Consider the following 288358-nt stretch of genomic DNA (forward strand, 5'->3'; position numbering starts at 1 on the left):
GAGGTTTGATTCTCAACGCTATAGTGGGCACACTTAAATGTCTCGAAGGGTGAGGACAAGGGTCCTCCGTACCTTATATACACTCTAAACAATAATACGCCTATATGGGAGTAAAGATGGAGTAAACTGTCCTCCAGCTCACTCCCTTTCATAAAAGGGAATGCGCTAGAATAGGTAAGTTGAGATTAAGCTCTAAGAATAAGATCAGAGTAAGCTAGAGGGGGTAAAGGAAGTAAGTTGCAAGATTAAGAGTAAGTAAGATGGCAGCTTACTCTGTTTTTACTCCTTTCTGCTTAGAGAGTAGGACATAAGGGGTGCCGTAAGTGCTCCATTACACGACTAAGGAACAAAGTCAACTTTTTGGTTACTTTTAGCAAAGACTGCACTACAGCGCCGCATGTCATACAACTTATCCTGACGAACTTGGCGCACTGTGTGCAGTCTGGCTCGGTGTGAAAAGGAACAATGCGCTGTTATATGCAGCCCAGGATTTCTGCCTCAGCACACGCGCCCAAACTACCGAACACTCGTAAAACACTCACGAAAGCTTCTATTTTGCAAGGTCTCTCGTCGATGAATGGCCCCATGTTATTAGTGCTTGGATTTCAACAGAAAAGGAAGATTTCTTTTGCTGTTAAACTCCTACTAAATGTTCCCTTTTATAGTGAGCCATACTGTACGCGAGTTTAACTTACGAGGGAAGTAAGCGATGCATCTAGGATGGGAAGGCTACGAACAGCTTCCTAACGATGCAAATTTTAGCCAATATGTAATCTCTGCACTGGTTTGTAATAACCACGGAGTAAGAGCATTGTAATAACTAACCGGGCTAGAAATTATAGAGAGCGCAATGCTTGAAAACACGCAACACAGTGCTCCAGTGAAGTGGAGTGCTCGAGTGGCATGCCCTTATGTGCGCTGCCTGCACCTGCCGCTGCTTTTTAAACAGCGTTATGAAGTATTCGAAGTAAAAGTGAAGAGATTCGCCGTCTGATAAAGGGTGGTGCTTTCCATCGTCAATTGATGACCTGATCTTTTTTTTTTCGCAGATAAAACTGCTGACATATTATGGAATCTATAGATGCCCCAACAGCTGCGCACAAGCGAGTCGATACTCTACTACAAATGGTAGCAACTGAGCTAGTAGGTGAGTTCGGAATCATTTCTTTCGTAACAGCCAGAACCTGACGACGATGACTAAGAAGACAAGCTCAAGACACGATTTGGATGCGTGGTTCTTGTCTGCGCGAACTCACAACCTGTTTTTCTCAGGATGTATATATTTGGCTTATTTTCCGCGTAGTTTTTCGAGCTCGTCTATTGTTATTCATTTTTGAAACTTATTATTTGCTGTAACTACATATCCCGAGGTCGACCAACTTACACAGGTCAGCGGGCTCAGCTGTTGGAACTAACCCTTAATTTGCGCTGGTGTTGCTTTGCGAAGGAATTCGTGACCTTTGAAGCGAGTTCATTGGTTTCTTTATTCGTGGAAGGTGAAGGCTAACGAAAAGAGTTCAGCTTAAGTTAAGGACAACGCAGCGAGCCATGGAAAGAAAAATGATAGGTCTAACGTTAAGAGACCGGAAGCGGGCAGAGTGGGTGAGAGAACAAACGCGGGTTGATGACATCCTATTCGAAATCTAGAGGAAGAAATGGGCTTGGGCAGGGCATTTAATGTGACAGCAAGATGACCGCTGGTTCTTAAGGGTAACGGAGTGGATTCCAAGAGAAACTAAGCATAGCAGGGAACGGCAGAAGGTTAGGTGGGCGGATGAGATTAAGAAGTTTGCAGGCAAAGGGTGGATGCAGCTGGCAAAGGACAGGGTTAATTGGAGAGACATGGGAGAGGCATTTGCCCTGCAGTGGGTGTAGCAAGGCTGATGATGATGATGGTGGTGATGATGATGAATGGAGTCTAATGAAGCTGGCTATAGGTATATCTACGTAAACAATAAACTGACTGCGGATTACTACTGCACATCCTCTAGGAATAATGCGTGATTCGCGTGCGTAGGTTCCTTTGCTATAACATTCTTCTCACGAATTACCTGGGATAGTGATACGCAGACCAGGAACCTGTCTTCTTCCTCTCCTCCGTTGCTTTGATTACTCTTAACCATCGTGTCTACAAACTCACGCTGCGTAACTCAGACCAGGTGCATTGCACTTAGTTGCTTAGAAGCATTTTAAAGAAAAAATAAATGTCAATGTTTCTGTTGTGTTTAACCTGCTGGTGACGACATGTGCGGTACATTAAAACGGCCGTTTCGGACAGCGACAGCGCGTCGGCTTGTTGAGGCCTGACACCAACTGCGCGAAGAAATTACGCCACAAGCCGGCCGTCGTGCGGCGACCAGTGGCTCACTGAAGATAAGGAGGCAAGGACACTTAATGCGTTAACTGTGTCGGCCCGTCGTTGTCATTAACCTGTGCCTATAACCCCAACATCGGGTAGCGAGCAGGTGGCCCGCGTGTTCACCTTCCGTTTCCCCGAATCGGAGTTGTAAACAGAAGTATGCGCTCCAAATCTCTACAGTTCGAGTGACCGGTACAGAGCCCTGGCGAGAACTTTTTGTTTGTTTGTTTGTTTGTTTCTAAGGAACTCGGACGTTAAGTGAAACTTCGTCTTGTAGTTCTCGGACAGAGGAATCGCTCGCATGCCCTGGCCTCGACTGTCCGGTCACTGTAATGGGCAGTGAAGAGGAAGCGAGGGGAGTGAGGGGGGACGGGGACGGCATGAGGACAGCCGCTTGGAAAGGAGGCCGCTAACCGACGCGGCGCTGGAATCGATCTGCCAAGTGGGACAGTGAATTTCGCTCACACTAATTGGACTGCCTAATGTCCGGCCACTGACGACGACCATCCCAGGCAGCTATGTCCTCCCTCGCGAATGCCACAAACCCCCCTCCCTCGCTTTCGCCTACGTCTGCGGGGGTGAGGGGGATGAGAAGGAAAGTAGAAAGAATGCGAGAGAGAGAGGGAGAGAGGGGGGAGGAGGTGGACGCCAACGCGGCGGTCGTCTTTGATCCGTCGCCTGTCGACCAGCGTCAGGGCAGCGAGGAGATCCACGACGCTGGCCTCCTTCGGTGCCAACCCAGCTGTTTTGTTGCTGGCGACGTCTCCTCGGGCAAAGAAAAGACAGCCCCAGGGGGCGCCTTGTTCGTCGCACTCGCTTAATGGGGGCCGCGTTGCCTTCGATTATTGGTCGCTTCGTAAAATTACGGGACAAATGTCAGGTCGGCGGCTTATTTTGCAACTTGGAGGAGAGATAAGAAAAAAAAGGGGGCGGTTTCTTCGTTGAAACGGAAAGTTACCAACTTTAGTCAGTCCATCACTTGGCCACTTTCGTGAAGTGGAAGTGTCTTACGGGCAAAACATCTAACTGGAGGCATTACTGGAAAATAGCCAGTCTGATGCCCAGTTCTTGCAGTGTTCATTTCGGTGTTTTGCGTTTATGTCTATTGATGTGATAGCACTGAAAGACACGTCGGAGCAAAAAAAGATGTGTCATCGGTAATAAAATTCTCCCATTGGTTTGAGGTAAGTGACGTCACCAGAGGGGACGTGACGTCACTACCGGTAAAAGCATCGACAGGTTCTAATGCTAACGCATTACTGATACACAAGGCTAATAAGTGTTCGGCAAAAAAAAAAATTCCTGGATTAGATGCAGCCGCTGTGGACTGCTAGCTTTGATCCCATACTCTTTTTCTCGGCTTCTACAGCTTTGATATTTGGCAGGCCAGCGGAGGGATTACCGAAGAATGTGTTGGAAATTCTTGGGTGGGGCTGGTTTCAACCGGCTTCGGCGCAAGAGGATGCATTGATCAGCTGTCTAGAGTCTGCCACCACTCGCCACTCTCCGTAAGGACGATTCACACGCATGAACTAATCACGCGCACAACCTGGACACATTTCTTATTGTGTAAATAGTTTGTACATATTACTTCTCCCACTATCCTCTCTTCCTGTCCCCTCACCTCTTTCATTTAATTTCTCCATCGCCTGCTATCCTTTATTTCCGCTGCCCCAGCTCAGGTGCTTCAGTATCGATGGCAGATGCCGGGGATAGCAAAAATCTTTTCCTTCCTTTTTACTATTACTTCAATAAAAAAAACCACTACCACGACCACACACATGCGTACATTTCAGGAACTGCCAAGTTTTGTAGTGCCAAGGACTACTCAGTTTTTCGCATTATTTATGTGAAACTAAAACTGGTAGCCCCCAACAATCTCTGATTGGTGCCCTGTATTTTAAACAATTATGGTGCACACTGCGCAAAAAAAAAAATCACAGTGAAAGCGGTAAAACAGGCAAGAACTAGACGGCAGCATGCGCTGAATTCACCTGCTGCGCTCCTGCCGCATGAGACGAACACCAGCGTCACGCCAGGATGTGCAGAGTTGAAAACATCACCAGGTTTTGCACCACCCCGCTTCGCCAGCTCAATAAGTGGCACCAATAACTATACTTGTTCCCTCGCAAAGATTTCTTTAGGTTACGGGCGATACGATGGAGGAGCTTAATGTCGTCCCTGCCCAGAGGTGCGACGTAACCTTTATGAGTGCACTTGGGCAGGTCACGCAATAAATTAAGAGCATTCCCTTCCTTTTGTAGTTGCAAGTTTGGACAACTTAAAAATTAAGGTTCCTAAGGTTTACTTGTAATGAAAACTTCAGTGGAGGCACCTGTACTTAAAGAAAACATTGTCATTCCCCCCAACAAAGCCTCAAACCTCTCAGAATATCTGAAGCAGAAATTCTTGTTCAAACCACAGTTTTGTCACGAAGCCAATGAGCGGTCTTGTTAATAGTGTGCGGCACCGTTTGCAACACTAAGGAAAGCCTGGGCTTCGGGTGAGGCACAGTAAAGAGCGGCGGGCCGATTTAGAGGCCGCACTGGGTTGTCAGACGTGCCCTGAAGTCTGAGCGTGCGGGTCTCTTTAGCATTTTTGTGCTTTCTAAATGCGGCGGAGTGCAGCAGACAAGGAATCGATTCAGCGCCCGCGAACTCAGCAGGGAGAGCGCCTCGCTCGGGAGCGCAGGTTTGTCAACACAGTGCAAGACGGAGGAGGAGACGTGAGAATCACCTCAGGCGACAAGACCTGTCTGGTTTGAGCCGCGGCCCTGTTACCCTCTGGCTTTGCTCGCAGCCTTTTTCGAACTGCATTGGCGCGAACTTGAATGCCGAGATGGATAAGCTTTAGTAATGGTGGACATTGCGGAAGACATGAAGACAGCAGAATATCCCCCTCCCTGTAAAGGCCTCACCAGGGTGGAGGAGCGCTGGCTTCTCCGCCTCTATACCAATACTGTAACTGTGCCCGGCAGTACTTAAGCACTTCAATTCTTCTTTCTCGGGCGCGTGCCCACACTGTGAGGAGGAGTTTTTCGGACACCTACCACATGGTGTGGGCATGCCCTTCCAATCCTGCCTACCCACCCCACCTCCACCCCACTCGAGAGGCCTGGAAGCTGCCCTGCGCGGCTGCTCCGAACTCCATGCCCAACAGGCATTGGTAGCTAGAGCCCGAGCCGCTGCGGAAGCTACAGGGATCCCGGACTAGGGCTCCCTCCTAGTGTTTGTAAGGGACGGGCCCTTCCGGCTCGCCCCATCGACCTCTCACTGTAAATAGAAATAAAAGTTTTCCTCCTCCTCCCTCCACGTTGACGCCCCAAACCTCGGCCCATGATGCCGCGAAATTCGTCAAAACGGAACTAACTGCAGAATTCAGTAAGCGCGAAAAACGCTTAGTCCAAGTAGAAGACTTAACTGTAGCAAACTTCGGAGGGAGGAATGGGAAATTGTTGGTCGTTTAAAGACAAGTGGCCGCAGCGTTGGTATAGTCCCCGAAGAACTAGCTCCAGTACCCATTTTGAATCTGTCTGGTTTAGACTGAAAGCACTTTCCTAAAAAATCGCTGTGTAATTAAGCTTCAATGGTTTCAGTGGTGAAGGCGTCGCTTCGCTATCGTAAGTAGCATGCCTCAGCCGAAACCTCCAATCTTCAGCTTGATGAAGACGATGTTACCCAGGCGGGTCAGAGTCACAAATGGACGCGATTTTTGACAAGCAGGCACCTGTACGAGGACGTTTCAGTGAGGTAGTGAGGGTCTGTTTATGAAAAGGAGAAAGCAGGCGGTGTCGGCCACCAAAACTGTCTCTTTCACGGCGGGCACCTGAACAACGGTCGCGGTAAGGAATAATGTGAAAACAAGGAAACAGACAGAGAGAGGAAAGTCAGGACAGAGGCTGAAGAGAGGTAATGACTATTGACGCAGTATTCACAGAGATTCACAAACACAATATGTGCACAACAAACTACAGTGTTATCTGAGTCATGAGAGCCTTGTGCTTGGTGCTCTAATGGAAAAGAGTGAAAAGGGTGACATAGCCATCGACCTCACTTCTTTCTAAAAGTTGAAAAATCTGGAAGTTTTTTTTCTTTAGGAGAATTCTATTAAACCGCACCCGCCGCGGTGGCTCAGTGGTTAGGGCGCTCGGCTACTGATCCGGAGTTCCCGGGTACGAACCCGACCGCGGCGGCTGCGTTTCGGTGGAGGCAAAACGCTAAGGCGCCCGTGTGCTGTGCGTTGTCAGTGAACGTTAAAGATCCCCAGGTGGTCGAAATTATTCCGGAGCCCTCCACTAGGGCACCTCTTTCTTCCTTCCTTCTTTCACTCCCTCCTTTATCCCTTCCCTTACGGCGCGGTTCAGGTGTCCAACGATATATGAGACAGATACTGCCCCTTTTCCTTTCCCCAAAAACCAATTATTATTATTATTATAAAACCGCCATGCGAAGCGCACAGAGGAGCTCTACGAAGAATTGCAAGTGTGCCACGTGAACTGCCCTCCACGTCCGGCGTCACTCTCGTGGAGCGTCAGCTCTGCCAACGCGATCATAGCTCGCCTTCAACGACACGCTGTTACAATGTCACGCTCGCGCACTCATCGGAGCCACGCGCGCCGCCTGACATTTGTGACAGCGTGACGCACTTTCACATTAGAGCCGAGCTTGCCGAACGCCACGCTATGCTACGGCGCCACACAGCGGCCTTCTCCCAAGCTCGGCGCCGTTCCCACGTGTCTGGGCCAGCCAGAGTAAAGACCCTGGTGGCTCAGAGCGGTGTGTGTGTCCGTCCATCGTACGACCGTTCGCGCAGTCCCTTCGTTACGACGACAGCCGCAGCAGCCGCAGCAGCGCCGGCGACGGCTGCTCCATTAATCTTGGCAAAGAACCCGTGAAGAGTCCTCGGGACACGGGTGGCGTTTCTTTTCTTTTTGTTTTCTCCCCGAACCCGTGTCGCGGGCGCGTTGCGCGACGACGCCTATATAACCGCGGATACACGCACCCACACACACACACACCAACACACGTGGTCCGGCTCGCGGAGCTGGGCGCGGTGTGACGCGCAATGTTCGCGTGGGGCGCCCGAGGTCCGGTCACGTTTCACAGAAATGGGCGCACGCGCCCATCGCCTCCAGGCAGGGCGGAAAGAGCGGCTCGTACACAGAGGTGCTTATGGGTTGCTGCTAGCCAGAGAGAGGGGGGGGGGCACCGCTAATGCGAGTTTAATTTTTCGCCCGTGCCCATTGGAAGGCCATTTGGTGACGCCGAGGCAACCTGGCCGGACAGCTACTATAGCGCGGCCCCGACTAGGGCTCGGAGGCAGCGACGCGTGGTGGGGTATAGTACGCGGCACCCACTATATCCCCCCACTTTCCCTCTGTCGCTGCACTTACTTACCTGGCCCGCACATTCGGTGCGCCAGACCGCACCTTTCGTGTCCGTTGGATCTGTACAGCGGCAAGCTCATTGTCCGCCGATGGTGTAGGGGCCCCACGGTGGTCCAGCGCCGCCGAATGACCGTCAGTGTTGTCGCCGCAGCCACCGCCAGCGTTAATATTTTTAGGAGCTTCCCGGCTTTCAAGCTTAGTCATAAAGCTTCGAGCTGGCGTGATTCAGCCGTTTTTATTTCAAATTTTACTATACATATCCGCGTCTGCTTTACTGCGGCCGACGCCAGCGATAGTGAGGGCGTGGCTATGACTTTGCCAAGAACGAGGTGGAAAAAAAAATCAGAGCGAAATATAATTGCATTGAGGTCATTATATTACTCTGAGGGTAACAGCATCGGAAAACAATAGCTTCCCTCAAGTCAGAACAACAAAGGGTAAATGACTTCAAACGAGGCCATGCCACCTTTTTTGTTTCAAGTGGTCCTGGCCCCTCGAAAAGCAAACGCGTTAGCTTCACGAACCGGTCTTGATGACGCAGCCGCTTCTTTTAGACCACTTTAACGCGTAGATTATGTCTGTCTGCCATTTTGTTAAAATGGTCGATTGTGCCTAAACAGGGACCTTGCAGCGTTTCAGCCAGCGAGGGATGGCGAATAGAATTTATTCTGTCCTTAGTTTGAGGGACACGTGGTATACGAAAAAGCACGCACCGGTATCCCTGCTGGATGTCTATTTACGCTTATTTAGAATTTCGATTTATTTACGCTCACTTAGAATTATTTACGTTCATTTGGGCCTAAATCCGGATCGTACATCCTGACCGGGACTTGGCCTGAGGTTTTCTCATGCACGTATTTTTCTTCCTATAGAAATCGCATTACTTAACAGCGGCGTAGAATCATTGCTAAAGGTAAAGAATGTTATAAATTTTCTTCGTCAAGACAACGAGCACACATGTACGACAAGATGCGCCCTCTATCCGGCCTTTTTGTAGGCGTTTAGCAGTCCCCCCCCCCCCCCCCCTGTTTTCTCGAAGTGTTTTTACTTCTCCCTATGTCCCTAATTTTTATCTCTATTCCTTTTACCCTCCGGTGCGGCTGCTCTACTGTCCTCTCAAAGAGAGGATGTGCACGGCAATGCACGATAGCCTTTTTGCATTCAAGTTCAAGGAGAGCAGACACCATTACGTCACAAGTAGAAGAGCAAGAGCAAGGCAGAGAAGAAAACCTCATTCAGAAGTACAGGCTCAGCGAGACAGGCTGTGTTTAGCGTTTTTTTCCGAGTCGAAAAAAAAACGACAGAACCATTTCAAAAATATGAGAAAATGTTTTCCAGTTTTGTCCTAACGACAGGTTTTTCTGTTTCGTAGTATTTTTATGTAGTACTTTTCTATTGTCTGTAGTTCTGGAGTACTGTTCTGTAGTAACTATACAAAATTCTCTTCTCACTACAAAAATTTGTTGTTACTACAAGTTCTCGGTCAAAAACATTGCAGAAAACCTCTTGTGACAACAGAAACCTTGCTGTTGTGTTCTTCGACTGGGTTGTCACGTACAATTTCGTCTTTGTGTAGCAACAATACTTGCGTCATATGCTGGAATAAAAATATCTGGTCTGCTAAAGTAGTGGCTGGAGTCAGGCATTAATTGCAAAAGCAGAGAGTTATTTCCCCTCGCTGCTCCTCTCATTCTAGACAATCCCATAATTTGTGCTGCTAGCAGAAGAACGACAAGTACAAAAACAACTGCACATTTCGAAAGTGCGGCGTTGCGTGCCCTCAACCTGCGGCGGAGCGTTCACGCACACTCACGACACAATCAGAACGCTTCAGCGAGACACTTAACCAGCGGGTTGCGAAGTGAGGACAGCATAAAAAACGTATGCGTGTATTTGGGTCTTGTGAGGCTCTGCCCCTTTGCTTTGACGATAAACACGTCTTTATGCTTCTCATTGTTTGTCCTTTCTTCACCGGTTTGTGTTCTCTAAGCGGGCGCGGAAAGGCGTAGTACGCGACGGTCTCCGTACGAGGCCCGTGATTGCCGTCTGGCCGTCGCTTTAATTGGGAGCATCGAACAGCGCGCATTATTACCCCCCCACGAAAGAGGACGGGTGTGGGGAGGGGACACACCTCCACCCTGCCGTTCCTAAGTTTGATTTGTGCCCCGAATGCGAAAGACAAATAGCGCTCTCTGATTTCTCGGAAGCGGTGCAGCGGAGAGGAAGGGGGAAAAAAAAGAAGGAAGAAGACACCGGCACGCACTCAGCGCACACACACAGAGAAACAGCAACGCACACACACAACGCCACAGTCTTGCATCCGACTCCCTTTATCCTTCTTGTCCTTCTTGTCCTTACTGTTCCCGCCGTCCGTTACGTCGTTGCCGAGCCGCCGTCTGCGAGCGCGCGGCAACGATCGGCCGAGCGCGCGACGCATCGAGGGAAGCTGGAAGCAGCGTCTCTGCCACCGCCGCCTCCCGAATAGCGGGCGCTGCAGTTATTAGGAATTATCGCTGATGTGAAGACGCGCAAATGCAATAACAGCGATCGATGCTTCCGGTCCCGCTCTTCTTCTTCTTCTTCTTTTTTTTTTTCACCCGCCCTCTGGGCTGCCTTCCTCATCCGAGCGATGTTGCTGCCTCCGCCGGTCGACCAGGTTCCTTCGTCGCAGCCGGGGCTGGCTTATGTAGCTTTTTCACTTCCTGCGCTCGGCTCGCGTTCTTTATGCCTCACTGCCTTCGTGCGCTATGCCGCTGCCGGTGGGCCACTCGTTCGGGCGGCGCGGGATGCGACCGTAAAGATGTTCGCGGCCGTTAACCGTGCGACGCGAAGCGATTGTCCGCGGGAACAAATATGCCTGCTTTCTCGCGCTACGCGTTACTTTGCTCGAGAAAGAGAGAGAGAGAGAGAGAGAAAGGAGAGTAAGAGAGAAAAAAATGCGGCGTCTGAGTTATTCGACGCTCCGAAGACTCGATGGCTCCGCGCTGCTTAACACGCGGAAGAAGGGGATGAGCGGGATTGGACGAAGAAAAAAAAAAGAGGGAAAATGGGGAAGCACCGAAAGGGATAACTGAGGCGAGATGCACGTCTACGAAGCGCGCGAGTTGGGATAAGGGGAAAAAGAAGTAATGAACGGGGAAAATTTCGCTCGCCCTTTTCGATACTTGAGAGAGTAAGTCAGACGTTTTGACATGACAAACGCTCCCTCTTTGTAGCCGCTTAGGCGAAGCGAGGTGCTGCGGCAATTACCATTTGTTACGCCCAGCGCGCGTAGCCGGAGAGGATAAAAATTTGGCAAGCGCGCAAACGTATAGCCGTAGTTAATAGGGTTCCAGCGGAAAATGGTTTACGCATAATGCGAAGCTTATATTTTGCTGACGACTGCTTTGAAAAATGCGAGAAAGTAAATGCGACGCAGCTGCGCATGCGTGATGATTTTCAATATTTTGTAAGCAGAAAGAGGTCAAATGAGCGCATGATGAACCTTATTCGCGGATGAAAGGCAGCTCAACCAAATCTAACGCAGCTGCGCTCTTGTCTGTCTTTTGACAGGTGCGCCAGGTACGAGCGATTTCCGCTCCTAAAAAAAATATCAACCACCCCGCATTTTTCGCTGTACTGCAAAAGCGCCCTCTTGCTGTGTATGAAAGTAATTAGAAGCCCTTTTGTGGGCACGCTTGGTGAAGTGCTTCTTATCCGCAAAAAGGGTCCTCCCTCGGTAAATTAGCATTAAGTTGTGATTCATAAAAATAAACATAAGTCACAAGTTGCTTCGCAACCACACGACTGGGTAATTGTTTTCAGGGTTCGTTTTTAGACGTTCTCTGCCTGCTCCTGAGAGTATATATTCTCATGTCCATGTTGGCTCTTGTGTGTATAGCTTGAATGCCAAACGAGCTAATTTAAGGCTGTCCCTGAGGCCTTCGCCTTTTCTCAGTTTCGCAAGCATAGTAAGAGCTGCAGTGTCTAGTGCACCTTCCCTCCCCGCGTAATGATAATTTTGGCGCTGGACCAACACAACTCGGCTGCCTTTTTTTTTTCTTACGATGCTCTCATGAAGGCACTCTGATTTTATTTCAAGCAAAAAAAGTCAAAGTCGCCATTCTGATCTAACGGCACCACTACTCACGGCATGCCAATGCGACGAAGAATGGCGCGGATTGACACAAGTACTGAAAATGAACAGCCAAAGGAACTGCAAGACTCACAAGACGCATGAGCCGTGGTGTTAAACTGCTTATAGACTTTGTAGTCGATTTGGACGCCACCTAATCTTGCTTGTCTTCTCCGCTCGTGACTCTGTTGTCGCTCAAGGTTTGTATCATTATTTCACGCTGCTGCATAGTCGCCAACAGTTCTTGGCACTCTCTCGCAGTCGCACGCTTCTCGTTTGGCCACATACGTAGTCCAGGAGCACGTGACTACGTTTTGTAGAGTAGAATACTTAAAATTAAGAACATAAATCTGCCAGGGACATGCCGCACGTAGTGTCAGTCTGAGTCGCATCCCGTGATCTGTACGCCCCAGCGCACTTGTCACGTACTGCTGGCACGCTCTGCTGCACTTCAAACGCCCTTCCATGTGGTTGTGCCTGTAAAGCGTGCTTTGCCTGCATTACAACAGTGCTTTTTAAGAAGCCAACTTTAAAACAAACCAAAAAGCAGGAATGTTGCTGACTGGCTGGCGGCTCAGTGGGCATGGCGTACGACTTATGGGCACAGGGTCGCCAGATCGATTCCCGGTTGCGGCAACTGGATTTAGAAGGAGGTTAAATGCAGATTTATTTTGGGTTGTGGAATGCTACTCCACGTTAAAGGGTCCAATGTAGGTCGGACTAAAGGCGATCGAAATCAATCCCGGGCCCTGCACTACAGCGCCTATTTCTCTTTTCCTTCTTTCACACCTTCCTCCATCCCCCCTCCCGCGCGGAGCTGTTGAGGTGTCCACCGAGAAGTATTACAGTCACTTTCTTGTTATCACTGCCGGTCCAACTCTACGTAAGTCTTCTTAGGAGAGTTACTTCACTTTGAAGGATACGTTAAAAAGGATTCAGCGTCACAGTTTATAGAATTTTTTTTTGTGAGGGGGAGGGCAGGATGGTTGGAAGGAAGTGGGTATAGAGATAACACATGTCTGTTACCACTGCGGGGATGTGCAGCCGTTGTCAAAAGTAGCCGGGACACCGCTTTCGGGTCCGGGTCGGACCCTACGTGTGGGTCGTTTCACATTGGCAGCACTGAAAACCTCATTAAGAAAAGGTAAACTACCGTCCTCACTCCACAAGGGCTTAAAAAGCTCTGAGGGCTCTTCAGGAGTCCCGATAGATTGCCTAGTATCAAACATAGTGACCTGTGCATTTTTTTTACAAAGGCTGTGCCTGCCAAAAACCAAAGAACGCGGAAACATCAAAGTACGGTAGCAACGCAGTGAGAAATAAATTAACGATGGTGAAATCAACTAGAAGAAGTAAGTGAACTTTAATGCCTCCAGTTAGTCGCGAAGCAGTGAGCAACGTTTCACGAAACCGGAGCGAATGACCGACCACCGTTGCTCAAATCAGAAAGCATTTAATAAGCTAATGATGATTACTTGCTGCCGCGGCGTTGAGGTATTAGAGCAAGAGACACAAAAAAAGAGATAGTAGAAAAGAACTGAAGACAAACTCGACTAAATAAGCGCAAAGCGCTGAAGAACGGAAGGACATTCAGAACATGCCCCCGCTACTGTTATGTGAAGATGTGCTAGTTTCTCCGTCCGTGCCTTGTACGCTAGTGGAGGATGCTATGAGCGGGGGGAGTGGGGGGGGGGGGGTATTTGTAGGCTTTACGCGCGCACTCATCCACACCTGTTGTTCGGCAGGCGCCTAATGCCACTCGTTTTTGAAGCTCAGCTTGCGGCAAGGGGCTGCTTTATACAAGAGGCTTCTATTTTGCGACGCCAGATTAGCGCTGCCGAGTGTCCTGTTTCAATTTTTTGCTTTCCCTTTCCCCAGCGAGCACGGGCGTCATTTGCGAGTGGGCGCCGCGCTACAGGAGCGGCTGATGACGGACGGCCGCAGAGCGCGGGTCGGCCTAATTGCCCTGCGCTCGATTAAGCTCCGTGCGCAGCGCGAGCGGCTTCGGAAAGGAGAGCGCTCAGTCGGCACCACCCTGATTGCGGTGGATAGGAGCACCCGCGTTCTCTGGCCCCCTTGCGTCGCTCCGACGAAACGGAAGGTGAGAACACCTGCCGCTGTTCGTTGGGTTTCCCCAACGAAGTTGTCGAATATACGCGTGCGTGTTAACATCTATGCGGCTCTGCCGTACGTGACTCCTTTGGAGAGACATTCGCAGGTATAGAGAGAGGAAAGGGAAGATGGGATTGCTGACAGCATAATAATAATAATTGGTTTTTGGGGAAAGGAAATGGCGCAGTACCTGTCTCATATATCGTTGGACACCTGAACCACGCCGTAAGGAAAGGGATAAAGGAGGGAGTGAAGGAAGAAAGGAAGAGAGAAGTGCCGCAGTGGAGGGCTCCGGAATAATTTAGACCGCCTGGGGATATAAGAAATAATAATAATAATAATAATAATAATAATAATAATAATAATAATAATAATAATAATAATAATAATAATAATTGGTTTTGGGGGAAAGGAAATAGCGCAGTACCTGTCTCATATATCGTTGGACACCTGAACCGCGCCGTAAGGGAAGGGATAAAGGAGGGAGTGAAAGAAGAAAGGAAGAGAGAAGTGCCGCAGTGGAGGGCTCCGGAATAATTTAGACCTCCTGGGGATCTAAGCAATAATAATAATAATAATAATAATAATAATAATAATAATAATAATAATAATAATAATAATAATAATAATAATAATTGGTTCTTGGGGAAAGGAAATGGCGCAGTACCTGTCTCATATATCGTTGGACACCTGAACCGCGCCGTAAGGGAAGGGATAAAGGAGGGAGTGAAAGAAGAAAGGAAGAGAGAAGTGCCGCAGTGGAGGGCTCCGGAATAATTTAGACCACCTGGGGATCTAAGCAATAATAATAATAATAATAATAATAATAATAATAATAATAATAATAATAATAATAATAATAATAATAATAATAATAATAATAATAATAATAATAATAATCATTTGTTTTTTGGGGAAAGGAAATGGCGCAGTATCGGTCTCATATATCGTTGGACACATGAACCGCGCCGTAAGGGAAGGTATAAAGGAGAGAGTGGCAGAAGAAAGGAAGAAAGAGGTGCCGTAGTGGAAGGCTCCGCATTAAAATCTACCACCTGGGGATCTTTAACGTGCACTGACATAGAGCAGCACACGGGCGCCTTAGCGTTTTGCCTCCATCGGAACGCCGCCGCTGCGGTCGGGTTCGAACCCGGGAACTCCGGATCAGTAGGCGAGCGCCCTAACCACTGAGCCACCGCGGCGGGTATTTCTGAGAGCACGAAATGAAAATAGGGATGAGGAAAAGCCTCAGATTGATGAAAACTGAGGACAGAGTTTCCGTCCCTTTTGTCGCCCTGTTCACTTTATGCGTGTTCCTTTGAACAGAGGATGATGCCATTTAAATGACTGCAGGATAATGTTGTCAGTGACTGTACTACAAGAGGGACGCAAATGATACGCTCCCGTAACAACAATGAAAATGGCGCTATGATTTGACTGTGGCGATGGTGATAGCAATGGTAGTGGTGATGATGACGATGACGATGAACTCACTTATAATTCATCATGCTCACAAAGATACGTTGCCAGATGCTACCACTGGGGTTTTTCTTCAGGACTTTAGGGAGGGAACGAAAGGAAGTGTGACAAAAGAGGTATTGAGGAAGGTGAATTTTGGGACAGACGATAGGGCGACACAAAAAAATCTAGAAAACTGTTTTCATGCAAAACAATTAGCAAAACGAGCCCTTTAGGAGCCCTGGTTTGTGGCGTGCGTGTGCTCATGATGGGAGTGTCATTCATGACTTTCTGAGAACTTCCCTAAAAGCAGGCTCTTCGGGAGCCTAAAAGCAAAGCATAGAACAGCTGTAAAAGACTGTGAATATCTGTGAATATCGACTGGATATCGTACGCGGCCGCAGGAGATATGCTTATGTCGCGTGACACTCCTTTATTTACCCCCGTGTTCATGCAGGAAAAGCCATGGAACATGTTGCTGCGGTCGACATAGCCTGGTTTCGTCTCTTTGTGATTGTTCGCTGCACTGATGTCGCCACGGGGTTGCGCGAGCGTGGGGCTAGTCGCGATTTCTAATGTCAAAAGGCAAGGTTGCCACAAGCAACAAAAACAAAACAACATGTCTCAAGCGCCAACCAATGGCAAATTATTTTTGTTCTACTTACGCTCTTCTCACGCACGTGACAAAATTATTAGCACGACCTGTATGTCGAAGACTTCGCTTTCCTTTTTTTTCAGCTAACCTCTTATTTCCCTTAAAGAATGCGCAAACATAAATCCGGGTCCAACCTAATCTTAAGTATTATTTTCCAGAGCTTCGAAAAGCAGTGCGCTCAGCGAACCTTGAAAAAGGGCTAAAAACACGAAAGAGAAACCCGGGGAGCTAATATCTATTCAGTGCATGAAGAAAAATAAGGCGCTCAAGTTCTAAAAATTTCAAAAATAAAAGTAAACTGAAAGAATAAAATTTTTCAATATTCCGCTTTGCTTTTATAACCTCGCTCTCGCTTCGCCAATGCGCCAACGTTTAGGCACTTAGGCAGCGTCCTTAAGCTTTTATTAAGCTGCTTAACCGGTAACTGCTGGATAATCCCGGCGAGCCCAGTGACTCATGCGCTGTTCATTTTGCCGTGATAATAACGCTAGACTAATCTAAGCACTTAGCCCTGGAGAAATTGCTGATGGCTTCACTCTTCACGCCTGGTTCAGTAAACTGGCTCTGGCTGTTGCGAAAGTAGTTCGGACGGTGAGTTCAGTAGCCTCTGGTCAGAGCAGCTGCGTTGGGAAGCTGCCGAACTTCTTCGGACAGTTGAGAAAGCGTCGCGGAATCCGCGCCTCGATAGCGCAGTGTGCTTCGTGTTGGGTGGCTTTGCGGTTTGCGATTCCACGTGTTCACCGTAGGAGGCGCTGAGTCCGAAGTACACTGCCTCGGCCGAGGCTTACGCTACGAGTCGCAGTTCAAAGCTTCTCACCTTCAGTCACAGCCCATTCACAAACGTTTAGTGAATCATACTCTCAGCGCTGTAATAAACCGATCGTGATATGCGCAATTTAAGACCCCTACGACAGGAGCTTTGGTTACGTTCTTCGCCGACGTCACTGTCGTACTGCGACGTTTTAACGGGAGGCTGAGGGCAGATTGAATTCACCGTGCACTGATAAGATAATAATAATAATAATAATAATAATAATAATAATAATAATAATAATAATAATAATAATAATAATAATAATAATAATAATAATAATAATAATAATAATAATAATAATAATAATAGGTTTTTGGGGAAAGGAAATGGCGCAGTATCTGTCTCATATATCGTTGGACACCCGAACCGCGCCGTAAGGGAAGGGATAAAGGAGGGAGTGAAAGAAGAAAGAAAGAGGAGGTGCCCTAGTGGAGGGCTCCGGAATAATTTCGACCACCTGGGGATCTTTAACGTGCACTGACATCGCACAGCACACGGGCGCCTTAGCGTCTTTCCTCCATAAAAACTCGGATGCCACGGTCGGGTTCGAACCCGGGAACTCCGGATCAGTAGCCGAGCGCCTTAACCACTGAGCCAGCGCGGCGGGTCATTGATAAGGTACCGCGTTCTAATCACAAAGAGACCGCTGTCACCGAAAGCGGAGCTTTCATAGGCTAGAAAAGAGGACAAACAAAAACAAAATACCAGTGTCTCCCTCACCTGCCCATTTTTAAAGTAAAATGCGAACGTCGACACTGATTTCTTCGCGGATCACTGAGGCTACACTAAAGTGCCATTCACTTTCATGAAAGTGGCAACCCGTCCTTCTCGGTGTAGACGTCGCGGGTTTGAATCGACTGGTGGAAAGATTTTTAAATTCAATTTTCTCGGCGATATATGCGTCGTTTTGCGCCGGAGAAACGTCAGAGTATCGAAAAGCAGTCAGGGAATTAATTTTTACTGACAACAATAACTGGGCGCAGTTATCCTCTGTTTTGCTAGAGTCAAGTAAGGATGGTGGAGGCTCCAAATCACGTAAAACTGAGCAAGGGACAAAGCTTAGGAGAGAAGCAAACAGGGCGAGCTCGTCCTGTTCGCTTCTCCTCCTGTGTCTTGTCCGCTGCTCAGTTTTCTGTTTTGTAATCATGTCATACCAACTAGCCCCTCATCGCTCACTCCAAATCACGGACGGCATATTCAAGCCAACTATGAAAAAAAGTTTCAGATGGCAATTTTCGGCTATTCGCCCTAGAGCAGTCAAGCACTGATATTTGCATGGTTATAATTAGAACAGGAAATGTTCATCAAAATACCGTAGTTCACCCAAGAGCTGCCGATATTCATCGCCTGTACTGTACTAAGAGACTAAAGAAGATAAGCACCTCTGGTACTGTTTTCCTGATACCGTAGCACACCAGGCGCATCAGATACTTTGTTTAGCCACGGAGATGTCCTCAAAATACAACCGCCGCGGCCGGAATCGAACCCGTGACCTTAGGATAGGCAGCCGAACGCCAAAGCCTTTGAGCCACCTTGACGGGTCACAGCGAGAGAAATGTCTCACTACATCTCTACTACAGACAGAATTTCACTGGAATAAGGCACGTCGATCTATTAGAGTAGGCGTTTGAGATTTTTTTTCATGATCGTGTCTCCTAGGCAGTGTTCCTTTTAGCCTATCTTTTAGATCGGAAGGATGGCATTCAGCTTGCGCAAGTTACTTTGTGCTCGGTAAACCACCGCCGACCGAAACGCGCGTTATATTATGAATGCTGATACGGTCTGTTAGGCTGCAGAAAAGGTTAAGAAAGTGATATTAGTGCAGCGCGCCAACCCTCATGCGTAAAACCTTTGAAGTAAATGCACTCTGCGGTCTTAAACTAACTACGTCGACGGGAAAAGAGCTAGATCACAGCATTTGTCGAGATTTACATTACACATCAGCTTCACTGAGACATTAGACATCGACGCGCGCAAGACGCTTTTAGAAACATTCCGTGAATTCTTTTAAACACTCAGAGCAGATGAACAACTCTGACAAATGCAGGAGCACTTCTTCAAGGATCAGCTCTTCGCCGGAGGCTCTAACTTGATTCGTTCTTCGTGTCGTCTCTTCGAAGCTAAATTAATCTGCGTCTGTGGTCTCTTTACGCACTGACGTAAAACACCGAAGAAAGAGATTAGGTTTAGCCTGAATAATTTACTCGAACCAAGGCGGGAAGTGGCCGCTGCGTTGCATACGACGAAGGCATTTTGTGACTTTACATCAACTGTCATTTTCATTTCGAGTAGCCTGTCGCGTGCAATCCTTGTCCAAAAGGACACAGCTCACTGGTTTTACTTCCGGGTCTTGCAGTAGTGTGATTTGTTTGGCACCCCAAGCGCTGAGGCCTCTCAAGCCACTCTACTCGGCGTTGAACGGCTCCCTCGCCCTAATCTCTCAGAACCTTATTAAGACTTTCAGGGGTGCCCCAAAGAGATCCCCAGTATGCAAATCAGAACTAATGCTCGTGGGCAGTATATTTTTCACAGGGGCATCACTATTCCCACGCACAGTAAACCAGTGAAACAGACTACCTGGGTGCGTTGTTTCATCCATTGACGGTGCTTTCGCAGTTTCAGTGAAGCAGACCCTAAGAACTCCAATGTAAGAATTATGCTCCTGTTGTCCTTTCTCCTTTTGTCCCTTATGTATACACTTACTGTACTGCTGACGAGTTTATTTTGACACCTCTGGCTAGCTTTGCTATCACTTGTTGTCGCTTTTACCGTGTTTTTGTCTATTTTTTCTCGGCGTTTTGTACCATTCTTCTGTTTTGCTCATCTGTCGCTGTTTCTGTAAAATGTAAAGCAAACTCTGAAATAATCCTCTCAGGGTGAAGTGTAGTTGAACCTCGTTATAACGAAGTTGAAGGGGCCCTGCGATTTCTTCGTTATAGCCGTACTTCGTTATAGCCCGCATTGACCGAGCTTCCAAGGGGAACCGTCATTCCTTCGTTATATCCATTATTTCGTTATAAGGAGCTCCGACTGTGTGCAAATAAAAGAAAAATTGTGCCAACGCCTGCAGTTATCATTCTGTGGTGCCTCCTGACTTCTGTTACCACACTTCCCTCAAGCAGTTATACTGAATTCCGCCATCTTCCCCGAAAACCACCCCGCCGCGGTGGCTCAGTGGTTAGGGCGCTCGACTACTGATCCGGAGTTCCCGGGTTCGAACCCGACCGCGGCGGCTGCGTTTTTATGGAGGAAAAACGCTAAGGCGCCCGTGTGCTGTGCGATGTCAGTGCACGTTAAAGATCCCCAGGTGGTCGAAATTATTCCGGAGCCCTCCACTACGGCACCTCCTTCTTCCTTTCTTCTTTCACTCCCTCCTTTATCCCTTCCCTTACGGCGCGGTTCAGGTGTCCAACGATATACGAGACAGATACTGCGCCATTTCCATTCCACCAAAAACCAATTATTAATTATTCCCCGAAAACCAGACCCACGGGAGTAAAAAGAGCTAACGCGACCGCCAATAGTCCCGGAGGCCATAGAAATCTGAGCACTCATAGAGCGAATAGCGACAACCAGGTGGCAGCGCCTGTTCAGGGCCCGCTGGAGAGGAGGAAGAGACACGTAGTAGCGGGTAGAGAGAGTGGGTATCCACCCCGCGCGTCCTGGCAGAGTGCGCCAGCGTCGCTCGCCGCCGCGGCCGCGCAGAGCCCCTCGCCGCAGCCAGCGACAAGATGACGGCGTCCGCGCGTCGACGGCGGCCTCCGGGCGAGCCTCGGCCGGGCTTCCTCGCCCGCCGGGCCAGCTAGGACCAAGAGCGCAGCCCCGCGCTGCTGCTGGGGTGGCCGCGAGCCCTGTCTCGCCGCCACCACGGGGCAGCGATGAAGCCGGGAGGGGTAGAGAGCGCCGGCCGCTTCTTCCGCTACTGGATTACCGTACTCGCCTGCTGCTCGCTGGCCACCGTTGTCCTCGCCGAACCGGGCTCGTCGCACGCAGGTGAGAGACTCGGCGCGCTGCCGCCGCCGCGTGCTTCGACGCGCGCTGCCTTCTGCGTTGCCCCTGGGCTCAGTAGTGCATCGCGGTGGTCACGCTTGAGGGGACAAAAATGTAAAACGCGAACAAAGAGACGAATCAACTGAGGAGACTGACTGTAACGCTGTAACGACTACGGCTTACGGGTGGCTATCCGAGACAAGTAAACACGTTGGTCGGCTAAACCTGTTTACATCCGCCTTTTGCCGGTATGTTTGACTTTCGAGCTACAAGTACAGATAACCTGCCGTTTGCACATCTTGAGTGGCGGTCGTCCATCCAGCAGCTACGCATTACAGGACGCACTGAGATCGGCCGCGGCCCTCGGACCCTTGGTTTCTCTGCCTCACGATAAGATTACGACGTTGGCGACTAAGCCACGCACTCCAAACGCGCTCGCACGAGGAATTTAGTGAACAACGCAGAGCTCCGCTGTAGCTGGAGTGCGTTGCAGGCGAGTTCCATTGCCGCAACTGTCCTCACGTTTGCTCCGTCACATTGTTTCGGTATTGTTTTGAGGTACGTTTTGGTGCATAGATTTACGGTGCTCTACACAAACGGTGCTATTGCGAAGGCAATCATTTCAGGTTTAGATGGCATCGCTTTACCGTGTAGCTCGCCAAGTATTTGACAAAATCAGACGTTTGTGTGACCGCAAGGAAATGACAACACGGCGTCAACATTTTCGCTAAGAGTATGAAACACGTGTAATTTCTGAGGCACGGTTCAGGTTCACATTGTCAGGCTCCGCGTACAAAGCTCAGATCGACACGATGTACGCGACTGAAATAAGAACACAACAGGAGCTGTCCGTCCCGCAGAGTCAAGCCCTTTGGTATAGCCCCCTAGTCTTGAGCTGGCGTCTTCGACCGTGGCATTGAACCGCACTCGGCTTCCGTCAACTCGGCCGGTGAACCGCTGCGTTCGAGGGTATGACAGGAGGCGGTCCTCCCGAGCAGTGCCCAAACACATCTCTCCGCAGAAAGCGACCCCAGCGCGGATGGATAGCTGCCTGTTTCCGTATCGATCATTCAGCAGCACCAGCGTATCGCCACTGACGGGGGAGCGTGATTCCAGACTAGTCCCGCTGTTCGATCGACACGCGGGTTCTTTTTTCCCCCCTCGCAGTCAACGCGAGGAAAAATCTGGCCGTGGCTCTCGAATCGGCGCGTGTTCGTTCTAGTGAACGCGGAGCCCCAATCGAGCGAGAGCCCCCACCAGGGCGCACGCGCCTCGCGAAAAGCGCTTCCGCTGACGTCACTTCTCCTGCAAAGAGCGTCGCACAATGCGAAGACGGCGGCGAAACGTCGCCGTTTCGCTTGCTAGCGGCAGAATCAGCAGGGCTCGAAACCACCATAAGGGAAGAACGGTCGCAACAGAGCGCGCGCAAGGGAGGAAAATGGGGAAGGCGGGAGCGCGTTCTGCAGTGAAGCGTGATGCTGCTGCCGCCGCCGCCGTCCCCCTTTCCCGGCCCAGCGCGCGCGCGCAAGGGAGGATAAGAGGAGGAGGTCGCGGCCCGCTGCGCATGCGCAGATCCCGACCCGCCCGACCGGCCCCGGCCGGCGGCGTTCGCTCATTAATAAGGGAAGCGCCGCGCTGGTGGGGCTCCGCTGTCGCGTTCGGACGCGGCTCGAGTCGACGCTTGCCAGGCGCCCCAACCTCCCCTACTGCTGCTGCTGCTGCTAGGAGTCGCGCAGCAGGGCGGCGTTGCATTTTTAAAAGGCGTGCCGTTCTCGGCCTGCGATCACGACACGGCGCCGTGGGGTGGCTGGATTCTACCCCCCTCCAGCACCACTTCGAGCCGCTTTAACGGCGCCGCAGTTTTAGGGACGACCAAACACCACTGCAGAGGAGAGCGTCTGCTCTCGTCGTTGTCGACTACACGACGCGCCGGCTTGCCGTCGTCGTGCCGTATTCTTTTCCCCCGCCTTGGCGCATTCTTCTTGGGCTGCGTCGCGCTGCGCCAGAACTTGGCGCGGCCCAGAGGGGGGGGGGGGGGGGGGGGGGGGCGGGGCGTCGTGGCAGCGCCGGCGTCCCGGACAAGATGTACGGCCCAGTTTGCCGCGCAGGGGGCTGAAAAATCGGGTCGCCTTTTGTTTTGCGCCAAGGACAGCCGGCCGAAGTCAGCTAGCGGCGTTCGCTCCGTGCCGGTTCCCCTCAATTCCTTTTTTCCCCTTTCTTACTACCTCGACCTCCTCTCTCTCTCTTAATACGGACGCCGGATGAGAAACCGGGGGGGGGGGGGGGCAGTTATGGGAACGATGGGCCTGGAAAAACTTTTGGGCGGACGTGCTGATGTCGTTGAGTGAATGCCGTCATTTGACAAGCGTGTCGTCTACACGGCGCTGGTGCTGTACACGGCATGGTGCAGTTTAGAAGGGGGACAAAGTGCCTCAATGTGCCAGAAGCGAAGGCTAAAGTTGTTAGCGTACGCAACGCCCTGACATGCTGGCGACAAAGCTGGACCCGACGCACTCTTTCACACGCCGTAAACGACGGTGACCTAAATTGCCTGCGGGAACTGTCCGCATGCGCAGTTTTTGCTGCGGATGCGGCTATTGCATTTGGCCCTTATGAATAAATTGCACGCTGGCTGTTTACTTTGCGCGAGGTTTGTATGGCCCTTTCCATCGCATGGACGTACGAGCACTTGCAGCGCATTATGCGACGCGTTTTTTTCTCTGTGCTCTTTCCTGCCTCCTCTTAACAACTGCTTCGCGTTTTGTACTTCTTGTTCTCAAATCTACCCTTGGGACCACTACTGTGTGTTTCTCGGCAGCAGTGAGAAAGTTGAGTTTTCTCCCGGTTCTGGGGTTTTTTGCGTACTATTGAGAAACATGCACTGTGGGTCATGCTTAAAGGGAACACTAGAAATTGCTAAACTGGTTGCTAATGTAGAGAAATGCAGGTTTCACCGTGAAACAGGAGGGGAGCTTCAAGTTCCTCCTTTCGAGCTCGCTGCGCCCCCTTTTTTTTTCTTCGCGGTGAAACACACTTTTCCTGAGTTAAGAGCCGGTTTAACCAGTGCTCGTGTTCCCTCTAAGTATAAGACAAGCTGTACCGCGCTGGCGACGCAAACGAGCGTACAGTGCATCTCCAGATGTCAGACTGATGAGACTCAGCTTTACGTATTCACAGCCTTTATCCAAAATTTAACTTCTGAAGTCTTTTAGCCTTTGTCAAGAATATATACAGCCCATGGGCTTCGCTAAGTCGCGCATTGGAGCGCTTGCAGCACCTTTGGAAGCGCTGAGGTGCAAATTGGGCGACGGTGAGAGTCCCATCAATGATCGGTTCCTTCTTCCCATTGTCATCTTTTCCGACTGTCGGGCTTCGCATAGACTTGAGAGAGAATAAACTGACGAAACGTTTATGCACAAGAAGTATTTACGGAGTACAGTTTAACCTCGTTATAACAAACCTTAATTAAAGGGCCAAATGACTATTTCGTTATAGCCCGTGTTGACCGAGCTTCCAAGGAGAATATCATTCCTTCGTTGTATCCAGTATTTCGTTATAAACCGTTTTTGCTATGTTCCATTGCACTATATACAACGAGTTGCAGTGAAAGAACTCTGGTCTCTCCGCGTACCCTGTCCTCGGCTACTCGAGCCTGAGGCCGTCGCGCATAGCTCCGAGGCAAGTTCTCCACCATGGTGATGCGATGGTGATTAAATACCGTGCCATTTGCACCCCTCTCCACCGCTTAAAAAATGCATAAACTGCAACTACGATCTGCCCCGCCGTGGTGGCTCAGTGGTTAGGGCGCTCGACTACTGATCCGGAGTTCCCGGGCTCGAACCCGACCGCGGCGGCTGCGTTTTTATGGAGGAAAAACGCTAAGGCGCCCGTGTGCTGTGCGATGTCAATGCACGGTAAAGATCCCCAGGTGGTCTAAATTATTCCGAAGCCCTCCACTACGGCACTTCCTTCTACCTTTCTTCTTTCACTCCCTCCCTTGTCCCTTCCTTTACGGCGCGGTTCAGGTGTCCAAGGATATATGAGACAGATAGTGCGCCATTTCCTTTCCCCCAAAACCAATTATTATTATTATTATTAATTTCAATCTGACATCACTGTGGAGGCTTTCTATTCGCCGACAGCGATGTCACGCGTTTTCGCTTTCCCTCACACACCTTGCCTCGCGACTGCGTAATCCCCTGCATAGCGCGTGCAACCTTAGACCGCCAAGCTGAACACGAACTCGACCGCGGCGGCTGCGTTTTTATGGAGGAAAAACACTAAGGCGCCCGTGTGCTGTGCGATGTCAGTGCACGTTAAAGATCCCCAGGTGGTCGAAATTATTCCGGAGCCCTCCACTATGGCACCTATCTCTTCCTTTCTTCTTTCACTCCCTCCTTTACCCTTCCCTTACGGCGCGGTTCAGGTGTCTAGCGATATATGAGACAGATACTGCGCCATTTCCTTTCCCCAAAAAGCAATTATTATAATTATTATGCTGAACATGATACGTCTACAAGCTGGCCGGAAACGCGCTGCTCGTCGGAAGCATCGGACACCTCTGCCGCGCTGAGAGATCTGCTTGCAGCGCGGCTATTATGACGTTCGTATCGGTAATGTAAATATCCTAAAAGAAGCGGCGCACATCGACAAACGGAAAAACGAGCTGCCCAAGTCCTTGTTCAACCGGTGCACTGTCTGCAGTAAGACACGAACAGAAAAAAGGGCAACGCGCCCAACCTTACCGCACCCCTCACCTTAAGAGAGATCTGGAATGCTGGCCATGCAAAACAAACCACACTGCATTGTACAGAAGCAAAATCAGCTTGCTCTCTATTCTTGACAAAGGCTACAAGCATAGTGAAATCCCGTTCCGATGGAGGCGAAATGCAAGAGAGAGCCCTGTGCTGTGCGATGTCAGTGCACGTTAAATAACTCGCGCGGTGAAGATTAGTGGTCTCAATCGCTGATATTGAAGACACAAATATTATAGAAAAAAAGAAGAAAAAAGTAACACCGCTCAGCGAACGTTCCCAGGCCTTCGCAATCAGCAATAGAGCCGACATGTCGGCACTTCGTTCTATAGCAGCACGTAAGAAAACAAACAGTTCCAGCAAACAAACCAGTTGCGAGTAAAAACTTATGATGCCCGAATTGAAAATGCACAATGAAAAGCCACTTTTATCTAGAGATTTCAGCTTTTGGACAGGTTTCTTGAAATCATATACGTTTCACTGCCAAGCTAGCACCGCCCGTTGTCTTGTAGAGTACAACGCCCGAGTGTGGAGTGTGTAGTGTAATGTTGGTATTGGTATATTCTTGAAAATGAAAATTGGCTTTCGGAAAAAAGAAATGGCGCAGTAGCTGTCTCACATCTCGGCGGACACCTGAACTGCGCCGTAATAGAAGGGATGAAGGAGGGAGTGAAATAATAAAGGAAGAAAGAGGTGCCGTAGTGGAGGGCTCCGGAGTAATTTCGACCGCCTGGGGATCTTTAACGTGCACTGACATCGCACAGCACACGGACGCCTTAGCGTTTTTCCTCCATAAAAACGCAGCCGCCGCGGCCGGGTTCGAACCCGGGAACTCCAGATAAGTAGCCGAGCGCCTTAGCACTGAGCCGCCGCGGCGGGTAGACACAAGCTTCATTTCCGATTTTCTTCAATCAATGTCGTTTCCACATCGCTTTTGATTTTCTTAACATTCACTGCCGTTACTATACAGCTCCACCTTCCCCGTTAAAAATTTCCGGCACCTGGCAACATAATGTTTTGAATTAGACCCCGTGTTAAGGCTCTGCATAGGCAGGAAGTTCTAAACATAAGCCGGTCGCGGCGAAGCTGCTGCTGAAGAGTTAAATAGACAGACCTTTTTCGTGCGCATAATACCCATCGGAAACCATCGGTAGAAGCCAGCGCCAACGCACCCCAGGACAACAGCTCATGCCAGTTTTACAGCGAGAGTTGTTATACGGAGCCCTCTCTGGTCGCGTGACTGGTCACGTGAGAGCATTAGCCAATAGCAAAAGACTGGAAACACCTCAACAACAGCTTTCGCTGAGTTTAGCGCGTAAATATTTGGCCACTTCGGCAAGAGAGCAGCCGGACATCCCTCAGAAGAACGAGAGTTAGGAGAAGCAGCAAACAACCCCTAGGGCCTCTAGGCCTTGCAGATGGCGTTCTTGTATAATACAAGGAAGTCTTAACTTTCGGAGGGGTGAGAACGAGATTTGCTCTCTAACGCTAAGGCGCCCGTGTGCTGTGCGATGTCGGTGCACGTTAAAGATCCCCAGGTGGTCGAAATTATTCCGAAGCCTTCCACTACGGCACCTCTTTCTTCCTTTCTTCTTTCACTCCCTCCTTTATCCCTTCCCTTACGACGCGGTTCAGGTGTCCAACGATATATGAGACAGATACTGCGCCATTTCCTTTCCCCAAAAACCAATTAACAAAAAAAACCTCTCACTCACGAGACTTGGAAACGCTGGTGAGACATAACGAGCCACACTATGTGGCCCAGGAGGAAATTGTTTTGAGTTATTTTCTCAGCGTTGCTTATAGTGCTTCGAATGGCTGAGAGGTCTGCGTTCCTATACGCTAAGGAACGTGTTTTCTTTTTTATTTGCGCTTATTCATGCGGTAGGTTCCTCTCCGAGACGAAGTGATAGGGATGATTCTCCCTAGCGTCCTTCGCTTCCCCGGAATCCTTTAACAACGCCCCCACCAAGGCCGGCTAGCCTTTAGTCAACTCGCATCACATTGCGAGCGCTTACTTCTCGGGCCAGCTAAATTAATTTGTCACTGGCCAGTAGTTGAATGCGGGACCTGGCGTGCGTTCGGCACACTGTTCCGGCGACCGTAAAGAAAACAAAAAAAAGTTCCTCGGAAGTCTGTCAACGCGAAAAATCTCGAGCCGACTTTAAACTTAACTGCAGTCACAAGTAACCACGCCAGAGAAAGGTACCCCGCGTACAAAGTCACGGCGGCTGTTCAGAAACACACCGCCTTTCTGAGGCGACCCGGCAACGCACCCGAAGCAGGAATCGGCGACAATCAGAGGCTGAGTACGGAGGGTTGCATTTTGAAGTAGAATAGCACGATTAAGAAAAAAAAAAAGGAGGGGGGGGGGGGGGAAGCGGTGGCAAGCAGCAGCGGAGAGAGCCCGTTTCGTACTCGCCTCGACTCATCAAAGGATAGAAAGGGGCCCGCCGAGGTTGTGGCGCCCAACGAGCATTGTCGGCGCGATTCACCGTTTAAGAGGAGACAGCAGGATAGAAAGAAGAGGTGAAAAAAAGAATCGCCCGAGCTGTGGAAGAAAGAAGACTTGGCGTTCCGCTCACGCTCTTCCTGCGCTTTTCTTGCGCACGTGGCCTCTCGTAAAAAAGGAAAGAAGCGAGAACAGAAAGAAAAAAAGAAAGAGGGAGAGAGAAAGGAGGGGAGACGTAGAGAAAGCCAGGCGCTGGTTCAGACCTGTGGGTCCGAGGCACTCGCGGAATGTGCTGCGCGCTTCGGATTCCCGGCCGCTTCGAGCCCCGGCAGCAGAGAAGCGCCTCCCAACTGGCGCGGACGGTTTGCTGCGCGGTATACTACAGCGAGCACAGGCTTCGGGCTCCCGTCAGTAGCGGGGGGGGGGGGGGGGGGGGACGCAGGGAGGGCCCCCGCTCCTCGTGTCCGCCTAATTTCCCAGGTGGGCCTGCCTTGGGGGCCCTTGCCGGCACCGTTTTCCCCTCCCCCTTTCTCTAAACTGTCTCCCTCTCTCCTCTTCTACCCTTTCCTCGACGGACCCGCGATCCCAGAGCGAGCGCTCCAAATGGTCGGCGAGCAGTGGAGCCTCACGGTTCACCATGCGCGCGTGTTACCCTTTTGCTTTCGCTCCGTGACGTCTGTTGGCCGAAGGGAACAAAAAAAAGAACAGAAACAGCACTGCAGTCGGTGCCGCTTCATTTTCCGATGACGTCTCCAGCGCGTCTCTCTCTTTTCCCGGTGGCACACATCAACGCGAATCCGTTTCCAGAGCTAACCTTTGCCCGTCCTCCTCCGCCTTCCCGCTTCCCCCGCGATCAGGACGACAGCCATTGCTTCGGACGTGGTCGAGGAAAGCCGAGGCGGAAAAAATGGAATCAACGTCTCAGCTGGGCTGCAACTGATGTAAGCCAGAGACGCGCTGGAGAACGTCCTTCCCAAGGCGTCGAAATGAAAGCACTTTCGAACGAAACGAAAGGTACCTAAGGAAAAAGTCTGGTATACAGTTAGTCTTTAAAAGACACGTATCGCTGCAAGAACGGGGCAGGCGTTAAAGCAACGCCCGGAACAAGGGGCCTGGTCTTCTGTGCACAGACTTCCGAGGCAAAAAGTGTAGCGGCATGCAGTCTGTGCGGTAAACGTTTTTCGGCGTTTCCTTTTTCAACGTTATTACACTTGTTTCACACTTGCCGACGGCGAGAGCACAGGCAACGCTTTCTCCGACTGTCTGCTAGGCAGATACAATATAACGATGCAGACCCAATGAACTGCCTTTCGTATACAATGCAGACTTGACAGGGGTGTCTTCTGAACCCATCCTTCTTCTACCTTGTAGCTACATTCCTTGAGATCATTGTGTTATTGCTTCTCATACTTGTATACTCGCGTGATCAGCTGGGCCCAGTTGCAACGCGATCGTTCAGACGGCAGTCATTTGGCCCGGTACATTCATAATATTTTCCGTGGCTCAGTATTATGCTGAATCCGTTTTGCGGGAGTGCGGTACCTCCTCCATGACAACTTTTAGCCATGGGACCTCCGGTACACCAACTTCCTGCACTCGTCGTTGATTGTACGCAAATTTTTTTTTGTCAGACATCACTGCTTAACACGTTCCCAACCAACAAGCTTGTGTGAAGCCTCGGAGTACCTCGGCTAAGCTCGGGTTAACTCGGAGGAGCGTCGCGCAGGCTGAAACCAATGGGAGGAAGCTCGGGTTAGTTCGGAGCAGCGTCGCGCAAGCTGCAACCAATTGGAGGAAGCTCGGGTCAGTTCGGAGGAGCGTCGCGCAAGCTGCAGCCAATGGGAGGAAGCTCGGGAAAGTTCTGAGGAACGTCGCGTCAGCCGTAGTCAAGGAGAGGGTGACGTTGAGGGTGACCTTGGCCAAGCGCAGCATAGCAACAGCCCAAGCAGAAATAAATGTCGCCGTGACTGGGTTTCGAACCCGCCGCAGCCGATCACGCCTCGTGTTAAACTGCAACACACTCGGGCGCTGTGCACTGCACGTCGTCATCTTCATCAACTTCTATCTGCAACGCGAACAGATATCACATCAGCTTATCGTCGATCAGGGCTTAACCTGAGCCCAATATCGCCGCCAGACGTGCCGCCGACCCAGCAGAGCAAAACCATGAGCCAACCGGGTTAAACTAACGCTTTTGCAAGTCTACTCTGTTTAACTACGTTAAAACCTTACCACTTTCTTTATGTGCTTGATTGATCGATCGACCACGCACTTAGTGCAGTCACGCCTTGCTGTGATCCGCTGTGTTTCACGAGAACCGGGTCATTTAGGATGTACTCCCATGTAAAGCTCATGTGGCGGCCCAGAGAGTTTCGTACTTAAGAGCTGCTTAATATTCAGCCGCGCCTACGCTGCAATTAAAGCGGGCATTACCCAGAACGCCAGCCCTGAACTTAGGCCCTTAAACTGCCACATCCTAGACAATCAACACGAAGGCACACTGCTGAAAGACTGCTCTTTTCCAATTCATTTCTGTCGATGCTTCGATTCGCCTTATTGCGTACTCTTGAACATAGCGGCTAAGGTCGGCACGTTATGTTCGAAGCGTGACTGTTGATTTTCAAATGCTCTCATTTACACGTCGACCTGATGCGTTAAATACTGCGAATGCGCGCGAAATACGAACTTATCAAGCTCATCCCTGAGTAGGATGCAAATACAGAAGGCTGAGTAAAACGACAAAAAAAAAAGAAGCATAGACAGCAGCCATTCATTTTTCGGTTGTTGGGAGCACGGCCATCTTGAGTAGTTATTACGGTTAAAGCAAGTTAAGGCGACGCAGCCGGTTTCCATATAGGAAAAGCGTCTTAAACTCTCGATAAATTATAGCACAGCTTAGTTTAGCCAGATGGCGTAAGCGGCACATACGACGAATACTTTTTTTTTTTTTCAGTAGTTTCAGCATGGCTGGTACAGTAAGGAAACAGCGATGATTCCTTTCTTAGAGCCGCTTGAACAGGCGCCAGGCGCCGTGAATTGGTCGTCGCTCATTCCTAAGCCCGCGGCGCGTTGGGACCGCGCCAGCTGGCCCAAGCCATTTGTGGAGGCGATATGAGAGGGGGCGCGTTCCGCAAACCCCGTTAAGAGTGGCTGAAAGGCCAGTGCAGCACCGTAACAACGCTAGAACGACGTCTCGAATGCACGCTCTCGACGCGCGTATAACGGTGTGTTAGTGCAGTTTAGAGCCTGGTTAAATCGCCCGGGCTTTCTGCTCCGCGAACTTGTATTCGGATCACCGCACATCGGGGGCGGGTATACATGATGGCTCACTGTACTCGAACACATACGAGTGAAAGTGTTCAACGCGCTTTCGATTGCTGTAGAAACCGCGTGACGCGTTCTCTGACATCAGTTAGTACCTCTTAAAGGGGCTCTTAAAGCGGCTCTCAATAAAGGCGCGGCATGCCTGAGTCATTTAAGGACGCCGCTTCACGAATATACTCCGGCAAGAATTTTCTTTAATGCGTTTTGTAGAAGCTGGGTTATCTCTAGTCAAAATTTGAAGTTTGTAGAATTCCCAAAATGCGGTTACCCTCGGCACTGTGGCCCAAACAATTTTGGCTATTTTGACGAGTTATGTGCACTGGAGAGGTTGCTTTGCCTGCAAGCTTTCCGAAGCGCATGTATTTTGGCGCGATGCAGGCAAAGTTTGTTGAGTCACAGCGTCGAAGGCAACTGCATTATCGAAATTTAAAAAATGATCTGGATATTACTTACGGTGGGCTACAAGCCTCTGAGTAAATAAGGACACTAAGAGTAATAGTTAAAAAGTTGACTGTTCAATATTGGTTAAACAGCCTACTATAGCACTTATTAGCTGTATTCTGATGCTATACACCACTGACAATGCTATGCCGAAAAAAGCGCTCTTCTCAATCAAAAAGTCTATTTTAAAAAAATTGGAGTGCATCTTAGGAGAGTCACACGTTATTTTTATCATGTATTGCGTCTTCCTTATTAATGGAGGTCAGTGTTGAGTCTTTCGAGAACTACAGCTTTAACTCCATCACTTGTAGCGCTGCCGTAAACGCTTCGCTGTTTCGCGTGAATGTTCGTTTATTGCGATTACTCGCACGAGCACCGAAGCATCGCACAAATATTCGACTCGTATCAGATTTGGCCTTTAGCCGCACTATTTCTGTTCGATTCGACCGCAAAGCCAGCCTATTCGTATTCAATTCGGTTTCGAAAAAGTGTTATTTGCACATCCCTAGAAATTATTGGAATCGCAACACTAAAAGCGACACATACTCAAGCACACATTTGAGCGACGAAAACTGATATTCTTATGTGCACTAGAACTTCCAGACTTTTCTTCTATATTAAACATTTCCCAGCGCACAGCCAAAAGTTCGCTAGCAGGTGGAGTTATTTCTAGGCGTGTGCGATTAACACTTTCCGAAAACCGAATCATTTACGAATAATGTAGCTTCGCTTCTGAATCGAATACGAATAGTGTAGTTTCTCTACCGAATCGAATATGAATAATGTGGCTTCTCTACCGAATCGGATACGAATAGCGTAGCTGCGCTACCGAATCGAATACGAGTAGTGTAGCTTCTCTACTGAATCGAATACAAATAGGGTAGCTTCTCTACCGAATCGTTTACGAATAGCGTAGCTGCGCTACCGAATCGAATACGAATAGTGTAGCTTCTCTACCGAATCGAATACGAATAGCGTAGCTTAGCCACCGAATCGAATACGAATAATGTAACTAGAAACCGAAACCAATAAGGATCGAACGTTGATAGAACCGAACCGAATCTATTACTTTTTTGCGAAACTTTGGAGTGCTAGTGGCTGCATTGCACCTATCAAATTAAACAACACGAAGTAAGTATATTAACTTCATGACGATCATGACATACGTACGGGTGAAAACAAAATGCTGCACATGACTGCAATTTAACTGTCATCCCTACCACCTCAATAGGCGAGAGGGATGACAGCTACGTATATGAGCCATGGCCTCCGAGATCGGGCATCTGAGGAGGGTTGCTGCAACAGCCGCCTCACCCAATCTTAAAGGCCATGTATGAGAATTATGAGCGCCGCCACATGAATGCGCCACGTCGAGGTGCTGAATACTCTCTCAGCATGCTGTGAGGCATAGGAGTGAAACTTGTTTTTGAAATTGTCGTCGAAGAAGACTGCACTGCGTATTATGCGAACTTCGTTCCAACTATTTGAAAATTATTCGAAAACTTCAGGCGATATCCGATTCGTTTCAAATAATTTTCGCAATACACTGTTTTATTTGGTCGATGGACAACATAGAGAAATACTCGATTCATTATTAATGAAATCCGGAATCTTCGTGCACCCCAAACTTATTTCCGGCAGATTTTGGGTCCTAAGTTATTGCACTCTAAACACTTAAAGAAAAAAAAATTGGCACATTTTACCGATGTCAGCTTCCTTTTTTTTTCCTGGTCTGGTTTTCTTTTCGTTCTAGTAAAACGTGACTATCTCCAAATCACGCCACAGGGACGCTGTCTGTAGTAAAACTCTTAAGCGAACCTTGGTGTATCATTCTCACGCCTTATTAGCCAAACGTTTATTATATCCGAGGTTGGCACACTTAAGTTTGTTATATACGAGGTAGTACGCTTATGTTCATTATATCCGAGGTCAACACGCAAAGTTCGTCACATCCGGCGTCCAGGCATGAAAGTTTGTTATATTCGAGGTGTGGCATACTTAGGTTCGGTATATCTGAAGTAACAGACGAAAACTCGTTATATCTAAGGTTGAAACACTAGATTTTGTTATATGCGAGGTTTGTTCGTAGGTTTTACGCTGGCTGCTGACAGACGGCGGTCGCTATATCCTCTTGAACAGATCCTTTTAATGATAATGTAATGATTGTACTGAATAATGATAATGATATGTAATTATGTTATTAATTTGATATAAGTCACTGTCTATAACTATGTTTTAATTTATTAGCTGCGGTTTCCTTTTGTAATTTGTTTTGTGTAATGCTTCCTTTTGTTAATGCTGTTATTGATTTTATACCAGTGTGTGCTGTGACTATATTCAAATTTTTGAGCTGCTGTCTTGATTTTTTGTACTCGTATGTTATTCCCACTCCACTCTGTAATGCCTGACTGCCTGAGGGTAAATAAACAAAGCGCAAAACGATAACAATGATCATGATAATGCTGACGATTATCAGGCGTCAGAACTTCCACGTTAGAGAAAGTTCCTAAGGGCTCGTCTGCCAGTTATGTCGTTATGTTGAGTTTTACGGCGCATAAGCAACCGAGGCAGTGACGCGGCAAACACAGGTTCGAAAACTCGCCTCTTTCCCTTTGAGAAAGTCAATAAATCTTTGCAGCTTGCACCGTCCCGAAAAGAAAATTTCCTGAAATCTTTATCAAAGCTGGTGCTTCGAACTTCTGTGAAGTTTTTACAGCGCATAAGGCAACGAAGGTAATAATCTTATGCAAACGGAGGGTTTTAAGATGCGGGCCTCTCTTGGTTAGAAAGTCAATAAAATGTAGCGGCTTATACTACCCCGAGGAGAGAATGTCGTGAAATCTTTACCAATCGGCACTCGACTGGGAAAAAAATAAAAAAAAACAAACAAGCAAATTTTGTTCGTTTTTGAGTCAAAAAATAAACGTAAAAGTAAATACTACAGGAGAGCGAAGCCAGCGAGCGGCTGTCTGCGCCTGACGGCCGCCCAAGGTTGCGCGCCGTCTTGTGTTAGGGTAAGCCTAGACGGCCGGACTTGAAGAATGAACGGATAGCGAAGAGGAGTATGGAGGGGGGGGGGGGGGGCAGTGCCGTCTGTTTGCATTTTCTACCGCTGGGAACGCAGCCGCTCGCTCGCTCAGCGCGTGATTGATTGTTTTCAGCGCTTGGCGTCAGATGAAGCGGAGAACCGGGGGAGGGGGGGGGGGGGGGGGGGGGGGCTGGAAACAGCTTGCTCGGCATCGCGACCGCCCATTGTGCCGCGTCCCGACGTCAAAAGCACAACCATACCAGCCACCGACAACAATTACGACAACAACAGCAGCAGCAGCAGCGCCAACGACAACAACAACAACAATGGCGCCCCCAACCGAGGCTAGCAGACGATGAACGCTTCAAGCAGACGACGGCTCAGAGCGCTGGTGCGTTCGATGATATGCTCGCGCTTAAAACAAACAAAATTAAAAGCAGAGCACTGTGGTTTTGCGCAAGAGCAGACATGGGCTCAATTCCACTTTTCTTTTTTTTGCCGATGGCTGAAGCACGCATTGGGTGCATTCGCTTGCGCTGCTTGTTGTGGACAATCGCTGATTGTGCATGAGCGTTGTCTGCGTGACGAAACGCTCACAACTTAATACGCGATGTTGCTCAAGCGCGCTGTCGACAGAAGGCGCGTAGAAATGATATGAGGAGGCACATGTGCTGTCCGCCCATCGCGTGCAGCCCTGAAGAGAAGTGCCGGCGATGAGACCGTTCGAAGGGCTGCAGGGTCGTCGGAGGTTGTACGAGTAATTAGTTTAGTTAGGCATTGTTAACGAAGCGCCCGAGATTAGAGGACGACGTTGCTGCGTCACGCAGTGTCTGATTTTTTTATCTGCAGTTGCGAAATAACTGTGAGCCTATCTACTTGCGAATGAGCTCAAGCTTTCATTCCTACCGTCGCGTTGGAAGCATGAATGCCGATGGATGGTAGCGTGCATTCTCGAAGAACAATTTTAGAGAGCGAAGCTACTTATGCCGAGCGGTAGGAGTGGCTTAATAAATAAAGAGTACAGTTGTTTTTAAATCTATGCGTGGTCGTAATTATCATCAAGAAAACTGCGCCCACTGAGAGATGAAAATCGTCTCTTAGTGATCGCTAATTATCCCGGTATTGTGCCAGCAGCGACCACATTATCCCCCCCCCCCAAAAAAAAAAAAATTTCCTAGCCTGATATCCCAGATTTCCCAACCCTTTTCTCACATTTTACCCTGACGTCGACTACGACTGCTAAGAGGCCATCGTTTATTTTTACTTGTGTCAATGCGTCTCTACCTAAAGTATAATGCCTCGCCTTAAATTATGCGAGGATACAAACTTGTGTTTGTTCTCTAATCCGAGCCTCTGTATTTAATTCCCTAAATGCTAAGCCTCTCTTCTTCCTTTCCATCTTTCGTTAAGCCGTCCTCAGACACTTTCAAGTTACATCTTTTCAACAAAATGCTACAGGCATGCAGGCGAAATTTACCGCATTCTCCCCGCAGTAACAACGCGGAACACAGAGTTTTACGAAGCAGTTGTTGTACTGAAGAGAAGGCTATGCTGAAGCTTTAACGTAGACAATATAACAAGCGCTTAGTGTTTAAACTGAAGCGCTAGATCCGTGTTTTTCGGGCTAGATCTGACAGCGCAGTTGGGCCGAGAGATATCGGTAGGATTAAACAGGTTCGGGCGTGTTACTTAGTGTATAAGTTGTAATCCGACCACTCCTGTGAGGCGCATTACTGAACGTGCATTAGCAATGAGTTGCAGTGAGAATTTTCTTGTTTAACTTTTTGTCTACATCTTCCTGCACGATGCGTTTGTTCTTTGTAATAGAAATTTCTCAGTACCACTCATCGGAGCAGAGAGTCGCGGAAGAAGAGGAAGTGGGTAATTTTGCATCGATAAGAGGAAAGTCACATCCCATAATAGTGACACACTGATCAGTGCGCAGCTTGCTTCGTCAGCAGCCATGAAATAATCACGTAATCCTAAAACATATTGGAGCGATATGGGAGAGGCATTTGCACTGCAGTGGGTGTAGTCAGGCTGATGATGACGGTGGTGATGATGATACACTCAATTTTAGTAACAATTACTGTGGTGCTAGTTAACCCACGATTAAAGATAGCGCTTGTCCCTACCACGTTTATGTGCCGTGTGCTTTGTGTCGCGCTGTGATGTAATCTGTATACACGCAAGTTGAACATTGCCGTTGACGATGGCGAGCAGCCATGTGTAAAAATGTGCAGTAGTGTATTTAACATGACAATGAACGCCTAAATTTTTGTTAAGCTCTTGAAAGGAAGTTATTTGATAGTAAGAATGTAAAATGAGAAAATATAATGAGTTCTGAGAAATAGGGTGTTTGTGGAATAGGTCGCAAGTCTCAAGTAGAATGAGTATGCACGTATTTGGGAACAGGAACGACCTTCCCCAGTTTTAAGCCTAATGTAATAAGCCATTATAGTGTGAGTGCTGGAAAATTTTGGCAACAAAGAAAAGAAAGAAAATGCCCTAGCGGGATGAGCCAGGATCTCGCAATATTGACACCGCGTTCGCCAAAATGTCGTCAGCACTTTGAAGAAGAAAAATCCATAAACGGATGTCAGATGACTAGTCGTTTCTAGAATCATTTCTAGAGCAGTCATTTCTGGAAGAATCAACCAAGTCTAATATTTTGGCGCGCTGCATAAGAAATGAGGGACACAGGAATATAAAATAGTCTCTTCTTTACCGCCGAGCCACATGCGAGGACAAACGCTAGTTTTCCCCGCACACGTTAGTCAGAGAGCGGCAAGCAAAGTCAATGTCACAAGATAATCCAGACTGACAAACATCCATCACTCAATGCCTCTAGAACAATGGCGACACTTGCTCGTGCTGACGACACAAAGGAAAGGGACTCCTGACAACGCTAGTGACGTCAGGTGCCGACAGTTGGAGGAGGTCTCGACAACAGGGGGAGGATGGTGTCTGGTGGTGCGTTGGCTGTGTTGGCTGCTACCGTTGAAACTATACGATCTGAACCGTTAAACGCATCACGCTTTCTCTTTATTTTTTACTGCGTAACAGCCGTTTTATTGTCTTTAACAGCGGATACTTAAAACTTGGCGGCCTTCCCACAAGAAATTGGCCCGTGGCTGGGTATCTGTGAATAGCGATGATCCATTCGGAGTATTCTTTTTCAGAAAATTTTACATTTAAATTAAGCCTTAAGGGAAAAGAGAATCTTCACGAATCTCGGGGGAATTTTAAGAATTAACAGGAAAATTCGGGAATTGTTTTAGACTTAAGATAGAGATCGCGGCCTGGGCAAGATAGAAACCAGGCTCAAAATGTATATAACAAATTGAATGACGCAATCGATGCTAATGCGGAAAGTATTTCCTCACTTCTTTCTTCGAGCCGCCTCAAAGTGTGACAGTTTCTACAAGTACGGCTGCGTAAAGGTTTCAAGCGCCCCACCTTTTAATGACGCATTCCAGTGGGTTATCTGGAGCAGCCCTCCGAATCCTCGGAGGAGCAAGATGTCTAGGGAGTCTAGGGTCCCTACCGTAGCAGACCAATCAGAACGCTGGATATGAATCCAAATCGCTCATTGAAACAGCTCTTCGATTTGAAGCAAATATTTGAAAGTAAATATAATAGTAACACGAGCTGACACGAACCCCGAGTTACACGAGTCACGTATGAGATGCGAGTTCATTTCAGTCACCTGCTTGTTTACTTTGCTTGCATTATTAAGTGGATTATAAGTGAATAAAGCTTCAAAGGATGTTCTTAACGTCTTAATACGTTGCCTTAGCTGGTGATGGCGGCCAACTATTCTCACATGTCGCTCCTACATGAAATACGCAGTGGAGCACGAAAACCACAACAGAAACACGCGCGTCGAGCAGTGGCCTTCTTTTATAGTGACGAACAGCAAGTGGCATTGAATAAAACACTAAAAAATAATGCAGGGAAAAATGCTGAGGTTTTCCAAATCGCTGCATAGAAAATGGGCTCAGAATACACTCGAGCCGGGATATATCGAACTCAGATATTTCGAATTATTGGCTATATCGAACACGCTGATTATCCTCCTGAAAATCCGGTGTAAGAGGATAGGAAAGTAGCGCACTATGTCGAGCTCCATTTTCGCCGGTCATTCCTTGTATTGAAATGTGCGCCGCTCCCCTGTAAATGGCGCTTCTCCTAATAACGCTCTTCGATCACTTTTCGCTCACGGAGGTGGGTCGGCTGAGCGGCCTTGGCCACCCGCTAACACCGCCAGTGCTCTTGACGAGGTGAACGTTGGTAGAGGTAGGGCCTTCGATCTCATACTAATTTTCCGCGCCAGATCGCTGTCATGCGGTGAAGCTAACCCAGCTAAAGCCTAGCGACGGCCCTCGCCTGCTCGCCTCGGATGCTTCGCTCGCTTTGCTGCTGAAAGAGTTGCGGTAACCAACCGTACCTGAATTTTATAATTGGCGATTATTCCATTTATAGCTTACTGGTAACAGGATTAGACATCTTCTAGTTGGCAGTGGCTAATTCCTAACAACCATCATCTGCGGCTTCGATGAGAAGCAGCTTATAGGCATAGCAACGGCTAGCGAGTGGTGTCAATAGAGTGGGTGCAATGCATTTTTGCTTCCAGGTTACAGATAAGCTTCTCTATTGTCAATTTTTTATATATAGAACTATTTCGCGATCGCCTTCGAGTTCGATGTATTCGGGTTCGACTGTGGTATTTTCTGGGTCTGAGAGTTTTTGGTTGCGATATGAAACATCGCTCTCTGGGAGGCTTCATATCAGCCAAACTAGCATTAGTTTCTGCCTTGGAAAAATGAAGAGAAGAGCTTGTAGCGGTCAGTGATGGCATGGAGGAGTATGATATTTAATGTCGCGCGTTCGTTAAAAAGTGAAATAATAAAATATACACAGGTTGCTAACTGTGACTGCGTGTTACATTAAAGATAGCGTCTATATGCGGCCTTCACTATAAGAGCGCATTATGGCGTATGCGAGACCGCTGAGCAACCACGTAAATGGTGCAGGCGCAGTGCATTTCAGTATCAGCTGCCAACCCGACCGCACGAGATATTAATTTCCACGCCGGCTCCGTGGCTAAGGCATTCTTATACTATAAGCATGATGCCGTGGTTTACCAGAAAATGCAGTCATTTTGTACCGAGACTTGGGTGTACGGTAAATAACCACAGACGCTGTACTTATTCAGCAATCCTCAGACTAATGCGTGCTTCAGGGCCGTTCCCTGTGTTTGGTGCTCACAAATAAGAATTATTAAGGAACAACTACGTCACTTGAATGCTGCACATTTCTTTGTCTTGTGTGCGTAATTCTTACACATCCCAAATACGTCCCATTTACATCCCAAGTCTCACTTTGTGCATTTTGTTGGTGTTTGCTTGTGGTGAGTTTAGTCCACGCTTCCTTTTTCTTGAAGACTTCGCTCAAGACTAATTCTACCTTGTCTTAAGTTCAAATTATGAATCATATTTTGTCGTTTTTGTTTTTATTAACGTGTAATATTTGCGTGCCTTTATTCATTGCATTGCTTTCCACGCTGGTGTAACCAGCAGAGGGAATAAAGCAAAAACCAGAATTCTATACTTCAGTCTTGCTACATGATTACACTCAAATAATGCTTTCACAGGTGGTGCAATTCTAACTTTTGAAACACACCAGGAAATACATTTGCCACCAGTCGCTATACCAATCTTTACGCCCCACCCATCTCGGAAGTACGTGGCGTCGGCCACCGCTAACTTCGCCTAAACGGTGAACGTTTCCAGTTTCTGGTTCGTTATTTGTTTTCAAATCTTTCTTCGGGACTCGAAACGCTACACGCTAGCGCTCTTTGCCAAAATTGATTCCGCTTGATCTGCACTTTCGCGCAGTGCTGCGTGCCGTGCGCAGAGATCGAGCCGTGAAACATGTCAGGCCATTAGCGTTATTATCGCCGCATACCCGTAGCCGCGCCGACGTGCGACTGGAGAGACGCGAGGCGCCTTTCATCCCATCGGTTCTATTGCTACTTCATAACCGAAAAACGTCTATACGCTTCAACGAGAGGACGGGGGTTACAATGGGGATGCAGAGAGGAGGAGCAGGAAGAGAAGGGGGAGGATGGCGGGATCAACTCTTTCGACGCGGCACGCACTTCGGGCGTTCAAAGCAAGCAGCGCGCGCAGGGGGGAGGGAAAAGCCGTTCGCTTTCGCCCCGTCCATTTCTTTGAGAAGCGGTCTCGCGCAAAGGACGCACCTGGCCATCATGTCTGGCCGGCCGCGTCGTTGGGTCCAGCAACGCAGCAGCTCGCGCGTGTGCTCGCGTGTGTATGCAGAGCGAGTTAGAAACAACACGGCCCTCGCGAGTGTGCTTCTCCGGACTGCTGGGCAGAGTTTACCGACCAGAACAGTGGACGGTGAAGTGGAGTAGAAGAGGACTGGGGGGAGGGGGGGGGGGGGGCGTCGCTGATACGTGAAATGCACGGGGTTTGCTGTGCCACACTCTATCGGACGCCGTCGAGACGGGCCTGGTTGTTGTAGCTTTCGCAAGAGCAAACGGGGGGCGGGGGGGGGGTAGAATGGACGGGGGGTGCTCCCCCCTACCTCTTCAGCCGTCCGGCTGATTGTAACGCGGATGCGAGCCCCGCTCGTCGTCGCGTATGCAAATGGGCGCTCATTTGCATGGTCCCTCTGTTTGGCCGGCCTCCCCGAACGCCGCTGGTCCGGGGACATGGCCCGGCGTGCTCCGCTAGCGCCGCCGGAGGCTGCGGCGGCAGCGGCGTCCACCGCCGGCGCAGCCTTGCCTGCGTGGGCAAACTTTCCGCACAGCAGCACATACCGGCTTCTTCTCTCCGCGCCCGAGGGCAACACGCCGTTCGGAGTCTAGCGTTTTTTCCTTCTTTTTTTTTTCCGTGCACGTAGCATGGGCGAAACGTTAGCGAACCGGCTAGAAACAACTTAGGAGCGAGCACCGTTTGAAAGAAATAGAACAAAGAACCGTTCTTGACATCCGTGAGGAACGGCGGATGCAGCGCTTTCTCCGTTTGGTGAAGACAACCACGCCACCATTTTTTCTCCTCCTCCTCTTTTTTTTTTTACACGAACAGAGGTGCGTGAGACTGCCTTCGGCGTGGATGGTGTCGACGCAGTACGTCTACACTGAAAACTGAGATAGCAGGGCAAGCCCAGAACGCGCCCTTTGAGGTGATGTGACCACAGTGACGTCACTAGTTAGTGCTGCATTGCAATAAAGTTCTCTCTCTCTCGCTCCCTAGTTTGTGATCAGGTTCGGAATTAGTTATTGCTGTTTGATGTGGACTGTTTATTTTTCGCGCAAACTAGAGGTTTGTGCACGAAATGGGCTTATCGTAGCGAAGCTATGATATGATGTGGAATTAGCATCTGCAAGCCTCAGTTCAAATGATATGCACTTGATACGGTGTACTGGGCATCGTTTTCTCTACATCTTCAAAGAAACGCATTAAATATCCACTAAGGTGTAAGTGATAAACGTTACTGAAGAGGCGGGAAAGAGAAACTTCGTTACAAGGCAGGTGTTATATAGCGTTGAAAGAAGATGAAAAGAGTCTTGAATTGTATGTCGCGTCCTAACAATATTTTGTTTACTTTTATTTTTCCTTGCGGTAAAATAAGCTGCTTCTCTACTGCTTCACAAACAGGAAAGAAAGGAGAAGCAATACAATCATTTGCTAGTTTGAGAATACAAGCCAATCGGGGACAATGTAGGGCCATGGAATCCTTGGCGTAGTCACCCAGTTACAAACATCGTGTGCTAGTCATAATGCGAAAAAAAAGCCAACCTTTTCTTTTGTTCGTGGGTCTCAACTGCTCAACGCATTTCGAAGGATTTCTTCACCCTAGGAAGAAATAAGACAGCGGTTGTAGCGGTCAATTGGGAGTAGAGAATAAAAGAGAAAATCTCTCGATGGAAGAACTGAAGAGGACGTGGCTGGCCTGAAAGCTACAATCGTACAGAAACTGAGATAGAGAGAGAAAGAGGCAATTCAGCACTGCAGCGGGGCATTGGTAAATGAGCATCACCGAAAGCTCAGCCATAGCTTTAGAAGAAACGATAACAACTGAAAAAAAGAAACAGTGCGGCGGCAACTTCGCTTATGACGTGTTCCCGCTTCCCATACAAAATGACGACGCAGACGACTGCTATTTCGCAAGGATATTCCCCAAATGGGCGCTTCATCGCTTCAGAGGCGCCTTGGAAAATCGACAGCGGAGCCGGCGGGGGTGGGGGGGGGGGGGGGGGGAAGAGAGGTTTGTTCCGGAGCGCTCTGCACCCCCATTAAACTGTCTTCTATTCTTGTTCCACCTGACTTCGAGAGGGGTACGAAGTTAGGACCGTCGTGCCGCTGCCGATCGCTCGCTCACTTGAGTGTGGAGTCTCTTTCCACTCCCTTCTTCCCTAGCACTGACTCTCTAGGGAAAGGAAATAGGGAGGAAGGCGTGTTGAAGCCCCCGCGGGGCGAATTTGTCCTGGGCGTAGGGTGTGCGCGTGCCTGCGCCGATTACCTGCGCCGACGACTGCGTGTCGATGCCGTGCGCGTCGTGTCCCCTGTGCATGCCCCGAGAACGCGCGCGCCGCCCTGCCCCGTTCCTCGCATGTCCCGTTATCGCAGCAGCTCACGAAGCCCCCACTCGCGTCGCTGTCATTTCGCACCAGGGGAGGAGAGGCGGGGAGTACGAAGAGGGCGCCCTCTGTCGTAATTACGGGTCACCCGAACACGCTCCTCAAACGATCTCGCCTTACCTGGCGACGGGTATACGTTGGTCGGCTCGAAGGGAAAGTGCTCTCGCGTCAAGTGCTTCTCTTTCGGGCGGATCGGGAAAAGCGCACGGAACTCTCTTCGAGTTTCGTCTTCTCCCCCTGCCTATTTTGTCGCCGCTTACGATTCGGTACTTGGACTGCTTGAGGAATTCTTGCTGTTTTAGTTCTGAAAAAATCATTACGTGAAATGTTTGGCGGCGAGTTAGTTCGGTGCAGTGAAGGAAACTGCTGGGTTACGCCTACATGACGGGATATCACGAGTGGTCTTTCGTTGTCTTTGATGCCCCGAATAGCATGTTCATACTGGCTGCACAAACTTTGATTCAGGAGGACCCAGCGATGAAAAGGGCCGTAGAAAAGCTAAGTCACCCTACTGAGCCACTTTGTCATCCCCACTTCCTTTGCGCAGTTTAGTGAAAACTGGCCCAGCATAATGACACAAGGCGAAGGTAGCGCACAGAACGTTAATCTTCTGAGTATTTTCGAGTGGTGTACGACTATAATTTCGACACATGTATTGCGCAGAATTTAATGCATAAAGTTTGAAAATTTTCGCAAAACCACCGCCACAGCTTGTAAATGCCACAGCTTTCGCGCACCAGGACTTCCTTTAACAAGTTTATAAGCGCCCTTAAACAGCACAGTTGAAGTAAGCGGTGCTCATTATCTGCAACGCATAACCAAGATCATTCACACAAGTGCACTAGACAACCCTCATACGTAACATATTGCCCCGCCTATCAACTTCCTTGGCATTTTGTTTTTGCCTGTTAGAGACTCAAGAGAGGAAGCCTTTCTGGCTACAGCGTACTACACCAAAGCCGTTCTCACAACCAAATATTCCTCACTAAGCTGTTTAAAAAATAAAAGTCACTAATCTGACATTCCTACAACATTCAAGGAATTAACAGGTACGGCATACGCCACTGAGAAGTGCAGACTGGCTGCTAAGTTCTATTCGCGCAGCATTCTGCATAGAGCTTCGCTGTGAGAATAAGGTATTCTAAGCGCTGCGAGCATATAGACACGGCAGATCTGTCTTTTACTTTATGTCGCGTGTTCGTATTCACGTGCTGCCTTAAAACTACGCTTCCTTTGGACGCAAGCGGATGGTTAGTTACCTTGAGGAACTACGCGATAGCACAACTACTTTTGGGACTCTTCGCCGCATAGCTTTGTGCTGTGCAGTGAAGCTTGCAGCTGCGTCTGCACCAGAACGTTGCGGAGTAGTTGCCAGAGTGAGATTGATTAGAAAGAAAACTAGTGAGGAGGTTAACAACTAGGGTGTTGCGGCTGGATACTCTTCGTGCGGAGAGAGGGAAGAGAGGATGTTAAGGGAAAAGAAAAGGCTGGCGTAACGGTCAAGGACATTCACTGCGTGCGGCAGTCACACTTTGTCGCCCAAGCGCTACATCCTCAGGAACCGGAGCAGTGCCCGGAATTCCTTCAGGTCGGTTATCTGATGTGACCACAATCCGAGCATTTCTTCCCCCTTAGGCAAGCGAAAGATCACGCATCCTACAGCAAAGCAGAGAGAATTGGTGGAAGAGGTAGCCTATTGTTCCTTCACAACCACACACAGGCTGTCGGCTGTACTAGCCAGGGATTAGTGGCAATTCGTGAAGGAAAAGCCCAGCCACAGAGGACGTAACAAAATTTCTTCTTCATTGACAGAGCTATAGACCGGAATCCAAAGAATGGATGCATGAGTTAAGAAAGCTTGCCCGAGTATCATTACGAAATCGTGAGCCCCAGTGCAAAAGCGTGAGGCGTATACCCACTACGTCAACGCTTGAGATGTGGACGGTTACATCATGGCCGCGGTTGCCCTGGAGTACACATTTCAACTGTGGTGTTCTCTCATCACGTGTGAGTGGGAATACGCAGACGACAAACGGGGAACAGTGCAAGCAAAAAATATAAACAGGTGGTTAGGAACGGGTTGGTTTGATTTCAGGGGACGCGCTTTGGCAGCTGGAGTTGCAAACGATGTTTTGATTGCCGCTAAAGGAAGTTAAACAGAGGCGGAAAGGGCCTTTTGAAACAACGCTGCTGCTGCCAAGGACGTCACTCGTCGCTCAGTCACTCAAACGTGTTCGCCGCAGTCTTTTAGAACAATGAAAATTCAATAACGTACGTAAACTGAGCTTCAACCAAATAAGGTATTAAATTGCCATTGAGTCCTTTAGAACATTCCGTTTAACTAATGAAGGAATAACGTATCCGTATGCGGTTTATAAAAGCGCACATGTGCCCTGTGTGTAGCTATCCCGCATAGGTAACTATAAACTAGATATAGACTCCACGTCTGTGCTTGCTACTCCCCCCACCCCCCTAGAATTCGGAACTGGAAGGCGAGAGGAATGAATAAAGAGAGAGTTACATTGAAGAAAACTTCGCACTTCGACACGCTTCAGTCGGGAGGTTCATTGGATGTTATGAACGGTTCAAGAAAGAACACATTAACAACTAAAATCGTCAAAAGACTAGCGCTTCAGACCAAGAAAGAAACAGAACAAAACAGCACACGCGCTGAAGGCACCCTTTTTTTTTCTTTCTCAGTCCTCGTCTGAGGCGCTAGTCTTCCTGATTCGATTAACCACCAACTAGTCCAGCTTTCCGCTTTGAAAGCTAGAATGCAAACCTCAGAGCAAGAAAGGAAAGTATCAAAAGCTTGAGAAACCGATGCTTGGAATTAAGTAATCTGCGAGATTGAGAACGCCAAAAAGTACCGATTTTTCCCTCGGCCTCCCAGCAGCAGCAGCAGCGTTCAAAGACGGACCGGCTTTTATGCGGAATGAAGGGACAGGGAATGCGGTAGTGGGACAGAGATTTAAGCGACGAAAAAAAAAAGAAAAAGGAAATATCTCCTCACTAATAAACGGGCTCGTATGTTCTCTATTTTAACGGGCTTCGCGCGGCCCGCTTCACGAGGCAGTCCTCTGAGCCCGATAATGCACCAGTTTTCGAGGCACCCGCTAAGCAGCTGCTAAGAAGAGCGGCGCGCGTCGCGACATTAAAGAACCCCGCCCACAGGTAGCGGCAGCTTTGGGGGCGTGCTCGGAGATGAAAGGACTCGCAGCACGTGTCTCGAAAAATGCTCTCGACTGAGCCGCCTTTCACGACACTGTCGAGCAAGAGAACCTACGGTGTTGACGTCATCGCTTCTCTTGAGCATGCTTTTGAGTCTCTAAACCTCGACGTAGGGGACGCGACTGGTCGTTTCAGCAAACGACTTTGCTTGTTTGGCAACGTGCAGATTATTAACGCGAAAGGGAAGCAAACAAGAAGGGAGATCACCCTTTACGTTAGCGTCAATAACAGCGTGCTCACGTTGGGCCATTCTGTTCTTGAGCAGGCAGCGGTGGATTATTTTTACCTCGGCACTTCATCAGCAGCGGGAGCTATATAATGATTAAAAAAGCTTTTCTCATTAGCAACCAAAACAACAACAACAACAACGTTCGTGGGATGTCCCAAGAGCAGCACCAGGTGTACAATGCTTTCTCACTATCGCTCCCCCCCCCCCCCCCTTTTTCTCTCTCCCTGTTCTTTCATTCCCTCTAGCCGCGGCTCAGGTGCTTCAGGCTTAGAAGGCAGATGCCGTGGCTAGCAACATCTTTTCCTTCCATTGTTAATTTATTAATACATAGCCTCTAAAAACAACAACAACAACAAAACAACAACGACGACGACGACAACGACAACAACAACGACAACAACAACGACAACGACAACAACGACAACGACGACGACGACAACAACGACGACAACGATAACAACGACGACAACAACGACGACGACGACGACGACGACGACGACGACGACGACGACAACAACAACAACAACAACAACAACAACAACAACAACAACAACAACAACGACGACGACGACGACGACGACGACGACGACGACGACGACGACGACGACGACGACGACGACGACAACAACAACAACAACAACAACAACAATAACAACAACAACAGCAGAGCTCAGGCAAAGCGTGTCACGAGACGCTGTACGGTCACTATGTGTGGACGCGCGTTTCGTAGGTTGTTGCAGCAATGACTGTAGAAGGGGGGGGGGGAGGGGACTGCGGCGGGAAATTTTTACGGTGCTAATACTGAGAGTAAAAAAATAAACAAGCGCTGACGTCACAAATCGCACAGCACATGGCGGTCACCAGTCGCTTGAGTACGACGTCACGTCCGTATGCATGGCGTCGCACTCATCTGCAGTCCCACTCACTATGTCACCTACGATTCAAAGAGCTACGGTTACGGACTGCAGAGCACAGCTTCCTGAGGCTGGTTTGTTTTGTTTGCTTATTCATTTGTCTCTTATTCCTCAGGGGCTATTTGAGGGCGACTACATGATGGGTGAGTATATCAAAAATAGAAAGGAACATCATGAATGATTTGCAATGGCCTAGTAGGGCTTAGGTTAGGATGTCTTTCTTCGATGCCTCATTTGGAGAGTCGAGGGTAGATTGTTGCCACTTCAGTCTAAAGGTCATTCAGTCCTGGGCAGTCTTCAAGAAACATGAATGCTTGGGCGACAGGTCGGCCCGACATAAGGGCAATTTGAGATCTCAGTTCGAGCGGCGCGATTTAAGCGTGCCGAGAAAATTCACCAAGGCGACTAATGCGCGCGCCGCAATCACGGAGGGAGTGATGAACCTTTGGACCATGGGTTGTTACTTGTAAAACATTGGTGGCTGCGGTTCCATAAAGCGAGCGATGTAGGTCTCAAACTGAGGGCATGCAGGCGTACGTGAAAGTATTTATTTATTTCATTCATACGGGGCGAACCAGCTTTGAACAACTGGCGTTCTTTGACGTGCACCGGAACATATGTACACACAAGTGTTTTTGCATTTCGCCTCCATCGTAATCCGGGCTCTTCGCGACCGGTGTCGTTCCCGGGACCTTATAGGCTTAGCAGACTTAGCGCATTTAGCTATACGGTCGTGACTCCTGATGCTCCGAGCATAAGAACGCTTTGAAAATAAAAATTCACTCGGCGTGCGTTCAGCACGCACTCGCATGCTCCGTCACGCGCTCGGCCTGTTCTCGGCCTGATCTCGACCTGATCTCGGTCTGCTGTCGGCCTGCTCTCGGCCTGCGCTCGGCCTGCTGTCGGCGTGCTCTCGACCTGCTTTCGGCATATGCTCGGCGCGCACTCGGCACGCACTCAGCATTAAAGGGACACTGAGGAGAAATTGAAGTTGGCTTGTATCGATAGAATAGGAGCTCCTGATCACAAAAACGCCACTCTTTCAAAAAACAAAGCTCTTGTAAAGTAGAAAATAGCAAGAACCAAAATACAGGTGTCGCCGCCACCGGCCAATCTCGCAAGTACAAGCGTGATGACTTCCTAGGACAAGAGGCGCCACCTTGAAGGAATTTTTCTTACTTCATAGAAGCAACGAATCTCTGAGGCCGGCAAAGGACGGTTGCGCACCGCACCGCTAGCCTTCAGAAATCACGGAGTCTGCGTTTACGTCACGTATCACGCCACTCCGTTCTGAGACGTCATAAGAGTTGCCGTGGCGTCATAAGAGTTCCCCGAGTTTGAATCAGAGCGGCGGGAAAAACTTTTTTATCTTCGAATCCAAATTTCTTTGAAATGAATGCATCTTTCGCGCCGGGACAAGCGGCAACAAAGCCATGAAATGCCGAATTATCAGATTTTGGTAACAAAAAAAAATGATAAAGTTCTCCTCAGTGTCCCTTTAAGAATGCACCAGACATCGCAAATAAGAAGGCATTCGGAAGTAAGAACGCACTCGGCACGCTGCCAAGCCGCCGGGGCACTCACAAACTTGGTTCGCGGCTGTTCTCAAAACTCGCGACGCCGTTCGACTCGTGCTCAAGAGTCGGACTCCGCTGTCGCCTAGCGCGGCGATAGCAAGAAGACAGCCAGCGGTACGCGGGACCCGCGGCGCAGGCAATTATCCGTGGCTGGGCCGCTCGATCGCTCTTCCCAGGCGGCGCCCCGGGGGCGTCCCGCCGTCGTCACCGCCGCACCTCTCTCCTCCTCCTTCACGGAGCTGTTTGCCCGCTTCTGCCTTACGTCGAGAAGAGAGCATCGGCTCTGCAGACGTCCGGAGGGGGGGGTCTGCGGCGGAAGCCGATCCACGCCACGTTGAGACGCTAGGGCTTGAGGGAGGCGTGGTGCGGCTTGAACCGCGCACTTTTTCGCCCTCCTCCTGCCAAGAAGCCAGTGAAGATCGAGCGGCTTCGTTCCTCGCATGGGTGCTTCCACAGATGCCGAGGGTATAGTCGGCGGGGAAAATCGAAGCCTGCTCTGCTCCGGCTCCCCGAGAGACGTGCCGCTCACCTCCAGGAGCAAGAATTGCGGGAAAAGTGTGTGTGTGCGTGCGCGCGCGAATGTGCCCGAGTGCGAACTTCGCCACAGCGAATGCAGAACTTTTGCGTGTACGGCAATAAAACTGAAGCGTTGCTTAGTTTAGGCCCCGCCGCGGTGGCTCAGTGGTTAGGGCGCTCGACTACTGATCCGGAGTTCCCGGGTTCGAACCCGACCGCGGCGGCTGCGTTTTTATGGAGGAAAAACGCTAAAGGCTCCCGTATGCTGTGCGATGTCAGTGCACGTTAAAGATCCCCAGGTGGTCGAAATTATTCCGGAGCCCTCCACTACGGCACCTCTCTCTTCCTTTCTTCTTTCACTCCCTCCTTTATCCCTTCTCTTACGGCGCGGTTCAGGTGTCCAACGATATATGAGACAGATACTGCGCCATTTCCTTTCCCCCCAAAAACCAATTATTGCTTAGTTTAGCTATTGTGATTTAACGTGACCGGTCTGCATGACACAATGTGGCAAATGTCAGTGTGACACTTTGTGTCTGTCTTTGAGCGTGAGAGAGAGAGAGAGAGATAGAATAGTTGGGCAGAACTGAGTTCTGCAGTGAAACTGATTTGCTGCTGGTTGGATATTGAGGAGGGCTGCGGATTAGTTTCGACCGCCTTAGGCTACAGTCGAACCTCGTTATAACGAGACGGTTTATAGCGAAATAATGAATATGATGAAAAAATGATAGTTCTTCTTGGAAACTCGGTCAACACGGACTATAACGAAGCTACGGCTATAACGAAGTAATCGCTAAGCCCCTTCAACTTCGCTAAAACGAGGTTCAACTGTGCTTATAACATGCACGTAAATCTCTACATAGACGCGGGTTTTGCATTTTTTTCTGTGTTAGAATGAGGGCGCCGTGGCCGTGAGTCCAACCCGCGACTTGTACAGCTCAGGAGCGGAATGTCACAGACAGTCAGTCACGCCAGTGTCAGATAATCGTTTGCTTCGTTTCAAGAACCAGTCGAACAAAACAGTGGGCAACGCTCAAGAAAATAGCCGCCAACCAAAAAAAAAAAGTCGGTTTCAAGTTCAATATTTCTTCGCGTCGTAGTGTATATACCGGCTGTGCAAGCGTTCCTTTCATTGGTATCTTTGTGTCGGTAGAGCAAGTAGGAATTTCACTGCGCGAAATCGAACGTTCCACTTGCGTTCTTGCCTAGTCGATCATTGATTCCCTGCATTTCGACCCGCTGGGAAAGAACCTGCTGGACTCGCTGCCACTGCGAGGCTGTTCCAGTTTCCGGAAAACCTTCTTCGACTCCCGAGTTCGTTTCCGTGTTCCGCGTTCGACAGTTCTTCGATGGTATCAAGAACCGGTGTTGCTGAAAAAAAAAAAGGAGAACCGAACAGATAAAAATGGCCGCGGGGTTAGTGGCAGGAATGAGTGTACATGGAAGCTCGGGGCGCGAGATCTGACGGCTTCTGAGATGCGCTTTACGCCGTGCACAATGCGCAGAAACACTACATTGTGCTCATCTGCTGGCGTTCACGACTAGCTCCTTATTCTCCGCTTTTTTCTTATTTCGAATTTTGCGTTTTATGTTTGTACCCGCCGCGGTGGCTCAGTGGGTAGGGCACTTGGCTACTGATCCGGAGTTCCCGGGCTCGAACCCGACCGCGGCGGCTGCGTTTTTAAGGAGGCAAAACGCTAAGGCGCCTGTGTGCTGTGCGATGCTAGTGCACGTTAAAGATTCCCAGGTGGTCGAAATTATTCCGGAGCCCTCCACTACGGCACCTCTTTCTTCCTTTGTTCTTTCACTCCCTTCTTTATCCCTTCCCTTACGGCGCGGTTCAGGTGTCCAACGTTATATGAGACAGATACTGCGCCATTTCCTTTCCCGAAAAAGCAATTATTATTAATTATTATTTTATGTTTGTTCCGAGGAAAGAGAGGGATTAGCAGTTATCACTGAAGGAATTGTCTGTGAAGCGGTACACCAATGTGCATTGTTTGTTCAGATTTAATCGTGATATATGCACTATTTGCACCAGGACGAAATTTTCTTTAACTAGGAAGTTTCCGTTGAAGCTGTGTAGCTTGTCTTTGCAGCCGTGTGGCTGCGCTTGTGCGGATGCCAGCGAGTAACTGCACCCTTATTACAGTACAAATAGTGTATGTTTGACATTTGTTACATACGTAGCATATACAGCAGAAAAGTATATCCTACACATATATCGTAAATACCAGTTATAGCCCATTTACATATCCCCCTTTCCAGTACCACAACGTCCGGCTGGGCGCTGGCGGTGCTGAGTAAATACAACATTGCTTTAGGTAAACTTATAAAGCCTTACAGAACACAAGGTTTAATTTGTCTCTCACGAGGTAGGAAAGGTGTGTGTAGGGAGGAGGTGGGGAGAGGTCGTTAGTGACAACGGTGTTGAAGCACAATGGTGTTGAAGCGATAATAGCAATGACGAGTGAATGAGCAATGCTATGGATAAAACGGCACTCATATGTTAAGGAACGTATGGATCGTAGATTTAAAACGAAAGGAATAAAAGACATTCATAAGTGAAATAGCACGAGATGGTGCGAAATCTTAGGCAACAAACTTGGTCACAAGCGTGCATTCACTGCCACACCGTTCAAAACTCGAACACTGCTCTGAACGCTGTCTGGGTCGGGCTAGTCTGCTGTGGAATGCTCGGACTGAAGAACAGTGCTGTGGGAGCTTCTGTACCGCGTGTTTACAGCTGAGGATGTTTCCAGAGAGCGATCAATTAACCGACGCTGTCGCGGCTTATGTGGAGGTTCGGTACTCAGTTCCACCACAGACCTGCCTTTTAGGTAACGAAAAATGATGCTGCAAATCACAGCGCAGATGTCATAGGTGTCGTGAGGAACTTCATGGACTTTCAAGGAGTTGAGAACTTGGACATGAAACTTGTCGAGGTGAGGTCCGGAAAACTGACTTTGTGACCCTCGCTTCCAACGCAGTCATCACCGTCGAGAAGGCGGCCAACCTTCAGCTAAGCCTTCCGAACGAGATCTACTTCTACGAGACGTCGTTATAGCCTGATGGGAACCGCGCACCTAGCGTCCCCGTCGTCCAAGGGTGTGCGGTTGAGGAATGCGAATCTTGTAGAAGACAGCAATGATTTCGCAACGCGCCACTTAGTAGCACAGCCAATGAATACACGCAGCCTCCAGATGCCTCATAAGTAGCAATGAGAAGTTGAGGCTTTTGCCTATAAATTCCTGTACACGCGTAGACGTGGCATTGTGGAACTTGTCTTACTCTGTGTCGGTTCTAATCATTGCGCTGCCATTTGGCGGAGATCTTGGAAAATGTCTCGTTTCTCCTGACAACCCCATCCTCAAGGCCCGCGTGGTAGTTTATTTTAGTTAAAATGCAGATAAAGAACCGATTTTGTTTGCAAATAGATCCAAAATGTTTTGCTAACAATTTCAGTTATACGTGTTACAGTAGAAAATGGCGCCGGCGCAGACCAGTCGCTAGGCAAGGCCGGCGGCAGCCTCATGGTACGGACCTTCGTCGGTATACTCCAAACACGAATAAAAATAAATGGGAGTAAAAATGGAGTACGCTCTACTTTAGCGCATTCAGTTTTAGGGGCAGGGTATTCTGCCAAAGCCTTGGGGTAGATTTTCGAAACTAAATATATGGAATACACAAGGCTGGCAACGTAAACTAATTACCTCTTCAAAAAAAAAAGTGAAGTTCTAGCAGTTACGAACATTTTAACCGACGTTTCAACCTCCTCTAATTGCTAACCTCAAGACATCCGGTTGTCGCGTTTAAAACTGTGCTCCCATTGCCAACTGTATAAGAATAATATGTTTTGTGGTGGGGATATACGCCTCAGTTGCCAAGATTAAGCGTTCCGTATATTTAATGACCGAAATTTACCTCGGCACTTGGGCAGGATGTCCTTCTCTAGAAGAGAATGCGCTAGAGAACAGCCTACTTTCTCTTTACTTCTATACAGGTTGATACGTGTTTACAGTGATATACCGAGATAATCGGGCAAGCTGGTAAGGTCAGAGTTCAGAGAACACACGGAGCGAAAGACAAATGCGCAGAAAGGAATTGACAGGACACACGCAAGCCGGGCTTGCCTGCAGCCCTCAGATTTCTTTTAAAACTGAAAAGAAAAAGCAAGCGCTCATCTAGTTTAACTCCCAGCAACAGCGGCGGCAGTGGGCGTGTCATCTCCCGTGCCGTCATCGCTCGCAGCCGTGCCTCCGGGCACCCGCAAGCGCCGAGGCTGGCAGCGAGGAAGTGGGACGTCGAGCGGACGTCCGCTGGACGTCGTCCCAAAGCGCCACTTCCCCGGGCGGGGCCCCTGGCGTGCCGGGAAGAGCGCTTTACGGGGCCGGGTCGATGCAGCGCGCCGGGCCCAGGCCGCTTGGGCCGACGGGCTGCTGCTGCCTCTGCTGCGAGGGGCACAGCATTCGTCCCTTTCGCAACCGCCTTTTCCACGTGTGTTTACTTTTCTCGGGGGCGAAGTCGGAATCAATGCTTGCACGACAGACGACAAAGAACCGCTGCCTAGAACTCGCCAGCGGCTGCGGGTGCCTCAAAATTGTCGCTCCCCCTTTTCCTTTCCTTTTTCCTTATTGTCCCGACGCCCACTTGAGCTTGGGACATGTTTTCCCTCAGTACCCATTTAAGGGACCTGTGTGAGAGACTGTGTACGCGCACGCGCCTTTAAAAGAAGGAAATAAAGAAAGACCAACATTGGCTCGATGCCGAAAGCGCTCGTTTTTCACTAAGCTTTAAAGCCCTTTTACTCCGTGCCCCGGCCGGCCAGCCAGCGGACCCGTAGAGGCCGCAGACGCTTGCAGAGCACGTAAGGCGCCAATCGGGACCTGGCGTGACGGGGTTCGCACACAATCACTCTCTAAAAAGACGGGCGCTTGTCAGCAGTGCCCGGATGACGCGCTGCCTGTCTCGCTCGCACATTCTCTTTCGCTCGGACACCGGCGGAATCTCAATGCGCCCCACGATGGTGGCTGAACGGAGGAGGAGGGTGACAGGTGTCTGTCAGTTTTGCGCAGTAACTACCCCGGTACGTTGTCCTCTTTTTTTCTCCCCTTCTATCTTCACTAAATACAAAGCCCAGCGTATTGATCGACGAGATCGGCTACTATGTTAGACAAAGTGACTATTTCTGAAGAATAAGAAGGAAAGGTGTGTTAAAACAAGGCAAAAAACAGGACTGCTAGGTGCCTGATCAATGAGAGGAAACAGCGCTTGCGACAAAAAGTTGGGCCAGCCCAAAGTTGTTTTGTCTTTCTCGCGTCTATCATGTTTTGCGCTCTTGAAAGAGGGCTAAGAGGCACAACGTGGCGCTTACTAACGGCCAGTTGTTAGTCAGCGCTGACTAACGACAGCTTGTTAGTCAACACCATGCCACACTCCTCCTTCTGTCCTTTTCTGTGTGGATGTTGCTTTCACTGTTGAATGGATATTGCGTTTACTTCGGTTGTGAGGTAAACAGCACTAACGTATTATTTCGCTTCTTTTTCTGCGGACGCAAGTTACGGTTTGAATTTTGTTATCGATGGGAGTCGAGCGACCGAAACATTGAAACTTTTGAATGAGTCACTTTCAGTGTCAGCATCTAATAATAGTAATAATAATTGGTTTTTTGGGGAAAGCAAATGGCGCAGTATCTGTCTCATATATCGTTGGACACCTGAACCGCGCCGTAAGGGAAGGGATAAAGGAGGGAGTGAAAGAAGAATGGAAGAAAGAGGTGCCGTAGTGGAGGGCTCCGGAATAAAATCTTCCACCTGGGGATCTTTAACGTGCACTGACATCGCACAGCACACGGGCGCCTTTGCGTTTTGCCTCCATAAAAACGCAGCCGCCGCGGTCGGGTTCGAACCCGGGAACTCCGGATCAGTAGTCGAGCGCCCTAACCACTGAGCCATCGCGGCGGGTGCCAGCATCTAGCCGATTCGCTTTTCCGACGAGACGATCGACGCATGCGCGCAAAGGTGTGAGAGCTCCACGTCACGAAAATGATAATAAACGGCGTGGCTTGACGAAGAATCTTTCGTACGGCAGGGAAATCTAAGGCGGCTTCCGCAGGCTGGCTGCCAAATGACGAAAAAGAACGCAGCTTTCTGGCTTGTGTCGCGGTAAACGCTTCAGTGAACTCCTGAGCTTTAGTACACCGCCTCTGCCGCAAACAACACCGGTAGTGGTAATCACTGGCGAACGCCGAACGGCAGCTATGGCTGAAAGCGCAGATGGGGAAAAGTGCGATTTTTCTCCCAGCCGGCGTCTTCTTATCTTCATTTGTCAGTACATTCCGAGCGAAGAGGAATAAATTAGACCAAAGGCGTTGTGTATCGGAGCGTGGTTTTTCCTTACTTCATGTCAGTACGTAAAAAGAAAATCAATTTTTATTGTGGTATTTTTTATCTCTTTTTCAAGACAAATCTATAGAAATGCGACACAGCATGTGTCTAATAATGAACGCTCTTCGGTGGAACATGCGGGCAGAAATCCCAACATGGTCGAGCCTGTCAGTTGCGGCTACTTATCGATTTGCCTACAAGTAGTGTCTGCACTCAGTGCCCATATCACTTGCAAAGCTTTAGATTTATTAGGTTCTCGGCTTGGGGACTTTGTGCACGTGCCTGCAAGAGAAGCTCCCGATATTTCCTTGACTTCTCAGTTCCACTGAGGGTACCATCGATCTCAATGATGTTTCTAACACTACCCTTAACCTAGTGGTTAGCCATATGCGGCTACCGGCAACAGGCTACCCGAAGAAAACGCGAGTGTGCGCCGGGAGCGCGATGGGCGTGGTCTTTGTGCGCAAAGATCGAAGGCGGGTGCTGTCGTTCAAAGCAGTGCGCATTGAGTCGATATGCCCGTACGGAGGTGTGACAGCTGGTTATAGACTGACTTGAGAGAAAGCTATGGATGCCGATGGTATTAACTCACTTGTTTCGTGCCCCACTTCGCGTGTTCGCGTACGTCATATCTCGGGTGTGCCGTGCGTTTAGAGTTGCGTGTTCAATACATCAGTTTTTTTTCTCTTTCGAATGAAAGGAAGTTGATTTCACCACCCCACGCGTACGTTGTCGCCAGTGACGACGACAGACAGGCGAGTAAGCACTTAAGAAGATGGTCACCTTGAAAGCGAACCGTGTATTGGTCCGCTAGATGACCTTATGATAAATAAAAGAAACTTGGTGGTTCCTGCAGTGACACGCACCTCTGGCTGTCGTTGGAATTGATATTACGCGGCTTTCTCCGCGGCTCTGTTTAAACGCGATGCATAGCCTTTCAGATGAGAAAATACCCAGAACAGCCCTGCGCGTCATAGAAGTACACGCCAGTAATCGCGACGGTTAGGGGACATAACGCTGTACACGACCCGCACCGTTAAGCGAGACTGAGATGGTGACACCGTGTGCCCCTCTCGATAAAGAAGGAAACAGAATGAAAAGCGAGACGTTACAGAAACTCTTAGGCGATCCTCGGGGGATTGTTTGAATGCGTTAGCAGACAAATGTTCTTTATATCGGAGGTTGACGCAATAAAAGTTCTTTATATCCGAGGTGGCAGGCTATGGTTTATTATATCCGAGGTTAACAAAAGAAACTTTGTTGTATCCAAGGTAGCATACTTCCACCTCTAAGTGGCATACTGCTACCTGCTACAGTGGGCAAGCTGCAACTTTCCTAGTAGGTTGTGGGCACCTTGTTTTCCAATGGCTACCGAAAGAAGGCGGTCGCCATTTTCGCTCGCAGAGACAATTATAATGCTAACGCATCAATAACTTTTGAACAAGCTTTATTTGTAACGAAAAAAAAAGTATTTTGGAAGAGAGCCAACTTTCAATATACGGCGTTTCACGGGACTCGGGGCATATAGCCATATATGGTAATAGAGAATTTTCTGCAGTGTGGGACTGCGCGTATCGTGTGCCCAGGAATATACCTTTGACAGAGGAGCTGTCGCTCTTCTTAGCATGGTCCTCCCGCAACTTTGTGACGGATTATTAGCGGTAAGTAGAAAACTTGCTCGCTTCATTTAAAAAAAATCTGCTCGGGCGCAGTCTTTGTGTTTGCCAGCAAACAGCCTTCGACAGCAGATGGCGCCGGAACGATGCGAGTGCAGACGCTAAGCAGCTAAGCAATGCTCTTTGCTTACTGTGGGACAAGGGTGCCAACCTCATCTCACTCATGCTGAATAAACTGTGTTCAGCGGGAGTTATTTACGCCTGCCGTGAGGAAGCCCGGCTTAATTTCAGCAAATATTTAGCCAGAATCCTGCGCGTTAATGCAACGTTGTAATGTCGGCTACTTCTAACTGGCGCCCACTTCTTTATTTTTAACTGAAGACCGCATGTTTTCATTGGATAGAAATTTTAAATGTTTTACTCATGTAGGCTACTTACAAGAGATCTCTTAATCCAAGTAACCTCAGCCCCTCCTTATTGCTGAGGAGAAGGCTGAGCTTAGCCGTGGCTGCCAGGCGCCTCGCTCTTCTTGCTCAAGCAAGGACTCTGGCTGAGGCTACCTGTCTTCGTATTTTGTATATAACAGCTCTTAAAACGATTTTTAGGCGTGGTACACCACTTTAGGCCATTCCACCAGACATTTACACCCTATTGACACACTATAAAATGCACATACTCACTACTCTTAGCCCCTATACACTCGGTGTTGATTTTAACATGTATACATATTTTAGCCTGAGCCGACCAAAAACCCCGTGTTTGGCGCTCTTTGAGCCTAGATGCGCCATAAAAACTTAGTATCATCATACTTCTGACGCCCACCAGCGTGCTGCTGTGTGTCGTACACTCTAAACACGAATACGCTTATATGGGAGTAAAAAGCAAGTAAACTGTCATCTAGCACACACCCTTCTTTAAAAGGGAGTCCGCAAGAGGAAAGCTTACTCTCTTTTTACACCTCTCTGTTTAGAGTGATACCCAGCCATGAGTAGCGGAGATAAGCTGCCCGCGACCGGCGCCGGACTTGGCCAACGGAAGACCAGTGGGAGAGAGGCACTTCCAACAGTGGTCGTAATGAAGCTGATGATGATTATGATTACACGACGACGGCGGTGGTGGCGATGAAACTATGAAAGCGCGGGGAAAAACTGTTCGCGAATAATAATAATAATAATAATAATAATAATAATAATAATAATAATAATAATAATAATAATAATAATAATAATAATAATAATAATAATAATAATAATAATAATAATTGGTTTTGGGGGAAAGGAAATGGCACAGTATCTGCCTCATATATCGTTGGACACCTGAACCACGCCGTAAGGGAAGGGATAAAGGAGGGAGTGAAAGAAGAAAGGAAGAGGTGCCGTAGTGGGATTATTATTAATTAATTGGTTTTTGGGGAAAGGAAATGGCGCAGTATCTGCCTCATATATCGTTGGACACCTGAACCGCGCCGTAAGAAAAGGGATAAAGCACGGAGTGAAAGAATAAAAGAAGAAAGAGGTGCCGTAGTGGAAGGCTCCGGAATAGCTTCGACCACCTGGGGATCTTTAACGTGCACTGACATCGCACAGCACACGGGCGCCTTAGCGTTTTGCCTCCATAAAAACGCAGCCGCCACGGTGTTCGCGAAGCGGGAAAGTGGAATCGTTCGTGTCACTGACGTTGGCGCTGTGCGGGGGGTTCCGAGACAGGCTGCGTTTTCAAGCGACACGGAGCTGCTTGTTGCGGGACACGCGGACCGTTTAGCGCGTCACACCGTTCGTGTCACCGCACGTCACTCGCTCACAATGACGCACACACCACCGGGAGCTGCCCGCTGTTGCTAGAGCTCGCCGGCTTACCGTTCATCTCCGTCACAAAATCACGAACCCGCAGCGACAGCGGTCAAGTGTCGTGCCGCGACGAGTTGGAGGAGGAGGAGGAGGAGCAGGAGGGAGGTGGCGGCCTCGTGCGGCGCGCCTCCGAACAACTAGGATGACAGCCACATTAGCGTGATTAATGAAACTGCGACAGCAACGGCGGTCTTACTTTTGCACCCGCTCAACGCCTTTTTTTTTGTTGTTGCTACGAGCTCATGCTCCGCATTTCGTTGCTGCGGTGGCGACGACCTTGCCGCAATATGAGAGATTGCCTGCCGAAGCAAGGCGGAAGAAGAAAGGGGTGGTATATACGCGAGGCGGCGGCGGCGGGTTTAATTAAAGACAGCGTCATGTTTTAATTAGCCTGATGAATAGTTCCGCACTGCTCATCAAAATCAGTTGCGAGGAATTTGTAAGCAGAATCTGCATTGTGCGCGGGTCGCGCTACCCTTTATTTTCTCCTCACTGCCTTCGCGCTGATTTCTTACTCGCTATTTTGTTTCCTGTTCAAGTAGTTAACGCTGCAGCGAACTGCCCCGTGACGAAAGCTCGCGTTGTTATGTCTTCTCCGCGGTGCACGGCGGTCATGCAGTGGTGGCCCCCATTGTTCCGGGTGACAATGAGTCGCTGTGTGTGTGCGAGAGCGGCCTGTAATGCCGACCGATATTATACGGGCGTTGCCGAGCGAAAAACTTTCGTCTCGCCCTTTACGATGCTTTGAATGCACGCACACACAGCAGCAGTGCAATCTTTCCCTGAAGCGAACAAAGGGGACGGCTTATTCAGAATGAGCCAGGGCAACAGCAGAAGGTTAATCGGCGCATCGCGGTCATAAAGAGACTCGTGACCCAGGGCGTCAAGGTAATAAAAGTGTGATTTATTTCTCGATGCCGTAAAATTTCTCCTTAATGTTAAACGTGACCTGCTGGTGCTGCTGCGTCTGCTCCGCGAAGCCCAGATACGGGGCGTTTTGCAATTATTTATCGACACTGCGCGCTCGCCATTACGCTCCAAGTTTTACGCCGTGTGGCCCCCTTAGCGTGCACTTATTTGGAATATTTCTCGGCGCATCGCAATGGGCCACTAGCGTCTTGTACTTCTTGTTTACTCTAAACTGCCACGCGCGCGGTTTGGGGAGCATCACGAAAGTTGTTGCCGGTGTATGTATGCCCCGGGTCGATACGGTTATGCATGTATCTGACAAACTGGCTCTTTTGAAATAGGAATGAACTAAAACAGACACAAACAAATAAACTAAGGCGCATGATTCAGACACGTCTTTATTGGTTCCCCAGTGCCCCCTGGCCTTCGTTAAAATGCAGAGAGTGATTAAGATCTGTGCATAACGGTGACGTGTTTTATTACGCAACTCATGGCCTTCTTCTCAATGGTTGTTGTCTTAATGGTTTATTGATATCTCGTATGACTGGAGACTGTTAAGGGCACTAGCCTGTCATGTTTATGCGGTGCGGGCTGGGGCCTTTTATTTTACCATTTTTTAGGGCAGTCCCTATTTACTGAATGTTCATGGAAGAATATTTCTTTTTTTTTTACAGAGCCCACCCTAATGAATGTTGAGAACGTCCCCCCTCCCACCCCCGGAAAAGCACACACAAGAAGGAACAGTCGAGGGTTTTCATGTCGCCAAGGCTAATCCCATCAGTAGCTAAAGACTTAAGCCTCAACCTTTTCAAGTCGCAATTTATTCTGTCAGGGAACCTCGGTCAGAGTTCGTACTACCCGCGGCTTGCTTTTGCTAAAGGAGGAAGGTCATCATCGCCTGAAACCACGATTTCAGGTTTCTGTTTATACTGGCTATTTATGAATATATTATAGAGGTTTCTCGCAACGGCACTCAGGTGCCTCTGATCGCTGTGGCCCGTTGGTCCTTGACAATGTTTTCGAGGCATTTAGATTTCTAAACAGAAGGAAGATACTCGAAATTGTATTGTACGCAACGTTAAAAAAATAGACGCTTTGCTAGTGCGCGAAAAGTGTTTTGTTTCTTATTCATTTTTCATTAATTAATTAATTTATTAATTATAGTGCGATCAGTGTGAGCAAGGTATGCGCACAGTGAAACCAGTAAGGAGCAAGTACTTGTAATGCATAGCGCCACCATGCGCAAACTTTCTTGCAAGAGGAGGCCATTAGTTTTATCTTTGCAACGTAAAACATTCACGGAGGCCTATTCCCGTGAAAGTCGCGACCTGTTAGCTCCTAGAACCGCTCTCACGCAATCAGAAAGCCTCGCTGCTGCTATTTTATTCATCGCCGACACAGCCACTGGCGTCGATCGGATGCGAGGGCGATTTCGCGTGCCGAGAACATAGCGCGACCGGACGCTTTGCAGCTACCTGCAGCGTGTTGCAAGCTGGACGCAACCAAGCGAGGCCGCGTGCGTGCGCGACCCCCAGCGCTATATAGGCCGGGTCGTTCGCTGCGGCCTACGCACTTTCTTTGCTCGAGCACGGACGAAAACCTGTACGGGCACGTCGCAGGCACTGGTACACACCACAGCGCGTGGCACACAGTATACCGGCCCATTACTAATGGTCGCCGCGGAAGGAACATCGAAGCCCGTTGTATCCCTCTCGACAAGCAGTGAGTGCTTCGAGGCTAGCTGCCGTTTCGCGTGTGTACATCCAGACTCGCTGACAGGAAACGAGGATCTTGGGGAAAAGTGTGGGAAGAGCAAAAAAACAATAAAACAGGTTGAGTCTATTGAGCGCTTTTTGTTTTCTTGCCTTTTTTCTTTTATTTTTATCCCGACACCACAAATGGCGATGTGGCGTGAAAGGGCACGCGTTCTTTTTTTTTCTTGCGTAGGGCCGTACGGTGGGAGGTCATACTCTTCTAACCACTTTCCCGTGGCATCAAGAAAAGAAAAAACGGAATGTTGCGAGAGCTTTGTGATGCGAGCAGCCAAGGGCCACCCTCCTTTCTCTCGCTTCCGGCGCCTAAGTGAACTGCGGTCGGGCTAAACGTCGGTTGGCACAGTGGTGCGCCGGCTTCACAGGGGTCGGCGCAGTTGAAATGCTTCCGCCCCGACTTCCGCTTTCATCGGGCGCTCGCAGCTATCGATGCTTGCCAGCGGAGTGTTTACGAGCAAGCGTTCGCAGCGCCCTCCTCCTGGCAAACCTGGAACTTCTCGCGGGAGGCTCAACTTGAGCGCCCGGGGCTTCTCAGCGAGTAGTTGAGGAGCTTGGTGCCAACTAACTCTGAGGTGATTACGGCGTAGATTTTGAGTTCGAAAATTTTTTTGGGACGTCTGTTACTGAATTGTATTGGGGCGTCAAAGGTCGAGTCTCCTGGATACTTATTCTACTGCTTAAGTTGCTCGTTGATAACACAGTGCTGGTCCAGCGACTAGACAAATTGTAACAGAAGTCTGCACGAATCGAGAACAATAGTTAAACGTGGCTCCCCCATTTCTGATGAAGCAGTGTGGCTGAAATTACCAAAAAGATGTGGTTTCATTAATAATAATAATAATAATAATAATAATAATAATAATAATAATAATAATAATAATAATAATAATAATAATAATAATAATAATAATAATAATAATAATAATAATAATAATAATAATAATAATAATAATAATAATAATTTGTTTTTTGGGGGGGAATGGCGCAGTATCTGTATCATATATCGTTGGACACCTGGACCGCGCCGTAAGGGAAGGGATAAAGGAGGGAGTGAAAGAAGAAAGGAAGAAAGAGGTACCGTAGTGGAGGGCTTCGTAATAATTTCGACCACCTGGAAACCTTTAACGTGCACTGACATCGCACAGCACGCAGGCGCTTTAGCGTTTTGCCTCCATAAAGACGCAGCCGCAGTGGTCGGGTGCGAACCCGGGAACTCCGGAGATGATTTTATTAATTACATTTCAGTTTGACAAAGCATCGCTTAAAGACATAAAATGTTGTGATCACTGGCTTGCGGATTCTGATTATACGTAGTAGTTTATGAACACCTACGTGGTTATTCTTGATTACACGCGAGTTTTAGGCGTACGTTTTCTAAAGTGTGTCTCTTTTGCTGTTGTCTTCATTACGCCTAAACTCTAATTTCTAATTTTTTAAATTGATAGCAGTTTCTTCGAAATCAAGAAAGTTTCATTTGTATGTAACTTTCCTTAACATTTTTTTAAACAGGCAAGCATTTTCGGCTGAACATCAAGAAATTAAACGGGCTGACACTGAAATCTATTTAAGAAATTTAGACAATTCCAGCGTCAGCGTCAACATAACACCAAAGAGCACGGATGGGCAGGTGTCGGTGCGATGTAGATTATACGTAGCACGAGGATACACCAGGAAGCTATGAATGGGCAGGAGACTGTGAGTAAATGTAAAAATCGAAGTAGAATTAGTACGCTCGCAAGTAAGATTACGGCACTCATTATTGCCATGCGACTTGGAAAGTTCTGCTGGTTCGCTGGTGGTAATATGAAATGCATATTTGTTCAGGTGTTACTTTCTTTTATTACTGGTCATGCTGAGTACTATTTCTGCTTTCACACTGAAATATTTTTTGCGTTCTGTCTATATAAATATAAGGTATTGCTTACAATTACTGATATGAGGTCCCTATAAAGACTCAGTGCTTATGTACGTCCTTCTGTATATTCACTGATGTACTACTTGTATAACCAAGTAAATCTTCTCTTGTCGCCTCCAATGTGTTGACGATAAGCCAGAGCCTGAGAATACTGCAGTTTGTAGAAGTGGTTTGGTTTGGTTTATGGGGTTTAACGTCTCAAAGCGACTCAGGATATCAGGGACGCTGTAGTGGAGGGCTCCGGAAATTTCGACCACCTGGGGTTCTTTAACGTGCACTGACATTGCACAGTACACGGGCCTCTAGGATTTTGCCCCCATCGAAATGCGACCACCACGGCCGGGATCGAACCCGCGTCTTTAGGGTCAGCAGCCGAGCGCCATAACCACTGAGCCACCGCGGAGGCCGCAGAGTGTGGAATTAACCGTGTAAAACTTCCCACACTGTGTACAGCCGCGTCTACAGTGCAGTCAAGAGCACAACCTAAAACAGTTTTATTTTACCCACTCCTGATTCTGTTGAATCATATGCGAAGATCATTTTTCGAGAGTCCTTGTAGGCCAGAAACGGCCCTTTTTCGCTTTGAAGGAACATAATAGCAATCATATGTTTGTATGAGCCAAAACAGCAATGTGGACTATTGGGTGTGCCGTAACGGAGGACTCCGGATTCGTTTCTACCGCGTGGGGTTCTTTAACGCGGGCTAAAATCAGATCAAGTGCGTTTTCTGTTATTCTCTATCCAAATGTGGCCTGGTTCGAACCCCCATGCCTTGCTTGGGTGAGCGCCACAACCAATAATCAATCTGAGCAAGCGTAGTGTGAGAACACAAGAAGCTGCTAAGGGAGGCGTCACACCAGCAGAAACGATCCAACATTTAAGGTAGGCCTGTAAAGCGTGCTTTGCCTGTAAAACAAGCCAGTGGTAGAAGAAGCCGACCCGCGTGAGCAGCTGTTCTAGTCGCAGTGCTGCTATGAATAGGCTCCTCCAAAGAAAAGAAGCGTATGCAGATATCAATCGATCGATCAATCAATCAATCAATCAACCAACCAACCAATCAATCAATCAATCAATCAATCAATCAATCAATCAATCAATCAATCAATCAATCAATCAATCAATCAATCAATCAATCAATCAATCAATCAATCACATCAGCAGAATCAATCAAGCCAGCATTTAAGGTAGTCCTGTGAAGCGTGCTTTGCGTGTAGCCAGGAGAAGCCGAACTGCGTGAGCAGCTGTTCTAGTCGCAGTGCTACTCTGAATAGCCTCCTCCAGAGAAAGGAAGCGTACACAGATCCATATCAGTAGTATTATCAATCAATCAATCAATCAATCAATCAATCAATCAATCAATCAATCAATCAATCAATCGATCAATCAAGTTAATTTTCGCAAAGAAAGGATAGCGAAGAACAGTGACTGAAGAAAGAGTCGCATCTTTGTACCTCGACTGAGCTCGTCACCCGTCAGCCGTGGTGTACCATACATTTTAATACGAATACGAATACTAGTTTCATTAACTGTAATAACAAGAGAACCGGCAAAATACCTAGGAAATATAGGTGTACCTCACGAGAAATTCGAAATCTTGAGAGGAAAAATAAATCAATACTTTGTGTAGCGGCATACAATCTTTAAATGAACAGTTCAGTAATGCCTTAATATTGTAGTGATACAATATCAGTTTGTAGTGCATGTTTTAGTACTGGTGGTAACGTATGTTTAATAATCTCTGTGGTGTCATTAGTTCGTGATGATGGGACCAACCAAGGTCATTGATAACGAAATCAGTAATTTCTCGAAGGCCCCTTTAGCTGAACTGAATATTAAAAAAATGTATAAAGGTACCTCTGAGAGCACTTTCTTAACTACAAAGTAATCTAAACATATACATATTTTGCTCCTAAATTATTTTATGCTGATGAAAAAATGGCGTCGTGCGCTGCGAGAACGTTATTTATAACTTCGGGGAGGACTCTTTTCTGCCAGAGAGCAATTTTCCGCCCATTCGGTGCAGTGATCCTGCCACACACTTAAACACAATAAGAGACGTTGGAATTACAAAGAGCATATTATAACACACCTTCTACTTTAATAGTAAAGGAACGGCGGCACCGTTTATCATTCCAACAGCTCTTCTTACTTGTGACGCAAGATAGGTGACGCGATCATCCAGGGCGTGCGTTCTGAAATGTTCGAGCCAAGTGATTTGACATATTCTCTACGCTACGCAGGCTACGTACAGACGTAAAGCAACAGTTTTGGGTACAACATCTATCGATCTGCGGGCACGAAATAGGACGCATTTTCTTTCCGATTAATTTTTAATCAGCAAATTTTTTTGCCACCAATCTTGCAGTTTGCAACAAAAAGCACTTCCATTCTTCATCATCACTCCAACTAGCTTACTGAATTCAGCTATCTAAAACTAGTTAGCCCTGTCTATCTTTAAACGGCTGAGAAAGTAGGGAGTCTTCCGCGGCTTTGCTGAGCAAGGTCCGGACCTTCGCGCGCAGTGGCGTCGTTTCGTGGCTTGTGCCCGGCTGCCGTGAAGACTCGAGCTTCGCCGGAAAAGTTTGGAAACTCTCCTTTCCTAATTTATGCGGTTCTTGGCACTGCTGCGCGCGGAATGTGAACTATGCGGAAGAAAGGCGTCCCGCAGTGAACGGTGAGACGCGAAAACAGAAAAATTAAGTGGATAGCATATGAATTCGACCACCGCGATTTCTTTCGGCGCAGAGAAAGAATCCTCAGCAGTATATGCAGGCTGTTTTAAAGAAGAGATAATAAAAAAAATTCAGCGGAAACTTTATTTCGAAGCGCAGAACAGGGTCCTGCACTTCGTTCATTTTCAGTCGGGGGGGGGGGGGGGGGGGGGGGGGGGGGCTTAGGCATACCATTTAGAGTGCGCGCCGACCGACAGTCCTATTTCTAACGCGTACTCGCTGTCACTGCTACGTGACTGGAGTGGTTTATTACGGACATTCCTGAACTGTTCTGATATGACTGGAACAATAACATCGAGTTACTTGCAAGAAACCACCACTCTCATTAGAGCAATGTATCGGTCCCCTGTGACTGCAGAAATGCCGTAACGGTTAACGCGTGTTTTAGGGCGTTTATCAAGTAAATAAATTTAGCACCATGACCATTTTTGTTCACTTGCATACTCAATATCACAGCCTCAAAACTGCGTGAAATCTTTGTAGCAAAAAGATAAAGCTCCTTAATGGAAAGCGGAGGTTTTTGCTGGAGAGCCTAAATATGCCGATGTGCTAGTGTCCTTAAAGGAAGCGAATGGGGCGTGTGAAAGGCTCTGAAGAGAAAAAAAGTGTGAGCGAATAAAATAGGGGCCAGGAGATATCCTCATTTACACATTTTCAACGACTACATAAAATATTCTGAAGTTCTAAAAATTTTGATCTATAGATATTCTAAACACAAGAACGCCAAGGTTTCTGAGATAAAACATTACATCGGGCTCGGCGCTCTGATGGCATTGGAAGCAGGGTGGTAACAGCCTTTAGCTTTCTCGCCTCTCCTGTCTTGTCAACATTACCTGACGTGACGCTGAGTGTGGCAGCAACAGGGTTTACTGTAATGTGCGAAACATTAGGCTTAAAAAACACACTTTATGGGTACTGAAGCCGTTATGAGCCTTCCGATGTGAGCTGTGTACCTGTTTGATCTGGTTTCTTTGTGTATACAGTCTAACCTCGTTATAAAGAAACGGTTTAAAAGATATAATCAATATAACGAATGAATGATGATTCCCCTTAGAAGCTCGGTCAACAAGGGCTATAACGAAGCTACGGCTATAACGAAGTAATCGCCGGGCCCCATCAACTTCGTTACAACGAGATTCAACCGTATTTCCTGTTCATTTTGTGCGTGTGTTTGTTTCATGTTTGAAACGAAATACGAGTAACAATAGTGTAACGTCACCTGATAATTGCATATACAACTGGAAAGTGAACATGCCACCAAGCGCATGATTTCAGTTGCTAGCAGGTCATAGTCCTTACTGTTGGTATGCGGTGAACTTTAGAGGAATACATAGTGCAAAATGAAGTTAACCTTTATTGATAAAGTACCGCGTTCGAATCACAAGGAGAGGACTAGCACCGAAAACGGACCATTTGTAGGCTACAAATGGCCAAAAATAAAATACAGGTGTCCTCATCTACCGCCGACATCGCGAGTAAATGCGCGCGTCGACATCGACTTTTTTTTTTGCCGATCCGGAGGCCATGCTACGCCGCCGTTTTGCTTCCACCCGTCACTCTCAGTGATGACGTCACAAGTTTGAATCGAGTGGCGGGAAAATTTTAAAAATCAATTTTTTCGCCGGAAAAATGTCGTACATTGCCAGAAAAATCTAGATAATGCGTTTTTACTCAGAATATTAAGTGCACGGAGTTCTCAAAGTCCTTTCAAAGTAACGCAACTAGAGTATTTGTAACGAGCAGTTAGTTTTTTTGTAGATGTCGAGGTGCAGTTAAGCCACTTGCATTCCCGCGATGCGACTTGCATTCAGGCTGCATGTTCGAACATCAGCTTGCTCGTTCACCTAAACTCGGAACTACAAAGAATGCTTTCTTTACCGCAGTAGTTCTGAAGTCTATTTTTGCTTCAAATGCACGAGCAAAGAAAGTTTAAAGGCACAGACTCACAAGGCAAAACAGTTACAAACTGTGACCCCGTGAGAACTGGATTCTAAACACTGGTTGAATGACTCGCATCGTTACATATGCCCCTGCTCGATGGGTGCAGTGCACGCGAGCCATTTTCGATTTCCGTAGCGCATAGAGCGACTAGTTTGCTCCGATGGAGTACAACAATACGGGGCGGAAGAACTCTCAGTGGACCGGTCCTATGCAGCGTAGGTACTGAGGCCAATTCCGAAGCCAGCTGAGCCCCGAAAAGATCCAGCCGGTCCGGAGAGTTGAGCTCCAAATGATCGGGACTAATGACCGAAAAAAGAACGGGAGAACGCTAATGGTTGTCCGAGTCGCACGGGTCGTTGTTAAAAGAGCTGAAGGAACCAGGGCACGTGGCGGGAGAACCAGGGAAGGGCAAGACGCTGACTGAGGTAGAATAGCTGCGCGCTGAATTAATGAAGAGCTCCGGTAGTCTAATAGGAGCCAAGGTTCCACTTGGAGCAGCAGGTACTTCTGCTCCGGCAACGCGGCCAGGCCTTCCTTTCAGTGGAGCGTTTAACAAAGGCGCAGCCTGACGTTCGCTATAGAGGCCACCTTCCTAAAACTAACTAGGCGGGCGTAATATAAAGGCTCGACAGATCCTTGGTAGGAGCGTTGACTTACTGAGCGCGGACCTTAACTTTTTTTTTTTTTTGCTGGCGTTGAACTGTGATGTCAGTCATGACTGCACACTTTTTAACTGCTCTTTCACTCGATGCAGCTCTCGAAAATCGTACACACGTCATCCTCTGGTTTGATCACTACACCGCCTAATTACGAAGGTCAAAGTTAAGTTGAACTAGCACACGATGTCATATGCTAAAAAGAAAAAAAAGCTGCAGGGTGAAACTTAAGCTCTGCCTGAAGGCTATAACGCGATAACATTAATGGGTCCCTTCAGCAGCCTGGGGTCCTCTTTCCATATCACTTCGTCTAGGTACTGCCTACGTAGCCACATATGCGGAAATGGTCATTCTCCGCTTCACGTTCATAGATGGTGGGAAGCAAGTCCTCATATCATTCCTCGCTCAGTGGTGCAGCGGTTTAAGCGATGCGCCACTATACCCGGCAGGTGAATGTTTCAAACACAGCCACACGTAGACCTTGTGCGACCCGGGCTGCGAAACACAGCCACACGTAGACCTTGTGCGACCCGGGCTGCTATTCCCGAGCAACTTCTCGCGACCAGTCACTAAATTAGCTGCCACATGCCAGGGTTAGCAGTTTGCTCACTGTCCGGTAGGCAGGTGGCCGCCAGTCACGGTGGACAGGTTGTGATGACGTCACGAGGTCACGTGACCCAGGGGTAGGTGGACCACCTGCTTCATTGCGCACAACGCCGATGACCACGCTGGATTTTCTGCACAACGGGAACCCTAGCGCTATCTCATTAAAAATTCACAGGGACACCTAATTCTGTTGCGTGTTGGCAACGCGATAGCATTGGCAGCTGTTGATGCCTTTAACGTAATTGTCGTCACTTCCGGTCCGGCAACATCAATTTCAGTCTGGTGACGTCACGTTCTATCTGGTTATGGCACTTCCCTCCAGTCAATGAGAATGCTCCGATATGATGACGTCACTTCACTCCAGTAAATGGGCGAATTTTATAACCAATGACGCATTTTTGATGAAAAACCTCCAAAAAAACTGGGTTAAATGTCTTTGTGACAAAGTAGCACAATATTCTCATGTACCTGGAGAAAAAAGCTACACAGATTGAAGAAAAAAATAGAAAGCTTTCGTAAAGAGAAAGATTTAATGATGAAAAGTTTGGAGGTCGATCGAAAGAACACGCCTCTGCCTTGCTCTTACACTTTGGGAAAGAGAAGCGGAGAGGCAGGCAAAATGGTGAGTCTAAAGACGTGAGAAAATGGTGTCAAGCTACAATAAGCTTTTGGTTGACGCAGGCCAAATCGCAAAGCACTTGCTTCTCGCTTACGGCTCTCCATGACCTCTCTTCGCAAGCGAGCAGCTGACCATGGCGGCATTTTATATCCATCAGTGTAAACCCCCTTCCCGTTTGTATCGCTCCGTTGGTCCAGTATTTGCCGCGGCAGCTCACGCGCAAATAAACGCAGTTTAATCTCACCTCGGGAGGTCACTTTTCTTCGAGTTCATTTCTTGTCTATGCCATGCTCCATTCCCCTTCTGGTTCCTGGTTTTCTGGACAGAAGTAGCAAACGCCTCGCTTTGTTTTCTTGCTTAAAAATATCTACCTGATCCGATCGATCAGTCGCGGGCGTGGTTAACGAAGACAATAAATTGGTTAAAGCTATGTCAAGCAGACCAGCAAGAACCGGACAGTACAGCAAACGCTGCCGCGATGCACATCGCATAAACATGCTGAACAGCTACTGCAGCATGACTCAGGTTCGGGTGTCTACGGGGCAAACATGACGATCAAGCTTAAGGCGTATCGAGTTCAGTAGGGGCAGAGCTGGCAGCTCCGTCCAGGGGCTCATCGGCGCGCTTCTCCACACAACTCACGCCCGAGTAGGCCCGGGGGCGATCGCGGCATTAAGTTATTCCGATGGCCAAGATTCACCGAGAATTAGTTAAAACAGACGCCACGCGCGCGGTGGCCAGCGGGGGGTGCCACGCCCCGATGACGGTCCTCACGGACTATCAAAAATTTATCGACCGGGACATTCCATCGCGATTTCGGGTCACGTCTTACCAGATAATTAGTCAGCGCTCGGAAACTGCCCGTCCGCGAAACGGTTTCTCATTAACAAACCATCCGAGGGGTCGAGGGGGGGGGGGAGGGGGGCGGAGACACACGTCGGCACGCGGGAGCTTCTCGGACGGAGGTCCGCCCTTTATTTAACGATTCATTCATCATCATCGCTTATCGACGAAAAATTGAGTCGCTCGAAGTTTATAGCCGCGCTGCTTCCCGAGCCCAGGCAAAGCATGCATGCTAACGAAGCCGCCGGTGAGTTACGGCTCTCTCAACGAACGCTTGTCTCCGGTGGGACGGACGGAGTGCCCGGGCTGTCATCTACAGTGAGCCTACGGCGGAGGGAGCGGGGTAGGGGGGAGGGGGAGTGGAGAACGGCGCAGGAGCACAGCCCAACGAACTGCGCACCTTCACGAACAAGCTGCAGGAGTGCCCACAGCACTTAGAGAGAACATTCAGTCGGCACGCGATATCATGATGCTGAACTAGCAGGCAAAGTAACGGACCTCGCGAGTGATAAAAACTTCAGAAAGGTGCCTCTTTGGATGGACTTTATACATCATCATCATCATCATACCGCCATCATCATTGAGGAGCAGCAGCCGTATACGTGAATACACTGCAGGTTGAAAGGTTCTTAGCATCTACATGGGGAGACCGCTGCAGACTTTTTCTGTCAATCACAATTTATTCATCAGGCTTTTTTTTTTTGTTGCTGTTAAGCTCCGCATCAATTGCTTTGTTCATTGCTACCATCCAGGGCGTCAGGGCTGGCGGCTGCTAAGCAATGCCTTGAACCGGCGGCGGCGTCAAAACGGGGCATATACAGGGTGTTCAAAATTAGGTTTAAATGATTTAAAGAAAGATATCAAGAGAAGTACACAAAAGTCATGCCAGACAGCGGCACTCATCACGAGGCTCCTCCCTGGTGTGACGCAGCTGTTGCGTCACACAAGGGAGGAGCTTCATGCTGAGCGCCTCGGTCTCACATGCGTAATTACATGGTTTGGGCTGAAATTTTAGACGTGCATATGTCAGGACACAGATGCGTTACTAAAATTGTACAGAACAATAGTAATTGAATGCCATTGCCTCTACGTTTTCAATATAAACATGCACGCTAACTGCAGTAAATTTTAAAAATAATTAATGCATTTTAGTTAATTACAGAGGTTACATTGAGAGTCTTTCTCACTGTGTCCGCCTGGCTGCATAACCTATTTACAGTAATGACTTTTCTCTACTGCTCTTGGTAACTTTATAGAAATCATTAAAGCCTAATTATGAACACTCTATGTGAAATGCCAAGTGTGGGAAACGGCACTTAAATCAAGGATGAGGTAGTACCGCACAGGCGCTCATCACTTAGCATCATGTACCAACAAGCCAACTAAAATACCCTCCTGGTATATGTATATGTGAAGAAGCGGAGAAATATTGAACGCAGAAAAGAACTGCACAGAAAATAGACCCTGGATCGGGAATCGAACCCGCGGCAATCGCACAGACAGTGACGCACTCTCTATTTGTTATTCAGGGGGACGGAGTTTGGCCAGCGGATTATCCGCCGAGGCAAACTCGAACAACTAAAGGGGGGGACCCACCTTCGACGCGCATTCACTTTTCAATGCGATATTAGAAATCCCATGGGGCGAAAATGCGTCTTCGCTCATAAAATTCCCCTATTGGCTGGAAGGAAGTGACGTCAGCAGATCGAAGCATTCCCATTGGCCGAAGAGAAGTGACGTCACCAGTCCGGAGCATTCCCATTGGCTGGCAGGAAGTGACTTCACCAGACCGGAACTGCCGTCATATCAGGCAAAGGCGTCAACAGCTGCTTACGCTATGGCATTGCCAACACATAATAGAATTAGGCGCGTGTGAATTTTTGCTGCGTTCAAATGTGTTCGCCGGATGGCTCCAAGAACTTCTTTCGGCGCAGTACACCGCATTGGCGTAAAAATGGAGGACGCTGTGTGACACATTGCGCAGGAAAGCGATAACATCAGGTTCGATTCTTCCACGATGTTAATATATCTTCCCGTCGCCCGTCACGTAACGAACAAAGAAAACCCAGTCGATTGCATGCCAAAGTATAGAGCTGGTTAACCGCCGATATTTACGTCACGAAAGCTCGCCACAAAAATAAAATAAAAGATAAGAGTGCATCGGAGACGCCGCTGTTGTTCTTCTTCACTTGTTTCCTCACCGGAAGCTATTTGCGGTGCAAAGCGCGTTGAGACTCGAAATGAAGAGCAGGTAGTCCCGAACGAGACCATTTGTTTCGGGACTAACCCTTCCCGTTTCCCGCAGCTTTTTGTTTCCCCATCTCGACAGGCAGTGTATAGGGTAGCGGCGGGGAGAGGCCCTTTCTTGGAAGCGAAACGCCATTGTTCGTCAATTCCGACGGTGACTGAAGAAGAAAAAAAAAGAACAGCACCGAGAAAACTGAAACAAAACAACACAGAGAAACCAACCCGAAAGCCCCTGCCTGCCCGAGCACTTGGAAATTCACGAAGCCATCTCTCGCACGAATGCTGAAGCGCGTAGCAAGTTTCTATAGAGAAAAAGAAAGCGAAAAAGTTAAAAAAAGAGAGAATTGGAAGGGGGCCGTGGCGCGAAGAGGAATGTGTGATCCGCTGGCCATCCATAATAGTTGATCCGGGCGACGGGGCCGCTTCGGGGCCCCGCGCTGGGGAGATGGCTCTGCCGTTCGTCTTTGTTGTATCGCGTGCTTTTGCTGTATCGAGGAGAAGCTCGATCCGTTCCCTTCACCTTCTTCTTTCGTTCACCCCCCCCCCTCCCCACCCCCCTTATTCTGATGCGGCTAAAGGCGGCAGCCATAAAACGGCTCAGCCACTGTCCGCTGGCAATTGACTCCGTCGTACGGAGCGCCCGTTCAAGCGCGACGCGGACAGGCCCGCCGCCTGGCGGTCTAAGTGGGTGTGCATTCGCAGCTACTTGCGAACAGCGGCTGCTGGGAAGTCTTTGTTTCGAGGAAACAAAAAATAGAGAGATAGATAGAACGAGCATAAATAGAGGGAAAAGACACCGAAGAACCGAGCTATAAACAGCCTACGTTAAGAGGGAGTGGCGTTGCGGTGTTGCTCGTGTAGGCCTGAATTTTTAACGCACGAATGTACACTGTACGCCGACATATTCACTTCCCTGTGTGGGCCCATTTTTGTGCGTGAATCAGTCCAATCGTATACGGTGTACGTCCGTGGTTTTCGGCTTATGCGATGTTTCGTCCGCGCAAAACAATAGCCTGTACACCAACGTTGGCCTGCAGTAAAGACCTCTTTAGTCTTTATACACGGCCGCGTGACAAGGCTACCTGAGAGCTTGGAACAAGAGGAAGATGTGTTGACGAAGAGTAAAATATTAGTGAGCTTTAGAGTATCGGGACCCTATCTGTTAAAGGAGCAACGGGATGCCAGGGCGCAGGCGCAGAAAAGGAAGGCGAGGGGCGTTATTGTTCCGCGCATGCGCACTGGAGCTCCGTCATTCCTCTATCTCCTCAATCAGTAGGGTCCCCATATTCTAAAACTCCCTATTCTGGATAGAATTCACGGGCTTTCCCGGGAGTCTCTCAAAGAAGCAAGAGTGATCGCCAGCGTAGTCACCATCTCGGAGCATTTCTCCTGCGAGAGATAATAGTGCTGCCCCAGCGAGGACTAGTTTTTTATTGTTTTTATTGTTCTCGTATGTGCGTGTACATGCCTCGCACTGTTCAAATCTAGCTTATCATATACTCTTGTGCATGAGGAGCCGTGTCGGGGGCCCTTGTAAACGCAGGCCGGAAATGTAAACGCAGGCCGCTCTTTGCGAGCACCACTATTATGTTCCGTCATCGGAACCAGGTGACCTGTGACGTAAAGGAAGCCCTGTATGTTAGGAAAAGCGATATTCGGAGCATCAATCATCCTTCAGTGGCCCTGTTGGATAAGGAATTCACTCACTTGGGTACCCGCCTACCCTATGCTCCTAATGTGCGACTTTCTGCGCCACCTTTTATGCCAGGTGGTTGAGCCTTTTTTTCCACGCGGTTGCAATGTACGCAGTTTCTTGGTGATTCCCTGTGTATACGTTCTCCTTTTAATGAAATACTCCGGTTTCGAGTCATCGCGTGTGGAGTCTACTTCTCTCTTTGTGTTTCGTCCAGCTTGTGCTTTCCACCACTACGACTTCGCACCGACTCGCCCAGACTTCTGCTCGACTTATTGCGACTGCTGCACATGTACACGCAATAAAAAATATGAAAGGTCAAATGCCGATGTTCTGGCCCTGATTTCGCGTGTGTTAGTCCGCATAATCACACTCCCACTCCGTGTGCGATGGTGACGCGCGCACGCACGCACGCGCGCGCGCGCGCGCACGCACACACACACACACACACACACACACACACACACACACACACACACACACACACACACACACACACACACACACACACACACACACACACACACACACACACACACACACACACACACACACACACACACACACGCACACGGGCACACACACACGCGCGCGCGCACGAAGGCCGGCGATATTGTTCAAAGCACGAAAGTCGGGAAGAACGAGACATAAGGCAACGCATTACCTGCGCTACGTTATTATTAACGCCCTGGTTACTCCAAAGCTGTCGTCAGAGCGCGCGCGCAAAAACAAAATCTGGAGAAAAAATATATAAAAAAATAAATACGGTGGTACAAGTATAGGTACGGAAATCGATGGCGATACACGGTGGAGCCGAAAAAAAAATTCTGCCATAAGCCGACTGGGCTTCCACGAACGGAACGAACGAACGCACGGGCTCGTCTCCGGGAGGAGAGAGAGAGAGAGAGAAGGAGAGAGAAAAGTCCTCGGCCCAAGGTGTCGCCCCGCTGCGCGTCGACGTCGGGGCACGATCGGAAAGGCGAAGAAAAAAAAAAAAGACAAAACAGGAGGAGCTGCTTCTCAGCTCCGGGAGAAGAGAGATCTTCGCCGCCTCGCCAGATCCACGAGAGGAGCAGCTCTCCACGGAGAGGCTCTCTTCTTTTGTTTGAAGTGCGACAAGAGACAGAGAGCGGCCGGCGCCAGCCGTCGAGGCGCAGCGCTCGTAAATTCGACGCGGCGGCGGAGGCAGCGGCCATTGAGAAGAAGAGGGAGCCTGAAGAGCAGTCGGATGAATCGGCCGAGGCAGGCCGACGGACGGACGGACGGCTAGTGGCCGCTGGGCGGAAGTGCGCGCCCTCCCGCGGCCGTTTCCGGTGCGCCTTCGACGAGGGGAAATTGCCTTCCGGTTCCGCTCGCGAACTGCCGTGGCTGCGGCCGGCGGCTGCGTCTTGGCGGCAACGCGCGCGGATACTCGAACCCTCCACCCTTCACACCGAGATCGTCGGCGCGAGGATCATCGGCGGGAGAAGACCTCTTCTCCGGCCTGGCGATCGCCCGTGCCCATCGCGGGGCGTAAAGGGGGCTACCTCGCTTTTAGGCACCCGCCCGACTGCTGGACAGACGTCGTTTAAGCGTTATACCCCTTCTTTTACCTCCCTTCATCGCCAGTTTGGAGCTTTCCTGCACTGCATCAAGATCAGGACGGTAACGTTCGGTATCCGAATGTCAGCGGCACGGTGTTTCCGACATAAAAGATGGCCGTAAAAATGTAAGTGAAGGAAAAAAAAACACATAGGAAGCCGGCCATTTTAGTTGTGACAAATGTTTCGGGAACGTCTGGCTATAGTCAGTGTTGGTGCGTTCTCGTCGGGATTCACGCAAAACTGGGTCGCCGTCCGGGATAGCGTTCGGCAAGGCAGAAAACAAGCGAACAAAGAAAAAAAAAGAAGAAACCTAACTGCCCGGAGGAGAAGACAAACTAACCAACCACTCGACCGACTTAGAAGCGACAGAACAAGTGGTAGTGCAAACGTGGGAACGACCAAACGAATTCCGCACGCGATGTTTTTTTTTTTCGTTTTGATGAAGGCGTGGTTACCTTTATGACGTGTATAAAGAAATACCAGCCATGCTTTAGAGTTTAATGGTCTTGTATTAAAATCTGCACAATGTCGAGAACCTCCTTCACCCCCATTCGTACTCTCGAACTTGCGTACTTGTCCGCGCTCCAAATGGGAATCTCGGCCGCCCGAAAAACCTCACTTGTGACGCATATTATATTTCCTCTTTTAATCCTTGTATTGTCGAAACAGCTACGCCCTTTACAAAACAATGAACCCTAGGGGCTGGCCTAAGCGAAACCTGCATTTTGTCACTGTTCTACTTGTTAATTTGCCAGTGGCAGCGGTCACAGCTGAAAACACTATAGTTGAATACAAGTCACGATAAAAGCGTCTTTTCCCCGTCAAGTGACCTCCTTCCAGCCAAAGGCGTCGGCAGATTCTTGTGAACCTGCTATCGTGAGTAGCGTGACAGCGCAGGAGGAGGCTTGACAACGCATGGAGGGAATTATCTCCGACAGTGCATGACGGAGACAACCCTCTCATCTGGCACTCCCTGCATTGTCACGCCAGCATGTTCATGAGAATCGACCGACGCCATTGGCTGGAAAGGGATCCTTCGACGGGAAAAAGCCGCTTTTGTCTTGACTTGTATCTGTGCGGAGGCCACGCGATCGCATGTTCCCTTTAACAGTGGAACATACTGTATATACAACACCCACTTGTACTCCCAAAAAACGAAGACGTTTTTTTGTTGCATATAAGTTGCTCTCCTGTATCGAGCTTACGTTTTACGTTCTCGCTAAATCTCGCCCGAGGGTATCGCAAAGTGCTGTCTTGCTAGGTTTGTTCTTAAAGCACGGTACAACCGTTAGCACGAAATATACTATGCACTAAATTGCGTGAGGAATGCGCCCGAAATGAACTCGAAGAGTAGACGGCGACGCTCTGTGCCTACGCACGGTACTAAGAAACAGCAGCGGCATAAAAAAACAAACCGCACGCGTCGATACAATTTGCTCCACGGCGACAGCTGACTACTTACGCGCTCACAGCTCGACAGCTCAAGCGTTGCAAACTTTCCAAGGCGTAAATTAAGCCAGCTATGAAGCGCGTGCGGCAGGAAGGAACGATGAGAGGAGAAAAAATAAAGAAAGAGGGCGGCGAGTTTGCTGTAAACGAAGAAAAAAAATGCAACAAATAAACGACGGGAATGGAGAGCGCGAGAAACCAGAGACGAAGCCCCTCAGTGGCAGAGGAGGAAGCGCCGACTGGGCGGGAAAGTTGCCGGTAACGAAATGAACCTCGCCGCTGCGTGCGCCAGGAAAGCGAAGTGTGGGAAATGGAAGTTTGGGGGGGGGGGGGGGGGGAGGCGTAGAGGCGGTGCGCCTTTGACGAAGCAAAGCGAGATGATTATTTCATCTAGAGCTCGACGACGACGTTGGAGCAGCAGGACGGAGGAGGAGTAGGAGGAGTATAGGTATGGGAGAGCGGCGCTGCGTTGCGAAGGAGAGGAGGAAAGAGGCACGAGAGAGAGAGATAGGGAGGGAGAGGAGGAGGCAGCAACCGCGGCGGCCTTGCGCGCGCATTTCGACGCAGTGACATTTCGGAGCCCCGCTGTGGCCAGGCCTGGCCCGAGCGAGTCAGCGCGCGCGCCAACGGGCGGGCAGGCCGATTTCTCATTTCTAGACCTGCACCAAAGCAAGCCGCCCGTAGCGAGCAGCGTCGCTCGGTTCGGCCTGGGGAGAGCGTGCGCGCGCAAAAACGCGGACGTCCCCTCCCTTGGCGCCCTCCGCTTTTACCTCCTCTACCTCCGCGCCTGCTTTGCTGACGAAGGCCGTTCTGAGCGGATGCGGGGCCTGGCGTGTTGGGCCGCTATTGCGTCGCACTTGCGCCTCTTTCTCTCTCTCTCTCTCTCTTTCTCTCCTACACCTCTGTACGTCCATCCTCAAACCTCGACGGTCACTGGCGAAGCTCGTTTCTCCCTTCTCTCCTGCGCACTTTGCGCCCGATGCTTTCAGCAGGCTTTTTTTTTTTTCCTTCACTCTTTCTCGCTTCGCGTTTTTCAGGTACAATTTCGTATTCTTGTTCCTTTTCTGCGTGCTTTAATGTTCGCCGCCGCCGCGGATCTGGTCACGGAAGGAAGCAATCTTTCATTTTGGGGCCGGCGCTCATTTATGAAATGAAACGCGCTGCGCAGATGGCACCGGGATGGGACTCTCTCCCTCCCCCACCCACTGTCGGCTGGCGCGCGTTTCTGCACTGATGGCGGTAGATGAACGAGGCGCGCATCGTTGCCGTGCTGTTATGGCTGTGCTCTCATTCCGAAAGCCCCGTACGTAGTCGAGCGTCATCGCGCAGATTTAGTTATAGTTAGGCGGCCAGGTTGGCCCGGTTGCAGAGCTCTGCGTTTCTGCAGGGCACGCTCAAGCTCCGGCCGAAATTGATATCTGAGCTCATCCCAGAAAGCCCGTCCGTATCACCGGGCCTCTCAGCGAGTCTGGCGATGGTTTTCGACACGAAACGAGGGCAACGGCAGTGCTTTCAGAAACGCGGAGTTCCTTTCGGCGCGGTGGAATAAACGTTGATATTCATTCTGTCTGGCTCAGGACGAGTCCTGGAAGCAGCCCTTACAAAAATTTATTTAGACAGTCTGTAGACTGTCCATAGACTTCTGTCTATAAAGTCTGTAGACTCTCTATAGACACACTAAAAAAGTCTATAGGCAATACAAATCCTATAGACACTCTATAGACAATGTATAGATTTATGGCCACGCACTTTTAGGAGACACTTTTCAATAGAAAGTCTATAGGCTATGAACAGACAGAAAGATATATCTATAGGAAGGCAATATAGTCTATAAGAAGTCTATAGACTGTCTATAGACCATTTTTATAAGGGAGGAAGGCACTTTTCAAGGTCGATGCCTTTACACTGGATAGCGCGGACGTAGTTTGTGATTTGCTTGGCCGCGATTACAGTATTAGGTAGGGTTGCAATCGTCCCGCTTTGCGCGCAATGTGCGGGACTGGCCCTTGTCGGGACAGCGATATGTCCCGGATTTGAAGTCTGAATTGGTCCGTAGCTCATAATGTGAAGCGACGAAGTGACTCGCGCTTTCGGCTCGCTAACACCCCTAACAGCAAACGCGCTGGGGTCGCTGGGCGCGCTGCAGAAGCATTGGACAGGCTGTGGTGTGGCGCAAGTACCATAGGCTGGCGTGAGATGGCGCGCCATCCCATCCACCAATCATCATCATCGTTGCAGCGACATTCTTCGTGCAACGATGGCAAAGTTTGCAAGCGAGCAGTCACCTTCAGACTTGAAGTGGATGCAGTTCTTCAAGTGTTCCCACAAACAGCCCAAGTCTCTCGAAGCTTGTTGAATTTGTTTTTTCGATCCCCGTCAGTAACGCTCAGGTAGAGAGGGTCATCCCCGTAATGTAGAGTTTGTGGAGGGATGAATTGAACAGGATGCGCGTTGAGCTTGTGCAGGCAGAGTTGCAGGATGAAGCTGAACTTCCGCACGAAGTGCCACAACTTTTATGAATACATCTTGAAGTGGCCAGAAGTCAGTCTAAGTACAGTTTTAAGAGGTCGTAACGGTAACGCAGACTGACTGTGAATAAGAAAATAAAAACTAACTGTTTTACAAACGTAGTACCCCCCCCCCCCCCCCGTAAACATTCGAGAAACTTTTCTCCTCAGCAGTCTTTCCGCCATGCCTGGTTCCCTTCCTTGAGAATACACGGTACCACTCTGCCCCAACTTATGCAGCCTCTTCTCTGTATTACATGATGTGTCGAAGTCCACTGCCTCTTCTCCATTTCCGTTAGGATATCATAGACTCGATTATGTTCTATAACCTATAGTGCTGTCTTTTCGTTCTTCAACTTTACTCCAATTATTTGGCTTTTCCGCAGGCCACGACGCTGTCTTTATAGTGTTATAACGTCATAGTGTATTGTACCCAGCAAACTTCCGAGCCTGCTGTCCGATAAAATGTAACGCAGGTGAGCCGGTGAGCGACAGGAGAGTGTGTTCAGGTGTGTCTCCGGACCCTGCGAATCTTCAGTCTGGCGACCTTCTGGGGTGAAACTGAGGGAGGGGGGGGGGGTACTCCTTACAGCTACTGCATTACAAATCAACGCAGGCCAACTAGCCCGCTCCACTGAATGTTTTCTAACAGCACCCATGAAAGAACGGGGCGAGACCCGAGTTGTCCTGAGCCGAAGAGTTGTCCTAAACCTCTAGCTTTCTTAGACAAACCTGACCCCGGCCTACTCCCTTTCTCGATTGAACTTTGTTGCAAGGCATGGGAGGCCAGTTTTGTGGGGGGAAAAAAAACAAGCACTGCTGCTGTCGTGTCTGACATCAAAGCTTTTTCCTGCTTCCCGAAGGCGTCGTCCTTGGGCGAGACGTTTTCACTTTGCTACACACACGTTCTTAACTCCCGTCCTTGTCAATTAACTTATGCCTTTCTCGCCCCTTTACGTTCCCTTTCAACCAGTGTGGGGTAGACGAAAGGAAGATAGTTTTGGTACAAGGCTCTCCGCCTCGCGTCTTCCACTGTCATCAAAGCAGTCACCGATGATGGACACCCGAACGAACGCCGCCTCTCTCCCAACCTCGCCGCTAATGCTGGCGCTAGCCATCCCGTTCAGTGCCATCGCGTTCTACGTGGCGAGCGCCCACCGGTCACCCATGAAAACGGACACCAACGGCGTTCCATCGATTGGCCGCCCCCTCTCAGACTCTGTCCGAGAAGCCGCTGCCTTGCAAGTGTGCTGTGGCCGCGGCGGCCTGGGCTACAAGGGAAGGGAGGGAAGGGAAGGGGGCTAAATATAACGGCCGCTTCTCCGCGATCATCTCTCCGCGCTCTGATGCTCTCTCCTCTCCTCCCCTGGCCGCTGCTTTGGCGGCCCATCGGCTCAGCCTCTCGATCGGCGAGCACCGATAATGGTGCCAATGATGGCCGCCTCCCGCTCCTCACCCTTTCCCCTTCCTCCTTTTCCTGCGCCGGTGGCCGTCGCAGCGTTCCTCTTCTCCGCCTTTGCCCGCACTCGGCGTCCGCCCTTTTCTCCGCCCGCTGACTAACCTGGCGGGACGAGGAAATGACGGGCGCACGCCATAAACGCTTCTTCTTCCCTTTTCCTCCCCACAACATCTTTTTCCTTCCCCCAGCTCCCCCTCGTACGCTTTTCCCCATTCTGGCGAGCTGCGCCTCTTCTCTCGTTCGGGACCACGCATCTGACGCAGCGGCGGCGGAATTCGCTCTGTGGCTGTTGTTTGCGAGGCCTCTCTCCCTTACTCTCTTTTCTGTTCACTTCGTCGTCCAGTCATGTTCAGCTGCATTACACGCGAACAAACTTCTGACGAGTCACTTGTCTTCACCCACTGGTCGGGTCCGATGGGGAAAAAAAGGGAAAGGAAGTTGCTTCGTACGTACTTAGATCCGTGCTTTACTGACAGCACCCTGGTCACCTTGGGCCCTGCTTCGGTCATCCTTTCTTCTTTCCTCATATTTTTCTCCCTCTCTTCTGTCCTTGCAGCCAGGTAGCAGGTATACGGAGGGAGAGTATGGTCAGGCCTGTCGTTACTTCGCTGTCCCATTGGCTCAGGTCTTTCGAGCTCGACTCCTCGGCTCGCTAATGATGTCGCTGCAATGTTGAAGACAGACCGACCCTTCGCGTAGTAAAAGAGCGACTGATCTTCTTTTCCCTAATCTTTATGATGAGAGCTTCAGTCATTGGGGAAAAGTTTCGCTCTAACTCGGTGACGGACGGCTAAAAACGATGAACGTGTAGCGGTAGGAAACAGGAAACGGGTAATAATAATTGGTTGGTTTTTTGGGGAAAGGAAATGGCGCAGTATCTGTCTCATATATCGTTGGACACCTGAACCGCGCCGTAAGGGAAGGGATAAAGGAGGGAGTGAAAGAAGAAAGGAAGAAAGAGGTGCCATGGTCGAGGGCTCCGGAATAATTTCGACCTCCTGGGGATCTTTAACGTGCACTCACATCGCACAGCACACGGGCGCCTTAGCGTTTTGCCTCCATAAAAACGCAGCCGCCGCGGTCGGGTTCGAACCCGGGAACTCCGGATCAGTAGCCGAGCGCCCTGACCACTGAGCCACCGCGGCGGGTAGGAAACGCGTAAAGAGTCAAATTTCAGGAGGGGACGACACTTAAGCTCCTGTTTAATGGTATGACGTGATAGTGTTAATGGGTTTAATGCCCATATGTGCGCAATTGGCCGCTCTCTACTTTGATTCAATGATCCCTGGGAGTCCTCATATACCACTGCTGGCGCAGTGGTGCAGCGGTTAAGTGATGCGCCAATGTCCTGCGGTGGCAGGTGCTTCCATTGGGTTGCTCTCCCCGAGCAACCTTTCGGGACCAATAGTTAATTTTACTGTTACGTGCCACGGTGGGCAGTTTAATCATAATTTAGTGGTCAGGTTATGATGACGTCACAAGGTCACGTGACTTAGGTGACCCACCTGCCATCTACGTTGCTCCTCTCGATTTTTCACGGATTTTTTGCTCCTGCCCAACGAAGCCGACGACGGCTTTACAGAGACACATGACCTTAACGCTACAGCGTTAACACAAGGAGACCTTACTCATCTGTGTGTTGGCAATGGGACAGCAATCGAAGCTGTTGATGCCTTTGCCAGGACTGGTGGGGCTTGTCAGACCCAGGTCGCTCGTCCCGTACGGCACCTGCTGACGTTGGCAGGTGGAGGCTTCACGCAGACGGACCCGGTCTGGTTACGTAACTTCCTTCCAGCCAATGGGCATTCACCGTTCTAGTGACGTCACTTCGGTTCTTGTGTCATTGCATCCCTCCAGCCAGTGTTATTTCTCCGCCCTGGTAACGTCCCTGATGGCGTCTGTACCCGCCAGCCAATCAGGCTTCTATGCTATCGCATAAAACAAAAACAGTAAATAAATGGGGGAGGCCGGACGCAGCGCGCAGGAGCTATACCCTGGCTGTATAGCGCTGCGGGCCTCAGAAAAAAAAAAAAACGCCCGCGATCGTGTAAAAGATGCAAAGGAAGGCACGCGAGGAGGCAACATTGTGGCAGGCGCAACATTTCAAGTCAGCGGGGAATGCGCCGAATACGGATCACCTGCCCGACCGGTGACAGCTGAGAAATGATCTCCGCCATTTTTCGCGCGATGCGTCTATGAGACTTATTTATCATTTTTTTTTTCTCTTATTCTGCGTTTAAATTTACATTGGCGCTTCTTTTCTCTTAGCCTTTGACTACGGCGGAACGTTTGTGCTAGTGGCTTAGTAGCTTCTATGGTCAGCATTACCATGTGCTTGTTCTACTGTGGGCGTCATTGCGTTGCTTTTTCCACTGTCTCATCTTATACTTACGCGATGATTTAAGGGACAAAAATGAAACAACCTAAATGGGAACTTGAGTCTGGGATATTTTAGCTGAAATTAAAAAGAAGCGCGCGTGGTCCGGAAATTTAATCGCCTATTTGAGTACCCGAATAAAACGAGCAACCACCGGCTTGGTGGTGAGCCTTTTTTCTTTTAACGTAGTGTTTGGTGGGTTTTATTTATTTTCACTGTTATTATATCGCACGTCTTCATCCTTTCCTTTTTCTTTTCGTCGCCGCTTAGTTGTCTGCCCGACTCACCATCCAGACGTGACGTCCATGTCCTTGAATGTTCCAGCCAGCAATGTATTCTGGGACTAGCACGCCAGGTTTACGTGACAACAGTGGCACAGGCTTTGGCCGACCTCCAAATGCTATCGCATTTTCTTATTTTAAAAACGTGGTCAAGAAGGCCGCAAGTTTTTTGTCCAACAAATTTCGCCACACATCTCTCTTTCTCTCCAACTCTGGTCACCAGCTTGGTCGTTCATCAGCCTCACCGCTGATAAAATAGTCTATATACAGTCTATAGACTTTTTATAGACTTTATTGCATTTCTACAGATATTTATTTTTGTCTATTGATAGTGTATATACAAAAGTCTAAAAAGTCTGTGGCATAAATCTCTAGATTGTCTATAGACGGTCTATAAGATTTGTATTGCCTATACACTCTTCTCTATGGTTTGTCTATATACAGTCTATAAACTTTACAGAAAGAAATCTATGGACAGTATGTAGACTGACTAAAATATTTCTCTAAGAGCTAAGCCGCAACATTTTCATTATTTATTTATCTGGAACATTCTTTCAGACACAAACGGTCTAGGATAACAGGGCAAAAGGCAGATGGCCTGACGAGGGCCCTGTCACCCATACAGTGCTCAGGCATACACAAAGAATTACAACATTATACCAGATTATAGAAGTGCTAACGCGATAATAATAAAAAAATAACATCCAATACAGAGTTTAGTTCGTTTTCAAAACATGTATGCTTAATGCTTTCAATTGGACAGTATGTATGATTTGCAGACATTTTTTAACGTTTTAAGTGTTTTAAATGTTCTACATTGACCCGCCGCGGTGGCTCAGTGGTTAGGGCGCTCGACTACTGATCCGGAGTTCCCGGGTTCGAACCCGACCGCGGCTGCTGCGTTTTTATGGAGGAAAAACGCTAAGGCGCCCGTGTGCTGTGCGATGTCAGTGCACGTTAAAGATCCCCAGGTGGTCGAAATTATTCCGGAGCCCTCCACTACGGCACCTCATTCTTCCTTTCTTCTTTCACTCCCTCCTTTCACTCCCTCCTTTATCCCTTCCCTTACGGCGCGGTTCAGGTGTCCAAAGATATATGAGACAGATACTGCGCCATTTCCTTTCCCCCCAAAAAACCAATTAAAAAAAATTTATTTGGAACATTCTTTCAGACACAAACGGTCTAGGATATAACAGGGCAAAAGGCAGATGGCCTGACGAGGGCCCTGTCACCAATACAGTGCTCAGTCATACACAAAGAATTACAACATCCAATACAAAGTTTAGTTTGTTTTCAAAACATGTATGCTTAATGCTTTCAATTGGACAGTATGTATGATTTGCAGACATTTTTTAACGTTTTAAGTGTTTTAAGTGTTCTACATTGACCCGCCGCGGTGGCTCAGTGGTTAGGGCGCTCGGCTACTGATCCGGAGTTCCCGTGTTCGAACCCGACCGCGGCGGCTGCGTTTTCATGGAGGAAAAACGCTAAGGCGCCCGTGTGCTGTGCGATGTCAGTGCACGTTAAAGATCCCCAGGTGGTCGAAATTATTCCGGAGCCCTCCACTACGGCACCTCCTTCTTCCCTTCTTCTTTCACTGCCTCCCTTGTCCCTTCCCTTACGGCGTGGTTCAGGTGTCCAACGATATAAGACACAGATAGTGGGTCATTTCCTTTCCCCAAAAACCAATTATTATTATTATTATTCTACATTGCTGCGATATGTCATGAAAAGATGGGTGTGTATTTAGAAAATTATGAACTAAATACGTTCGTGTTTGTGTACCATAGCTCGTTCTTATGGCAGGTATAGCCTGAAGGAACACGTTTTCCTTTGCCATTAAAAGAGCCGACGCTCTTGACAGTTTCCGTATGTGTTGCTCGAAACAACGCTCGGAGGTGAGTAGAATCAGTCTCGGCGCCATCGTGGCCAAGAGCTCGGCGGCCTGCTGCCTTCCAACGGCGCGAACCCTGTTTTTGTTTTCCTGCGGGTCGCCCTCGACGCATTTTCGCAGTGAGGCAGCGGGCGACCCCGTGATGACGCCAATCGAGTGCGACGGCCTGGTAACGAGCAAACCATCTGTCGGCCACGCCGCTGCAACCCCCCCCCCCCCCCCCCCTCCCATCCCCATGCAGCCATCTTGTCCGGCGGACGCGCTGTAGCGAACGCGTGTTGAAACCACTAAAGCTGCTGGTCCCGCGAGCTCATTATGTGTATCAGCGTGTTCGTGCGCGCGTGTTGGTGCTCGTGCTTTGTGCACGAGAGAAGCTGCTTGCGGGCGAGCAAGCTCATGCATTTTACGTGCAGTATATACTTGAGCTTTGCGCACAAATACGTGTACGCAACATACGCAGCAATTATGGATAAAATCTTTTTTTTTTTTACAGGAAAGAGTTGATGAACGCATTTTTTTTTCATACATTGTAAGATCTCACTATAACATTATATCTTCAGATCTCCCGTCGGCAGACTTGCAATTTTTTTGGTATTAACGTTTTTGCTATCGTCAAAAACGTTAATACCCGATCGGTTTTCCATGGCAGCCTTAACTGCTCGATGCGACCGATGGACAAATTTTAAAAGAAATATTTTGCTACGCGTCGGAAAAAATGAACCATTACCTTCAATTTTTCCGCAGCAATACTTTACAATATTCAAATATTCATAATTATTATCCAAGAATGCTGGACATGATGCGTGTTCATGTGCTGCGCACGTTCAAGTACGGTAGAATAGGAATGAATGCCGACGAGACCGATTTCGCGTGGGCCGAGCGAAACTAGTGAACCGTGCCTAGTGTTTCTTCAATAAGAGTGGTAATGCAGGATGGAGGTACAGAAAAAACAGCAGTTTTTTTTTTCGCTTTTTAAGCAGAACGGTGTCAGGCGTCTCGAAAAATTTGTGATTTTGTTGTATTTCGCACTTCACTTTTCCTACAGTCGCCGGCCATCACCCTCGTTCCCTTCCCCATTGCAGGCTAGAGAAATATCACTCCGGCCGACTTCATTGCCTTTCCTTATAAATAAACCTTGCTCTCCCTCTATCTCGCGTGCGCTCGTGTATTTTGTTCGGTCATCTTAAAAAAAAAATGAATGCGGCAGTGCACTTTATTTCCACAAGGCTGAGAATAAAGGTAACACCAGCTAAGGCTAAGGCTAAGCCCAAGCCCAGTGCGTAGATAGAGCCGTTGTGATCGTTTATGCAAAATTTTAGAGCCATTGGCGCCTTGAAAGGAGATGAAAATTCAAATCAAAGCCTGTTCACGCTCTCTTAATCGACAAAGCCAATCTCCTCACCCACTCGGGTGGCGTCGCGTTGTACAATGTGTTATTCGGATCCCTCAAGAAGGCAGGAGTTCCTCACAGTTCTCTTCTGGACATTGTTTTCCCGCGCGGGAGCCAGTCGAGTAGAAGGGATGCTTCTCGCCTTCTACTTTACCTGAAGGACACGGATTTGGCCTCCACATGGTGACCTCAGGAGTGTCTATTTGGGTTTTTGCGGACAGTGTTTCTGTGATTTCTATTTAAGTGTCGCTACGGTGGAGCAATTGCCGGCAGCAACTGCACGGCTAATCCCACCGGTAGCTTGCAACCACTCAACTCAACTCAACTCGGGTGGCGTCCAAGGCTTCGTTCGCTCTGACGTCACAGCTAAACGCACCTCATTCGTTTATCCTTCCGATTCACCTGCGAATCACAGACGATTTCTCGTCTTCTGCTAGTTACTTTGCTCTTATTTGTTGCGAAATTCGTTTCGGCACAAAACGACAACAACATGCATTTTTGTTCATTGTCCTGGTCCAGTTACGTTTCCGCATGGTACAAATACCCCACCTTTCTCTTATCTTTCACCACATTTATTCTTTATTATTAATAACTTCATATTTTGAAATCTACGCGGGCGCATCGTCCCAGCAGAACGCCGCTCTCGTGTTTCCGTGACCTCGCCCCTTTTAGTAGTTACCCGCCGCGGTGGCTCAGTGGTTAGGGCGCTCGACTACTGATCCGGAGTTCCCGGGTTCGAACCCGACCGCGGCGGCTGCGTTTTTATGGAGGCGAAACGCTAAGGCGCCCGTGTGCTGTGCGATGTCAGTGCACGTTAAAGATCCCCAGGTGGTCGAAATTATTCCGGAGCCATCCACTACGGCACCTTTTCCTTCCTTCTTTCACTCCCTCCTTTATCCCTTCCCTTACGGCGCGGTTCAGGTGTCCAACGATATATGAGACAGATACTGCGCCATTTCCTTTCCCCCAAAAAACCAATTATTATATTATTACTTTTAGTAGAGATAATCGTGTTTCGAACATTCTGTGCCACACCATGACGAGCCGTCTCGAGACGACAGGTTCACTTTGGCAAGCACACGGCCAGGAGTGCGGAAGAGCCGCTGTAAAACGAAAGGCAAGAAAAAAGATATGCCTGGAGAAGATTGGCTGTGAAGTAGGCACCTGACGTAACGGCGGATGAGGGGAAAGAAAAATTACGCTCAGGAAGGCTTGTCTCAAGGACAGGTGAGAGCAACAGACTCGGAGAGGGCAGAGCTAACAAAAGCATGGCGAAATTGCTTGGCTGTTACGGCTGTAACTCCGCTGATAATGAATGGGTCTTTTAAAAAAGTTCCAATGCGAAAGAACTATCGGCCTTCTAATCTGGAAAATTCCAGTGTGCGTGGCGAAGCCTCTGAAGTTAGTCACGTGATGCGGGCAAGGGCGAGAAATAAACGAGACTTTGAATGAGGGTGACCTTGGCCAGTCCGGAGAAATAAAATACAAATATTGCCGCGACTGGATTTCGAACCCGCTTCGCTGGCCACCGGACGAGAGCACTATGCTATCGCTATCGTAGCACAAACTTGCGCTGTGCATTGCACATCGTAGTCGTCACCAACTTCCACCTGTGCGCAAGTTGAGAAAAAATAAGGAAAGGAAAAGCGCTGTCAATCGCGCTTTCAAACACGTGGCGTTAGTGTCCACCAGCAAAAACCTGCTTGTGTACAATATTTCGTGGTTAGAAATGACAAATCGCAACCAGCTTTGTTTTTTTCCCGAGGCGAGCGCTTCAGAAAAGATGCGTGAAAACCGCCGAAGCACAGCAAGTTTTCGGCCCAAGGATGCAGTCCCGGGCACTTCGACAGACGACGGAGTCGCGTATAGTGTCCGCGACAAAATCATCCAGGAACGCGTGCGGCGATTGCGATCCGATCCTCGAGTATAGGACCACTACGTATCTCAAGTTTTGCGATGCGCGCCGGGCGTCTCTATGTATACGCTCTCCACAGAAGGTGCCGAACCGGGCACACAGTAGCTCCGCGCACGCCTGTAGTATAGCACGTTGCCAAGGCGAAGACGACGCCGTTGGATGCGCACAAATTGAAGTCTCTGCTCTCGAACCCTTTTCATTCTTTTTTTTTTTCTATCAAAAACCTCGCCCGTCTCCCAGATTGCCTGATAGGCGAGTGTTTTGCTCGCAACAAAGGAAGAGACTCCCCCCACACCTCTTCCTATACTCCGCGCCTGCGGTGTATGGTACCCCCTGTTTGTGCTCTTGTGCGCTCGGCTTGGCTTGGCTTTCTGTTTGGCCGTGGGTGGTTGCGGCTGCCGCGAGGCTCGATCCCGGTCCATTGTGCGCGGATGAAAACACTCCGGGCGCCCGCAGCCGCTCGCGGTCCGCGCGCCGCACTCGGCGCCCGGAAATGTGTCGATAGCGGCAAAGCGAACGAGAGATATATGTACGCGCACCTGCGCCGGATGTTGGCTGCCCGCTCGACAACAGCCAGGGAGAGGTGCGGAGGCGTTGTATATAAATATATGCATGCTTACCCAGTCAGGTTAGCAAAAAACAAGCATGTCGTAGATATGCCTAGCAACGCCCCCCCCCCCCCCCCCCCTCTACCCGCACACGCACATACCTCGGGCTGGGAACTGCTTTTCGTCCTTTTTTACATTTTGTTCATTAAAACTATGCTGCACCACGATGCATTTGTCGCCGTGCTACGACAGCGAACAGAATCGTTGTTTACGAGCGGAACGAGTGTTTTTGTGTGTGTGTGTGTGTGTGTGGGGGGGGGGGGGGCATTATGACCAGCAGCTGTTTGAGCTTGCTTGCGTGCACACTCGAGCTTCGCGAATACGGTCGTTGAAAAGGAGCCATGGTGAGATGGGACTAGTGAATTATTGAGATCGTATCCTGGGGTTTGAAAAATGAATAACTCCCGCTCGTTTAAGAGGTAGGAAAATGTGGTACTTTCATGTGAGAGTAGTAGTAGTAAAAACATTTATTTTCACAGAAGGAAGAGTAAGGGAGTAGGGTGTTGGGGATAGATAGAAGTGGAGCTGCAGTGGTCGGTATTCCCTAGTCCAGGATCCCGTTGGCCTCCGCCGCTGCCTTGGCCCTCGTCACCAGCATAAGCTGTGTGCTCGGGTCGGAGTCAGCCAGGAGGGCCTCCCACTGCTCTAGACTAGGGCTATTTATCTTTGGTAGTAAAGGGCTTTTTTCACAGCCCCAGGTGGCGTGGTACGTTGTGGCGTAGCCCCCACACCACACGCACTCTTTCGCATATCTGTTCGGCCACATTTTATGATACATGGCTCTGCTTGGGTAGGTGTCTGTTTGTAGTCTTCTGAGCGTGGTGGCCTGCTCTCTGTTGAGGATATCCGCCGGAGCCGAGTACTTCTTGCGCGCTCCCAACAACGCCTTCATTGCCTCCCCGTACGATTCTGGCGTGCTGAAGGGTTCGACCGGCAAACCCGCCCTCCGGTTCGTGAACCCTCGGACAACGGTGTCTGCCATGAGATTTCCCTCAACCCCAGTGTCAGGGACCCAAATGATGGTGTGTTGAATGTGTGTGTTGTTTGATCCATGTCTGTGTTGGTTTTGTGCGAAGAGAATCCTCGCGGCTTTTTGGCCGATCCTGCCATCTCTGTATGCCCTCGCTGCAGCCTGAGAATCCGTCGCTATCCAGTAACTCAGTCCCTGCCGATGGGCTTCAGTCAGGGCTAGAGCTATGGCGATCTCTTCCGCTGCTTGAGTTGTCCTTGTGCGCACTGATGCACCAGTAATTATCTTCCCATTGGCGTTCACTACTGCTACCGCCCTAGCGTTTTCCTTCGTTCTGTACTTGGACGCGTCAACATACAGAACCATCTGTTTCTTCTTTAGGAACCTGTCCAACTCCAATGATCTCGCCGCCCGTCTTCCTTCGTGGTTCTTCGGGTCCATGTTTCTGGGCACTGGTTTAACCAAGAAAGTGCTCCTAATTTGGCTGTCAATGTCTGTCTTGTCTTCGCCCTCGCCTTCTGCCGGGTATCCTAGCTTTAGCAGTAGTGCGCGGCCAGTGGCTGTTCTTTTAAGTCTTTCGAGTTGAAATCTGAGCATAGTTTCACTGTGCTCCTCGTAGGTGCCGTACACACCCATGTTCATTAACTTTTCTGTCGAGGCGCAGGTCATGACGCCTAAGGCTTGCTTATACGCCTTTCTGATGCATGTTTCCATTTTGTTCTTTTCCCCTTTATTAGGTTGTAGGTACGGAAGCGCGTACGTCATCCTCGGTATGATGAGCGCAGAAGTGATCCGTAACGCATCTCGCTCCTTCACCCCTTTTCTCTTGTTCGTAATCCGGCTTAACATCCTGCATATCTGTTTCGTGGAGTGTTCCAAGAGCTGGATGGTATGGTCTCGTTTGCCTTTCTCCTGCAGCCACATTCCCAAGATGCGAAGCTTATGTGTCCTTCTTACGGGTTGTCCATCGATCTCTAACTCTATCGATCCCCTGTCCTCTTTGTTTTTGTGAAGTCTAATAAATTCTGATTTTTCTGGAGAGCACTGCATCCCGCTAAATAAAGCAAATTGACCGATCTCATCCGCCGCTCTTTGCAGTATTTCTTGCTTGTGTCCTGTCGATCCTTTTGTCGTCCACACTGTTATGTCGTCCGCATAAATTGAATGTTCTACATCTTTGATGTTTTTCAGTCTCCTAGTTAATCCAATCATTGCTATGTTAAAGAGCAAAGGTGAGATGATGGATCCTTGTGGTGTCCCTCTGTTTGGCGTCGTCTTCTTTTCTGACCTAATGTTGTTGATGCCGATCGTTGCTGTTCTGTTAGACAGGAAGGCCTTTACGTATGCGAAGATCCTCTCCCCACAGTTTGTTGTCGAGAGTTCTGCGAGAATGGCGTTGTGGCTGATGTTGTCGAAGGCCCCCTTGAGGTCTACAGCCAAGATTACGCCTTCTCGAGTCCCCGATATTTGTTTTAGTACCATGTCTCTTAACTGGAGCATCACGTCTTGCGTGGAGAGTCCCGTTCTGAACCCGAACATAGTATCCGGAAACAGACCGTTGTCCTCCATGTAGTTGCTCAGTCTAGTCTTGACCACTTTCTCGTATAGTTTACCAAGGCATGAAGTTAGCGATATCGGCCTAAGGTTCTCTAAACTGGGTGTTTTCCCTGGTTTAGGTATCACGATAATCTCAGCGTGTTTCCACTCCGCCGGGACCGTGCCCCTTTCCCAGTGCTCGTTGATTAGTCCGGTCAGGCTTTCCATTTGGTCATCACTGAGGTTTCTGATCATTGCATTGGTTACTTGATCTTTTCCCGGTGTTGTGTTCCTCGTGAATGACCTGGCAGCCGCGTATACCTCGTATTCTTTTATCGGGTCATCCAGCTTCGAGTTCCTTGTCCCTGAATATACCATGGTGCAGGGTGGCACCTGCGTGCTTCCGACGTACCTGGACCAAAGAAAATCTGTAATCTGGGCGTCCGTGCCCTGAAAATTGTGCGTGATACGTTCTATCGTTTTGCTGTTTTCTCTCTTCGATTTTGTCGGGTCTATGAGGTGCCTGAGCAGCGCCCATGTTTTAGCGCTACCCAAGTTGCCGTTTAGTTCATCGCAAATTTGGTGCCAATTATCTCTAAGTAAGTTTGCGGTGTGGTCTTCTATCTCCTTATTGATTTGAGCTATTCTGAGTCTCAATTTTCCGTTATGTTTTTGTTTCTTCCATCTTTTCGTCAGCCCCCTACGAGCCTCCCAAAGATGTAGCAATCGTTTATCCGCACGTGGAAATTCATCGGTAACCTCTAGCGTCATAGTATTGTCTCTGTGGACCTCCCGTAGTCGTTTGGTCCACTTTTCGATGTCCGTTATCGCATTTCTTCCGCCTTCATTCTCCAACTGTTGTCGGAATTTTTTCCAATCTGTGATTTTTGTCTTCCTCTGGATTGTGCTGAACCTTGTAAGTTTAATTTGCGTTTGAATTACGTAGTGGTCGCTTCCGAACTGCTCCCCGGTGTTAGACCATTCGTAGTCTAGGATTTTTCCTATGATGGTCAAATCAGGGCTAGTGTCTCTTGAAACGCTGTTTCCGACCCTAGTAGGGTATCTGCTATCGGTAACGATTTCCAGCCCGTGCGTGTCCACTCCATCTAGGATGGTTTTTCCTTTCTTTGTATTCATCTTGTAGCCCCACTCTTTGTGCGGAGCATTGAAATCTCCTACAATCACAAGGTGGTTTTGTTTTACCAGGCCGATCACCGCTCTAATGATTTCTCTGAAGTCATGTCTCCTCTTGCGCGGTGGGGAATAAATGTTAAGTACGAACAGGCTCTTCTCCCCGCGCTTCTTAGGTATTACCTCTATTAAAAGGTGTTCTATATCTTCTTCTGGCGTCGTGTGCTTGTGCGTAGTGACCCCCTTCTGACATAAAATGGCCACTTTTTATATCTTTCATCTACTATGGTGTCGTAGCCGACTATCTTCGGCGAAGTGTTAGTTTCTTGCAGCGCTATTACAGTAGGTGGGTGTTTATGCTGCATTACATGTACGTTGAAATCGTTTTTGTTTCTAAATCCTCTACAGTTCCATTGCCATATTGTAAATTTTTCTTCTGCGTTAGCCATGATGTGACACTACTGCTGCGCCGCGAAGATCTTCGCGCTTTCGTTTAGGTCGACCTGTTCTGGTGCTCTCTTGTTTTGTCTCCTGAACAGTTCTGCCAGTCTCTGATCGGTCGCGTTCAGTCTGGTCATGATTTGTTCCAGCGTCGTCAAGACTGTTTTCTGTTGTTCCTGTATTTGGTGTAGTGGTTTAGTAGCATCTATTGCTTCCGTTACTTGCGGTTGTACGGCTGCTGGCCCCTGCGTGCTTGTTGTCGTCGAGGGCGACTGTACTCCGTGTACTTTTCCTTGGTTTGTTTGTTCTCTTTGTTGTCGCTGTTCTATAAACGAAAGCCTCCTTTTTAGTCGTTCGTTTTCCTCTCTAAGTTCCCTGTTTGTTTTTTCTAGAGCTTCGAATCGAGCCTGTATGGAATAGTCTAGAGCAGTGGGATAGACTGGAGACTCGCTCCTAGACTGACTCACCTTCTTGGACTTCTTGGTCTTCTGTTTGGTTGCGGAAGCGTCATGAGCGTTCCCTGGAACCCAGGCGTTGCCGCCACCGTGGTCGGTGGATCTCGCGTCTGCTAGCCCCGGAAAGTCTCCATCTTTGAAGAACGGCGTTCGGCTTCTGCTGCCGCCGCGCCTGTTCCGAGACGCAGATCTCGAAGATCCGTTCTTTCCTCTCGTTTCGGCTTCCTCGCTGTCGAACCACCGCGGCCTGTGGCCACCGTGGTAATTACTTTCTTTTTTCTTGCCTTGCTTGTTCTGCTGGCCTTTCTGCTTGAGGCGTCTCTTGCATCCTATATCGCCCGTGGCGTGAGCGTCGCCGCACCACTCACACCTGGGCTCCCCACACTCGTGTCCGTCGACGTTGGCACGTTTGCATCTAGGACACTGCGGAATGGGTTGTGGTTCCGGGCAGACGTCTGATCGGTGCCCCTGCAGGTGGCATCTGAAGCACACCTGCTTCGTAGGTTGGTAAGGGTAAACTCTGTACAGTCCTCCCATCACTGCGACTGTCTTGGGCAACCTCGGTCCATCGAACGCGATGAGCGCTGACTCTGACTTCCCGAGCATTCTGGCGTAGACTGCACGAATTCCCGGCGTTGCTACTTGGATGTGGTTCATTAGGATTTCTTGCGTGGTGCCGGCCATCACTCCGTGCACCACACCCCGGACAGTTCCCTCCGCTGTGGAGCAGTAGGCATTGAACTCGAATTCTTTGTCTCCGAGGCACAACTTCCTCGTCTTTTGCAGAGCTTCTGCCTTCGCACCATCTGGCGTCCGGACTATTATTATGTTTGAGATGGCTTTCACCGCGACAAGCATGTCGCCGATGTAGACCAGGTTGCATTCCTTCACCAGGGCTTGTATGTAATCGCTGGGCTTGAAATCTCCCACTCTTAGGTTGTGGCTCTTCGGTCGGAATACGATTTTGTATCCTCCTTTCGGGAGCTGTACGAAATCTCGCCTGTTACCAGCGAGCGTCTTCAGTTGTTTGTTTACAGCGGACGCCGGTGGCGCGTTCGGGACCATGGCGTTCGGTCCCAGCGTCCCAGGTTTCTGCTGCTGCGGATCGCTCGTACTCACTGGAGTCTTGTTTGCCTCGGAAGGTGTACTTGCTTGACCGGTAGCTTTCCTATCCTTCTGGGCTCTGCGCTCCACTAATTCCTTCATCACTCGCCACGGGGTCTCGTTGACTGGGTAGACTCTTGGTTGTTCTTGCGGTCCCCTCGTACCTCCGGCGTTGCTGATGCTTGCAAGCTCCATGGCTTGGGGCTGGTCCGTACCCGGGCTATTTTCAATAACCGGGGCCGTAATGTGTGCCGCAGTCGATGCTGATGCCATGCCGCCGTCGAGGCTGCTCAGCCCCGGTAGGGCCAGCGAAGCCCATGCGTCTCCTGCTTCGGCCACGGCCGACGCTACGTCGGCGTTAGGGTTAGCGTGACTCTCGCCGCCTCAAGATTTCAATGTCCCGTAAGTGGAAATAGATTCTACTCACAGAGATAAAATTGGTGTTCAGATGGTCCTCGTAACTTCACGGAACACATCCAATAAACACTTTGCATTAAACTCGGGTTTTCCGGTCAAAAACACTGACGATTCACGGAGCCCATGCAGAGCACGTCCGCGTTCCCGCGCAGTTCCTTATTGTCTCTCTCATGTGAGAGTGCTCAGTGAAGTGTCCGACAACATGCTTTTCGTACTAATTTGTTGAATATCTATCTATCCGGCTGTTGAAGGAGCGAGGAAACATTTACTGAATGAGGTGGCTCTGTGGCCTTCGAGTAGAGAAGATGGTATGATACGGTATGGTACGATGCGGTACGGTACGGATTTACGGATTGCAGCGACACCCGTTGCCAATAAAGTAATCTTTGCTCAAGTTGTAGACTTCGAGATTGTTGATAAAAGCACAATATCCTGGCAATAAAATCAGTGAAACAGATGTGTTAACAAAAATTCATGAACATAACAACCCTCCAGATAAATTAAGAGGTAAAAGGAGGAAAATAAAAAAAAAACGCTTTTCAGAAGGTTAAGGTGAAGTATGGGGACAGCTTTTATTTATCGCTTTCAGATGGCGCGGACATCCGTAAGCTCCCGAAAAGGGCTACTTGGACTGATCACATTTTGAAGCTTAGGACTAATTGCTCAGCTCCGTCCCTTTGCACGAGCCACCGAGGTCGCCGAGCGCCAAGGGCTCAAGGCCGCCTGAGCGGGCTGCTACACCACACGCGATAATTACGCTGGTCGACGAATAAAAGTTCCTCCTCCTCCTCCTCCTCCTCCTCCTCCTCCTCCTCCTCCTCCTCCTCCTCCTCCTCCTCCTCCTCCTCCCCGAACAGGTGTGCTCGAAGAGCTGTGGCCAGAATAACATCCTAGTCGTCTTGCGTTTGCGTACCGTAACAGTGTGTGATGTCAATGACGCGCGAACAGCAGTAAACACAGCGCGATATTGCCCAATAAGCTAGAAGCGTGCCTGTATTCTACTCAATTCCAGGGTCTTGGAGCGCTTATGCGCATTCGTATCGGAAAAAAAAAGTATCCGACACGGTCACACCATGCCTAACACCTGTATGGCGGACGCGCGAGTGGAGTTCTACCGTCGCTGCGTGCTCCTTTCGTTCACTGCATGTCTGCTCCTTTACGTACACAAATTTATAACGCATTCACATTGTAAATAGTCCTTATAAAAAAATACATAATCAATATATGCATACCCTTTCATATATACGCAGAGGTCAGCTTCATCATTTTCAGCCTTTGTCCGTTGTAGGGTTAAAGCCTCTCCCATGTCTCTCCAGTTAACCCTGTCCTTTGCCAGCTGCGCCCAGCTTATCCCCGCAAACTTCTTAATCTCATCCGCCCAACAGACTTGCTGCCGCCCCCCGCTACGCTTACCTCATGTTGAAAATCTAATCCGCTACCCTACGGGATCATAGGTTATCTTTCCTTCGCATTGCATGCCCTGTCCACGTCCACTTATTCTTCTTGATTTCGACTAGGATAATATTAACATCTCGGGTTTGTCCCCTGACCCAATCTGCTCTCTTTCTGTCTCTTAACATTATTTTCCTTTTCATATCTCGCTCCGTCTTGTTTCGCGTGCAAAACAAATACCCACGAGAGCAGCATATCGGACAGCAGTAGCCGTAGCCCAGTTAGTATAATAATAATAATAATAATAATAATAATAATAATAATAATAATAATAATAATAATAATAATAATAATAATAATAATAATAATAATAATAATAATAATAATAATAATAATAATAATAATAATAATAATAATATAAAATAATAATAATAATAATAATAATAATAATAATAATAATAATAATAATAATAATAATAATAATAATAATGGTTTTTGGGGAGGGATATGACGCAGTATCTGTCTCATATATCGGCGGACAGCTGGACAGCGCCGTAAGGGAAGGGATAAAGGAGGGAGTGAAAGAAGAAAGAGGTGCCGTAGTGGAGGGCTCCGGAATAATTTCGACCACCTGGAGATCTTTAACGTGCACTGACATCGCACAGCACACGGCCACCTTAGCGTTTTTCCTCCATAAAAACGCAGCCGCCGCGGTCGGGTTCGAACCCGGGACTCCGGATCGGTAGCTGAGCGCCCTAACCACTGAGCCACCGCGGCGGGTAGAGCACCGGACGCGAAATTCGGAGGTCGTGGGTTCGGATCCCACCGGTGGCATGGTTGTTTTTTTTCTGCTTTATAGTTAATTTCCTTTAAGCAACATATTAATTGAAGTATTATTCTCTTCACCCTTGAGCACCACAAATTAAAAAAAATTATAATAATAAACATTCCCCTATGCACCTTGGTATCGGTGACTGTTGGCTTCCTTCATAAGTTTGTCAAACGAACCCCTCATTTCCTTTTCCTTGTCTGCTAATAGCTTAACGGGGGTCTCGGTTCTGGCAGTCTTGATGCCATAGGTAGCATATGAGGGCTCTCGCACAGTTTCCGCCTTCGCCGTTAGATGACGTTCTACGTCACACTCGCGGTATTACATAACGTGCTAGGTCCGCCGCTATGACGAGGGGGTGGCGCTGGTGAACACTCTCAAGGTTCGCTTACACCCAATGAACATAAATACGCACGAAAGCAGCAGATTGGACAGCCGTCGCCGTAGCTCAGTTGGTAGAGCACCGGACGCGATATTCGTATTTCGTGGGTTCGGATCCCACCGGCGGCATGGTTGTTTTTTCTGCTGCTTTATAAGTGTTTTCTTAAAGTGACTGATTAATAGAAGTATTATTCTCGCACTAATCAGCACTGCAAATAAAAAAACAACAGAAACATTCCCCTATGTACCTTGGTTTCGGTGACTGTTGGCTTCCTTCATAAGTGTGTGTGCATATATATATATATATAATATATATATATATATATAATATTTATATACTCTGACGAAGGCCAGAACCCTGGTCGAAACGTTAGAATAAAGACTTACTTCTTCCACCGTGCGCCCTCTCTATTGCGTTTATGTTGTACCGGATCCGTCCGACCTTCACCCCCCTGCTTATATATATATATATATATATATATATATATATATATATATATATATATATATATATACCGCCGTTCATCGGCAATACCGCTATATGCAAAACAAAATAAACCGGCATATAACCCATTTCACTTGGCGCTGTTCTGCTTGCGCAGAGGGAGGCACCCTTGTATGGACGCATCACAATGCCTTCCTTGATAGAGTCACTAAAGGGGCCCCAATGGCCCCGCTCCCGAGGAATCTCGAGGTGGCAGTTCCCAAAGTGTGAATGCGCGGAGCTATCGTCATAACGGGGAATGGGGGTATACCGTAAAACCCGCCCGTTATGGGGATGGGAAAGGCGAGATGACAATACGGGAAGAGTGCAATAACAGGACGCTTTATCCGCGTAAAATGCGATCACAGGCACACATCGCAATAAATGAATTATTCAGAATCCGAAAATAGGCTATTTTATTGTCATAGGTTTGGTTTGGGGCGGTTTATAAGCAGCGTTGATTTCTTTGCCTTTTCTTGAAATACAGCAGCTACCATGTCGTCCCAAGCGCTGTAACGTTAAGTCAGAATTGTGCGGCTCACCTTCAGCTACGGGGCCCCAATGTCACATCGCTAAACGAAATGCATTTAGCGACTTTTCCTGATTTTCAGCTCCTCCCCCCACCACACACACACACACACACAAACAATATATATATATATATATATATATATATATATATATATATATATATATATATATATATATATATATATATATGTATATATAGATTTAAGAGAAGTGGGCACTTCTACAAAGACACTTTTATTTATCAACGTTTCGACCGCGGTGCGGTCTTCTTCAGGACAGTCCTGAAGAAGACCGCACCGCGGTCGAAACGTTGATAAATAAAAGTGTCTTTGTAGAAGTGCCCACTTCTCTAAATCTATATATACATATATATATATATATATATATATATATATATATATATATATATATATATAATATATATATATATATATATATATATATATATATATATATATATATATATATATATATATATATATATATATATCAAAAGTGATTTCTGGCAGCTGATTTGGTCAATATAATATAAAATCACCAAAAATTGAAGAAACATAACAGGATTTAATTCACGACGTTTCGGCTGGAGGACCAGCCTTTTCGAGTGTGGCTGGTCCTCCAGCCGAAACGTCGTGAATTAAATCCTGTTATGTTTCTTCAAATTTTTGGTGATTTTATATATATATATATATATATATATATATATATATATATATAATATATATATATATTATATATATATATTGACAGGTCAGTTCCAGTACCCTGGACAACAGACCGCAGACTGCGGTCCATGGACCTGCATCATACGAACATGTCCTTTATACTGGCCAGCAGTCTGTGAACACTAAGCGCGAAGTTCTGATTGGCCGGAAGGCACCCACACGTGCTGACGTCATTGGATACTCTGATAAGAGAAGGACCCTATTACTAGCGCGAGTTGAAATACTACGACGGCGGCACCGTCAACCCCACAAACTCTGCATATAAGAAAACATATAAGAAAAGTAAAGTTTTTAAAATGAAAGAATGTACACGTGGCGTTGGTCGCTCTTCAGGGCAAACCCTCTCCACCCTTCCTTCTTTCTTTACTACACGAAAAGGCCTACTCGTTTAACCGTCTGGATAACACTCGCTCTTGACAGCAGGAGCGGTAGGCCTCGTTTAAGATGGACTGCGATGTTAGCGCCAACGGCTACGCCCTTTACCCCAGGGTGTGGGGGGGGAGGGGGGGGGGGGGGGAGGGGGTGGACCTCCAGACGTCTGCCGTCGTAAAACAACTCACGCTCACAAAAAGCGCTGGGTGCAACTCCACCAGAAATGCATTCCTACTGATTGTCCATAGATGCCTCTGTATTCTACCGAGTCTATATCCTTCTGCTTCCTCTGCTACTTATTCGTCTGCTGCATCCTCCCATTATTCCAAGCCCACCTGGATAACTTGAATAACCTATCCCCTCTGCCACGTGCGCAGTATGGGCTTATGAACTCACGGGTGCTCTCTTTAATCTTATCCAGCGGGTGATCTCGGGCCTGGACTGCCATCCAGGTCGCCTCTGCCGTACGGACGCTAAAGCCCTCCAATGCATTTCTGCATTATAAACGGGTCTTCCTATTATAAGCGGGTTTATTCGGTACGTCCCCGTCCGTGCCACGAGCAGAGGAGGAACAAGGGGGTGGCAAAGTTGAGGAGGGGACTAAACGAAGGGTGGCGGTGAGGGTGGGGGGGGGGGGGGTGAGAGATCGGCGGCGGGGGGTGGCATAGTAGCAGCATCCGCCATGAGTCACGATCCGCACGACGGCGGACAAAGCGTCGGTGTGCGCGCCGGAATCGATGCGCCAGTGGCAGCGCGGCCTGGGACCGCCGCCGCCGCGTCGCCGGGGCTCCGGCAGATTTGTTACCCAGCGAACCGTCCTCCTCCTGCCGGGCGGCGGGGACCGGGGTGGCGGCGGCCGGGCCTTTGTGCTCCGTGCCGACGCTGCTTTGCGACTCATCCGCAGTCGCAGTTGCATGCAGTGTGGCAGGCGACGGGGACACGTTCGCGATCTGGCTCGGGCATGCATTGGGCTTGAGAGACGAAGAGTTGAATGTGTGACGTGCGTTTTAATGCGTGCAATCGGCCAGCACTTTTACTTTCCGGCGTCCGCTTGTGCCATGTGCGCTTTCCCGTGTTTGAAACTCTTACAGCGAGAGCTGTTAACGCCACGTTGCCATTGCTGTGGCGGCGTAACACACCGGGTGCAACGCTGCGCGCTGGTTGGTGGGAACGCGGTGACGTCACTGTGGCGGGCCAACCGAGTAGTGGATTCGCATTTGCATTGTTTGCAGAGTGATTTTGAGGATGAGCTTTTTTTTTGTACCCGTTCATGCCAGGCATTGTTGACAGAGCAACCACCGAGGGCATCGACAGCATAAGCAGAGAGCCAAGATCGTAACAAGAAGAAAGTAGACACTAATAACGAATAACCAATTATGTATTCACCACCACAGAAAACAGCTGCCTCTGAATCTCACGTTATACACAGTGATAACCGTCCTGTGTGACTTTTGCAAGTACATCCGCCGGTATGCGGAAGACACCTCATTCTTGACAACGTAAAGACAGTCCACATCTCTATAAGCGCAAGTTGCATACACAGCCTAATAGGTAGGAGCTAAATAGGTGGGAGTAGGTAGGTATTAGCAGGAGGCTGCGTACGTTTTTGGATGAAAGCAGCCTCCACGACCTTTTAGAGCACATTGACAGCACCTAAACCACATCCACGGAAAGTCATCGAAATAATGAAAAAAAGAGGTATTCTATTATCCAGGTGGATTTTTGGAAGAGGACGAAGAGAAAGTAATGCTTGAAGAGAAGTACGATCGCATCTACATGGCCTTTTGACAAACAACCCGTACCCAGAAATTCGTGACAAGCACATTTTGCAACGGGAAGCTGTTTATGAACGCCATTTTTTAATACATCGCAAAATTCTACTATAACAATCAATATATCCGCAGATCTTCCCTCGGCGGGTTGCATTTTTTTTTCTATAAAGTTTTTTGATATCGTCAAAAACGTTCGCCATTGATTTTCTATGGCAATCAATACTCAATGTGAGAGATGACCAAAGTTTAAAAGAAAGATTTTGCTACACATCGGAAGGATGGGCCATTACCTTCAATATGAACTGTTTCTAACTCCCATTCAAGGCAAGATAGAGCGAACATCGATCGTCTCAGCCTGATGCCGAATATGAGAGAGAACCACCCTTACAAAAATTTCTTTAAACAGTCTATAGACTGTCCATAGACCCCTGTCTATAATGTCTATAGGCTGTCTATAGACAAACCCTAGAGAGCAGTTTATAGGCAATACAATCATATAGAAAGTCTAAAGACAATCTGTAGATTTATGACCGTACACTTTTATTATACTTTTGTCTATAGGCAGTCTATAGACTATGAATAGTCAAAAAGAAATATCTATTGAGAGGCAATAGAATCTATAGGAGTCTATAGACTGTCTATAGACCATTTTTATAAGGGGCAGACAGCGAACGTGAGGGCGAACTTATCCAAAGATATCCTAGACCTTCCCGTGCGATTGGGAGCCCCGAGAGGGGTTTGAACTGCCGGCGGATCAAACAGATCAGATGCGGATCCGCCGCGCAAAACATTTGTCGATGTCCAAACAGGAACTCAGGATCTGAATCCAAATCTCCCGTTGAAACATGCCCTTCGCTTCCGCGGAGCAAGAACACTTGCTCCGGATCGCCAGTTGTAATGGGCCATTAAACTACTCTGCCATCGCCGCAGGCTTTCTCGCCGCGTGCTTGTTGCAAGCAATGTGGTAGCAGCGATCACGTAAAGTGCACGACGCGTCTACTTAGAAGCCTTGCGTGTTGTCGGCGTGCAGACGCAATCATTTGATTCTAATTTAATTTACTTTCCAATAGCGTCACGCGTTCCAGATGAGGTCGGTCTGGCGGATGCAGGAGCGAGGGCGCTATAGCACTGCTGCCAAGATATTTATAGACTTTATATATGCACGCGACGAGCCAACCAGGCGCACAAAATCTGCCGCACACGGCACACGCGGACACTATACAGGCACGTGTGAACGCAGACAACAGGAGGCGCGAGGGAGGCAAGGGAGGCCACGAATGCGTACTGGAACGATACACAGCTGAATTTCATCCGCCGCGGTGGCTCAGTGGTTAGGGCGCTCGGCTACTGATCCGGAGTTCCCGGGTTAGAACCCGACCACGGCGGCTGCGTTTTTATGGAGGCAAAACGCTTAGGCGCCCGTGTTCTGTGCGATGTCAGTGCACGTTAAAGATACCTAGGTGGTCGAAATTATTCCGGAGCTCTCCACCACGGCACCTCTTTCTTCCTCTTATTTTACTCCCTCCTATATCCCATTCACTTACGGCGTGGTTCAGGTGTCCGCCGATATATGAGACAGATACTGCGCCATTTCCTTTCCCTAAAAACCATTATTATTATTATTATTATTATTATTATTATTATTATTATTATTATTATTATTATTATTATTATGTAACTGCCCTAATAGGGAGGTGGCAGTGAAGAGAGGAAAGGTATGCAAACGACGTTTGACGACGATTCGAGGCCTCCCAGTCTGCAGAGGTGTGTAATGTAATGGATCGATGCCTAAAGTTGCTCAAACTGCGCTACTGAACCAGACGACACCATCGGCCCTGGATTCCGCAAGCTATTTCACTCGTTTGACGGAGCGTAACTCCTACTCTATAGCCAATTAAGTGCGGCGCGCTTGTTAGAAATGCAGACGTTTTTCGGTTAAAAACGAATTTCAAAACTTAAATTAGGCTTACGTCTATCAGTTCTTATATATTGGTTTAAACCGAAAAGTGCCAACTCTCAGTATACTACAGCTTCACGTCAGAAGAACCTGTAATGTCAAGCGTCAGCCTACAGGACCCCAAAATCAAACCAAGAAGGTGCATGGGACGGGCCTTTCAGATGAAAAAAACATCCCCATCAGCCACAAGAATGGCTAAGTACACATCAGCTACGAACGAATAGGCTGCCGTGGTTGTACCAAAAAAAAAAAATCAAATGTTATTTACCTTGTCGCGTTGTCTTTATCAGGAACTGCAGTAATTCTATACGGAATGATGTCATTGCAGAAGAGCAGCTTTAGAACGAGCAATCAACACCTTTGTCATCAATTCCAGGCACCAGAGAGGTCTAAAAGGACAATACCTACGAACCAGGAGCGCGGGATACGAAAGCATGTAGTACGCCGCTGTTGATTTACTGGATTTAAACCATTATAACCTAGCCCTCGGTCTTCCTGCCTCCCATTATTTTTGCCCCTTGCAGCAAAAAGTAAAAAAAAAATAAAGAAACCTTGCCGCCTAGTGTATAACTTGACTCGAAATGTGTGTCGAGTGACAACCTTACATCTCCCGATATCGCGAAAGAGAAACATTGCAGCCGAGAGGGACGATCTATTATCCCGTAAATGCTTTCAGTCTTTCGTTTTTCTTCGCCGAAGTGGAAACGAGTGACGCAGCTCAAAAGGCCCCGGATGTGCAGGAAGAGCGCATAATTCTCCAGTATATCGCTTCTCTGCCGCGTTCGATAGTCTCTTCTTTTTTTTTTTCGTCCGTGAAGGATGTGTGCCAGCAGTGACGGTAAGCTTCCACTGCTCTAAATTCCTGCGCAGGCCGGCATACGAACCAACGAAGAAAAAGACAACGAGGTTGAGAGATAGGGTGGGGCGGACAGGGCTTGCCGGGATTCTGGCAAGGCTCCGTGAACAGGGCTACGGCAGAGGGGGGAAGGCAATTCAATCTGTCACGCCGGGATTACGCGTTCTCCGCGCGAGCCCCGCGCAGCACTGCATCCAACAGACGGGGTGCGGGCCCCGCGCGAACAGCACAATGCGCCGGCCGGCGCCGATAAGAGGCCTTTAATAGCGGCGCGAGCGGGCGAGTGAGCCAGCCCGGCTCTGCGCTTCCACACCGTCAAGGCGCACTATCGTTTTATGCGAGGCACCGCACACAATGAGCGCGCGGATTCGCGCGGCTTGCCTGCTGCTGTTGCGGCCTCTGGTGGTGGCCAGTTGAGCGGAAACGAGATTGCTGTTCCCGCCGGCCAACCTCACGTTCTCCGGCAGACGCGACGCAGCCGGGACAGTGAGTTCGCGCGAGAACGCCATAAAGGCGCGTCCGGCGTCGCGTCACATCGCGCTCCTCTCCACCAGTTTCCTTGGCGATCGGTTTCCGAAGACGGAGTAAGCCCCCCCCTCCTTCTTCCAGCCTTGAAACACGCTCGAGCTGTCGAAAGCACACAGCCGAACCCGCAAAGAAAGTGAGATGTATATTCTAATGGCAGTCTTAAGCGAGAACAATGCGAGTCCGTTTCAGTTGATAACGTCGGCGTTTGCTGGTGTATGGCCGTGTCTCACCGCGCTGCGGCGCCAGCTTAACTGACTTCTTCGAAGTTTCGCGAAAGAACGAGCAGCGCGTCGGACTCGGTAATCGCACTGCTGGTCGCGTCTTCATTCGTTTCCGCTCTGGAAACTTCCCTCGAGAAACTTCCCTCGAGAGTTTGCGCAAGCTTTTGTCTCGCCGGGAGGCAGGTTTGTAGGCGTACACGTGGTCGCTTCGTGCGCGGCATTGCGAGACGCCCGCGAGATGTCGTTTGGACGTCCATGTCTCGACGATGTTTTGTGACTATGTGTAGGTAAACCCAACCAAGAAGAATAAATATGGAAAGAAAAACGAAGGGCCACTTAGTGAAACCGGATGCACGGACTGGACTGTGCTGCGCGTCTGCGGTATGTTCCGGTTTTGTCGCCTTCGCCGGAAGTTAAGGAGGAAGTCCGAGACAGTGTTGAGACACTCTCGTGAACGCTGAGTGCGCTTTCAGGTGTTGAGTAAACGGTTTCGGCTCGTTTCGAGTTGACTAGTCTTCTAGTTGACTAGTTGGAACGGGAGATAACGAAACTTCTAGCAGCGTAACCACGTATAAACTTTAGCTGCGACGTGTTTCCTGCAGGCAAAACTTGAGGTAGTAATATGTCGCTTTTGAAACCAAGTGCCGGTTTATCCTTTGCCAGAGTCTGCTGCTTGGTTTAGATTTCGCGATGGCACGCTGGCTTTGGAAGATATCTTGAAGCTGCACGAAATGTTCGTTCAAGAGAGAGTTCAATTTTGACATGGGAGGAGTGTCCGAAAGTTGTAAAGGGTGCTGCTCTCGAGCGTTTGTAATGTTTGCCTCGAGTACACACTTCTTGACTAACTACGTGTCCATCCTTTCCGCAGTTACTTTTGTCTAGAACTTGATACGTCAGCTATACCACTTCCAGCTCACTCCTTTGGCGTCCATACTTTACAACGTGCTCGCAGGCGTCAGTGACAAGACAGCTCGGCGCGCGAAAGCATAGGAATATCGCATCCGCTCAAATCTATAATGCGATACAGCGCGAATAAAGACGGGGACGAAGCGAGACAAGACACCACAGCGCTGACTGAATTTTTATTGCGGAAAGGGGATATTTATACAGGAAATGGAAGGGAACGCATGATGCCGCTACTGCTGGAATTGATACGCGGGATAAGATATTTAAAGGCGAAAAGAAGAGGCTGCAACAGCGCACAAGGATGACTGCTAATAACAAACAACAACGCAGTGCAAGTCAGTAGATTATTTGAGCCAGATGTCATCTAGGTGATTTCTTCATTCGGTTTTGATTTTCAGCGGTTTTAGAACCTTTTGGCTCTTAGTAGTTTTCAGGTGTGTTTGCCGCCATGTCATGAGCAGCCTCTTATTTGCCCCTTTTGGCCCTGCAATTTTAGTCTCTCTCGCACGGTTTTAGATCTTTCTTACCCTTTTTTTTTTGCTTTATTTTCCCCTAGCAAATTGTTAGTGCCCTGCTTTTTGCTCCCTAGTTTCATTCCTCGCCTTGTACTGCGGTTTAAGGCCCTTTGGCTCTTGTTTTTGTGTTTTTGTTGCAAAATGCCGGTGCCTTGTCTTATCGTTCATCATTGACTTGCACTGCGTTGTTGTTTGTTATTAGCAGTCATTCTTGTGCGGTGTTGCAGCCTCTTCTTTTCGCCTTTAAATATCTTATCCCGCGTATCAATTCCAGCAGTAGCGGCATCATGCGTTCCCTTCCATTTCCTGTATAAATATCCCCTTTCCGCAATAAAAATTCAGTTGAAGTCAGCGCTGTGGTGTCTTGTCTCGCTTCGTCCCCGTCTTTATTCGCGCTGTATCGCATTATGGAAAATTACCAACTAGCCCGATCTGCCACTCTTGCACGTTCAAATCTGTCACCTCCCACGCTGTGACTGAGGTTGTATTCCTTTCTTTCACGACATTCGGCGCGTCTTTAGAAGTTTCTGCGCGCTCTCTTTTTGGAATAAGTTCACCAAATCGGTCTTTGGATATTTCCCTTCCTGTCAATGGACTCTTTCTCGCGTCTGTTTATTTCGTCATTATATGCCACCCTGGTTTACTGTTTGAAACAGGCGAGCGAAATGACTGCATGCCAGTTCAGCACTACCGCATGCCAGTTCAGCATGCCAGTTGAGTATGTCAGCTCAGTACCAGTGCCAGTACCAGTGCATATCAGTTCAGCATGCCATTCAGCGCTACCGCGCTGAATTCGTGGCTTCCACAGGTGACAACTATACTGAACACTACCTAAAGTTCCCTGTGTTCCCCGAGAATTCAGGACTGCATTGTTCTCCTGTGTCGCCTTGTAGGCAATGCAGGCTGTCCTGCTGTCTGTAGCTGTTTCGATGAAGACCGTCTCTTAACGCCCTGTATTGACATTCTAAACGTGTTGCCTGATCGTCAGTGCCGGAGTGAGTGGACAGCGGTGTTACATGCTCGGCTACCCCGCCCCTCTCGCAGATCTGGGCAGAGGAGGAGGTGGAGGGTGCGAGTTCCCCCTGCGCTGGCGTGGCATGTGGTTCCAGAAGGGCGCCCACCCGGCCATCAGCATCGAACGCACCCAGATCACCTTTAAGGGCACCTGCGTCCAGGCGGACGGGGACATGTTCCTCATCGAGGACAGGTGAGCTAACGGCCTCAGCACACGCCTCCCTATCAAAGGGACAAAGAACCTACTTTCACTGAAAACGCAGCTTTTGTAAGGTAAAAAAGGTCATCAAACGGAATGCAGGTGTCGCCACCGTCAGTGCCTTTTGCAAGGAAGCTGCAACAACAGCAGAAAAGTTAAGATGCTGAACTCTGAGGCTATGCTAGAACATCGTTCACCTCCAATCGGTGATCGCGGTGTGCCTTGCAGTCTTGACGTCACGAATTTGAACTGAGTGACGGGGAAAGAATTGTGGCATGTCTGAATCAAATTTTCTGAGAAAAAAATGCATCTTTCGCGCTCGAACAAACGTCGAGACAGCCAAAAAGAGCCTCGAAGCTTACCGGGAGCCAAAGTTGGATGCAGTTCTCAGTGTCTGTTTAACTGCTTCGATAGGCCTAGCATTCATGGTGGCGAAACCTTCCGCGCTTTCCCAACGAATGTCCGTTGCCCGTCGTGACCTCGATGAAGGTGTCCAGACTGAACAATTTAAGAAAAGTCGCTGCCGGACGGGGAACCGAAACTCGGAACATGCGCTTTTGAGTGGAACGTTTCGACTTCAGCTAGAACAGGAAGTGAAATTGCACGGGGCGCCGCTTCATGGTGGCTGCATTCCTGGTCGCGCAGTGCGTGCTTGGCGACAAGCTTTTGCGCACGCTTCACGGCAGGTGTAAAATGCTTGTCTGATGCCCCTCCATGTCCATCGTAGTTTCTCTCAAAAGGCGGAGCTCCCGCAGACATCATAAATAATTAATAAGCATTTAAAAGTCATTTGGGCGTTTAAAGATGTTTCTTCCCTCCTCCAAATCTTTTCATGTTGAACTCTACGCTCAACCCATGCTGTGTAGAGCTGAAAGGAACAATATACCTGAAAAAGCATCGCCAGCAAGACGAAAGATGGCTGATGAGGATTTAACCTCCCAAAGTGGCTCAGGCTTTGAGAGACGCCGTAGTGAAGGGCTCCAGAAATTTCGACCGCCCGGGGTTCCTTAACGTGCACTGACATGGCACGGCACGCGGGTCTCTAGAATTCCGCCTCCATCGAAATCAGGCAGTCGCGGCCGGGATCGAACCCGCGTCTTTCGGGCCAGCAGCCGAGCGCCATAACCACTGAGACACCGCGGTGGCAGTAAGACGAAGAAATGTATGGGAAATAGCACACATACAGGGTGTTTCACCTAAGACTTTACATAATCTTGCTAGCGACACTTTTCGTAGCATGATCCCATCCCAACAGGCTCAACTTACAGTAGTACTCCTTCAAACAATACAGACTAATATATAATTATAATTATAATTGGTTTTTTAGGGAAAGGAAATGGCGCAGTATCTGTCTCATATATCGTTGGACACCTGAACCGCGCCGTAAGGGAAGGGATAGTGAAGGGATAGGGAGGGAGTGAAAGAAGAAAGGAAGCGAGGGATGTGCAATTTTTTGTTTAAGCCGGCGGGTTCCTATACTGTTTTTAAGCCTACGGTCTTTCATTGATGTGTATGTACATGCGTGCCTTACTTGGCTGAGAGGAAAGTTAGCGTGGAATCTCTAGGGTGGTATTTCTCTCTCCACTGCAAATATAGAGCAGTGTTTGATACACTTTGCCGTTTCCAGTTCTTAATTATCCGCTTATGAGACAGATACTGCGCCATTTCCTTTCCCCCAAAACCAATTATTATTATTATTACCACTGTGAATTACTCACTGTCTCCACCGTGTACAGTTATGTACACTGTTATCACTTTAGCCCATTTCATAATAATGCGATAAGTGGAATGCTGAAGACTACTAACAAAAGAAAAGGCCATACAGTTAACGGATAGTTTTATACACGTTAATTGCAAAAAGGCATTGCCTCGAGGCAATGGGTGTGCTGGCTTCAACGCATTAAAGCTGCACGCGCTGTGAGGGACGCCGTAGTGCTGCGGATTAGTTTAGACCACCCGGGGTCCCATAGCTTACGCTTACATCACACACTGCACTGCACACACTGCACTGCACACTGGACAGCACACAATAGTACACTGGCGTTTTAGCATTTGGCTTCCATAGAGCTGCAACCGCTGTGCCCGGGATAGTGTTAGTGCATCCTCCCAGCATTCGGGAGGTGCTGGGTTCGATCCCCCCGTGCCGCAGGGTACCCACCGGTTTTTAATGGGTACAAGATTTCCCCCGGCCTGGTGCTCGGCTCTTCTGGGTGAGATGCTTGGGAAAAGGGTCTTGACCACAGTTGCTCTGACGGATCAGCGATAAGTTCCGCCGTCAACAACGTTAAATCCGCCTCGTGCGGTAGAAGCCCACTTGTGGCCCTCTTTTGTTCTACTCAGGGTGGGGCCAATGACCAATTTTCCAAGCATTTCACCCTAAAGAAGCCGAGCACCAGGCTGGGGAAAGCTTGTACCCATTGTATCACCGGCGGGTACCCGGCGGCACTGGGTATCGAACGCCGAGACCTATAGAGCTCATCGGCCGAAGGGCCAGTTACTGAGCCACCGCGGCGGATTCAGCAACAAGCGTCTCCGAATCAAGCCTCCAACAACGCTGAGAGCTAACATCGGTGTCTATGTGACACTGCCGATCAATATATCCGAGTAGCCTCGGAGGCTCGCCCAAAAAGCTTTGCGTGTCTACCCATCTTCGAATCGGTTCACTAGGTTGCACCTCCTTTCTAAGTGCCGTGTTCGATTCTTCGCATTCGGAGCATGGTTTATATAGCGAGCGTAAGAGAGTGCACACCCCATTCGCCACCCTATACGATCATAGCTGTTACTGCCGTTCTCGCTCCGGCGGAAGCAGCCATCATCGGCCCGTCATGCTCCGCTCTGACGAGCTCCACGGATGTCCCCTAGCGGTGGTCGTCGTCGGCCCCATTCCAGCGACAGCGACGGAAGGCGCGAAGTGTGACGCGCTATAGCGCACGCCAGGTGCTGCCCTCTGGGCGGCGCCGTTAGCCAAACGACTCGGAACAATGACCGTGCGCGCCAGCCGCGTCGGCATCCCGATCCGTTCGACGACCCCGGGTGATGCTATGGCTTCGTTGCCGACGTATATACGAGCAGTATGCGCCATCACAACAGTTCCCTGCAGCGCTGCCGGTGCTGTACGAGGCGTACCGATGCCGTGCGCTCCGATACGGAATTGAATAAAACGGGACTAACCGCACCTCTGGGACTAACTGTCGCTGATATCCCTCTGCTGTTAGTCCCCAAGAGAGTAGCGGCTGTTCTATGAGGGACTAATAGTTGCGGCATTGTAGTTAGTCCCTGAAGGAATAAGACCCCTGTCACACGGACGCTGTAAAGGTACTTTGAACAAATGCTCCATTACTCTAAGGACGAACGCGCGCTGCCACACGGACGCGCCAAAGGACACCTAGCTCAAAGGAGCTTCGAAACAAGGCAGCTCGAGTTTGTCCTTTGAGGCTTCAAGGGAGTACTCTCTCTCCCAGCGAATGAACACCATAAATAAATTGGGAAAAGAAACGTTCTATTTTCATTTTATAAATGCACTTCATAAGATTAGTGGTGTTTTAAAATATAAGATCACTTGTTTTGTGGCAGTCTCACCACGCCATACTCTCGTTCCAGATATACGAGCGTCACGGTAGCCACGGTAAATATGCCACCATGTCGGCCATGTTCTCTCGCGTCGTCGCGTGGATCGTCACTCATTTTGATGGAGACGGCCGAACACAAGGCACACCAGAAAAACGTGACCAAAGAACCAAAGGGAACAACTGAAGAACGAAGCTGCAGGCCTGAGCCAGACTGAGCGAGTTGGGCTCAGTGTGGCCAGCACTGTGATGTTATGCTCTGTACTTGGAAAATCATATCATTATTGCAGTGAAAATTGCGTTGCTTTAACATAATACGGTTATAAAACTAATTTACTAAAAAAAATGTGACATTTCTGTATTTACATGTGCAGTGAGGTTTGCAATTTTAATAACGCTTTTCGCCAATGAGGGCGCTAAAAACTTCTTGCGAAGGCCGTTCCGCGACCGTGTAGCACGGACGAACTCCCTTGAAGTAGTGCTCCTTTGGGAGCGTAAAGGGGCATTAGTTCAAAGTGCCTTTAGAGTGCCCGTGTGACAGGGGTATAACAATCGTTGCACTTCATTCCTTTTTCGGCTTGAGTGTACTAGCCAAGTCCTTGCGCAGCGGGTCACAGTGCCTTTTATCCCGTCATTATAGCCGATAATCAGGCTTCTGGTTGTTTTTTGCGTTTCATTCCAATGCAAGACTGCACCAAGCGACGGCTGCTTTTTGTATGAACGCATGGATTATTAGAGCGAGCAGACGACAAGGCGACGGAAAGCAGACGACTATGAAACGCAGACGAAGACATTCTTGCCCCAAATAGCGCTCGCGATTGGCTGCCACCGGCCGTATATACACCTTTCACAGCGCTGAGCCAGAACAGCGCACGAGGAGGGCTCCGGTGTCGAAGAACAGTGCCATCGGCAAAAATCGAAGCGCCCTGGAAGGCCGCCAGTTAAGCGACAGCCAGCATCGCCGGTCGAGGGCGCTGATTTGTTTCGGGGAAATTTGGGACCAGTCGAGCGCAGCGCAGGCGGCAGCTGAAATATGTGCACCCGGGAGCTCCACGCCGTTAGCCATCCATTGATTGGACCCTCTCCCTCCCCCACCTAGGGGGGTTCTCGTCTCCGTTGTCTCCACCGCTCTCCACTTCCTCTTCTGCTTCCGCCTCTGCTGTCCCGCGGTTCCGCTCTTCACGGAAGAGGGCGACGGGGCGGCCGTGATTGATTCCGCCGTTTGAGTGACGTGCGCTGTTCCGCGCGCCGCAAGTGTGGACGCGATGGGCGCGAGCTACCCCCCCCCCCCCCCCCCATTTCTCCACACCGCCGCAACCGCCCCATGTGTTTTTATAGGCTGCGTTTCCTTGTTTCTTTTTTTTTTTCCCGTCCAACCACGTTTCCGCTTCCGACTCTCCTAGACAGCGTTGAATCGCATTCCTGTCATCACTCCGCACCGTCCCGTGGTTTCCGAAGACGCTCGTCACTGCGGGAATTGCTTCGTGACGAAATGCAGGTCTGGTTAGCGCTTGTGCCCTTTGACAAGTCTTTCAGCCGCTTAGCGCGCATGCGCCGTTTTCTATAAGCTCGGAAAGCGGACTCGATTAGTCAGACAATCGTTTATTTGCTTTTTTTTTACCACGGTAAAACGTGCTTCACTCAAGTTAGCCTGCAGATGAAAGATGCTATGGTAAAGCGGTATTTTTTTTTTTTTCACTGCCGACAGCCAGCAGTTAAATCGTCTTCATTCGCAGCGAAAGAGTCGGTCCTCGTCAGAAGCCTCGAATCGTCACGTAGTTGGCACAGAAGAGAGGAGAGGCGAGCTAACTATGAGGGGCTTATGCGGAGAGGAATGGGCGCCTGCATTCCAGCGCTAGTTTCGCCCTGGAATGCAAGACGTCCACCCACTGAGTGATGTAACCGACACGTATTCAAATGGTAAACGCATCGTGATGAATGCCATGCCAAACACGGCAGCCCGACTGTCGCCATTTCACTCATTAGGACGAGGTTCCTTTTCTATATATCTGCGCTAGATATATAACACGCGTCTGGCATCCAGTTCCCCAGAATTCAGTGCAGTCGGGAGAAGGCGTTGCGTTTGAAATCGTGGGCACAGTAAGTAATTCGAAGGTATCTCGGCCATCTTGGCAATAAAAATTGCACTCACTGACCAACTCGGGATGTTGTATTTAGGAGCCGCTGCGGGTTCCATGGCCACAACGACACACAACGAACAAAGGACAAGTGACATGAACAAGACTGCTCGCGAACACCACGGCGCGTCTTGCATTCTTAATCGGGCCGACGCGGTCTTGTAGCCTCACAGTGAAAATGGCACCCGTAGCGGTTCAGAAACGTTAGTAACATAACGACATGGTTAGCGAGTGCATTTTTAATCAGCACTAAGCCAGGCCCGACCAGATAACGCCGAACCTTTGGCTACGTAAGCAGCCGGTTATATTGTTGAGAATCGTTTAGTCGCTTGGGACTTGAGGGAAAACCATCAGGACTGCAGGCTCTTCTTCAACTTTTGCGTTGACTCAGTGCATGAAAGAGTGTTGTTGCCTCAGTTACCTTCATGCAAACGAATTGTAGCCGCAGTCAGCTGTTGCTAGTGTGCTAAAACAAAATGTGTATGCTAATAGAGTTTTTGTTTCAATTTTTTTTTTGTTTGCGATATGTTCCACGCATGCGTCACTTACCTAGGCTTATACGTATGCCTACCGCCCCCCCCCCCCCCCCCCCCCATTTGACTCTTATCTTTTATCCCTTTTTTCCAAGTGGAAAGTACCAAACCTAACGTATATGCCATCATATTCACCTTCTCTTTTTTTTTTTGGACCCTTACTGTATTGTTCCAAATAAGCACTAACTCGCCCAGCTCTCTACTCTACTGATACGAACCAGTATTCTTTTTTTTTCTTTTGTCAGTTTTCGTTATCAGTATAACGATGAAACACTGACACGTATCGCAAAAGAAAAATCAACTTATAAACGTCAAGTTTCGCACGGAATGCGGACATAAGGAAAGCTTCTGACCTGTCAGCCTTCGATCTGCACTGTCCTGTATGGCCAGAAATAACAGATAACAGAGGGACAAGGAGAACATTCGTTTCAGTTGCTTCTTCACCACAGTGCCTTGCACCATATTAAGGAGCGCTGCACTCTCAATAATTAATTAGAATAGGATAAAATCTCGACGTCGAAAGCCAAAGTAGCAGTGTTGGTCTTTGTCTGGGCAAAGCGTTCATCATTGGCGGGGTTTAAATAAGGTGTCCAACAGCCTTCCCACTTCACACCTTCCTCCCTATGACCGAGCCTTCTTTCTCGGAGTGAAGGCCTTGTTTAAACCTCGCCAACGATGAACGCTTTGCCCAGACAGACGAAGACAAGTTCTCTTGTCGAAACGTCGGCAAGCACTCTGAGGCTTTTACCTCCCTTGTTCTAGAGTATTAATTAGATATGCCTGATGGGGCTTCCAGATTGCCGAAGCTTATCCGAGTTTGGTACGGATGAAAGTTTCATAGGCGAGTTTACGAATAAAAGAAGAGGGATCTTCTGGGGAAACTGACTTGGCAGCGTCTGTATCAAGTTTTTGAACGTGTCCTAACCAGGTCAGTTTCTTGTTGACAGTCACGCCGAGGTAATGGTAGGATTTTGCTTCAGAAACGGCTGTAGAGTTTGATGAGTGCACATAGCTGAGGTTACGCTGCTTTCGTGATGCGCGCATAAATTTGCATCTGAAAAAGTACCATTAGCCATTTTCAACACCATGTTTATATGAGAGTTAGCTCGCTCTGGCGCAGATATTGTTAAGGGTTAGTATATATGCAATGATAAAGAACAGCGTCCGCAAAGAGACGGATACTCAATGATATACCATTTGGAGATCATTAGTAAATATGAAAAAAAGCAGAGGGCCCAGCACTGAACCTTGAGGAACACCTTCGATGATATTCGTAGTTCCAGAATAATGATTATCAATAAAGGTGTATTGCGAGCGGTCGGAAAGGAAGATGCGTACGACGCCCGCCACCAGACTCCGCCCACCATTCGATTTTTTTTAGATCTCAGATGATTATTTGAGTCTCCTGTTCTATAACTACATGCCGCAAGCACTCACAGGTGTGGTAAATACACTCCAGGATGCACATTTCAATTTACACAGAATATAAAATTACCGATATAACCTCCTGGTAGTATTGTACACAGCTGGGGATCCAGGTACTCATACAAAGGACTCACAACACAACTACTAGTGCTGACGCCAAAGGTTAGAGGAACAGCATTAGAACGAGTGGGGCCTAACGCTGCGTCCTTGCGCTACCATGGGCGTTCCGCAAAAAAACAAAACAAAAAACTTTTACATCTTCTTCTAAGTTGCCGTTATTTTGTCTTGCGATCGATAATCATTGAAGCTGAAACCGTTAGAGCTTGCTATTGCTTACAGATGACAAACTGCTGTCGTTCGGTGTTCAGCCTGACCATTAGGAAACTCTGGTTTTAGAAGCCCCGAGGCCACCTACATCTCTCCGATGTTCCTAAGCTACAGTACATACCGCGGCTCCCGGACGCTTCCTCTGAACCGTGACGAAGCCTTCCCCTTCTTCGACCGGCACCGCAGACTTGGAAAACCACCTGAGAGCGCTTCGCTCTGTTGCGCGCCCAGCGCTGAAGCCGTTCGCCGTCTGTGTGTGCCGCGGGAAAAACGTAGATTTAAGTCTCTCTTTTTTCTTTTCTCTTTCTATTCTACGGCGATCTTTCTTTCCTTCAAGCGCACCGGGCGCTTCCTCGGCTACAAATTAGTAAATACAGCGGCGAAACGCGCATCGCGACGCCGACTCGTCGTTGGAGGCTAATGGCCCAAGAACTCGGGGAGCCCGGGTGAGATTAGTTCCCTAAGGCCGGGCCTGAGACCGCGCCGCGCGCCCGCTCTTATACCTCGGGCCGGCAGAGGCGTGCTCGGATCCGAAGACGGATCAATAGCGGTTGCTTTTGCCCTCCCCCTTCTCCCTTCCTTCTTCTTGTCTTCTTTCTTTCCGCCGCTCTCTTCCTCCTCCATCTCAGCGGCTGGCTTTCGATCTCTCGGGCTCTCGAGACGCCTCCAAGGCCATTCCGGCCCCCGCCGTCGCTCTGAGCAGCACTCGCAATGGGGCTGGCTATTTGTAAACCGGTGACGTTATTGGTATTGATTGTGAACATACGTGACCGAACCTCCGCCACCGGTCCGCCCCTCCCCCCGTCTGCTTCCTTCGTGTCGGCAGAGACGCCGAGCAGTACTTCGTCTCGAAAACAGTTGCTCCGTCTTTCTGCCTGTACATATACAAGGTAGTACATGGCCCGAGGAGCGCTTTGGCCATCGACGACCACTGCAGCGCCGATAATTCCAGGCCGCTCGGAAGACTAGCATCGACGAGTCGAAGAGAAATGACTAGTCAGCGCACCGATGCAGCGACGACTAGTGGGTAATTTTAGCATCTGGCTGCTAAGGATTAAAGTTCACCGCGTCACGTATCGGAGGGAGCTATAGTGCAGACTGCGTGGAGTGTGGCTGCACTATGGGGAACTTGCGCTGAAGTTTGCGGTGCCGATTGCAGCGCCATAACACACTGCCTAGCGAGAAGAGCAAGCAGTTTTGGGTAGTACTCTTAGTACTTTTCCGCGCCACCTTCAGGCGCTTATTGGCGTGAGCCTCCGCGCTCTGTCCAAGGCGCACGTGCCGTGCGTCAGCTATCTGGGCTACGCCGAGAGAAGCTAGGCAATGAATGCTGTCGGCCAAACGCGGGTATCTAATCGCGCAGAATGTGTTCTCGCGTTTGCAGCGGCGCAAGCGGCTGAAAAAAAGCAGTTTTGAGTCAGCGTATGGAACAATTGCGGTGCCACCATGGCAGCGCAGGTTCCCCATAGGGGAAGTGCAAATGCGCGCATCCCAAATCCGAAGCGGCGGTGATTAGGCTTTCAAGGTAATTATTACTCGTGCCGAAACATATTAAGAGTGTAGCGAGGCAAAACAGTGAGAGCAAGGAGAATAAGGAAAGTGAAGGGGGAGAGCAGGCCTGTAAAAGTATACGTCGGCTGGAAGTCCACGCCGTCGTTTGGAAGGTTGAACCCGAGGCGCGCGCCTTAGTGATGTCGTTCTCACGGGGTTACGAAAAAGCGATGCTGTGATTAGTCATTAAAGTGGACTTCATTTAATGCCGCTTGTTGCAAATGCCGCTTGCTGCGAAGTACGCCCCATATGTCATCATTAGTCTTTTTATCCGGGTGTTTTTTCCGGGCCGCGTAGCCTTTGTCTGTTTATAGAACGCAGGAATAGAAAATACATCCGCCGACGCTGGCGCCACAAGCCGGGCATCGCGTGAACTAGTGCATCGACGTGAAAATGTGGAATGGTTCTCGCTAAAGAAACAGGCTAAGAGTTTGTCTCGTGCCCAGTTATTTCTGTGTACGGCAGCAGTCTCAGCGCAAACGACGTGCACATTTCATCGCGTTAACGTGCTTCGATGGCAACAACAACATATGCATCAAATATAGTTAACCGCAGCCTCTTACTAAACCGAGACACGCACGTGTTTCTTTGGCTCCTTCGCTGAATGTGCTCCGGAGACAATTTATGGGGCTCGCCTGGACGCCTTCTGCCGGTTCAGCGAACGACTGCGTGGTGATTGCTCTTGAATGCTGAAATGCACGCTAGGACATGCACGCTACATATGTTCACGGACACGATCTTACGTCCGCACCACTGGGCCCGCAAGCGATGGGTGACCCATGTTGGAGCTCACCTGGGTAGGAATAAAGAACATTCTCTTCTTTGTATGCGTACTGCGTTCATGGCTGTGAATTTAGGAGGGTAAATTATGCAGGCTATCTAGGTGGAGATGTAGTAGTAATAGACGAATGATAAGAGGGCATCGAACGAACACTGAGTCTTCCACGGCGACTGACGTGAGAAAAAGTAAGAGCAGCAGACAAGTGCAGTAAACATTGAGTTTCGTGTACACTTATCCTGTGTACACTTACTCATCCTCCGCAGGAATGCCGAGAAGGGATGGATTCGTATTTAATAATAATAATAATAATAATTGGTTTTTGGGGAAAGGAAATGGCGCAGTATCTGTCTTATATATATTTCGACACCTGAACCGCGCCGTAAGGGAAGGGATATTCGTATTTGTCTTAGCTAGGTTTTGCCGTGAATGTGGATTCACTCATAACATTACGACTTTTCTCGAGGAAAACCTCCTCAACGAATTGACTCGCTAATTTACGTACGAGAGGACTTATGTCAAGCAGTCACTCGCATTGAATACAGGTAAGACAAGGGAAAAACGGCTCTATTTAAGAGAATTTAGTTTGCACGATGTGAAGAACGTCGCGGCTACGGCGAGTCGGTGACCAGATGTAGCCATCGTAGCCACCATGTTTGGGTGTTGTGTTGCGTTCAATGACACATAGGCCATCATGCCAACTAAGGCCATCATGCGCCAAATTCAAGGTTTGTGCGTTTGATTTGAGGAAAGAACCTGAAATAATTTAACATCTCCTAATTTTTTCAGAAGCTTCGCTTCCTTCAGAAATGCAAAAACGCTAGAAATTTCAACAAGTGATTTTTCTCCCACGAGTAAACTAGGGGGCAATGGGATGTGTTCATTGTTTATTTATTTATTTATTTATTTAATTAATAATTAATTATTTATTTATTTATTTATTTATTTATCTAATCATTAGTACATCAAAGGCCCCATGGAAGGGGTATTACATGAGGGTGTGGAATATGCAGCGGTACATTTATTCGATGGACGGTCTGAATGACGACGGGTCGATCTGATCCACGATGGCGTTTGGCAGGTCATTTCAGTTCCTTGTTGTGTGAACGAAAAATGATGACAGATGCGCAGAAGTGTGGGCAGTGAGAGGGTAGGCGGCCTTCCCCTGGTTTGTGCGATCAGAGATGCGATGTGCGGTGCTGATAATGGAGTTAAGAAATTCATCATAAACTTGTGGGAAATGTCTTAGTAGTTCGAGCTGAGCGCATGAACATAAAATATTGTTTACGGTACGCGGCTACGGCGAGTCGGTGACCAGATGTAGCCATCGTAGCCACCATGTTTGGGTGTTGTGTTGCGTTCAATGACACATAGGCCATCATGCCAACTAAGGCCATCATGCGCCAAATTCAAGGTTTGTGCGTTTGATTTGAGGAAAGAACCTGAAATAATTTAACATCTCCTAATTTTTTCAGAAGCTTCGCTTCCTTCAGAAATGCAAAAACGCTAGAAATTTCAACAAGTGATTTTTCTCCCACGAGTAAACTAGGGGGCAATGGGATGTGTTCATTGTTTATTTATTTATTTATTTATTTAATTAATAATTAATTATTTATTTATTTATTTATTTATTTATCTAATCATTAGTACATCAAAGGCCCCATGGAAGGGGTATTACATGAGGGTGTGGAATATGCAGCGGTACATTTATTCGATGGACGGTCTGAATGACGACGGGTCGATCTGATCCACGATGGCGTTTGGCAGGTCATTTCAGTTCCTTGTTGTGTGAACGAAAAATGATGACAGATGCGCAGAAGTGTGGGCAGTGAGAGGGTAGGCGGCCTTCCCCTGGTTTGTGCGATCAGAGATGCGATGTGCGGTGCTGATAATGGAGTTAAGAAATTCATCATAAACTTGTGGGAAATGTCTTAGTAGTTCGAGCTGAGCGCATGAACATAAAATATTGTTTACGGTTACTACTTCTCCACAGAGTTCACAAGTAGGCTTGTCTTGTTTTGCGGATAATAATAATTATAATAATTGGTTTTGGGGGAAAGGAAATGGCGCAGTATCTGTCTCATACATCGTTGGACACCCGAACCGCGCCGTAGGGGAAGGGATATAGGAGGGAGTGAAAGAAGAAAGGAAGAAAGAAGTGTCGTAGTGGAGGGCTACGGAATAATTTCGACCACCTGGGGATCTTTAACGTGCACTGGCATCGCACAGCACACGTGCGCCTTGGCATTTTTCCTCCATAAAAACGCAGCCGCCGCGATCGGGTTCGAACCCGGGTATACTCCGGATCAGTGGTCGAGCGCCCTAACCACTGAGCCACCGCGGCGGGGCATTGTTTTGCTGGGATGAAGTTATGTGTGAGGTGTGTGTGGCCTATATGAAGACAGCAGCGAATCACTTCCTTGAAACGTTCCTGGTGTGTTCATGACTTCCATTGACCTAAAACTGACTTTACCAAGTGCAGCTTATTTACTTCGGTGTTCCAAGTGGATTGCCATTTTTTCCTTAATTTCTGATGTAGTAGGTTCATGCAATCGTTAAATGAAATATTTGCTCTCCTTTTTTGCTTGCAATTATCTTGGGCAGCGCACAAGTCTGCTCTCTGGTTGCCTTTTATTCCGACATGACTCGGGACCCAGCAGAGTCACCATGTTTGGTACAAGGCTACATCTAGCCACCATATCGCGGTGCAGCCATGCTTCCGCGGCAGAATTCATGGTTTCGGTCCAACGCTAGCCAAACTAAATATGAATGAAGTCTCCACAACATCCCCGCATTCCGCAGTGTATGAAGCGCGCCTTAAGAAGCTCGCACAGAAACTGGCGCCTCTTTTCCTTTTGGCAAGTTTGAGAGGCTCTGTGGCAGTAATCCGTAAATTTCGCGTTTTTCTGTCTGAGCTCACTCGAACACTAAGAAGACAGCGCTATTTAGCCGCGTTTAATGAAGAAAGGGTTGAGGAAGGATCGGTGATGGGAAATCGCAGTCGGTGCAAATTGATAAGAATACATTTCTGCAGGAGTTACGCCCTGCGTTTCGCTGCTGTCTCGGGAAATTATTTTCACGCCGTATCTTTAAGCTTTAACACAAGAGAGAGAGAGAGAGAGAATGAAAAGGAAACGCAGGGAGGTTAACCAGAAGTGAGTCTCCGGTTTGCTACCCTACAATGGGGATGGGGGATAGGGGTAAGAAAGATGACAGAGAGGAAAACGCAAAAAAAAGGAACGTGCACACATGGAGACACACACACAAGGCGTTCCAGTTAAAGTCTTTCACACAGGACGGTAGATTGTAAGAAGCGCAAAAGCGCGTGCACGGCCTTCTTCTGCGACGGTAGGTCCTTTCGATGTTGTAGAATTCTTTTTTCGGATAGCGGTCGGTCGTCCAGTTGGTCAAGTTCGTGGCTAAGGCATGCCCTCTGTGGACTGTACTGCGGGCAGGAGCACAATATATGGCCAATTGATTCTTCATGGCCGCAGTGGTCACAGGTTGGGGTGTCGGCCATCCCTATGCGGAAGGCATAGGCAACACCCAACCAAAGTCGATATAAAAGCGTGGCGTCTCTACGGCGAAGCTGTGATGGCGCTCGAAGACTTAATGTTGGATCAAGTGAGTGCAGTCGCGTATTTCTTAAATGTGGCTCATTCCATTGCGACTCGGTGCACTGCCGAGCAAGTAGGCGGAGCTTCCGTGCCGCGTCAGTTCTAGAAAGAGGAATTGGGACGTGGCGCTCCTCAGTATGGGCTGAGCGGGCAGCGTGATCCGCCCGTTCATTGCCGATAATCCCGCAGTGACTTGGAAGCCACTGGAACTTTATTTCATGGCCGGCATCACTTATATGGTGAAACGTCTCTGTAATATGGAAGATTAGTTTTTCGTGCGGTCCGCGTCGTAGAGGTGACAGTAGAGAATTGCGGCACATTATACATCGTTGTCTTGCGCGGATAGTATTACGGCATGGACGTATGGCGTGGCAGCTACTTTGCCAACGTGAACACAACAAGAACGAAGCATAAAGCGAGTTATTGAGTCTACAGGGATTAGTAGCTTCCTGGACAAAACATCTAGCTTGTGAAGACGCTGGTATGAGAAGTGGAGAACTGTTCTGCTGAAAGAATAATAGGTGCTAGGCAAGTATCGAAGAGAGGGGTGGAGGGAGCGGACCCCCCCCCCCCCCCCCTCTAAAACAAGCTCACCCCTCTGTTGGGATCTGCTTCCGTCCTGTGTTTGTTGCGGTTTTTAGTCGTTATGTCTCACCAACTGGCCTACAACTTTACTCTGCTAAGCTCATCCCCCTTACCCGGTTTTCTTGGCAGTGCTTGTGTTGGGCATGTACCCCCCCCCCCCCCCTTACCTCAATGCAAAAAATACAGTGGGCCCTTGCCGAAATAAAAATCCTGGCTGCGTACTTGATAGGTGGTGCATACAATCAGGCTTGCTCAGTAAAACAAACAACTTTTGCCGCAAGTAATCGATGCAAACGCTTGCTTATTTTTTCTTATGTTTTTCCTTACAGGAGGGAACGGTGTTTTCGGTGCGTCGCCATCTACGAGAAGCACGAGAACGTACTTCAGTACCGGGAAAGTACGTAGCCAAACTTCCCTCCACACGTTCGCATGGGCAGTACTTGTGGACGCTATAAATTAAACGCCTTGCGACGTCAGAGACTGAAAACTACTTAGCCGAAAGCACGGAGCAGGACTATACAGGAGGTGAAACTCCCGTCTGCGCGAGCGAGCGCAGGTGACCAGATAAAGACAATTGTATGCGCCGACGGGGACGCATGCAGTGGCGGCGCCTTGCGGCGCCTCGTAGAAGCAGCAGGAAAAAAATAAAAAATGCAGCGCCCGGGCAGGCGGCTCCGGCGGCGCGCGCTCAAAAGCAGACGACAAGCAGACGACACGGGTGTTTGCTTCAGCGGGCACGCCGTGACGTTGTATTTCAGTAGTTTCTTTCCAGGCCGCCAGGCGCCGCCAGCAGGATAGTGGCGCCGCGGGCTTGTGACCTTGTCTGGTCGCCGCAGACGGTGGAGTTTCCACTCCTATATAGTCTTCCTCCGTGGCCGAAACGTTCGCTGTATCCAGTCGGCCTCGCCTGACACGTTTTCTGCGCAGCTTACTGCGACGAATTCGACAACCTCAAGGAGGCCTGTCACCTGCTGAACGTGGACGCCCACCTTCATTCGTTGTTCAGGGGTGAGTGAGTCACCACGTCGCTCGAGTTTCTCTTAGAATGCTATCTCACCCACAACTTGTAGGCAACGAGTTGAAAGCTAAAGTTGCCGCAAGGCAATCTTTAGCGCCAAAGTGCGCATGCGCTGTACGCCCACACTCCGTCCCTGCACGGCACAGCGTCGCCGGACTTGAGCATAACTGAGTTTGGTTGTTGTTCGCATCTAAAGAAGCCATAGTAACACATCATTCTGATACACTTCAATGCGAGAGCATTAGGAGGGCCATGACGGCGGAAGCTGTCCGGCGTCGGTGTCCGTGTGAAACCCGCATCTGCCAATTGTGACAGATGGCGTTTAGGGGAGTTCCCGCTTTTAACCTCCCAGCACTCCACCTGTCACCCGTTATAACAACGGCTATAGTGGCAGACCGCCTATAAAAAACATCGAATATTATGAAACCCCGACTATAGTGAAATAGTGAAACACTGGCGATAGCAACTGGGCAAAGACAATTCATTGACAGGCTATAGTAATTGAGTTCTAGTGACGATAATCGCTTAGTGAAAAATCAGAAAATAATTTTAGTGAGAGGAAATGAGGAGAGGTCGGCCGGTGGAGGCTTAATGAAGTTACAAGTAGCGGTAGTGGCCATAGGGGTGCAGTTTGTATACTCTAGGCTGCCGAACGATAGCTCAAATTAAGAAAAGGAAGAATGGTCTCCCATTTCCTACGCATCAATCCAATTGATTCCCATTTAACTTCCATTCGCTGCTTTTTTTCTTTGTCGATCCCTTCTCAATCCCCCTCTGCGGAGTGACGGGCCAGGAGATGTTCTCACTTTTTCCCCCGCTCTTTGTTACAACCATTTAAATTTCCTCGCCTCTTTGCTTCGCGTGTTCATTCCCCTTCTTCCTTCCCTTCATCTGCTTCTCTTTTCCCCTCACGGCATTCAATACTCCCCATGTCCCAGAGTTGCCAGCCTGGATATTCCCTACTTACTCCTTTCGTGTCCCCGACTCGCCGCAGTGGAGGCGTCCCCCGTGACGTGCCCTTTCCGGGGCCCGCTGACGTTCACCTACAACCGGGGACACGGAGAGTGCCGACACCCGGTGTCCACTGTGGACTCGTGCTCCGCGGACTGGCGCATCCTCTTCCGTTTCCAAGCCTGCGCCGACGTACAGGGCACCGAAAGCAGCGGTGAGGCATTGAACTACTACGTCACCTTTCTACGTCACTGTACTATGTCACATTACATCACTGTACTACGTCACCTTACATCACTGTACGACGTCAGCTTACTACGTCACCTTACTACGTCACTGTACTACGTCACCTTACTACGCCATCTTACTACGTCACTGTACTACGTCACCTTATTACGTCACTGCACTACGTCACCTTACTACATCACTGTACTACGTCACATTACTACGTCACATTACTACGTCACTGTACTACGTCACCTTACTACGCCATCTTACTACGTTACTGTACTACGTCACCTTACTACGTCACCTTACTACGTCACTGTACTACGTCACCTTATTACGTCACTGCACTAGGCCACCTTACTACATCACTGTACTACGTCATCTTACTACGTCACTGTACTACGTTACCTTACTACGTCACATTACTACGTCACTGTACTGCGTCACTGTACTACGTCACCTTACTACGCCATCTTACTACGTTACTGTACTACGTCACCTTACTACGTCACTGTACTACGTCACCTTATTACGTCACTGCACTACGTCACCTTACTACATCACTGTACTACGTCATCTTACTACGTCACTGTACTACGTTACCTTACTACGTCACATTACTACATCACTGTACTACGTCACCTTACTATGCCATCTTACTACGTTACTGTACTACGTCACTGTACTACGTCACCTTATTACGTCACTGCACTACGTCACCTTACTACATCACTGTACAACGTCATCTTACTACGTCACTGTACTACGTTACCTTACTACGTCACATTACTACGTCACTGTACTACGTCACCTTACTACGCCATCTTACTACGTTACTTTACTACGTCACCTTACTACGTCACTGTACTACGTCACCTTATTACGTCACTGCACTACGTCACCTTACTACATCACTGTACAACGTCATCTTACTACGTCACTGTACTACGTTACCTTACTACGTCACATTACTACGTCACTGTACTACGTCACCTTACTACGCCATCTTACTACGTTACTGCACTACGTCACCTTACTACGTCACTGTACTACGTCACCTTATTACGTCACTGCACTACGTCACTCTCGTCGCCTGTTCTTGCCGCGAGAGCGACAGCTACGCAGTGGTACTTTCGGTGGAACCCGTGACGGTATCACACAAACTAATCCACGTTGCGCGCTTACTGGTCAGTAGTAAACAGTGGTTAATGTTAAATGCTTAATTTTAATGTCAAGCGTAAAGTGCTTAATCTGCCCCTTCCAATACCGGAAAGTAATCGGCTCGCACAAACCGCAACGTGTGTGACACTGCAGAACCATCGTGACAATTGAGTGCATAGCAATGCGGCGATGATGCATCGCAACGGCCCCTACCGCACACGATACGGTTCTCGCGAATGACTTATGCAGTTATTTTACTTGCTTAAGATATCCGCTGAGGTTTACTAAAGGTGCTTCTGATATGGGCGCAGCACCGCTTCCAACACTGGCTGCCTTTGTGACGTGAATTATTGTTCACGTTAAAGCGATCATATGGCTAGCGCTGCATTCAAGCTGCATAAGCAGAGGCCCAATGCCCGCTACGTTCATTCTGAACTCAGGTCTGTACGCAGACAGCACTTCCTCTGCATAGCTTTCGAAAAGTGGAGAGCGCATCGCAAGCACGTCTGCGAGAAAGGACTCCCCGTTTACCCCGTGTTTTTGGTCTTTTTCTCACCATGAACTCAGCGCAAGCTTACTTCTCACCAAAATTAGTACCTTTTGCTACATTGTACTACTGTGTACCTCGACAATATGCCGCTATCACCAACAGCGCATGCGCAGATTGCCCCGAGGTGCCACGTGCACTCCAAGTGCGGGCGAGCCTGGCCACTCTGGGCCATTTGCGCATGCGCTGTTGACGGCTGGCGGTAGCGGCATATAGTCGGGGTACACTGTAGCAGTACACGGTAGCGCTTGTGCTCTGTCATCACGGAGTACTGTGCTTTGTTCAAGAATTCTATAGACGTTCATACTGGCGGCGAAAGGTTAGCCGTCCCGTCTAACGTACGTGAGCAAGGGCAGTTCTATATAGCTTTCCGCGCGGATGTCCATGCTGCTGAGGAAAATGTCACTCAACACCGGGGCGACCCGAGACCCAATAGAAACGCCAGACCATTGGACGAAAACTTTTTCACCCCATCCAACGAAGGTGGAACGTAAGTAAAAGGGCAAAAGTTTAAGAAAACTTTCCACGGAAATGCCACAATTGGCAGTGAAGCACCTTTCGTCGTTATCCTTGACAATGCAGTCCTTGACGTTCTTCAACAGCTGAGCATGGGGTAGTGAGTAAAACAGATCCTCCACATCCATGCTAAAGGCATAATGTTTCTTGTCCTCCATTCGCGACAGGAAATCAACTACCTCAGTAAAGTCCTTCACCGTAAAAAGGGTCGGAGAGCTTAAAAGGAGCCTAAATGCCGCTGCAAATAGCCTGAAACAGCATGATGCCAGGTGTCACGCTCCGATACTACTGCCCGAAAAGGGACAACCGGTTTGTGGGTCTTGACCGTGAAAAAGAGGTCCAACACCGTACCTTTTCTGTTGTTGACGGTAGCATATAGCCCATCCAGGCTCATTCCTTGTAACATACTCAAGGCTTGCTTCTTGATGGCAGCAGGCCTCAACGGCACTTGTATAAAATTCTTTTTCAAAGCTTCTTCTGCCTTCTTGGCGAACACATCTGGTGCGACAACAAAGAACCCTTCTTTGTCAGAAAGGAGAGGCCTCAAGCATTCAGCTGCCAAGTAGTTAATCAATCCCTTCATACGTCTTGACGCCTTTTTGCTCTTGTAGTTGCGGACCATTTCTCAGCACTCACTGACACACCTCTGTTTATCTCCTTCGGGTACGCCTTGGAACACTGTCCGCACGAGCGCTAACTTTTCGAGAGGCCTAAGGCTCGCTCAAAGCAGAACTTGGGACCAAGCTCCAGAGTACGTCGCGACGATCTTCAATCGCCCCATTGCCAAGAAGACAAACCTTTCCTCTCGTCGCTGAAGCTTATTTTCTCCTAGTGGGTAACGTAGGCCGCGCGGTATTCCAGAAAAACTCGGTTACGCGGTCCGCAGTCTTGGACCACTCCGCGTAAAGCCGGAGTTGGTGCTGCTCATTCCTTGCACGGCCGCAGTGGACGCGAAGGCAAACCCTGTAGAAACGTGCCTGTCTCCACCACTCAGAGCATAGGAGACGGCACAACCGCCTCGTGTGCCCAGGGGAGGGCTGCAGCCAACCGCACAAAACTTGGATGTCGGTAGGGCACTGCTGGTTCCATGCGCTCGTGTCGTCTCTTGTTCCTTCCACAACGTCCTGTGTTTCGCGCTGCTTAAAGATGAATCTTGGGTGCGCAGTGGAGGAGCTGACGTGCCTGGCGACGTGGAAGGAAGGCTCGGCCTACTACCTGGTCGGCAAGATGGTGCAGAGGAAACTGCACGCCTTGCCATACTCGGACGGCGACAGCTACCGTTGCTTCGTGAGTGCCTTATACTGTCGAACTCCCGTGCTTGGACTCCATGCTTGGGCTATACTTTGCTTTCATGCTTGGACTCCATGCTTGGGCTATATGTTACTCCCATGCTTGGACTCCATGCTTGGGCTATTGGGCTATACTTTGCTCCCATGCTTGGACTCCATGCTTGGGCTATATGTTACTCCCATGCTTGGACTCCATGCTTGGGCGATATGTTACTCCCATGCTTGGACTCCATGCTTGGGCTATATGTTACTCCAATGCTTGGACTCCATGCTTGGGCTATATGTTACTCCCATGCTTGGACTCCATGCTTGGGCGATATGTTACTCCCATGCTTGGACTCCATGCTTGGGCTATATGTTACTCCCATGTTTGGACTCCATGCTTGGGCTTTAGGTTACTCCCATGCTTGGACTCCATGCTTGGGCTTTATATTACTCCCATGCTTGGACTCGATGCTTGAACTATACTTACTCCTGTGTTACTTCTCACCGATTATTATTATTGCTATTAACTTAACAGCCTGTGTTCACATACAGTTGCACCGCTGTGTTTTATGCACTTTCCTTGTTCAATTTTGTTTTTGCCCTTCCTGCGTTGATCGCGATTGGGATCGGCAGTATTTCTAAATAAAAATAAAATAAATATAGAGGTTGTTCCACCTAAGAGTTTCTGCAGTTTTCAAAAGCAGGCTTTTGTGAACTGGAAGAGCGCTTTTTCGGCACAGCATTGTCAGCGGTGTAATGCACCAGAGCACAGCTAACACATGCCAATTGGCAAGCCGGTGAAGTAATGTTGAGAAAACTTCTTAACTATATTATCCTTAAGCTCCTCAATTATTGAGAGGCGTGTTGCCCACTGTAAGTGATATGCATATAAGTTTTTAGAATTTCGAAAACGCGGTCACCCGAACGGCGCTGTGGCCCAGCTGCATGTTGACGCAGATGGCAGCCGCAATGAGAAATGGTTGCTGAACTGCAGGAAGATGGACAACCGAGTTCTCGGGGGGGGGCATATGGTTGCAGTGAGGGTGAAGAAATGTAAGTTTTGGTCGCGAAAAACACTGATTCCTGCTATCACAAGGAAAGCTTACTACGGGTGGACTGCATGCAGTCTATCGCATCACAGTCCTTGTAATTGGACAAGAACGCGAGTGGTATAAAACAAAAAGGAAGTGAAAAATGCGAAAACACCGTTGGCAAGAACACTCCGGAGTCGATCTTTACATACAACTCCGCGTAACTGACCTCGACAGGGAAAAACTCAGTTGCTCATTTAGGTCGGCCATGTTACCTTGTCGTGATTATCATGCTGGAATTTCATTTGTGCGTGATAATGCGTCATGCGTTGAATGCAGTCATACTCATCAAGCGTCATGGAGTGTTGTATTTAATATGTTGTTGTTGTTGCTTGCCTCACAAAATAGGGCATACCCGCAATGGCAATTGTCCATAACCAGGCTGTGACTAGTTGTATTGCAAATTGCATGCGCTCTTTATTCCACTCTTTACCTTCTTCTTAGGGCCTCACAGATGCACGGCGGCATGTCAGAGGTTTTTCATGTCGGCAATATCTTCTCTTTATTAAAAAAAAAATTCACCTTTATTTATGGATCGTCAAGCGCTTAGTTCGCACGTTGTCAGAGCATCGGCAATAAAAAATCTCAATAAAGGGAAGCCTACACAACCACGACGAGGAAATTTCATCCTTCCCGACGAAGGATGCCAGAATCAGAAAAAATGCTAAGTAAAAAAAAAAAATTCAAACGAAGAAGGCGGGAATCAAAGCCTCGTTCGAGTCACATGTAACAGATTGCCTGTTTAGCGCAGCGCGCCGAGCCTAACAAAAGTGGCCGCAAATCGCTCACTTCCGCACACCGCCAGGGCGGCGCTGTCGTCGAGAAAGCACTCCGCCGTGAAACGCGCGCGCTGCGCTTGAGAGAAAGCTGCCTCTCGGCGAGACGGGTGAAGCGGCCAGCGAGCCAACCCGCCGACGACTCGACCGAGGTAATTGGCGAAAAGCGGAATGAAATGAGAAGAGGGGGTGGGGAGGGGGGGGGGGGGGGAGCCAAACGGCGCGCTGTCAAAAGGAAAGAACAAAGGGAAAAAACAAACAATGGAAGCAAAGGTTTCAAATTTCCCGCCGCGCGTGGCAGCCTGCCGCTCCGCGAGCGCGTTTCAAAAGAAATCTGGCCGCGCGGGGGCGTAGCTGTAGGGAGAGGAAAGAGTGAGGCGGAGAGGCTCCTTTCCGATACGACGCCAGCTGATGGAGATCTGATGCGAGGCTGATTGCTTTCATTTCTTTGGTCGCTCTCGCCGAGAGGCCGAAACCGAGGAAAAGAGAGGGAGTATCACAGTCTTGGTTTTAAATTGAAATGGGAATCGGATAGTCCGCCCCCTTCGTATATCCCGCCGCTAGCGAACGGGGCTCGGTTTTCAGACCCATGCCGACCGTTCGCAGAGTGCCACACACCGACAGTGGAAGAGCGTTGTATCCGCAGCCGTTGCGCGGTGGCATTCCGGCTTTGCGAGCACTTCCGGTGCGGCTCTGACGCGCGCTCTCCCAGTATATATCCACTCCTTTGTGCGCGCTATACAGAGGCTGCGCAAAAGCACCGAAACAGAGCCGACGGATCGCGGCGACTCTCAGGGCGACGGAGGGCGCTATGGCGACCTCCCACTGGTATCAGTTCGTGCTGTTTTCGGCCGGGGCGTTCCTCGAAATGTTTCGCGAAAAGCGCCATTCAGTCTGTGGTGAGGCGAGTGGGAAAAACTGCAAAATAATTAAACGAGCAAATTCGAGCGGGAAAAGCTTTGAGGTTTACATTCTTGCGCGCGTTCGTAATCCGAACCGCGGGGGTCAAAGATCGGCTGAGATATCTCTAGCTGAGCGAGCAGGAGGTCGCCGGTTCGGTCCCCGTCTTCAGCTGTTGGAATTTCGAGGCAGGGAACGGAATGCCTGCGAAAACACGAACGTGAATTTAAGATATATGCGAGTGTCTGAGAGTATCTTACGGTCGAAAATAGCTCCCAAGGGGCCCACATACCCAGCAATTCTGGACAAAAGCATTTTAGAGCGGGAAATTGTTTATGAACGCAATTTTTTCATGTAATCTATAATAATCTATAATAATCTATATATCCACAAATCACCCGACGGCAGTCTTGTATTTTTTTTTTCTAATCACGTTTTTGCTATGGTCAAAAGCGTTCCCCATTGGTTTTCTATGGCAGCCTTAACTGTTCGATGCAATCGCCGGAAACACTTTAAAATGAAGATAATGCTACATGTCAGAATAATGGACCATTACCTTCAATATTTCCATAACAGTGTCTTGCAATTTTACAATTTTTCAAAATTTTTGCCGGAGAAAGCTGGCCTTGTCATACAGCGCCGCTCATTAGCCTACGATGTGACGTTGCAACTTGAACATACTACTGCAATTATCACGAGATCAAAATTTCCAAGTGAGTCTAAGTCGAAAGATATACAGCCATGCACTCCTCCGAATGTGTGCTCTGAAATCTGTGCACAATCAAATGACGGTTGATTATATGGCAAAGACAATAACTGCACGCATAATAGTACATTGACAAAAGTACCGATGTGAGCAGTGGCATCCTCTGTAGATTGTTTACTTAGGTAAATTACAATGAATAAGCAAGAATAGTAGTATTTCATATACTGTTCATAATGACAGAATTACGATAAGAAGCTATATAGAGTAAAATGTAATGTCACATATTAATAATAAAACAAAATGAAAAGTTAAAAAGCCTACATTCTTCAAAAAACCTTCAAATTGACCAGAATTAAATTCAAAGCCTACTCCGAGAACGCGTAGTCGCCGAACGCGTCACGGGGGTGCGAGTTATTTCCAACACTTATTGAGCCTTCTCTGGGAACGTCTCATTGTCATCATCATTAGCAGCCTGACTACGACCATTGCAGGCAAAGCACTCTTCCCATACATTCCATATTAACGATTGGCACGCATTAAAAAACGAACGTATCGAGTTGAGTTCAATCCGGCTTGTGTAAGCTACCTGTGGGGTTGACCTTCCGGTTATTCTCCTGACAAGTGCTCCACCGTAGTGACATTTAAGGTTTGGTTTATGGGGTTTAACGTCCCAAAGCGACTCAGGCTATGAGAGACGCCATAGTGAAGGGCTCTGGAAATTTCGACCACCTGGGGTTCTTTAACGTGCACTGACATCGCACAGCACACGGGCCTCTAGAATTTCGCCTCCATCCAAATTCGACCGCCGCGGCCGGGATCGAACCTGCGTCTTTTGGGCCGGCAGCCGAGCGTCATAACGACTCAGCCACCGCGGCGGCCAATAGTGACACTTAAATATTCGTTAAAGGTGCACTAAAGAGGAATCTGAACTCGTATTTTTACAGCGGGAACTCTATCTACATGTTCCGGGCATTCTTAGAAACTTCGAATTATCGTCATGTGCGGCCGATTGCGCTAATTAAATCAGATTGAAAGTCCCGGCTCCCGCCTTTTTTTGAACTGAATGCGGTAGGTAGGCGGAGTCAACCAACGCGTGGGGTGCCTTTTAGCCAGTTCAGTGGCGGCTCGCTTGCACGTTTATTTTGTTTTTTAGTATTCTGTGAATAAACATTTTCAGTCACAGACAATATAGCCGCAAATTAGGCCCACGAAAATAAAAATATTTGGACTCTTTGATTTATGTATCACTCCGCCGATGGCAGATCGGCAAGCCGCCACGGGACTGGCTGACGCGTTGGTTGACTCCTCCTACCTACCGCATTGAGTTCAAAAAAAAAAAAGCGGGAGCCAGGACATTTAATCCGATTTAATTAAAGCAATCGGCCGCACAGGACAATAATTCCAAGTTTCTAAGAATGCCCGGAGCATGTAGATAGAGTTCCCGCGGTAAAAAGACGAGTTCAGATTCCTCTTTAGTGCACCTTTAAATGCAAAAGATTGGGCACCAATCAGCCCCACAGTAGAGCGGCGCCGCCACGCACACAAACACCCACAACAGTTCATCAACTGCTGTTGTCACCATTTGGAGCCCAGATTACCGTCTTGGAGATAATTTAGAAGGAGGGAAGCCTCCTTGCTATATGACCGGGTTCCCCGGTGGTAAACAATGTCTTGGAGAGAACTGTCTGACGCCACTGTCCTCTTGGAGAAATCGAGTCTATCGGTGTCGTAACCAGGGAAGCACATAATGTAATGGTATCGATTCCTCGGCACACCACATGATGCCCACGGCGGTGACGATGGCAGACCAGCCTTATGCATCCACGCTGGAGTACGAGCGGAACCCGTGCGAATGCGATGCAGCAGAATGACTTGAGGTCTCCTTAGTCCTTTAGTCACACGCGGTTGGTTGGGTGGGCACGCTTTTATTCGCCTATTACGGTCATCATCATCATAACTAGCAGATGCTGATGCCCAGTTGAGCAGACAGCCGACAGTCTCTGCCTATTGTTTCTTTTCTTTTCTGCTCAAAGCCGCTCAGATGCTTTATTCGAGCAAATTTCTTAAACTCGTCGCGAGGTAGATTCCTCGCTCGGCATTCCGTTTTCTCTTTTACGGTGAGGTTAACGAGATGGCGCGAAACCAGAACCGTCCACGAAAATTGGCGCAATAACTTTAGTGGACGCCGCAATTGGTAGTCATAGTTACAAGAACGAAAGCAGCTGGCTGGCCTGGCCGCGTGCTCAATTCCTCGCGTTTTGTTTAAGTTCGCCCTCCTTACGAAGATATGCGTGTCAGCGAGCGCTAATTCGGCCTCTTGGGAGATCTCGTGTCGCAACCCAGATGGTGGGAGTAATCCCGGTTTAAAATAGTAACGCACCTGGCGGCGCACCGCTCATGCATTCCGTTTATGGCAATAGATGGCGTGCACATCGCGCGTGACCACCGTGTTTGGCGCGAAAGATGGGGCGGTCAAGGATGCCTGCCGGCTGACGAGGATATACGAAGTTACAACTCAGCGAAACGCTTAGACATGGTGGAAGGAAAGCCTATAGGAGAGGCTCTCGCTATCCGAGCTTCATGACAAAAGAGTGTGCCGGAAGTCACGTGTTTTCGCAAAGACTTCTGGGAGTCTTTGGCCGACGGCGCAGCTAATAGTAAAGTTAGGTGCAGCGGCGTCGTCTGCGTCATTGCCTGCTGCGCATGCGCAAGCGCGTTGAAACGGCGGCCAACTAGCGAGGGGGAGCCCACACGTACGGCTTCAAACGATGTGACTTAACTTCCTTCCTCCAGTTCTTTCTCTCCTTCATGAGTTCAGAGCTTACGAGGTGTTTCCTCGGAGACGCCGGATATTTTGTGGAGTGATCACGTCGATGGACAGGCTATTAATGGATGCATGAATCACTGGGACAGAGCTGTGTCGTACAAGGGTCTGAGCTCAGCTAATAGTCGCGGGCTGATGATGATGTTTGTGGGGGCATAAACCGCAGTGTAGGGTACTATCACGCGTGTTGCCTCGCTCTCTCGCTAATACAGTATATGCGTAAAATACGAATAGGTTTAGAGGATTTCGGAACACCTTACAGACGAACTGAACCAGCCCCAAGCTGCAAGTGGTCTGGCTGACAGTGCGGGCATGCCGCTCAGTTTATTCACCGCGTATTTGTTGCGTTCCACCCGTGAAGACTGCTACGACAAATCGCTCTTCCACGTGGGTACTGTGGACTTCCTAGTCGTGGGCCGAGGGTCGCGGAGGTGGTAGGGAAGGAGGACATCCCCTTCCTCCCCTTTCTTTGATATTGATTCGCGATGATGATGACTATAAACCTCTCAAAGCGGAGGCTATCGGCGGCTTTGTAACGGCAGTCGCCAGATCATCCCGGCCATCAGCCGGGCTTCTCTAAAAAGGGCACAAAGCTTTCCGCACATTGGCGGAGGGCGGATTTCAGATCTTGCGCATCCTTCGAAAATGCGCCAGCCACGACCGGTTCTGACTTGCTGGTAGATTTTCTTTTCTTTATTTTTATTTTTTTTTGCGGTCGCGTAGCACGCGCGACGTCCACTTTTCGAAATCACGGCCACCGCGAACGGGCACACCTCATTTGCATGGGCTGCTGATGGGCAACGGGCAGTAAAAGATTAGAGAAATAAATAAATATAAAACAAAGAAGGAAATAAGATAGAGGTGGGCAGGGGCAGAACTTTAATGCGCCCAAAGTGAATTGCGACACAAGTCGAGGCGAGAGATTAGCCTGACCGCTCTAGCTCACCCAGTCTCTTTCGTAGCTATATATACGTGCGCTGTGCGGTCCCACTTTCTTTCACAACTTGGCTAAAAGCTCGCGCACGCGAAATGGCTTTTCAGCTGGCGCCTAGTAACAGTGGCGCTCTTTGAGACAAGGTAGCCGTCACGAGATGGCCGAATCGGGTCCGCGAGCGTGCGTGGGAACGAGTGGCATTTCTTCTTCGACTGCGCGACTCAGCGTGAAATACATCGGAACATACGCGGCGGTTCAGATGCACGAATCTCACAGAATCGATCGTGGGGCGCGAAGTTCCCGACAGTGCGAGTTTTTCGTCTTACTTAATCTTCTTTTTCAATCTGGATAATAGCGTGCCTAAGACTGAAGCGCGCGGGAATTGATATTCTCAACTATGCGTCCTAATGTGAGACACCGTTTTCGCGTGCGTTTTGTGGTGTGCGTGCGTTGTTGTTGCCGTCGCTGCAGATGTTGTATCATTGCGTGAGTAGGCTTCTTTGCTGCTTTACTGATTTCTTTAGGACATGTCGTGTACCGAGGCAGTTTTTTGTTAATTTTGTGTTTTTTTCGTTCTTACGTTTTTCAACAACAGTACTGTTGGTGAAATGTTTTTAGAGGAATCCCCTAAGATGGAGTAAAATTTATAATAAAGGAGTAATTACTCATTGTCATCCACCCAAGCACAGCCATACAGCTACAAAGGATAGCTATACAGCTTTGTCAGAGACTTCGCAGTCAAAGAAAAATTCTTCCTAGTCCGGGGATCTGAAGTTTCTGAGAAAGTTGTACAGCTTTCCTTTGTGGCCGTGTGGCGGCGCTTGGGTGGATGACAATGAGTAATTGCTCCCTTATAACAACGGTACTGTTATTTCATAAGAAAACGAAAAAAAAGGGGGTCCGCGTAAAGATGCAAACGTATTCTGCATGCACATATTCCAAATCTCTACCCCTCATCCCTGCCCCGACCGCTAACCAATGGGAGGCCTCCCTGCTCAACGCAGGTCCTGAGGGCCAGAAATGGCCCCCAAACAGGGCCACCGTAGCAGCTTCGACCAATGGAATCCTGAAATAGGGACTCCAATCACAGGGTTCATACTCAACTTTCAACATCATCATCATCATCATCATCAACAACAATGATAGCGCTTTGGAAAACCTGTATTAACTGCATTTTAAGGACAACGCCAACGCATTAGTATAGCCACTGTGTGAATCTGCGGAGAGGAAAGCAAAGTAGAAAATTACAATAGGATATACCCATTCGTCATGACACAAGGCCAGTGCACACTGTGGCTTATTGATGTAGCCGAACGAGGAAGGGAACCTCTGTGCAACAATACCGTGCGCGCTGTGTATTCAGCACGTGTTTCACCGGGGAACATCCAGAAAGTTTGCCCCCATAGTGGGGCCATAGCTTATGCAAAACAGGATTATTTTGAGGTTAGGGGGACGCGGTTTATAATGACGGCGATTACCGTGTTTGTTTCCCTTCCTTCAGAGTCATTTGACTAGCATTGTCGTGGGGTGACCTGCAATGTTAAAAAGGGGAAACAAGCAAGAACAGCTTTCACAGTGCAGTTTAACCTAGTTATAATGTTAGACATGGAAGAGGCCTTTACCTTGCAGTAGGTATAGTCAAGCTGATGATGATGATGACAATGCAGTTGAAGGGGCCCGATGATTACGTTGTTATAGCCCGTGTTAACCGAATTTCCAAGGGGAATCGTCATTGCTTCGTTGTATCCATTATTTTGTAATAAACGATTTAGTTATAACGAGGTTCGACTGTATATGCTGAACTTTGCGACCCAAGGGATGTGCGCTACAACACGAAAGTTGCGCCGTACAATGTCTAATATTGTTCAGCCGACATCGCTCGCTCATCGGGCAAGTTCCCTTACAAAAATGGTCTATAGACCGTCTATAAACTTCTTATAGCCTCTATTGCCTTCCTATAGACATTTATTTTTGTACATTCATAGTCTATAGACTTTCTATAGACAAAAGTCTAGTAAAAGTGTATGGCCATAAATCTATAGATTGTCTATAGACTGTCTATAGTATTTGTATTGTCTATAGACTTTTTAGGGTTTGTCTATAGAGAGTCTATAGACTTCATAGACAGATGTCTATGGACAGTCTATAGATTATCTAAAGAAATTTTTGTAAGGGTTAGCACCTCGTTAACGCATGCACATATCGACCTCCCCCTTTCCCCCTGGAGTTGCACTATAATGATACGTATGGGGACCTCCCTGCAGGTGTACGAGCACGTGGGCCACCAGAACGCCTTCCGGGTGTCTCAGTCGCCGGACGCCACATGCGATGGCCTCGTCTCCGCCTCCGAGGGCTCTCGCATCATGACCCTCACCAAGAGTAAGCGATCGTTCACCCTCTCCCACCCGTTTGCTCTTTGCACTAGAGCAGTGTTGTTGTAGTTCTTATTGTTTGAGAAAACGAACAAAGAATGTAAGAAGTGAAGTAGAATTAGCCTTGAGAAAATTGGCGGCGATTCCGAGCAGTTAAGAAAGAAGAGACGCTGTATAAAGGGCAACAACATAAAAATAATAAAATATTCACAGGGACAGCTAAATTCGTTATGTGTTGGCAATGCGACAGAATTAGCAGCTGTTGATGCACTGACCTAACGTCACGTTACTTCCCTCCGGTCAACCGGAAGGTACCGGTCTGGTGACGTCACTTCTTTCCAGCGAATGGGCGAATTTTATGACCGGCGCCACACGTGAACACCACACGTGGACTTCGTGCCAAGGCGCGCCGGCGCTCTTTCCGTTATGTACCCAGCTTAGGAGGCCATGACGTCATGGCCTAGCGCGTAAACTTTGCGTTTCGGCTCCTCGGCGAGCCAAGAGTCGACCAGGTGACCCGATTTTGGTTGATTTCATTTCATTTTATTTCCTTAAAAGCCCCGTGACTGGGGTATTACATAAGGGGTAAGAACTAATAATTAAAAAGTATTCTTAGAATTGTACATAATTTTTTTTTACATTTTCAATGAACTTGGATGAACAGGTGATGGTGGCAATGTCGCCTGGAAAGCCGTTCCAGTCTGCAGCTGTGCCGGGAAAAAAGGAATTGGCGAAGGTGACAGTGCGCGAGAGTGGACGGGCCACATGACAATGATGACTGGTGCGGGGTGAAATGCGTGTTGACCTTGACTTGACCTTGACTTGACCTTGGCTTGACCTTGGCTTGACCTTGAAATGACCTTGACCACTGGTTTGACCATTGACCATTCACTGGTCCTCCAGACTTTATGAACTTATTACGAACTTATAAACCACTTCAAAATTGCCCCCTCCCCTTACCGCCCCTTAAAACCACCCTCCTGGTAAATTGCGCACGTTAGTTGACGTCATGCAGGAAGTCTTCGTCTTCCGAGAATACTGTTCTTTCGCCCTTTCTCCGCGCAAACGAAGGCCGTCAGCCCAGCGCGGGCTGCCACTTCCCCCCGTGGAGCGCCTCGGGCCCCCGTCGCTGGCACAGCCTGGACGGCCGGCGCAGCTTCGTCTTCGGCTCGCGACAGCTTCGCGTCCACCGGGCCCAGCACGGGGAACCCCAGCAGCCCGAGCTGCGCGTCACCTGCATCCAGGAGCTGGCGCAGGGCACCAACGCCAGCACCATCGTGGGATACAGCACCTCCGGATGGTGCGTGTGTACACTTCGTCGGTGCAAGCGCATCATCTTTTTCAACTACAGAATGAATAATAATAGTAATAATAACAATAATAATTGGTTTTGGGGGAAAGGAAATGGCGCAGTATCTGTCACATATATCGGCGGACACCTGAACCGTATCGTCAGGGAAGGGATAAAGGAGGGGCTGACAGAAGAATGGAAGAAAGAGGTGCCGTAGTGGAGGGCTCCGGAATAATAATAATAATAATAATAATAATAATAATAATAATAATAATAATAATTGGTTTTTGGGGAAAGGAAATGGCGCAGTATCTGTCTCTTATATCATTGGACACCTGAACCGCGCCGTAAGGGAAGGGATAAAGTAGGGAGTGAAAGAAGAAAGAGGTGCCGTAGTGGAGGGCTCCGGAATGATTTCGACCACCTGGGGATCTTTAACGTGCACTAGCATCGCACAGCACACGGGCGCCTTAGCGTTTTGCCTCCATCAAAACGTAGCCGCCGCGGTCGGGTTCGAACCCGGGAACTCCGGATCAGTAGCCGAGCGCGCTAACCACTGAGCTACCGCGGCGGGTAGGGCTCCAGAATAATTTCGACCACCTGGGGATGTTTAACGTGCACTGACATCGCGCAGCACACGGGCGCCTAAGCGTTTTGGAAGACGCAGTTTTCAGCCAAAAGCCTGGACGAGTCTATGTCTGGCAAGATGACGCCGATTCGCGGCCATACATATTCGCACGAATATGATTGACTGTGCAGAATACAACGCCATGCACTTAGCATGGATCCAAAAACATCGAAGACAACTTAGGCAGCGGCTGCAGAGACCGCAATACAAAAGAGTAATCGATACTCGCTAGCGCTATCTCTTAGGCCACTTTGATTTGCATTCAAGGGGACTCTAGGGACAAACTGAACATTGCCTGTATCGACAGACTAGTGGGTTCTAATGATAAAAGACGCTACCTTCGCTGAAAATAGAGCTGCATAGGATCAGCCGCGGTGGCTCAGTGGTTATGGCGCTCGGCTGCTGACCCGAAAGACGAGGGTTCGATTCCGGCCGCGGCGACCGAATTTCAACGGAGGCGAAATTCTAGAGGCCCGTGTGCTGTGCGATGTCATTGCACGTTAAAGAACCCCAGGTGGTCGAAATTTCCGGGGCCCTCCACTACGGCGTCCCTCATAGCGTGGGGCGCTTTGGGACGTTCCACCCCCATAAACCGTAAACCAAAGCTGCATAGGCTAAAGAGGACAAAAAACGAAATACAGGATTCGGCACCGCTAGCCTTTTTCGGAAGGAAAATGGAATGTGTTATGACGGTTGTTAATCGCGGTTACCGGAGACCGTGGCTACGCCGCATAAACTTCTCCGACAGCGATCACGGGGTCCGTTTCAGTCTTGACGTCATGACCTTGAATCAAGTGGCGGGAATTTTTTTTTATTTCGTCAATATTCTCAGCAGTAAATGCATCGTTTCCTGCCGAGCAAACATCAACGCACATGCAGAAATAGCCGCCGAAAGGACTTTTTTTTTACAAACAATAAAAATTGGACGAAGTTTGCCCATGAAGCGCATTTAGACGAGGTTGGCTGATGAATCAGTTCTAAGCCACCACCTCTTACTAGCAGAAAGCTGATCCCACACTGCGGGATTGAATTCTTACGCTGTTTTCTTCGTTTGTTTTCAGCAATAACGGTTACGTATGTGTGGCCATACATCGGAGAGACTCCCACGTACTGGAAGTTCAAATGGGTGAGTGCCTCGTGAACCAGCGACGTTGGTTGTTTTTTCTCATTTGCTTACTTCTTCAAGAACACTTCTACCGTATTCACTGCACGATAAGTGCAGATGCTGTACACACTCCTGGAATACAAAGCCTTCCTCCGAGCTAACCGCTCCTGCTGACAAACTGAAGATTCTGATCTTCGATCGGAATTCTTACGAAGAGATACCACCCTTGTCTTCGCGTCTATCGACCGTGGTATCTTTCGAGGGGCCGACGTAGCAAAAATTGCCTTCCTTTAGCTTATTTGTTGCCTTTAGGTTATGCATTCCATGCACGACCCGCCACTTGTGAGAAGTACGGGGCTTAAGAATTGTCTTGTGCAATCGAATACAAGTTAACTCTGCAGTAAATGCTAAGGCTTTCATTTCGGCTAGTTGGTTGTAGCTGTGAAACATCTTGAGTAGCGCAAACACAGACAGGTGGCGCAGAAGGAAATTGTGTAAATACTGTGTTTCAAGTAAAATATCCAGTTGCAAGTCTAGCGTGTGTCCTGTCTCTTACTTCGGTCCCTGTCTGTGTTTGCGCTAGTCAATATGTTTCTCTGCAGTAAAGCTCCACTAAAATTAAGGACCACCGCAAAGATTTACTCCGCGACAAAAAGAAATAGTTCGTTGTTGAAGCTTTCCTTGCTACCTAAGCAAGAAATTTATCCCATGACGAAATTATAAGCTCAAGAATTTCGATACATCTTGCTTTTTGATACAGTCAAACATTAAAAAGCTGATTTCGTTTACTCTTGTGATTTGTCAGTGGAGCAACACAGGCGCCGCGGACGTGGCCCGTTGTTACCAACTGCTGTTTTTTTTTAATTGGTATCCTATCATAGTAGCAGTATTTTAGACGACGAATACAATTATGCGCACTCCTTTTTGTTCAGGTGAGCTGAGCCGCACAGCGCGGGACGCCTGTTTGCCGCCAGCGTTTGACCCCGAGTCCCAGGACTTCATTACATTGCTGGGTAAGGCCACCTTATCGAGAAACGAGTGTTGTGATATTCTTTCCTTTTTTTCATCATTGCCCCGGAGGGTAAATTTGACAGATAGAGAGAGCACAGTCTTCAAGTGACTCTTTGCAACACATCGGCTTACCAGCTGTAGAAGTTTAAGTCCACATGCACCTTTCATGTCATTTGGTCGCGACTTCACTTGTCACGATCAACGTGAAATGAATGCTCATTTGGCCGGCGTTCGTCAGGTTTCGTATTAGAGTTTTGTGATTGACAGCACACCGTCCGGTATGAACTGAACAGGTAATGATGAGTTGAGTGTTTCATCATACTGTTACTACCCTGCATCCAATCATCGTGGCTCAAGGGCGATTATTAAACATTTTAAATCTCTTCAGAATTGAGAGCATAAGCAAGTCAGCACTTGGAGGCGTTGAGAACTTCAAGAATAGAATGAATGCTTACAAGACAACACAAAACGCATTCGTTTTGCATGTATTTATGAGGAGCTCACAACTGTATGGGTGTTTAAGTCGTCTTACATATTCATGATGAGTTTAGATCGCACAGCAAGAAAGTAGTAGTTGAGATGGGACAAGGTAGTGACAAACTGCTTGTCTGTGATTGATATTTGGTCAGAGTAGTATAAAATGCTTTCGTGAGATTGGTCGGGCGGAACATGGAACGAATACCACGTCGAACCTTTCTACTTCGCGGTGCTTTTGAGAAAAAAAAAGTGGTATGCCTCTACGATAAACGACAGCAATCAACTTGAACGTTCATGAAAGATCGAATTAATTGAGAGCATAAAAAGTCTAATTCGTTGCGCAAAGACATCACCAAAAATTTGTTCTTTACTTTTTCGGGTGGATTACATGAAGAAAGTGGGCGCAAATCAAATCGTACTTAATGCAGCAAAAGAGGCTCGAGCTTTTTAACCCTTGCGGGATTTGATTAAAGTACAAAGGTGCTTTCCGTGTGCGACAGTCACTTTGCGTACTTTCGATAAGCCGTTGGAAAAAAGAAAAAAAAACCTTCAGTAATCGAGCCAATGCACAAAGTCGGTAACCCAATATAAACGTTTATCACGAAAAACTCCAGAATTAAGCTGCATATACCTCGGAATTTGCTCTGAACGCTACGGACGGGTCTCAACGCAATTTTTGGAGCAGAACGCAGGTAATACAAGCAGAGGAATGTCATGTGCAGTAAGCTGACTACGTGTATTTGGTAGCAAAGGTTTCAAGACAGCGACTGAAAATCGGAGCATCTTCCGTGACGACCAGCCATTGTCCCGATGTTGAGGCGAACAAAATTGACGTACTCTTTTACACTGAAACAAAGGAGATATGACATGCCAGTATTGGCCCACTGAGTGTGCCGTGTTTAAGATTTTACAGTATGTAGGGGGAGTTCCCCAGAAAGTGAGATTTAAAAACTCTGTTGAAGAGCGCGCAGTTTCCCCACAGTGAGTGCCAAAATTGGTCCAATGAATGTGTCAGATCACCCTTTCGTATACTGTGCTTTCTAAATCACTCAGCTAGTGTTCCGCTATAACGATAGCACTTTTCTCCCCCGTCGCCGCAGCGCTGTCGGCGCCTTTCGGCAGCGATGGTTCGGCGCTGTCGCATCCGTGCCCGGCCCTGGCGCTCACCGACGGTCTGCGCGCCACGGGCCGCGCCTCGTGGAAGCCGGACGGCTGCCGCGACGTGCTCGGCTGCCGGCGCCACAGCCACCTCGAGTTCCGCGCCGCCGGATGCGCGGCCGACGACGAGCAGACGCAGCAGGCTCTGTCGGCCGCCTCAACATCGTCGGTGGCCGCCACACCGCGGGCGCTCGTCGCCAGCAGGAGTGAGTGGCCTTGGCGCACTCAGCCCCACTTTCACAGCGACAGCTGTTAAGGCCGCGCTTCCCGCATATGCGGCGTCGGTGACGTTGGCGTAACACACCAGATGCAACGCGCCACGCTGATTGGTCAGAATTGAGCGACGTCACTCATGACGCGCTAACAACGCGTCACACGCTGACTGGACAGAATGGAGCGACGTCACTCATGGCGCTATGACAACGTGCCGCGCTGATTGGAAAGAATGCTAATCACTGATTGGTCCGAACAGAGTGACGTCACTCTCGACGTCACGAGGCATTCACTAGAGCTCACCGAGTACGAGCGTAGGGAGTGCAGCGGCAGTCTGAGTGTAGCCAGGTAATGCGAGTGAAGTTGCATGAACGCCACAGACATCCCCTACTTATAGTTACTAAACACTGAGTGGCATGAGTATTCGCTACACGCTTCCGTCAGTTTTTTTTCTGGAGAAGCCCACGATGTGGCGCGAGGGGGGTGGGGGGGGGGGGGAGGTGAGGCGCCGAAGCACGAACGACAGCTCTCTGCTTCAACAACACGGACGTCTAGCCCTTGCCGTCGCATACGCTTACGAAGTACTACTTTTAAGAATTGTGAAACTACTGTCTTGTGCTTGTTCTTGAAAGAGCCGCAAATTTATCCGTATCTAAGTGAATGCTACGCTCGCCATCAGCTCTCCCATTGCCGAGCGTTGCGCCTGGATGGTGGTGGTGGTAGTGGTTTTATTAAAAATAATAGTAAAAAGGAAGGAAAAGATTTTTGCTAGCCCCGGCATCTGCCATCGATACTGAAGCACCTGAGCTGGGGCAGCGGAAATAAAGGACAGCAGGCAGAATGGAGAAATGAAAAAGAGAAACATTTGCCACGGTAAAAAAGGAATGACAGCAGATGATTGAGTGGCTAGTTGCTATGCTTATCTGCTTCCACATATTTCAGCGTTCCAGTGTCACGGTGGTTGGCAGGAGAACGGCCGGAACTACCTCATCACTGGCCTCAAGGGCTCCAAGGACAAGTTCTGCTTCGTAAGTAGATTGGGCTTATCTTGCTGCTTAGTGTGGACTTGCATGAACAGTAGCTTTTTTGTCATCAGCGTGCTCTGGCAAAGACAGCCATGCACAGAATAATAATAATAATTGGTTTTGGGGGAAAGGAAATGGCGCAGTATCTGTCTCATATATCTTTGGACACCTGAACCGCGCCGTAAGGGAAGGGGTAAGAGAGGGAGTTAAAGAAGAAAGGAAGAATTAGGTACAGTAGTGGAGGGCTCCGGAATAACTTCGACCACCTGGGGATCTTTAACGTGCACTGACATCGCACAGCACACGGGCGCCTTAGCGTTTTTCCTCCATAAAAACGCAGCCGCCGCGGTCGGGTTCGAACCCGGGAACTCCGGATCAGTAGTCGAGCGCCCTAACCACTGAGCCACCGCGGCGGGGTGCCATGCACAGAACGCTCCCATTCTGATGCTCCCATTACCAGCGTTGGAATCCAGACATTTGGAAATTTCGACAGTTACATACAAACAGGTATCAAACGACTACAAAAGTAGGCACAGATAATCAGAGAGACTTATCATTTTAAGGCGAAAGCCTTTAATGGCTCATACTCGCGGTGTCCGTCCGTCCGTGACACATTTCAAATCGATAAGAAAAAAATCTTTGAGTTCGATGGGATTCGAACCACCATCAGCCCGTTCCGCAGCTGAGCTTGCTAACGACTATGCTACTTCCTGCCAACGCATATGTGTAATTCTCTTTGTCTAGGACGCTGGAGAGTGTTTGCACAAAGGCGTCGAATCAGATGAATGCCTCCCAAATGCCCTCCGGGGTCTCCAGCATTTAAGATTAAAAAACAATTGTGTACTTAACATCTTAACCACACATCAGTGACACAACGAGCAACACCGCGCTAAATGCTTTTGCCTCATCGCACTTTAGGTCAACAAAGTGCCCCCTGAATTTTTAATAATGGGAGCATGAAGAGTTTCTCGTTACACGTGTGTGTCACGTAGTTCTGGAACCATATCCTGTTTCCATAGGTCCACCGTTCCGGAGTTCCGTGCCCTCTTTCGTCTTTACCAAACTTTGGACTCCATACATCGTCATAGAGTTGCAGGAGACCTCCTGTAAGGACATATCTCTGTGCGCAGGTCTTCTCCGAGGGGGACAAGGTGACCCAGCTGTCGGGGCTGCACGATACCTGTCGTCGCACGGTGCTGCCCGGCGTCACCGGAAACATCACCTTCAACATCAGCGCCGCAGGTGAGAGGTTGTAGTAAGATGATGGTTTGGAATCATTTCCACTACCCTCAGCTACCTACGGTTACCTTACCTTCGCATTACATGCCCTGCCCATTTCTTCTTGATTTCAGCCAGGATATCACAAAATAGCGTTTGTTCCCTCACCCACGTTGCCCCTATTCCTGTGTGACAAATTTACGCCTAATAGTTCCATTTCAACAGGTCGTTGCGCTGTCATCAACTTAATTTCAAGCCTTCTCTCTGGCTTCCAAGTTTCTGGCTTATAGGGCCTGTTATACGCGAAGTATGTTTAAAGAATTAGTTATTCGGACTGCCGATTAGTACAAAAAGAGAGCATTTGACCAGTGCTTAACAACTTCAAATTTAGAGAAGCCAGTCGGTTCACTGTTATTCGCTACCGTGTAAGGTGCGGCCCAGTCGCATATATTTGACGACTTAGGCGACTCGAGCCAAGCTTGCCACGATGGCTCAGTGGTTGTGGGATTGGGCTGTTGAGTACGAGACGATTGGATCGAATCCAGACCGCAAGGGCCAGATATAGGTGGCAGTAAAATACAAAAACACCCCTGTGCCGTGCGACGTCAGTGCACGTTAAGAAACCCAAGGTGGTCGAAATTAGACTGTAGCCCTCCTCATTCTCTTACCCCATCCTTCCTGACAGCGCAGTTTGGGTGGTCTAGCCTAATGTAAGCACACGCTCACGGCCCACCACCGACCCTCCTCGAACGCATGCCTGTGCAGGTGAATGTGACTTCCAGCCGAGCGGAGCTCCCTGCTTGCTGACGCACGCGTTCTACCTGCTGGCCGCGTTGATATGCCTGTGGCGGTGGACGCAGCCGCGGTGACGGCGCGGCCCCCTGCGTCTGCTGACCGCTCCGCCGCCGCCGTGCCTGCCACGACCACCCGCCCGCCGGACCACGAGCACCCGCCGAGAAGGAGGCGATGACGACCCCAAGAACGCCACGTGACTTCGTTCCCGTGTCTGTGTGCGCGCGCTAAGTGAAGAGCGAGTGGTTCACCGTCTCACCGTTGTCCCTATGTTGGCGCACTGCGCTAGAGGGCGCTGAGGGAACTTGTCTCGGAGAAAGCTGCCGTGAGTGACGACTGGGAGACGTCGTCACGTGAGAACTGCGTCACCGCTGGTGCAGAAACCATCGCGTCCGACCCTTGGTGTATGACAGGCCTGTCCCTGGCCTCCCATGAGTGCGAACGCCTGGCTCGCGAGGGTGACAGCCTGATGTGACCTGTGGGTGACCTGTGCGGGACCGCGATGGGCGGTTAGTACGACCGCCGTGACGAGGTGATATCTCGCTGTATTGTGGCAAAGGAGAGGAGGGGAGTTAGTTGCCTAGTTGTGTTTTCCCTTTCCCCCTTTTGCAACCAGCACACTCGAAAGGAGCTTCGCCGGTAGAAAGCCGTGACTTAAGTGCGTGCGGAACGTTGCCAGAGAAACAGCAACTGAACACGTTTGCAGTTCGTACCATCGGTAATTCCAAGCGCCGCGCAAGCACTACAGAGTTTGGAAGTACTTTGTTTTTTTTTTGTTCGTTTATTGGAGTCACTATGTTTTCATTTGCTTCCCTGGTTACAACCAGAGCTGTTAGATCGTACCAGTTTGGAAACTCCGCTTCAAAATTCAACTAGTCCCACTGGCCACTTTTTGAGTGCTTACAGATGGCTGCGCCATCTGGAAGCGGCCAATAAGAGCTCTCGCCGCATGTGGCATTATCCTCTGAGAAGCGCTTATTTTTTTTCTTCTTTCATCTTTTAAATTATTCCTCCGACAGTTATATCTGAAATTTTGTTAGTGTATCTGTTTAGTTGATTTTCTTGCCAGGCGTTTGTGAGTTTATTAAATTCTCGACGTTTCTAACTTGAACAGGGCTTACGTTATTGACGACGGGTGTCGCCGCAATCTTCAAACACCCGAATCCGAATTTTGGCTAACTCAGACCGCAGTGTTTTTTTATACATGAACCCTAGTGGAAGTTTCGCAACTGGTAATATCAAAGAGCTCTGGTTACAACTACGTATAGCATTATCTCGTCCAAAGGCAGGCTTTAGAAAAAAAAGGCGTATTTTGCGATTCTCACACTCATATCAGGTACACGAAAAACAATCAGATCCGACCATGAGAAGTAGCAATATTAAGGTGTAGTGCATTTGCGTCTATTTATCCATTTTTACTAGGCCAGAGAGGGAAAACAGCATATATTTTCTCATCTAAGCTGCGTCGGCAATCTTAATTTTGTGTTTTGAGACGGTCTTAATTGTAGTTGTGGGCATGCTTCAATACAAATTGTTCGTGCAGTTAAGAGAGTATCAAAAATCTGTTGCGTTAGTATCTAAAACAGAGGTCCGATGTTATGTCTCAGAAAATCAGTCGAACACTGCGTTTCTGACAGCTTTCTTTATGCACGAACATCATGAGGTTGTGTAACAACCGATGGCTTTCCCCCGACACAAAGATGCACAGAGTGGGAAGGAGCCGCTAAAGTTCAGGCAGGCGAGAATGACGTCGCATATGGGACGCATTATCAATACGGGCTGACGACTATGACGCCGATACCACTTGAGTCGGCGGGCAGCTTCGCTTGCAACAGTGGCAGATCGGGCTACTTGGTAATTCATTATGCGATACAGCGCAGAGACACAAGGACGAAGGAAGGAAGGAAGGAAGGAAGGAAGGAAGGAAGGAAGGAAGGAAGGAAGGAAGGAAGGAAGGAAGGAAGGAAGGAAGGAAGGAAGGAAGGAAGGAAGGAAGGAAGGAAGGAAGGAAGGAAGGAAGGAAGGAAGGAAGGAAGGAAGGAAGGAAGGAAGGAAGGAAGGAAGGAAGGAAGGAAGGAAGGAAGGAAGGAAGGAAGGAAGGAAGGAAGGAAGGAAGGAAGGAAGGAAGGAAGGAAGGAAGGAAGGAAGGAAGGAAGGAAGGAAGGAAGGAAGGAAGGAAGGAAGGAAGGAAGGAAGGAAGGAAGGAAGGAAGGAAGGAAGGAAGGAAGGAAGGAAGGAAGGAAGGAAGGAAGGAAGGAAGGAAGGAAGGAAGGAAGGAAGGAAGGAAGGAAGGAAGGAAGGAAGGAAGGAAGGAAGGAAGGAAGGAAGGAAGGAAGGAAGGAAGGAAGGCCTCAGACGTTGCTGGCACATACCCACTACGGGGGAGTGGCCAAGACACAGGCGGTGAGGACGAGGAAAGACAGCGCTGTGGTGTCTTGTCTTTCTTCGTCCTTGTCTCTGTCTGCGCTGTATCGCACAGCTTCGCTTTCCGTGTGAGAACGTCAAAGCTGATGAGCCTCAAGCTCTTACGGTACTTTGGTGTGGACAGTTCTAAAGCTCCTGTCTCTCAATAAAGAAACGGGCGGCGGATGCGGCCTTTAAGCGAGTAATAGCGGCGACGATAGTCCAGTTTTCAATTCCGTCAGTACATTTGCTCGAAAACATTTTTTTAGCGATATTGTCGCTGCAAATCCTCATGTTCTGAGCATGTCGCCCTATATCGGTACACGGGAGAATAAAGCATCTCAGTTCGCAGACAGCGTAGGGACAGGAAGGGGGCTGTGATGTTAATAAATTGATGTTTATTTTTGCTAGTTTTGAAATCCGGGAAGTGAACTGACCAAGAGCTTTTAATTCTTAATTCCTCAAAAGAGACCTCGTCCCTTGCGGTTTTGTGCAGGTTTAACCCTGTTTCGTGAGGCGCGCGCAGCAAGCCTGTACTTCTACAGCCGCTTCCCCACACATGAAAGGTACAGTAGAGAGTAAAAAAAAAAAGATTACAAGTGACCGATGACCATAGCGACAGAAAGAAATTGACAACGATTACAGTTTCGGTAATAGGTATGAACAGCGCAGCTTAGGGGCGGTTTTACTCGTCGACAGGCACGATCTGTTTGTTGTCTTTGGTCACCGATTGCAAGCCCGACAGGCACAGGCGGAATTGGCTCAAATCAACACATGCGAAGTCCATTTGCAGAGTGGCATCTGTCCAATCCTAGCCAGTCTCCCTGGCGCTTCATCTACCCCCTCTCTCCCTCTCACCTCCTGCTCCAGTTTATTCCTCACCCCCCTTTTTTTTTGAGGCTCCAGCGATGGGCGCGACTCATCCCATAGAATGGGCTAAAATAGACACAACTTCACCAGCGAAAGTACGAGAACACCAGGAGGAGAAGAACACAGGACGCTGGACTACCACTAGTCCAGCGTTGTCTTGTGTTCTTATCCTAGTGTTCTCGCGCTTTCGCTGGTGAAATTATGTCTGATACACTCCAACTAACCGACATGGTTTCCTTGTTGTGTGTTAAAACAGCTCTGCTATAAAAACACCGGCGGGTAAGGAATTGAAATTTACCGCGTGCAGTCTTGTTTGGGGAGTTAACGCGGCCGGGCCTCTTCATATTCGTGTCGACGCGCTTTAGCGCCTTAGCATCCTACGAATGGGCGTTTAACAGCTGCGCTGTAAAAAAAAAAAAGAATTCTCTGCAGACGATGGGATTCTCCTGAACCTCCTGCTGCAATACTAAGGAATAGGAAGCTTTGGAACTGTTAATTAGTTGCGATCGCTTCGCTACGGTGATCGGTCACTTGTGTTAGTATTTTTTACTCTTGACAGCGCTCTGCTATTATTTTTTTGCACGGGGTCGCAAACATTACCCGAACCATGCTTCCACACTACTTCTTCCTACGACGGAGCTGGACAGCTGCGTCTGTAGTGCTCGCGAAAAGCCAGCAAAGCCGCGTTCTTCACGGAAAACTTCTTCAGACTGTCCATTCTTGCATCTCTGACCAGGTCTCGAATCTCATCTGCAAACTCTTTTCGCTAATGTCGTGCACGCTACGTCACCAACACGACATTGAAAGCGCACGACACGGCACGTCGCCGCCAACCCCGATCGATGCGCCCCCCATCGCCGCATTGCAAGGCCCGCTCACGTGACTTTTCGCCGTCCTCCAACCAGGGGCCGCCCGCCATGTGATCTGATCGCTCTATGCAGAACCCCCTCCGAGACGACGCCAGCTATAGCGGGCCTCTTCCGATGTGTCCCTGCGAGCGGCGTCCGGCACACATTCCAAGCTTTTTGTCCACTGTGCGAACAATGATGCCCGTGTGACGTCACAGGTTCACGACACCACCACTATGTGGCGTTCCGAACCTACTTCTTCAACTCTGATGTGACGTATTTGTGCTCGTTGCGTTTGCGTTCAGCGTTTATCGGTGGTGATACTTTCCGAATGGCTTAAACGCGTGGCATCCAAAAAGCTGACTTTAGCACAAACTGACATCTCCCGGTCAAAACGGCCGCTGTGTTACCAGACAGTCTGTGTGGCATTAAGGAAGCAGCACCACAGTACAGGCTGGGCCTAGCGGCAGGAGCTTTACTGCTCAGGCAGTATGTGTTTTGCCTGTTTTTTTGCCCACAAAGTGATGATCTGTAGCGGACGCACAACAAATGATGGTGTGGGATCCGTGGGCTCAGGTTAACGGGACATTCACTCCGCAGCTGATGCCACGCCGAGGTACCGTCAAGGCTGAAATTGGACATTCACTGTGCAGCTGATGCCATGCTGAGGTACCGCCAAGGCTGAAATATTGCACCGCGCCGTTCTAGTCCGTGCAACAGAATAAGGCTTTCTAGTCCGGGGTCACATGTGGGGGTATTTAGATGCCAAGAGCTGTCACCCCTTAGTCATTTTGAAATGTTTTGTTTTATATTGCGTAATAAAGAGATATAGTTGGTTATAGATGCTCTTATGTACTTGCTCTGCGGTGGTACCTTGTTACCGGTTGACTGGTCAAAACTTCAACTGTTTGAACTGCGCAGTACAGTGCAATAATGGCGCAACTTCTCAGTTTATGTCGCCATGAAGCAAGCTGTCCATTATTTAGTGCGTCGTCGTCTCTCTACTAAAATGGAGCCACACACTAAATATTCTATTTAGCACTATTTTTGATAATATTCGAGAAATAAGACCGCAGTCATAAAATTAGGCTCATACTTTTTGTTGTACACTCGACACTGACGCCAAGTTCGCAGGAAAATAAAAGCAATGTTCGACTTCTTGCGGGAGTTGAGGAAGTGCAGATGTAGATGGCATGGAACCATCACGCACGTAATGTCAGAAAAATAAACCGCCTTCGTTATGGCGTTTTCTGCTGCGCTGAGGTGCCGGTGCAGGCCGTTTATGTGCGTGTGCAACGTCATCAACAACAAAAACCGCCGTACTGCACGCAACTACACGCCGTTTAAGGCGGAAAGCCAGCGACTTCACCGAATTACTACAGAGCCGAAGCTAGTGCAGTCGAACCTCGTTATAACGAAACGGTTTTTAGCGAAATAACGGATATAACGAAGAAATGACGATTCCCCTTGGAAGCACGGTCAAAACGGCCTATAACGAAGCTACGGCTATACCGAAGTAATCGCCGGGCCCCTTCAACTTTGTTATAACGAGGTTCAACTGTATATGGAAACATAAGAAGTCTGTAGCGGTCGTCCCTTGCCGGAGTGTTACGCACGCGACCACTCCCTCTAATTTTTCCCCGACAAAGCAGTGACCAAATCCTGGGGCACTTCCCCTGAAACAGAGCCGAAAGGCGGATCCGTAGCCGAGCCATAGCCATAACCAGTGGGCAGGCTGCTGCGTGTAAATAGTGTACAGTGCTTGTTCTGTCATCGCGGACGATGTCCGTCCATCCACCAGCACCGTGTACAGCGTCGCGTAGGGAAAAAAGCACAGCGCTCTAGTTTTCCACTTTCTTTGCGTGACACCGCTTTGCGGGCTGTTGACGCCCTCTCTCGGAGAGACGGTATACTCCAATACTCCGCGAATGTCGTGCTGCGAATGGCTCCCGCAAGAAGGAATTCCATTCACTCGCGTACGGCGCTCCGCGGGACGGGCAGCTTCGCCTAGTGACAGGCCGATGCAGATAAGAGGTGAAATCGGGAGTCGCACTTCGAACTGCACGGACGTGCCAGTTAGCCTAAACTTCGGTTTTCTATGCGGTGGCTGGATCAGATCGGTTTTCCAACATCCTTACTATGGAAGAATGTGGCGTCCCAGGGCTTTGTGACGTCACAACGTCACGTGATGTGACGTCACCAGTCGCGGACATGCGCCATGATGTCCGCCCCACCACCGGCAACCACGTGACGTTGTGATGTCAAAGACCTGCCAACCGTTGTCACCTCCTCGCACAAACAGAGCGAAATGGAGCTGTTTTTTTTTGTTTTAGTAGTAGTAATAACACCTGTAAGCGCCTCGGGAGGAGCACGTTGTCCATGAAGGGACCGTTTGGTGTAAAGAACCATCTCCTGGTCCATTTCTTTACCCTTTCATCACTGGCAGCAGGTGCCACCGGAAACGTCGTTGCTGAAAGCCAGGAATACGAAACGCCATTCGGTGGTTCTGCTGTCATCAAAGCAAGGGTTGAAAATTAGCAAAAAGGCAAAAGACTGAAAGGGTAAAAAAATCTTACAAAATAAGATTACTTGGTATGGGGTTTTACCTTTCATTTACTTCCACCTTAGAGGCCTGCACGTACTGTATAAAAGTTGGGGGAATATGATGAATAATACAATGCAAGTGGAAGAGAATGGTCTGGCGCCTCAAGTTGTCTGTGGTTGCTGTTCGGATTAATTTCTCTTTACAGCTTACAAAGAAGTGTACACGCCAGAACGAACCTTTCTGTCTTTGCTTTCCCGCCTCGCCTGCATCACTGTTCTGTGTTCCAGTGGTGGCCGTGCCACGTGAAAGATGTCTGGCGGCCTGACATTCGTAATACGACATTCGCGGCATATTTGGTGCCTTACTGTTTCTTCCAGTAGAAACTGAATGTGTTCTCTGTGAATTCGCGCTCGCCGGCCCGTGCGGGTCGGCCTACGGGCTCATCTAGATGGGCCCCGTTCGGTGGGCCGTCTGTTGAACTTGTGTCCCACACTGTGAAGACCCGTTCATGGAGAAACTCCACGAATTAAAAGGGCCGTGCAAGGCAAGGCTTCCTCCGTGCGTTTTTCTGTCTGTCTCTCTGTCGCTGCTTCCTTTTGGAAGCCGCTTCCAAAGGCCCAAGCCAAGCAAATACAACATAAGGTCGTACGTCTCGAAACAAACGTCCTTTACACTGACGCCAGCCCCTACCGAGTTCGGGCGGCGGCGGTAGCGACCATCACAACCAGCCTCGGCGAGGAGATAGCCAGCGCCACGGTTCAAAGCCGAAACAGCATAGCGGACGCTGAGGAAGTCGCAGACGCGCTTGCTATCAAGCACGCTCAATAGCGATTCGCAGAAAGCCTGCAAGGTGTATACCTCAATGGGGAACTCTGCCAAGCGGCCGCCCACATCACGGGGAACCGCCCTCCCCTGACATACACCCGTCACAGTATTCGGTGGCTACCAGCCCCCGAAGACATAGAGGGCAATGAGGCGGCTACAGGATAGCTCGCGGCCATACATTCCGAGTTAAGTCGCCGTCCAACTCGGAACCTTCGTCTCCACTAACAAAGGGCGAAATCATAAACTACGAGCGACTAAGTCGCAGGAAATACGCAGCCCCCCACAAAAGACCTCACTCGTCAAGAAGCCACTATATATGGCTAAACATGCAAGGCGCGTGCACTACTAAACCCCGCTCGACACAATAAGATTTGGCCCGCGCAATGCTCAACAAAGGCATGCCCGGCCTGCGGAGAGATTTCCGACCTCCTCCACATGGTTTGGAATTGCCCCGAGCAACGCAAAACGTACTGTTTACGGGAACTCAGCCACGAGCAGTGGGAGGCGAAGCTGGCTCGCACAGAGCTCCCCCTTCAGTGCCAGCTGATCGGTCAGGCCTGGAAGGCCGTTTTCGCCAATGGTTTCCCGGACCTAGGTAAACCCCCCACGTAATTACTTTTTAATAAAGTTTATTCGCCCCCCTCTCTCTCTAACCTTATGTCGCCGCTGATGAAGCCAGCGAGCGTATGAACCACTGTTCTTATTAAGGCGAAGGTCGTGCATGATTCACCAGTAAAAATACGGCCTTGACCGATCGTCAACGAGAAACAGCAAGTAAATCCACGTGACTTGATGCGTCATAGGCAGTGCCAGGTCATCAGGAATGAAAGAAAAATAAAATTTCTTCCAAAGTGGGTTCTGAACCCAGGCCGCGACAATTCATTGTGACGTCACCATTTATTCTGGAACCGGAAGTGACGCCATCTGAACAGAAGCGACGGCAAGCCGAACCGGAAATGACGTCGTCATACTGGAAGTGACGTTAGCTAAGCCAGTAGCGACGTGGTGGCGCCGTTAGAGCGGCGCTTTATACGTACGCGTATGTCGTGTCGTCTTTCCTAAAGGCCTTCGCGGGAAAAACCTTTCAGACATTATTACTACGTATTAACCATTACTAACAAGTAAACAAATACAGTTAACTATAGTACTCTATGATGACAGAAAAGCTTTCGCATTCACAGAGCTCAAGTAGTGTAAGTGTCCTGTAGAGAGAGAGAAAGATGAACAGAAATGCAGTGAGGGTTAACAAGGCATCACAACTTGAGGGTGCGCTGAACAAGTTTTGAGTCGTGGGCTGTCACAAATGAAAAGCGTTACACTGGAATAGAAGATCGAAATATCTTCATCCAGGTCTTCCTTCACCTGGGAAACTACAAGAAGGCTCAGGGCATGACGTCAAGCCTGTGAGGTAGGGGATAAGAAACAAACGGTCTGTTCTTCGGCAGCACGCTCAGACTAGTGTACAAGTGATGGAAGTGGTAGGGACTGGATCAAGGAGTGATGTGCAGCTGAAAAAAGAAAAATTTGGGACTTGTTTTGATGTGAAATTTTTCAGTTCAATCATATATACCTCATAAAAAGCTTCAGCCCTGAAGCCGAGACTTACTGAACATCCCGTACAATCTTATTGTCTCAAAAATAAGCGTCTTCAGCTGTTCCTACCACAATCACAGCATCGACACGCCATACCTGAAAGCACCTCTTTTCAACTTCGAAATAATCCAACATAGACAGTGCAGCTGAATTTTTTTTTCTCTCAGAAGCAAAGGGCCAAGGCAGCTCGCTAGATGAAGATGATGAACATCTTCATATCGTTTTCCATTCAACTCTTATACATGATTCATGAAGCCAGTGCTGCCAACTGATGAGAGTTTTCCCGCAGATTGACTCACAAATTTTTCTGGACAATCTTCAGCTTTGGGGCAATTGGCACCATACGAATCTTGAGCTTGTCACGCTTAATAGTAAAAATGCGCTCGAAAATCAGCGCGACCAGACAAATTTTCCAAAAAATTTGTCCGTTTCCAGATACTGCGTGTGAAAAGGTCTCGAAGTAAAAAATATCTCAAATTTTTCAATATGTTTCTCCCGACACATTAATTCGAAAGATGGGGCTAACCGTCCTTCAAGACAAATTTCCGCGTTAGCATGCGTGAATTATATTGCATGCGTTGTTTGGAACGGTACTTCTGAGACTAGGAACCCAAGAGAGCCTAATTATGTGCACGAACAACAATTAAGTGCTTCAAATAAAACATCATCTTGCGTATTTTAAAATTCGGCATACTAAGAAGTTCTACTCTCAATTTGAAAGTTCAGCATGGTTTCATCTCGGGCTGAGTTTTGCGTTATACAGCACCAGCGAGGCAAAAGCTTCTCAGGAAAACCTCTCGGGAACAAAGCCAACAACGGTTATTTGGAACTGCCCTGGATTCGCAAAAACGTTTATCGAACTTTGAAAATGCTGGATTGTCATCGGGATGGCCTCTAACAAGCGGTACTCCTGACTTCCCTGATAGGCATTCTCGTGGTGCACGCTACTGGAAGTGTTACTAAGCTGGCCGTAATCACTTGCTGCTTTGGTTTTGGAGACGAGAGAGCCCACGACCGCGTGTTGCAGTCGTAATACTGAATATACCGTACTGATTAACGGAACCTTATGTGGGGCTGATCTCTGTAAGCGGGTAATCCCAGCTCCATGACACTGTCGCGATATTGTTCGGAGGTCTATTCGACCGCTGCTTGAAAGGTCCGCAGCTTTAGTCAAACCTTAGCTACCAAGGGGTTTGGTTCTGTATGGCAACTTACGAGTGACCAGCGTTGCAAATCTTTTGCATGTACCCTCGTGCCTAGGACATTCGCGGATGATACAGGAGCCGCCACTACACGGCTTAGAATGAAACCCCATGGACTCTTTACTTTTGACAAAGGCTGTACCTTCTTTGCCAGAAGTAACGAAGCAACGGGGTTCTTTGAAGTGAAAATATTCGCTGCGCTAGTAAAGCAGTCGTCGCATAGGCCGAAGAATGACCTTGAACGACCTTCAGCCCAACGACGTTAGCCGTGTACGACCATATTTACTACAGTTATGGTGTCGAGCCCCTGACCTTGACCCATGACCTTTTGATGACATATGACCTTGAGTTGACCTATGACCTTTGACTTTTGACATTAGGTCAGGTTTGGGTTGACTTTGACCTTAAGAATATCCAATGGGGTGATGTGGAGTCACGTGATGACATCCGATGGGAGTGTCGCTAAGAACATGTAATATCACGTCATAGCCACGTGGTCGTGTGGGTATATACAGAACTGCTGTCGCAAGCGTGTAGCGGAGCTAACATGGACGAGCCTCAGACGCTTAGCAAGCGTCTTTGCTTTTCGCTGAATTACAGGGTTAGCCAAGTTAAGCCACAGCCAATTTTTTCTTAGCCGTGTTGCGGAGCATTGATGGAACCCATTAAGCTCTAGATCTATGTACCCGCCGCGGTGGCTGAGTGGTTAGGGCGCTCGACTACTGATCGGGAGTTCCCGGGTTCGAACCCGACCGCGGCGGCTGCGTTTTTATGGAGGCAAAACGCTAAGGCCCCCGTGTGCTGTGCGATGTCAGTGCACGTTAAAGGTCCCCAGGTGGTCGAAATTATCCCGGAGCCCTCCACTACGGCACCTTTCTTCCTTTCTTCTTTCACTCCCTCCTTTATCCCTTTCCCTTACGGCGCGGTTCAGGTGTCCAACGATATATGAGACAGTTACTGCGCCATTTCTTTCCCCACAAAACCAATTATTATTATTATTATTATTATTATTATTATTATTATTATTATTATTATTATTATTATTATTATTATTATTATTATTATTATTATTATTATTATTATTATTATTATTATTATTATTATCATTACTAAATATATGTATGGTAACAAGAACCCTTGTCCTTACCTTTCGAAAGCTTTTGGTCTTTACGGGTGCCGTAAGAGCTCCGCTACACTATGGAGAAGAAAAACCCTGTCGCCTGATTACTTCCAACAAAGACTGTGCGGGCCTGACATGACCTCGTGGTTCAATAAAATGAGCCTAAGGGGTACGAGACACGCGCACAGATGTGACAGAACCAGGCGCGAACTACAGTGAATATTGAAAGGAAATTCACAGCTAGCTTGGATACAAGAACCAATTTCGCTATTACTTTTTTTCAATCAAGTCGAAAATATCTTCTGAGTGTTATTCGTCGCGAGAAGAATTATCAGCAAAAAGGAATAAACGTGGAAATTTGCTTTAGGGCTAGGTGACGCATTTCTCTTAGATATTCAGTGCGCGAAACTCAAGACGAGAGAAAGCATATAGAACGAAGCGCTTTGTACCGTACGTGTCTTTATCTCTGTCTTGCGTTACGCAAACTGATGATGACTATGATGATGATTATGATGATGACAGTGAATTTTAATGGCGCAAGGGCATCTGCGGCCAAATAGCGCCATGGCACAAGGCATTTTTCGTATTGCTCAAGGTGGGATCAAAGACCCATTTCCCAAGCATTTCACCCTATAAAAAAGCCGAGCCCCAGGCTGGGGAAAGCTTGTACCCATTGCATCAACGGTGGGTACCCAGCGGCACAGGGGATCGAACCCCGCACCTCGTGCATGCGAGGAGGATGCTCAACCACTCGGCCACCGCTGCGGTTCGTTACGCAAACTTATTACATTCTGAAAAAAAAAAATTGCGGGACAACCAGACATCTGGTACGAAAATTCTGGAAAAGAACTTGGATTTATCTCCTGCGATTAGCTTCGACCTAATGTTCTACTGAATTTTCTTACTCTAAGTGCGGTCTTTACACACGAGACCGTTTTTTCTTTGCGTTTTCGGATGATGAAAGTGGGCGGAAGAGGGTCGGTAGCGGTGGTGGTCGGATGGGCAGCCTACTATATATATTGCTATGGTGATGCGGTGGGAAATTGGCGGGAGGTTGGTGCTTTGGATCGGTGGATTAGGCTAGGGTGGTGCTTTAGCATTTAGATTGTCGTCTCAAAAAAATTTTAGGCTTCCTTGTCACGGAATTCCCAGATTGGTCGAGACGGTCGTGACATGTCCTCAACACCTGGACCAATCATTGGACACCGCCAAATCTAAATACTTCAGGAACCCACAACCTTGGAATTAGGCCCATTCCAGAAAATGAATTTAGGTGCATTAGTGGTTTGGATTAGTGAATTCCCATACGATAATCTAATGGAACGTACTCAAACATTTTGGAAATTTTTGACACATGCATACATATAAGGCTAGTGGAACCTGTTACAACAGGAGTTCTGGCGGTAGAATCGCAAGAGGAGCAGTTAGAGCCTCACAGTCGGCGAACTCAATGTATCGCATTTTCTTCTTTAAGAATGCGCTTGAAAGGCTCCTAAAGTTTTTAGTTCGCTGCTGCGTGGGCATCTAGTGCATCACTCTAAACGGAAGGAAGCAAGAAAGGAGTAATCTGTTCTCTAGCGCACTCTCTTTTACAAAAGCCAGTACGCTGTAAAACAGCTTACTCCCTGTTTACTCCAATACAGGGATATTCTTGTTCAGACTTTGGGTGGAGGTAGGTGGATATGCGGTGGCTGCCACTTCTGGATGGTGGAGTTGTTTGGACGGGTATGGATGGCGCTTCCGGAGGGTGACATGGTGGATCGAAGATATTGGTGGGTGGGTACTCAGTACTCCCAGTTAGGTGGGTGTGGTGGCAGGTGGCTGGTGGCCGGAGGCTCCTCGCTTGGGCTGGAGGCTTCCCTTGAACAGGCGTCAGATTTCCGGGGAGATTGAGTGACGCTAGCAGTGTTTTCGCAGTAAAATGTTCTTGTCACTCGTATTTGTTGCGTACTGATTAGTTCAATACTCATAAACACTGCCGCTGCTTGTATTACGTGACAGCGTACACAGCCCGTTCGGTCGAAAAGCCGTCGACGTCCTATAGTAGTAGTTATAGTTGTAGGTGCACCTCGCGTTAGAAATATTTAGGGGCTGCGTAAAAATCAGAGGGAACGCACACTCAATGAAAAAAAAAAAAAACCGGGGCCAAGGCTGAGAACCGAAGCAGAGCCTTTGGCTTTCGAGACAGGGACGCTTCCATTCCGCCACGACGGCTCGACGTTTGAACAAGAATAAAGGCTCGTCTAGTGAAAATGCACAGGTTTCTTAGAAACGTATCTTCGAGATCTATACTGAAGCGTACATGAGTAATTATGAGCATGTAAATAACAGGTGTAGGATTTAAGCGAGCACCATGCGTTTCCAGTAAATTTCCTCCGTGCTTGGCGTGTAGTCGTAGCGCCATCGTGTGGCACCCACTGCTCTGGCCTGGCAGATGGCGCGCGCGTAGGCGACCTTTCTGCGTCGGAGTAGTGTCGTTCGGTTCTGAACAGGTGTGATGGAACCGCAGCCTTCTACGAGTGCTAATGTGAAGCAGCGTCTGTGCTGTTTTCAGAGGCCCGCTATAGACTCCGAGCGATCTGTCCAATGGGCAAGGCGGTGGCGTTCCGGGGACTCCCTGGCAGCGCTGCAACACGCTGTCGCGTACTACTCTTAAAGGTGAAGCTTAAGCGTCCTCTAATTTTTTAAGGAACAGACACCTGCACAATAAGGAATACGCTTGCTTGTGACGGTCCTCTGCTCGTGTGCTTGTGAGTATGTGCGTCTCTCGTACCTCTACAACGGGATTCCCTGCAGGATGAACCACCTAGTCCCCTTCACATTGGTAACTTGTCCTTTTTCTCTTTGAGCGCCTGAATTCAGCCTCCGCACACACTTTTTTAACCTTCAAAAATTGAAAAGTCATGTATGGGTCTTTTCGTAGACAGTCCGTTTCCTTACGTATCACATCTCTCCTTCGCTCTCTGACCCCGAAAAGTGATTATCCTGGACCCCCCCGGCCAGAAATCACGCTCAGACTCCCATTTACTCCGCTAACCCAGGAATGCCCCGTAATTACTTCGCAGTCACGCAGCGAACGAGCAAGGAAAAAAAGCGCACGCGTCCGCTTCAAGACACAATCGCGCCGGGAGTGTTTTTGTCATCCCAGAAGCAGACGGGGGGTAACTGAACACGAGCGATCTTCGCCTCAGCCCTTTCGCGGCTGTCCAGTAAAAAGGAAAAAAAAGGAAAGAAAAACAGAAGCAGAGGTGCGGCGCGAGGCGAGAAAAAAGGAAAAGGGGGGGGGGGGGGGGGGGGGCTGCCGACACGGTGGTCCGGAAATTTGGCGTCCTTATCGGCCCCGCGGGCTTGTCATTCGCACGACGACGACTGCTCGGCTCGACACCCCTGCCGGCAGCGACCAGCCGCTGACCCATTACAGCACGGAAATGAAACTGCCAGTTACGGAGCGCGAACGAGGCTGCTTGCTCTCCGACTCTCTCTCTCTCTCTCTCGCTGTTTTGGCGCGGTTAAGAACGAGTGTCTTGGCGGTTCCACGTGGCAGAGCCGCAGTTCGCAGCGCGTGCAGTTCCACAAATGAGCGGCGACAAAGACGTCATGGCTGCCCGCCTGGCAGGAAGCGCGCCAGAAGTGCGAGCTGACTGGACAGTTGGATTGGGAGGTGGCAGGATTCTCGCGGAATAAACGGAGCGAAGCACGCCAGAGAATGAAAGATAGAGTGACCAGAAAAGAAAGAAGACGCGTGTGAAAAAAAAGGGGGGAGGTGGGGGTGGTTAAACAGAGAAAGCATCTGATCAAACATCTCTCACGAGATTAGGAAAATGTGCTGGTGTCTAGACTGCCCGCTGCCGGCGCAGTACAGATAAGTAGACATAATTTGGAGAAGCCTTTGTCTTGCGGTAAATGTAACTGGAGGTTATGATGACGGTGATGACGATTATGAAAGCACGTTGAGCTCCATATTTACTGTGACGGAACGCGGTTCTTTGCTGAGGCGGAAATCTTAGTGGGCGAGCGTTTTCTTATCTCGCCTGCCTTCTAATGCGGGCCCCGTGGGTATAGGTGTCATAGTCACCCATCTGTTTTGTAGCGGATTAACGCCGGTGCACACTCACGAGCGCTGTTTTTCTTCTAAATGCCATTCTGCCACCTCGACGGACAAAAAAGGGGCAGGTTTGCCTATCATGCCACTACGGTACGTATTGCTCGGCTACGCGGTTAGTCGTGGGGTCAATGAACGCACTGCATTTCAAGAGACCACAAGCGAAGAACAAATCCAGTAAGGTGCTAGAGCTAGGCTTAAGGGTGGTGCCAATAAAACAAAACTACCAATAAAACCAAATACCAATAAAACCAATAAAATACCAATAGAATACCAGTAAAACAAAACTTGCGGCTACTGTAATTGCGTGTGTTCCTTGCTGGTGAGTAAAGGATAGATGTGTCCTGTCCCTTCAAATGCCGTGCTGTGACACATATCTGTTTTAAGGCACTACCGGACACACTACAGAAAGGCCAGTACATGCATGCACGTAGCTACAAAGCGGAAGCCTTGGGAAATGGGGGGGGGGGGGGGGGGGCGGATAACCAGTTTTTCCCCAGTAACCATTGCGGTTCAGTGCAACTAAAACCATTCGGCTACTGGCGTGAAAAGGAATAAGAACATAAATGTACACTTTCCATTACACGGCTGCCCGTCACTCATGCACTGAGAGGGTATATGCCACTTCACTTGGATCACCCAAGTCATAATTCTCATCGAAGCCGATTCGCCGCTTTTGAGGATCCGCTATTGCTACGACCATGGGTATGATGAGAAGAAAAAAAAATGCAGGCTGGTGATATTAGCAGGACCTTGCGCTTTCCCGCGAACCAGGATATAGGATGCTTAAGGAGCAGTCTGTAATGCCTACACTTTATAAAGAGAATGCTTCAAATCCAGTCCAATCAATCCAATTAGCAGACGATCACCTCAGCTGTCTGGTGGTTACCTGTTCTCGTGTTGATTGGCGTGTAATGTGCGCAAATATGCCAAGCCGCGCTAAAGTTGTTGCTGAAAATGTTTACTGACCAAATTGAGTACGAGTCACTCAGAGGCATTGTTGTCGTTGTTGTTGTTGTTGTTCTTGCCTTAATGAAATGGCACATACCCGCGACGGGGGATTGGCCAGGGTTCAGTAAGGAGAGCCTAAAGAAGAGAGTAAACTGGTGCCAAGCTAATAATTGTGTCTTGGGTGGTATATTAGGACAATTAAAGAGGAAAGAAAAAAACTGAATAACGGGAGAGAATATCCGAGAATTGAATAGATGAAAATTCCTAAAAGATCTTGCGACATTTCTTCTTCTTCTTCTTCACCCCAGGTATATGGCACATACCCACGCGGGGGAATTGGCCAAGGTGTAGTTGAATAAACAAAGTTTCCATGGAAGATGATGACAAAAATGTAGCACCAATCGTGAATTTTGAAAAATCAATGAATAAAAACAAGAGAACAATATTGAGAGTTAAATAACAGACAGCATTTTGGTGAAAAAAGATGAGCTCGTAGAACTTTAAAAGAATTAGCACATCAACCTACCAGTTGCAATTATGTAATCGTGGAGAAACCCACAAATAGAACCCAATGCAAATCCCTTGGCGCTCGCACCAAACGATAATAATACTGGCAAAGATAAAGGGAGCCCTAACCTGGAGAGAGGGACCTCCAGGTAAATCTTTCTCTGAAGTGCGAACTTTGGGCAGTAGAGGAGAAAATGGTCTGAAGATTCAACTTTGTTTCCACACTCTTTTCTTCCTTCAATTTTCGCCGAGGTGGCGCTGCGGGCAGTGCCTTCTGCCTTGGCCGCGTGAAAACAGGGCCCGTGCGCTCGTGACCGGCCAGCTCGTTCCCATCGATTGCCAGCATTGAAGTCTAACGAATATCGCGGTGTTTCCGAGCCCGGTGCCTGTGCGATTGCGTAGTCTTATCAGCGCTTACAGCGGCTGCCTTCGGAACTTCTTTCCTCTCTCAACCACCTGAGACCTGAACCACAGAGTGAGTGTTCTGACACCCGTAGTCTATACTAGCGCTGCCCAGAAGCTGTGGCGCGGGTTGCTCAGGTTGGCGTCAACTCCGATTCCAATCGAGGGTGTTGCCCAGTGTGGCTTCTAGTTCAGACGCGTTGTTGGATACTCAGGGGACCTGGTTTGGTTTGTTTTAATGGGGGTTTAACATCCCAAAGCGACTCAGGCTAAGAGGGACGCCGTAGTGGAAGGCTCCGGAATTTCGACCACCTGGGGTTCTTTAATGTGCCTCACATCTCTCTAGCATTTCGCCTCCATCGAAATGCGATCGCCGCGGCCGGGATCGAACCCGCGTCTTTCGGGTCAGCAGCCGAGCCGCTATGACCACCGAGCCACAGCGGAAGCTCAGGGGACCTGCGTTGGAGCGCATAGTTCATTTGCACAATGCTGGCGGTCAGGCATCTTTATTCTGCAGTCACTGAGGAAATTGTTGGCCCATAATGATAAGAACCATACTGCGCCACCTTATCAAACAGAGGGCCAATGGCGCCGCCATATTTGACACTGGACCGCGGCAGACCGCCGCCAACACCTGCCCGTAAGTGAGGGAAGAGTTAAGACATGAATTTGCGCCACGCATTCCTGACAGCCCAGAAGCCACTTCCCTGAGTGCCAAGAAATTACCTTTTACGTAAAGAAAAAAAAACTAAAAAAAAAATCAATGTGACACGTGTCTTGCCACCTGGCGGTGAAAATACGAAAAAGGAGTGACCTCCGTGACGCTCCTTACTTTTCTTTAGCGCCCAGGAAAAGCGCCCTAGGCGCAGCAGGGATCGATGTTGTGTTCATTTAATCCGAGTGATGTGGACCGAAGTAGTGCGCAATGCGTCACGCTTCAATGAGAAACGCCGGCCAAACAAGGTTCGAACTTCACCTTCAAGCGACGCCTGCGGCGAGTTTTCGTTACTCAAATGCAAGCCAATGCCACACTCACATAGCGTGACTACAACTTTCTGAGCGTGCAAACGTCGATGAATCGAGAACACTGTCAGCGGATATATTGATCACCCTGATCGTTTCTCAGCAGTTCCTTGCGCAAGTTTGCACACTAATACGCACCAGAGAATCGAAATGTCCAAACTCTCATCAATTTATGTAACGCGAATGCGCACTTTTTTATTCTAATCATGTGTCAATTTAAGAGGAGTTGTTCAAGTAGTATTTGACCGAAGCACAGTAGTCGAGGGATCACTGGTGAAGCGTTGGTCCCGGGTTCAAACCCCGGACCGGGACGAATTTTTCTTTAAATGCGAAGTTTCTGGGAAAGCTGTACGGCTTTTCATTGTAGCCGTATGGCTGTGCTTGGGTGCATGCGAATGAGTCATTACTCCCTGAATAAATATCTACTTCACCTTGGGGGATTCCCCTAAACAACTGATCAATTATCTTTAATAATAATAATAGTTGTTTTTTTGGGGAAAGGAAATGGCGCAGTATCTGTCTCATATATCGTTGGACACCTGAACCGCGCCGTAAGGGAAGGGATAAGGGAGGGAGTGAAAAAGGAAAGGAAGAAGAGGTGCCGTAGTGGAGGGCTCCGGAATAATTTCGACCACCTGGGGATCTTTAACGTGCACTGACATGGCACAGCACACGGGCGCCTTAGCGTTTTTCCTCCATAAAAACGCAGCCGCCGCGGTCGGGTTCGGACCCGGGAACTCCGGATCAGTAGTCGAGCGCCCTAACCACTGAGCCACCGCGGCGGGTATTATCTTTGACCCAGAGAAACTGATAAGAGTTGTATGTAGCCACCACTTAGTTCAGTTTAGTGTACATTACAATGAGGCTGTTACTTTAAATATGAGCAGTAGAGCTCGCGCCACTTGCACACTCCGGGACACTTAAAATCGAAAAAGTAAAGCCGCTCTAGCTCGGCTAGCAGCTACGCGACACGATTCCTGCTTGGAAGAAGCCGTTTGTAAATGTAGAGCATGTCTTAGCTGCCACTTAGGGCAAAAAATAATTCGAAAGAGGCGTTCACCCTTCCAAGCCTCATGTAACACACTCGTGCTAGGTAACAGGATATCGACTGTGGACAGCAGAAAGCGGCCACGTCCATTTATGACAGTAGATGCATGCGATCAGAAAGGTATCGCACGACAGCTACTGCGTCATCGCGAGGTCACCAGTGCAGTGCGACCACTGGTGTCAGCTAAATTCCCCGGATAGGTAGCTGCCTAGGGAGCTATATAGGGACGTTAGTGTGAACAGCCACCTTTAATTTTCTATGATGGCATACACAGACTGCGCTATAGTGCATCGGTCGTGAACATGCAGGCTGCTGTTTGGCAATGTATCTAAATTTGGTGCGTCTCTAGGAAATGGGCGGTTCTACAATTTCGTTTGAAGGCAAAAGCTTTCAATTAACAATGTGAGTAATGTTGCGACCCAGGATGCCATTTTTTAAACACCACTCGCAGGATCAATATTAGTTGAGGTCCCTCTGATCGGTCACACTTATTTCGCGCTAATGTTTCGCTTGTAGGGCTGTACCGAAAATTATTTCACTTGGTTTCGGCACCATATCACCTTCTGCCAATGCGTACAACGTTCTTTTTCTGTCTATACTGTTGAATTCTCTCCGTGTAGTATGAATACGGTTCTTTTAGCCCAAGTGTTACTGCACTTGTTTACTTATCTATAGCTAGGCGAGTTCCGCTTCGGTGAAAATGCGAATGCTATAATAATAATAATAATAATAATAATAATAATAATAATAATAATAATAATAATAATAATAATAATAATAATAATAATAATAATAATAATAATAATAATAATTGGTTTTTGGGAGGGGAAAGGAAATGGCGCAGTATCTGTCTCACATATCGGCGGACACCTGAACCGCGCCGTAAGGGAAGGGATAAGGGAGGGAGTGATAGAAGAAAGGAAGAAGAGGTGCCGTAGTGGAGGGCTCCGGAATAATTTCGACCACCTGGGAATCCTTAACGTGCACTGACATCGCACAGCACACGGGCGCATTAGAGTTTTGCCTCCATAAAAACGCAGCTGCCGCGAATGCTATCCACCGCTGCCGAATTGAGGACAGCCTCCCCGTCTAGCCGTTCACCGAAGTTGCTTTTTTTGCGGCTGCTTGTTTTGTGTTCGTAACTCGTCGGACAACGATCGTGACCACTATAGGCACCGGAAGAAAGACTGCGAAGGGACGCAGCGACCGATAGTAGGACGGATGGTGGTATGGATGGTGGGACGGATCTTGGGAGCGACGTTGAGACCGACGTTGGGGCCGACGTTGGGACCGACGTTGGGACCGACGTTGGGACCGACGTTGGGACCGACGTTGGGACCGACGTTGGGACCGACGTTGGGACCGACGTTAGGACCGACGTTGGGACCGACGTTGGGACCGACGTTGGGACCAATGTTGGGACAGATGCCGCAGTTACGAACTCGTGTTGAAGTAGAATTTGAAAATGCTCAAAACTGTTGCAGTGGAGCATTCGGAGGCGGCATCGCAGCCAGCTGACGCAGGGGTGCCACAGGACAACCCGGTAGCGCCGACTGGAAGCAGTGAGCAGCCGGCAGCGAGTGTGGAAGCATCGGCCCCATCGGCCCCATCGCCACCTCAGGCGACATCGGGAGCAGCGCAGCCCGCAGAGCCGTCGCTGCCAGAAGCGGAAGCAGGAATGGTGCCGAAGACTGATTCGTCCGCGGCGGTGTCGGGGTGAGCGTACACACCCTGCGAAGCCTAGTACACTCTCAACAAAGGAGTAAAAAGGGAGCAAGCTGTCCTTTAGCACGCACCCTTTTATAAAAGTACATTTGCTACAAGACAGCTTACCCCCTTTTTTACTCCCATATAGGCGTATTTGTGTTTAGAGTGTAGGCCTTGATTAAATGTGGAACACTTGAATCACTCTTCACCCTCTGCTGAAGCAGCTACGCGGACACCGTGGAGATGGTACACTGGCGAGCCTCCAATGCGACCTTTCGTTTAACACGGGAGATGAATTACAGCTATTGCTATTTCTTTGTGGGTCCATGATTAGGGTGGACCCTAGCTCTGGAACGTTTTTTTCTTACACGGTGTTGCTTACAGGGACTAACACTGCCTTTTTTTCCCTATGTGAGTAGTATAGCCAACTTTCCACAAAAGCAATTGTTGTGGTGTTTGTGACCGGAGCGAAGGAATGCGAGATGGGAAAACAAAAAAAAAAAGAGAAAATATAGGTGGTGGAAAAGAAAGGGATAGGCGTAAGCGTAAAATTGAGATGCTGGAGCGAATGTAACAATCGTTCGTGTTGGAGCCGCTGTCGTCGCAGCGAGCAAAGGAGTGCAAGAGGGAAAGGGAGAAGACGAGGTGCGCGCATACAGCATCGCTAGCGGGAGCTATAAAAACTAGAGCCCGCTTCGCAACCCTCTCTCTCCCACTCCTTCCTTCGTCCCGACTACATAGGCGAACTTTGGGACCGGAAGGCGCCTCCTCAGGACTATCATCCATTGGATGCCCGAAAGTGCACCCACAGGTAAAAATACAACCCCACACACGAGCCCAGCACCTGCCTCCCACCATGTGCCCTCCTCACCTTCCTGTACCTTCCGAAGTCGAGGCGGGCTTTCTAACTATTAGGACACCACAGCGGTGGTCAGGGTCACAAGACACAAGGTGGTCACAAGACAGCTCAGGCAAAGTTGTTCGCAGTGCAAACTCGTAGGCGGCCTTTAAATTCTTCTGTCATTACAAACTCAGTGCCGCTAATGACCATGACCGCGGCAATGACGCTTTCTTCGCTCGACACAAGTTTGAAGATACACCCCGGAAACCCGGGATGAAACTTGTGCACAAATTCATCTCCACAGATGGCGCTTGCTACTTCTGCCAATTATCTCGCCTCTCCCGTGCTCTTCTTTTTACTGAACCTCTCATGTAGAAGTCCATGTATACGAAATAAGCTAGCATGATACTAACCTACGCTTCCTCATCTTCCCTCCTCTCACCTACGCTGACATGTAAGCCATGCACAGTGCCAACGCTGGCCGCATATTTAGCAGGCATTTGTAAAGACACAAGTGCTCATGCAAAATCGCTATGGGACCTGGGCTGTTGTGCAGGTTATATCTGCAGCGCGGATGGGAAAGTGCTGCCACGAATATCTGGCCTACAAGCTCTAAAATGCATTCCTGCATTGAAAAAAAGTAGTAGGCGACCAATGCCATTCTTGCGCTAGAGAATGCGTTAGCATTAGTGCTTCCCCCGGACGGCAGCGGGTGGCGTGATCCAGTCCACCAATCACCGTTCGCCACGCCGTGACCCCTCGGCACTCTCCCCATCCCTCTACTCTGATTGGCCACCGCGGTTTCAGCCTTCCCCACCACTCGCCTTCAAGCGACTCGCCCTCTGCCTCTCTCTTTTCTCGTTCCCTCTCTCCCCTTTCCATCATCTTCCACGTGGCTCCACACGCGGGACTTCACCGGAGTCCTTTTTTTCCGCTAGCGGGTTTCTCATGCTAGCGCCGAAATTATTCAGCGCCGATCCGCGGCCCCGGAGAAGTGACAATGACGTCTTCTTCCAATAGGGCGGCGCCCACGGAAGCGCCGGCGATGACGACATCAGCCGAATCGCCGACAGCCTCCAATCGGCGGCGGCTCAGCTCCAAGGTGGTAGTGGTGGCTCCCCCGAGCGACACGAAGCTGCTGCCGGCCTCTTCGGCGGCCGCCTCGGGCACGCGCCGCGCGTCTCGCGGATCGCACGTCTCGACCGAGCGCCTGCACGAGGCCTCGCAGCAGGCACTGGCCACCAGTGGCGCTGAGCGCTACCTCAACCTGTGGCTGTTCATCGGCGTCTCGTGCGGCGTTGTCGCGGGCCTGGTGCTGCGGAACACGCTGAGCAAGCCGCTCACCAAGAGGCAGGCAAGCAGCGCCTACACTTCATCTCACAAAGTATAGTTTGCAGCGGTGTGCAACCCTTACAGCTCCCGTCCAAACAGGGCTGCAGATACACAGCAAATACTCCCTCATGTACCTTAGTGATTTATAATTATTTTCGAACAAATAGTATAGTAATTAAATAGGTAGAACAGCATGGAATTTTTATATTACAGCGAGCATTTCAATCGGTGGTTAAATCAACAAAAAAGACCGCAAGGGCACAGCTCTGCAGAGGCCTGCTGCGGAGTGCTGCGGCGCCATTCACCATTCAAGTGTTAGAGGACCCGAAGATATGTCTGGTGAAAATGCAGACGTGTAGGGGTCCATAAACGCAACCGGGAAAGAATCACACAAAACTCGATGCAAAAGCATAGAATTCTTCTAATGCTATCCTATTGCTAACAAATAATGTAATTGTGTCCCTGTGAATTATTTTCATATCACCGATTTCCCTACACCCTCAATTCGTAATGAATTTTCCTATACGCTACACATCTACAGAATAATAATAATAATAATAATAATAATAATAATAATAATAATAATAATAATAATAATAATAATAATAATAATAATAATAATAATTGGTTTTTTGGGGAAGGAAATGACGCGGTATCTGTCTCATATATCGTTGGACATCTGAACCGCGCCTTATGGGAAGGGATAAAGGAGGGAGTGAAAGAAGAAAGAAAGAGGTGCCCGTAGTGGAGGGCTCCGGAATAATTTCGACCACCTAGGGATCTTTAACGTGCACTGACATCGCACAGCACACGGGCGCCTTAGCGTTTTTCCTCCATAAAAAAAAAACGCTAAGGCGCCCGTGTGCTGTGCGATGTCAGTGCAAGGTAAAGATCCCCAGGTGGTCAAAATTATTCCGAAGCCCTCCACTACGGCACCTCTCTCTTCCTATCTTGCTTCACTCCCTCCTCTATCTCTTCCCTTACGGCGCGGTTCAGGTGTCCAACGATATATGAGACAGATACTGCGCAATTTGCTTTCCCCAAAACAATTATTATTATTATTATTATTATTATTATTATTACTATTATTATTATTATTTATTATTATTATTACAAATTACCGCTTCATATTTACCCTCAACACCCAGTCCCCTAGAATTTTAGACACCCCTCTAGTGTCAATTGCCGGGGAAATCTCTTGCCCGCAGCTGATGTACGTGGCGTTCCCTGGCGACCTGCTGCTGCGGCTTCTGCAGCTGAGCGTGCTTCCGCTCATCACGGCTTCCATCGTGGCCGCCATCGGCGGGGTGGACCTGCGGCTGGCCGGCAAGCTGGGCAGGCGGGCCTTCACCTACTACATGATCACCACGGTGATAGCGGAGATCGAGGGCCTCCTTCTCGTCTTCCTCATCAAGCCCGGCGTGGACTCAAGCGTCGAGCGCTCTGCCAAGGCGGCGGCGCCACCCAAGAGGGTCTTCTACCTGGCCGACGCCATCATGGACATCCTCAGGTGGGTGGACTCTCAGTGAGGGCACCTCCCTTACAAAAACTTCTGTAGATTGTCCATAAAGTGTCCACGGACTTATGCAATAAAGTCTATAGACTCTCTGTAGACGAACCCTAGAGAAAAATCTATAGGGAATACAAATCCTATAGACCGTCTATATACCGTCTATAGACAATCCATAGATGTATGGCCATACACTTTTAGTAGACCGTCTATAGACTTTTAGTAGTAGTCTATAGGCAATACAAATCCTATAGACCGTCTATAGACAATCCATAGACAATCCATAGATATATGGCCATACACTTTTAGTAGACCGTCTATAGACCGTCTATAGACATTTAATAATAGTTTATAGGCAATACAAGTCCTATAGACCGTCTATAGACAATCCATAGATAAATAGCCATACGCTTTTAGTAGACCGTCTATAGACAGTCCATAGATATATGGCCATACACTTTTAGTAGATTTTTGTCTATGTACAGTTTATAGACTATGATTATAGACAAAAAGAATTATCTATAGGAAGGCAATAGAGTCCATAAAAAGTCTATAGACTGTCTATAAACCATTTTTATAAGGGGATCAACGATTACATGCACTCGAACTAAGAGGCAGCATGCTGCCTCTTAGTTCGAGTGCATGTAATCGCCGACATTGAGTTAAAGTCGCCTCGGGTCTTGTGAAGACGGGCTAATCTGCGGGACATCAGCGTCCGCTCTGCATGGCGACCGGAATCTCAACGTATATTAGAGATGTGAGAAAGATTTTGCGTGGCGCGATCCCTGGCCAGCACGGCGATCATTCTATTCGGGGATCCAGGTGCGCTTGCGCAGTGAAATGTGAGCACCAGTCGAGGTCATCGGCGCATGCGCAGACCGCTTCTAACTCTCCGTTCCCATTCCGCATGATCATCCGCATCGTAAAATTCGACAGCAGCCACCAAATTCGGCCACTGAGAGCTTCTCCGTACTGAGGAAAGGGGGGGGGGGGGGGGGGGGAAGATGCGCCCACTGAGCCGACAGCAAAGCCGTGATTCGTGAGAACGTATTTCGCAAACACCAAAGCGTACTGACGAAGGAGACCATCTTTCTATTGTGCCTCTCCTCATTGCCTCACTGATTTTTCACTGGTTGACACAAGCGCGAAGAGGTCAAGTATATTGGCTATATTGGCAAAAGCCTCCGCCCTTCATTCTAATGCCAAGGATTCTTTCGCTATTTTTTTTTTCACTGACGATATGCTTTTTGTAAGCGTGACCAAGCATCCCCCCCCCCCCTTCCTTCCCTTCTACATCCATCATTCATTTTCCACTTTCTCAAAGGCATTTTTTATAAATATGCCATTGATCCCGTGCCTTGTAGGAGTTCCGTATCTTGCACCAACGCGCCCACTTTTCTATAGAACAATCGAGCAAGAACGTGCGATAAGTTTCAAAGCAAGATCGACATGCCCATGCAGATGAGATCACACATTACGACTCACCCCATACCAAAACGCATGGATGAGGAATATAACAGAGGACGGAGACTAGCCAGAGCTAGACACCTCTCTAAGCGCTGGGATGGAAACAAGGACACGATCTACGTCGATGCGGCTGGACCCGCTAACGGAGTCGCGGCAATTGCAGCAGTTTCACCCCGGGGAGATATCATTGCAAGCAGCCTTATCCAAGCGGTGGATACCACATCGGCTGAAGAAGCAGCTATCGCACTAGCGATATCAAAGAACAGCGAGGCAACGGTTATGTCCGACTCACAAGCAGCGGTACGCAATTACCTCAGAGGCCGCGTTGGCGCTCCGTGTTGGGAAATTTTGGAAAGGTCTAATCCTTCCAACATCCAGATCTTCTGGACGCCAGGGCACCTCTCAACGACGGGCAATGAGGCGGCCAACACAGCTGCTCGAGCTCTCCTCCTCCGAGCATCTGGCACGCAGCCTCTCTCTGACATAGTTGACAACCCCTCACCCTTACTAAGCTACGCAGAAATTACGGAGTACTATAAGATCACAAGAAGGGAATATCCTCTTTTTCACAAAACCCTAAGTAAATATGAAGAGCACATAATCAGGCGACTACAAACTAATACTCTGCCCAATCCTTACCTAATGAGTAAATGGTACCCAGAAACCTACAATTCGTCCTGCCCCTTCTGTGGAGCAGTTGGCACACTCTTTCACGCGGTTTGGGAATGTCAAGAAAACCCAGACTTGGACAGCAATCCCGATCCGACTCATGAGCGCTGGGAGGCAACCCTTCATAGCCACAGCCCACTCGACCATAAATTGCTGGTTGAGAGGGGCCGGATTATGATGGCGACCAATGGGTTCTCGTACTGAACCCACCCAGTTTTTGTGCTCTGAATAAATGTTTTTCCTCCTCCTCCTCAAAGCAAATAGCTTTTTTTTTTGACCGAATAGCGTCACTAACAGGCATGGGAGAGCGCCGAGGGGAAAGGTTCTAGTTGGGGTCACATGGTTTAGCGGAGAAGGAACAACCGTGTGACATTTCGTGTCCATTGTGCAGAAAGTGACCACGTTCGCGTAACAGTTGAGCGACTTCTGGCGTCCGGTGTCCAGCATCGGCAGTGTTCGTTTTGTGCCAGGAAAGAGTGTTGCGTTGGTGTTCGCTGTAGTAAACGAAAAGTTGTCGAAAATGCCACCAAAGCGTGTCCTCCCCCCAAGAAATGGAAGAACTCCGTCGTTCACGCGCCGAAAGAGCGTGCTATGCTGCTGCGAGTGTTGAACGAAGACAACATCGTTTACAGCAAATGAGTGTTGTAGACGCCTGTCGACGGCAGGATGACCGAACGAAAGGTGCCGACAAGCACTTTCAAAAGAATCCCATTGAGTGGCCCTTTCAGTGCGGCTTGCAACGTGTGCGTCTAGATTGTACTTTCGTTACATTTTTAGTGATTTCACGGATAATTAAGCCAGATTAAGCTACCCACTTACCGAGATCATCACCCTCAATAGTTTCTGCATCGCCAATTTTGAAAATCTGAAGAATAGAATGGTTGAGTACATTGCACTGGATTATCATATAGGATTATACTGGCCCGATCCACTCTTCCACCTTAGTCCTCCTATTAATCCACCTTAATCCACAAATTAATCACCGCAATCAGCATTATTCTACCCAATAATCCCCATTAATTCACTAGTACACTTACGAATTCCCAATCATCTGCCTTGATCCGCCCACCAATCCACCTTAATTCATTTCCTGGGATGGGCCATCCTCCAAATACAGTTGCATTTTCTTTAAAAATACGGTTAAGTAGGCCCGAAGTGTTTTCTTGCTCTTTTTCATAAATACGTCCCTTGAAACTAGTCGCTCGCCTTCATTTCTCTTTGTTTTTTTCTTTCTCCCGCCTGCAGGAACATGGTGCCGCCAAATCTGATAGAAGCGGCACTCTATTCGGTAAGATCCCTCATATTTCTCGTAAAACTCAGCATTGCACAGACTGACCTGCTCCTATCTCTCGGTTGCAGTGGTCCACTAGGATGGTACTTCCAATTCCCGACAATTCGACCAGTGAGTATACATGTTCCCCCAGCGAATGCCGATACCCTGAAATGCGCACCACCCTTGCAAACTTTTCTTACACAGTCTGAAGACTGTCCATAGATTTCTATCAAAAAGCACTTATAGACTTTCTATAGACAAATCCTATCGATTAGTCCACAGACACTGTATAGAGTTATGGTCATACACTTGTAAACTTCTGTTCATAGAAACTCATTTGACTATAAATAGAGAAAAGTAATTATGTATAGGAAGGCAATAGATCGCACAAAAAGTCTGTAGAAAGTCTAACGACTATTTTTATTAGGTCAGCATACCTTCTAGCACTCAAATATCATAAATATTAAATATCGACATAACAAATAAGTAGTTTAGAAGCGCTTAAATTGGTATAAGTGGTATCCATGCCTCTCGGAGGCAGCGTTACATCGCAACGGCTGACTGATTCCAGGAACATCAGCGCCATATCTTCAAGGTTGTGTTAAGGTGCATGCTTAAAAAGACCATAAATGACAGTAGTAGGCAGTCTAGGTGAACAGACGGCTACCCAGAAACATCGAATATGCATATTTCACCAGGAGAACAGCGCTTTGTTGAGAGACAAAAAAAAGGGACTGTATAGCTATTAGCAGCTCGATAGGACGGGCCACACAGGTTAAAGCGTTTGAAATCATTTGCTCTCACATGCAACGTGACCAATCACGGCGCGGGTCCTTTAATCGTCTCAGTTGACGTCATATGTATACAAGCGCTGTGACTTGAATGTCGAATTGAAGATCTCGCTGTAAGCAAAGCGCTTTGAGGTTGAGTACTGTTGCCGGCTACTAGCGGATTAGCTAAGCTTGTGATTACTGCCTGAAAGTGCGCCTCCGTAGCGACAGCTTAGAGTAAAGAAAGATTGGCCAATGAAAAAAATTGGCCGATGATTACGCTTCTCGGTAATGAGTTTTTTTAGCGCAGCTGCTGCGGTGTTTCAATCATAGGCGACCTCAGTTGGAACACGCAGTGTCGCAGAGAGGCGGACATTGGTTTGGACTTCGGCAGCGCGCACAGCGACATAGCGGCTTATAGCTAAGTTTCTCCTCGGGGAATCTTCACTAGAAACACTTGCAAGCGACATTACAGCTTTAGTCACGTGACAACGACACAAGCAAGGATGCCAACTCAGGCTAATGACATTTATCGTTACTGCTGACAGTGCTATGCTGAAAAACGCACCATTTTAATTAAAAACGCCTTGCTTTAAAAATATGTAAAGTCTTTGATGAAACACGCTGTATACCTAAAACCGCCGCGAAGAACCCGCCGCGGTGGCTCAGTTGGTTAGGGCGCTCGACTACTGATCCGGAGTTCCCGGGTTCGAACCCGACCGCGGCGGCTGCGTTTTTATGGAGGAAAAACGCTAAGGCGCCCGTGTGCTGTGCGATGTCAGTGCACGTTAAAGATCCCCAGGTGGTCGAAATTATTCCGGAGCCCTCCACTACGGCACCTCATTCTTCCTTTCTTCTTTTACTCCCTCCCTTATCCCTTCCCTTACGGCGCGGTTCAGGTGTCCTACGATATATGAGACAAATACTGCTCCATTTCCTTTCCCCAAAAACCAATTATATATAAGAACTAACGTTGCAGCACCCACTGCGTACGCTCACGCTGAGTGGTTTGGTTTATGGGGGGTTTAACGTCCCAAAGCGACTCAGGCTTTGAGGTACGCGCTAGGGAAGGGCTCCGGAAATTTCGACCACCTGGGGTTCTTTAACGTGCACTGACATAACACAGTACACGGGCCTCTTGAATTTCAAACTATGCGAACAATCCGCGTCAAGTTTGCCCCATCCGTTCAACGGAGGGCGCTCGCCGCAGACTCGACCGAAGAGGAGCCCGAGCCGACCTTCGTGGTGGAGCGCGCGCGAGGAACCAACGTGCTGGGTCTCCTCGTGTTCGCCGTGATCGTGGGCTCCATCATCGCCGCCACCGGGGAGCGAAACCGGGCCGTCCACGACCTGGTCGTCAGCGTCACCGACATCATGATGAGCTTCATTCGCCTCATCATGTGGTCAGCAGGAGGCGCCACTTGTCTTCAGTGAAAGGAAGCAGGGAGAAGGGTGTCATCACTCTAGCGTGTGCGGTCTTACTCCCCCTCTAGTACTCCCCCTCTAGAGAGGGGTAGAGAGGGGGAGTAATACCCCTGACACATGGGACTTCTTCTCGGCCTTTGCCGTAAAGTTGTCTTATTGCACTAAAGGAGGAAAACCGAAAAGGAGCAGCGACGCTGCTACACGGCAAATCCAAAGCAGCTAGAACGCGGCCTCTGTGAATGCCAAAAGTCACCGCTGTGTATGAAGCGGCGCTAGCAACATTGTGAAATTAAAGCAGACGGTAGCACTTCAGCTAAGAGTGCATTCGTTTATGTTGGAAAAAGTAGCTATCACGATAATAAACGAGCGTTCTGACGGTGAGAAACGGATATTTTGAAACAAAGTTTCTTTTTTTTTTCATCGTTCTCGGTCCGACCACGGTAGGCGCACTTTTCCGTTCGGCTCCTCGTCGTGTTCGAGAAGCGTGCTTTGTTGCTTGTGTCTTTGTGCACACAAGCAAACTCAAAACACGCACACAACAAAGAGCAAACGAAGAAAAACAGCAAAGCGAGATGCGCAAGCACGTGTGTGTCGATGCGGCTGCTGAAAAGCGTTCAAGTCCTTTCTTAGCAGTGTGGATGTCTTTAGTCATAGCCTCCTCTACGGTTAAGTGCACTGTAACGCAAAATTAACCATTGAAAAGATAAATTAGATATTTTTTTTTACGGTTTCAAAGCTAAATTGCGTCAATTTTTTATTCTTTGAGCTCGCTAGCTGGCGCTGCCGTCTGGGTTGCTCCTTTAAGCAACTTTAAGGCCGCTGACGGCCGCCTTTATTGCTACGGAACTTTATCGAAAAGGTATCGACGCTTTGCCGTGTAGATGCGCGTCACGCGCCTTTGGGGCAAAGGACCTTAATTTCTAAGGCCTTACAAGCGCCCATGTGACAGGGGTATAAGACCGCGAGTAAGAGAGAGGTAGTAAGACCATCTAGAGAGGGGGAGTGTGCGGTCTCTTTTCCCCTCTAGAGAGGGGGAGAGAGACCCGACCGGACACGCCTACTGTTCCTCAGCTCACATATGTCCTCAGTAGGCATCCTTAGTTCCATGCAATGCTGTAGTTACAATAACTACTGTAATGCCATTAAGCCATTGACATTGGCTTAACGCCAAGACAAAGCATTAACGCATCAAGCGTTAAGCCATTGGCGCAGTTTCCCAAAGCAATCGGATCAGAAAGATCTGGATTTCCATGATTAACATCACATGCTCGGGAAAACTGGCTTTTCATGAGAAAAAAATCTCGCAGAGCTCTCTGAAAAAAAAGAAAAAGCGTTTGGCTGTGCTCACGCGCAAATAATAAAGGACTTCGATAGCTGTTCCGCCTTCCCGACAACGCCCTCTCGCGGGAACATTCGAACGAGCACTCATTGCCCGCTGCACGTGTGAGTCTTAAGCTCTCAGGTAATGGCAGAGTCCGTGCTTCTTGCCTCACCTCAACGACATCCCTTGCTCTCTCAGCCAAAACTGACTAAACTGCGACTAACTGCGCCACTTGGCGCTTGCGACGAACGGTTACTCCTCGAGGAGGCCAAGCCGGGCTGACATCTCTTTGTAATTATGCGCTGAGGGACTAACGGTTGTTCCTTTGAGGGACTAATGGCAACGCAGTTACTCCCAAAGAATCGGTGTGTCAGTCATTTTCTGGCTTAGATCGAATCATCGTATGGACCCAAGGGTTTTCGTTGACGAAGTACTACACCGACGGCGACGAAGGCGTCGTTTTTTGTGGCATAAATCCACTACCCTCTGTAACGAGTGTCAGTGCCAAGCAGTCTTCGTAAGAAAGTGCTTCTGCGCATGCAGGTACTGTCCAGCGGGCGTGGGTTTCCTGATCGCGCACCGCATCCTGGCCACACAAGACCTCGGCCGCGTTCTCTCGCAGCTGGGTTTGTATGTGGTCACCGTGCTGCTGGGCCTCGGCCTCCACCTGTTCGTTGTGCTGGCCGGCATCTACTTGCTGATCGTGCGACAGCGCCCCGGAAACTTCGCCCTCTCCATGATCACGCCAGCGCTCATGGCCATCAGCACCTCGTCCAGGCACGCCTATTATAATACTTGCACCACACTGTGGGCGCAAGATATGCACGGTTGATAGCTATTCGCATTGCTCGTCTCGAAGCGTGTTAACGCGATGGCGTACGTTAAAGCTCCCGTTCTGCATAAATCTGGCGCGATGTCAGTGCACGTTAAAGATCCCCAGGTGGTCGAAATTGTTCCGGAGCCCTCCACTACGGCACCTCTTATTTCCTTTCTTCTTTAACTCCCACCTTTATCCCTTTCCTTACGGCGCGGTTCAGGTGTCCAACGACCTACGAGACAGATACTGCGCCATTTCCTTTCCCCAAAAACCAATTATTATTGTTATCCCTTACAAAAATTTCTTTAGACAGTCTATAGACTGTCCGTAGACTTCTGTCGGTAAAGTCCATACACTCTCATAGACAAACCATAGAGAACAGTCTTTAGGCAATACAAACCCCATAGACAGTCTATAGGCAATCCATAGATCTATGGTCATACGCTTTTAGTAGACTGTTGTCTATAGATAGTCTACAGACCATGAATACAGGAAAAGAAACATATATAGGAAGGCAATAGAGTCTATAAGTCAATATACTGCCTATGGACGATTTTTATAAGGGGTGGACGTCGTCGTCGGCGTTGTGAGCGAAAGATCCCCGGAGAAGCAGCCTAGGTGGCCACTTATGTCACGTGACCTTGCGGCGTCATCAAAAGTTGCTTATGGGATTGTGAGCAAACACAACTGTGGCAGGCGGCAGTTAACCCCACCGGTGGCAGCACGATGGCTTATCGCTTAACCGCTGCACCACTGCGCCAGGAGTGAGTGGTACGAGGACTCGCAGTAACCTACGATTGTAAAGCCGAGATTGACCAATGCTACAATATGGGCATTAACAGATTAATGCGGTCTCTTCATACCTTCAAGGCGGACCTTAGTGTCCCCCTCCAATTCTTTTTCTGGGAATAATTGAAGTCAGAATCGGAACCCTTGGTTTTACAGTGCAAAATTGAGAGAGATTTGTAGAAAGCTGCAATTGTAAAAAAATAAAAATGGAAATTGGCTTTTAGGACAGGAAACGCCGCAGTAACTGTCTCACATATCTTGGAGGACACCCGCACCGCGCCGTAAGGGGAGAGATAAAGGAGGGAATGAAAGAAGAAAGGAAAAAAGAGGTGCCGCAGTGGAGGGCTCCGGAATGATTTCAACCACCTGGGGATCTTTAACGTGCACCGGCATCGCACAGCACACGGGCGGCTTTTTGCGTTTCGCCTCCATCAACCGTTGGTTTTACAGCGGAGATTTTCGGACCTCAGAATTCTGAGAGATATGTAGAAGGTTACGACTCAATGAATAAACTTTATTCATTGAATTTCAAACCTTGGTTTTACAGCGGAGATTTTTGGACCTGAGAATTCAGAGATATTTGTGGAGGGCAACAATTCAACGAATCAACTTTTAGTTTGAGCACCACAGACTAAACTTGTACAGCTTAGTCTGACAGGCGCTGCCGTAGCCGCCTGTCGAGTGAGAAATTTGCTTCTCTTCCTCCGTGACCACGGCAGCTCGGCGACGGTACCGGTTACCATCGCGACGTTGGAGGACCACGTCGAGCTGGATCCGCGGGTGGTGCGATTCATGGTGCCCGTCGGCGCCACCATCAACATGGACGGCGCGGCGCTCTACGAGGCCGTATCGGCCGTCTTTCTCGCCCAGTTGCACGGCGTCGACATGGACATCGGACGCGTGCTGGCCGTCAGGTATTACGACATAACCACGGGGCTTATAACTAAAGCACGGAGTCGAGGTTACGCGATAATCCCCGCTCGGCGCCATCATGGTGCCGCGGGGCTCTGATCTGCAGAGCAGCCTGTTTATTAACTGAACGTCTAGACAAAGAGATGCAACTCTAAAGGGCCACTGCTTCAAAAGCGTTGAAGTTTGTTCAAATAGATTGTTTTGTGTTTCCAAGCTCCCTGATCTTGGAAAAAACAAGAACGATGCCGGAAGGCTGTGAAATGAATTGAATAGGCTGTCGGGAAAGGAAATGGCGCAGTATCTGTCTCGCATATCGGCGGACACTTGAACCGCGCCGTAAGGGGAGGGATAAAGTAGGTACTGAGAGAAGAAAGGAAGGAAGAGGTGCCGTAGCGGTGGGCTCCGGAATAATTTCGACCACCTGGAGCTGTGGTGGTGGTAGTGGTTTTTTAAAATTAAAATAATAGTAAAAAGGAAGGAAAAGATTTTTGCTAGCCCCGGCATCTGCCATCGATACTGAAGCACCTGAGCTGGGTGAGCGGAAATAAAAGATAGCAGGCAGAATGGATAAATTAAATCAAAGAGGTGGGGGGCCTGAACATCCCTGGGGCTGTCAGCAATTTTCGTGATTATCGCTATTACCACGAAAACTAACATTTCTGGGGCTGTCAGCAGTGTTCGTTTTCGTGGTAATAGCAATAATCATGGTACTGGTTAGGATAACGTGACCTAAAAAGATTCTTCTCTCTTGAATAGCACGCCTCAAATTTGGTTCGCACGAAAGCCGCGCGCCAGCTACAGAAACGCTGCCTAAATGGCTGCTACCGTGGTTGGCAAGAATGTGCAGAGGGCGTGCATAGATGGGCGGACCTCGCTTTCGCCCGGGGATCAGGATATTACCACTTCCGGTATACAGTGCGAACGTAGTGTATAGTCAGCAGGGCTCGACATTCGCCGAAAAAGTTTCTTTCCTGTGCCCTGTGCATATATTCCGCATTCTGTACGTATAAGTGCATCGGGCATCTTGTTATAACATGAAAGAGTGCTATACATGTTATAAAATTTTAGCATTTAATCGTGTCAAGGATACGCGCCTCATATGTAGCCTGCTATAAAATTCTGCCGTTTCCTTACAGCGTTTCACTAGCCACATGGTGCCTCATTCATTCATTCATTCATTCATTCATTCATTCATTCATTCATTCATTCATTCATTCATTCATTCATTCATTCATTCATTCATTCAAAATTACCTTTATAGGAGGTATTCACTGAGGCCGCGCTACCAGACGGCGCGAGCGTCACCGCGGCAAACGCGCCATGTTTGCGGTCGTTTCACGAAAGCTCGCGCAGTGTCACGGTACGCCGTGAGGTATCCGGCCTGTATTGTTAGTGATCCGTAACATCTTTGCACGTCGTTAAAAGCGCCAACGTCCACTTATCTTTGTGGAACGCTTATTGTGCATCAAGTTTGCAGCAGAATTCTGTGCCGTAATTTAACCGAGCTGCGTGCCGCAACTCGGCAGCAAAACTGGCCGCCTGCATTGCACGCAAGAATGTACACGACTTGCCACGTTTAATATCAGTTCATAACTGTCAGCTACTCATGCAGGACACATAGTGGATAACACAGCACATAATTAATTACCCATATTCCTAAACGGACGCTGCAGAAACTCATATTTCCAGCGGCTGTAGTCCGCGAACTGCCGAAGCCTCATTGTTTCAGCAAAAACGCATATAGCGTCATAGCTGCTTTATTTACGCGATAAAATGGTCGAGTAAATACTGTCATGCACGAATGGCAGACATAGCAAGAATGTTTTTTAGGTTTTATTGTAGAAACGTACCGTTGCTTTCAGTGCACAAGACCTGGAATCTGTAGGCCGGTTCGCAGCAACGCGATGTGCAGCGATTCCGCTACATTCAGTAGTAACACATCACTTTCAGCAGACAGAGATGACAAGCTAAGCTAGCTAAACGAACAGACACGTTTAACTACTCACCTATGTGAAAAACGGCACTTCGGCCGTCGGCACTCTCAGCACGGATGTGGGGTCGACCGCTTGTCAAGCAATTACACCCTCTCATAGATTTGCATCCTTTAATTCCTCGGCCTGTCGGCGAACTTACGCCGTGCACAAGGCGGACCTCAATATCGATGAATTCAACGCACGGCAGCAGTCTTGTAGTACGTCGCACACCACGCCGGCACCTGCACATTCCTACGGGTCGACGTTTTCACAAAATGTAACATTTTCAGCGTGCCTGCTCTTTCTGCATCGCGCAGTTCACGGCGTATCCACTCAGTCACACGGTGTTACGGGTCGGACAGAAATTATCTGCGGCGAGACGCTAAATACTCACATTTCACACATCACAAGCGAAGTAAATGCTGCGGCTGCCGCGCGTGCGACCACCAACATGGCGAATGCCGCGCCGGCCACTAGCGCCCCTTGCGGATGACGTCACCTGAATACCTCCTATACATAAGAACGGCCTGAGGCCTAAGTGGCGAAGTGTGTATGTGTGTTTGTGGGGGGGGGGGGATAAATGCGTGCTCTCATATGAGGCCTGTAGCGTGAGTCAAACATGTATAACCGGCGGGCTGAACACTAGAAGCCACCGGTGGCGTTGGGGTCGTCCAGACAGAATGGCCTGTCTATTAAGAAAGGTGGAGAAGGGGAAATGAGGGAGCAAGAACAGTCTACAGTCGGTTTTCTGTACCGAATACCAAATGGTGTTCGCGCAATATAACGGCACGCCATTTACTGACAGGTTTGTTGTCGCATGCAAGTTGCACAGATGGTTGCTCTTCCCGTTTGTTGCTGCTTGCTGTAGTTTCTAAGTCGACAACTGTTGAACAGATTAGCTATCGCGGAGCTTTAGGACGCCTGCGAGGACTCAGCAAACTGAACGGCATGAAACACGGAGGAAAATGGTGAAGTTGCTGCAGCTCCTCCATTTTTATTCCGTATGAACCACGCCTGTTGCGTAGAGAGTCAGGTCGTTGCTTACGCCCTCTTCATACGTACATAGGAGCTTCAAAAAGAGCCCCCTCTTTCACATACCTTCAGCATCCTGAATTGGTTACGTGAAATGCGATTCGCTGCATTACACGAGCGACACTTTTTAGAGCCAACTGATTTTTATCCGTTCAATCCTTTTTTGCTTCAGCAAAGTCAATCCCTACACTCGCAGTTGGTAATGGCAGTTCCGTGTTGCGAATACGTCACCTCTACGGAATACGGCCTATTAACGGAGCCGGGAGCGATTCGGGCGCTCAAAGAATCGTTCTCCTCGCCGTAAAGCGAAAAGAGATCGCTCGCGTCGCCGACGACGAGGAGAACTGAAACGCCGCGTCGCGACGCTGCAAAAGGCGACGCGCGTACATCTCTCCCTGGAGGTTGCCGGGGCACAACAACCTCCCCTTTCCTCCTCACCCTACCATCTTCGCTCTATTGTTTCGTTTTCGGAGCTGCTGTTTCGAATGAGAGAGAGAGAGAGAAGGGCACAACAACCTCCCCTTTCCTCCGCACCCTACCATCTTTGCTCTATTGTTTCGTTTTTGGAGCTGCTGTCTCCTATGAGAAAGAGAAGGGCACAACAGCCTCCCCTTTCCCACTCATCCTACCATCTTTTCTCTATTGTTTCGTTTTCGGAGCTGCTGTCTCGAATGAGAGAGAGAGAGAGAGAAAGGCGCTTCTATGAAGAGCGAAGGCCTTCACCTCATTGCACAGACACGGAACGTCGCTTTGCCGAAGAATTTCTCGACGAAAAAAAAAAATGAAAAGGCGACGAGGACATCGCGTTGCGAGTGCTGCGCAATTTCCACGCTTTTCTTTAACCCCCCCTGTGGAGCTGTATAAAGAGAACCGCCGCTGTATACTGCTCGCGTCCCTGCTTTGTGCGACGCTATAGCTTCGGAGAGAAGCGGCGTCGTGGGAAAAAAAAGGGCTCCCTTCGCTAACGCTGTCTCTCGAGTTCTCTCGCACTGTGCGCGCGCGGAATCGAGAGTTTCCTATTCCGACCTTCAATCGAAATGGGAGGACGTTTTTTACACCTGTACGTGTTGTCTACAGGGGGGGGGGGAGCTGCGGACCCGGGCATGGGTCTCTGTGTTCTTTAAAGCTTTGAAATTCCGAATCCAGACAGGAGCTATTGATTGCACGGGCGGCGCAAAATTGTTTGTGGGAAGCTGCACCGCGCTTAATCGAATGTGTGAGCGCGTGCGTCTGCGAGTGCAAGAAGCGAGTATTCACGTAGATGAGAGCCAATTGGAGACAGAAAAGAATCGGAGACATCTGCTGTGGAGGACTTTCGCGTGGTGATTGAGATGATCTCGTACGTTCCAGGTGTGGTGTGGTCTGCGCATCTTTTTGGCGGTGCAAATGGTTTCGCTCAGAGAAACCTGAACGGGCTATTGATGTACGTAAGCCAGGGGCACGAGTTATTACACAGCTGAGACGCTGGGATGGAAGCAGCCTGCTTACAAAATCCAGCCGTTACAGCCGTCGGCAGAAAGCAGACATTTCACGTTTACGGATTTAACGCCATTAGACACGAAGTTATACGCATTAGTGTTGTTGCACAAATTATTTGCGCTGTACGGTTTCGACGAAATGGAAGCCAGATCTAATTCCATGTTGCTGTCTCGGCCTTTTCTTCCAGGTCGTTCATTGACTTTTTAATGTACTTTTTGCTAAGCTGTGCACAGATAAGCATAATCATAATGCGATAGCATTTAGGGTGTCGCCATGCGGTTTCCAGAACAAAATTACCTTATTGGACAATAGGGCTCATGTGACCTTGTTGAGTCATCAGGGCCACGTGACCCCAACTGAAAAATCGGAGAACATGGCAAAATTTGAAATCCCTTGATTGGTCAATGGGGTGATGACATCAGAGTCACATGACCCCAGATGAACCAATCCGAGAGCACCGCCAAATTTACTGTTCCTAATGACTGGTCGACAATGTGACGTAACCTTGCGACGTCATACCTGCCACCCTGTCACGTGGCAATGAAATCAATGCCAATAAATTCAATTCAACTGCTACCAGCCCACCACGGCGCTGCGCGTGAGCCTTACGGAAGCTCGGAAAGAGCGGCTTGAGTCTCTCTTGAGGTCTCGGCTTGAGGTCTAAGAAGAGATGCAAGAACAGCGCAGTGAAAGAGAGGATAATGGTGCATGAGGGTCTGTCTTACACTTTAAACAGGAATACGCCTATATGGGAGTAAAAAGTGATTAAGCTCTCCTCTAGCGCACTCCAAGAGGACAGCTATACTTCCTTTTTATACCTTTCTGTTTATAGTGTAGTATGAGGGGGGGGGGGGTGGGGGCCAAGAAGGCCGGGCACCGCATCGAGTGCAGCTGAATCTAGTGGCTGCCTTTAAGAAACACAGCACTGAACTTCAAATAATTTGAATTCGGGTCTTCTTTCGTTATATTTGTAACTCTGCAGCCTGTGGTACTAAGGCGAAGCGGGCAGGGCGTGTGTTTCCTCGACATAATATTCGTCATCGCCATCAGCCTGACGACTTCCACTGCGGGACTAAGGCCTCTCCCACATCCCTCCATCAAACCCTGTCCTGTGCCAGCTGCGGCCACCCGCACATCTGACTCTCGACGCCTTCCCTTAGAATCCGGTCCGTTACCTTAACGACCATCGGTTACCATGCCTTCGCATTACATTACAAACCATGCAGCTGATCTCTCCCATAGATATGGCCATGTTGCCTTCATAATAACTTGAACCCTAGTGCTTCAGAGATCCTGAGTACCCGGACATCGACGTCTGGACGGGTAGTCCGACAACTGAACAAAATATGTTCTATACACTATTCAGGATTAGGCTTAATATGCACCAGCGCGAAAAGCCCTATTAAGCGAATGATACTATCAAGACGTACATTATGTCGGGACTAAAAAGTAAATAAGAAAATTGTGTCCCGGAAGACAAAGTAGTGTGTGGCATAAAAAGAATTGAAAATAATAGTGCCCAGCTCCGTCTCATTGATCCGTTTCCAACGACCCGCTGAACGCATTCATCCCGGAGATAAGAAGCCGGCTGCTGGGACTCCCCCTTTGACAACTTCTGTCCCAGTTACACATTTTAAATTGACCTTCTCGAGTGACCGCCTATGATAGCAAGGTTTTACAAAGTAGCGTCTGGCGTTTCTAATGGAGACTTCAAGCGGAGGTGGCAATCTCGCCAAATAATCTAAATGATACACACGTGCTCGAACCAGGCAGACCTCCGGCTTCATCTGTAGTCTGCATCAAAAGTATCCAGAGTCCGCGCTCGCGGAGTTGTCCAAGATCAGTCGTCTGGCTCTAAGCTTGCCAGCCTCACTATATTATTATTATATTCTTTATTTTCGTTTCAGATGGCTAGCGCTTACTAGATTGTAATCGCTATCACAAACGAGTCTCAATTAATTGAGGTAAAGATTAATTGAGGCTGAAGGGTTTTTTTTTTGCCAAGACAACGTATAGTAATGTTCGCTGAGATGGCCTTCATTTGGATTGGTTAAGCGAAACGTGCTTGAAAAACAACTGCAGCTGTAGTTCCGTGCATGGGCTAGACAGCTAGCCAGGGTAGCCATGGGTAGCCATGGGTAGCCAGGTGCAAAGACTAGCCTTGCAGTTCGGCTCACTTCTACGGAAGGTACCGAGAATGAAAACGCGTGTGTAGCACCGTCCTGTCCTCGTATTTCTTCGTCCCGTCTTTATGCTACGCTTTTGTTAAGGTATTGAGAACGCTGGTAAGGAATGTGCAGCGTTGCGTTTCGTTGCTTAGTGTGGTGTAGTGCAGTATAGTCATCTGTGCAGCCTATAGTCTATTGTGAAGTGCGTATACATTGTCGTACATTGTACATTGTCGTGTATAGTGTGGTGTATAGTGCTGTGCAGTGAAGTGCACTGCAGTGCCACGTTGCGATGCGCTGTGCTCTGTCATATTTCATGTCATGTTCCTCATGTTTCTTGTCATGTGTCATGTTTCGTTGTGTAGTGTGGTGTAGTGCAATATAGTCACTTGTGAAGCGTAGTGTATTGTGCAGTACAGTGTACAGTGTCGTGTATAGTGGCCTGTATAGAACATTTAATAGTGCAGTGTAGTGCACTGCAGTGTCATGTTGCGATGCGCTGTGCTCTGTCGTATTTCATGTCATGTTCCTCATGTTTCTTGTCATGTGTCATGTTTCGTTGTGTAGTGTGGTGTAGTGCAGAATAGTCACTTGCGAAGCGTAGTGTATTGTTCAGCGCAAACAGTGTACAGTGTCGTGTATAGTGCCCTGTATAGAACAGTTAACAGTGCAGTGTAGTGCACTGCAGTGTCATGGTGCGATGCGCTGTGTTCTGTCATGTGCCGTGTCATGTTTCTCGCCCCTGCAGCGTCACCGCGACGGTTGCCAGCGTAGGCGCGGCGGGCATCCCCGGAGGCGGCCTCGTCACCATGGTCATCGTCCTGCAGGCCGTCGGACTACCCGCCGATGGGATTGGCCTCATCGCCACCGTCGACTGGTTCTTGTGCGTACCATTTGAACATGTGCCAAATACTCTGAAGGTGCACAAATTCAAAATTTTGTGCATCACTATTGCTCACAAACGTAGCCGTTATTCGGGTAACGTCCAATACATGTTACGAGGATAAATTTACACACGAAGGCAATTTAATAACTTCTAACCTTTTCATTGCTTTCAAATCCTCCAAACATGCAGACTTCACCCAAGCTTCCTATATGCTTTTTGTTTCATCTATCTTCAAAAAAGCGTAAAAATAAAGTGGTTGAAATAGAATAACTTTTCAGTAATAAGTATTCAGCAGCGGCTGACGTCAGTTGTTTCTGAAAATCATGCTAGGTAGGTAATCAACTAACTTTACTAATTACAATTTAAACCAGCAGTGTGGTGGTTAGAGTTCATGTTGAGTTCGTAGAAAGACAGAGGCTCTCGCCCGACACCACGTTCAACAGCGTGTAGACCATTGTCGCCGCAGACATGATCCTGCCGTGCGCACTGCCTGACCGTCACCCGATCAACGTTCCGCCCAGACCACGGAGCAAGCCTCTATAGGAGGTGAAACTCCCGTCAGCGCGAGCGTGCACAGGCGACCAGATAAAGTCACAGTTGTATGCGCCGATGAGGTCGCATGCAGTGGCGGCACCATGCGGCGCCTCGTAGAAGCAGCAGGGAAAAAAAATAAATGCAGCGCCCGGGCAGGCGGCTCTGGCACGCGCTCAAAGCAGACGACACAGGTGTTTGCTTCAGCGGGCACGCCGTGACTTTGTATTTCAGTAGTTTCTTTCCAGGCCGCCAGGCGCCGCCAGCATGATAGTGGCACCGCGGGCTTGTGACCTTTTCTGGTCGCTGCAGACAGCGGAGTTTCCACTCCTATATAGTCTTCCTCCGTGGCCCACACTGAGCATCGGCGCAAGGCTGTGTATGAACGCAAATAGCGTATGCGACAGCGTGAGGCACCTTTAGCTGTACCCGGGACTACGCCGACCCACATCGGAAGCAGAGCGCGCAGTTCAACAGCTCTCGCTGAATAATGCGCTAAGACGCTGAGAACTGAACCTGAAAAAAAAAACTGTTCCATCGTTCCAAGCGTGCTTTAATTCCACCGCTTGGATTTAAGCTTCCAAGAGGTTTAACTCGCCGTGAGGAGGTGGCTTGGCGCTACTCTTCAGAAGCGCCACCCGCAACCAATCCACCTACCGCCGTCCTCCACAATTCCTCCATCTGCCGGAGCCCACGGTAACGAAAATGCTACGGTGAAATCAAATTAAAAGTCTCGGTGGGCAAACCAGCTGACCTCTAGAAACACCAACCACACCCCCTAGTTACGGGGCTGCACCCACCCACTGCCACCCACCGTCACCATCTAGAAAGATTCTGTCGCTTGTGTGAAGCCTCAGCTCAGAGGAAAAGCATTCACTAGAATAAAACATCAGAGTTATCACAGAGGCTAAATACAACTGCTGCTTTACGGGGAATAGTCGTACCAGATGTCCGATAATCCCGTATTTTTTTTCTTCGCCTCAGAAATTGATAAGGCGTCATCTTGTCCGTGGCTACGTAATTAACACTGGCACCAGATTTTGGTCATTTAAATTTAATTGGTACACTCAAGGTAATTATCTCGCTAAGTTGCGTGATTTTTCAAAATACCGACATTCTCCGCGGCTGATAATTTGTTCCTTCGAAAGTACTCCGTTAAACACTCTGCATAAAACATCGTGACGTCAAAAACACTGCTACGGCGTTAAAATATCCGGCGAAAGCCGTCATGTCCTTCCATTTTCTCGTTGTCCAGCTTCTTTCTTTATTCTACTCCCCTTGCTCTTCTCTTCTTTCTCTCCTCCTTCCTCTCTTCTACTTCGCCTTTCTTGTCTTCTTTCTCTTCTGTTTGTCTTCTTCACTTTTTTTCTTTTTTCACTTCTCTCTCTTGACATATCTTGGCTTCTATCTTCTCCTTCGCTTCTCTTCTTTCTTCCCTTGTCCATCATTTTCCCTCTTCTTTCATCTCTTCTTTCTCTTGGATAGTCTTTGTTTTGACAGGCCTTGACTTGTGGATTTCCAAGGCAACTGCAAGTACTACAACGGGCTTCAGTTACACGACCACTTGGGGTGGGATCCCAGTAACGGCTCTCGCCGAAACATCTTCCACGTCCTTTCCTAATCCGCGAACATCAGCTCAACCCCACATCGTATTCCCTGTATGCCTCAACGGCGGAAGGCGGCCTCATCGAGGAGAGGCTGCACCTCTTAGAGGTCGATGCAACCACCATCTGTTAAAAAAAAAGCGATCAACGTACAGACCAGCAATTACGTTACCAATCAGGCCTTCCGATCCTGTGTCGCATAGATATTCGAGAAAAACGACTTCTTGCCGAAGATCAAGGAAGCAATGCGAGACCGTTTCACATTTCTCGTCAGATCTTCCACTTCCTTTATGCTTGATCCAATTATTCTCCAGCCATCGCAAACATCAGGTTGCGAATATAGCACGACTAAACTCTGTCCACGTGTGTAACTTGTTGCCGCATGGAAACAGCAGCGTCTCCATTCCATGCACAGTGTGTAGGCCGCTATTTTTCTTTGCCATACCCACCACCCACCTCAACAGCGAATCGTAAAAAAAATATTCTGTTCCCCAGACGTCCGACGTCCGCCAGAAACCTAGAGCTGCACTTTATGCAGGAACCCGAAGGAGCTCTGCGTAGTGCATTTCGCATTCACCAGAACGAGCCTTCCCTGTCGCCCCCAAAACTGCACATTGCCAATGTTCAGGCAAGTCCTCCTCAGGCCTCCCACAGCCAAGAGAAGGAGTCAGCCAGTCCTATACTGGTGCTGTTCATCCGGGGACTTCAGGGATCTCCATAGACATTCCACACTTCCAAGAGCCAACACCGCCGACACAAGTCCACGTCATCAAGAAGCACAGCACTCCGCCGTTTCCGTGCACATCATCCCGAAGTCACCACTCTCACCCCTGATGCACATGAAGCAACCAGCCCCGTTACCGAAAACATTGAATGTTATGCAGACGCAAACAGCCCCGTCCCCGCGAGTGCAAATCGTCAACCAAGGCTAGGCGACACCAACTCAAATCGGCATGCAGCAGAAACTCCACCAGCACAGTTGTGGTTGGTTAACGAATCATCACCACCACCACTCAACCATAAATCAGGAGAAAAATAAGCAAAATAAGCTGAGTTCCATGCTCTCTTCACGGCACCAGCAGTTCACCTCTATAGGAAGTAATAGGAAGCCACCAAATGCGGGCACCAAGCTCTGCTCTGATACCAGAGACGCCAAAACGCGGTGCACATTTCTATCCGATTGATACCGCCACCACAGCAGCGGAAATGAGCGCACTGACAGTGTGCCACCTGCAGTACCACCACAGAATAAAGTTGCCGTTCGCCATAACAGACGCAGCGCGTACTCTGGTGTTACTGCGACATCAATAGCTAGCTCCTTTTCTTCGGCAAAGATAACTAAAGTCCCGACCAAATCACCAGTTCCGACATCGACCGAAACACCTAAATCAACGCCGACGACAACGCGATACCAAAAGAAAAGCCCATGACCAAATAACTAGACCACCAAATCCACAGCGCGATCCTGACACAACAGACGAGTTGTCTAGCCAGTCATGCATGGTCACGATCCATGCGCAGCCAGTGAGCGCGCCGCGTTCCAGCAGAAAGAGATGCGTATCAACAGCCGTCGATCGCGTCGGCGTAGTCAGCGCCGCGCAACCACACCTCTCTCTGGCCAGTGAGTAATTACTCCCTTATTACACCCCTCTGGCTGTCCCGTTTCCTGCGTCCTGTCTGGCACAACCAACGGCGTCCATCAGAGATAACACGGCTTCCATAGATTGCTTTGCAGCTTTTGAAATTGAATGCACACGGACAGCTAACGTAATATTGAGTGACGTGAAACTGCACGCGTACAGCGTCCATCATGCCCGGGACTCACCTCATTTCATCAGCGCCGCTGCGTCACATCCGTTGCCCGGCACACCACCTAGAAACAGAAACATGAAACCGCAAATTACTTTCTCTATGATGAGACGGTCGACGTGTGAAGCGTGGTCATGGTGTACATTGTCCCTTCACACACAGTTATTGCGGAGTGCAAGCACTGAGGAAAACACTGCGCTCCTATAGCTATGCAAAGCTCAAGCATTGCAAATACTCGATGTAACCAACCGTATGTGCATTACAGTAAACTTGGAGCAAGTGTAAAAGAGTTAGGATAAAGACGACGCTCCGGGCTGTAGCTACATGGTACGAGGATTTGGTGTGTGCGTGAGAGTCGTTTTGAGTTAAAAATTAAACCCAACGTGGGAAGTTTAGTTGTGGCTGGCTTCTTATATTGCAGTGCAGAGGCAGAGCCTTGCGCTGAGCGCAAATGTCGGCAACCATCTCTCAGCAAACATACCATACAAAAACGAAGCTTTATCAGGGTAAAAGAGCGTGTAAAACGCACCAACATCAGCCGGCGCGATAACGGCGAAGGTATTTCAGCTAAGGTTTTATACTTGCCACCACTGCACGCGAACTAATGCCCACTCATCTGCATGGAACGAAACTGACGCTCTCAAAAAGCTGACAGCGCCTCATACGTACACAAAACTTTACAAGGCACCAAAGCAGTCACCGATATTAACGAAAGCCTGCTACTTAGGAATACGAACACACAATCCAAAGCGACTACTTACCGAAGTCGCCGTTCTTGCTCGATCTCCTGGCGAATGGTCGAAGCAACTACATTGTAAAAGCAGCTCACTGCTTATTCGCTCCGCCAAGAAGCCCGAACTGCCGGCAGTCGCAAGTCGCCTTGTTGCAGCACAGCACATGCACAACTTTCAGTTTCATCACTGGCAAGCGCAAACACGCCGAACGCTTAAGCACAAGCATTGTGGTAAGAATAGGAAGCGCTGAGCCCTCGGTCCCTCCCAGCGTTTGGCGTCAGTGCGAGTGGTCGTAGTAATGGCGAGGACGCTTGAAGGCTATAGCTACAAGCCAGGTTTTATGCTTGCTTTCCCTTTAATTCTAACTGGGCAAGCTTTCGCATGTAGAAAACGTGACTAGGCAACGTAGATGCGCTTATCAAATCTTTTACCGAAGCGCTCGCTCCGAGCAGCAACGCGCTGTCATCGCAAGCGTCTGCGCCTCGCTCTCTGATAGGCACTCGAGGCGGTGGTGATAAGAGCGCGTCGTGGTCGAACTGGCAGCACTGCTGGCGCTTTGCCTTCGCGAAGAAAAGACCGAAGCCCCGTTGGGAGGCTCGGTGTCGCTTTCTAAAATCATCCGTTTTAAGTTTTCGGGTGGTGTTAATTATGTCTTGGGTAAGAGGAGACCGCGGCGGGTGATTCTGTGTCCCCTTCAGCCACAGGTTAAAATGAATAGTGTGGAAATGCGCCCATGTGCTCTTACTTGAAGACGTAGTTCCGAGGGCAAAAATAACAGAGAAAAAATTTATTCGTATCTAGGAATGCGCTGTCATTACGAATTCTGCCTCAACAGTCTCTCAACTGCATGGTTCTCTAGCAATTCTTTCCATGAATACTCAGGACCGATATGTAATGTGGTTACTTTGAATAAGTGTTTTTTATTATTTATTTAAGCGCATTTCTCCTCAATCGTAGTGCTGTGGTGGCTTAGTAGCCGTGACGTAACGCTGCTGAGAACCAGCGACGCGGTATTGAATCCAAGCTGCGCGATGGGAGAGCACTTTAAAGGACCCCATGCGGTCGAACTTAGTGCGGAGTCCGCCACTACGGCGTCAATCGTAGCCCGTGGACAGATAGGGACCTTAAACTTTGCACACTGGGTGCTTCCTCTAAGACTTCACACAATTTTCAAAAATAGGATTTTTGAGTTAGCAGAGCGGTTCTTTCGGCATAGCATTGTACGCGGTGTAGTACATCAGAATAAAGCTAAGACGTACTGACTATTAGGCTTGCCAACTAATATTGAATAATAATTGGTTTTTGGGGAAAGTAAATGGCGCAGTATCTGTCTCATATATCTTTGGACACCTGAACCGCGCCGTAAGGAAAGGGATATAGGAGGGAGTGAAAGAAGAAAGGAAGAATAGGTGCCGTAGTGGAGGGCTACGGAATAATTTTGACCACCTGGGGATCTTTAACGTGCACTGACATCGCACAGCACACGGGCGCCTTAGCGTTTTTCCTCCATAAAAACGCAGCCGCCGCGGTCGGGTTCGAAAAAATAGTTCACTTTTTAACTATTACTGTTAGGCTCCTCAATTATTGAGAGGTGTGCAGCCTACCACAAGTGATATCCATATCAGTTTTTAGAATTTTCGAAAACGCGGTTACCCTCGGCGCTGTGGCCCAACAAATTTCTGCCTACATCGCGCCAAAATGCTTACATTTCGAGAAGCGTGCAGGCAAAGCAACCTCTTCAGTGCACGTAACTAGTCGAAATAGCGAAATTTTATCGGGCCACAACGCTGAGGGTAACCACGTCTCCGAAATTCTCTGAACTGATATGGATGTTACTTACGGCGGGCTACACGCCTCTCAGTGATTAAAGAGCATAATAGTAAAAAAATTAACTATTCAGTATTAGTTAACCCATCCTGCTAGTTAGCACAGCTCAGCTGTATTCTGATGTACTACACCGTTAACATCGCTATGCCGAAAAAAGTGCTCTTCCAAATTAAAAAGTCTGTTTTTAAAAATTGTGTAAAGTCTTAGGAGAAGCATCCTGTACATGCCATACCATACCTCCATCAAAATGCGGATGCTGTGGCCAGGAATCGATTTCTATGCCTTGGGATCAGCAGTTAAAAGTCATAGTCATTGAGCCCCCAGGGAACCTGCGAGGAATGTGCACAGAGAAGGTGGTTTAGAGACGGGGTTTCATTGAGCTACATGCTTGTCCACCGACTCTACTACGACAGGGATCGCTTCCGGACGGTGGTGAACGTGATGGGCGACTGCGTGGGTGCGGCAGTGGTGGACCACCAGAGCCAGGCAGATCTCAAGGGGGCCGCCTTCACTGAGGACGGTGGCCTGTCTCCCGCCATCCGCCCCAAGGCATTCGCCTGACGCCCCCCACACTACGCCCGCCATGCAGGCCTGGCGCCATCTGCCAGGAACTCCATTAAACGTGCCCTGGAATAAAGCGTGCGAACTGCGAATCCCCTCGAGAATTGGCGTTCGCGATACCCGCTCTCATTAGTGAATAACAAGATAAAGAAGCGATACAGGCACGTGACATAGGACAACCAACTCTGAATGGCTTGATTTCATTCCCTCAAAGGTAAAACACAACTTCCGGTTGGCACTGCAGCTTTCTGTACGACGATTTTGGCTGATGCGGCCAGGGCAGATGTTGAAAGTTTGCGGGCCTTATTTCCAGCATAAAACAGCAGCACAAAAGAGCTAATTACAGCAAAGGGATTCGAGCTTTCGTCTCGTATAAAATTTCTGCTCTTACCCAGTACGCGACCCCAGCACCAACGCGTAAATCGCAGCCTAATGGCCTCATCAAGAGATGCTGGATTTCTGCCGCTGGATGGCGTTGATTCACCGAATCCTCATCGCCATCATCGATGGGCTGACTGTCTTTGGGACGACTGAACTGCGCTTCGCGATTACGCGCTGAGATAAGTGAGTAACAAGAAGCTAGAGAGGCAGTTGCTTCGAGGAAGCGAACTGCAAAGGACGGCCAGGTTCTCAAATTGTTATATTTTGAAGCCTTGCTCTCCACTTGACGAGATTCTCACCGGAGCGAACTTAATCCTCACGTTGTATATATAAGCCTTTGGCCACCTGTGGTCATAACAATGGCGACTAATATACCGTGCCCACGTCTTCTGACGAAATCTGATGATGGGGTCAAAGAGAGTCATATCACAAAGAGTTTTCGTCTACTCATGATGGAGTAAAAGACCAATTTCCCAATAATTTCACCCCAAAAAAGCCCAGCGCCAGATCAGGGGGAAGCTTGTACTCGTATCACCGGTAGGTACCCGGTGGCACTGAAGACGCTTACGTACCGCATGTGAGGAGGATGCTCATATTACTAGGACACCGCTGCGGTTTGCACGAAGTCTCTTAATGCATCTTATAAGGCCAGTCTGTCGACGATTGGCCGCGATTAACAATTCCGTTGGTTGCGTTAGCTTATGCGCGCGCAGTGACCTTAGGTCACAAACTGAACATCAACTTACAAGTGAGTGTATCGCTTTGACACACTTCGAATCTCTTGGTGACATCGTCGCCCCTGGTGTACGTAGTACATGCTACGGCCCGTTGCGCACGTGTGTATTTTATAAAAATTGGGCTCTAAAATATGTTCTGAAACACAGCTCGTCGAACCCCGTAGCGCAGCTCCCCTCTCTCAAAAGGAACTTAGCTTCATTTCCACGGGTTAATGTAAAAAAACACACAAGGATTGCTTCGGCTTTTTACTGATCAGTAAGAGTTCACCATACTGCGCCAAACCCCAGAGTAATGAACAATTTATTAATGCGAAAGCATTTCTAGGCTATGTCGACGGGGTCGGGTCACCAAAGGGTGTCACCAAAACATGTCCGCAGCGATTGTGACGTTCTCAGAAGAGATAGCAACAAACGAACGGTTGTGATCGATAGAGAGCTACGTGAGGATGCGCAAAAAAATTGATGTCAATAGGATGATCAGTTAATCAGAAGCAATAATTTAAATACATCGAAATAGCACGGACGTCGATATAGTGAGTGGACGGGAAAACAGCCATGGACAGAAAAATAGTGAAAAAAAAACAGGTAAAGACGTGAAAATAAAGTTTGAAATAGATTGAAATGTGTTTGATGACTGATAATTAATCGAACAAAAAGTTCAATTGACATAGATTAATTAGTTAATTAACTAGAAGCAAACGTCAATGGACTCGAAGAGGGGCGACGAGCATCGAGGAGGCGATAATGCTTTCGCATTCCTCCAATGCGGGTAGCCGCAGTGATATCTTAATGTCTTTGCATGTGGTTGCCCGATTAGCACGTATTAGCTTCAGAGGGTGGGACACACTTGTGCACCTGTCCTTCCATTATATTCAGTTAACGGCTTTTCCCGGGACATCGACATATTGCTAGCACTAAAACATTCAATCTCAGATTTCGCCGATGTTTGTCTGGCAGAAGCCTCTGGCAGGTGGTGCACCTGACACGGTGGGCAGATTGCCACCGCGCTGCGGGCCACTTTATAGCAGGCTTTATGGCAACGTATACAAAATTACATGGAAAAGCATGACTGTACATCGATGCATACAGATAACGCTTTTACCCTATACGCTCCTTACTGATCTGTATTTCAGCTCTGCAGCTCCCATAGTCCTGTCACTGCCTGATCTGACAGGTGCTGGTGGCATCGCGCCACAAGCCGCCTCTTCTAAAGATGGGGCGACCCCCCCCCCCCTTCTCCTACACTTAAACCATGCTTTCTGTCGATATAAACGTATACTAGGTTTTCTAACTCAGAAATGAAGTTTGAAAACAAAGAAGTCCAGGACAGGCCTGTGTATTAACATTTGTGGAGTACAGCACTGGGCAAAAAAAAAAAAACACGTTCACTCTCTCCCCTCTGTGCAGCAGACACGGTGCACTGCCCGATGTAGTTTTCGTTGTACCGTCGGCACCCATATGGAGGCGTGAAGGCTTGGGCTGTACACTTGGTGATCCGTGGTGCTCAGAATGACGCTCTGCTCTTAACAAGAGTTGAACACGGAACAGAACAAAGCGAGCTTTGTCCCGAGTATGCCGGCAGAGAAGAAACGCTGCGGCCAGTGTACCAGCCTTCCCACGAAAACGGATATCGCGAAGCAAAATTTTATTGCAGCACTGCTTAGTTATTGTTTAAATTTATACGTGAAATATTAACGCAAAACCCTGGTATAACGTTCCTCGACGATGCGCAGTTCGTAAAAATAAACGTCGAAGGGAATCTACATATACTGGCTCGCATTGTAGATCTTCAATTTTTCTACGGGGGTTTGAAAGCGGGGGCTTCCTGCGCTTGTTGTGTCCAACCTCCACACTGGCGTCCCGTGTCTGCCTTCACTACGCGACAGCAGGATTAATAAGGAGGATTAGTAATGATGCTTGTTCGGTACATTGAGTCAAGACTGAAATGTCCTCCGTTTTGCAAATGGAAAGCGCCATTGGCAGGAAAAGGCCACGGTTCCTGTGGTTTCCCCGAATCTTGCCGACGCTCGACGCCGCGTTGTGCAGTGCAGCAGGCAGCCGCCACCGCAGCCCGTCAAGGTTCTCGGGCGTTCCAGTAGTCGCAGTAGGACGACCGCTCATCCTTGCGCACACCAGCCTTGTGCGGGTGCAAATGCATGGCCAGTGAGGAGCCGCCTTCGAGTGGCGCCCACGGTTGACCCATGAAGGGGCCCGGATCCCTGGGAGGAGCAAGAAACCGTGTCCATCGAGCTCTGACAGCCCCCGTCACTTCCCGGAGACTGGAGCTCATTGAATGACAGACCGATCGACCGACTGTTTACTAACTAAACATAGCCGCCGCGGTGGCTGAGTGGTTATGGCGCTCGGCTGCTGGCCCGAAAGACGCGGGTTCGATTCCGGCCGCGCCGGTCGAATTTCGATGGAGGCGAAATTCTAGAGGCCCGTGTACTGTGCGATGTCAGTGCGCGTTAAAGAACTCCGGGTGGTCGAAATTTCCGGAGCCCTTCACTACGGCGTCTCTCAGAGCCTGAGTCGCTTTGGGACGTTAAACCCCCTTAAACCAGACCATAAAGCAAACTGAATAAACATGACTAAGTAGAACGTGTTGTCAGGCTAGTTGGTTCAATACTTCTATTGAAACTTCTATTGAATACCTCTATTGAAGTATTGAACCAACTAGTCCGACGCCCAACACGTTCTACTTAGTCATATTTCTTGATGATGACGATGATGTCCTAAGGCTGAATATTCATATCATATCATACCATATCATACATCTTCTTCAACGGGCCCGTCTTTATCTGTTTCTTCATTCTACACTTAAGTGGACGCCTTGGTCTCGAACACAATCGCTTCTAGCGTACGAGCAAGAAACCTCACATTCTGCCTCAAGTAGGGCTTGACGCCTTTTGAAGTGAGATTTTTTGAAATCGTTAACGCGTCGCCTGGACATGGCAAGCGTATGTGCAAGAAAAAAAAGAAGTGCTAACTAAACATTCACAGATCGATCGATCAGCCGTGCGAAAAGGAATGAAATAAAAAGTGATGGCGACTTATTGATTGCCTGACTACCTGACACGTCTATTGACCGACTTTTTATTTGTTGCCTGATTTATTGATTAACCGGATGATTAAATGGCCCTATGAATAATTCAGTATTCGACTACTGATCCGGAGTTCCCGGGTTCGAACCCGACCGCGGCGGCTGCGTTTTTATGGAGGAAAAACGCTAAGGCGTCCGTGTGCTGTGCGATGTCAGTGCACGTTAAAGATCCCCAGGTGGTCGAAATTATTCCGGAGCCCTCCACTACGGCACCTATTCTTCCTTTCTACTGATCCGGAGTTCCCGGGTTCGAACCCGACCGCGGCGGCTGCGTTTTTATGGAGGAAAAACGCTAAGGCGCCCGTGTGCTGTGCGATGTCAGTGCACGATAAAGATCCCCAGGTGGTTGAAATTATACCGGAGCCCTCCACTACGGCACCTCTTCTTCCTTTCTTCTTTCACTCCCTCCTTTATCCCTTCCCTTACGGCGCGGTTCAGGTGTCCAACGATATATGAGACAGATACTGCGCCATTTCCTTCCCCCCCCCAAAAAAAACCAATTATTCTTTCACTCCCTCCTTTATCCCTTCCCATACGGCGCGGTTCAGGTGTCCACAGATATATGAGACAGATACTGCGCATTTCCTTTCCCCAAAAACTAATTATTATAATTCAGTATTGGAAACGATTGACTTACTAAACAAATGTTTGACCACTGAATTGACTGACATATCAACCGACTGGGAAATTAATTTCTTACGCGAGTAATTAACGATTGGTTCCCTGGGCCTCAGAAGAGATTGACGACAGTTAGTACCCCCTCGGTCAAGCCCCCGTCGCATTGTTTTATTCTTTCTCGGGTCTTATGAGCGGTGCCGAGACTAAAGAAAGTGGTTGGGTTTTAACGGGGTTAAACCGAGTAGACGGCGAAAGTATGTGTTTAGATTGCTTGGCTCATGGCTTCGCATTGTGTTTAGGCTGTGCTTCGTTTAACACGAAACGTTATCAGCTGCGGCGATAGCATAGTATACTCTCGTGCAGTGGCCAGCGATGCTGATCTGTTTCTTCTTTCACTACCTCCTTTATCCCTTCCCTACGGCGCGGTTCAGGTGTCCAACGATATATGAGACAGATACTGCGCCATTTCCTTTCCCCCAAAAAACCAATTATTATTATTATTATTATTCGCGCCGCCGCGGCTTCGAAACCAAGTCGCGACAATACTTGTTTTATTTCTACGGGTTGGCCAAAGTCACCCTCAAGGTCAAGCTTCACATAGGACTCTTGGTTGGAACCGTGTTAAGAAAGGTGCAAGGGTGGTCAAATGGGCTAGTGGGTAGTTCATATTTGGAAAAAACAGCGCACCTTAAGACAACGACTGAGGAAGATAGAATAACACAGAGCTGTGTTGTTACATCTTCCTCAGTCTTTGTCTCAAGGTGCGCTGTTTTTTCCAAATATTAAGAAAGGTCACCCTCAAGGTCAAGCTTCACGCAAGATCTTTAGTTGGAACCGTGTTAATTAGTGCTTTCACACTAAAAAATACCAGTATATGCCTACATCCGTTTAAATTTTTTGTGGGCCATAAAACTTCTCGAGTTCTCTGCCAGCCGCTACTGGGAAAGCACAAGGCACTCGGCGCTTTATCACCCACTACATGCCCGTCGTTATCAACGGCCCCCACGCTCCTTATGACCTAGGCCTACATGAAAAGGAGGCGAACGCGGAAGTTTTAGGTCGCGACGTATTACGACGCCAACGCCGTTTTCCCCGCACGACGCCCCTCAGAACCCAACAGCTCTGAAGTGGCGTGATTTGTGTCTTCCCCTCTCCTGTGCATACAGCGGGGAGAGGTTAGTGCACTCGGTAACGAGCTAGCGTCTTCGTTCTCCATCAGGAGAAACACATCGAGTGCTCCTTCCAACTGTCGACACGCGGTGGGCTGCAGCGCTCCCTTCCAAAACCTGCGCAGACCCTGGCATCACAGCGAAGGTCATTCCTGCCAACATGCAAAGGTGGCACCGAAGAAGACTCTCACAGGTCTGAAGGGAGACCATTAAACCGCGCGTGTTAAGCGAACAAAGGAGCACATCGGAGCGCTCGCGAGCAAGAGACGTGAAAAATAGCGCGAATGCTGTCGTCAAGGCACTTCCCGCTCTCTGAAGGGCACACGTGCGCATGCAGGCAGTGCTGCGCGCTCGTTACCGGAGGATCACTCCGTCTCGCCAAAAGCGTGCAGCGGAAGCCATGTCTCTCAGGTCGCCGAATCCGATGGGGCGGATACACGGGGCCACATACTACGCAATTCAGCTCGGTTTCATAACAGCCCCTATAACAGTGGCCTATAGACAGTCTATAAACTTCTTATAGACTTTATTGCCTTCCTATATCTGTTTCCTTCTGTCTATTCAAAGTCTATATAATGTCTACAGACAAAGGTCCACTAAAAATGTATGGTCATACATCACAGACTACCTAAACACTGTCTACAGGATTTGTATTCTCTGTAGACTAATATCTAGCGTTTGTCTACAGTCTGTACAATTTATAGACAAAAGTCTATGGACAGTCTATAGACTGTATAAAGAAATTTTTGTAAAAGCGGCTTCTGTCGGCATGCTTGAAAACCATCTTGGCCAGCGATACTACTGCTGATTGACGAGCCATGGTTATCTGGGACTTGTCCAGCCGGTTGGTTTTCTATACATCTAGTAGTGTAGCGCGGATGCAGCGCAAGGCAAGAGAGCGCACACACATCGCTAAGTGGGTATCAGCTCTTCCTCGTTCAGTGTTTGTCTGTACGATGTTCTACAAGCTATGAAAACAAACTAGCCCGACAATTAAGTACTCACTGTAAACTACGTATCTAGCACATCTGCGATTATTTTATGTTCTTCTGTTCAACCATATAGCATAAGCATTAGGTTTTTCGTTCCTTCAACCTGTATATTTACTGTGTATCTTTTGTGCTTCCGTACATTGTATTTATGCTTTTATACTTTCTATTGATTGCGTCGTGCGTTTCTACTTTCAGTTTGCTATTTTTAATTTTTTTACTTGCTTCGAAGTGTACTTTTACTTTGCATTTTTTGCCATTATGTTACTGTACCCACGTTTCTTTCTATACCCTGCTAAACTATCCGAAACGGTATTAGACTATTAATAAATATGATTCAGCACAATGCAATGTGTTCTTATCACCCTAGCGGTCAGGTTCGCAAGCTTTCCTTCCAACAGTGCGCATGCGTCCTTGTTCTCTGCCCTCCCTGCCCTTACAAAAATTTCTTCAGTCAGTCTATACGCGGTCCATAGACTTCTGTCTATAAAGTCTACAAACTCTCTATAGACGAACTCTAGAGAACAGTCTATATGCAATACAAATCCTGCAGACCGTCTATAGACAATCTATAGATTTATGGCCATACACATTTAGTACACTTTTGTCTACAGACTGTGAATAGAAAAAAAAGAAATATCTATAAGAAGGCAATAGTCTATAAGAACATCTTTGGTTACAGGCGCGAAAAGAAAACATAACGCAGAAAGACGGGACGGAGCGCCACTCACAACTGATTTGTTTGAAGGCAACACGGGCAAATATATACCATCGTACACACAAGAAATGCTATCACCTTCAAGGTTGATAAGATAGCGAACGAGTGAAAAAATTGTTCTCAGCCTTATACAAAGATATCGACGCGTCGCTGATGCACATGCTTCCTTTTGCAATAAAAAAAGCTTAGATTAATTCTCTGGTTTTTGCGTCTTTGCTTCTTGATAGAATTCGAGCACAGAAGATAGAATTCGTGATGTGCAGTTACCAACTTGCCCCGCAAGACGTCCTTTTAGTCTATAAGAAGTCTATAGACTGTGTACAGACCATTTTTATAAGGGATATGCGCCGTTCTACATGCCATCGAACCGTTCTTAGGGCTCTACAGGAACTTCGTGAACTCCACCTTGCATGCGCTGGCTGCCAGCTAGCCCTCTCACAACGCTCTGCACGGTACTGGCTCCAGGACCGGAGCTTACTTTACCGTAGGCGCTCAGCGACACTTCGTGCATGTACCAGCTCGTTCCGACAACGCGCGAGCTCTCGAGCCAACGACGTCAACACAGCGTGGAAGGCTGCGAACCAAAGCGCATAAAGGAATAGAACTGTTTTTTACGGCTGCGCCCCTGAAAGGCCAACAGAAAAAAAAAAGGAAGGCACCATAAAGAACACCTCAGGCCCCGCACATCCCACGTCACGTGCGCTCTATGCGCCGCTATTATGACAGCGTGTTTATGACGACCTCTAGACGTGACGAGCGCGTTGGGATCATCTATATACGACCAGTGTGTTCATCCCTGAGTTCTAATCCGTAGCGCCAAAGCGCCCTCTTTATGGGCCTCTGCACGTGCCGTTATAGTAGCACCTACCAGATAAACTACTACTGTGGCATGGCTTCCACACGACTTGAGCTTCATATTGCGTTGTCTAGGTCATTTACATCTGCCAAGGCGGGTTTCTTGGAGGTTTGAGTGCGTCTGTGCGTCCAATTTTGAAAACAGTCCTTGAGCTTACAGACTGCTACGGGGAATCACTGTACCGGACACGTATATCGATAACCATGAACTGACGCAAAGAGTCACAAGTACAGTGTGCACCCGAACGTGTTGTGTGCTGTTGTATAGTTCATAGTATTAAATAACGTTTCTTGAAAACTGCTAATATCCACGCTGCATTACGAGGTACAGGCTTCGTCAAAAGTAAAGAGTACAAGAGGTTTGCTTCCAAGGCTTGCTGCGAGGCTCGATATGAGTCGTCAGCGTTCTAAAATCTGTTGCAGGAGAATGGAACTGTTGTCCTCACTCTTCCTGAAATTGTATATACGTATCCAAGAGATGCTACAACAGCCTCGCCACAATGTTCAGAAGCAACTCTCTTGGTCTCTTTACTTGTTATAAAGCTGTTCTTGCTGGATAAATCGCTCTGCAATTCTGTCCTAGTCGAAAAAAAAAGAACGGCAGACTGTTTGCTCAAAGTACGACAATTGTTTTTTGTCGTTTTGTCGCTACGACAAGAGAGAGCACAATACTATATAAAATATATGTTACTACAAATTTATGGCCAAAAATAATACAAAAAAAATTGTTGTGACTACAGAAAATTTTCTGCTGTGCTTTTCGACAGGGCCGGAGCGTTCTCACAAGCGTTGACGATTGGGCAAGTTCGTTTAACGTGTCCACTGGAAACCACGCAACGCACAGGAACAAATACGAACACGATTGGCACACACTATGGCGCTGAATTTCAACTAGAGCGCACGTGCTTGTTCGCTCATTTATGCAGCTTGAAGTATATAGATTGATCAGTACTCTTTTATGCACGGTTTTACTCGCGTGGACAGCGGCAGCAAGGACCCAATCTGAAACCAGGTTTTAATTGTTGCAAGAAGGAAGTTCATTAACGTTTACCTCTTGGGCTATAGCTTTTTTTTAGGTGATGAAATTGGAAAGAGCAGCGTTCAACTCAAAATAATAAATCAAACGAGAGCTCGCGTTATCTTATAGCTGCAATCAAGAGGAAGAAACATCTGAGGTCATGTAACACGCAGAAAGCTAAACTGTGTCCTGCTCCAGTAGCGGAGTGACTAACAAAAGAAATAAACAGAATGAAAATGAGTAAGGGAGTGACGAGGTTAAGCAAGTTGCTGATAAGGTGGCCATAGCTGGTGCAAGACGGGGTTCATTGGCGGTAGATGCCTTTGTTGGAGATGGAGTTGCCCGGGGCCGGTGATAACGATGATATCAACATTGTTCTGTCATACACCGATCGTTATCACAATCAGCAGTAGCCTGGTTAAAACTACTCCAGGACGAAGGCCTACAATATTGACCTCCAGCTTGGCCTATGCAGTGCCAGCCACGGCAGTCTTGTCCCAGCGAATTCCCCGGCCTCATCTCTGCCCATCGCAGCAACATTCCCCTCCTCTGGGAATCCACTCCATGCCCTGAAAGACCGGAAGTTATCCTAACTTCGTATTACGCGATCCGCCGTAGTATTGCAGCCCAGCGCAACCGCAGAAGGGCCACGTTACGTTACGGTTCATTTCCGATTTATATCATTTGCCCTTCTGTCATTGCTAGTTGTCAACGGTGGCATCATGACCTAGAGCCAAACAAGCAATGTCATTCACCGGCTCCCGTATTGAAAGCGGGGCTGACTGAAGACACGGAAGCAAAAGAACTAATCTTCAAAAGATGCGCCACAAACTACGGCACCAGGCCTACAATAATCAGACGTTTCAAAGGCCACTTTGCACCATCTTAGAGCTGCTTAGTGCACAAGCGCGAACGTATACTGGTACGGCAACTACAGACTCAGCAGTACTGATAACACGGGCAACATGTGGTGCCATGTGGTGCACGAGACCATGCTGTCTAGAGTGCCAGCCTATGGGGAACCTGCGCTGCCAAGGTGGCACTGCAATTGTTCCATTCGGTGAGTCAAAACTTTTTTTTCATCCGCTTGGGCCGGTGCAAACGCGAGAACACATTCTGCGCGATCAGATACCCGCGTTTGGCCGACAGCATTCACTGCCTAGCTTCTATCGGTGTAGCCCAGATAGCTGACGCACGCCACGTGCGCCTTCGACAGAGCGCGGAGGCTCACGCCAACAAGCGCCTGAAGGTGGCGCGGAAAAGTACTAAGAGTACTATCCAAAACTGCTTGCTCTTTTCGCTAGGCAGCGTGTTATGGTGCTGCAATCGGCACCGCAAACTTCAGCGCAAGTTCCCCATATCTTTTCCCAGGCGCCGACAATCCCGCGTCCTCGCAAGGTGCCCGCACGCACTGAAGAGCCCCTCACCTGTGCGTCGCGAAGTGGGCGACCACCCGTATCAGCTCTCGGCTCAGCGTCTTGTCGAGCTCGTGGAAGCGCTCGGGCATGCGCAGTGGCACTCCGCTCATGTACCAGAAAGTGGAGCTGTGCGGCACGCCCATCCACTCGGGCACGTGCAGGGACGCCGTGGCGTAGCAGAACTTGTACACGAACACCCGCTGGCCGCCCCGGGCGTGACAGTCCGCGAACCGCCTGCGCCGCAGCCGCGCCATAACGTCGTTTTTATTAGAGCAGAGGAAAATGAGCATCGCGACTCTTTTTTTTCTCGACAAACTGTGTGAGCATGTACGCACAAAACGGGGAACAAGACTGGTATCGCTTCTGTGCGCGTCTGCGCACAGTGTTCCTGATAAGGCATGCTACACCAACTTGCCTATCGCGGTACCAACAGCGCTGTTTCGTTACACGGTGACAGGAATCAACAGGGGCAGCTGTACGCGCTCTATCACGCAGAACGGTGCTTAACGAATGTGACCCGATGTGACCGCGTGACGCTGTTGGTGACTGCTACTTCAGCACAAGGAAAGTGTCGATGTAACACTCGGGGCTGCAGAAACTTCGTCTCTTACACTATGCTATGTCCTCTTAGGCACCCTATCATTTCCTTTGCTCCTACAGAAAGACCCGATCTTTCAGCTCTTCCTCTTCCTCTGGAAGACTTGGAAACAGAGTTTTACATGACGAAATGAGGATACAGGAGTATTTGTGCGCAGGGAAGACTGCGCCTAGCGTACGTTTCAAGCACCCGGCGCAACGGCAGAAGTAGCTGGGTGGGCTCGCTCACCTGCAGGGACAGTGGAGCGCCGCATCTCCGAAGACGTCCGCGACGAGGCGCCTCAGGTCTTGCCCCTCGACGGAGCCCCGGGACCCGGCTACTTCCACGTAGGGCTGCATGGGCGGCCGGCCTGTGGGCAGCGGGATCTTGTAGGTCTCCAGGAGGCCTCCCACTAGTTTCAGCGCCTCCGACCGGTTGCTCAGCCTGCACGTGTTGTATACGCGCAGCTGCTGACGGTGGTGCTCACGAAGACGACCGCCATCTTGATACCAACTAAGACAAGAGTAGCCATCGACCAGCAACAAAAGCATTGGCACGACCGCATAAAGCCACTTGCTTCTTCAAATAATGCTTGGAATAAACGTGGAACTTTCATGTCCATTAGTATTCCTGAAACGTTTTACTTTCGTGGCTCAAGACAGTCTAGTAGTTTTATCATAAATTAGCACGTAGTGCCCCAAGGACTTTGCGTGGCACTCGGAGGACGTGACCTTTGGACTGAAGGGAGAGCTGGCGGGAGCTTTGAACTTCTAAATCTTCGCCTCTCTGCGAGCAGGCGCGTGCCCCAGTCCAATGGCGGCGGCCTTCGATCTCTCTGCGGCATGGACTGCACGACAACCACCAAAGGTGATCACACCTGGGCGGCTGCTCGAAGCTTCGGCGCCCGACGAACGGGCTCCCCTCGTTGCTCGAGGTGCCGATCAACAGCGGCACGGGGAGGTACTTGACCTTCCAGGGAGACTTGGGCAGGAACGCGTTCCCGTACGTGGCCACGAAAGACCTCAGAGAGCTGGGCGAGACGCGCTCCTGCGCCCACAGCAGGTCTTCAGCGGGGCGGCTACGCAGGCAGGCCAGCACCTGAGCATGTACGCAGAAACCACGCAGTCGAGGTCAACACAACTTCGAAGCGTGTAGCTACACCGTGAGCAGCATGTTTCGTTTCTAACGCAAACCCCTGCTTCGAACGGTTCTAATCCTCTCTCGTGAGACACGCGTCTGTGATGCAGTGTTGTTTCATTCGGAGATTTTTCAAATCGGACATTGTATTCGGAGATTTTATTGCTTCAGCATTCAGACTGTCGTCTCACAAAAAACTTTTCGCCTTCTCTGTCACGAAATTACTTGACTGGTAGAGAGCTTACTCGAACTTGTGAGGCCATCACAACCTGCCCACCGCAGCAGGTGGAAACCTGCCGACCAGGCAACAGCCCGCCGTTGCCAAACACAATCGAATTGCTACGTGCCCACCGTGGCACTCAGCATGAAAGTGAACTGTTTTTTTAGGGAAAGGAAATGGCGCAGTATCTGTCTCACATATCGGCGGACACCTGAACCGCGCCGTAAGGGAAGGGATGAAGGAGAGAGTAAAAGAAGAAAGAGAGAAAGAGGTGTCGTAGTGGAGGGCTCCGGAATAATTTCGACCACCTGGGGATCTTTAACGTGCACTAACATCGCACAGCACACGGGCGCCTTAGCGTTTCGCCTCCATCGAAACGCAGCCGCCGCGGTCGGGTTCGAACCCGCGGGAACTCCGGATCAGTAGCCGAGCGCCCTAACCACTGAGCCACCGTGAGCCTTACGGGAGATCGGGAGGAGCCACTTGGGTGTCATACCCAGACACCTGCTACCTTTCGGGGCAGTGGCGAATCCCTTAACCGCTTGACCACTGCGTCAGCAGGGGTATGAAGAGTCCCCGCATCTAAGATTGCGACTGAAAGGGTCGCGATGTCATCAATATCACGTGACCATCAGTAGACCGATCATAGGGCACCGCCAAATGTGAAAATCTGAGGCCCCCAAATATTTTGAAATTCGCCCACCCCTTAGAATTCTAAAGGACCCATAAAATTTTGAAAGTAGGCCCCAGAAAATGGATTAAGGTGGATTAGTGGGTCGGAATAATATAATCCCATATGATGATCCAATGGAAGTTACTCGAACATTCAAGAAGAGGATGACTCAGGTAATGCAACCATTTACATCCGCATTTTTTTTGGCAGGAAGATAGCAAGGTGAGAATTAGACACTCATTGCAGAAACCATAGCAGGCAACCTAAATGCAAGCGCATTTTGTTCTGTAAGAATGTGGTTATGAAGGCCCCCCAATCTTCTTTCCATTTGTCAGAGGGTTTGAAGGATATAATTTAGTGAAAAGGGAATTTTACGGAGTTTCAAGAAATTTTAGGAACCGAAATCTAATTTTTTTTCTTCATACTGAGGGAGTTTTACAAGTTGCTGCAGGGAAAAGAGGCCAAAAAAGGCCAGCCACCTGGGGAGCAGTAGCAGTTATATGCCAATTTTTTGCTGAATCTACGCGACACAGGCAGAACCAAATAGTCGACGTTACCATCGTAAAGCTTGCTTATTAAAACAACCTCCACCACTATCAGGTCCTTGTGACTACAGATCGATGCGGGAGACCTTGGTTGGGACAGACTACGACGCCGTCGCAGAAAGTCCTCACACCGACCTTTGCAATAAGCAATCCCTGGGCGTCGCTATATTGCTCGATGGACTGCTATGTGTCCCATGCGCAAGCACAGTGCAAGCAGTGGCATTAGAATTTCGCATCTGGTAGAAGAGTCTACAGAGCAGGTCTTTTGACAGCATGTCGAAACGCCTGCTCTTAGCACTGCTGAGAAAAGGTGCAGAGATCTTGTAGCACTACTTCCACCAAGGGCATACAACAGACTAGCGAGCAATATGGCGACGCCCAGGGGGCGCTTACTTTGCGTTGCGTGCGGAGAGGAGGAGGAAACGGCTGAACACTTGATACTTTTCTGTAAAGGGCTTCACCCTACAGTGGAAAGCAGCGGGGCTGATTTATCAAGGCATTCGGGTTTAAGGACAGTGAAGGGAAAGTAGATTTTAAGCGGGTAGAAGTAACCAAGAGAATGTTATCTGATTGGTGGCTAAAATCAAGACAAGAGTGAAATTTCATGTCATGGCTAGATGGCTTGAGCCACCGCCCGATTTAAAGGGTTCAGCCGTATCCATCCATCCATCCTTACATGTATCGCCTCAAACATACACACGGACAGAGCTGGAGGTGACTCCTTTCGGTACCAGCTTTACTACGATGTGTGACGGCCGTTGGCGGTCCGTGAAGCACAAGGCATTTTTCCGCTATAAAGAGAGCCACTAAAGAACCCAGCCATCGGGTTACGGTAAAGGCAGACCCCTAAACGAAAGGGCAAGGACCAGAGATGTTCCGAATTTGTGAGCAACATGTGCGGGTGTCCCCTCCCGAGATGTGTGCATGATCCGCGGTTGAAAATCCCGGCGCACAGTATACACTTGGATGCTCGCCTTTCCGGGCAGGTTGGTTAGCTCAGCGCCCATGCGCGCGCAGCCCAGCAGTCCGGCCAGGTGGTTGGCGCGCTCCAGGCTGCGGCGGGAGGGCTCGACGAAAGCGTCGCAGAGAGGTCCTCCCCCTTCCAAGATGGCGGCGCTGAAGAGGCCGCGGCTCTGAGGCGCAGCCATGTGCAGGCCGCAAGACGCGGCGCCCGATCCCAGCCCCAGCAGCGTCACCTGTTGGGCATGAGCGCAGGCAGACGCGGAAGCAGAGTGATTTCACCTTCACAGAAAAATAAAGGCACTGTCAAAAAGCGATACTGAAAAAAAAACTACCAGTTCATCCATTCATTAATTCGCCCATTCAAGACGTTTCTGTTGTTTCTCTGAGTTCCGTGACTGATCAGCGTTAGGTGTGAATGCTTTGTGTATGTATATTACACTACACTTCATCTTATTAATGTGGATTACCTATCTGTGCTCATTGCAAAGCGAAGCCTGCCATGTGTGCATTTAATGGTGCCTCTTGAATCGCAGTGCATCAGGGTTCATGTTCAATGCGTTTATACTGAAAACGGGATGCTGCGCATCTAAAAGAGGTGTGGTTTTTTATGAGAAAAAGGCCCATCGTTTTGACCTCTGACGTCATGCTCCACTACTCTTTTCCTCTACGTTATCGCACAAGACGGGGGCGTACAACAAGTGGCAGTAGGCGCATTCATTGCAGATTTAATAGACGGCTGTTGATCGGCAGACACAATTGACGCTTTTATAAAGAATGTCCACCCGCCAACGACTCTGAACGCACAAGTGTACAATGGCAAGGAAACAATCTTCGTATTTCAAAGTTGGTATTACTACCACCTAAAGCTTCATTCAAAACAAGGCATGACTAACTTTGCGTCATGTCAGCAGTGTAACGTCTAAGGCCGTTTGAGTGATTAACTGTGCAGCATTTAGTTCCATCCATGGCTTAATACTGGCGTATTAGCATAAAAGTGTCACTTCACAACCAACAAGAGGCGTTTGTACTCAGACACAAACATGCGAAAGAACCACTCGTTCACCTTGTCTGGGTCGCCACCGAACGCCTGCACATTACGGCGGACCCAGAGCATCGCCAGGCGTTGGTCCAGCAGCCCCGCGTTGCCGGGCGCCTGTCGGTTCATAGCGTCCGCAAACCCAAACACCCCGAGCCGGTAGTTCATCGAGACCACAGTTAGGTTTCCAAGCGCCGCCAACGCAGAGCCGTCGTACAGAAGGGAGCCGGTGTTGCCGAAGCTAAATCCCCCGCCATGCAAGATGACCACGACGGGCTTGAGGTCCCCGACTACTCCGGCCTTCGGCCTGTCGACGACGGGAGTCCACACATTCAGGTAGAGGCAGTCTTCGGACGCGTTCTGCAGCATCTTCAGGTGCACCGGATAGTGGACTTCGTCCAGGCGCTGCATGCAGGGTCCCTTGACGCGACGGGCACTCCAGACGTGGCGCCATGGATTGGCCGGCAGCGGCGGAAGGAACCGCAGGCGGCCCACGGGCGGACGCGCGTAGGGCACGCCGTAGAAAGCGTGCAAAGGCCGGCCCTCGAACGACGTGCGCACGCCGAGCAGCCTCCCTTCCTTGGTGAGCACCAAAGGTTGCGGTGGTCGGGGCGCCGATTTGCCGTCTGGGCGGGAGGTGGCCGTCGCGGCCAGCGACAGAACGGCCCAGCCCAAAAGGGTAGCTGCCGTCCAGCTGGGCCGCATGGCCAGGCGCTGGCGCTGCACCAGCGCCACACGGCGGCGGGTGATAATCGGCTGGTATATGTATGATCCATGTGTAAGATTCAGCGGTGGATAGTTCTGCGGAATACTCAGATACACTACTCAAGTTACACATTTTCAAGGAATAACCAGGAACCAGACGCCAAGTGAAAGAGTTCAGGAAGCACAACATAAAATGGAAAAGGACAAAGATGGCTAAAGTACACACCTTCTTTTTCATCTCTTCTTGTTGGGATCAGTTTATTTTGAATAACTTTTCTCTTCTCGAAGCCAGTTCCATCACTTGCGTGCTTTTATTAGCTCTACCTCATCATTAAACAAAACATTTAATTCTTACTATTTTATTGATCAAGGAAACTACATACCTGTTAACAGACAATTGGTAGCATCCCCTTCTTTTGGGGTGGTGATAACTGTCACCTAACTGTTAAATCCTAGCATGTTTTATTTCTTCGGATTAACTGCCAATTTTCTTCTTCCCTCGTTTTCTAAAATGACCTCCCATGCTCTTCTCCATTAATCATTTTATCGTTTCTTGCTTTTCTCCTTTTTCACAGTTGAGCGTGGCCTGGTTGCTCATAAACCCCAGGACTTCTCCCATCTCTGTGGTGGTCCCGTGCATTGAGGGTGGTGGGCCTCGACCTGATTAACAATATGTTCTATCATTTCTCTGTCTTGAGTACAGCAGTAGCAAAAAGTCATTGATATTGTCCCCTATTTACCGGCAACACTTCATCCTCAAACACCCAGCCCTAGCCTCGAAACGTAAAGATGCATTACTTCATTTCGCGATCGGCGCCGAGTGCCAAGAGCCGGCGGCGAGTAGTTGCTTCCCCTTGGCCATTTCAGTCACCGCGGCTCCACTCGTTGGTAATTTAGGCATTATGGGAAATGACCTATCGAAGGAACCATGGCCCTGACCTACACAGACCGAGAGGGTAAACTCTTATAAGCGCAGCTCCAGCGTTGGTGCACGTCATCTCTACCAGAAGCCTCTACGCAAAGAATATAACCGCAGACTCCCAAGAAACATGTAAAAACTACAGGAGACGACGAGTGGGCAGCCATGCGCTCCGAATCCTCCCAACAGCGCAGGATACAAACACGCTCTCGACCATCATATAGATTCCTGACACTCCTCCTGCACAATCCTCCGACAGGGGGAAAAGTCATCCTCCCGCTCTTAGGGTACTCTGCTGGATCTAGAGTTAGGGCGGAGAGACATTCTCCAGCACCACAGATCAAGTAGAAGAGAATACGCCCCACCTGACCCTTCTCTCACCGGTGAACAAGAAACAGCATTAAGACGACTACAATCGAACACATGCCTTAGCCTAGCTACACTAATCCTGTATGTACCCAGAGGATGTGGAGCCACGCTGTACATTCTGTAGAAGGATGGCCTCTCTCTACCACTTCGTATGAGAGTTCCAGGCTAATCCATTAATAGACGGGACAGCAAATCCAACGAGGTAGGACTCGGACGCGGCGCTGTCCAGCTCCGACCCTGAGCTACGGCTGGTACGCAGAGACAGGACGGCGGCCGAAGCCAACGGATTCCTCGATTATGCGCAACCGACATGTGCCCCTTAACAAGATCATAAATAACGTCTTCAATCAATCAATCAATCTTGCCAACTGCTTCAAAACTGTGTCAGTAAGTTTTCGGTTTCCATTTCTCTTCAATGACCAGATGACATCCCACAGCTACGGGCCTAGATCTTTTACCTTTATATTGCAATTAATTTTTTTATTATTACTCTGGTCCCTTTACTGCTTTAGATGGCACGTGCCGCGAGTTCTGTAAAGACAGCAATCGGCGGCTTTGATGAGGAGGAAGAAAAACAGTGTCCTCGACGGCCAGCGGAGGCGGCGGCGGCAGCAAACTGGGCTCCACCATGTCGTCGTCGACGTCCAGCGAGACGTACCTGCACTCGCACAGCATCACGCACACCTGGACGGTGCACAACTGCGGAAAGCTGCGGCTGCGCAACAAGGTCTCCCTCTGCAGCTCGCCCTTCCCGGCCCAGTGGGACGAGCCGCGCTTCCAGATATGGCTCACCACCGACGTCGACTACTACGGCTACGAGACGGCCTCGTGCTTCGTGGAGACCAAGAGCACGCTGCAGGTATACACCGCCGATACGCTGGCGCATGCCCCTAGACAAGGGTCACTCACGTCAACACATGCTCGTATTTGGACGAGACTGCTGACGAGACAACTGTGCCGGCAGCAGGCAAAATAGCCCGCAGGGAAGTTTGCCGGCTGTTTGACCTCACTGGCTGACTGCGGTCACATCACGGCAGACAGCCAACGCTAGGACGCTGCCGAAATTCTCTTTTTCCAGCTGTTTCGCTGGCGGAATACTCTGCACACAAAGCTGCTGGCAGTCGGCTATCAATCCTACCCCAACGAACCTCAGAATGCCACCTAGAGCCGAAACACTCCCAGGGGAATCAAATATTTATTTCTCCTGCTTTCTTTTTCCATTAATAAGAACAAAAACAAAAAAAATCCTTCAAGAGGTGGGCTGTGCACGTCATGTGACTACAGCGAGCCAATCAACCAACAAAGCCGGGATTATAAACCGATAGCTGTTCTGCCGGCTGCTGGCAGGGTAGACACTTTTTTCATAATTTAGTGTTCTGTTATGTCTTTGCTCTTGTCTTCATTTTTTTCGAGCTGCTAAATTCTGTATCTACACCAACTCGCCAAGTATTCTGTTGTTCTTAACAAACAGGCAACATATATCCTCCTACACGACTTGCTCACTTTTGTGTTCTTAACTATACCCAGGTGTTTCAGCATTAAAAGGTCCAAATGACCAGAATATATATACAGCCATGGACAAAAGTTTTCGCGGATGCGGATTCGCAGAAAAAAAAAATCTGCGTTGCCTCAGAAGTCGCTTATTATTCTACAAGAGGATGGAGACCACACGTCTGCTCGTTATTCAATGCTTGCATGTAATGCGAAGGCTGGATAACCGCTGGTCCTTAAGCGTAACGGAGTGGATTCCAAGAGAAGGCGAGCGTAGGAGGGGCCGGCAGAAAGTTAGGTGGGAGGACGAGATTAGGAAGTCTGCGTGGGATAGGGTGGGCGCAGCTGGCAAAGGACATGGTCAATTGGAGAGACATGGGAGAGGCATTTTCCCTGCAGTGGGCGTAGTCAGGCTCATGGTGATGATGATGGCGACGTTCTGGTCTCTGAAGCACATTTCTCAGACCGGCGGTGCGTTGTGAGCAAGGCTCATTGTCGGCCTCCCGAGCTTCAGGTTCTCCTCTCAGTGACCTCCATATTGGGTCACTCTATAATGCGACGCGGCAAGACAACGCCTGCACCTTGACTCGCCCCCTCTCTGTCGCCACGCCACAGGGCTCGTACTCCTTGGCACTGAAGGACCCCACAGGCCGGGACATCGCCCAGGTCACGTGCAACACCAAGACGGCGGCACGCATCACGTGCGAGAAGAAGGCACTGCTGGGCTTTGGCGGCAACTCGGCCAGCACGGCATCGGTTGTGTCGGCCGCCGCCTGCAGTGGCGATGACAACGACCGCTTCGCACTGGTCGTTCTCTTCAGGTGCGTCGGCTCCGCGTGCAGAAACAAATAGTCCTTAGAACGAATTGCGGTTGTCAATGAATGGCAGGGTGTAGAAAACTACTACTTGTACAAACCAAACGGTTACTATAACCTAGCTACCAGCAATGCCCTGTGTCAGTGCACGTGCGTGAAACGTACCCAGCGATTCTGGACAAAAGCATTTCTGAACGGGAAAGCGTTTATGAACGCAATTTTTTCATGTAAGATTTCGCTATAACAATCAATATATCCAAAGATCACCCGACGGCAGTCATGTATTTTTTTTCTATTCGCGTTCTTGCTATCGTGAAAAGCGTTCCCCATTGGTTTTCTATGTCAGTCTTCACTGTTCGATGCGATCTCTGAAAACACTTTAAAAGAAAAATTTTGCTATAGTATATCAGAATAATGGACCATTTGCCTTCAATGTTTCCGTGACAGTGTCTTACAATTTTCCCATTTTCAAAAATTTTGCCCGAGAAAGCTGGACTTGAAGCTCCAAAAGTCGCACTATGAGCATCGGCGTCGTCTTTTGTCGTAGATGGGCGCCGCGCGTTGGACGAGTTTCCGCTGCATCCTGAGTGAATCGCGATGGATGCTATTTCTTCGAGATAGAATTTTTTTTTTAATTTTAGGCAGCCTATTTATCGCCTAGAACAGTTCCAGCCTGGCGGAAAAAGCCCCCTTTTTTTGTCCAGACAGCCCGACCCGATCCGAGCCTCTCAAGTGGGTGGCAATGGATGGGCGATAGGAGGAAGCTGATTGGCCACTGTACAACTGAAAATACCCTTTTCCACTTTCCCCACCCCTCGGCTCTGACTGGAAACAGTGGTCTGGCCCCCCATTGCCTCCCACCACGATATTAGACTCAGATTAAGCTCTGATCTAAGCTAATCTGATCTGTTCACGCCGCACATTGAAGTTGATGAATACGATGATGTGCAATGCACAGCCCGAGTGTGTTTTGCAGTTTAAAACGAAGGGTGATCGGCTGCGGCGACAGTGCAGTGCTCTCGCGCACTGGCCAGCGAAGCTGATATGTTCGCGCCGCCGCGGGTTCGAGCACCAGTCGCGGCAATATTCATTTATTCATTCCAGGTCATAAGGCTTCAGCGACGGATCAGCTTTGGCCGTGAAGTATAGCTTTTCCTCTAACAACTTCTTTTGGGTAAGGACTGTCAGGTAGACTCAGGAAGAAAAGCCTGCGACCAAGGATAAAAAACTTGTTTCCTTCGGGGCGAGTGGGGGGGGGGGGGGGGGGTACGGCCTGTCACGTAGACTACGAGGCTAACCTCTCCAATGTTGGTTAAAGAGTGCCTCCTCATCTTCCTCCCCCATTAGTCGCGCTGTGTGTGGTGCGCATACTCTAAAAGAGTGGGCTGCCCGGCGGCGGCGCAGGTTCGAGTACATGACGGACCGCAATGGCGGCCAGGAGGAGTGTCCGGGCAGCCCCCTGCTGGGCCAGCTGCCGGGCCTGCTGGAGAGCGCGTCGTTCGGCGACGTCGAAATCCGCGTGGGCCAGAAGAAGCTGCGCGCCCACGGGGACCTGCTGGGCCGCCTGTCACCCGTGTTCGCCGCCATGCTCACGGGCCCCACGGCGGAGGCCGCCAACCGCGTGGTCGTCATCGAGGACCTCTCGTACGAGGCGGTGCGGCAGCTGCTCGAGTTCCTCTACGCCGGAACGCTGAGCGGCATCAGCCAGGTGAAGAACAGCGCGCTCTGCGTTCGCCTTCGCTGTACGCGCTGCTACTGCCGCAGTTCACAACAACTTCTAATCAATGCAGATTGTCCTTGTGGTATAGAGCATCCGCATCGCATTAGGGAGGTGCTGGGTTCGATACCCAGTGTCGCCGGGTACCCACCTGTTTTGTATGGGTACAATATTTCCCCCGGCCTAGTGCTCGGCTCTTCTAGGGTGAGATGCTTGGGAAAAGGGTCTTCGACTAAACTTTATAATGCGTCTAATGCGTTAGCATTAGAACGGCTGTACAAACGAAAGCCCGGTGTCCGTCTGTATGTGTGCAGTGGCAGGACAGTGAGGATCCGTGACGTCACGAAGCAGGAATCGCAAAGCGCACAGGTTCCCCGCGGCTGATGGAGGTGTCAAAGAAGCGTCAAAGAATCAGAAAAATTGGAAATGGAATTTGAATCAAACTGAAACTTCTAAAACTGGAAGAATTGCTACTGGAATAAAAATGGAATTTAATGAATTCGAATTGGAATGAGAAACAGAATTTGTCAATTGGAATTGACGTCTAAGAATCGTAAATGAAAAGAAAATTTATCAAGGCGAAACTGAAATTGTGGTTCATTTGAATTCAACACAAATCACTCGCGAAACCAAAGCCCAGATGCCAACGCAATCCGCTCCGCATGAATCGCACTGATCGCCCAAATTTTTTTTGTCGCATACTTAACAATAAAACTTAGCCCGAAGAACACTTGGACGAAACGTACAAAGGCGGCTCTGAGTGCGCTACTTCTTTTTCGTCCTTGCGCTACGGTTTCAAGTTCAGGATCCTAGACAGACGTGCGCACTTCAGCGCGGCGAGCAGAACGCAGACAAATCCATGCTCGCTTCGGCAATCCATGTTTTGTAAAATAGGCGCTTTTCCTCTGTTATGAATGGTTAGTAGTATGCAGTTCAACAAATGCTTACAGCTTTTATAAGTCGAGTCCTTGCCCTATCCTAGCAGATATGTCCGGCATAGCCTCAATACCGATGCTCAGCCGCACTTTTATGGCGGCTCGACATCAAAACTCCGCTCATGGCAGAATCATATAGCGACCGCGAGAGGAAGAGTCGAGGGAACACGGAGTGTCGCGTTGCTGAAGAGCATCTCACAACACGAAGTAATCTACATTACAAATCACTTGGAATTCATAATCCCTCGCGCACGCAGGCAAGCAGGTAAGATATTAAAAAAAAATTGCGGGACGATCAAACATCTGATGCGACAATTCTGCGAAAGCAGCGGGATTTACTTTCTATATGAATGCTGTACTGAATGCTCTTACTCTAAGCGTGAGCTTTTGTGGAGGGTGAAAGTGGGCGGAGGTGGGTCGATTGTAGTAATGGGCGGCTGGGTGGGTAGCACCCTAGTTAGGGTGCTGGGGCGGGGAGTTGGCTGGAGGACATTGCATCTGGAGGGTGGAAGCACCTCGTTAGGGCTGAAGGCCTCACTTCAACAGACGTCAAATTTCCTGGAGGGGGCACGTGCTAGCACTGCTTTCTCAGCAAAAAAAGGTTGGCCACGTCGACAGCTGTTAATCTACACGTTATAGTGTGTCCAATCTAATGCACAGCTCACGAGGCCGCCAGAACCAAGGCCAACGTGTCCAATGCATTGGCTACCTGAACAATCGGGGCGTATTCTTGAGAGCGACCGGCGTAGCATCACTGATCAGCGAACCCGCGAGAATGTCAATCACTACACACTATATACGCCAGCACGTCGCGGCCGATACGCCTCCCTAAGCCTCGTCACTCGCTGTAAAAACTGCGCGCAGGGCGCCGTGGACCTGTACGTGGCAGCCGACAAGTACGGCGTGGCGTCGGTGAAGGCGGCCTGCGCCCGGCAGCTGTCCAACGCGCTGGCGCCCGACAACGCGGTTCGCGTGTTCGAGCTGGCCGTGCGACACAGCGACAAGGAGCTGAGCCGCGACGCGGCGCGCTTCATCGACGCCCACCTGCCCGAGGTGCAGGCGTCGGACGCCTGGGACGCCCTGCTGCACGACGACCTGATGGCCCTGGCGCTCTTCAAGTCTGCCTCCCGCTACCAGCCAAAAGGCGGAGTCTCCTCCGCATCCTCCTCCACGACGGCCATCTGAAGGGAGGCAGGCGCTCGCCGGAGAGAAGAATAAACACCGCTTCTCAAGGCTGCGGTGTTTTTCAGTGTGGTGAGGAGACCAATGGAAAGGAAACTGGCCGCTGGAGACAGCGAAACACTTTATTGGTCGACGGTGCTCGAATAGCAGAATTAATCGGTAGGCTCAGAATGACATGGAGGTTGTCCAAAAGAGTGATAATGTTGGCCACCAAGAGCAGCTAGCGTTGGGAAAAGTGCTGCAGCCCTAAAGACCCAGTTCTCCCAGGAGTAAAGTCGTGCAGTCTAGTTAATGCTGCTGGGCGGAGTCCTGCAGGCCCAACAGCACACTTATTCATGGAGTAAAATGAAGGCGCCATGTAGGCAGTGCTGTTCTCCATGTAGTAGTATAAGAACGCGGTGTAGGTAGTACTGTTGGACGGAGTACTGCTGCAGACCCGACCACACAGCTCTCCAAGGACTAGGATGTGTAATAGAAGGGCGCAAACGAGAAGAGGACATAGGAAGGAAACAAATAGGACAAAGTGCGGAGTATACAATAAGGGTGCGGTGTAGGTAGTGCGATGAAAAAATGGTCAATGTCACTTGGCAGGACAAAATGCAAGATCCTAATTGCCGCGCCTCCAAGTTATTTCAGTGCAGTAGAAACTACCTAAAAGCTTGAGGCGACGGCTTTAAAAAGTGTGCTACTCGTATGCTTGCGAGCGAACCCAACACTTCTAATCCCTCTTGTACTCCGATAAAAAAAAATAGCAGACAGTTTAGCATGGCTAAGGGCTAAATATCGTGCAGTACTACTAGTATCGGTGGGCTTTTAGGGTACTCCCGTGCTAAAGGCATTAGAACTAAAGGCGTTAACCATGAAGGCCTTTGGCCTAAAGAACTACCTAATGACCTTTAGCCGGAAGGTATTTACCGTGAGAGCCTTCACTTTAAAGCCATTTGACCTAAAGGCCTTTACCACAAAGGCCTTTGACCTAAAGGCCTTCGTGAAGGCTGGCAGGTTGCCCACAATCCGGTGGGCAGGTCGATGGACATTTACCGCGATCTAAGGAGAGGAAGTAGGATGTGGTAATGAAGAAAGTAGTAGTAAATAACCTTCTGCAGGCACCTGAAGCTTAGTGCGGTTAGGCTGCCCATGTATGTGACAAAGGTACAATTTAATGACCACGAGCGATTACCCGCTCAGTCACTAAAACAGCTATTCAGCTGGTCTACAACAAGCTTTTACTATCGTTCTTTTACAAAAGTACGGGTGTGATTAAATCGCGCAGAACGATTCACATCGGCGTGAGCTTATGAGCGAACCTCCAGGACAGTCCCTGGCCACGTTTGCTACTTCAGAACAATTATACAAGCGACGAAACTCTTGTAATGTATACACAGCTAACATAATTCGCATAAGCCCTTAGTTTAAATCGGCGTGCACTAAAGGGCAGCGGTGCTTATTAGTGTCCCTATGTACTGTGCGCCACGTCCTTCAAAGGGAAGCGCTAGCGGGCGAGCTCCTTGGTCGCGTCGTCGTTGGGTAGGTGCTCTTCTGCGTCCTCCCTGGGCCGCGGCTCCTCGCCGCTGTAATGCTGCACCACCTGGACGCCCACGACGCCTGTCAGCACGTCAACCACGGTTGCCAGCCGATCCCTGCGCCAACGCCGTCAAGATCAGCGGCATCGCGACGCCGATGTTTGGATAGAGGCGCGTTCGGCGGTGCAGACTAGTACGGCTGGTTACAAATAGGAAGAAAAATGACTACCCTACCCTCCAACACCTCCCCGCCCGATGATTTCGTGGCATGTGTACTATCATCATCATAATAATCATCAGCCTGACTACGCCCACTGCAGGGTAAAGGCCTTTCCCATGTCTCTGTCCTTCGTCAGCTGTGGCCATCGTATCCTCGCAAAGTTCTTAATATCATCCGCCCACCTAACTTTCTGCCGCCCTCTGCTACGCTTCGTTAGAAACCAAAAGGAAATAAATGACTACCCTACTCTCCAACCCCTCCCCGCCTGAACATTACATGGGATGTATACTATCATCATCACCACCATCATCAGCCTGACTACGCCCATGGACTGCAGGGAAAAAGCCTCTCCCGTCTCTCCAATGAACCCTGTGCTTTGCCAACTGCGCCCACCGTATGCCCGCAAACTTCTTAATCTCATCCGCCCACCTAACATTCTGCCGCCCCCTGCTACGCTTGGTTAGAAACCGGAAGAAAATAAATGACTACCCTACCCTCCAACCCCTCCCCATCCGAACGTTTGAGGGGATGTATTTGCTAAATGTGCGGACCTTCGCGTTGCCGGTAACGCTGAGCGCGACTGTACAAGTCATCCGTTAGCAGTGCGGACCGCAGATGTTTCGCTTCGGCAGAAAACTGAAATGGAAACGTCGCCTTGCGGCACGTTGGGACTCTTATACAAGGTCTGACCAGCCAAGCTCAATATCGTGGCCACCATTCGTGTAGTACGTAAGAAGGCGAACATGCGGGCACTTCAGTTCGCAGTGAGGCTACGGTACGGCGTAGGCATTCTGAGCTGCACTGATTGCAGCGGCTTGCGACCAGAGAGAGGATCGCGCTGTGGAAGACACGCACACAATCCAGTCGGTGACGAAGAGGATGCCAACGTATTCCGTCGGCATGCCGACGGTCTCCTGGATCAGGCGGAGCCTCAGGTACCCAGGACCGCCACCGGTCGGCGTGGCCATGCTGCAGAGCTCGGAGAGTAGGCTGCGATGCGGGCGCGTGGTCTTGGGTTAGAAAGGGTTATAGCGCGCGCAGCAACGAAACGAGGAAAGGAAAGCTGCGTACGCGGTATTTATCTGAGACGTGGCGTGTGGGAAGGTTGCACTGCAGCCTTCTATGTCGTTGTGAATTTATCAAACGACACAGGGGCACGCACATTTCCCCTAATAAAGCTTGCAGCGATGGCGTAGAGGTAGAGCGTCCGCCTCGCGTGAAAAGGTAATAAATAATAATAATAATAATAAGTTTTGGGGGAAGGAAATGACGCAGTATCTGTCTCACATGTCGGCGGACACCTGAACCGCGCCGTAAGGGATAAAGGAGGGGGTGAAAGAAGAAAGGAAGAATTAGAGGTGCCGTAGTGGAGGGCTCCGGCATAATTTCGACCATCTGGGGATCTTTAACGTGCACTGACGTCCCACAGCACACGGGCGCCTTAGCGTTTTGCATCCACAAAAACGCAGCCGCCGCGGTCGGGTTCGAACCCGGGAACTCCGGATCAGTAGTCGAGCGCCCTAGCCACTGAGCCACCGCGGCAGGTGAAAACGGACCGGGATTCGAATCCCGATGCCGCGCAATTCTCTACCGAGTTTGAGAAAAAAAAAAAACTTCGCGTGTCGATGGAATTCCTTATCTAGGCCTGGGGTGCGGCCTGATCTCGGTGACCAGAACCGACGTACAGCGCACTCCCCTCACCAGAAGTGGATTTGTCCACAACCTTCTATGAACAAACCAATATGGGGCACAATGAGGCTCGAGTTTACTGCGCAGCGCTTCTAATGCGACAACATTAGAGTTGTCGCACCAAAGCGCCGCCGATGTGTGGTGTCACGAAATTCGCTGACTGAAAGAGGGAGGTCACGTGACCCTGTAACGTCATCACAACCTGCCCACCGTGGCAGGTAGCAATTGATTGGTCGAATGAGGACACGTGACCTCGTGACGCCATCATAACCAGCCTACCGTGTTTTGAGCAACCTAGTTTCTAGACAGCAACTTCGATAGCTAACAGAAATCAGAAAAGTAAGCGATATATGCAAATGTCGGCACCGTCACAACATAGCGGATACCTGCTACTGAAGGTATCAGTCCGAATATGGCGGTTTGCGGACCGACAGCAGCAGAGAAACTGACGAAAACACACAAAGAACTTGGACAGAAGCTGGGACAAATGTGTAATCTTATGTTATCTCATTCCACTCTTTGGATGACTCAAGCGTCCCCATTGATTTATTTGTTCACGCCTCCCCCAGAACGTACAGAAACCCACAATAATGCCTGGATACACCAAAAGGAGCCTGAATACGATGACGATGGTTTTTTTTTTTATGGCGCAAGGGCATCTGTGGCCAAAGAGCGTCATGACACAAGGTAGTTTCTTCTACTCGAGATGCGGTCGAAGACCCATTTTCCAAGCATTTCACCCTAAATAAGCCGAGCATTAGACAAGGGGAAAGCTTGTACCCATTGTATCACCGGTGGGTACCCAGCGGCACTGGGGATCGAACCCCGCACCTACCGCATGCGAGGCGGGTGCTCAGACCATGCACTAGGCCGCCGCTGCGGTCAGGAGCCTAAATATATGCGTTGCCAACTGTAAGTACTCCGTACTTTCTGTGTTGGAAATCCACCCCAGAGCTAGCAGGGTATACGAACCTCGATTGTCAGGGCCCATGCCTAACAACACTGCTTCCCCCCCCCCCCCCCCTCTCTTGGATACGTGCCTGCTGTCTGTACTTGTCTATGTGCGCTAATACCTGCTCCAAGCAGAGCAGCATTCCAGCAATTTTTAAACACCGGCAAAATTCTATTTCCTCATAAAAAGGTCTCTCTCTCTCTCATGTGCCGCTCCGCGTTACGTGCTGACTGAATACTGCTTGCGGATCTGCTGAAGGCTCGACGGCCGGCTTACCACACGTAGAGCACCGTCAATGGCTCGATGTTGTCCGTCTTCATGTGGCCGAAGAACAGGGCGCTGACGGTGACGCAGATTGAAGTTCCGTTCACCGCCAGGACGGCCAGCGCAGGCACTAGCAGCCGCACTGCGTAGACATCCACGTGTTCTTAGACCGTAATGGTCGCAACGAGCGGCGCAGTAATACTGTCGTCTTACGTCAACTGTACAGTAGTCAGCTCGATCTAGCTCGAGTCTAGAGTGCTCGAAAGGCTACATTTAGGCTGCACGCGCGACGCTCACCAATAACGCCTGGTTAGAGATAACCTTCATCTGAGCCTACGCGGCCGCTCTGATGACGCTGCCGTTATCGCTGTTCCGGCCCGAAGCCCTGCTCGCGAATGACCGCCGGCGAAGGCGCTGCAGGCAGTGGAACCAAAGCCGAAATAACGCGTCCCAGAAAAATTTGTGGCTGCAGCACACGCCGATACTTGTTATCTCGGCTTTCGTTCCGCGGCCTGCAATACCTTCGCCGGCAATCGTTCGCGATCGCGGCAGGGTACAGCGTGGCGATAAAGCAGAAGGCAGTGACGTATCAGTGCGGCGACGCATGCCCATATGCAGGCTATCTCACACCAGGCCTCGCACAAGGCATCGCGCAAGCAGCCGAAATCTGGCCTTTCGAGTGGCCTTTTGAGCGGAGTGGGAGACAGCTGAGCGTAGTTTTATGCAGTATTACCTAGAGGGAAACCTGCCGCTGGGAACATTCATCCAACCCGCGGATGCCGCGAAGTGTATGCCTCTTATTTGTCTATAGGATTGCATTAGTCCGAAAACGTCTTCGCCTGCAGAAATTCGAAATTTTTAAATCCAAAACTTCCGATAGTGAACCTGCACGAATGGTTCAGATCCTTTATATTGCTAGCATATTACTTACGCGTTTTATTCAGCATTGCTTAAAATACATGTACACCTAAACTTAAACCTATGCATCTGAACCGAGGCGCACTCGCCCATATTTCAGCAACTGAATCCACGTTCGTGGCCAAGTCAGATGCGGCGTTTACAATTCAGCCGCCATTCCCCTAGTGGATGAAGCGTTAACGAAGTCGAAAGAATGACGGTGGTGACTTTTTTTCCTCATAGTAATTTCGATAAACTCTACGGAGCCGGCACCGAGACAACCTAGACGTGCCAGTGCATGCACCCCCGAGCTGCATCGCACCGATTCTGGGGTCCAGGTGCAGGCGCTCCTCCAGCGCGACAATGGTAGCCGGCACGGTGTCCCGGCCGGAACCCATGCTCAGGGAGAGGAGGAGCGGGAGAGCACCGTGGCAGATAAGGGCGCGGAAGCTGCGCCTAGTGCCCGCCATCGCCGTTAGGGGCAGCACCAACAGCGCATGCGTGCCCAGCGCCAGCACCACCGTGAACAGGTACAGGCCCAGGTGCGACGCCATCAGCTGGACAGGCGGACAAATGCTTGGCAGCGTGCCGCAAGTTTAGCGCGATGTCAACCTTCTTTGAGCGACGTATATAGAAGAAGTCGTAGTCGCCGTCAGTACCACCACTATTATTTCAAAGGTCCTGATAGGTTTTTAAATATCTTATCTGAGCTCTTTATATCGTCCTAATTAAAAAGTGCAGGAAGAACCGCAGCAGCGGCCTAGTAGTTGGAGCATCCGCCGGGTGCCGCCGGGTACCCACCGGTGATACAATGGGTACAAGCTTTCCCCTGCCTTGTGCTCGGCTTCTTCAATGTAAAATGCTTTGACCCCACCTTGTAAAATGAAAAACCACCTTGTGCCATGGTGCTCTTTGGCCAAAACTGCCCTTGCGCAATAAAAATCCATCTGCATCATCATCAAAAAGTGCTGGAACTTTACGGCCCCAGTTTTCTTATACTGAGCGGTCCGCGCACTTAATTCCATCGAATTTTGAGTTTCATTCACAAGAAATTCAGGCAACAGGAAAAAAAAGAGTTCGTCACTGTGCAAAACGAAGTCCTTGCGTGTTTACGAATTCCGCACACACAGTGCCCTAGAAAAAAAAACTCGTGATCACGGTAAAAAGGAATGAAATATAATGCTCCATGCGGTTATGCTTGGGGTTGATTTTGAAAAGTTCCGGAGGCAGTGCGTTTTAACCCCTAAATGTCTTCTCGAGTTACTACTTTATTTTGCTCTGTCCCATCGCGTTGTGTCAATGCTACGAAATCTTAGAGCTTGTAGTGTAAAGAAACTGTTCATGGTATCAACTGTATGGCATCATGGAAAAAATGTTTATTTGCCCTTCCTGCTTGAATCACATAACGTCCGCAGCACAACGTACATGAAACCAAGAACCTCAAGCTAAAATAAGCAATTAGAATAAATACGCGAAAACAAACACACATCCGCAGGATGGTGAATGCTTTGACAGCTGTAATTCTTGGGAAGCCTTACGTGAGACGGCCTGTACATACAACACAAACGTACCTGTAGGTTCCGTGCCTGCACGAAGTACGCGGCCGTCGTGAAGAACACCCCGAAGGGGGCGTACACGAGCACCAGGTGTGCGACCAGCATCATGGCGTTGCTGAGGCCGATGAAGAAGCCTAGCAGTGCGCCTCCTCGGTCGCTCGAGAGCACGGACCCCAGCATGGCGCAGAAAACCAACACGCCCGCCTGGTGCGCCACTAGCCGGTGGTGGGATCGGCGCGCGTTCGTGTTGTCTGCGCCGCGAGCGTACAGGATAGCTAGGAGGGACACTGCTCAGTTGTCGTTGTGGCTACTTAGTATATGCTCTGCACACGCACACCACGCACAACATTGCCTTCTACCCTGACCTCCGCTGCCTGCCTTCTGCCTGCTTGCCTGAATTCTGCCTGCCTGCCTTCTGCCTGCCTTCTGCCTGCATGCCTGCCTTCTGCCTGCTTGGCTGCCTTCTGCCTGCCTTTTGCCTGCCTGCCTGCATTCTGCCTGCCTGCCTGCCTTCTGCCTGCCTGCCTTCTGCCTGCTTGCCTGCCTTCTGCCTGCTTGGCTGCCTTCTGCCTGCTTGCCTGCCTTCTGCCTGCCTGCCTGCCTACCCCCATGCCCGCCTGCCCGCCCGCAAACATCCCCACCCATCCACCCACTATTTTTCAGAAGGCCTCCACCCACCATTCACTCATCCATTTGCACTCTCCAGAAGCACTGGCCATTCACCCGCCTTCATCATTCAGAAGACTCTGAAACCTTCATAGGCTTCTGAATCGTATTGAAAGGCGCAATGATAAAGCGATCAATGTAAAAAGTGAAATGAACAACCAGTACTGCTAACGCAGATTTGTTGCATCGAATCGTACGATCGCCTGTGCCCTCTATCTCCTTCGCTCCTCTCTAGAGTATTCAACAACCACACACACTACATCAAGAGGCTCGCTGCCTTATCATCCATGTAGGAACCTGTTGTTTTTTGTTGTCAGAACTCCTCTCGCCTTGCGTACACCCTTTGGCGGATTTAAAGCTGACAACTCGCTGTAAATAACATTTCATCGCTGGCAATATTTTCAAAACTTACTCGACAAGGACAGAACCTCCGATGTGTCCTGCAAAACAAAAAAATATCAAGGGCTTTAGCCGTATAGACAGACTCGTGGAAGGACTGTTATTTATGTTAAATATCGACGGGGTGCGGCCCTTACACGAAAGCTGCATTTTGTTTTCGCAGATTTTTTTTTACCACAGTGGAACCCATATATTATTCATACCCCGTTTCTGCGACGACAGGACCTTTAAGACGTATTGAGGCCAGTTTAAATAATAATAATAATAATAATAATAATAATAATAATAATAATAATAATAATAATAATAATAATAATAATAATAATAATAATAATAATAATAATAATAATAATAATAATAATTGGTTTTGGGGGAAAGGAAATGGCGCAGTATCTGTCTCATATATCGTTGGACATCTGAACCGCGCCGTAAGGGAAGGGATAAAGGAGGGAGTGAAAGAAGAAAGGAAGAATAGGTGCCGTAGTGGAGGGCTCCGGAATAATTTCGACCACCTGGGGATCTTTAACGTGTACTGACATCGCACAGCACACGGGCGTCTTTAACGCGTTTAAAAGGTCCCTTTGTAGAAACAACGCATTGAAAGCGTGCAGGGAAACGACGAAGGGGCAGCAAGAGCCCACAATAAAACGGGCTGGTAGATCACTTTCTCATTTTATTGGGAGAAGTCACGTCACTGAAGTTGTTCAAAATAACCGAATACGAAACGAGACGGAGACGCGCGTGTAGCAATGCGATATGCCGCTTGACCTCAATGACGATCTGGCTGACGGTTCAAAACGGCGCTTGGCGCTCCATACCCGCAACCGTATAGGCGCGAGGCGGATCTCGCGTAGCCTGTTTTGCCGTTCACTTCAATGCTGAAAGCGCTGCCGAAACCAATCGTACTCTCACTTTATGGATGTTATTGATGCGAAGGTATTATACGGTTCATCGGCAAAAAAAACCCGGCGGCGCCGGCGTTGTTGTCCAACAGTAGTGGTCCGAAAACATAGATGACGTCACCATTGTCTCGGATGACGTCCGGAGTAGACTATAAGATAAAGTGGTGTTTCGAAACCCAGTGACGTCATCAGCAAAGGAAAATAAAATTCATTCTGAAGGTGCTAAGAACTGAATCAGGGACCTTCAGAATGCGAAGCGACACGCAATCCGTAGGCCATAAAACCGCTTTGCCTCTGAATGCCTCTGAATCTGAATGTGTTCTGTAGCAGATTCAGGTAAATAGCACAGGAAATCTGGACAAACGCTTTTAGTTTGGATGGCTGCCGTCGCGTGCCACGTGGCGCTGACCACTCAAAATCACAGCGGAAATTTCGAAACAGTCGGCCATGATAATGACCATGTTCGAGCAGAACCTCTCGGGACTCTCAAAATTACAAGTTTAAAAAATGCCTAGTAGATAGCGCTAGATGCTGGATGTCCAGGAAAGCTGGACATGTTTTATTTCCTGCATGAATTCCGCAGAACAAAATTTCTTTCAAAAACTGCTTTCTCCAATTCTGCGAGTTAAGCATGTTGCAAGTGTAAAAATTATAAATTGAACGAATTTTATGTCAACAACGTAGACAAGGGCTGCAAGTATTCGCTATCAGGAAACGCAAGCCGCGCGCCAAAAATAAATTCGCGAAACTCTTATAGATTTTAGTGCAAACTGCATCGCATCTCAACTTCGAAGATTTAGCATTTCATGCACCTCGTACGTAGCCTCAGTAGAAAGCTCGAAAGACGAGATCATTTAGAATTAGCATTTTTGAAGATAAGGGAAAAAAACAGAAGGTAACTTACAGTGTTTATGAACGCTTCCACAATGTTTTCTGGGAAAAGGCTCCTGTCGAGAACAGACAACGAAGCGAAGTACCCAATATTTCAGGCCGTTTGAGGTTCACCAAGTCCTTCAGTAAATATCTATCAAGCTTCTGCAAGTGAGAAGCAGCTACGATGACCATACGCTCGAGTGCTGATCAGAAGGGCTAGTTGGACTATAAGTATTCGTTCAACTCTCTTTCCCCCACCCCCTGAAAAAAAAATGCATACACAGGAAAGGAAAGAAGACACCTAAGCACTCCAACTTCTCCCTCCACCTATAGTGAAATACTGATCGCCTATTATTTCCCGCTTCTTCATCTCGTTTTTTTAAAGACCACCTGTATAACATTGTGTTCTCGCTCCTCCCAGGGTGCTCCGACAGGAAACTGTGTACCTGAAAGATTTCGACACCCCTGCTAGGCGCCGAGACGTCAAATACCTTTTTTTTACCAGTTGGCGTCTGTTTTTTTACAGTATGATTACCGCGCCCTCCCTATTTGTCTTCTTATCAGCGCAGCTCCCAGGGAAATCCATTGATTTATTCCGCCGAGGCTACCTGCTTTCACTTCATCTACTAAGCAATTCCTTCCCTTCCAAGCTCGAAATAGATAACATGGGTAACCTATCCACTTTATCTACGAGGCCATATGTATCCGATTATCCTTATGAAGACAGGGGTGATCTTTATTTTTATTCAGGTGAGCTAGGGCCTAGTATACCCATTGTTCATGAGCTCTGCAGTGCAGAGGAAAAATTTGCGCAGCGAAAGTGCAAGGTGTGCAAACCCTAGGACTACAGACGATCAATGATATTCACGAGGCTGAGTATGCGTTAGCATTAGTTCCCCCTGATGGCGGCGGGTGGCGTGATTCACTCCACCAATCACAGTGCGACGCGTCGTACCTCCTCTCCACGCACCCGATTTAATCCACCAATCACTGTGCACCACGACGTACCCCCTCGCCACTCTTCCCACCTGTCGACGCTGATTGGCGACCACGCTCTCCTTCTCGCTACCCGGCTCCTTTCACAGAATCACCTTCGCTTCACTTTTCCCCTGCCCTCTCTATTTCTCATCTCTGATTTCTTCTCCCTCTCAATCTTCTCCTCTCCACTTTGTCCTCTTTCCTCCCAAGGCTTCACCGCGGGACATTTTTTGCGCTAATGGGGGTTCTAATGCTAACGCATTAAAAGACGGCGAAGGTGTTCCCCATCGGCCGCAGCTATATATATGCTCTGCTTCCCCCTCTACTTTATCCTCCCCACAATCCCCAACCCGCTAATCCTATCTGGCGTTAATTTTCCTTTCTTCTCACCACCCATCTGCGGAGCAATGCGTACTAAGCGGTGCCCAAAAACCACAGATCACTTTGGAAGGTGCCAGATATCGCTGTAAAAGAACCTTATGGCGTATTCCAGTCGGAGGTTAGGAGCAGCTCTCCGAATCCGCTAGAGACTCTAGGGGTCACACCGTCGCTGTCCAATCAGGACTCAAGATCAGAATCCCAATCGGCATTTGAAACACGTTCTTCGGTCTCGCGGGGAAAGGAAACAACGGATCTCCAATCGTAATACGTCATTAATCATTCAGCAAAGCTTCGCTCCAACCTGGCCATGTCGGAGAAGGCGTCAGCAGTGCCATTGCTGCGCTCCACGAGACGTGCTTGAGGCGGCACTGCCTCGAGCAGGCGCTGCACGTCGCCGGGTTCGACGGCGCGGCCGGGCTGCACAGTGAATGTAGCCAGCACGGCGCACCCCTGCGACGCTGCCTTGACCAAGAGCACGTAGGAAAGGGCGTGTCGCGCCACGCGTCGCGCCAGCGGCCGTTCCATGGAGCCCGCGGCGGCGATAACGCTGGACGCGCTCAGAGGCAGCGCCGTCTCGCGCAACATCAGCGACAGCAGCTCGCCGGGGAAGGCCAGGTACATCACCTACCGGAAGAGGAGTCGAAAGAGACGGATATTGCGCAACCCTTAGGATGAATTCGGAAAGCGCAGAAGCCTGGGCTAGCTTTGTTTTGTTTTATTTTTAGTGCGAAAGCACCACTAAGCAACCAAGAATCTTGTGGGCAGCCTTGTAAGTCGGGTTAGTTCGGAGGAGCGTCGCGCCAGCTGCAGCCAATGGGAAAGTTGAGAAGAGCATAGCGCCAGCTGTAGCCAGTGGGGGGAGGGCGTCGGGTCAGCTGCCACCGAGTGGAGAGAGTGTGTGAAGATAATAATGTTTTTTTTGGGGGGGGGAAAGGAAACGGCGCAGTATCTGTCTCATATATCGTTGGACACCTGAACCGCGCCGTAAGGGAAGGGATAAAGGAGGGAGTGAAAGAAGAAAGGAAGAAGAGGTGCCGTAGTGGAGGGCTCCGGAAGAATTTCGACCACCTGGGGATCTTTAACGTGCACTGACATTCAAAGCACACGGGCGCCTTAGCGTTTTTCCTCCATAAAAACGCAGCCGCCGCGGTCGGGTTCGAACCCGGGTACTCCGGATCAGAGTCGAGCGCCGTATGTGTGAATATGATGAACCAGAAACACGGTTTCGTGTATATGCAGATGCCAGAAAGAAGAGGCGAAGAATGAGCCCATGCTTTCGCACGTCTCCTCGGTTTAATTACCGTTAAAATCCTACTTTGCTGAACGACATAGACTCTAAACACAAATACACCTGTATGGGAGTAAACTGTCGTCTAGCGCACACCCTTTTATAAAAAGGCGCGCGCTAGAGGACTGTTTCCCTCCCTTTTTACTCATTTTGTTTAGAGTGTAGGTTTCTACTACTGATACAACTGGAGCGCAAAGTAGGTAAGAAAGTGGACACACACGGAGGAAGCAGCGTCCGCGTATGTGCGTTTCCTTCCTTGTTAACGTGGTTACTCTGCGCTGCAGGTATACGACAAAGAGTTAAACCAACTTCCCTAAAATTTATGTTTATAAAAGGAGAGGGCGCAGGAACCTTCTCACTTGTCGACAGCCACTCGAACCGCGATGTGAGGGAATGGTGAAAGGAGGGACTGAAAGGGGGAGTGAACGATGAAAGTGAGAAAAGGTGCTTAGTGGAGGGCACTAGGATAATTTCAAAGCTCGTACTGTGTATGTTGGGATTACATACTGACACGACTCGTCATATAGTTCGATAGTCGTGAAGGCGCAATAACCTGAACAGGCCCTAGTTGTGACGTCATAAAACGCAATGTAGAAGACATATGCACACGCACAAAAAACGAGTAGGCACTGAAAACTGAAAGTTGGTAGACACTGTACCCGCCGCGGTGGCTCAGTGGTTAGAGCGCTCGGCTACTGATCCGGAGCTCCTGGGTTCGAACCCGACCGCGGCGGCAGCGTTTTTATGGAGGCAAAACGCTAAGGCGCCCTTGTGTTGTGCGATGTCAGTGCACGTTAAAGATACCCAGGCGGTCGAAATTGTTCCGGAGCCCTCCACTGCGGCACCACTTTCCTCCTTTCTTCTTTCACTCCCTCCTTTATCCCTTCCCTTACAGCGCGGTTCAGGTGTCCGCCGATATATGAGACAAATACTGCGCCATTTCCTTTCCCGAAAAGTCAATTATTATTATTATGGTAGACACTGTCTGTGAACTAAAAGCAACACTGGTTGTAGTGACTATTTCCCTCACCGTGGGATATTGAACGGTGCCGCGAGGGAAGCAGTGAAGAAAGGAGAAAGAGGCTCTGGATAAGTTTGGATAGATGTGGTTAGCCTCGGATATATTTCGACCGTCTTTGCATTTTGCCTTTATCGAAATGCTGCCTCCGCAGCCGGGATTCGGTCCCGCGGCCTTCAGCTCCGCCACCGAACGGCATTGTCAGCATGGCGCCTTGACTTTCCACTGGCATTTATTGAAGATATTCTCAAATATGTTCACCGCATTGAATAGCTTACATGGGCGTTACCAAAGTTTAACGAATGAGTCCTTCTGCCAAGCAGAGAATGCGCCGTCGAAAAGAGTATAGAGGAATAACGGTTCCTACGTGCCGCAGTCATGTCCCTTTTACTAATGACATAAACCCAACACCATTCCTAATAACAGTTAGCGTTGACTAATACAACACAGAAAGCACTGTCGCTGACAGTCTGCCAAATGAAATCGGTCTATAGCGTGAGCGCGGAGCCTGCTTGCGTTGAAGCATCTTCCGGAAATCGAGACACGCGCTTCTAGTTCCCTTGGCTCCCACCACGTGGCGCATGGCTCTGAACATCCGCAAACAGCGCATTGACATTGTCTGTGACGTAAGAAAGAAAAATAATGACGGAGTGGCTAGCTAGGCTTAGCGGCACTGGCCTGTCTCGAATTCCCGGTGACGTCCGGAAAACACGTATAGTGTATACGCACGTGTCGCGGTGACCAGCGCTCCTTGAACAGGAAACGCAGGGTGATGCCGACGCTGGCGCCGATGACGACGGAGACGAGCATGGCTATGCCGAACACGCTCTCATAGAAGACGACACCCGAGCTGCGCACTTCCCTGCAGGGTTCGGTGATCGCTTCATCGAATTCCGCGAACGGAGACGGCAGCTGAGACGTCGTGTTGCTTCCCGGCGCAGCCATTGCTGCCGGCGACACCGAGGCCACCTCGGGGGACGAGGGCTGCACGTCTTGTGGGTGCGCGTCGTCTTCCGAGGCCTGCGCGATTCAGGGTCCCGGTCTGGAGCCTTGCCACGCTCACTCACTAACCGGGCAGTCTGTCGACCGCTTAATTCATTCACTCACTCGCTCACGAAAAGCCCTTCTCTTCGTCCGTAGGTTGCGCTGCCCGACTGCAAACTCTCCAACTCTGAACGATCCTAACGCAAAGCATGCAGCGAGGATTTGAAGTAGTGCCTGCCTACTTGGAGAGCGCACTGAGGGAACTTCCAAAGCTACCAGCCTTGTTAAAAGACCACTCAAAGTGTCCAGGAGCGGCAGCGTTGATCCACCCTGCTTCAATATGTGGTTCCGTAACCTATAACGTACCATTGAAACTATCCAACTCTGAACAATCCTAACGCAAAGCATGCAACGAGGATTTGGAGTAGTGCCTGCCTACTTGCAGAGCGCACTGAGGGAACTTCCAAAGCTACCAACCTTGTTACAAGACCACTCAAAGTGTCCAGGAGCGGCAGCGTTTATCCACCCTGCTTCAAAATGTGGTTCCGTAACCTATAACGGGCCATTGAAACTATCCAACTCTGAACGATCCTAACGCAAAAGTATGCAATGAGGATTTGGAGTAGTACCTGCCTACTTGGAGAGCGCACTGAGGGAACTTCCAAAGCTACCAACCTTGTTACAAGACCGCTCAAAGTGTCCAGGAGCGGCAGCGTTTATCCACCCTGCTTCAAAATGTGGTTCCGTAACCTATAACGTGCCATTGAAACTATCCAACTCTGAACGATCCTAACGCAAAAGTATGCAATGAGGATTTGGAGTAGTACCTGCCTACTTGGAGAGCGCACTGAGGGAACTTCCAAAGCTACCGACCTTGATAAAAGACCACTCAAAGTGCCCAGGAGCGGCAGCGTTTATCCACCCTGCTTCAAAATGTGGTTCCGTAACCTATAACGTACCATCGAAACTATCCAACTCTGAACGATCCTAACGCAAAAGTATGCAATGAGGATTTGGAGTTGTACCTTCCTACTTGGAGAGTGCACTGAGGGAACTTCCAAAGCTACCAACCTTGTTACAAGACCACTCAAAGTGTCCAGGAGCGGAAGCGTTTATCCACCCTGCTTCAAAATGTGGTTCCGTAACCTATAACGTGCCATTGAAACTATCCAACTCTGAACGATCCTAACGCAAAAGTATGCAATGAGGATTTGGAGTAGTACCTGCCTACTTGGAGAGCGCACTGAGGGAACTTCCAAAGCTACCGACCTTGATAAAAGACCACTCAAAGTGCCCAGGAGCGGCAGCGTTTATCCACCCTGCTTCAAAATGTGGTTCCGTAACCTATAACGTACCATTGAAACTATCCAACTCTGAACGATCCTAACGCAAAAGTATGCAATGAGGATTTGGAGTTGTACCTTCCTACTTGGAGAGTGCACTGAGGGAACTTCCAAAGCTACCAACCTTGTTACAAAACCACTCAAAGTGTCCAGGAGCGGAAGCGTTTATCCACCCTGCTTCAAAATGTGTTTCCGTAACCTATAACGTACCATTGAAACTATCCAACTCTGAACGATCCTAACGCAAAAGTATGCAATGAGGATTTGGAGTTGTACCTGCCTACTTGGAGAGCGCACTGAGGGAACTTCGAAAGCTACCAACCTTGTTACAAGACCACTCAAAGTGCCCAGGAACGGCAGTGTGCTCCCTGCTTCAAAATGTGGTTCCGTAACCTATAACGTACCCTTGAAACCGCGGTTTGGCAAACGATAAGGAAATCCAGAATAAAATAATGATAAATTCGTGCAATTTGCATTGCATGTGAATCTGAGAATTCAAGTTATATGCGTTTATCCCGGTTCAGCTAGTTACAGACAAACCGCGGAATTTAAACTATTGTTAACACCTGTCTATAGACTTCTAGTCCGTGAAAATAAAACATTGAAGGAAGTAACATCTATAATCTACAACATCACCTGACGTACCAGTACAGCAAATAAACGAACGACGTTAAGGTACCACTGTCAGCTCGTAATGCATGAGTAGCAGCAAAGAAACGTTCGCAATGCAAAGAGGTAGTTAAGGATCAGCGATTAAAGTATACAAAAGACGTACAATACATTTGACGATGCACAAAAATTAGTTTCAACTACATCGGCATCCTATCTGCGCCCACTAAAATATTGAAGCGCCATTTACAGAATTTGTGGATGTAGGATTGAAGATTCCACTCCTGAATCCTCGAATCTAAGGCTCAAATCCGACTGGAAACCGTATGCTGCACTGAGTGCTAGATAAAACTGCAGTAAGTGTCTGTAAATTCAATACTTTGCTTTGCATTAGATGACGTCATCTTCTAAAGAACCTTGAACGTGAAGAACGCAAGGCTCCGCGTCAACTCAATGTAGATCTGTTTATATTTCTTTTCCGCAAGCCATCGCGGTGAATTTTTGTACTTCATTTGCTAACGCCACTAAATTTTTGGAGCACCACTCTTTGGCAACAGCCACATCGAGGGCGTAAATAAATAAATAAACTTTTTAAAACCCTTCCTCAACGACCGCTTTAGAAATCTCCAGAGGTGCCCAACGCTTCTTGGACTAATGCTTTGTGCTTTATGTCACTTACTCAAACGAGGGGGCTATACTAGCAGAAGAAAAAAAGCCGGCACTCTTACCATTATTTCTTTTCTCTTGAGCTGTTAAAGAAAAAACAATAACACGAGACCAAAGTTGCAAGGTAGCGAAAACAAGCCAGACACGGATGTATTACGTACAGCCTTGGTCAAAAGTCTTAAGGCCAAAGGCTTTCCGCTTCAGCCGCATAACAGTGCCATTACGGCACTATTAACGACCGAATGACCTTGAAATGCTAGCACAAGGTTTCTTGCGGTAGAGAAGCTTCCTGCTTGGTTTGTGCTTTGAATGATCCGCTACACGGAGCATTCTGGGAACATTCATTTCGCTGCAACTGAACGCTGAGGCCTTAAGACATTTAGGTTTAGGTTTAGGGGGGTTTAACGTCCCAAAGCGACTCAGGCTATGAGAGACGCCGTAGTGAAGGGCTCCGGAAATTTTGACCACCTGGGATTCTTTAACGTGCACTGACATCGCACAGTACACGGGCCTCTATAATTTCGCCTCCATCGAAATTCGACCGCCACGGCCGGGATCGAACCCGCGTCTTTCGGGCCAGCAGCCGAGCGCCATAACCAGTGAGCCACCGCGGCGGCTCCTTAAGACTTTTGACCAAGACTGTAGATACTACTAGTGCGGTACGTGTTGCGTTGGCATGAGTAGTGTGTGTTTTGTTCCTTTTTTTTCTTTCGTCAGGTGGTAACTTCTGAAGAAATGGCTAAAGCACAAGCAAGTGAGAATGCTACAAATACGAAACGCAGCACATACTTCAATGCGAATAAAATACTCCGACAATTCTCTTTTTCACCTCGAGACGGAGCTAGGTATAGCGTAGCATTTCACTCACCCCAGCAGCTCGCCCTATGACGTCAGACACTACTCCCTCTTAGTGGCGCCACACCGCGAGGAGTAAACGAACAGAGGCGCTCAGAGAGGTCCCACAGCGGAACGAGCCGAGACAGACAGACTCAGCCTCCAGTCCACTTTGTCCCAGCTGCGGCCATCTTTTCCCCGCAAAGCCAGACTCAGCCTCCAGTCCACTTTGTCCCAGCTGCGGCCATCTTATCCCCGCAAAGTTCCTAATCTCATCCGCACACCTGACCCTCTGACACCCCCTGCTGCGTTTGCCCTCTTGAAATCCACTCTGTTACCATAAGGAACCACCGGTTGCCCTACCTTCGCGTTACATGCCTTGTCTATGCCCATTCCTTCTCCTTGACTTTAGCCGCCGCGGTGGCTCAGTGGTTATGGTGCTCGGCTGCTGCCCTGAAAGACGCGGGTTCGATCCCGGCCGCGGTGGTCGCATTTCGATGCAGTCGAAATGCTAGAGGCCCATGGGCTGTCCGACGCCAGTGCCCGTTAAAGAACCCAGGTGGTCGAAAGTATTCGGAGCCCTCTATTACGGCGATCCTCATAGCCCGAGTCGCTTTATCGTTTAACCCCCATAAACCAACGATATCTTCGCGACTTCAGCTAGGGTGTAAACAAGTTATTCTTGTTTCCTGACCCACTACACTCTTTTTCCCGTTCCTTAACGTTGCAATTGCAACTATCGTTTTTATTTCCTTAAGTCGCTGCGCTGTCCTCAACTCATTGCTGCGAGCGATATGTGGCTGGAACCGATATGCAGGACGCGTTTTGAGACATTTCACCCTTTCCCAAGACGAAGTAACGCGACAGGTGGCTCATATATTTCCGTGAACGGCCAATCCAAGAGCGCCGAATAAGAGAATAAGCGTTCGTCACTGGGCAACATGTGAGCAAGTTTTCCGTCATGACATACTACGCCGGCGACGTACCCAACCTTGAGCACTTGGAAGATATGTTGCTGTAGAACAACGTGACATTCAAGAAAGAACCCAGCTGAGGGCACTGCAAACGATGACGGTTGTAGTTTAATCAGCAGCAGCTGAATAGCCGCTCTTGCACGTATGCTCGCACTGGTACTAGCTATCGCACGAGTAGTAACAGCTGCTGTAGTGAAGCCCACAGAAAATAGCAGGTACAAGGGCGCGGAGCAAGAATCGCCATTGGGAGGAATCAAAGCAGTACACAAGCGAAACGAAAAAAAATAGTAAAAATGTATGATCAGGCAGAAAATGAGTAGAGGCGAACTTACGTACCAGCAAAGCGTTGTCGTTTCCGCTGAGCAAAAGACTGCGTCTTCTTCGCAAATAATTCTACCACCTACCACGTGCCCAAAAAGAACATCAGAACAGCTTGTACAGCCAGGAAGAAATGAAAATGCTGAACTAAAAAAATAACGCGCAGTCATCTCTACCACACGATGGGAATTATAAAGAGACTGAAATTTACTTAAAAATAAATGTAAGAACCTTACCAGCAGGGCTCCTTGATACAAGGGCCGTCTATCCCTAGATGAGCTTTAGTCCAGCCATCCCCACCAGCGTGGTATAGTCGATTAGCTTAGAGATAATGAGGATATATGAATTTGACCGGTATCGATAAAATACCGCGTTCTGACCTAAAATAAGCCACTATCACCTAAAGCGGAGCTATTATAAAGTAAAAAGACAAAAAGAACGAAATACAGGTGGCGCCATCACCGGCCGCTTTCGCAAGTCAAATGTGTGCGTCAACAGTTTTTTTTTAACGCGGATCCCAGAGGCTACGCCACACAGCCATTCACGTCACACAGTAGCAGCCCGTCCTTATCGGAAAGGACGTCGCGTGTTTGCACTGACTGACGGGAAGATTTTTAAACTAACTTTCTCGGCTATAAATGATTTTTCTGCCGGACAAACGTCAACATTGCCTGAAAGAGACAGAGAACCAATTTTTACTGAAAAAAATAATTTGATGGAGTTGCCCTCAGCACTCATGTGGCCAGATGGACGGTCTCCCAGTAGGTTGGGGTGAGGGAGTGAATAGTGGAATCACGCATGGTGGATGAGGCATAGGTTGGGTTTGGGAATACCAAGATGTAATACAAAAGAGAGGGGAGGTGCTTCACAGGTCGTACAGTGCACTGCAAAGGGTGTGAGGTGGATTAAGTGGGCAATACGAAATGGCAGCTGCAGTCTGACTCACATGGCAAGCAGAAGAGCACTGCATTCTGCCGTTTCTGATCTATGAGAAGCGACTACACGCTTCCCAACAGTAGGTTGTTACAGCCGACAACGGACCGGCACATGACACAGTTTTGAAAGTAGCTATAAAATGGGTGCACAGTCTATGCCACATCCAGGTAAGTGGGCTGATAGTTTACTAATAGCTTTTAAAAATTCCCATTCCTGCAATTCAATCGCTGCAACAATGCTGCCTGCAGAGACCAGGAGCACACGACAAGCTGCGTACCGTTCGGACGGAAAGTTTTGCAAAGCTCGCTTTGGTGTCCGGGTATGTTCGCCAAGAACAGGAGCTAACAGCCTTTCATGCTTAAAAGCCATTTGCATACAAATATGTCGCGAGCGACCATAACCAATCGACCATAATTGGGGTACACAAACTCAGTCTTTAAGCGTGTAACACATCAGCGGTTCCTCTTGCCCACGCAAACACAAGTTTCCTCTTTCACAGTCACAATCATTATGTGAAAGACCACAAGACCTGCATATAAAGCCCCACTTTAACCAAGCTGTACAAACGTGTCTGCGTAGCGTAGCGCTAGTGTGTGACTCACGGCCTGAGGGCCCGAGGTTTCCGATGTGCCGCTGTAGCGTTCCTGTATATGCTCCCAGGACACGCCACTGGTGTGGTTGACGCGATCTATGGGAGCATCTTGTAATTGAGTTGTCCAATTTTTCTGTCACGCCGACACCGTTCTTCTTTGCGACACGGACCTTATGCGCTTTCATGTAAAACTGGTCGTGCGACCCGCCTGCAACCAGTGATGAGAACAAGTGTTCCCACTGGCACCCTCTGCGACCGACGGACGTGCAGAGACGAACTACGCAGTCTTGCGGACTAGCTGCATAATACTCAACAGCTTAAAGTTATATGTGTTGTAGCTATATGACAAAATAAAAACGCTCGCAAGCGGTAGCTTTCAAGAACACGCTGTACATAACAAACCCATTTTCAGCTTCGGTGTTCCTCAGTATTGCATGAGCATTGGTCTAGCTTATTTTTTCCTCCTGCCACATTCCGTGCGCCAAGAAAGAGAAGGCTTAGGAGGTGCCTGTGCGCTTGTTCGAGCCCAAAATGTACATATGTCGTGCCAAACGATAATTCACTCCGATGTATATTTTATTACTCACTGAGGACGCTTGTCGTAATAGTTCAGCATGTCTTCTTCCAGAGGAGGCCGCCGTTACAGCTGCCCATAAATACAGCTTTGAACAGTACAGGTAAGAAAACATAAATCAAATTTAATGAATATTTGTATTTACAATATCCAATAAATAAAAATAAAAATTCGTCATAAACGCAAGACTGTACACACGTACATTAGTGTTCTTTTCTACGAGTTAAGTGTTTGAGTATTGGTTGCGCACCAGTCTGCAAAGGGTTCATGGTTTATGAGGTCCCAAAGCAACACAGACTAACGAGGAACGACGTATCGAAGGGCTCCGGAAATTAAGACTACTTGGGGTTCTAACGTGTACTGACATTGCACAGCACACGTGCTTCTAGAATTTCACCTCCATCAAAAGGCACCGCAGCGGCCGGGATCGAACCCATGTCTTTGGGGCCAACAGCCGAACGCCATAACCACTGAGCCACTGCAGCAGACCGCAAATGTTCGGACCCCCTTGCTGCACGGCGGTAGGTGGGCCGAGTTTGCATGTCGTGGACACAAAATGCAGACGTCTGGTTGTTTGGGATGCCCACACACACGCGCGCATATGACAACACCAGCACCGCTGTACGACAAACTGCAGCCCCACAATTTTGATACGAAAGTCTGGGAAGGCATACAATTGAAGGTGCATATGTTGTCGGTTCGAATCCCTGTGGCAAGCTAGCCTCCAACTTGACTAACACAAATGTAAACTATGTGCAACAAGAAATTGTATGACACAACCTGGAACGCTGTACAAAAAACGGCTGCATCAATCTTGGTACAAATGTCGGTAAAACTGGCACCCCACGCAGGCCGGCCAATGGCGAGTATATATATAGACAAACATGTATAGGATTGTTTTAAGTGGCAGTGCTCGGTTTGCTGTGCGTCATACGGCCACATGCACACCAGTATAAGCATCTAGTCTAGTAGAAATAATTCTCGAGCAAGCACAGATCACAATGCATGAGTAAGACTCAATTTCTTTCAAAGAACCCACATCCAACACCTCCCAGTGCACAAATGGGTTTTATTAATAAAAAGTGCAACACATTAGTCTGAAATATTTTTATCCTTCACGTTGCTTCACCGTGTAATATATATATATGTAAAATTACTGAAACAGTCCAACCGGTCAGACTGATTGCAGCCTTGTAGCAACGACACTCTGCAGGAAACAGTGCTGACCACAGGTCGCACAATGACAGTTACAGCGCCGCGCTGTAGAGACACGTGCAGTACAGTAAACAGCATGGATAGCCAGCAGCCTTTCACAAAGCAAACAGCCATAGAACATACCAACATAACCTGCCCCACCTTCCGATAGGTATACAGTCTTCAAACTTTCTTTTCTTTCACACAAAGTACTCTCCACAAGAACAAGTCAACAATACATCAATGGTACAGATGATGTTTCATATGATGCAAACACTGAACACTTATGTCTAGTGGGGCAAAACAAGCAAATGTGCTAAAAGACAGCACACGCCAGAAGCAAGCATCATTTACTAAGCATACATAAAAGATTGCTGCTAGGCAACCTAGGTTCGACCATAACGCATAGTAAATGAGCTGCCATATGCCGGCCATAATAATAAATACTAGAACAGATGTAGCAGTTCCCTATGACATTAGCAATACACTTCACAAAGTGTTCACAAGATGTGGCAAGTAGTCTGCAAGCAAATGACCATGTCCAGGTAAATAACATGATATAAATGATCAAATGATAGGGCAGTCAGCATAAAAAGTAACTCACCAGACTCTTTTGGATAAAGACAAACTGAAGAAGCTGTGTTTTCAGTGAAGAAGCCCTAACAGATAGCCGTTCATACAAATAGTACAAATGACAATGAGAGAAAACTAGCGTTTAAAGAAAACTCATCTTTCTTTCTACCACATACAGTTGCAGTTCATTAAAATGTCACGGCCAAATCGCATTTCTTTATATTACAAAGACAGTTCACAATAGCCCCTATACTAGAATACAAGCATCAATAACAGCTCACAGGCACCTTAAGCCCAAGGCTTGCAGTACACAATTTGTGTTCAAAATCGCGTCTTGCACGGGCTTTTCAAGGCTGAGCTTGCCAAGAGCCCCATACAAAAGGAGGACATTACAAAACTTGCAATTTACAAAAGGAGGACATTACAAAACTTGCAATTTATTTCTAGCTTCCATCTTCTAATCCCATGGACTGCAAAGGTCTGCACTAAACAGCAGTAGGCAACTACTATTTTGCTAACATTACTAACCTGCGTCAACACCTCCAAGTAGCAACAAACATCAGACAGGTAGATAAGGATGACAAGCCGTGAGAAGACCGCGTAGTGTCATTAGTGCCTAACCAATGCAACACAGTGGTTACACCTGGCAATAATAAAAAGCCTCAGCAAGCAGAAGGTAACTTGCGATTAGTCAACGGTAATTTCCCCCAAAATGCAGCAGCACCAAAGTTTGTTGTACTTCCATACTGCGCCAGCAGTGTTTGCTATCCTTGCTCTACAAGCCATGCTAAAAAAGAGAACTAAGAAAATGACAAGGCTCAGAACATTCACAGTTGCCATTGAAAGCCACAACACTTTAGCAAAAGGAACTGACTCGCAACACAGCCAGCATTACTATACGGTCTCAGGTTGCCTTTGTGAGGTAGCTCTATTGGTCTACGGTTCCCACAGCACTGATGCTGGTGACTAGTCAATTTGTCATTTGCAATGCACCCCAACTGCCATAAGCATCCGATATTGCTGTTCAAGCAGGGAGCTCCACTAGTTTGAATACGTAACTGGGCATGAACACACGGTTAGTGTTAGTTTACCAGTGGCCCCTGAACACACATTGACTTGAGAATATTTGATCTTAACAGCATAGGCTTGACTTATGCTTCTAATCTCGTCACCACGTTTCCTGCAACTGACAGGCAGACAGTAAACTGTAAAAATAGTGCCCAAAGTCAGCTTAGTCAAGAAACTACAAAATAAAAAAAATTGAGCCACAAATGATGACAGAATTTGCACACACCCAGAAAGCCTCGTTTTGAGAGATCACTTCGGAACTTTGAACAAGATCTGACATTTAGATGTCAGGCTGGAGCGCCTATTCTGACCACTAGCATGCTTTTCAAGATAAGTGATAACATATACGGGACACCACGAGACAAAACATACACAGGGATCAAATGTGTCCCAGAAGGCCTCTCCAAAAGCGGCCCCTTCGTAGAGACGCCAAATACAAGAGTGCAACTGCACTGTGTAGTAAGTCACAGAACACCTAATAACTACAAATGCCTCCCGACAAACACGCTTGAATACAGGCACATCTTTTACAACAAACAGGTCAGAAATCTCAACACCTCGTAAAGGAGCAAACCTCTCCAATAACACATCATGAGCAATGAAGCAATACCAGAACAAGACACACTCCTGCTGAAAGTTGCAGCCGTGCTCTTCTTTGGACGATAAGCTAAAGTAAATAAACTACACAGAACAGCTGACAAACAGCACGCTACTTTAACTGGCTAAAGTGAGTGCAGCAACGTATCCAAACAATTTGCTGCAGAAGAGCTCACAGGCTTGTCAACAAATGCATCAGATATAGCCGAAAAAGGCCGGGAAAAAAAAAGCAAACAAAATACCAGCATTTCATAACGGCCTGGCTACAGAGAACCATGGACCAGCACTGATGCTAAGCAACATTGGAACGGTGTGTTGGTCTTATTTTTGTTGCTCATGCTCTGGAGTAAATATGAACTGCAATTAAATTAGCCCTGAGCACGTGGTAACACAGTCTTGGATTTCATCAACAGCTTTAGGTTTTGAGACCTAGGCATTTAGAACTTAAAACTATATTGTATTATCAGCAACAAATGATACACAAAGAAGACAACTAAACCACAAACAGCAAAGTAAGAAGCTCTTAGCTTGAGAAGGCTCAAAGCTAGCACAGGGTGTTTCACTTTGAAGGCACAAAGACTGACCTTTAGAAGTGTTAATCAATCTCACTTGTATTTCTTTCTCCGGTAGCCAACATGTTGGTGTCTTTGTGTTGGCATTTAAGTTGTTTTGTTCGTGTTTCATTCATTGCTAATAGTACATATATCTGGGTCTGCATAACAATACATGTTCGCAATAAGCGCTCTGTGGGTGTCCTCATATTGCTCGCTAGTCTGTCTCGTGAACCTCACGCCAGCATGGTGGAAGCAGCAGCGGAAGTGGTTTGTGACAGTTCAGAGAGAAGGTGTATAGACATCTCCCTTTCGATGCAAAGGTCTATAGGGTGCTAACATATGACACCCAAAAGCAACAGTGAAAATGATCGGACACCAGCACCTCAGCTTTGCTGACAGGGTGCCTGTTTTTGCGCACAGCACTGACAACACTCACAGCAATCAAATCTGCTCACAAATGGTTCAACTAATGTAGTGTCGGGCAAGTTCTGCAATTCCAGGCACTTCACTCAGGGAAGGCTTTCTTTTTTTTTTTAAATCTTGGAATATAAAACAACTGAAACTGTTCGGCCCGTACACAAATTAAGCACTAGCCTGCATCCATCCATGATGCCTGATAATGTAAACGTGCTTGTAATCATGATTTGCAACAAAAACAACTTAAGACAGTCGGGGCAGAAAGTTGGGCCAGTTGGTTTCCTTGCGTCATAAAACTCAAGGCTTATCAATGGCAGCATGCAAACTAGAAAAATAAGGTATAATGTTTTGCAGAACTGCAACAACCTGTTCAAATGATCACATTAACATTACTTTGATGCCATGCAGGACTGCTACCCGTCAACAAAATTTAAAGACAACAGTACAGCACCCACGTGTGCTGCTTTCAATCAAAACCCTGAAAGTTTGCAGATGAGCGTTGCCCATTATTTTTGTACTTCTGATGAAACTGCGCGGCAGCAAATGTGCCATGAAACCAGAGGGGCGAACTCAGAACAAATTACAAATAAAAGAAGGGCCACACATCTTTCTGTGAGCAGCCCCAGAGAAAACAAAGCCGCTGCACTACTGGAAAGTCACGTACGATAGATAAAGTTCCACTCTTGTTTACCCGATGACCTCAGTAGGTTAGCCCACATCGGCTTCTACATAAAGATGCCACGGCAAGAGGCCCTTCGAAAAAATTTTTAAAAACAAAATGTGAATAACCAAATTCGCTGATCAACTGCCGACAATGTCACACAACAGTTTAATGAAGACACTCCAGACATTAGAAGCGACCTGCGGTGCTTGAACATTTTCTATATACAAGTGTAACACGTTGAACTCGCGTTAAATACGCCAGTGTAAAAACTTTCCCACAAGAAACTCCTGCATTCTAGTGACACATTTTGACAACGAATAAGTTAAGGAACTTCTTTCTACATCCTCCAGCTTGTTTCAAGTTACCCCGACATCCGTGTCAATTTTTCCGCATTCACTTGCATCGTGGGGAATCTAGCTGGTGGTGAAATTGCAGACAGAAGCTCTGCCTGCAGCTCACCTGTTGCACAACAAAACCATCGAATACCAGAGCAATATCCGCACTGAATTTTCGTTTTCCAAATCATTCTCAACTGAAGCATCATTCTAGAACCAAGCAATAGCTTAATTTTGCACCCCAGCATCACCGGATGCGACTGTTCCCACCAATCCCCATTCAACACGGGCACTTCCTTTTCAAGGTGGCCGCAAGAGTTGTTGATGCAGAATTACGGACAGAATGCTGCACGCTGAGCTCACCGGCCAGGAAAAAAATTGTCAGCCCTAACGAAATGGCTGCTGCAATATATGCTCTCTTAACCAGGTGATGAAGCTAACAATTAGCCCAATTTAAACGAAAAGCCACTGTCCCAGCAGCAATGTCCCCCCACCCCCGACTCTCAAAACCAGCTTCCCTTGACAATGCGTGGTGCCAAAAACGCTGTGTTTCCTCCCACGACCAGTCCTAGGACCAAGAAGAACGCTGCCATCATGCCAGCAATAGGCGCATGCTCGGGACTGGCGGCTGCCCGGGGTGCGTACATCATGGCCAGGCTGCTGAGGTAGCCGCTCGACCAGGAGAACACAATCATGGCGGCCACGAAGCCCCAGTTGCTGGACACCCAAACGGGCATCACGCGATCTTTGGGCAGGTAGTTGCACAGCAGGAACAACGGCAGGAACACCAGGCGGGCCACCACAGCCACCCAGAGGAACCGTGGACCGGGCTGGCAAGGGACAGTGTAGATTCATTTGTCAAGCAGACAAGTGGTCTTTATTTAATTTCCAAACTGTTTTTCTCATAAGAACACTGAAGAGAATTCGCAACAGAATCTGCAATGTACACTACAAATTTCTAGGCCGGCAATAACAATGTGCAATAAAAGTTAAGCCCTCCTTGACACCTCAGTTTCTTCAGTAGTGTGCAGAGAATAACATAGGAGATAAAAAGACCAAACAATTTTCTCATCCACCATTTTTACATGGCCACTCATCACATGTGCACCTCTCCTACCCAATCTCCACTGGATGAAACCATACAGCCAAAGCCTGCTGTGCATGCACAGTTGATATTAGCAACAGGCGCATGCAACAAATGGCAGCAACTGTGAAGTGCACACTTGCCACAGGTACACAGCAACATTACATTGGCTAAAAGCGTAACCCTCCACACACCAGCAGCTCCTGACTACCAGCGCTTTCAGCAGCTTCCAGTGCACTTCTGTGGCACCCGGTGCAGAATGAAACCGTCTATTTTACGCTGAGTGAATCGGCCTCACTCCTGCAGAACAGCTGTCACCAACTCCCCGAGCAGGCACACCACGCGCCCTTCCGCAGTGTCGCAGGCAATGCGAGCCGTGCTGACATCTGGCCATCTCTGCACCGTGATAATGTGTGTTGTGACGCCGCGTCACAGTCGAACACGGCAGATTTTTCAAGCCCCAAGTCAACATGCAGGTGCCTTTAGCACATATGCACCTTTTAGTCTGGCAGAGGCAATCTGCGGCACTTGACATGCGTGTGATTCCAAGATCTGACTACGTCAAATGCTTGCGCCAGAGCATGCGCGATGGTGCCCTGCCTTTTCCGCACTGGCAAGTATGCTCGCCACCCCCCCCCCCCCCCCCCCCCCCCCTTACAAGAAAGCACGCTCCTGCAAGACAGCTTCCCTGCTGATTTGTGCAAAGGTACGCAGAAGCCATCTTGTTGTGGTGCACTTTCATGCGTAGAAGCATTATATACATATATAATTTATTTCCTTGACAGTGGCATGCACGCCACGCGAGTTCCATTGCATGGGGTCGCTGCAAGTGTTTGTCTTAACCAAAGGATATGTGAAACAGTTCGTCTTAAATGCGCTTTGTTTTTACACACCAAATTGTCTCAGATTGTTTATCTTATTCAAGAATTGGAAACAATGGCAGTCTACTCTATTTGCCTCCCAATCTGTCAAGCAAAAACTCAGAAAATGAGCAACAGAGAACTATTGAACACTGGCTGGGAGTCGCTCAATCGCTCCCACTTTTTCTTGAAATAGGTTGCTTTTAGTGATGCTAAACATTCTGATCAGACAATGAATGCTACTTTGAACATGTTGACACCAAAAACTTTGTATTCAAGCTGTATGTATTAAAGAGTACACGGCGTGCAAACGATGTATCATAAATATGCGACACTGTAAGGTGAAGCATTATTAACCATGCATCAACAGGCAAACCAGCTTTGATTTCAAAGTTTCCATTACAACATTAGGGGATCATCAAAAGATGTGTAAGAGAAAAGTAAAGAGCTGCCACACACACATACGCACACACAAAAAAGTGGTCAAGGAATTGGTACAGCACGTGCTTGTAAGCAAAGATGAAAAAACAAGTTGAAGACCTTACCCAACGAACCCATATGGGGAGAATATTGCCAAGCATGGCAAACAGGTTGAAGAACAGAAAACAGACCGTCGCAGTGAAGTACTTATCTGAGGAGACAAAAAGACCACCGAAAAAGTGATTTAGGACGTTACAACCAAACACGACGACAATGACAAGGTGACAAACTTCCAGAATCAAAAGCCCAAATTAACCGATGATCCTGGGCTCACGCACAATGACCACAGATTTAGTCAGCCCTCTGATACAAGATCCCTAACAGGGATGCTTAAAGGTGCACTAAAGAGCTTTCTGAAAAAACTCGTGTTTGCTTTCACTTTGTTTTTTGTGGTTTTTGCCAAAAAATAGTTTCAGTTGCAGACAACATAGCCACAAATTAAGCCCCTGGAAACAAAAATACGAGTGGACTATTTCTTTCCACGAGACTCAACCTCATCACTCTGTGATGACTACAATCCATGAAGACACCCAAACTAATTTTTATTACCCTTTTTGGACACAGCGTGAATATTAGCTTGATAAAGCCACCGTATCTGTGGTTCAGAGAACATTTCACCAAAACAACAAGCCCTAAGCAAGTGGACTGCGTTATGTCTTTGGCTGCTGCTGCAGGAGCTGATGAGCAAGACCATCTGATCCAGCTGAGCATAGTTTGACCAGCAACCAGCACATGTTCAACGGCCCCTCCATGTACTACTCCGCCAATGACACAGTGGCAAGCCATCATGCGACTGGTTGAAAGGCATTCTGCGTATGCTTTTTGCCATGGAAACCATGCTTTTTGCCATGGCAACCATGTTGGTTGACTCCTCCTAATATCTATGGAGAGCTAACAAAATAAAGCACGAGCCGGGACATTTAATCCCATTAAATAGAGAAATCGGCCACACAGGAAAATAATTCGAAGTTTCTAAGAATGTTCAGAGCGTGTAGGTCAACTTCCCGCGATAAGAAGACAAACACAAAATCCTCTAAAGTGCTGTTTTAAGACGTCAATACAGACTAAAAGAAAAATTATTTTAGCTGTGCTGTTTTGCAACGTGCAAGATCACAGTGGCTGAATTGAACTAACCAGTCATTCACACATGCAATGGTGCCAAGGACAAGGTCAAAGGAAAAAACATACTACCCAAAAGCACACATACAGTTTTCTTAATACACCCGTCCTTTTTCTGCACTGAGGCAGACCTGTCATATGACACCATTTAGCCCAAATACGTACTTATCCTGATCAATACATGCCCATACATTTGGAGCAAAACACATCTGAGATTTTTAACAGCCAAATATTGCTACAATTTCTTCTACATTTGACAGGAAAAGAACGAATCATTTTACAATAGTAAAAGCCAAGTAAAAAAAACTTTTTTTTTTTTCCACTGCAACCCAGATGGCAATGAAAGCAACAGGCGAACAGAATAACCAACATATGCTCACCATCTAGTGGGAACGGTTCGGTGTCAATGCGCTTGATATCAGATGTGACGGAAGGAAACGCAGCCAGCGTGACAAAGAATATCAAGAAGACGTTAACGCACTGTGGCCAAACCTGGAAAGCAAGAACAGCCCTTGTACAGATGACGAATGCACCAAACCACAGCAAGGGCAGTGGGGTGGTAGACCCCAAAGTTCAGGGGCCCCCTTGAGAACAACCAGGGAAAACAGAGAAAAACAGAGAAAAACAGGTTCCCACTACAGCCACAGAGTAAGGTCATTCTCGGCCATGAATGATGCGCAGAACCCTTTGAGCATCAGAGAGGGCAGCTCAAGAGGCAGTAAAGTCTCATTTGCTTCTCTGAAGTAAACCAGAAGGCATAAACTTGAAAAACACTGAACACATGACCAAGAGCACAGCTATGCGGTTCCATAAGCAGCTTTATGGCCAAGTTTTGCCAACAAGTTTACTAAGTTTATGCTGCGCTGCTCAAGTCACGAAACTCAGGGAGAGCCAATGTAAATGTTGTGAATTTGAAAAACTCAATCCCTTTCATTCCCTCCTTCAAGAGACACTGAGGCGAAATAAATGTTGGCCCTGTATCAATAGTATGCCACGTCCTAATCACAAAGAGACCATTCTAAGCAAAAACGGAGTTTTTATAAGCAAATACAGGTGCAAATACAGGTATCGCCATCACCGACCGAGTTCCCAAGTAAAATGTGTTCGTCAACACCTACTTTTGGGTGTGGAAGCCAGAAGTTACCCTACATCGCATTCACTTCAAAACGGAGGCAACCCGTCCTTTTCGGTAAGAACATCTCGAGTTTGAATCCACTAGCGGGAAGATTCTAAAATCCACTTTTCTCGTTGGTAAATGCATCTTTTGGTGTTGGACAAACACCAAAATAGCCAGGAAGACCCAGAGGATCAATTTGTACTGAGGAACTGTCCTCAGTGTCTTTTGGTACCTTCAGGGTACGCTCCAGGTGTACACCCCCTGTACGGCTGCTTCTGTGCATTTCCCTATACAGTCGATCCTGGAAAAATTGAAATCCTAGTTCGCTTTGCATCAGAGTCGCAGTTAACAGGGCTATGGAACCAGCCACGGCCTATCAAAAGAAACCTAATCTTATAATTGGTACACCATACTCAAAACAATCTCGCATAAAAACTAAGGTACAGTTGATTTCTGCAGTGCTTGCAGCAGCTTAGCGAGCGAAGGACATGCGAGAGCTGCAGCAAGCTGCCGGTCAACAAGGTTAGCTTCCCGACACAACTGGTGCACCAAGCGCTGGCTTCCCCTCACGACAGCGGTGTATTGAAAATAGTACGCCGCACCAAAGGCTATCCGCAACCACACCCCACATTCTCTTTGTTATGTGGTTTTATAATGTCTTCATGTGGCTAGCGCTGCAACAAGTTTAAAACAGCACAGCTGGCTTGGATCAGTGCACGAAAAGTGATTGAGACCATTAGGAGAAATGCTACTTGCAGGGGCGCGGCTAGCAGTTCGATATGTATTGAATGTGCTGCTGCACAGGAGTTCAACTAAAAAACTACAGTGATTTACTTTTGCATTGAATTTTCATGGGGATTGTTTATGGCCGTTAGATATAAGCATTATTTCGATATATCCAGAATCAACTTCAACTATATAACCCCTGGATAATCATATAAAGAGCATCAGAGAGGCGTTTCAAAGTGTCTGGCAGCACCTTTCGACCACTCATCCCAGAGCATGACATCAAAGATTGCTTATACTGCAGTAACATGGGCACTTCTGATCCCATTCAAGCCTGACCCCGATTGAACTTTTGAGTGAGCCCTGCATGAATGCTGCTGCATGCTCATGGGGTTGTGTAAATGGTTGCAAAACAAATAAGTTTGTAATAAATGAAGCGTAAACAGAAACACTTCTTATCAAAAATTCCGGGCCTGTGATACAGCTGCACAAAGTGCCATTACAAATGCATGGAAAACACCACACTAGAAGCTGATGCACGTGGACACTGTAAACGTTGGAACTGAAAACGATTATGTAGTTTCGGATTCCAGCGCAATGCAGGCCTCAGAGGTTGTCAGAGGTTTGCTATTGCGCTGCCTGCCGCTCATCAGAGGAAGCGATTGCCAGAGTGAACGAGCCAGGTAGACGACACACAATTCAAATTTTCTTTTGTGGAACCGATTTGCAGATGAATTAACAACTTTTTTTCTTTTTTATTGTCTTGAGCCCCATGCATCATGCGGGGAACGGGCGCTGGCACGGGCAGCGTACTGCCAACAGCTTTTGTCCAAACTACCTAGACTCTGCAAACGGGCCGGCTCCAGTGATATGTCAACTCCCAAATTTTTGGATGGTCGTTTTTCTGAAGAATGGTCCACTTATAACACAACGATACTTAGTCAGATATGCTGGTGCTGCACGCAGATAGGCAGACGTTGCGTGCAGTCAACCCGTCACAAGCAATCAGTGAAAATGATCGCGTCACGGAACAAGCACAGGAGCGCGTTACGGCGGTCCACAAGCATTTGCATAGACTGGTTTTTGTGCTGGGAGTACAAGGGCTGGATCGCTTCTCATATCAAGCATCGGCATCACACTGTCAGCACCACTTCGTAGCCCCCAGAGGCCGCTGCTTTGCTGGTTTGTGGAGAAATCGGGATTGGGCATTCCCGCATAGCACCCCAGACCTTCAAATTAACCGGGTCAGTGCAGGCCGCCACTTTCGAATTATCTGTTCAAATTCACGTTACGAATTACGGGACCACAGAAATGCTTCGAACTGTCCAGAATTTTAAAATGAACTGAGCTCCAATTATTGAAGTTTAACTGTATAAGTGAATTTTTGGTTTTTTTTTTTGCTATTAAAGGCTAAGCAATAAAAATCATTACTCATACTGCCTATTTAAGCCATTTAAGTGACTGTCTTGAGATTTTTTTGGTGCCTAAATGCGTGCCTATTCTGGTGTATCTTTGCCCACATTTCGGGGCCCTTCTGATTTACATACGAGAAAGCTACTAGAGAGATGACATACCTGCTTGAAGACGAGCCAGTAAGGGGGCCTCCTGGAGCGTGGCGTTCTGCTGCTGGGAGCAGAAGCCATGGCAGCCATCCTCTGGTGATGCCGGTAGCAGCGCTGTCGTTGCAAGGCGGCACACATGGCAGGATTAATCAAACTGATCCCAGAACCTGTCACACTCAGTGAAATAGAAGCAGATACCCCAGAATACATACTGCGTATTCAAACCGGCGATCAGGAGCAAGTTTTCCTGCTTTACGATACCAAACAGAGTGTTTCAATGGGCGATTTGGATTTAGATTCTGAGTTCTGAATGGACCATGAGGGTATGCTCCCTAGACTTCCTACGCATCTTGCTCCTTCGCCGACTGGAATACACTGATAAAGAAGTATAAGCAAGAAAATCTTAAAAATCCCACAATGCAAGATAAAGCACAAACCAACCATTTCCTTTTTTCTTTTAATGCCTTATTAGCACAGTACCACCCTTCCACTTATTCATCCCCCCACCCTCCAAGCATACACACAAGAAAAAAAAAAAGCAACTCAAATGCAAAGCAATAAGTTCCAATAAGTTGCAAAGCAATAAGCAGCAATAAGTTGCAACACCTTACTCACTCATACTTCAACAACTAAAAATGTTTTTTCCCCGCATACTTTCTTCCGCCTTGTCTTCTTTGTATTTTTTATTTTTCATTTGTACTTCAGCGCACTTTTTTTTGGTGTTGTCTTTTTCCTGTGGCGCCGTTATTTAGTCCTAAAATTTTGCTGCTATGTGCATTGTTCCGACTCTTTTTGTGGATGTCTATTTTACATTAATATTTGTGGTTTCTCTGTTTTACTTTAGTGCATTATTATAACCTATAACCAATTACATGTAACCCCCCTACCATGTAATACCCTCGAATGAGGGCCATTGGGGGTATTTTGAATAAATAAATAAATATATAAATAAGTATAGTGAGCCACTAATAGGAAGTAGCCTTCTACGCAATGCCTAAGGGCCCTAACTTTCTGCGGCAAAATTTGAAATTCTGCGCACTGAGAACAAAGAATCTGCGATATTCCGCGGGAGACATCAAATAATGCTTCAAAATGCACCTCGCTTTATTTTCTGAACCAAGGTAGGATTGTAATGTCAATTCTTTTTTCTGAGGTTTTCAAGGTAGCTAGAGCCACCTTCGTCACTGTGCTTTGAAGCCGCCAGGGGAAGCCAGATTTTTTAATGACCTTCGGGCAATGTGCGCGTGTGAAAGTATGAAGGAGACGTTGGGGTCATTAAGAAAGAGGAGGCACCGAAAAATTTGAGTGGAATAGGGAAAGCAATAAAGGGCAAACAGACGGAGGACTGGGCACCTCGAAACATCTAGTAGCAGGGCACGCAGTGATCGTGGGTGCTACTGCGTGAGAGGCTGCGTGCATTAAAGCATTCAAGACTTCCTCTATTGTGGCGCGCAAATCTGAAGCACTGCCTCGTAAATAATGTCAACCTATCTGCCGCTTCTGTATCTTAGTACTCTTGGCTAATGGTTGGTGTGGATAGTAGGAGATTGCATTATAAGTGTAATAATATTGCCACACAGCTGACATTCTGCCAGTGCCACCTGGTGGCCGAACCTGTCTCCCAGCGCGCGGCCGAACGTCTTCTTTTGTCTCGAATGAGCGCGGCTGTTTGGCAAGCCTCTCCCCAGTAAACGGCTGTGCTTCCCCGCTTCTTGCTACGTTTGTCGGTGACAATATTTATATTAAAATTCTCTTCAGTCCTCAAACTTCTACCTCAAATTATATATACATATAAAGAAGGTAAAGTAATCGTCTTTTCATCATACTGCTGTTCCTACTAATGTACACAACCGCAATGGCACAAAAAATGAGAACGTGACTACTATAACACACAATTGCGTGAAAAATGCTCAACTCCTTGATTTTTTGCAGAACTGCAGAAAGCTGGGGCCTTAATGATGTGCGTAAGTAAAGAATGAGCTAAGCCGTTAATATCTCTTTCATATGTATGCATGTGTATGCAGAATGATGTCCTTAAAGTTGCAAACAGCTTAGCGCGACAAAGTGGAAGCTAGGGCGAGTTGGTTCAACATTATCAGAACAGCACAAAGACGCATACGTGAAAAGAGGACGCAGAGAGGGCGCTGTCTGTGTCTTCTTTTGACGTCCATGTCTTTGCACTGTTCCGATAAAGCTTAGCTTTAAACAGCAGTAAACACGAAATGCCTATTTCAGCAATAAGCAAGTCAGTTGGATGCCTCACATAAACAACAGAGCTAAGGCATATGTTTTCACCAAACATGTTGACGGTCAGGCACTTGTGATCTGTAGAGAGTTGCTCTGCCCAGCGAGATGTCGCCATGAAGAACTCAATTCTGTTCTCGCAAAGGTACAGCAACCCAAGTTCTAGTTTCGCTTCTTAGACTATCTCACAGCTTTTCAAATTGAGAGCTTTGCACGAAAGCATCTCAGAATGCAACCTACAAGCTAACACATGCCCAGAGGAAAGGTTAAACAATTTGCGTGCTGTTAATTTTTGGTTATAAAAAATATGTAAAAAAATTCAGGGCAAAAGATTTGAACTGCTTTCTTATAGGTTCAAAAATGCAACTCTGAATGATTGCGTCACATAGCCGATGGGAATAAGTGGCTTCAATTGTGCTCTTATACATCCCGATAAAATTTCTTCTATTTGGCGCTAGGTGGCTCTGTTAAGCGGAACTGTGGCTGCCGCGTGAGCCGCCGCCTAGTTTATAGAATTCAGCCCCAACTACCCATCCACTATCCATCCATGGCTGAAAACAAACAGCAACACGCAGCCCACACAATGAACTCCAACAACGGCTCACCAGCAACGGCAGGGCAAAGTAGGAGTCAAGGCACAGGAGCAACACCAGCAATGCTGACAGGAAATAATAGATGGCCGCTGTGCGGGCACTCGGCGAGGCTGCAAGGCATACCAGGGATCATGGTCAGATTGCAGCTGCGGGCACAAGCAAGAACCGCACTTTTCAGAGTTTAATTTCCAGCGTTATTTCTTGGGGCGTAATTTAGAGACTGAATTAAGCACTAAGCAAAAAAAAAAGGTAGAAATCCCAGTAAGCCAGAAGAACAGGAAGTGCAGGGGTTGTTATGTTTTCTTGCAGGTGTGCTTCAACTTAATACTCAGATGACGGAGACATTTTCTGCCAAAGTCTTGCCCCGTAGACGGATGTGAAGGCATAATGAAAATTTGTTCATACTATCAGAAGTGTCCCTGGAAAGAATATGGAAGCCTGCAAGGCCCATCCAAGTATCTATCACATGGGAGCAACGAATAAAATTATCTCACAGTGAGAAGATAATTGCATACAGAACATTTACTGCATTATGCATGAAGTGAGCTGAGAAGTGAGGATATGAAACAAGCTTGCAGCATCTTACTTGAAAATGGCTTTGGTCTAGTCTCTTTTTTCCACCCTCTGTTTTTCCCCCTCTTCTGCAGTGATTGCTATTTGTGCTCTTGTCCCGTTTTTCGCTTCCCAATGGCTGCAAGCACACTGAAGGTGCCCAGCTGGATAGCCATGGGGTACAGGCTCCAAAAGACATATCACCACCGTCTTTCTCTCATACCACTCCTTCTTCAGAGAGGCTGTTATCAGATACACGAGCGCGCACACCTGACATCTTTCCATCTGCAGCAGCCTACGCACAAGTGGCACTGATACCTGCCCATGTAAGACCTCAGCACCATGAAAACCCTTGTTGCAACGCCGCGTCAGTTTCAAAAAACGGCTTCCATCTAACTGTGCAACACAGTGTCAATTAGCATGTTACTACCCGCCTGCATACCTTTTTTGTCTTCTAGAGGCAATGCAGAGCCCGTGACATGCACTCAATGTCAAGATCTAGCCATGTCAGATCAATGCACCGAGCAGGAGCATTGCTTTATCTACCAGTATCCACAAGAACACTTCGCACCACCGTGCGAAGGCGTGGGGAAGCTCTCTTGCAGGGTACATTTTTCTTACAGCTTTTATTATTTTTTTCTCCTTTCTCTTGCTTGCCTCCACAGTGCTGCGCAAGTACTCCGCAAGTACCTTTGTGTGGAGTCGCCGTACGTCGCAGTCACTGCGAAAGTTCGCCTTAAGCAGATTTTTTTTTTTTACAATGAATCTATAGGAAATCAACCAAATGTTGCCATATTGTTCTTTTTAGCAGGATTCTACTGTAATCCGAAAATGTCAATGTGGGTGACATTTCAACTTGAGCAGACACTGTTCATTCTAATAACTAGGTGGGCTATACCAAAAAATATATATATAATGCAAGCAAGCACACAGCAACAGAATACTTTTGCAGCCGAAGGCTTTAGCATGCATAGACAAGCAGTGATAGGTAAACTCTCTTTTTGTATTTTTTTTTCTGCATAACAGTTACACAGGCTCTTTCACTCTGCTCAATGCAGATTAACTGGAGGTAATTTGAATATATTACAAAGCTAATCAATGAAGTTCTCAAATATGCCCGAACAGGCCTGCCTAACCGGACAGCCCTACCTCAAAAACAGTGTTCTGTAATAACTAAAGCACTTTCATGAAAAATCTGTACTGAATAAAAAGAGACACTCTGTTGTATCTATTGCCACACAGACCTAAACACACTCAGAAATGAATTTACAACAATAATGCAACAATGACATTAATAAAACATAATTTATTTACCTGCTATGGTAAATATGTTTAGTAGAGAAGTAGCAGTGCCACTGATATTCTGAAAAGAAATATTCACAAAGGATTAATAAATCAAGAAAGATGTCTGAAAGCAATACCTCGAACTCCTCTCTTTATTAAGGCATGCCAGAGTGTGGCTTCCTAACATTTCTAGGACGACAATGAATCAGACAAAAAAAACTCTAAAGCAAGGAATCCTGGAAAGACAACTTTTGAAATGATGATGATGGCATGCAGCTCTGTTGGTTTGGTTTGAACACACACAGTATAGCAGTATGTGCTCAACATACCATTATTTTAAGCTTAATGCATGCACCTTCATCTTCTATGATACAGGACACAAGAAATTAAAAAAGAGCCTGCTAAAAACCAAGAGCTGAAGAGCTGCTGCCTTAAAAAGCACTTCTGGTTAGGTGCCAGTGGCACTGAGGAGAACATGCTCACAACTGTTTGCTTACAGAACCAAGGACGACGGCATTCGAGTATTTGCCTGGGAGACGGGCAGCCACGCCATAAATGCTGTTCTGGTAAACACCGCACGCCACTGCAGTGAGACGCAGTAAGACGAATTAGGACAGTGGTTTTGTAACGAGAATCAAAATGACATTGCTGTTGATGTCTACAGAGAAGTAAGCAGACACACACGCGCACACAGAACACAGTGATGGCAGAAGACTTCAGCTGGCAGCATTAAAACAGAAGTCATTAAAGCCTGAAGATGGCCGCCACCTTTACAACTAGTGCACCCCTATACAAGCAACTTGGAAAGACTTACTGTTCAGCAAAACCACAAGGGCCATGGTAACGTAGAAGAACGTGATTTGCCCTGAAAGAAGATAGATGGGAGGCTCCAGTTTAATGGGACAATGCTGATGGGTCTAATTTTGGCAGTCATTATTAGACATCGCTCAATCAAATGTAGGGGACATAGTCATTAGGACAAGGTCACTTTTATTTTGTTTTCATAAGAGTCACTGCTTGAGATGTTTTATGAACAGATGAAAATTCCTGTTATCAATGAAGCAGTCTTGCTTTTATTTAATATGCCGCTGGCCAGTGCTCAAATTTCTTTCTACAATTAATTATCTTTCTTTGCTCTTCAAAGCCAGCAGCACTAATAGCATAGATGCCACTTGGTTCATCAGACAATCATCATCAGCAACATCAGATGGAGAGAATTGTACATCAGTTGGGTAAGTGGCAAGCAATGTAGTACACCTAGAAATTATAAATAGATGCTGTGTGATAAAACAGGCTTATTAGCAGCAACAAAACATGCGTAGAAATGATGAGTGTATTAATGATGTCAATTTTTTATTTGGGTAAAATACTGCAACAACATGCTACAGATTATTAGGAATCCATGTTTCCAAAAAAGAAAAACAGTCACATTTCTATTTTTCCCAGCCATGAACATACTCTCATTACAGGTAATGCCACGTATTTATGCCCTCAAGATTTCAGCACGTAGCTAATTTTTTAAGGGAATGGCAAGAGAACGCTGCTTACATGAGGAGGAATCCACCATGGCTAGCACAACAGTCGCAATGAACACAACAGCTTCAACGAGGATACTAATGACGATTCTTGGCGTAAGGCTACGATCTCTGTTGGGGGAAGAAGAGAAGCAACAACCAATGACATCACTCGCAGCATTGTATAAAGGCATGGAGTGAGTAAAACAACTAAAACATCTCCCAGGCACACAATCTCAGTGCTGGCAGGGGCACTGAAGAAAACTTGCCCAGTTTTTGTTCTCCCTAAAATTGCTTGCTTGGCACTTTACGACTACGATGATGTTTGTTTGGCAGCGATAGAATACTTTCTTTGCTGACGAAACTGGATTTAAATATGAAACATTTTCTTTTGCTGCCACTCAATTCAAATTCGAAAAGGACTTTGTAACGAAGAAAAGGACTCTGTGATGACCATTTGGAAGTGAATGCACACAAGAAAACTGTCTCCACGTCATTGAAGTTTGCTTGCGAAATTGACTAGTGATGGCGACACGTGTATATTTCCCCTTTTTTTCTAGCTGATAAAAGCTGAATTTTGTAGTGAAAGCACCCTATTTGTAACAGGAATGCAGTTACAGCACTGCCATGTGGCCCAGCCTGTCAACACGGAAGATGAAAAACGCACACGCCTTGGAAAACATTCATGGCTGTCGGGACGATCCAGTGACTCCATTAGGTTCAGCTGCTCTTGGCCCTTTGCTCTGGGTACAAATAAATGTGGGCACATCCTCATATTTCCTAGTGATCCGTAGAAGCGCGCCTTCAAACCAGTAGAAGGCTACCGTGGAGCCCACTGTTATTGTTTCACCCCACGCCCATCCCGCTCTTCTGACCCCGCACCATCAGGGGATCCCAACAAGGTAATCTATCGATACAGACCAAATCCAATTCATCTTCAGCACCCCCTTTAAGCTTTTGCCCATCTCTCATGCAGCATAAACATGTATCTGCTCGCTTAAGCATTATAGTCATCCACATAACTTCGACTCCATCCACCGCAACACACCCTGTCCCAGTGAACTTTCTGGTCCAATTTCTCTTCCCCTCGACTTTCTACCGTCCCTCCCCTTGCTACGATTTCCTTCCCTTGGAATCCACTCTGATAACCTAACTGACCTGGAACACCTTCAATATGCTGCATACAAAACCGACAAACCGAATTAGAACAAACAAACATCCCTGGTTGCCTCAAGAACTAACAGACAACAGACAAAAACAACATTTTGAGATCAACACCCGAAACTACTCACAAAGCACTGCGACAATGCAAGGAGGTAACGCTAACTGCTGAATTCACAAATGTGCCTCGACTTGATGCCTCGCCCCGCCTCCACTACCTGGAGTGAAGGAAACAGCCGCTTCTCCACTCGAGGGACACTTGGTATTCTAGAACGCCACCGAGCATTTTCTCCCAATGAGGAGCTCCTCGAGAAACCTTCCTCTAACACCTGTCCCTTGAGGAAGCGTGAATGGCGTATGGGAACGAGGTTACATGCATATTTTGTCATGATATGCCATCTGAAGAACCTTCACAAAGAACCTCGGCATTTACAGCCTAGTAATATAACTTTTGCGGGCGGCATGACGACAGCAGCAATTAAAAAAGGCCAGAAATGCTTGTGCGTCTGGCAACGTTCACCGCCGGTGACATAACAATTACGCATGGCGTTTGGAAATGGTGTGAAAAAACTGCCACTGGAAATTTGTGTGAAATTTCTCTCGCCCAAAGAGGCAAGTGGCGAAGTCGCCCGATCCCCTGATCCCAAAGTAGTGAAATGGACTCTCCAGAAGTGAACACCATTTGCTGGTCGGAAGCCAGATGGGAGCCCGAGTCGCAAGCACGCTTACCAAGTGATACCCATCCACCAACTGAGAACATCCCTACGGTGGCACGAGCGAAACCAGCTGCTTCCTTGGCAACGCCGGGTCACGTTTAAAGGTGCACGTACCCGAGCAAGCCATTGATGCACACAGCACAGATATTTGCATTTAAAGCCCATGCCTACGGAGCCTTCAGCTCCCGCTATGCAATACACTGTTCCCTACAAGTGCACTCTCTGCAACACGGTGAGCAGTGAAACGCTGCTGAGACTGCCGGTGGCGACTTGTAATTTGCTCGTGCCATATAAGCGTTGTACGATGAACAGCTATAACACTGGACACAGCAACTGACCATGATTAGCCATGCCTGGCGTCAGCAACAGGCACGTACATCAGGAGGCTAGCCATGGTCATGTCATGTTCGCAGAACAATAACTTGCCAGAAATTCCAGGTTGAGGCAGTCACTCAGCCAACGCTTTGACACAGTGCTCTCTACATCGACATCGTATGCACATTCGTGGAAAGCTTCATTTTAAGGGTCAAACAAAATTCACACAGGCAGCAAATGATGCGACGTCTGCCATATTTAGCAGCAAACTGGCGGTCGAGAAGCACTCAAGATAGGGTTCATGCTACATTAAGATTCTCGATGAAAACCTCCAATTTTTTTCTTCATTTAAGGAGTGGTATGAGTGGAGGTTGGTTTTTGAAACACAATACAGGCCTTAAAGGCCACTTTGAGCTGGAGTTGCGAGTCGAGGAGTGTTTATGAATTCAGAAGTAAGGCAACCTAACGCAGAAAGTGCACTCTGCAGCCTGCTGCCCTATGCCTTCGCTTCGTTCTGTGTACTCACCCAAATTGAAGAAAGAGGTTCAGAAAATTGCAGAGCAAATTTGGCAGCTGAGAGGCCAGCGTGATGTAGCCCATAAAGTCGTCCCTGTACATTTTAAGCTCGGTGGCAGCCGATGAGCCATTCGGAAACCCACCTTCCGCCAGCTTGTAATCTTGAAAGTACTGCAAAAGAAGTAAACACCAGGCATCAAAAGTGTCCTCTACAAACCACACCTGTTGAATGGACATTATAGGAAACGAGGAGGCGGTCACATTGCCGTGGGAAATTTTGTTTTTATATTCCAGCCACTGTTCAAGCCCTCAAAACCATTCGACATTCAAACACTTGCAAAGGCCCTCTAGAAGAGGGCATTACATGGGGACACACGAAACACACTATAACCGAGTAATTTGTGACAATTCAAAGTAATGGCAAAAACTTTAAGCTACAGTAAGAACTCGTTAATCCAAACTCAAGGGATTGGGGAAAATGCTCGAATTAACCAAAAGTTCGAATAATCGAATGGCCCCGAAAAAAGTGTCGAGAACTGCTTGCATCACAGCAATTTTATTTGGTGAAAGACTGGGAATTGGTACCGGATTTTGAGGTAAGAATAGCGCGGCAATGACTGTTTTTCACGTTCCCACTAATGCTTTATTGAACGCATACTATCCGGGGCATTGAAGCAGAACTGCTCTAGAATCGTAGGGGCTCTCGTGCATCGCTCACAGTGCGATGTGGTGGGCCCATGACAGCAGCGCGTGAAGAGGCTTCAGTGCACGAACGGCAAACGGCACAAGGTGACGGCTCAGTTTCGGCACACCGGTGGAAGAACAGTACCACACGGGTGCAAGCCAAGGAAACGGTGCCGAAGTAGGGGAAAAAAATGGTGAGAGAAAACACCAGCAACGCGTCAATCACAGTCTAGAACGGTGTTAGGCTGGGTAAGGTTGGCTGGCTGATGCTGGCTGGTCAAGCTGCCGTCACTGCAGGTTGGCGGAAAGCTCAGAAAAGCAAAACCGAAACTAAGCGGTCAGAGTGCTCGTGGATACGGTGCTGTCCATTCATCAGCGTGCCTGTCGTTGAGCGCATGTCAGAGGTGCACGAGCGAATATGCAGCATGGAATTTATGTTTTGAGGTGGGCTATTTTGACAACTTCTTGCTGCACTGGTCATACCTGGATGCAGCCTCCCTTTGGGAGCCCATTTGAATTAACTTGTGGGAGACCCATAGCGTCCAATTGTGAGCGTCCGACACCACAGACTTACACGGCCATTGGCAGGGACCAAGCCAGCTGTTCGTATCATACGGATTTCTGAATTACAGCGGTCAAATTAACGAGCTTTTACTGTATATATAAAATAAACTAAAACCTTAAAATTTAAGGTAACACAGCTCAAATTAAGAACAAAATTTGACAGTAGACCGACATTTGAAACAAGCCCGAAATTTCAAAGCAGCATCAAAAATTCAAAATAATATGAAAAAAATTAAAATTCCCAGATAAAGTGAAAATCACAGAAAGCTAATGGGAAATGGCGCGCAAGAAATACTGATAAAAGGTGCAAAAGGTATGTTCTAATACAAGTGCATAAGATATTTTTAAATATTCTGGAAGAACTCCAGGGGTAATATCTGATGGCAGGTTATTCCATTCAGCTATCATGTGAGGTACATATGATAGCTCGTTAAGAAGTGAGTGACTTTCAGGGTGTTTAACTTTGCAAGGGTGATCTTGGCGAGGAAATGCAGCAGAGGCTGACTGAAGCTGCTCGCGCAACAAGAAGCCACAGCAAGTCCTGAAGCAAACGAATGAACAAGACAGACTTGCAATCACAAAATTCCCTGTAGGCCCACCAACATCCCTTTCCGAACGTCTCAATCCCTGAAAATTCAATCTGACGCCAATTTCTTTAGAGCCTTGGCTTCAGGAAAGGGGGGTTGTGCAGTAAGCCCACGTGGATAAGAGTGCAGAGAAAGAAGGTGAGAAGCACCAAGGTGAGAAGCTATGCTGACAGGCTTTATGCAATAGCATTCACTTTCTCGGGGGACTTTAACTGTGCAAAAGCCTTTGGGTTTTGTCACAAACATCACTTACATGTCCAGCATGCGTAAGGAGGAAATCATGCAGTACCAGCCATCGCCACATGTTCTGTCGACAGCCCCTTGATTAAAATTAGGCAGCATTCAAAAGACAGGGGGTCTCTGCTCCCAACTTCAATCTCTCTCTACATCTTTCAGACACACACAAAGACAGAACTTGAAAAAACTCACAAAAATAATCGGCAGCACTTAAAAACAAAGCACAGGGCATAAGCAATTCCTGTTGCCCAAAACATACGCAAAACAATGCGAAACCCTCGACACAGCCGCTTGACACTTACAGACTTGGCATTGATGAACATGTTCCATGGCATGAGCGTGCCAACGCCATGTATGAGCAGGATCAAGTACAGCAGATTGTAGGAGTCCTTGGGAGTCGTTTTGACCGCCGGCAATCCATTCAGCTCCTCGCCCCTGTCACATATGTGCCTGCATCCAGGGTCATTTCATGAGGTAAACCCCATCACACACTTTGAGAGCAGCGCAGAACACCCATCAAGAAGCAACACAAAAATACTATAAATTGCAGTATGCAGCCCGTGAGCCGTATATGTTTACAAGTTCAAACTTGGGGAGCTTTGCCGACTGTATGCGTGAGCTACACAGCATCATTTCTTTTTACTTGCCCAACACAGAAACCATATGCTCAATGCAATTCTATGTACGGGGTGCGGACTATACATCTGCTGCAGGCTGTGTACCAGGTGCAGACAACATAGGAAAAAAAAAGTAATATTTTCAGTCAAAATTTAGCCCCGTGGACTCTATACTGGAAACCAGGATAACCGGGTGCGGGCTGTATACTGGAAATTACAGCACTTTGAAAGCAAATGTAGTGACCTTAAGAATTGGCATCTAAGCAGGAAAAGAAGACTCTTGCCCAATGAGAATTTATAATTCACAGTCACTTGTGACAATTGGCAATGGAAAGTTGGGCAAGGTGGTAACAGTACACTGTAACCGGAACAGCGCAAAATGAGACGAAAGACAAAGAAGGCCTACATAGATGAGTTCTCATTGGTATGTGCCTTCTTTGTTTGTCTTTCGTCTTGTTCCACCCACAATGAATAGGTACCCAGCCATGGTGGCTCAATTCCTACCGGTATGAAATGCCATAATGTCTATGTGGAGAAATTTCAAGGCACATTAAACCAGGGCACGTGGTCAAGGGCAACCCATAGCAACATAATATGCATCCTTCACAACCAAAGACACAACTTCGGGGCACTAAAAAATGCATATTAATAAACTGCACGCATTTTTTGAAGCAGCAGTTTGGAAGTGTTCTTACGCATTAGAACTACGGTGAACCGTTGGAGCCTGGCTTGGAGGCAGAATGAGAACCTGGTTTTCTTCCAGTGGACGCAGTGGAAATTCAATCCCTCGCTCCCCCATGGTGGAACTATGAACTGTGGCTCGGTGAATTGACTTGAGTGGCTAAGCCTACAAAAAGAAGTAAGAATGATAATAAAATTACGGGGGCACTCAATTATCATCATGCAATGACAATGCGTTAGCATTAGGTTTTCGCTTTGCTTTTAGTTGCTTCTCTTGTGCACAGGCAGGTGGCAAGTTTACACAACACTATGGCAGATAATTCTGCTTCCTGGTGGGGCTTCTAATGCTAATACATTTAAAAAATGCAGCGATTCAATCACACAAACTCAGCCTGCAATGTGGAAACATGGTGCTCAACTTCCTATGTATACCGTTTGGACTGATAAGCCGCCAACGCTGACACCTCCTTGCCACGGCTGTCACAGAACCGGCAGCAAGATCATGCAGTCTAGCCAAGTTTGCTTGCAAAGCTACAGGTGATGACTAGCGCTGGTGGACAGTACACTGTATGTGAGCTGGTGTCCAGCTCACACATGGCACTGGTATTCAGTAAAACGGGCTCTTGGGCGAGTTGGCTACTTGTCTTAGGCATAGTAGCAGCGCAAAAAACGCACAAAAAAAACCCAAAAGAAGCAACTGGACACAGAGAGACATGCACAGACGCTGCACTCACAACTGATTTATTCCAAGCTATCAAAGCACAATATATAGGCTGCGTTGCACATGCGCGTTAAGGGAAAGAAAGAAGGCGTGCCATCACAACATCCTGATCATACATCTTATCTTGTAGCAGAAAAAAGTGCACGTTCCTAACTATACAGCAGAACTGACATATCGCTAATACAATCACTGCCCCTTTTCTTTAAATGGAAGGCTTCCAATAGCTCACGTGCGGTCTGGTCTTTACCTTTGCCTAGGACCATAGTACTTTCAAAATGAGGCGAACACTTGCAAGAACTGCAGTGCTGAACTAAGTGCACATCCTCACTGTTCTGTAAATTTAGTTGGTGTTCCCCAAGTCGTGAGTGGAGTCGGTGCGTGTCTCTTGGTATCTAGTTCTTCTTTTGTGTGTGTTTTCTTTTTGCGCTGCTACTATGCCTAAGGCACTGGTATTGTTACTAGCTCAGGGGTGTTCACCTTCTCCATTGCAGCGCAAATGTTTTTGTGACCTAGACACATTTTTACGACAACTGCCTTTAATAACTCAGAAGTGCTACAGCATGCTTCAGCACATATCTCACACAGTGCTCCCATGCAGGTGATTTTGGATGCAAGCACAATTATACGAGAATAATTACAGTCCACGGCCAAACGTTATTTGATTCAGCTGCACAGCCACTAGTTGAAAAACATTTAAACAGTTTTCGGCAACAGCATCAATCTCATCTATCTGTCTGACGTACCATGTCTTCATCATCGTAAGGGTTGATAACTTAAAAGCCTCTACTACATGCAGAGTTGGTGCATCAACATCAAACACAACAAAATTCACGGAACTGTGAAACTGCATCCTTAAGACGCTTTCCCTTTTCCACCATGCAAGTAAGTGACCGCTATAGCAAATCCAAGAAGAAAATAAGTCCAGAGCTAATTAGCAAGGAGGGGACAGGTATCACAAAAAATGGCACAGCCGAGGCACAGCTGCACATGGCAGATGAGTTTCAAGCTCCACTGACTTATTGTCATGATTAGTACAGACAGCTCATTAATCAACATGCAAAAGGTTTAGCCAGCGTGTTTAACTCACTGACACACCACTTGAAATAGTGGACAGGCATTCGAGGGAAAAGGTGTGCATAGAAAGCTATAGTGTGCTGCAAAAAAAAAACATATGCAAAAGAAATACACAGTGGTCATGGGATTACAAGAATGCAAATGGCATAACAGATAAATAATGTGAAATGCTGGTGCTAAGGCTAGCAGGAGAAGGGGTCCAACACATATACTGCCAATGGCATTGTGGTCAGGGTACCCGTCTAGTACTGATATGTTCCCCCATCTATACAAGCTGGAAATTCCAAATGAAAAAAAAAAAAATGCTCTATATATACTGCAGCACAGTGTGATCAGATGGCTTGTCCCAAGTAGTATTGATAGCTATTTGCAAATGCAGCGTTCAAACACTGCCGATGGTAGAAAGTTTCCAAATTAGCAGTGACGAATTAACTTCACAATGCACAGAGCTACATGCTCAGACTGAACTGATGAGCACATTTTACTGATTACTCGTATCAAGAAGCAGTGGACAGAATCATGCTACCAATAAGCTACTACAACTTGACTACAGAGTGGACGGTCTGCACGCGATCACAGAACATTAAACAAGTGCCAAAAAGAAATAAAAACCAAGATATAGTCAGCCACAACTGCAGCATAAAATAAATATTCGCTGGGAAAAACACATTTGCCACTGAAACCGAAGCAATGAAACTCAAATGTTTAACATGCTTACTGTTTTAACACAGCACAAAATGCAATAGTTCCTAACGATGTTCGCTCTATAGACTGGGTGGGTACCTCTTGGCATACTATGTAATAAAATTCAACAGTTAGAACTAATGGCAAAGGTCGCCACAACATGTAACCTGCCAAGGCAAGGACCTGCAAAAACTCATGGCATGGAATCAGCGCAGAACTCAACCAAAATTAGGGGAAAAGAAACATAAAATATGCTCTGTAGCATAAATAAAGCAAAATTTTACTGAGCACATTTACAGGAACATGTGAGGCTGCCTTGTTTTCATTACACTTACGGAAACAAAGCCTTCAAACAAATGCCATTAGTAAAGCACATATAAAAAGGATTAGTTTTGAAAAAAAATATTTTCACCTTGAATTGGCTGGAAACACCACAGAACCTCATATGCTGAGGAAAATTAATACCACAGTTCTTCACACATAGGAAAAATATCAGTCGCAGTAGACACCCGTAGGCGGCATGTCCCACAGTCGGCACGATTCGTTCCATCTCCTATTGCCCCGTCTATTGCAACAGTAGCAGCAGCCTGCTCTTAGACACTTGCACTCAAAAAAAGACGAAAGCTTGCTGATCGGCACTCAAGTACTGCTGCACGTTTGCACGGGTCATCTGGTGTCAAGACAGCTGATAAGCACGGCCCACAAGAGTTGCCTCAACACTCGTGTATATCACATGCTACAATTCTTTGAGGGCAAAGCGTAGTGCTAAGATAGGGTAATATAAAATAATTTTTTTTTTTACTGAACCACGAAAGGAGGCAACCTAGCAGACAAAAACCAGGGGAAAAAAAAACAGTGCTTCAAGAAGGTGAGGAAATTTCAAAATGAAAGAACTACGATATTCCGGACCCTAGCTCCTATTTACTCATTTCAATGAAACAAGATAGGAACAATTGGCAATGTGAGAGCTCACAAGAGAGGGACAATTTCATCCCAAGCTAGAAACTACAACCATGCCTGCAAATGACCCTTCCCAATGCTGATGGCTGCCAAAGCGACCACAAAATGTAATCCGTACTTGCCAGATGCACACATTCATATATTTTCCCCTTTGGCTCACTAGCTACATGTTCCAATACTGTTATGCTCCTAAACTGAGGCTGGGTAACCGGCAGCTCCTATCAGCCAAGATGCGCACCATGCTTTTGTAATTTATCATTCCCTTTGAAACAAAATCAGAAAAAACTAAGACAGTTACACTGTGGAACTGGTGCAATTTTTATAAGTAGTTGGCAGGGTACTATGTTTCAAACATGCAGCCAAAGTATAAATTAAGTATGCAGTTAAATGCTGCCACAATAAAACTGCCTGCAACAAAGTGGTGAATATAAGCAATTAAATGCATTTCTCCTTAAAAGCTCTCAAAGCAAAAAATTCCATGTCTCAGTAGGGCAGATAAAGACTCCTTTCCAGTAGATTTTATAATTTTTCTCCCTACTCAAACCACTACATTATACTTGCTGGCAGTAAAACACTGTTTACTCATTTCATGCAGTTCAGAAGTGCGCCTTTCACACCACCCGAAAAGCACCTATTGTGTAATGATGCTGCAGGCACTACAAGGCATGGGTACTTTGATGTGCGAGAAGGAATAGTTAGATAAGCTAGATATAAGCTGTCATAGTGGGTGTAATATTCTGCACGAAAAAAAAAGGAACACACACAGAAGAGAGTACGAAAGGGTCAGTATTGCGCACATGCATGTTGGCTGCTCCGAAAAGACGCAACGGTAAAAAGTAAAAACAACTGATGCGCATGAAACGCATTGCGGAAGTAAAGACAGCTGAGTTAGTTGGATGTCAGCTGTCACATCAGGTGAAATTCAAAACACAAAGACAAGCACACAAGGGAAGGACAAGCATTGACCTCGATAGTACTTGCCCTTTTCCCTTTGCACGCTTGCCTTTCCATTGAGTTCACCTACCACAACAACTGTGATGTGCATTAAAATAGCAGGAGTACTCTGAAAACAGAACTAAAAAAATAACTCGCTCGTTTAATGAAGAATAAGCATGCACATCAGTGGCATCATTTACATGAAAAGCAGTTGCCAGGACAAAGCACCAATGTGCCATTAACATTTCCTGCCTAAAGCATGACAGGCTTTCTTACAACTCCGTCACGTGAGTAGTAACTCAACCTTTCAACAGCTTCCAACCCCCCCAAGCCTGTTGACTTTGGTCCAACCCTTGTCAGAACAGCACCCTTCGTGTATGATACTGATCAACATGGTCTATGACTGTTGCAAAATAGCAGAAAGTTTTGCAGCGACTGTTACTGCAGCAATTGTTCATGATATGTAGTAGAGTTGTACTAGCAAGACATTGCGAATCTGTCTTCAGTATAAGGTTCACTGCTCCAACTTAACCTTTTGAACACCATACTCTGAAGTAATTTTCAAAAATTCTTATCCACATATGCTTTTTCTAAAATTACCATGAAAAAATTGTAGCCACATTTACAAAAACTAAACATCTTTCTACGATGTTCCATTTTTGGAACATTGGCGTTTCCCAAATACAGAATGCTGATGTAGTCTGAGACAGCTTTCATGATCTGTGCAGTGTGAATTTCTTCGTCTCTCTTTCCAAAGACAACCTTGTAGCTGCCTGCAATATCAGCGCAAATTATAGAGAAAACCACTTTGCTTGAGTAATGTTTTCTTTTGCTGTACGAGCTATTAATGACATTCTAGTCGAAATAAAGAGGAAGAAATGGGCTTGGGCAGGGCATGTAATGTGAAGGCAAGATAACCACTGGTCCTTAAGGGTAACGAAGTGGACTCCAACAGAAGGCAAGCATAGCAGTGGGCGGGATAAGGTTAGGCGGGCGGATGAGATTAAGAAGTCTGCAGGCATAGGGTGGGCGCAGCTGGCAAAGGACAGGGTTAATTGGAGAGACATGGGAGAGGCCTTTGCCCTGCAGTGGGTGTAGTAAGGCTGATGATGATGATGATGACGATGACATTCCCTTTACAGCACCTGCCATATCTGAAGCTAACTGTCAGTCCTCTGAGATAGCTATATGGTGAACATCACGCAGTGAAAATCACTGCGAGCATACACATCTGTTGATATGCATCCATTTAATTGCCATCACCTTTCATGTGCTGCCCTCTGTACCGTGAAGGGCAAAGGATTTAAATAAAAAGCGAGCGAGAAAAGAACAAAAAATCTTTCAAGATATTACTGTAGCTAGTACTGCAATATGCGTCTGCTGACAGAAGATGATTCACATTTGCCAGGCATTTCCAGAATGAACATAGCAACCATTTTGGCCTTAACAAGTCCTAAAAAGCACTAATTCCTACTGCAGCTTTCCAAAAAGGAAGAGAGTCAGATTTTGTCTTCCCAGCAAGCTCTTCCTTGGAACTTGTACTACCCTGCTTGCGTACAGTTAGCGTTACCTGAAAATTTCCTGTGATACACTGCCTCTTCGATGGTTGTACATCTTGTGCAGAGAAGCACGTTTCCGTTTTTATTTCAAGGAAAACTTTTTTTCTTGTTTGTCAAAGCCTACTCACAATTGATAATGCACACAACTTGAACTTCACTGAAACCACACTGAAAAAGCTACAGAAAAGGATAAACCTTATCAGTCTGTAAGCCAATTTTGGGTTTTATCTTTATTTTCTTCTCATAGCATTAGACTATGTAGATGCCAGCTGAATTTTTACACACTTTATTCCTTTTAAACACACTCTCACCCATAATTTGCAAAAGAAGATCAGCACATAAACTACAATGGCCAACACAAGACTGGTCAACTCAAAACCTGGGCACTCTACCGCGCATGAGCTGCCGTCAAAAGTCCCCACTCCAAAAAGACTTCAGGAAGAAGAAAAAGAAAACACTCTCAAATGTCTGGCTTCAACTGCCTGCTTTATGATTTAACATTGCGCCCCCACCAAACCTTTTTTTTATTCTTTTTCGTTTCGTCACAGCACAAACCTTGCCCAATAGAAACGTCAGACGACCTTTTATGCAGCTATAATAGAGTTCGTGAATGCTGCCTCCTCGCTTTAAGTGCCCTCAATTTTTATGCTCAAGTTTTATTTGTTCCTAATAGCAACTGCTCAAGGGTAACTTCCCCTAACTTGATTCAAGAGTCGACCCAGTTCTTCCATTTTATGATAGCTGCGACACAAGATAAAAAAGCTACAACAAAATCTCAAGGCAGCCATTCGGGCAGAAGTGGCACGTTATGCAATAGGCGGTCGATCGGTCTATGTGGAATGTATAATCAGCGATTCCGCGCATGACGTGAACGATGTTAGTGAGGTGCACAAACACGACACGCAGTGGTGGTCGCATAACCCGTTTTTTAATGTTTGACGCGCGAGGCTTTCTTTCGCTTTCTGCGGCGGAAGAGGTGGCGGACCGGGGCGCCTAGGAGGAAAACGAACACTTCGACGCCGTAACGCCGCGACTATTCTTAGCAGCTAAAAGGCGGGAGATACCGTCGGTTTGGCGAACGAAGGACAGCATCCATCGCCCGGTACCACGAGCAGTTTCTGTTAATAAAATATAAAGACAAAAACAACTAAGTACAAGCCCTCGGAGAGCCAACCGCGAGACAGGAACGCTGCCGCAGTAACCAGGCAACGTAATGGAATAACTAGCGATTACAAGCATCTCTCCGCAAACGCGCTCAGACTGGCTTCCTTGGAGGGACGTGGATACACAGACGTAGACACGACCACTATGGAAAACAGAAAACACAAGCGCCCATTTGCAGGGCGCAGCCGACACGTGCTGCGCAGGCACGTTACGATAGCCATGGGTTTCAACACGTGAGGCGAATGAACCACAGGCGCACGCTAAGCGGGCTTCCCCGCCGACAAGTGTCGCTGTGAGCCGACAAAGAGTGGCTAATTGCGGCACCCACCTGATAACGCTGCGCGACGAGGAGATTGTTACAGATGAGATAAGAGCATTGTTAGCGGCGGCCACCCAGGCACCGCAGTTTCTCTTCGTAGTGCCAACCGAGAACCGAGCCGCCGGCCGCGACGTTCAAGCCCGCGTGCCCTAACGCCAGCAACGCTAGGCTGGCTAGGCGCTAGCTGGGGAAAGCGTGGGGGGAAGCCGTCACTAACCGCCACCGGTGCCGGCGCCGCCACTACGCGACACCGAAACCTTTCCCGAAGGCGAGTTGGTTGCCAGGTTTAAAAGCGGAAGGCGCGAAGTTTGGCGTTCGTATAACAGTGAACAGAGCAAGTCAGATCAACAGCGATCCCCTCTGCGTAGTCCATATTCTTGACTCGAAAGCGAGCAGATTGTTGCTTATTTGAATTGTTCAGCCTTCGCTAAAGCGCTGCGGTAGGCTACAGAAACGCTGCAAACCCGAAATCATGCAGCACTACGAATGCTTCGACAGAACAAAGATTTTCCACGATCTTGTGTACTCTAAGTCTGAGACCCTCTTTTTGGAACCTGTGGCTATTGCATATTAAGCAATTACTTCATTCAATTATCAATTTGTGACGACTGTGACAGGAAATGAAAATGAGCGGATCACGTTGCAGATATGCAGATATGTTCCATATATGTTTCATTATAGAAAGAACATGAGTCCACTCTGCCATATTTGTCGAGAACTTTATTCAGAGGTACTGAAACGTGATTCAAGTAAATGTCCGTAATATCATCGGAACGGAATATCCACTGGATAACGTGTTAGGACGTCTAAAACATGGTCTTTCCAAGGACATCCCTTGCAAGTACCCAAATGAGTCAGGATGTTTGGTTATGATTCGGATATCCCTGGGGCCTGGTGTTGTCACTGGGACTACTTAAGAAAAAAGCGCACAAGGAAGACAAAGCAAAGACTAAACGCGGTAAATTGAACGACGCAAACTAACGACACCGAAGTCATCGCCTGCGTCATAAATTAGAATTAGAGTAGGGCAAACAACTATTACAGCTTAAAATTTCTCAATTATGAAACCGCTTTCTACTGCCGAATACATGCGTTAATAGGGCCATGAAAGGCCAAGCTTTCGAATTTTGCTCTGAGCAAGAAACTGTTAAATTACCCGCCGCGGTGGCTCAGTGCTTAGTGCGCTCGGCTACTGATCCGGAGTACCCGGGTTCGAACCCGACCGCGGCGGCTGCGTTTCGATGGAGGCGAAACGCTAAGGCGCCCGTGTGCTGTGCGATGTCAATGCACGTTAAAGGTCCCCAGGTGGCCGAAATTATTCCAGAGCCTTCCACTACGGCACCTCTTTCTTCCTTTCTTCACTTAGTCTCTCCTTTATCCCTTCCCTTACGGCGCGGTTCAGGTATCCGCCGACATATGAGACAGATACTGCGATTTCCTTTCCCCGAAAACCAAATTTCAATTTTTTTCAAGTATTGACGCAGAGGTCCGGGAGAGGCCTGTTCCGAATGTTTACCCCTGTTTCTCTGGAACTATACACTGCTTAAACGCGTATGACAGGAGTGTCCTGTGGGTGAAGAATGGGCACGTCAGACCGAAGGTTATTACTACTTTGACGGCCGCTTTTAGACCGACGGAGATAGTCTTGCGCTTTCGTTGGCCTTGTGAAACCAACGGGACGTCGTTAGTTTCCAAACCAAACTGCACACGGCACCTGAAAAGCATAGCTGTCGCTCACAACGGGCCGTGTGCACTGAGGAAGTTAGAGAAGGGAGGAACCTGCATGCAATGACCTCGAGAACTCTGTCGAGACGCAAGACAATAGTGCCTTTGCAAGAATCGAATCAACAAACATGTCACACATCGGTGACGTAACATCTACGTCATGTCTACGTGGTACTGGCTGGTGTTTTTTGTTTGTTTATTTCATTTTTTTTTTCAGGGACGGGCAGTTAGAGATCTCTCTCAAACCCGATCGCAACAGCTAAACGAGAGGGATGGCTGCACGGTGTGTCCTGGCGCCTCAGGGAAGGTCTCCACACAGACGTATACCCTGAAACGAGTAACTCAAGGCATACATGACGTAATGCTACGTCACCGGCGTGTCACGTGTTGTCTCGTTCGCGCCCTACAGAAATACTCTCCCGGGCGTAGTGGACTGTGCGCAGCGTTGCTGCGCGACATGGTTCATGCAGCGCGTCGCGTAGTGTAGTTTCGGCGAGGATGGCCACACAGGCGCCAAAATATTTTCGGGCCAAAGTCAACGCCGATCAATCGTTCAGAGAAACGCTCCATGTGGGGACCGCTTGCGCGTGCTTTTTGCAGTGCTCGACAGGGCCCTTTATGCTCAGTGTGATGTCCATCCGCCGCATCGAACGGCTGGGGAACTGTTGCGTACCGTCACAAATCGATAAACTTAGCGCAAAATGGCCATTGAGGTTTCATTAATTACGTTCATTATATTCAGTACTTGAAGTCAGGAGGCTACCGGGGGGGTCTCAGACTCCCCCCCCCCCACCCCCCACCCCCCACTTTACTCCATTATTGACGAGTGATCGAGACCCACCGTACTATAGAATGTAGGGGACTGTATGAATCCGAACCAAGCAATCATTTTTCATTCTTATTGTTGGGTGGTCGGAAAATTTCTATATCATTTCGAAAATTTTGCTGTGATTTTTAGTAAGAATGATTAACACGTTTTCTAAAGCACGAGACAGAGAAAAATACAAATTTGGGAGCACTACACTAAGAGTGGAATAGAAAAAGAAGCTTGTGCCCTAACACCTCGTGTCAGTCCAGAGCTGGCTGCACAGCATCGACTAGCACACTGGCAGAGCGTGGGGATCGTTTGTTCCTGGCCTGTCACGTAAACTGAGCAAATAACGACCTTTAAAAATAATTCCTCCCCTTTGTGTAAAACTATGTGTAAAACAGGCCGCCAGCCGTTTTCTCTGCCTCCCTCTTTATTTCCCTCTCCACTTGCGCTCAAATCACTAGAGACTCCCCTTCGATGGGCCCAGGCTATAAGCACTGATTTTATTCGTCTGTAAGAAAATTTCACTTCGCAAAAATGAGATACCAGATATGAGGTCTTCTAGGGAGTTATGATTTGAAACCGGACCGAGAACTCCACCACAGCGCGATGAAGTAGGCAGACGACGAAGGGCAGCCTTTAGGAGAAGTGGAAAACTTTAAGGTTTATTTTACATATTTACGAAGGTAAAGGGAATACGTGCGAGCACGTAAGAGGCCAAGAACGTAATCTAAACCCACCAGTGAGCAGTTTAAAGACAGGTGATTGTCCCCAGCCACCTAGCTAGGGAACAAGCGCCCAATCATGCGTTAGCAACTTCATAGTCTCCAACCCTCCCTCCCCCCCCCCCCACACACACACACACGTGACCACACACAAACGTGAACACACACGCAAGGAGGAATGGGTTTCTGGAGGCTTAACATCCTAAAGCGACTCAGACTATGAGGGACTCCGTGTAGCAAATGGCTCCGGAAATTTCGACCACCTGGGGTTCTCTAACGTGGACTGACATCGCACAATACACGGGCCTCTAGAATTTCACCTCCATCGAAATTCAGCCGACGCGGCCGGGATCGAACTCGCGTCTTTCGGGTCATCAGCCGAGCGTCATAACCGCTGAGCCACCGCGGCAGCTCGCAAGGAGGAATCTTGGCGCCTTGTAGTCGCGAGCTGTTTTGTTTTCAGCAGCGAGGCCGACCAGGCCCAAAGGATTGTCTGCCTTCATGCGGCGAAGCCGACCGTGAGAAACAGCGGATCTGCCGGGTCCCACCGTCGAATTCCTCAGCTCGGAAGGTGTCCATTTCCAACCGAACTTTATCCAGCCGCTCCAGAGCAAGCGGCCGGTGTCTTCCTTGCCGCCGTCGCTTGGAGCACTCATCCGCTGACCCTCTGAAGAGTACCAACCGTGTAAAGTGCTGCATTCCGCATAGCAGTAGAGTTCAGGCTGGACAACTCCCGGGCGCGGATCGCAGGCGGCAAGGAATGAGAGAGTACCTTGTGCGCGAAGTGATCCTCCGTGCCTTGCCCGGTGTCGACTAACTGACGCCTACGAGAGCCAAGCAGAGGTGAACATTTGACCTCAAAAATCTGGACCTCACCTCAACCTCAAAAAGAATTTGCCAACCTCATTCAACCTCAACCTCATCAGTTGAGGTTGAGGTCTCCTTAGACGCCCTCACCTCACTTTTGTTGAGGCCACTGCTGACCTCACTCAACCTCACCTCAAACTCAAACTGTGAGGTTGAAGTCGGCTGCTCGACCTCAGAAAACGAAAAACAAAACAAAAAAGCGATTAAGAAGTTTTTCAGTTAAAAACAATTCTGAGAATCCTGTGAGACAGGAAAGCCAAAATGATGATGGTATTATTTAATAAGGTGTGTACACACACTATTCATGTGCACGCAATAGGAGAAGCTTATTATCTGGGATGAACCCTCAGAGAGTATATGGCCCGCGGGCAGGGGTGTCCCATACACGGTTATCACCAGTACGTCGGTGAGTGCTCTATATTTGTTAATATTTGGCAACCTGCTTTGTGTATACGTGTTGGTATTGGAAGCCTCTCGCTCATTGACGCATGAACCGGCAATTGACAAACCGCCCTTCTACACCATCTACCAGAAACAGGGAGGAGAGGTAAGTGTTCACGATACTCTTTTCAGAATGTTTGAGAATAGTTACCGAATAAAAAGAAACTGGTCGTCGATGTTCTTTACAATGCGATTGTTATGCAGACGCATATCAGTATATTTCAATTTTCTGGCTCTATCCGGCATTGCGAGAATGCTCTTTTCAGTCCTCTGTAGGTTGCCTTCGAAAACACTTAACAAGCTGTGACTGTAGTAAACCAACAGCAGCACGTTGTATTTATGTCTGTGTAGAAGCGAACAGCTTCTTTTATTACTGCGAAAGCATTAGATGGCTCACTTTCAAGGTCATATCCGCAAAAAAGTTCCCGCAAGAAACGGCGCCATGCGACGTCACGAGCCGACGAGCCACGCGACGAAGATGATGACGTCACACAATTAATTATTGCTAATGTAATTAGGTAACGATAAGAGTAATTGGTATAATTAATGATGACACCATGCGAGTGTGACGTCATACCAGGTCACATGACAGTCATGTAATGTGCCATCAAACCTAGTCATGTGACGACGCTGTAATATGACATCCCACCTACTCACTTGAGAACGATATTTCTCATCATACCAGGCCCCCATTCACCCCCTTCCACCCCCATTTCAAGATCCATATGGATCACACATTGCTATACATGCGCGCCTGACGCATTACAAATCGTGCCTACAACCCGGTCCACATTAATGATATTCGGATTGTCCAGCAGGTAAACGCGCCAGTTCTCATGCATGACATACTGCAAAGATCATGGCACGACACAAGCATTTGACTCTCGAGATGATGGCGATGATTTTGATGCTAACAATGTATCCTTATGAGCCCGGGGAAGTCTGATATACCGCTACCAAATTAAAAGTTGCCAGAATATTGATTAAATATTGTACATTACCCAGCAACCGAAGACAATTATTGCGCGGTAAAATAGGAATACCTGCAGCTAATAATTAAGGGAGATGATTTTGATGTTCCTGGGAGGTCAAGACCCTCCCCCGTTTCCGCCACTTCCCTCCAGGTGGCGATGGTTATGGTTTCGAAATCCTGAGAGTTCTCCGATGACTAGGAGAACCCGCGGCATTTTGAAAGAAAGGGCTAGATTACGTCTTCGAACAGTGTGCCAACTATTAATATCACATGGGTCAAAACAACTGGCCTAGAGTGGGCAGCGTGAACCGCTCTCTCTGCCAAGAGCACCATGGCTCTCCGCTCAAATTTCCCGGCAGCGAAATATTTTCCAAGGCCCCCCCCCCCCCCCCAATTCCCTCCCCCAATCCCCCCATCCCACCGTGGGGAAAAAAAAACGCCTAATTACTCATACGCCTCAACAGAATTCTGGGTACCATTTCGTCAACCAGTCTGAGACAAGCTGCTTTAAGTCAATCACTTGTTTTCCTTCAAAACTGAACTAATCAATGGTACGCCAGCATCCTCAACGTTTTTTTACCCACGAGCACTGTGCGAGAATTCTGCAAAGCCGTTTAAAGCGAACGATGGGTCTTTGCAAAATAGTTAAAGGAAAGATAACGTGTAGTGCCTCGTCGTCTGCGAGGTAGGCCGCCAACCTAACTGATCCCATACGAGAAAAGAAAAAGAACAACAACAGAATGATTAGAAACATACATACAAAAATCGCACACTAAAAGCAGAAGCGAACAACAGTGTGACCCGTCAGACGTCATATAAAGTTTGAAACGGCGACTCAGCAGCACAGTGCGAACATGTAATCAGTTCCATTCACACATCTTCAATAAAAAAAGGCTACCACATCATCACACATTCATTATACTTTTGCATATTTTACCGCTGTAACGCCCCTATGCTGGTACGTTCGCCCCGTGCTGCTGTATTTCGGCATATGTGAATTTCAGAGAAGGAGCAAGGAACTGGAGACCAAAAGAAAGGTTATTTGGAAGGATAAAAAAGTGAAATTATATTTGCATCTGCTTGCATTACGGAACGGGAAAATACAGAATTAGTGTGAGATTCGAAAGGGGAAGTCAACGATAAAAATCTTCGACGTTGTTATACAGGTTTTTCTGGCTTCGCGCTCTTTTAATCAAATCAGCAAGTGTTCTTGTTAGGAACCACATGAATCAAATTCTCCCCTTTATTCGACTGCAAGGCTAGAGCCATGACGTCAGCGCCGGCAACAAGCATGAACGCGAAGCAGTCTTGCTTGGGGCCATCCGCGATGCGACGAATTTATTGCGTGCTTGTTGGACTGAACTTATTTGTTTGCGGCATCAAACAACGCTAGCGCGGGTCAACGTGAGTTACGTGCTTTGCGCGCTCCCGGGAGTTTGAGCCGACCGGCAGGCAGTTGGTTGCTACGCCAGCGGGGCAAGGGGGAGGAAGACCAGAGGGATGCGTCTTCCTGTAGGCTCGGACTGAACGGACATTACGGCGCAGCACCGGAAGCTAAGAGGGAACTGTGGCATCCGGTTGTCCAAACAGGGGAAACCGAACACCAAGCGTCATTGCATGAACACTGCGGTGATGCGCTGCAACTCCGCTTCGGAAGCGGCACTCGTCGGAGTAAGGCGTGACAAGTGCAAAAAGTCTCGACCTCAAAATTTCGACCTCACTGATGACCTCACTCAACCTCAAACTCACGCGTGAGGTGACGAAAAACCCAGGTGACGAAAAATGTATCGACTGTGGGGAAAGGGGTACACTAAACCACATTACTTGGGAATGTCTTAGCTCACCAGGGGCTAAGGAAGAAATAAATAGTTCTGAAGCCTGGGAGGCGCTGCTGCGGAGCGAGGACCCCAACGCGCAGCGCAAAGCCACCCGCGTGGCGGCTGAGGCCGTGAAGCATCAGCTACACCGTCCTCAGCCGACGGCCTCTTCTCCTAATCGGGCTTAGGCTTCGGCCGAGCCTGAGAGGGGGTAGGGAGACCACCATCTGCCGGAAATAAAGTTTTTCTGACCTGAACTGAACTCACGCGTGAGGTTGAGGTCTGATTTGCTGACCTCACAAAATTTCCAGCCGTCGCCGACCTCACCTCAACCTCACCTCACGACGTGAGGTTGAGGTCATTTTGAGGTTTAATTTGACCTCATGAGGTCGAAACCTCATGAGGTTGCCCACCTCTGGAGCCAAGGCGCACTTGTTTAAACCAGGATCACAACAATTTTATTTATTTACAGAAGACTGCTGGCTTTATTGCAAAGCCTTAAGCAGGAGTGGGTGTAAAATACACTTTGACAAAAAGAAAACCTCCCTGAGGTACACGGAACTCAACAATGGTAGCAGCTTCAAGGAGAACAACTCGCTATTCGTTCATTCTATTCATTATTTTTGTTATAAACCGTTCCGGTTTATCCAGGTTCGACTGCGTCGTAAACGATTGCCCAGCTAATGTCCCACAAAAGGAAGCTTGCATCGACGTCACTGCAACCGCCAATATAGATCGATCGCTGCGGAACGCTGCGCTCATGTCCAATTGGCTTACCGCCACCAGCTCCCTCTAGTGCTACTGAAGCTGTGCGTTGTACCGTAAATGATGCCTACAGCTATGACGTCACACGAATGCCTGCTATAATCGACACACATGTGCGTGCACGCACATGCCCACACAGATTGGTTTCAATGCCTGTTGACTTGTTTCACACATGCGTCTTAAATAGAAGGTGAAATGTTTTTTTTTGAGAACTTGAGGTTCTTCAAGAAATCGAATCTATGAAGCTTCAAGGTAAATCATGCCAAGTATTTTTTCGCCAGCATTTAAAATAGGGACGTAATCGCCGATTAAAACCGCAGCTATAGTCAGGCTTCTCCTCACAACGTTAGAGGAGTGCGGGGAAACTCGTGATGACGTCATTGTTGCTGAAATTTCAGATTTTCGCTACCTTCGCCCACGAGCTGCAGTGAGCCTTCCAACACCGCCAAACAATGCTTCGTGGGCTTCACCGTCGGCGGCGTCGGCTTATTTCCTTGAAACAACCATATATTAACTGCAAACACAGCGCCGTCCTATGTGACGTCATCGTTGTGGCTTCTGCCTATCGCTGCGCACTGCAGAGAAGCCTGACCCCCAATTCGGATTTATTCTGCGATTACGTCCCCATTTCAAATCGTAGCACAAAAATACTTCGCATGTGTTACCTCCAAGTTTCACACGTTCTACCCATTTAAACCCGTAGAATTCTAAAACCTCTTCACCTGCCCTTTAACGAGTCCCTCATCTCCTTACCAGTGTCTGTCTGCTCATGGACGAGTTGAAGGTTTTTGAAAGCTAACTGCCTGCTTGCGCAGCGAGCGTTGCAGGCTAATCGCGTCAGCCAGACAGGCAAGCCTAGGGTACGCTTAAGGTCCGAGTTCACGGCAAAATACGTGCGCGCCGTGAGGAAATGCGCCCGCGACGGAGCTGGAAACGGTTCCTCCTCGACCAGTGCAGCACGCGAGCTCGCGTCGGCTGCGCAGGTTCCCACCGCTTGGAGGCGTGCGCTGCCCTTTCACATACCGAAAAAAAGGAGCACAAAGGAGGATTAAGAGCACGCCCTCCGTAACTATTTTCGGTGGCTCAAAGCCGGGAAGTTCGTGTGTACGCAGATCGCTATAGAATGCCCGGGTGCTTAACTTTAGCCACCGCGTCGATACTGGTCCGCGGGATGGTCACGTGGTATCGCGCCTGCCCTATCAAGGAGCCGCTCTCCCAGAACAGCCGCCGGTCATGCGTGCCCGCCCACAGATCTCTCTGGACATTGCTTTAACTGAGACCGTAGACGGGAATTCACTCGCCATCACAAGGGAAGCCTGTTTCTCTGAACGAATATCGCTGCGATGGACGTGCAGCCGGACAAGCTAGGCCTGAAGACTTGTTAGAGCGGAAGTGCTTTCTGGAGTGTTAAAACGGGCACATCCTTTCGTCAGGGAAGCAGGCGGAATTTAAATTTGGCGAGCGGGTCGCCATACAAGAACTACTTTTATTTGATTTGGAAGGAGAAGATATTCTCAAGCTAAGAGAGAGTGACTGAAGAGCTGTGTGGACGAAGACACCTCGCCGTTGAAGGCCTCGCTTGAGCCAGAGGCTTTGCCGCTATCTAGAGCATATCTAGTGAAGTTTAATTCGTCGGAGGTTCCTGAAAGCGAGTTGACACAGCGGCGACCGCGTCTGCGGTGGCAAGAGCCGGAGGAGGATGAGTTCCGAGACGCACCTCTCGAGTTTCGATCCTCGGCGGCCGGCGAGTCCCAGCTACTTGCGCATGGACCCGGAGAACCGGCCCCGGCGGCTGCTGGACCCCGAGGAGATCCCCTTCCTGCCCAGGGCCCGCTCCTGGAGGAGGGTAAGTGAAGCAGGACGGGCGGCCATCTTGCTTCCGCTCGCCGCCTACCACGCTCCTCGCTCGGCAAGCGCTGGAAAAGGGAACGGGGTGGTGTTAAGCGAAACTGGGAATCAGTTATTTATAACGACTGTTTTCAACATTCATTAAGTATGTAGCGTTCCTCTCCAAGAGTCAAGGTTTTCCGGAACGCCCTCTTCCTCCCTTTAGCTGTTCGTTTGATCCCTAGCTCCCCACCACTTTCCCTAGCTTTCCCGAAGCTTTTCCCTTTTCATCCAGCGTTCTTATGGAGCTCCGGATTTCATGACAAAACAGTTGCAGGCGCTTAGGGAATAGGGACAAAGGAAAGATGAAGGGCGCTGGGAGAGCTTGTACAGCAATGACTAGAGGTTAACCAGAGAACGGTTGACAGAGTGGCTCTATAGGTTCTCACGGCGAGACAGTTAACGAAATTGTATGGCACAGGCAACAACAGAGGAAAGGAAGTTACTGTGAATATCAAAAGAAAGCCCGCGAAACAGAGTTTGCTAACTAGAGGCAGAAAAATGGGACCGAAAGAATAATTGTGTGACTGAAGAGCCCGAAAGAGCGAATCAGGAAGGGAATGCTTTGTGATAATTCGAGAGGGAATGTCCTGGTTTTTAAGGGCAGATAACTAAGGTTTTCTTAGAACGAGGCGTTGTAGAACTAGGCATATTCAAAGGGATGATAGTCGCATAGCCTGTAGGAGCGGTGTAGAGAACACAAAAATGTTTTGTTGGACTGAAGGTATACATCAAGATAGCGATGAGGATTTGACCAGCTTTTCTGAGGCTGCGTTTTTTTAAGTATAGGGGAAGAATAACGGAGCAGTAGAGAGGAGTGAGGGAAGGCTGGAGTACTGGTGGCGTATAATGAGAATGGAAAAGTAGCACGAACCTTCACAGAAATTATAACATTATAGCTTGGAACATATGAAGAAAATAGCTGACAAAAGCAAATAACTAAAACCGGAATGAAAGTTAAAAGAAAGAACGAAATAGACAAAATTGCAGATTAATTTACTTGACAAGGTTACGCTAGCCACCGCGCAGTGATTTAAAAGGAGTGTAAAAAAATCTATTCATCGATCCAACGGAGGTGCGCTCGGTCCTAACAGTGGGCGGTCTCTCAAAGCAGCCGGCTTCGATTTCAGCACAGCAATAATCTGTGCCGACACGGTTCCCAACATCTCTGCATGCCCAAACATAGTGATGCGTCCAAATGTGTCCCAGATGTGACAAGAATAAGTGCAATACCCCTCCCCCTCGCACCTCCCCACCTTTCTAATCTCTCCCTCTCTTGAGATCATCTTTTGAGGCAGCACATCCTACGTGACCTGCATAACCACAGGGATCACATTATCACAATTGGGTATCAGCACTGGTCATCGTTATCAGAGTACAGATCAATGACGGGGAAATTGAACAGAGGGGAGTACGAGAATCTGCGATTCACCTGAATCTGCAGTTCACCCTACAACGTCGTAAACCACGAAAAGTGCACTTCACACGGGCTTAACGAGCGGCGCATGCTGTCCAATCAAGGCCAGAGTAGCAGGACACCGGAAGCTTTTCAGCCGCATTTTGTCCGCAGAGGCAGCCCGAAGAGAATCGCACCATTTTAGTGAAAAGCAGCACGTTTGTAATGCGAGGAGAAGAAAAAACTGGCTTTTCTTATTTAATGCTCCTTTTTTTTTCGGAGCCCACAGTGAGACACAAGAAATAAACATGTAGCAGTGTATTGGTGATTGTCAAGAACAATAGATGGCGCCGCAGTCGAGCCAAGATGGCAACCGTAAAGAGGACTCCGTCTATGATGAGCCTGCTCGCATTAACAAGTTTCCTTGATTGCGCCATTGAGTCACGCTTTTTCATTGAAGGCGAGTGCCTTGTGTTAGCTAAACACTCTGCATTAGTCGGCGTAAAACACAAAACCGATGACAAACTGGAGATCGTCGACCTGTGTCGGCAAAACATCCGTCGTGCAAGCCGAACCGCACACGATGGTCACCCGCCTACAGGATGTTTCTAGCGATGTCAAAACCACCAGCGCTGAGTTTGCTACACAGCGAGACAGTCAGCAAAATGCAAACACGTTTCGGGTTTACTGCTCCATTGCTGCAGGTAAGCAAGGCTTTGCGAATTCATTGTATACTTAAAACTGAAAGCTAAAATGGTTTGCCCGCCGCGGTGGCTCAGTGGTTAGGGCGCTCGACTACTGATCCGGAGTTCCCGGGTTCGAACCCGACCGCGGCGGCTGCGTTTTTATGGAGGAAAAACGCTAAGGCGCCCGTGTGCTGTGCGATGTCAGTGCACGTTAAAGATCCCCAGGTGGTCGAAATTATTTCGGAGCCTTCCACTACGGCACCTCTTTCTTCCTTTCCTCTTTCACTCCCTCCTTTATCCCTTCCCTTACGGCGCAGTTCAGGCGTCCAACGATATATGAGACAGATACTGCGCCATTTCCTTTCCCCAAAAACCAATTATTATTATTATTATTGAAATGGTTTGCGATAGTTTCGCTTTCGACCATCGTGTGCTCAGATTTCAATTCAGCTAGCTGAAGTAATAATAAAAATTGGTTTTCTGAGTGGACAGGAAATGGCGCAGTATCTGTATCATATATCGTTGGACACCTGAACCGCGCCGAAAGGGAAGACATAAAGGAGGGAGTGAAAGAGGAAGGGAAAAAAAGGTACCGTTGTGGAGGGCTCCGGAATAATTTCGACCACCTGGGGATCTTTAACGTGCACTGACATCGCACAGCACACGGGCGCCTTAGCGTTTTGCCTCCATAAAAACGCTAAGGCGCCCGTGTGCTGTGCGATGTCAGTGCACGTTAAAAATCCCCAGGTGGTCGAAATTACTCCTGAGCCCAGTATAGTATTTATGTGCGGCAATTACTTCAGTCGAGCCAGTAACGTCTCACGTTGTACATTCGTGAGAAGACTCGTTTAGAGCGCTCGCGCGGTGTGTTGCGGAACCAATCACAGCG

General features: G+C 48.4%; 6 protein-coding genes across 8 annotated transcripts; 3 read left to right on the top strand and 3 right to left on the bottom strand.

Annotated features, from left to right (window-relative positions):
- Positions 1 to 20565: 20565 nt before the first annotated feature.
- aus (argus) lies at positions 20566 to 150735 on the top strand. The gene is made up of 14 exons (XM_077644298.1): positions 20566 to 20891; positions 109838 to 110000; positions 124856 to 124923; positions 125454 to 125534; positions 126539 to 126709; positions 130113 to 130234; positions 139717 to 139831; positions 140896 to 141124; positions 142805 to 142869; positions 143781 to 143861; positions 145437 to 145700; positions 146650 to 146735; positions 147863 to 147974; positions 148716 to 150735. Exons 1-14 carry the CDS (start codon positions 20777 to 20779, stop codon positions 148817 to 148819), a joined length of 1776 nt encoding a protein of 591 aa, XP_077500424.1. The 5' UTR covers positions 20566 to 20776; the 3' UTR covers positions 148820 to 150735.
- A 15303-nt stretch (positions 150736 to 166038) lies between these two features.
- Positions 166039 to 197694, top strand: LOC144110975 (excitatory amino acid transporter 3-like). The gene is made up of 11 exons (XM_077644046.1): positions 166039 to 166183; positions 169666 to 169897; positions 171750 to 172083; positions 173270 to 173571; positions 176953 to 176995; positions 177067 to 177109; positions 178961 to 179153; positions 181040 to 181273; positions 182822 to 183016; positions 190415 to 190549; positions 197471 to 197694. Coding segments are annotated over exons 1-11 (1860 nt in total). The 5' UTR covers positions 166039 to 166182; the 3' UTR covers positions 197619 to 197694.
- A 2431-nt stretch (positions 197695 to 200125) lies between these two features.
- Positions 200126 to 216287, bottom strand: LOC144111146 (acetylcholinesterase-like). The gene is made up of 6 exons (XM_077644300.1): positions 213803 to 216287; positions 212751 to 212972; positions 210079 to 210299; positions 209451 to 209645; positions 208634 to 208858; positions 200126 to 200955 (listed from the first exon to the last, which is right to left on the bottom strand). Exons 1-6 carry the CDS (start codon positions 214478 to 214480, stop codon positions 200811 to 200813), a joined length of 1686 nt encoding a protein of 561 aa, XP_077500426.1. The 5' UTR covers positions 214481 to 216287; the 3' UTR covers positions 200126 to 200810.
- A 30-nt stretch (positions 216288 to 216317) lies between these two features.
- LOC144111147 (speckle-type POZ protein-like) lies at positions 216318 to 222444 on the top strand. The gene is made up of 4 exons (XM_077644302.1): positions 216318 to 216627; positions 217875 to 218080; positions 219479 to 219782; positions 221591 to 222444. Exons 1-4 carry the CDS (start codon positions 216397 to 216399, stop codon positions 221909 to 221911), a joined length of 1062 nt encoding a protein of 353 aa, XP_077500428.1. The 5' UTR covers positions 216318 to 216396; the 3' UTR covers positions 221912 to 222444.
- Positions 222445 to 223317: 873 nt separating this feature from the next.
- Positions 223318 to 233826, bottom strand: LOC144111148 (neutral amino acid transporter A-like). The gene is made up of 8 exons (XM_077644303.1): positions 233510 to 233826; positions 231881 to 231923; positions 230088 to 230115; positions 229025 to 229260; positions 227776 to 228010; positions 226569 to 226698; positions 224507 to 224641; positions 223318 to 223548 (listed from the first exon to the last, which is right to left on the bottom strand). The coding sequence occupies exons 1-8, from the start codon at positions 233791 to 233793 to the stop codon at positions 223401 to 223403; spliced, it is 1239 nt and encodes a 412-aa protein (XP_077500429.1). The 5' UTR covers positions 233794 to 233826; the 3' UTR covers positions 223318 to 223400.
- Positions 233827 to 244393: 10567 nt separating this feature from the next.
- Positions 244394 to 285416, bottom strand: Ent2 (Equilibrative nucleoside transporter 2). 3 transcript variants are annotated; one of them, XM_077642284.1, is made up of 13 exons: positions 285218 to 285416; positions 267974 to 268125; positions 266964 to 267111; positions 264600 to 264760; positions 261916 to 262013; positions 261182 to 261232; positions 260865 to 260950; positions 260398 to 260446; positions 258544 to 258641; positions 255707 to 255808; positions 252670 to 252781; positions 251236 to 251321; positions 244394 to 249576 (listed from the first exon to the last, which is right to left on the bottom strand). In XM_077642284.1, exons 2-13 carry the CDS (start codon positions 268075 to 268077, stop codon positions 249250 to 249252), a joined length of 1422 nt encoding a protein of 473 aa, XP_077498410.1. In that variant the 5' UTR covers positions 268078 to 268125; positions 285218 to 285416; the 3' UTR covers positions 244394 to 249249. The 3 variants fall into 3 exon arrangements, with proteins under 3 accessions (XP_077498410.1, XP_077498408.1, XP_077498409.1); XM_077642282.1 differs by lacking the exon at positions 285218 to 285416 and adding an exon at positions 275386 to 275587; XM_077642283.1 differs by lacking the exon at positions 285218 to 285416 and adding an exon at positions 270851 to 271007.
- Positions 285417 to 288358: the final 2942 nt, after the last annotated feature.

This window comes from Amblyomma americanum, chromosome 11 (assembly GCF_052857255.1).
Source record: "Amblyomma americanum isolate KBUSLIRL-KWMA chromosome 11, ASM5285725v1, whole genome shotgun sequence".
Classification (NCBI taxonomy): Eukaryota; Metazoa; Arthropoda; class Arachnida; order Ixodida; family Ixodidae; genus Amblyomma; species Amblyomma americanum.

Coding starts and splice junctions, on each gene's coding strand:
- LOC144110975 (XM_077644046.1), top strand. Junction 176,996..177,066: donor TAGAAGCGGCACTCTATTCG/GTAAGATCCCTC, acceptor TCTCGGTTGCAG/TGGTCCACTAGGATGGTACT. Junction 177,110..178,960: donor AATTCCCGACAATTCGACCA/GTGAGTATACAT, acceptor CGCTCGCCGCAG/ACTCGACCGAAGAGGAGCCC.
- LOC144111147 (XM_077644302.1), top strand. CDS start 216,397: ATGTCGTCGTCGACGTCCAGCGAGACGTACCTGCACTCGCACAGCATC. Junction 218,081..219,478: donor GCACTGGTCGTTCTCTTCAG/GTGCGTCGGCTC, acceptor GCGGCGGCGCAG/GTTCGAGTACATGACGGACC. Junction 219,783..221,590: donor CGCTGAGCGGCATCAGCCAG/GTGAAGAACAGC, acceptor AACTGCGCGCAG/GGCGCCGTGGACCTGTACGT.
- LOC144111148 (XM_077644303.1), bottom strand. CDS start 233,793: ATGTTGCGCGAGACGGCGCTGCCTCTGAGCGCGTCCAGCGTTATCGCC. Junction 230,116..231,880: donor TGGAAGCGTTCATAAACACT/GTAAGTTACCTT, acceptor TTTGTTTTGCAG/GACACATCGGAGGTTCTGTC. Junction 223,549..224,506: donor TTCGTCACCGACTGGATTGT/GTGCGTGTCTTC, acceptor GCGTTGGCGCAG/GGATCGGCTGGCAACCGTGG.
- aus (XM_077644298.1), top strand. CDS start 20,777: ATGAAGCCGGGAGGGGTAGAGAGCGCCGGCCGCTTCTTCCGCTACTGG. Junction 126,710..130,112: donor ACAGGGCACCGAAAGCAGCG/GTGAGGCATTGA, acceptor TTGGGTGCGCAG/TGGAGGAGCTGACGTGCCTG. Junction 142,870..143,780: donor CGTACTGGAAGTTCAAATGG/GTGAGTGCCTCG, acceptor CTTTTTGTTCAG/GTGAGCTGAGCCGCACAGCG.
- LOC144111146 (XM_077644300.1), bottom strand. CDS start 214,480: ATGCGGCCCAGCTGGACGGCAGCTACCCTTTTGGGCTGGGCCGTTCTG. Junction 209,646..210,078: donor AGCTTCGAGCAGCCGCCCAG/GTGTGATCACCT, acceptor CAACACGTGCAG/GCTGAGCAACCGGTCGGAGG. Junction 200,956..208,633: donor GCCCACTTCGCGACGCACAG/GTGAGGGGCTCT, acceptor TGCTCCTCCCAG/GGATCCGGGCCCCTTCATGG.
- Ent2 (XM_077642284.1), bottom strand. CDS start 268,077: ATGGGGGAGCGAGGGATTGAATTTCCACTGCGTCCACTGGAAGAAAAC. Junction 264,761..266,963: donor TGTTCATCAATGCCAAGTCT/GTAAGTGTCAAG, acceptor CTTCTTTTGCAG/TACTTTCAAGATTACAAGCT. Junction 249,577..251,235: donor TCCCCATATGGGTTCGTTGG/GTAAGGTCTTCA, acceptor GTCCCTTGCCAG/CCCGGTCCACGGTTCCTCTG.